Below are 287,211 nucleotides of genomic sequence, written 5' to 3'. Positions count from 1 at the left end.
GCCCTCCTTGCTGGCCACGAATGCTGCTTGGCCTTACCTATATTCTACCACTGCCAAAGAAGGAAGTCTGTTTTTTTTCCCTCTTGGCAACCCTTTTGGAGGTACACTATTGTGTTCTCGGAGTACTCATTCTCAAAGGCTATTGTGAAAACTGTAGTAAACAGAACGCTCAGCATCAGGATACAAGAAACAGGATCCAAGGCTGAAACTATTTGCCAAGAGTGGATGTGACCGCTGCCCCATTCAATCCTGGATGGTACAACAGTTCATCTCAGCTGCTAGATATAGCACATTCTGTAATGAGGAGGACAAAGGTGGCAATTACTGAGAAACCATGTTGCTGGAGAAAACAGCGCCAGGATGTACAAAAAATTTCCTTTCCATCAGGCAACTAAAGAACGGATCTCAATCCCAGATTGCAGGCTATAGCCCCCATTTGTGTCAGCATATTTCCACGTACTGTTGTGGAGCTCCATGATTACGACAACGGAGCTGATGACAACCGAGAATTTGGCCCACAGCTTGAAATTGAAATACTCAGAGTATTTCAATTAGCTTCTCTGTTGTTTGGCAGAAAATGTGATGTCAGACATGCCAAATGGTTCACATCTATATAAAACTAGAGAAGAACCAGAAAGTGGTAAATCTAAACATTTAGGAAGCTAAGATTAAACATAGAATTTCACAGAATTAAACTATAAAGCAGAAGTAGTATTGCACAGGGAACAAAACACTGTGAACAGCTATGGAGGTATTTATGTTCTTTCATTTCGATTACGGAAGGAGTGAAGAAAATGTACACGCAAAACCAAAACAAAAAACCCAACAGATGCTAAGAGAATGATTACATGGATTTTACTATTCATTAAATTACTTACCATAGTGGAAAGAATGTATGAAAGCAACTCCAGAGGAAGGAAGAGAATTGCTTGATACTACCAGTCTTCAATGTTAAAGACAGAAAATATTATTATCTGATTTGATCTCCTGCATAACACAAAGAAATGGCTCTAGCAAGCCTTTAACTAATTCCTGATAGTCAACTGGGTCTTCTAGAGACATATTAAAACTCGGTTTGTAGGCTCTGGGCAGTAATACATCACTTTCTAGATGACTTGTTTCAATTGCATTCTTAATCCGAATCCGTGTAGTTGAAATCACAAGTATTATATTGTTTACATCTTTCTCCAGTTTCCACTGCTAGAAGAACCCTCCCCGCAGAGATGGTTAATGAATCGATTGACCTTTGCCTTCTATAGGTTGGTCCAAGTTCCTGATGTCTACAAGCCATGAGAATATGCTGTATGGTGTAGGGCAGCGCTCCTTCTGTTAGTACAGCTTCCCACACACTATGACACTTCACTTGTATCAATAGTCCTCCAACAGTCTTTGCTTCTACAGTCTGTTTGAATTGTTAAGTAATTCAGAAAACATTACCTATTTTTACTAATATTCCGTCGCTTCTTACCTCATTGGTAAATGGATTCTTTGCTGTTGTTGAATCAAATATAAAGGTGCTCCTTGCCATGTCTGTAAATCCATTCTGGCACATCCAGCCAAAACAGAATCCTACATCAACCAAAAACCTCCTGATAATGTGCAGAAAGATGTCAGGACCTTTTCTCAGTCTTAACACTTTATTATGAGCCACCAACAACGAAGCCAGGTGGAAAATACCCTGCACACAGCTATCCAAGGAGAAAAGAGAGAAACGCACCTCGGTGTTCACAGGAAAGGAGAAGATTCAGGGAAAAGTTGTCCACAAGGAGCACAGGCTGAGGGCCATTTTCTGCACAAATTAACACTTGAGCAAAGCAAGCGTGTATAGAACGCTTTTTAGAGCTTAATATCTTTCTAGAAGCCACTTTTCTCTCCTCATGAGCTTGCCACTTCCCAGCATCTTCCTCTCCTTCACAGTTAGAGAGTACGTGCTTAGAAGGCCAAGCAAAAGCTGTCACTCACTGTTTCCACTCCTGAAGGTGTTTTTGTTTCTGTTTTCAGCAGGAATGGATATTTCTCTCTGCTTAGTAGCTTTCATCCATGCAGCTGTAGTTGTGGAGGAGTCTGAAACAGCTTTTCAGAACTGGGGAAAAAAAGTTGCAGATAAATGCCTGTTTTCCATAAAGCACCACTGAGTAAAAGAGCTGGGGCAAAGCGCCCCCGGAGACTACCCAGAGTTCTGAGGAAAGCAGCAGGAGATGGCATTCTGCTCATCTTAGACATAAATGGAAGTCTTGACTCCTGCAGTCATTGACAGACACATAGAAATTGGTACATTAATGTAAGTTCTTCCACGGTAGTGACAGTAGAGATGTGTAAACGTGTGCGACTGGGGCCTCAGCGCTGGTACTACAAGGCTACTTGGAAAATTTACAGAAAATACACAAAACTTCCTCAACTTTTGTATCATTCAAAATACAACTCTTTCCTTTAAGGAATCCATAAACAGGTCAAATCACCTCACTGGCTTAAGCCACTAAAATAGCATTAAAAAGTCATAATTTATGGAAATATTTTTATTCATTTATGTTCCAGGAATAACTAAGGCCACTTTGTAAAAGGAGTTGCCCAAATTCTACTTTGAGCAGAGAACGTTCTGGAAACCATCACTATGGCAATGCTTTAAAAATTACTCACAGCCTAATTAACATCTGCTTTAAGAGTTAAAGTTATTACAGGGTCATTTATCTACTCGAAGAATCTTGTACACAATTGAGCAGATTTTTAATGTTTAACGTTTCTGCCCATAAACTACCAGTGAAAGATATTCACTTAAGGGCACACGATAGGCGATGCAGGTCTATGCTTCTCTTCAACATGTCTCACTCATGCCAGCTTCTCTAACCACACATGAATGAAATGCAGTCCTGCTTAGAAAGCTCAAAGCAGACTTAAACACTTTAGCAACAAAAAAGAAAACAAACAATAGAAACAACAAAATTACAAACAACAAAAACTTTAAAAAACAAACACACACACACAAAAAAAGCCAAAACAAACAAAAAAACACAAACCAAAAATGAACTGGAGATCCTATAGCTGGAAAACCTGTTCTCCAAACAGTCTGATGTGAATGGTCTTAGACACATTTTGTTAGGAAATAGACCCTGAGACACAGCTGTCTTTGCAAGGTCCTCTCTAAAACCCCGTTTTGCCCACCTGCAGTCTGTCTCTTCTGAAACATCGCTGACCAGAAGGTGATTATCCCAACTGCACCTGTTCTTCCACCAACTGCTGTCCTAAATTTTTAGGGCCTCTGAAGTCCACTTCCTACTGTTAGACTGACCAGTTTCTTAGCAGGACAAATGGGATGTTGGGAACATACGTCACAGGATCCACCATTCAGGCAGGGAGGAAAGTTCCAGGACTCAAGAAAAGATTCATTTCCCTCGGCTCAGGCAAAACCAGATAGACAGGTGTCTGTCTGTTGAGTTCTAGAGAGGACTCAGAAAGCTTTTCTACCAGCCCATTTGAAACTTCAGAGATCTGTGTTTAAATACAAGTAGCACACAGACCTAGGAAGCCAACCCTTCTTTAATTTTGGCTTTGCGTAATGTTTTTTATGATGTGAATTAATCTAAAGACTCTGGAAAGTCATGTTAATCATGATTCTTACAGTTATTTTACTTTTGGTTTGGTGTTTAGGATTGTTGTTGTTGTTATTGTTGTGCCCTACATAAATTTCTAGATTAGGAAAGTATTTCTTTCAACTAGTTTGTGTTAGTCTGTAGTCCCTTTTAGTGGCACTTGGCAATGGTTGAAAACAGAAAAGGTGTCAAACTTGACACAACAGAGAAAATCAGCCGGGAAAGAGACAACTGGTTCTGTTAATGCCCTTTTTTTCCACAAGATGTGTTTTGAAGCACACACCTGGATACATTGCTGCAAAGAACCCAGAGAGACCAAAAAGCCCTCCTAGTTCCTCACCTCCCCAAGCACCAAGAGCACACCAAGGCAGGTTCAGTTCATGTAGTGATGAGGTCAGAAAATCTGCTCCTTGTTACAAGCAACCTCAGAATGCCTTCTTCTCCTTTTGCCTGTGAGCCCACCCCTACCCAACACACAATTTATCAGCGACATTAGAGATTCTAACTCCTTTCCCAGCAGGAAGCCATGAGGTACCCGGCTATGCCCCGGCACATCACCACGCACTCATTCTGCTTTTGGAGATGGGCTGAAGTTCTTTGGTACCACCCAGCACAAGAGGATGTGAACTCAGGCAGAGCCTGCGCTGGACCGAGCTCTGATCTCAGACACCCCCCAGTTCCTGCTGTGACACACGGGTGTGCACCTTTCTGCCAGCAGGATGTGCCCACTTGTGCTCTGCCTTAACGTGGTGGTGCGGCTGCCTTTGGAACAGAAACAAGAGTGGAAAGAAAGGATTTGTAAAAGCTTGTGGGCGGAGGCAGACTGATTTATCTCCAGCTGAAACCCAACAGGTAAGCAAACTAAAGATGCCCAAACAATTCTAGTCCTTTCTCACTAAAAAGGGATTTTTAAAAGACTGCCTTGTGTCCAGGCAACTCTCTGGTTTCAATATGAGTTGAGGGACATATTTCAATTTGAAATTACTTATGGGGAAGATTTCTAAGTTATTTAAACAGCCATAGGGAAGAGCTTCAGCACCAGCTCAACTGTTATTATTTAAGCTGAAGGATAATAGATAACTGGCATATGGAAAAGCAGTACTGTGTAAATTAAAAGTGTAGATGGAAGTCAATCAAAATGTTGAAAAGAAATATCTATAAAATTGGTTTTAGTAATGTGAAGGAATACACCAATATGGTCTCATAAACAAGTTTACCAGATCTAGAAACATAAAATATTTAGATAACTTCTTAAAAATGGAAAGTTAATATAATCAGAAAGAGGTGAATTCAACATTTGGCTTTGCTGTCACACCTTCAGATCTCATAGCAGCTTGGCTTATTTTCTTTTCCACGCTCCTAGTTCCACCTGGCTACTAGAAATCATTATTTTCACAATTTAAGTGGTTTCAGAGTGTTAGAGAAGCAAATTAACTGGGAAACAAGATATATACCTGCCTGTTTCAAAAAAATACTGCTAGTAATAGAAATGCAGGTATTTTTACAAGGACTGTTTCTCAAAAATATAAACATGAATTTAAATAAAGCTTTGAGAGCACCTGAAAACCTGAGCTGGTAAACGGGTCAGACCATAAGAAATCACATCATACAGTCTAAACAATGGGAACATTCTATAACAAAAAAGCTGAGGTAAAAACCTGTACAAATGGAGCTGAGGTTTCCAAACAACCAACAAAATCAAATAAATGCAAAAGGTACACTCATGAATAAAGAACTGCAGACAAAAAGGGACTGGAGCTGCGTGATGAGTAAACAGGAAGCTGGAAGCAGAAAGGATGGAATGGAAGGAGTTTGCTGCCATATGTGAGAGCAGTTACCCTAAATCACTTCTTTGTTCTGAGCTAACGTTAGCACTTTTAATAACTTAATTCTAAGGAATAGGTTAAACTCGTAACACTTTTTACCATTCTTAGTAATCTTCTGGACTTATATCTAATGACAGAAGTTATTCTGCTTTTTTTACCCCCAATAATCACAATGAAAGTTGAAATCTTAAGACACTCTTCCTGTCCATCTAACATTACAATGTGGAATATTGAATTGGAAATTTCCCTTTTCACGTCCTGGGCATTGGTTGTTATGCTTTCACTCCATTAATTACTACTATAATTTAGAGGAGAAGTTGTTCCATCCTGCCTGCAAAAAAGTCCTTGCAGAACAAAGCTGTCCAAGCCACAGTCTATAACAAGCCATTTATTCCCAAAAAGCCTAGAATAGAATAGAATAGAATGCCTATGTAGCAAAGGGTCTAATTCCACACAACACAAATTACTCTTTACACATGGATACTTTGTAACTAGGCATATTTGAGCTGGAATAAATTAAATACAAAATAATTTCAATTATCATTTCCCAATTTAATCAGATTTTCTGTCCTACCCTTATTTTAAACATTGGTAACCTAGTATTACTTCAGGTTCGACTGCTGGACCAAAGCTCTGTATGCAATACAATGCAAGGGCCTCAGAGACAAATAAAGACATCGAAGGGGGAGCCAGCCCGAGTGTCAGAAATTTGCAAATGAAAGTAGGAGAGTTCAGATTAAATTTACTTCAGTTCATTGAAACAACAGTGGCTTGCCAGGTTCTGGCCCTCCGAACACTAAACTGCTACACTTCTCTATTTATTAGTTACATGTAAGATTCAAATACCAGAAATCAACACGATGTCCTCTATATGTTCTCAAGATTGCATTTTTTTGCTAACACAATATGTAGGGTAAGAAAATACTAATAATTAAGTTCACAGAGTAAAATCTTATGTAGAAAAATGAGTTTGATGGCATCTGCCGCGTCACATTGAAAAGATGCTTCTATATTAACTTATTCTGATGCAAATACAAGTAAGCACGCCAGAGTATGCAAATGTGCTATTAATAAAGTATTGCTGTATGTTACACACGGATGAGAGACTCTTTGGCCAGCATGCTCTGCACACAGTTCTGCTCTGCTAATACTGAGGACCCAAAGCCATAAATAGGAATCACAAGTTCTGTTACACTACAAATAATAAAGATTTAATTCTGAGAGACAATTCACGTAAAATGCCAGTGGCATATCAGCTAGTTACAATCTGAGTGAATAAACAGTCTAAGCGCTGTGGAAATATTTCCCATTAGTATTGAAGCATATTAAAGCCATCAAGCACCAACACCTCCTAAAACTGCGGTTTTTAAATCCATTACGTTTTCGTAACAAAGAATTTTTTAGCAGTGAGTATTAACATCCTAAATTAGAAAGACAAGGTTTCTGGCTGCTTTGTGTTTTGTTCCCGACCCAATGTTTTTTTTCCTCCATTTCTGATCCAACCAGCTATTTAAATTCACCAGGATGTTTGCACATTTCCTAATTCACTTTATATGTTAACTTTAATTTTCAGCATTCAAGTGTTCATATTAAAAAGCAAATTCTATACTGTAAAGGTGGAGTCACCAGTACCCAGTACTGGTTGCCATTCTATAGAACGGCAAAGAATCTTCACGGAAGAAATCACGTCCTGCCATGACGGGCTACAATATGACAAAAATGAGAGCTTCTGTATTGATAACGAAAGGTTTCAAGCACACAGTGGGCAGAAGTCCTAACATACTTGAAAAATATTTAACTGAACAATAATGGAGCAATGCCAAATGCTAAAAGTTACCAAAGATAATTTTAATTGTTGTAGATATAATAGTGTTCAATGACAGCTGTTTTGGAACAAAAAGGTTATTTCCTGCAAATTATTGTAATATTTTCCTCCCAAAATAGACCCTGCTTCACTGCTAAAGTTACCTGGCATCCTCTAATGGTTAGCACAGACTAAAATCCAGTTATTAACTTTATTTTTTAAGAGTCTTAAGATCTTAAATTAAAATAATGATTTATTTAAAGGCCTAACAAGAGTCCGTTCAGAAGAGCAGCTGATAAACCAGTGGAACTATCTGCATGAACGAAACATGATGACCTTAATATAATAGCTATTTCAAGCTGTATTGCCTCACCATATTTTATTTTCTTGTGCTTCTGCAAAACAAAATTCAACAATCAGTAAGGATTAAAGTTTGCCCAGCAAAATTCCATGCATGTTGGCAGCACATTTTTATGATGCAGATTTAATCACAGAGTAAGCAGATTCTGTTTGCGCAGTAGAAACTGTCATCTGAGGCCTCTGAGTTTAGCATCTGTGTACATTTACACAAAACAACATTTGACAAATATTATGCCCTAATACCCCAAATATTTATGTCCTTTTTCACTACGCTGCTGTCAGGAGTCTCACACCACTGCCTGTGAATCCATGTCTACAAGCCAGAAGTTCGTGTGCATGTTTTGGAGTGTAACTTGCTGGGCACAGCTTCCGTGGAAAAAGAAGCCTCTGCAATACAATTTGTGAGAGAGAAGGAAAGGACACTTCTATTTTATTGCTATGCGACTCCTGGTGATTCTTTCAGAAACAACACTACTAAAATGACATGTTTAACATTATTATCTATATTTGTTACAAAGAGAAACAAGAAACTGCTCTATTTAGTCTCTGGTCTTCCTGTTGAAAGGCATGGAACCCATTTGCTGTATAGACTAATTAAGGCATCGCAGTTAACATAATTAAATCTATAGGATAATCTGAATGCCACCTAATTTTCTTTTAGTCTTTACTATCTATATGTCTTTACTATCTGTTCTGAAGAATTATAAAATATTTAAAACATTTGTAAGTATCTAAACAGAATTTAGCAGACATTTGAAAGATACAGCAATCTCCTTGAGCTAAAACCCCTCCAAGTTTCCCTCTGCAATAGAAATAAATTCGTGGTAATATGAACATGAGATCCGTGCCCCTGCGACCAAAATGCTGAGAAACAAATCCCTAAGGCTGGGCAGTGCGCAGGAGATGCTCTTGATTCCATGACTTTTGCCGGGATTTAGTAGCTGCAATGTATACTGTTTTTCTACAGAGTCATCATTCGGTTGACCGACAGTATTTCCTCCATCTATCTGGAGCACCCTGGAGATTAGGGTAAAATATGTAAAAAGCAGGGATTTTAAAAATAGTATTTCAAATTAATTCCATCACAACAATGTATAAAAACTATAAAACGGGACAAAGGTTATAGGAAATGGAAGTACCAAGAGATCTTCACACAATCCTCCAAAAGAAACAATGGGACCGAGGCAATTAATTATTTTTTAACAATTATGAGGGAGTAAATACCACAAAACTACCTTTCTCACACTCTTACAAAGAAAACTCAATTTTCTTCATAAGCAGATGTTTAATTGGAACCTGGAAGCAAAGTTCTCCAGATGCTTTAATTTAAATTTGGCACTCCTGAGTTTTCGGTTTTCTTTATCAGAATCGATGAGTTGCTGTGTGAGAAAGACAGAGCAAATTACACAAAAGGAATTACATTAGGAATATAGGTTTTGACCTGCTGATACAGTTACACACAAAGTCCTTTTATGAGCATAAAACAATTGCATAAATGCTAATGACTTAAGCCCCACAGTGCATCAGCACTGCAAGTATTATTTCAATTTTGTATGAGTGAAATGAGGCACAGCTGAGTGACTGGGAGAGTGACCCACAGGAAGTTGGTGACACCACCAGGAATAGAACGGCGACCTCTCAGCAGCCAGTCCCATGCTCTGACCACGAGACGAGCCACCGCCTTCCCATCTTACATTAGCACAACTCCAAGTCTTGGTTGCATCAGCTACTATTTTAAGATGTCTAAGCATGTACAAATGTAGAAATCTGAATTTCTAAAGCTGAATAAGAGACATTCATAAATCTGTCCTAACTTAATCACCCAATAAATCAGGATAAACTGTTTTTAAATGAGACTCAAAATGAGCATAAACTTTCACTTGCTTTAAAAGGAATAAATTTCTGATAGCTATTCTTCTGCCTGCTATCTGTGTGCACTATGCAATTTGGACCCGTTTGATCAGAATGGGACTAGAACGGAAGATAACATCTAATTACAGAAGAACAAGACAATTCTAGAGAGAAAGTTATTCTCTTCAAGAGAGGATGAAATCAGAGAAGTCAAGAGTTGGGGAGAGACCAAAGACCATGAAAAAAGCCTTATAATTAAGAGGTAGGCAGCCTGGTGTGATCTTGGCTTCACTGAATTTAAAGCAGGTATGATTTGGATTTTGTTCGCTTTTTATCTAAGCCTCAAAGTTCAGGGAAGGAGGATCATTTTTAGTTGAAAGGGTTCTTGTTTTGACCCGCTCTACAGTTATCTGTGAGAAATCTGCATTATGCCTAGTCCTATCGCTCCTGCTGGATGCGAGGCACAGCATGCACAATGCGGTACAACAATACTGGAGTGCGATCTCAAAGAGTCTGGCACCACACCAAGGGATAGTCCTTTACCATCACTTAAAGAAATGTGGTTTATACTATAGGCTTTGCCATATATCTGTATAAAATGCCACCAACAGTCACTGAAACTTCTGATTTGCTTCAGGTGTGTATACACAAAATGTGAAAATTGAAGATGAGTGTGGCGGAATATTATGAAATACTTCTACAAACATATCTTCCCAGCCCAAAAACTGCCAATAAAGACAGAATAAGATAGGCTAAGACAAAGTTATTGTTAGAATAAAAGAACCCAGATACATCAGTATAAAAAAATCACATAATCCGAGAGAAAGTACACAAGGTAACTTTAAAAAAGGCAGCAATAGATAGTTTTTAGCTTATTTAAACTGCATTACTTTAAACCAATACAATTTCCATAATCAGATCTTGTTCTGACTGCTAGATTTATAGTCGCACTGCTAGGGTATGAGATTGCCCTCTAGATATTAAAAGTTTGGTTAGATCATTTTCCATTCTGTCCAGAATACTGAGATGAGACACGCTGTGTGATTTGGGATTTTAAACTTTTGTAATGCACCTGGAGACTTAAAGCACAGACACAATGGAAACGTTAAAATCATTAAGTAAAAGTTGGAACTAGTGTCTTTGCAGAGTCTTTAATACATACATTGTTCTAACCTTGGATCAAACTGTAAAACCCTACCTGGCATACCTTAGAACCTGTTGCACAAAAATCCATTCATGAAGATGGAAAATAGAAATAAAAATGTTTAAGGGAGGCTACTTGGTCCACACTAATTCCTTTACCCATCTTGAGAGTCCACAAAGTACTCTCTCATTTCAGTGGGACTATTTTTGTCATATGGTTCCATTTAATCTGCTTGAAATTTTCTTAATAGTTAAAACGAATAACATACACAGAAGCAGGATTTTTTCTTTCAGATGCATCAAACTCTTTAAAAAGACTTAGCATGAAAAACTGAATGATTGGAACTAATATAAAATGCAATGCTTTTACATGGAAAGAACTAACATTTTTATATCCAATAAGAAAAACAAAGTATAATTGCTCTTCTGCGAAGACAAATTATCATGCAATTTTAAAACTAGAAGTGATGCTGAGAGGCCCTTTTCTGCTTCTCTTGGAGCTTAGGGAAGAATTGCCCAGGATCCAGGAAGGCCTGAGCCCGACATTTCAGTTTTATTTCATAACACTTAAAGGTCCCAGCCAAACTTAGGAATTCTCTCAGATAAGCAGGGGAGAAAGTCCACATAATCAAAAACTGTGCAGTCAAATAATGCAAACAAAAGGTGTATGAGAAATTGATAATTTCTTTATTATGACCATTTCATTACTGTATAATGAAACACTAGAGATCATATATTTGTAGCCTATTTTATTTCTTTACCAATATGAAAATAATTGGCTTTCTGTGTTCCATGTATGAAAAAAACACAACACTTTGTTGATAAGGAAAACAGATTAATTCAAATTATAAATAAGGCATATTTTTAGCTACCAAAAATATTTATGGGTTCTTCATCTCTTGATTCTTCAAATTAAGATTAGCTGTCTTTTTAAAAGAAGCATTGAATGAGGTACCAAATACTAACTAAAAATCTATGTCAAGCAGGAAATCAGGCTGAGCAATTTTTCCTTTCCTGTCTCAATCTGTTAAAATGCATATTTACAAAACCTGAGTAATTTGTACATGTCAAGATTACGGTTTCTGCTTTATATTTTATGAGTTCTGTTCAAAGGATGAACTTGCTAAAAGAATATAATGCTTATAGCAGAAATAAAATGATACAGTATTTGTAACACTTCTTTGAAAGCTCCGTTTGGCTGATTTCTCTGGACTGAGTTACATATACCTACTTCATCCATGCAATTTAATTAAAATCTAAACCATGCTTTGGATTTCTGCTTATGAACTTATTGAAAGTCTAGGCTCAAACTGTGAGTGTATAGTCACAATCAGATGTTCGTTAATCCTGCCTCTTTTTGGAACACTCCCAGTTTCATGGAGTTTTAAAAAATTTGCATGTTAAACCTTCAGTTTTTGGGAGGGCCCCTCTATTACTCAGACACTTAAATTAAATGGGTATATTCTCCAGCAGTTTGCACAGAGAACAGCATTGTTTCTGTTCTCAGCAGGGCTAAATCTGAACTCTGTGGAGTTGCCCAGCTAAGATCCTTTTTTTAACCTTCTATTGAAAATGTACCGCAGATATTGCTGTACAATGGTTAGAAATATTAATAATTTAGGTATTTCAGCCTCTGTTATTATTAGATTATTTTACCCACATTTGCTTGTTCATTCATTCATGACATCTTGAGCTAATTCTGAGGTTTTGTTTTACTTGTACCTGACTCCTAATTCTGAGTCAGGGTATTACTGAATACATATTACTACAGCAGGTTAAAATAAAATCCAGAAGAAAATAAAAAACCCTTACAAACAAGAGATTTCCATATTTCTAGAGCTTAAAAAAATCAGACAGAGGGAAAAGCATGAATTGAAAAAAATTCACCGCTATGTCAAAGCAGAAGTAACACTTCAAGCCTATACAAATAGGCAGATCATTCTCATAAAAATTAACACAGGCTTCAAGCTTCTACAGACAGAAAGATTGCTCTCATGAACAAAAAGCTGCAGGCGCTGTCAGTATCTATATATAAGTAGACCAGGTATTTTGACGTACTCTATAAATTGCCTTCAGTATACAAATAATGAAGCAAATGTAGGTTCTCCTTCAAAATCCTTGATGACTAAGAACCATAATGAGGCAAATTTAGGATCCTCTGAATCTTCTAATGATGTCCAAGAGATTCAGGAGTTTTTAAAGATAAACTCTTGTATCCTGGGGCATCTTGACTTCTAAGATGACTCCCTAAACCCTGGTGATCTTATGACTTCTTTTTTCCACATCTTTCTGAAGGAATCAGAGGGTGAAGCAGGAGGTGACATGCTTGTTTGAACTTGCTCTCTCCTGAGACTCACCGCACACCGCCTGTGCCATTTCCCCCTGCATTCCTGGCAGCGGGGAGGGGGAAAGGGGAGAGATAATCTGTAGCTAGAAAACGTGGGGGGAAAAAAAGAATTCCATTTACCTCTGTCACTGCTAAGAATCTTTTCAGAAAAGCCTTTGCTGCTGTCACAGCAGGACACAAACTGACGTGAGGTGGCCAGACCAGCGACAGGAGCGCAGAGAGGAGTCAGCTGGCGAACGGGAATGCAAAAGAGAAAGCAGTCAGGAGTCGGAAATACTGACTTTTCAGTCAAGAGATTACAGAGAGCAGAGATCAAACTCCAGATCCACCTCAGGGCCCGCGGTCTTGCCCTCAGGTACGCGCTTGTGCGTTCGCGCCCCGGCACGGACCCGGAGGGAACCGGCTGGGGTGAAAGGCCGGGGTCTGAGGGGAAAGGCGGGAGAAGTGGCGCCTCCTCCTCGCTGACCCGTTCGCAGCTCCTCACGCGTCCCTCTCGCCGCGCTACCCCGCGGCCGCAGCCACCTCAGCGCCGGTGCCTCAGCCCGCCCGCAGCGCCCCGACCCCCGCTGCCGCCCGCGGGTCCCCCTGAGCGCCGGGCGCGTGGGCGGGGCGGGAGGCGGCGCCCGGCCCGGGGGAGGCGGCGCCCGGTCGGTAGGACGGGCCGAGCCGGGGAGTTTATCCCACTAGAAGGGAACAGTTTCTCCCGCTGAGACTTGACAGCGCCAGGTCAGTGCGGGCTACGGGGTGACCGTTCCCCGAGGTGAGAGGGCTGGCGGGGGCGTGAGGAGAGCGCCGGGCTGAGGGGGACATAGCGCGGGGGCTGGCGAGGGGCGCCGCGGTGTGAAGAGGGGCCAGGAGGGGCTGCTGGCGGGGAGGGGAAGCGTGCGCGGCCGGGAGCTGCGCCTCGGCATGGGGAGCGGGCTGAGTCCCGGGCCGGGGAAGGAGGCTGTGGTGCCGGGGATGCTCGGGGCGGCGGGGAAGGACGGTGGCTCCGCTGGGGGGCGGGGTTAGAGGGCTTTTCCCGGAGCGGAGGGGAGCAGCGGAGCGCTGAGGGAGTGCGAGGCACGGCCCTGCGGGAGCGGGTCTGCCAGGGCCGCTGCTGCTGCCCGCGGGGCTGCGTGGGCGGGCAGAGGCGCTGGGGCTGCTCCGCGGCGGGAGGCGGCGGGCGGGACCCCGCGCCGGGCGCTCCAGGTGCGCCGGGCGCCCTGCGGCGCTGCCGGTCCGGGAGGGAGCGGGACCCGGGCGCTGTGTCCATGGTGCTGCACCCGGGCACGGGAACCGCAGCCCGGCCGGGAGGAGGATGCTGAGGAGAGCGGGAGGCGCGGACAGGGCCGAGCTCCTCCCGCCCGGAGCCGGAGGGGATGGGGTGGATGTGTTCGCAAGGGGCAGACCCCGGGGTGCCCGTTCGTGCTGCGTGAGGAGCGCGCAGGGAAGCGCTGCTGCTCTCCTGCCTCGTTCGCTTAATGAATGAACAGACTTTTTTTTTTTTTTTTTAAATTAAATTTCTCAACCGTAGAAAGTCGGGGAGCCTTTCTGAGCCTGCAACAACCGAGATGCTGTGTTGAAATAAGTTATGTCTTGATGGCATGTCTCAGGTTCGCAGGAGCGTTTTGTAATCTTCCTGGTGTCATTTCTCTCCAGGGTATTCTACAGCTGGAGAGTGCAAGTTCCTGTGGTGGTGTAACTCGGTGGCACTGTGTGCACACGGCAATACAATCCTCACTTAACAGTGATGTATTTATTAGTAGCAGTGACGTAAGACTGGTATTTATTCTGTGAAAAGCTCAGGGCATTATCAACTGCTCCTTTAAATCAGAAGGATCAGTCATAGTTATCCCTGAAATAACTGGGGTTCAGGGCTAGCCTCGTGTTTGTGACTTACTGCCCCACCTCTGAACAAGGCTTTGCTGGGAAACATCGCTGTAATGTTCCATTTAAAATGAGTATTCAAAAAAAAACAATTGTACCAATTCGTCCATAATTTAATCAGTAATTTACCTTTTAAAATGTTACTGTGATTTGTTACTAGTTAACTAAAAATTCCCAGTGTATACCAAGTGACTGTGACATATGGTACTCAGGATGCTCCTTTGAAAAAAGTTTCATGCGACTCACTCTCATTAATATCAGAATTTGTTGCATGAAGTTGCGTGTTTGACATCATTATTCTCTTTGGCTGTCACAAAAAAAAAAAACTGCAAGAATTGCTTAGAGATTTAATTATGAGATTGTAAGAAAGCACTCTTAGCAGTATCTTAAAGCACGTGGTGCAATATAAGCATGGACTTGTCAAGGGGAGAGAGGGTTGAAAAAATAGTTGGCATGGACTTTAAATTGTTTGTCTGATTGGTGATCATTCAAAGATATTTTCACACCGGTAGATTTTGAATGTAAATGTTCTTAGGCATCAGTTTTGTAAAATATCTTATTATAACTCTTAGTTACGGAGACTATGTATCTGTAAACAGCCTTAAGATAGGATGTATTTCTTAGAAATGTCTTCCTGGATAATACAATTCATTAAACATCAGCATTCAATGAAAATTCCATTACAATATAGAATATGCAAATTTTTCTCCTGATAGAAATTTCTATTTCATATAACAAATTATCACAAAAAATGAAAGTGGGAAAATATTAGAACATAAGTGAAGAATATTTAAGCTGTGCCTTTTAACCTTCCTTATGATACTGATAAAAACAACCACTACCAATACTGCTTCTAAATCTGACTCTTTTGTGGATGTTTTAAAATAACCATAAGCCCATTTCTAAGTCAATAAAAGAAATTTAGTCCCAGCTTCAATTGCTGTCAGTATGATTTTCTACCTAGAGCAGTGGCTAATAAAATGAATTTGCAAAAAGTCGAATTGTAAAAACAAGGAAAACTTTTAAAGAACAAAAACTGCGTCTTGTACAAAGCTGGACTAAATAATGAAAAGTATACTTAGAGATTTTTTTCACATGTTTCTGAGGCTCTCTTTTGGTTTTTGGTTGGTGGTTTTTTTTTTTTTTTTTACATATAATCTATCCAGCATGGTGTTGAATATCTTTACTACTCATTTTTTTTGTAGCCTTTTTGTGAATTGCTAGTTGTGCATATTTGCTATTCGGAGTTTGCATTTCTTTTACTAGCTTTTGTTACAGGCATTATTCCTGTATTCTCCATTGGCACACGGTAAAACGGTTACCAGTGCAGTTACTCAAGAGAAATTGAAATAGAAGTTTCAACTCTCCATGCTAGTTTCTTCTGAAGTCCTGGATACAATACTCTCCATTAGTTATTGCTACTTGTTTCATTTTTTAATCACTGATAGGCTTATTGACTTTAGCATGGTATTAGATGATGAGTGCTTTATTCCATGCTGTATTTCTGTGATATCTATTTTTTTAACAGCAGGGATCTATTTTTCAGGTACTTCGTACCAAATGTTCTTTGTGTGTCAGTTAACTTGTTGTGAATTAAGGAAAGAAAAAGTTAGAAATAATGCGAAGCAAGAGAACGTTGTTATACTCAGGTCCTACATACCCGTGCCACAAGCAGGAGGTGGGAGTTCCTCACATTAACTGGTCTGTTCTTAAGGATTTCATTTAACTGTTACAGGGTACATGGAAAAAATCTTCCCCTACCCCCTTTTTTTGCCTCTTTCCAAGGCAGAGTGAAAAACAAAAGGGCTATAATATTTGTGATAAGAGAGTCTTAGATTCCCAGGAATATGAAATGTAAATTGATTCCTATGTTAAATGATAAGCATCTTACATTTCTTTTGTCTGTTACCCTGTCCTCCATCCCCCCCCGCTTTTTTATGTGAAGGATAGTCCATCTTTTTTTCAGTTGTGCTTTCTTTCAGGTTCCAGGGACAAAGTATGTAGAAAATGCAGGCGCTAAGCAAACTGTCACCCTAGTGCTAGCACCTGTGGTGAGAGGGACTTAGGATACTTCCAGATTTTGCAGGTGTAAGCAGATATGAAGGAGAAAATCCATGTGGGAACCACAGGAAAGACTAAGTTTCTACCTCAGCATCAGGTCTTCTGCTGAAACATGGGCTTCTCCTTAGCCTGTTGCTACAAAGATATCAGCTCTTCTCGCACCACAGCAAAAACATACAGCTCAATCTTTTGCAGGCTTTTATTCCTTTGATTCGGGGCGGGGCTGGGGAAAGCAAGACCTAGTCTGCAATCTTCATATCTGAAAACTATTTGCAGGACTTAAGTCAATTTGATCGGGTTCCTATTTTTCTCCCACTCCACTCACACCTTCCATTATATTATTTGGCCTGTTTGTCCCCTCCTAAACTACTCCATAGAATTGAACTAACCAGTTACATCATTCTCCAATTAAAATTCATTATATATGAACTATATAGATATTCTTAATTACCTGTGTTGCAGTAGTACCTGGCAGACTAGTCAAGATTTGGGCCATCTTGTAACTCACTCAGATGAAAAGATTGTTTTGATCCTTAATGCTATATGCATTGGAATGCAAACAGTTATAAATTTACAACAGAGGCACAACATAGAAATGAGATTGCTGCAAAAATTGTCAGTGTTTTGATTTATCCTTACAACATTAATAGAGTATTGCAATGGTAATAGATTCTAATCTGTATCATGATGAATTCAGAAAAGTTGGGTATATGTGTGATAACTAATTCCCAGATTCATAGCAAAAAAACCCTGAACTTCTAAGCAGCACTCTATTCTCTGAATAGAGCTGGTTTTACTTGCAGTTTCCCTAGATTTCACTGCAAATATGAAAAATATCCTACTTAGAAGGGGAAAGATGAGTAAGTACCTCAAAAGGCAGGTTGTGGATTTCTGGAGTCACTCAGCAGATGGTGCTTTGTGGACTTGCATAAGCCACCCCCTTCCGTCATGACTAAGCAGATCACCTCCACCCCATGCAGGCTGCACATTCCGGACAAAGTCTATGAATTCAAGTCTATGAATCCCAAAGTCTACTCTGCTGGTTGATAATTAGCAATTTAAAAACCACAAGGCTGACGTAGCTCTGTATATGTATGCCCTGGCACAAGTGTGTTTGGTGACTGCTGAGGTGAACACGTATGTATGGTTATGTGCACACCTGTAGGGGATCTGTGTGTGTGGGTAATGTATTAACCCTATGTTATAGAATGGCTTCCTACTTATCTCAGTAATGTTGAAAGGCTATATGTAACATCTGATAACACAGTATAATAAATATTGGATAATATCCCAACAGAGAAGTACCCAGAACGTTCCGCGGTATCAAAAAAAGATGATGTTGGTTTATTGGAAGATGCATAGGGTCTAGGAAAAAAGCTCAGCTTCATTTGGGTCAGTGGCGGTTCTGCTGTTTCAGTAGGGTCTGGTTTGCAGCCTGTGTGCGGTGTTCGAAATGTTGTCCTGTGTACGGTTTACTTCATGCCGTGACTGTTGTTGTCAGTCTGTGGGTCTAGTACACTGAAAATATAGTCTCTGACTCTAAATGAATTGTTGTTTGCTCAGTGAGACAAAGTGCCTGAAATTAAATAACCGTGAATATATATTATAGCAAAAGTCCTATATAATTTTCTTTAAATTATTAAGAAATAGCAGTATAACAGGAGCAATATATTTATCTGTCTTTTGTTCTGGAATTTGTGTGATCAATTTCTTAACATATCTTAACTTTAAACGCTAGTATTTTGATACAGACGCAGTTGATGTTAGTCTATACTAGATCCTCAAGTTAGACATGAGTTCCAGTTTTTGTCTTGAAACAGCTATTATGGGAGGAAAATATACTCCCTACTGTTTTACGGATTATTGGAATTTCATTAACTCCATGGGGTCTCACGTCTTTCCCCTTTAGTGCGGGTCTGATTGTGACATATTTTACATTCCCTTTCGCCAGAATCCTGTAATTTTTTATAGGAGACCTTCAGCTACCATTCCTCTAACTTCCCTGTATGTATGTATAAAATTGGAAATATGTTCTTTTCATGCGGACACTTTAAGCTGTCATGGAATAGGCGTATAGAATAAGTGATAGTGATGGAAGTTTTCTTATTGCGCCTTGTGTTTTTCCACTGAGTTGAAGCACATTGCTTCTCGGAGAATTTCATATTTGCACAAAGTAGCCCTGCCCAGAATTATGATCTTGTCTTAAACTTTTTACACAATCTGTGATTACACTGCATTGCATAAAATAGGATTTTATGTTATAATATTGCATTATAAGTCCATAGTACTTGTGTATGCATTTAGATTTATTGAACGGGGATGTTGTGTAACTGCTGTAACTATTCATGGCTGTGTAGCAGCAATTCTGAAGTCTGAGAGGCTTTGAACTTAGGTTGCTATCTGTATACAAATAGAATTATGTATGTTTTCAATAGTTATGCTAGGGCAATATTTTGATGTTGCTGTGAAGTAAGTCTTCAGCCGTGGTGGCTTGAAACATATGTCAGGCTACCAAAAGAGTCACTCTGTTACACCAAAAAAAGGAACTATGGAAAGAAAAATGTTAATTACAGGCTTTAACACTCACACCAAGATCTTCTAGTAGGGGTGGTCAGAAAAACAGGTTTTACTACCTAGACCTGGTGCTTTGTGGTGCTATCTAATATGGGGTCTTGTGGAAAAATGCAGCCACTTCTGTTTACTGCCTTTCATAATGTACATATTTCCTCATGATAGGCTTAGGTACTGACTTCTTATGTCTACAGTAAATAAAACTGGAGGGTTTATCCTTTCATCTTGAATACGTTTTACTTGGAGTTACTGTTCGCTGTTCCCTACAGTGGTATTTCAGCTACACAATTTTATGCCAAATCTCACTTTTTAAGCTTAATAGAAGCATGTTATTGTGTGGTATATTGCTAAATTGATTCTTAATCCTATGTAAGAATGTAGAAAAAATAGACAAGAAAGCCAAATTTTCTTTTCAGTTACACTCAGAGAAATCTCTGGATAAGCAAGTACAGAAGTACGTGAGGGCAAAAGTTTGCTTTATTTACACAGAATTTTACCTGTACTATCTAACGTTATTCAAGACCATATTTAATGGAATCATGAGAGATTTTGAAGAGGCTGAGGTCCTCATTCCCTCCAGCGTGAGGAAATATTTTATCTATTTGCTTTCTAGCTTGCAGGAGGTCTGAAACAAACTTCTGGCGCTGCCCTGGTGGTGTAGCTATTCCTCCGATTCTGCTGAAGTTAACCACTGATAGTGGATGTTTTTACTTCGTTGAGTCACTAAACGCCTGTGAGGATTTCACTGTATTTCTTCTCTAGCATCACATTTACATTTAAACTGCATTTCTGAGATGCCTTATTTGTACGTCAAGTCATGTTAGTGTATTTGATCTTTTTAATTATTAGGAATATTGAGAAAGGCTGGTTAGTGCTTTATTTATTTTAAATCTTCTATAGTAATTGTCAACATAAAAAGAGTTTGCCAAAGGAATGCATATTGCAAGACGCTCATATAAAGGTTTAGATGATTTGAGTTCTACACAGAAAAGAGTGTGGAAACACAAGTTCTGCAAATATGCTTTCACTTTCAGAATTTCAGCTGTTGCTGAAGATGGTTTGAGATGATAAACAAGAGGAAACTTTAAGCTTTATTTAGAACAAAAGCATTTCACATTAAATCAATTCTCTGAATGAAATAAGCACCATTTAAAAGATTTCTTTTCCTGGATTTTATTTTTTTCCCATACATTTACACTAGAGATATGGCCAGAATTGCTCAATTGGCCTGGAGTAACTTATTTAGTAAAGATCTCGGCTAAGTATGAGTTGTTACAATTAACTACAGAATAAGTTTCAAAATTAATATTACAAAAGTTTATTATGACAGGTCCTGATTTTCAAATAGGAAATAAGCAACCATTGAAGAATTAGTTGGAAAGGTTCAGGCTTTTAACAATGGGTTTAAAGTTTTTTTTATTATCAAGACAATGCAAAATAATTTCCAAAAATCCTGTGGAAGCTTAATTAGTAGTTCCTAGCTTGCTTTTTTTTTTTTTAAATTATTTGGATCTTCACGCTTAGGAAATGCTATTCCGAGCAAACTCCACGCTTGCTTTCCATGATTAGCTTGTCAATTGAATTTGGTTCTGTTTTGCAAACTCCTTGGAGTATTGGTGATGGTGCGAGCTTGCCAGTTCTCCTGAACTGGTTAATTGTTTTTGTGATGCAGAGAAGAACATAATGGCACGATGAATAAGAGACCCAAGAGGGTTCCTTGCACAGTTTCCTTTGGGCACTGCCCAAAGACTTGTTCTTTGGGTCTGCCTCATGTGACTGGCCTGGCCAACTTCACCCACTTCAGTTGGGTGTGGCGGATATTTATTATGTTCACAATATCTTGTTTAGCTGAGGTATTTTGAGGTGATCCAATACCTTGTATAAAATATACACTTGAAATCATGGTACTTGGTTTAGGTTTTACTCAGGCTACATAGGATAAAACCTCAGATTATGCAAGTTACTTTCTGTCATAGGTAATGACATTTGAAGCATTATTTTCTTAGACCAGGATTGCTAATTTATTAAGAAACAGTAATTACAGCACAGTTGGTGTTGGCAGGAATTTTCAACAGTGTTTGCAGACAATACTGGAAAACCCTTCAGTATCAAGAAGCCAACAAAGATATTTTCTTGCAGACACGTCTTCTTGAAAATTTTTGGCAATTAAAATCTTAATTTAAAAAAAATAGAATTTTAAAAATGTATTTTTCCTACAAACATACCTTCACGTTTTAATTTATATTAAAAAAGCCAAAACACTTTGCATGCTAATGCCAGCGCTCACAGTAACTGATCCCATTATGAAACAAGCCTGTGTCTAACAGTCTATCACCATTTTCCTTGTTCTATGCATTGGATTGTGGTATCGGTCAGATTTTTAATGAGTCACAGTTTTGTTAAGAAAGGCTTTTTTTATGCAAGAAAAGGGTTCCATACAGCACAGCAGCCCTCTGTACAGAATATGCTGTTTCATCCTTTGTGATGCAATTCTGAGGATGGGGAAGTCATGTGCATTTCTTTCCATTCTTTTTTGGGTCACCCGGGTGCCAGTTTTGAGTAGATGAGAGACCAACTGAAAATCCAAGAGAACGACCTTCTGTACGTCTTATCAATTCTGCTTTCAAAAGATAAAAATCTTATTAACAGTGTTCTCATTCTTTGCAAATGAAAATATCCATGAAACAAAATTTGTGCAGAATAGGTAGAGTAATGTGCAATGTTAAAATAGGCTCTGGCTTTAAAATATTGTGCAAAAGCTAGAATACCTTTAATCTGTCTGTCTGTCTAGAGGCTACTGGTGTTGGGTATGATTAGATCAATTGTCGTGGCGGATCAAGACAGGGATGTGAGGCTAATGTGGGACCTTGGAGGCCCAGCAGAGAACAGGGGTGGAAAAGAGTGAAAAAAACCTGTCCATTATGAATATCAGGAAAGGAAATGAAAGAATTAATTAATTGAAGGCAATTTCGAAGGAAGGCAGTGGGAAGATTGACCGAGACTGTTGTTTTTCTTTATTTATTTAGCTCTTTTTATGTTTGCCAAATAAGGTATTAAAAACCAGGGGGATTCTATGAAAATACAGATGTTTGAATTTCTTTCTCAAAGTGTAAAGTTTGTTCTTGGAACCTTCATGAGTTTGAATTCTTCTCTCTGGTCTCTTATGAGATTTCCAGCTTTTCTTGGTTTAAGATATGCTGACAATGCCATAATGTGGTCTTTCACTGTATTTTGGCATTCCTGCTCATTGTTCTTTTTCTGCCCAAGTTTGTTCTGTTTTTTAAATCTAGCTTTATTTATGACTCCTCCGAGAACAGGGACTGTCTGATATGCTAACAACAAGTGACAGCTTTCCTGTCGCTGAGGACAGGCAGTGAATCTTGCTGGAGTCGGAGGTAAGTTCAGAATCACAGTAGCGTGTCCATACCCTGTGTGTGAGTGACATCCTGCAGCGTGACCACGTTCTCTGACGCAGGGTGTGCAACGGATTCCTGTCTCCTCCCCCGTCCTCCAACAGGAAGGCACAGCACAGCGTCATACAGCGTGTGGCAATTCTACATTTCTGCTGAAGCTTGGCCCCTAGGCAGGTGTGCAGCTCTCTTGTTGTCACTGATCGAACAACTGGACTATGAATCTCCTTATAATGCCAGAACAAATGGATTTAAATTAAAACAAACCCAACCGGAACAATAACAAATCGGTAGACATTAAAACACTGAGAGACAGCAGGGCCATCTCTCCCTTTCTTCCCCAAATCTGCATTTTGAAGGGAAAAATAAAGAGAGGAGGTTTGAGGTGAAAAAGGTGAGAGACCCAGGGTAAGGGGGAGAGATGAAGCAGAAACTCCAATTGTCCTGGAAGGAAAGCAGAAAAAAAGCAAGGAGGAAGAAGAAATTGATGCAGGTATGGTTGCCGCTTTCCTGACAATTACTCCAGGAAGGGCTGATGAATGTAGTAATTATATCTGGCAGTTACTCTGTGGGAGAAAGGCATTCTTTGGAGTTCAAACACTAGGAGTGATGGAGTGCTCATTTAGCTATGAATATGGAAATTAAATAAAGACAATGTAGGCTAAATACTAAATAGCACCGTTTTCTGATTCCAGGATGTCATATAAACTGTTGCATAGCTCCTCAAAGAAAGCATCTTCTGAATAAGAATTGCTGAAATTAAATTGCAGGGAAAAAAATCAGAAAATATCCTGCAGAGATGCGTGTTACATTGGGAAGAGGTACTGAGAAACCCTACAGGATTTTCCGCCCTTCATTTTCTGTGAGCCATTATTCATAACAGGTTCCCTTGTGCCCTTTGATGCCATACAGGCCATCTGAAGAGTATTCGGTTTTCTTCTACAACCATAGGGCATGTGGATTATTTCAGCTCCTAACAGCCAGGGGTGATTTTGAGACACTTACTGTATCCAGTGTGTTGTTACCTGTTCTCAGAGAATAAGATGAGAAAAATACTAAGCAGTTTCCAGTTTGCTATGGCGCTGCCATTTTTATATTGTGGACCTTCAAAGCAGCAAAAGACTTCTTCTGTTTTCATTTGGCACAAACCAGACAGGTAAATGCCTCTCTTAGATGTCAGCTACAGGAATCTGATAATTTTACTTGCTTTGTCTGTGTATCAAGAATGTAACTTGTATCTTAGTTTTCCATCTTCTGCAATTTCTTTTTGCACAGATATAATATTTCACCAAAATGAAGTGCGAGTTGGGGAAAAATAGGTCAGTACATTTTACGTTAGTGCTCAATAAATGGTGTACAAAGGAAATGCATGTTTGGTGGGGTGTAGGAGAGTTCTGGAGTCTTCCCCAGGTTCACACTGATGCTGTGCGTCTTCCCCTTCCTGCAAGCTGGGAGTAGCTCCTCCATGGATTGCCAGCTGAGGGCAGAAGGTGGGACCACATTTAGGAAAATAAGCTGATCCAAAATTGAATAACTCAATGAATTTGAGGGAGAATAAAACCAAACCCCAAAGCAATTATATTCCCTAGTCTTGGAGAAGTCTAATTGAACTCAAAGGCTAGATCCATACTAGTAAATTTAAAAGCGCTGTAACTTGGGCACCAACTCGGGAACTGGATTGTTAAATGGTTAAATTCTTAGAATTGTCCCTGGTCCAGTTTTGGCTCAGCCAACAAACAGCCATTCGAACACTTTCCAGAAATAGTTCAGGAGTTAGCATGGGCCATGGACCATTTGCAACAAGCCATTTGGGTGTTGCCACCCAGTTCTGGTGACTGAGATAGCTTGATAACGTGGGTGGAAGAAATATGGCCAGAGTGAGAGTCCTGGTGCTCTTTAGTTTACTGGTATAGCTGAAACTGAATTAGTTTAAATGCCTCTCAGATTTGTCATAATTTTCTTTTAAGTTTCTTCCTGCCTGCAGATCAAGATGAGCTGTGCTTAATGTTCCATTCATAGATTTTTACCACTAAAAAAATTCAACTTACAAAGATCTCAAATTTAAAAATTATTGAAATCGTGTGGCACGTAAGAAAGAAATGGAAGGTGTATGGTTGACATCTTATGAAAAGAAAAAAATCTATGTAAGTCATTTTAGTCAAGGCTGTCTGTCCGTTTCACTGTCATATCAATAAATAAAAAGACATATAAAATAAAGGCCAAAATCTTGGAAAATAATCCTAAATTTTTTTTCTAACCTTTGGTGAAGGATTGAGTTGTTATCAGAGCTTCTTCTGCATGATGGCAAAACTCTTTATTTGTACATCTGTCCTGAGCAGATGTCAGGAAAATACTTGGATATGACATAGTCATTTATCTGAAAAATATGAACAGTATTTTGACATTTTTGCTGTCCTACTGTCTGTTCCAAGAACTATAGATAACTAACATTGTCACTCACCTTTAAAGAATACATTACAACTTATTTGATCTGAAAATTCCTTTTGGCCCAAGTGAAAGTCCACAGTGCAAACAGAGTTATGAAGTGTGTACACAAGGTGTGAGAGGAGATGGTTATACCTGTGTATAACTTTATGGTTCTGATCTTTCAGGGTAGTCAGAGCAATCTGACCCCTACGCTCACCATCTCCTTGATGTGAACAGGATTAAAATGAATATTAGGGCCAAATCAGACTGATTTTCCCCAACTAGCATCAACAAATAAGTCATGGGGTTTTTATTTTTTTTTTTTTAAATCAAATAGAAAGCACAGAATTGTAAAATCTAAATAGATGAACGTGTATTATAAGACTCGAAGATCTGAGAGCTGAAATATTTGACAATGTGGCCGCTATTTTAAACACTCCATTTCTCTTGTAAAAAATTGCTAAATATTTTGACTGTTAAAATCCTTTCAGTTGTGTCACTATTGATTCAATTAAAAGGAGCAGAAAATACCGTGTTTTGTTAAGACTTAACAAACAGAAGGCAAGAATAGGTAATTAAACACATGAAGCATTCAAGGGTAAACGTAGAGTAAGTTACAACATTTTTCAAGATGATGAGGCACTAACTAATACAATAGGACAAATCAGAGACACGAAACACAACATACGATGAAAATTTGAATATTTTAACTTCAAATAGCTGTCAATCTCAGAAACAGCATGTAGAGAAGGAAGTTCTGTCCATTTACCTCTGCAAGAAAGATATTGTCTTGAGCACAAGAAACTAAAGATGGGGCAAAGCACTGCAGGAAAATTATTTCTACAGGAAAAATACCCCAGGGCTCCTCAGTCCTTTGTATTATTCTTAATTAAGAGTTATTTTTTAATGTAACTTTTTGTAAACAAACCAGCGTCATTTTTAACCTCCCCCAAAGCGGAGCCAGTCAGCAGCTTGTTCTGTGTGCTGTACGCAGCAGCGCGACCACAGCCCAGCCCAGCCGGCTCAGGAGCAGCGATCCAGAAATGCAGAGTTCCATACACTCGTTTCCTGTTTTCTGAATCTTGAAGGCATATTTTTCAAATTGCTCCACCTTGGAAAATCTTCACTAGAACAGGGATTAAACCATAATGAATTGATATCTGCTATGTTTTGTCAAATCAGATTTTTCAAACTTAAATGGTTTGTAATGAGAGTAAGAGCAGCACGGAAGGACGAGTAAAGGAAATAGTGTGTGTGTTACTCTGGCTGTTTCGAAGTATTATTCTGTCCTTATACAAATTACTCTTCAAACACTAGAACCAATTAAGTTTCCCATAGAACTTTTTCATTTGGATTTTCTGATATTATTACAGGGTGAGCTCCAACTGTTTCTCTTTCCATGGTGACACTGACAACACTTTAGATGTTTGTATTAAAACTGCTTTCCATTGTAGTCAGTCCAGGCTGGAACAAGCCAGTCGTTTCCCAAGCTGTTGGAGGTGAAGAGACCAACACAGACACACAAGAGCAAACAGTGAATATTATAAGCCTTTATCAAATGAAAAATTAGTCCTTTAATGGTCATTACTTGAATCAATCTGCTAAACAAATGTTGACGTTTCTATAATATGGCTCAAATTGCATGTGAGTCTAAATTTTCAAGTCTTCTGCATACCTGTGGGACGTGCTGGCCATCCTCAGGAGCCACGGAAATATGGGACTTTTTAGAAAGACCTTTCCGAATGAGGCTGTCTCGTAGTTAATGTTCCTACAGGGAACCAGAAGCACCAGAAATCCCACAACTCAATATGTTCCCTTTTGGTAAATAAATCGTGGCTTCCAGAGCAGAAAGCGCAGAAAAGCATCTAAATGTTTCCGGTTTATTCTTAATTACGTTGTCAGTCATCTGGAATTCCCTTTCCTTTCTGTATTTGAACTACCAGCTGTTATTCAAAATGGTTCTAAATCATAAATTCATGTAGCTTGAAACTTTTTCAAGAGAATAAAAAAACAGTTTGTGGCCTCTGGGAGAGTAAATTCCGAGGTTAATTTATAACTAAAGCAAATGTATCTATAAAAAGAAGAAAAGCTCCATATGAAATATGTTAACAAATGACAAGAAAAAAGAGGCTTGATAAAAGATATCAGAACTTGTTTAGCACCAGTGATTTTATGACTGAGGAATTCATTTGTAGGTGTGTTGGGAGTACCAAATCACAATTCTTTAAATTACTAATGGGAGACAAAGCTCTTTATCTGGTCTGAATGTGTTCACATGAAATGTTCAGTCCTGCCCTCTGTAAATAAACTTCTAGTGCTTACACTATGCATCTGCATGGAGAGTCTGTGTCAGCAGGGTAGGAAAAGATCCACAGTTGGTGTTGAATCACTTCTCAGACCCGCTGCTGATACGCTCTGCTCTTAGAAGTGATGGGAGCCAGCAGATTGTGTCCTCCAAGTTTGTACAACTCAGCTTGTAATTTTTTCCTTCTATATTATTAGAGTTTCCCTAGAATCTGGGTAGCTTTGCTTGCAGCAAAGTTAACTCTGTATCACCAGTGCACTCTGCGGTGATATGCACTAAATTGTTTCACTTGGGATTTGTTTGCTCCTTTGTCAGATACGGAAGTTTCACAGACGTCTTTAACAGGTGATGTAGTTAATGTCTTTGTACTTACCCCAAAGAGACAGATTAGCCTTGGATCAGTTGCAAATTAACTCCTACAGTCTGCCTATAATAAAAATTGATTTAAGGCTGCCTGCTACTTCCATGTCAGAGTAGTGAACGTGCATCTCTTGGCAGTCACTTAAAGAGGAAGGGCTGTTTGTGGAAATGCACATTTAGCACGTGGGGACATACCCCTGTGAACAGCGTTGGAGGAGAATTTCAAGGGCTACATTTCATCTGCACAGCTGAATTACAGCAGAAATATGCATCACTGCGATGGGAAGAACTGCAGACCACTGGGACTCCAAAGCTGGCTGAGGTTACTTTAGGAATCATTTGAATCTTGGTGTTGTTTTCTTGAATGTGTCACGACTAGGACTTTCACATATGATCATGATATATTTATGTTATGCTGCTTTACTTTATATTATAATGTGGTATCATGACAAGAACACTATACACAAAATGCCCACCCAAAGTACCGAGTCAGCAGACTGCGTATATGAAAAGCCATAAAAAGTCATTTATTTTATTTCAACATGTTAATATTTTCCTTTGGTATCTCTAATTGACATAAAATGTTGTTTGCATTGCAAAGGCTTAATGCCTAAAACTTTTACCCTGAGTATCCAAAAAGCAAAATATTTAATTCTCTTTAGTGATCTCTTTATTGACACACCGATTTGACTTTCAGTGAGAAAATTATTCTCTTGAATAAGAACTTATTTAAAATGGTTAGGTTAGCATCATTCAGCTTCCTATTATTTAACTAATTATCTCTGCAGGCTTCAGCAGCATAGAGAGATAAGGGCTGAGAAGTGTTGAATATACCTTTCTAAAACTATTGAAAAATGTTTACTATTTGTAAGTATTTAAACACTGTTATTGGTCATTGGTAATCAGCACGTACCACAGAGAGATCTCTCCTCTACAGAACAGAGAGCAAGAGACTATTTTCACTGTTCTGGATCAGAATCACAGAATCCCAGAATGTCAGTGGTTGGAAGGGACCTGTAAAGCTCATCCAGTGCAATCCCCCCATGGAGCAGGAACACCCAGCTGAGGTTCCACAGGAAGGGGTCCAGGCGGGTTTGAATGTCTGCACAGAAGGAGACTCCACAACCTCCGTGGGCAGCCTGGGCCAGGCTCTGACACCCTCACCAGGAACAAGTTGCTTCTCCTCTTTCAGTGGAACCTCCTGTGTTCCAGTTTGCACCCATTGCCCCTTGTCCTGTCACTGGTTGTCTCTGAGAAGAGCCTGGCTCCATCCTCCTGACACTGCCCCTTTCCATATTGATCCCCAGGAATGAGTCCCCCCTCAGTCTCCTCTTCTCCAGCTCCAGAGCCCCAGCTCCCTCAGCCTTTCCTCACCCGGGAGATGCTCCACTCCCTTCAGCATCTTGGTGGCTGCGCTGGACTCTCTCCAGCAGTTCCCTGTCCTTCTGGAACTGAGGGGCCACAACTGGACACAATATTCCAGGTGTGGTCTCCCCAGGGCAGAGCAGAGGGGCAGGAGAACCTCTCTGACCTACTGACCACCCCCTTCTAACCCACCCCAGGTACCATTGGCCTTCCTGGCCACAAGGGCCCAGTGCTGGCTCATGCTCACCCTGCTGTCCCCAGGACCTCCAGCTCCCTTTCCCCTACACTGCTCCCTAATAGGTCATTCCCCAACTTACACTGGAACCTGGGGTTGTTCCTACCCAGATGAAATCCCAGGAAAAAAGATGCTAATACAATAAGCATGGAAATGCTGAAGTGTGTGGATTTGTGAGACAAGACCTGTATTGTGTATTAAAGAAACAGTGCTGTAGGGGTGGTAGTTGTGTTCACCCAAAGGAACATGACTGTTCCAGAAACAAACTGTTAGCTCACAGCCAGTGCTATCCTGGTCCTCTGAACGCAAGGAGTCCATAGGCCTTAAAATTCCTCAAAGCTTAATCTCAAGTGACATTGGGGAAAAAAAATGGGTGAAAGATTCAGGGAAATACCTTTGTTATGTTCCTGCCTTTTAGTTGTTGTTAACGTACCGCCTGACTTTCCTCTCAACCTCTAGGAATGCCTTGGATGTCTTTCAAGATCACAAAGTTGTTCGTATCGTAGAAATGTATGAAAGTTGTCTCTATACGGAGTTGCCGTTGCTCTTTTCCTTATCTGTGAAGGAAGCACAGCAACTCCCACTGGGGAAATTTCATGTTAACTTGATCTTAAAATAAAAAATCAAGGGAAAGGTCACATCCTAATAAGCTGTGCACATCTAAATTCCCAGGGAGCTTCAAAATGACATTGTATGACTAGGGTACTAACAATTTTCCAACAATGTAATTTTGAACTGCTTCCAACAGTGTTTCTAACATCCGAGAACAAATAGTAAAATAAAGATACAACTGGCAAGATACAAGATCCAGTTGAGCTCTGTGATTTGCAGTACATTGCCCATTGATAATATAGGGGCTTTGTATCTGACAAATAGAATGGAATCGGCAACTTTTTCTGCTTTGACTGGAGTGTAAATCTTGTGAGGAAGCTGTTTATTGATCAGTTCGTGTATTACTGTGATCTCAGTATCCATAGTTTCTACTTTTTTCCCTAACCTAGGATTACAGACCCACGATTTCCTCAGCATGTCTGGGGGGGGTGCTCAGTTTGAGAGCCTGCTCAGTATGGTGCCTGTGGTTGTGTCAGCAGAGATTTTGAATACGTTGTGTTCAGATATTGACCAAGAGCTGCAGAATTCTGTTCAAAAACACGTGCCTTCCTCATTGTCCCACTAAAGGTAAATGAAGTAAACTGCTAGAAATCTGACAGTGAGTTTTAAAGGAGCTGGTATTTAAGTGTTCTTGTCTGACTCAGTGAACCTGTTATGTACATTTGTGCAAAATATTCCCTAGTTCCAAACAATGAACTGAGTCTGGTACCAGTTTATACCTCAAACAGTTCAGGAATTTTCAAAATACAGGGGAGACCATTGTGTGATTGTATTGGTTCTACCCAGTATGCCACACACATGTTATAAACCCGATCTTTGCATTGGAAGGGGGTGCCTGTATCAAGCCATGAGGTGAAAACTGTCTTCTTGTAACCCAATGAAAACCAGTTTCTGCTTTGCAAATAGTTTGGTGTTAAACCTATTTTGTGATGATATATTGACAGCACAAAGTGGAGGTGAGAGATGAAAACCAGGTTATAAATGCCCCAAATTTCCCAGGTCATCGTTGTCCTCATTTTCATCCTTGTATCCCTCTGAATCAGTCTGTCACTGTCGGTGAAGGGTCGTCTGGGCTGCTGCCAAGTAACCTCCCATTTTGGACAGAGTACAGCAATAAGGCTGAAAGCAGATGTTCACACCTTGTTACACAAAGGACGGGAAGTACAGGGTGTGGGAAGCACTTTGCCATTGAAGATCCCATCTGATCCTCTGGATTAGAGATGGTTCCAAAAGTTTCAGTGGGGCTTTGCGTGCACCGTGAACAGAAGCAGGGCCTGATCCTGCCAGCCAGCTCTACATTACACCACATGGCGCTGGATCTAATCTGCATGGCCATGCAGGATTATTTTTGGTGATAATCCCAACAGTATTTTAATATGATTCCTTTTAAATACAACTGAATCTTTGAAGAGATTGACCATCCGTCTTCTGATCATGCTTCGAGTTTAGCATATAGAAATTTGCAAACTACCAATTTTTGTTTAGCAATTAAAAAAGTAATGAGGACAGTAAGAAGTGTCAGTAACTTATCCTCGGTATATAGCAGAGGCACATGAGATTTGGTTGTTCACAAACCCACTTGAGGGGTTACACAAAGTCACAGTGATAACTCCTAGTTCTTCACACTAAACTTGCTGCTAAGAAATGAATCTCTTCTAAAGAATAATGGAGTATGACAATATAATAATTGATTGCAAAGTTAACTATTGGTATTCTGTCCAAATTAAAGATGAATAACTGATTTAAAAATAAAACTACCAAGTTACCAAGTACCCCAGAGTATATGGACAAAATTCCAGTGGATGATTTGTGGTTTGTATGTGAAAATGACGTGCATATTTAGATTAAAGAAATCGAGTTGAATGTAATTATTCAAAATAGCACTTTCTAGAAAGTTAATTAATGTGATTTTTTCAATATGCTAACTTAATAAATATTCTAGAAAAACAAGAAGTTAGCTATAAATCTAAGTATTTAAATATACGCTTTTGTCTTGAATTGTGATCTATGCATCTATGCATCTATGAAACGGAAAGATTTGCTGTTATCTGTCCTCTTAGATCATTTACGGAAGAAACTCTTAAAGTATTTTAAATACAGAAAAAAGTGATGACAAGAACACATGACAGAGAAAGGAACTGAAATTTTCTCAATCTCTTCCCCTCTCTTTAATGCTGTTAAAATTTAACATAGCTGCTTTGCTTTTACCACTATTGTTCGTGTTGCACAACCCTATAATTATTAATCTTACTGACACAGAGTTAGAACTTGATTTATACGCTTTTCTCTTCACTTGAAGCTAGCAAATGCTGTCAAATATAGAAACAGAATGACAGTTCATGTTTTTGAAGCAAACAGGCAGGTTTACATGAGCTGGGATGTCTCTGGGGAGTTGTCAGTGTCATGTACAAAGCTTCCTACAGTCTGAAATCCATGCGAACACAGGGGCACAGAGATGTTCTGGCTTTGAGCTAAGAGACACTTCATGCTCTCCATGATGTTTATGTGCAAAATACAAAGTGCAGTCAGAGTCTTTACTGATTTAGTCAAGCATCGGTAGATTCTTTACAGCTGAAAACGAGGACAATTACAAAAATCACTCTTTAGCATTAGTTCTTAAAGCATTTGTTTAACCTCAGTTGGTAAAAGTAACAAAATTCTGAAATTATGCATTACTTTTTCCGAACAGTGAATTGTTCTTAGCTGTGGCTACTCAACTTTCTCTTTCGTGTCCTAAAGTGATGTCATTTTAACTCTTGAAAATTTCTTGCCAAAAATAGCAACACCACTTTCCCTCTTCCTTGACTAGAGTCATTTGTACAGTTACACGGTCCCCGTGCAGATCCAAACCCAGCGCCTGTGTCCGGTGTGACAGGAGACGTGCTGTGCATGGCCACTGCGGGCTGAAGATCAATATCTATAGCTGAAAAATAACATCAAGCACCATTTCTGGAAGGTTAGTTTATTGTAGAAGCAAAGAACAGTAGCACAAGCCATGGAACTGCTAAGTGGGTGCTGTTTATTGCCATGTTTACTTAAACATTAACGTTACTGTACCCTGCTTTCTCGGTGAATGACACAGGAAAAGTAGGAGGGACATACAGTCCACATAAAGGAAAAACTGAGTTTTGTGAAATAATTTTCCGTACCTTGGCAGGTAAAAATGTTTCTTTCTTCATGGGAAAAGCAAGGCGATTCCAATGGCCACGCTGGAAAAGCTTCTACTTCAAAACAAAGGTTGACAAAAGTAGGGCCAAGTCAGAGCAGACGTATTCTTAGGATATGAATAACGTAGAGGAAGAATAACCCAACAACAACAACAACAAAGAAATTCTTTCCTTTTAGCTTTCATGCACATTGTAAAATTCCAGCCTTGCCAGATCTCTTAGTAGGAAATACAATAAGTTTATGCATTAATAACAAAGTCAGAACTTTGTAGAATTTTGCAGTAGTAACACACCATTATCTGGGTGCATTTGTCAACTTCTTCTTATCAAAGGGCTGCAGAGAGAGTATTCATTTTTTCGTTAAGATTCAAATAGCACCCACTGTGTTTTTATTAAGCTACTTCTATATCCTTAAGAGAGAGGTATCTTGGCTTTTTTACACTTGAAAAGTACATTTGGAAAAGACTTAAACACCTCCATAAATTTCTGTGCCACTACCAAATACTCATGTCAGGAAACTACAGAGAGGTGTGTGACAGAAGGCCTAAGTAACCTTGTAGAACTGTTTAGCATGTACCCATTTTCGAATTATTACATGATGTTGCCATGATCATCCATTATCTGAATGTATGTCTTACGGTATGTTCTTCAGCGGTAAAGGGAGTTTTGTTTATTAGAGTGAGATGGTAGGAACGGAAATGACGTAATTAAAAATAGTTCGATTTGCCCCATGTATACACTGACATCCCGGACTACTTGGAGTTTGCTGGGGAAATTGTTCACCCATAAACTTCTATTTTTAACCCATTTTATTGACTTTAGGACTCAATATAGTGCAGGTCTGTTCTAGGGCTTCTTGGTATCATCTGTTTCACAACAACTCTGATCCTGGGCTCTGGTTTTTGGGGTTCCAGTATGCAAGAAGTCTTTCTGAAGTATATCAAATAGAAAATTCATAACGAAATTACTATGATTTTTGTTGAAAGTAAGAAATATGATAACATGAAAGATGGTAAGTTGGAGCTTAGTGAATTCTGAATTGTCATAGTTGATAAGTATTCTTTTTCTCATATTGCCATTATTTAGTCATAGGCAGGCTTTCAAATGGATATTTTCTATCTGGCTCTTATGATAACCAGTTTTAAGTGCTAAATTTCCTTCAAAACGTTGTGGGTTGTTTTGTATTCTTTTTTTCTGGAACAAAATAGAGTACAACATTATGTTATGTTGTATTTTCTACCAACCCCCAAAAACCAAGAATGGGGAAGATTCTCTTGATGCTCTTGTCCTGTAGTCCAATAGAAGACTCAGAAGTAGAACTGTTCAAGGTAACTTAAATTTAGAGCCTAATTAATGTACTGGTGTTCATTAAATACTTCTCAGAGCATTGCACAACGTTGGAATTTCGGTTACAAAAGCAAAGTTACCCCACTTGTGACCTGGTTCTCCACTCCTTGTGTAGACAGCCTCAAGTCACCTGGATGGGGTAGTTTTAAAGCTGTCTGGAAAAATTAATATTTAGAAAGATGGAGCACATGAGATGCAAAGAACATTGATCTAAATATGTGATAAGTATCCTACACTATTGAGAACAATAATTATCGAATCACATGTAAAAACACGTCAACATATTTTAGTTGGGAATATTTTGGAGGGTCAAAAGTACAGTAGTCAGATGACAAGAGATTGCTGCTGAAAAGTGGCTGAGCAGGTTAGATGCTTCTGGGTTCATACAGTTGAGAAGGTTAATTTTTCTTTTGCTAATTTAACAGATGAAAGAGACACATTTGTGCAACAGATGATAGGTGGACAAAAGTTCATGTGTCTGTATTATTATAATTTTAGTTGAGTAATGTTACTATAGGCTGGCGCGAGGCCTGCCGGTCTGTATCGTCAGAGCGGGGTGCTCGTTGGAGTTGTGCGTGGTGTTTGTCTTGTTGAGTAACGGCAGCACTGACGCTGGAGTGGAAAGCGGGGTCCTGCAGCCCCACGCTGCGCCCAACACAGCGTGGAAATGACTGCGTTCCACACACAACCTGAACTTGTTTGGTGCCAGATTGATTTAGGGGGCTCCTGGGAGCGGAGAATGCTAAATGTTGAGCCCTCTTTAGTACCATTTATCTACTTTCTCAAGCTTTGATGTGCTTGAACTAGCTTGACATCGCAGAGTTTAGTGGCTATGTGCACACATATACAGCGAGTGTTATCTTGGCATATATCAGGAATTATATGCAATTATATATTAAAAAATTAAATCTAGGAAAGCGTGTTCCCCCTCATGCTGAGATATTTCCTGTGTTTGGTACACAAATAGCACTAATAATGTTTGCACTAATGAATCAGTTTTGCGACATGGTGCTTTTTATCTTTTAGGACTTAGTGATTGTCCAACAGTTAAACTATTGGAAGTGATACTAAATAAAAAAGCATTCAATCAAATTATATGGGCGCTACGTATAGTCTTGCCATGTTCAAATACATTGTGCAGTTTTAGTATTTTAGAAGATGACAGCTTTGTGATGAAAACGGCCCGTCCTGATAGGAGAGAAGCATTTTTATGGATAATTTGCAATGTGTCTGACTGCCAGGAAAAACTTTAAAAGTGGGATTTAATTCAAGGAATGAGTTTAAACTCATGTTGCTTTTCTTCCTCCTCCTCCTCTTCCTGTGGGAGTATTGAGTATTCTGCCATGGCAGGGAACTGCATTTGGGATATTAATGAGTGTATTTTGTCCTATTACGGTTGTGTGCCTTATTAGCTCATCTCTTGGAAACAATGCTGAAGTTGCCTGTCCTGTGAACGCTGAACAGCATTGACGTGACAGGGGCTGAGGAAAGAGAAATCTCCCAGGCTTCCTACCACCAGTGTTATCCGTCCGCAAACAGACCTTGGGAAAGTCTCTGCTACTGAAAGCATTGAGAACACCTTATGTGGTTAGTTAAGTATTGATATTATAAAGATTCTTCAGGCTCAGTATAAAATTTATTGCACCTAAGATGTCTTAGAAGACAAAAATTAACTGGATATTGTGCACATAATATACAACATTTACTATTAAATTTATTAATACTTCCAAAAGAAACACAAACTTCGTGTGCAGATTTCAGTCCTGTAAGGAAATACATCTGTTTTTAAATATATTGATAAATTGGTACCTTAGTTGGTAATTATTGACTAAGCACCATTTTTAAGACTCCATGATTAGCATATTAAAATAGATTAAAAGGTGCAGTGATAATGACCTAATGAAACTAAATAAACAATGGAGCCTTATTGTCCTGTAAATAGCTGCAGTGCCTACACATCTCATCTATTTTGCCATACTATATGCTTAAATCTTTGATAATCTTGCACAGGCTTAAGAAGCCACAGAGGAATTTGCTAATTTTCATATAATGCATCATGTGAGCACAATATAAATTTACTAGATAGCATTTCTATTACAGTTGAATATTTTGGGACAGTGTTTAAATGTACAGTAAGTATCTGGCTGAACATTGAATCTAGGCTTTCATGGCAGTTTATTTTATGAACTCTGGGCACGGTGTTGTGACTGTGGTTAGTGAGGAATAGGAATTCTGTATAGAAAGCACGGCATTTTATGAGAAGCTAATTTCTTATGGATCTGTATTACAACATACACTGATTTATTTGTGTGCATGCGTATGTATGATACGTAATTTAATAATATACCCTACCTAAAGAAGTCCTCCCTTAGCCGGGAAATGAGTTTTTAAAGTGCTTGCCATACAAATGAGCATTTTGCTTAACTGGGGCTTAAACACTGAATTTCTATTGAAGCGATAAACTTTCTATTGACTTCAGAACAAGTTTGATAGCATCGGAAAGCAGTCACAGGTTAGGCGTGAGTCTGCTTATGAAACTTCTGCATGTGGCATTTGCTTTTAAAATACTTTTAATGGCATCTACCAGGCTGCTCCTGGGCTGTCACGTGCAGCGGGTGAAGCTTTGCTCTCTACAGCCCGGTTCTGCACATGTTAAAATCCAGTTGTGTTGCCCCGAGGCCGCTGCCGTGCCGGGAGAGCCCGGCAGTGGGCACATCTCACCGCGCTCTGCCAACGGGGGCAAAGGGCTCCCGTAAGGCGCCGGCTTCTTCCGATTGCAAAACCGAAGGTGATTCATTGCCTATCTATCAGGATCCTTTTTTAAATCACAGTGATTCATGGACAGCAACGCCTACATTTTATGTCATGAGATAGTTTTACAATATTGCCGGTGCAAGTTAGGGACATGTTGTTTGTTTCTGGTTTCCTCAAATCCCTCAAAACCAAAATGATCCAGAATTGAGCTCCACTAATGCACGTGGGCATATTGTAAATACCGATGTATTATCTTCACCCATTAGAATTCTGTAGACATTTATTTTGATTTTTATATTAGCAATCCAATGATATCTTGTTTTTCAGATTTTTATGCTTCTGCAGTAGTTTCTGTTCACTGGAACGAAATAACAATAATTTCCATTTTGAAGACTGGGAGGTATTTTAAGATATTTTTGAACAAAAAGCATTGGAAGAGAAGTCTATCATCAGGATTAATTTTAGTTTCAATACAAGGCGCCTCACAAAGCATGGATTGCAGCTGTATGGAACTAAATAGCTGCTCCGTTTTCCTGCTCGAGTGCTTCTAAGAACCATTCGAGAGTCCTTTCCCATAAACGCTGTGAGTTACCAGAGCAGAAATGATCCTGCAGCTCGGCGTTCGGTCGGGGACAGCAGGACATTTTCATTCCTGTTGTGAGTCTTTCAACACCCAACACCGTGTCACCTCCAGACGTTTGTAGCTGTGTTCTCTATGATCTTGAAGTGCCGTTCCTCTGAAATCTGAGCTGTCTACTACGTTTTCCAAATATATAAATCGCTATTTCTTACACAGCTGTCTCCTGTTGTCCGATATTCCCATTTTCTATTTAGTCTGTTATTTGAGCACAGCCTTGCAATAGATTTCTTTCATAAGCTGAAATAACTTGAAGTTTCATTGATATCTATCCAGTATGAGAATGCAACAACCCCTACCTTAAATAATTAAAATGCGATTGTAGAATTTGTAGCATTTCTGAGTAGCCCGTGGTGGTTGTGGAGCTTGTTTCTCATTTGCACTTCTATTTTTTGTATATTTATATTTAAAATGGTTCATGTTGCTGCAAGGGTATAAAAAGCTGCTGTTTCAAATAAGAACCCAGACCATTTACAATTTTGTGTGAATTCCATAGGCACAGACTAGAAAATATATCTTAAATTAAACAGCTCTGTTGTTCCCTGAATGGCCTTTTTTCTGGTGTGTTTCTATTAGCAGCCACCACCTGAACATTGTAGTAAATTTTATGGACTGTGATTTTAGTGATCACGGCTTGTAGTTATAATTCAGTTATAGGAATAAAATACATTTCATACTGATATATGTGTTCTCCATTTTTGGCCTTTTCAAGTGTTTGGACTTTGACCATTCCTCAGATTTCTTCTGCTGCTTTCCCGTGCAGCCTTGCTGGGAGGATGACGGGGTTGACTCCCCCCTTACTTTTTATTTGGCTTTTTGAAGGACCTTGGTGTCACGGTTCTCTGCAGAGCACAGGGCACCGCTTGGATTTCTCAGCCTGGTTCTCAACTCTTGAACCGTTTGCATTTTGAGGCCGTGACACAAACTTGCATCAGGTGGCAGCGTTTTGGGATGTTCCGGGAGTACCTGGTTTGTCGTCACACCTTTCGCATTCCACTCAGCCCCAGCTTAGCACGTTTTGCGATCAGAATTTGGGTCCGTGCTGGTTCTGCAGGTTGGTACAGCGGACTGCAAAGAGAGACTTTCATAAGCTGATACCCCTCCCACTCGGTGATTAACCCTTCGGGTGTGCTTGGCGGCTGCACCCTCCACAGCGCTCACACACCGACCCTCCACCTCTGCCCAAACCTGCAACAAAACCCTTTTGTCTAGAACCAGTAGCATTATTTTCATACAGAAAGTTTATTCCCAGTCTTTCAAAAGTCAATCGTATGTTGGGTATCGTATGTTGGGTATCATATGTTGGGTATTGTGTATTGGGTATTGTATATTGGGTATTGTCAGGTGTCTTTCCTAATGGACATGGTCAGTCTGGGGCCATGTTTAGATGGCTCGAGGGTTGGATCTGAGGAACAGAGAAGAAAATGTCATCTGTTGTCCTGATCTTGTGCTTGGCATCAGGGCTGGCAGTAAAAGCAGCGCGCCAAGAGCTGACTTCTTCACTAAGTCACTCCTTACCATGGAGCTGATTTTGACACTCAAGATTTGCTGGAGGACACTAGGTACTTTCTTTGTTTTTACAGGTAAATTAAGGGGACTGAGGAGCTGTAGTTTAGAGTTGCCTAACTGAAAGAAATCCATAATATTTTTGATAAATTCCTGCTTGAAAAGATGAAAAGCAGGTGTACAGAGGCAGAGGGACAAGCAGGAGTGTGCTGGAGTCCGGGGCGCACACGGAAGCACTGGTATTGCTGCTACAATGCGCAGATCTAGGGCAGGAATGCTGAAAGGTAATACTGAGTTTTCGAAGATTGTCTGAATTTAAAATGCAAAGATTTGTCACTACTTATTCTATCAGTTGCCTAACTAAGCCTGGGTCCTTTCCCCACAGTCATAGTGGTTTCTAGTGTGTAATCTGCTTGGAAGAAGGCTGCTTTGGATAATTGTTCTAAGTCCTAGCAATATACACGTGTCATCACATAAATGAAACATGAATTATACCTATGTTTTCTATATGTACGTAGATTTTAAAAAATCCTTTTTATCTCTGCTTTTTAGTAAAGCAAACATAGCAATACAAACTTCTGTAATGGGATTTTAAAGCAAGTCTTTATAGCTTTTTGCTGTTACTTACCCAAACACTGAATTGCGAGTATCAGCCAGCAGGGCTCTTTGAATGTACCTGTTTGTTTGTTTGTTTGTCTGTTGAGAGCATCGCTGGCTGTGTCAGCAGAGTCCTAGAAAAGAGCGGTTTTAGTTAAGTTGTGCTCCCCCTGCTGACCCCGCAGCAGCAGAACACGGAGCAGCGCGGGTCCGTGCGTGGAACTGTCACATTTAGGAACCTGCAGAGCGCACAGTGCTTGTTTTAACGTATTAAATGGAATATGCCCAAGAGCTTTGAGTCATTGTTTGCAATATAGAAAAAATGCACATACTTTGGTTCGACCAAAAGCAAATTACCTTTATTTTATGCAAACGCTGTCTATTAGATAAAGTCTGTTGTAACGGCAGATACCAGAAATGAAAAATGTATCATCTTCATGATTGAAGAAGGTATCTCCTCATGGCTTAAACTAAGATTAAGGCCTCGCTGTACTCAGGCACAATCAGGAATATTAACAATTTGTAGAAGACAGCTGTTTGAATGTAATGCGGAGAACAGGCCGGAGGGAAAGACAATGTTCTTCTGCTTGACGACTGGAGAACTGAGACAAAAGTTTCCTCCAGGGAAAAGTAAATGCAGTAAGATGATACAATTTTGTCTAAATAACCAGAAGAACAATTTATAGGACAAAGTGATACTGCTGTTCCAAGTCGTGCTGGAACTGCTGACCCATCTGCACCTCCCAGAGCCCGCCCTTAACCGCCCGTGGAGCACACGGTGTCACCAGCCCCTCTGCCTCACAGCGCGGCCTGGAAACAGTGCTGAGGAAAGTGAGATGTTGGCTGGAACCACTTGCCCATTGCCACACAGAATCTCTGTGTCAGAGGCAAGAACTGAGCTATTAAGAGGGGGATGCGGTTGTTCTGTCACAAGACAGAGTCCTTTTGCAACATTCTCTTCTAAAAGATCAATGAAGGTCTTTAATTCAGAGGACGTGGGGCCATTAGTTAGGGTAGTTTGTATTTTTGCAAGGCACACATAGAACATTTTATTGTTTGTCTTAAGTAGATAAATAAAATGCCCTTTCCCATCTCTATTTTGTTCTTGAAAGCTTGGAATGGTTGTGTGATCTTAACTGACTTGTGTATACAGCATATCAGAGATGGCCTCAATCTGCTGTAATTAAATTAATTGGAAAAAGTCCCATTAAGTTCTGCAGCACTTGCATTAAGTTTACTTGACAAACTCTGATATATTTTTACACGAGATGAATGAAATACGTTTTAATGTAATAAATAAATATTCACAGTATTTATATATTTATTCATATCTGTAAGTGTCCCTGTAGTATAATCATACCATTGCCTTGTTTTTACTAATGTTTCAGAGCTGAGGGGCTTTAACTAATTGTTTTTCTGATTTTCTGTAACTCCTATGAGGTTGGACGTTCTGGTTGCTTCACTAAATACCTCTAGGCTCATATTTTGGTAGTTTTGTCTGGAAAGAGCGAGTGCAGAATGTCGTGCAACAGGCCTTTCCGGCTACCTGAGCACAGGTAGTGTTTATGGGAGAGAGGAGCTTGCGATCCAGGATGCTTTTCATACCATGGTAATCTGGTATATTTTATGTCCTCCTAACATAAAAGATGTGCTGAATAACGTTCTTGGGAATTTACAATTGCTACTGAATGCAGTCACTTAATGATAAGATAGTTCTCTCAATCACCAGCAGCTGAACCGAGCGTAGGTTGTCCCTGCGGCTGGCAGGGCACACACACGTGTTGAGTGAGTTCGCGGCCCTTCTTGTGCTGCCCTGCACGGAATGGTCACCAGGGTGACATTAAATGCAGGGAAAGAGACTCAAAACAACTAGTCCCACATCTCAGTGTCTAATGGTGTCTCCTTCACTTCTGCCTTTTTAATAATTAGATGTGAAAGCGTGTTCATCTGACTGCATGTGAACGACCTCTCTGCTACTGTCCTGCTTAGATTTCGCTGGCCGAGAAAGATTTTTGCACATGAAAAACTTTTTATCCAGTGTTACATTTTTGTTACCTGGACCTCATCTGAGCTTGTGTAAGTTTTATGAGAGAAACCTGGACTAGTCTGTTGATTGGACTTACGCTTTGGATATCTTGGTGTCTTGCCATTCATCTTTTATGGGGTGGAAAACAGGCAAAATACACATCAGGAATCAAGTAAAGTTACACGCAAAATAGAAATATTTGTAAACTAACTATTAAACATAGGAATGATTTTCATGTTTTAGTCTTCAATAATGCAAGAATAAAACCAGACCGTAAAAGGTTTTCTCCATTCTAGTACATATAGAATAAAATAAAGCCAAACAGTAACATTCATTTTGTTTCCAGTGTAATAACAAATTTGATTAAATCGAACAGGATATCCATAATTTGACTAAGACTTAGCAGTCATGTGTGAAGGTTCAAACTTTCAAACTGTAATGAGATGCTGCGATTTTTATATCCAAAATCTGAGCAAACCTGAAAATTCTCATAGTTCAGCAATGTTTAGGAGTAATATTAATGTGGAATCATTGATGCATAAAGAAATGCTGTAATCTGCATCTTGTTAACCAGAAATAGAGAAACGAGGAAAGCGAAGGTGAGGTGGGAGCCCCACGTTCTCCAGGAGCCCTTCTGGGGTCGTGGAAATTAAAATCCATGTTAATTGTACAGAGCTAAGGCCTTGTCAATTCACATTTACAACATAGCCCAAGATAACTGTTTCCAATGGAAGGAAAACAGTTAAAAATGCACCTGAAAACCTTTTTCTGTGTTCAGTAAAACCTATCCACTTGTGGCATTTTACTTCTATTTGAACAGAAGACTTCAGATCACGCACGTATGTGTATGTGTAGATGTATAGCATCCTTGCTGGGTACCTTTGCGGACATCTTAGATGAAATTATAACATAGACAACGTAAAAATAAACATTTCTTGTAGTGGAATGATTTAGCAAAGCCTTTTTAGCTGCCTTAAGATGAGAAGAACAGATATTGCTGGTCGTGGCGTGTCGCCCCCTGGAAGGGGTCGAGTTTATAGGTTCTACTCAAAGAATTGTAAGTGGCTGCTGATTCCTGACTTTATTACCTTAGAGCAGAAATATGAGCAGCATGAAATGGAATTACTTTGTGACTCATAGTAGCTGATAGGTGCACCCACAATGCCCTGGTTATTTTCTTCAGTGTAATCTTGACAGTTTTATGTTCTCCATTCCCAGCATAGAGAATGTGTGTGTGATGTGAACAGATGCATAGGAAGAAAACAGTAACAGCTTACTTTTATTAATTTATTTTAATTTTGCTTCTTCTAAGAGTACTAAAATCTAGACGTCGTCATTGTGGTCTAGAAACATTTCTACAATGAAAGTGCTGCAGCATTATCAGGAGACTTTGCCAAAACCAGAAAATTGCTGCTAAGGAATTACTCTCACCTCTTAGCTCTGGGAGTTTGTGCCCAGCCAGCAGACCTCTGGGTCTTTCTGAGTGAATTTCATGGACGTGCTGCGTTGTAACGATTCAGGAGTTTCAAAGAGTTCATCGCATTGCACATAATGCAGTTCTCCAAAGCACGACGGTCATTCACCGTCATGCACTGAAACACAGGCTGGCCTTAACGTGTTGTTCAGCTCACGGTGCTTTGCAAACTGTAGCCTTTTAAACTGAAAATGCAGAGTGATAATGCCTCAAGATTGTGAGAACATTGTTATAGTTTTATGCATGATGTAGGAAAAATGTTGGATTTTAACATCTTTTCTGTGTATAATACAGAATTTGAGCCCAGTGATTCAGTATCTCTGTTCAGTGAGTGACTTAAGCCTGTGCTTAAGCACCTGTGTGTGCAGCATGGGACCCAGCAGCGGTGCTTCTGTTCCACCGGAGTGGGAATTTCTGATCTGACATTTAAGAATAAGTAAGATATCTTACAACATTTGTTGTCAATATGTTCAGAGTAGAAGAACTAAAGGGTTGTGCTGCGAGTCCTACAAGGTGGGAGAAGAATGACGGTGACTTGCCTGGAGAAAGATCAAGAGAACTGTGACCATTTCCAGCATGAGGGCCTTAGCGCCTCAGCACAGCTCGGGGGAACGGTCAAATCAAGGGATGAGCACAAAATTATAGAGCAGCTCTGGTCCACGATATTCATTTTGCAGCGGGACATGGTAGTTTTGATTCGAAGCAGATCAAATCAAAGTCCCTGTTATCTAGAGGTTAAAGGCCACCCACTCGATTGGGTCTAAAGTCCAAATTAAACAGCCAAAGTGACCAAGTTATTTTAGTTCTGTAACATCAGTTCTATTTTTAGATTAGAATGTTCTGTTTAAAAATCATGGAAAATGAGAGACAGACCCTGGTTATAAACCAGTGAGTGTTCTACACTTGCTGTTAATTACAGACCTTTTAATAGTTGAAAAACATCTAAACATCTAAGCCAACTATCAGAAGAGGACTCAGAAAAATGTTTTATATCTTGATCTGAATTCACTGGATTTGCTGAAGATTTTTGCAGATTGACGCTTTTTATTTGTTTACTACTTCCAAGAGCTGCATAAATACATATGGAATTTGGAAAGTCATAAATTACATTTCCTTGTGCCTTGGGTTTAAGACTCTGGGATCATTGGTCTGTTTTAATGACTTGCATGCTTACTAAAGTACAGAAATGTTTCATAAATATACTATTAAAATGCAGGTGTGTTTCGTTTGACCATTCAGAATTATTTAGGTGGTCATTTTTCCCATATCTGGTACTGAACCCGGCTATCGGAGCCTTCCCAAGAGGAGCCTCAGGGCTGGGTTAAGTGCCCGGTGTTATCCAGGCAATGTCACTCCACAGCCTTATCCATTATATGGTGACAAACTCAAGCCAAATGATAGATGGGTTCCCCAGACCTGCACCTGATTGTGAGTTTGTGTCTCCACCCATTGGACTCAGGGCAACGGGACCTCAGCTTAGGCCCCAACTCATTACAGAGGTCACAAGCTGCTTCTAAAATGTCTGTTTCTTTTTTTATTATTATTTCTTTCAGAGATTACAATGGTGGACACAGAAATGCCGTTTTGGCCCATTAATTTCGGAATTAGCCCGGTGGATCTTTCTGCGATGGATGATCATACACATTCCTTTGACATCAAGCCATTTACCACTGTTGATTTTTCAAGCATTTCTTCGCCGCACTATGAAGATATTCCTCTCGCCAGGACTGACCAGACAAGCTTTGACTATAAATATGATATCAAGCTCCAGGATTGCCAAAGTATGCTTTCATTTAAAATATTTCCTTCATGTTCCCCTTGCTCCATTCTCTGCAAAGTGTACCATCAGCACCAGGAGTTAGAATATTCAGATGCCTAACTGCTGTGCCACCAGAGGTGTCCATAGGATATCCTTGCAGGACAGACAGAATACATATAGCAGACCTTCACCCTCCCAGAGCAGCAGTTGGAGATCAGGCAAGATAATAGAAAGTATCTAAAATGACATGAAATACTTTGTGAACCCCAACCATTTGTTTCTGAAACCTCCAGTCTCCTACTCGTGTATCCAGTGTGTGAATTGTCCTTTGAAGCTCTGTGCACACGGTGCAGAATAAATAGCCTGGGTGTTAAAAAATGCCCCAGCATTCACAGCATATTCATTATTAATTTGCGTAGCTTTTAAATTCCAACCAGCCTAAGAAAATGATGGAGTAGAAGTAGTGGCTACATCTGAGTCACGACACTGATATAAGTTTTATTAGTGTTCCAAGTGCAGGCATAACCGTGGATTATTTACACACTGTGCAAAATGCTCCTCTTGCCAGGCGCAGTAAAAACTTACCCGGAACTCTGCTCTTGAGACAGGAAGTGACCTGTTCCTAAATGAGTTGTTCCTGCGTTCCTGCTCCAGGTAGGAGTGTGAGGAACTCTGAGAGATGCACTTGGCCTGCTTCAATCTGACATCACTCTTGTCGGTAGCAATCTGGACAGGAATTCCTTCAGGGAGTTCTCGTGTTTAATTTTGGTTGCACAGCAAAGCAAGCGCTGCGTGCCTCTGCGTTACTTAGGAAATGAATTCAAATACAGTTTTCCAGCTAGTAATTTATTTGTCTTTTGTTTAATTAGAAATGTCCATAACAATTTAATAGCAACCTAGAGAGTGCAGTAGAGTCTCTTTATCTCTACTTAGATGAATTTCCACTTTTCCTGCTTCTTCCTAGTTTATATAGGAAAGAAAACTTTCTAGTTTGTATAGTGTAGCCAGTCTGGAAGAGAAAAATGTTCACCTTATTGTAACACGACATCTGTTATGTTGTTCCCAGATGTGATATGATGCAATGTTATAGTGTCCAGTGTCACGGCTTGATTTAAAGAGATCATATTTGGTTGGTTGAGCTTGTTCAATATTGCAAATTGCTCTTTTAATTAGAAACTTTCAGAAGAGAAATGAAACTCTGAACTGCATCCAAAGCTGAACAGTGTTGGCCAAAAAAGAGAGAAATTTATTTAAATAACGAATATTATATTATCTAGTATATATGTGTATATATATATAACCAAACAATATATTATTCAATGTATATGTCTATTCAATACTTAAATATCTTCTAGGCTCGATTAGAAACTCCAGTCAATCTCCCTGCAGTAGTTCTGAATACCTTAACGTAACCCAGCCAGATTAGATACTGAGAAAAGCAAGGCCTTTCAAGCGTGAGGTCACCGTATAGAAATGTTCAATATCAGAATCTGCCTCTTGAAGGTTTTTCAGCCTATATCCTGCCGGTGAAATAGCTGCTGCCAGCTGACATCCCTTTACGTCCTTTCTTTACTACTCAGTTTGTATTTTAAAGCAGCCCTATGAATCTTTGTTAACTGTAATTGCTTGTGATTATTCTTTGCTGCTTCTTCTACATGTTGACTTATACTTAGAGCCTCTCGTTCAAATCTTCTCTATCCACAGGTGCCATCAAAATGGAGCCTCCTTCCCCACCCTATTTTGCAGAAAAGGTTCAGTTGTACAACAAAGCTCACGAGGACTCTTCCAACTCGCTGATGGCCATCGAGTGCCGCGTGTGCGGGGACAAGGCGTCAGGGTTCCACTACGGCGTGCACGCCTGCGAGGGCTGCAAGGTGCCTTTTTGGTGCTTTTCTTCTACTTTTGTCAATTAGGCAATTGTATTTCATTCCTGCTGTGTTGGAAGTCCCTTGTAGAATCTGAATTCATACAACGCAGCAAAAGGAGGTGAACGCCCAACTCCAAAGCTTGATGCTCCGAGCAATTTAAAATTCAGGCTTTGTGAATCTGGTCGATTAGAGTTTCTTTGCCCAGTTGACACATTTCTCGGTGACTACTGAAGAGTCTGGTGGTATTAAAGACTGTGGGTTTCTGCTGTGAAACTCCACAGGATATTAATGTTCAATGATATTTAGTGTTTATAACACATAGAGGACAAACGAATGGTAGAAAAATTGACCATCCTCAAGAATTAGAAAAGAAATGCCAGGGAAATAAATTAATAACAATTCATTGAGTTCAAAGAAAAACATTGCAGAGTTTGATGTGAAATTCTCACCTTCTCTATTCTCAATATCTTGAGAATAACTAATAGTAAAGACCCAATGCAGAGCTTGAATAAAACTGGAGCACTGAATTAGGAACACAAATAAAGCAATAAGTATTCTGTTGATTACTTAAATTACGAAGAATGATATAAGTAAAAGTTGGCATTATGCTTTTATTGTTGTTATTATTCGCTGTGAGAAAAAATCAATTGTTAGAAGGAATTATGATAAATTTGGATAAAGAACGTAAATCCTCTTTAAGTACTCAGACTCAAAAATCAATCTTTGAAATAGAATAAAAAAATCATTAGTTGGGAAAGAAAACTTAAACAGATACCACATACCTCTTTGTATTTCCTTGTGATCAAACTGCTGATGGCAGAATTTTTGGATTGTTGTGATTTATAAAACATTTTCTACATTGGTAGTGAACTTTGAATTTTGAAAATGCCATGTTCACTTAATAGCGTAATGTCTCGAAGCAGCGGAACAATCGGAGCTTTGCTTCCATGTTTTTATGTTTATTTCAGGGCTTTTTTCGACGAACAATCAGACTAAAGCTAATTTATGACAGGTGTGATCTTAATTGCCGCATCCATAAGAAAAGCAGGAACAAATGTCAATACTGCAGGTTTCAGAAGTGCCTCGCTGTTGGGATGTCGCATAACGGTGAGTGCACACAGCATGTTTTCAAACCAGCGCGTCTCGTCTGGAAATAACATGAAACATTGATGTGGTTACTGAATGTGCTGCTTTAACATCTCCACTCTTCTGTTTCCGTACACTAGGCAGTTCAGAAATACCTATCAGAGAGATTGCTTCTGAGCTTGTGAGATTATGTATATGATTGCAGATTACTTTCAATAGAAAAATCAGATAGGCAGAGATGTGCACTTATTGATATAATACATAATATACGAGTTGGTTTTACTCTCCATCATTCTTGCTCATTACACTGTTGGTTGTTCTTCCTGAACACATTCCTAGTGTAATTGTTAGTTTTCAGTTCCGTCTTACTTTCTGCAAACTGTAGCTCAATACCCCTTTCCTCTAAGTGGAAAATTTAATTACAAAAAACGGACTTGAGAATTTACCAAAAGGTTGTGAATAATAACAACTCGCATAGGACACTTACTGAGGACAGTCAGCATCACTAAGTTAACAATTCCTCATCCTAGAACACAACGTACTTTAAATGAATGGGCCAGACCCTGTACTGTTTTAAACCCCCCTGTCCTCCTCCTTCCTAGGACCCCCACATCTGGGCATAGATTGCGATGTGTGGTAAGTAGGAGCGTGGCGCTCCTCAGCATGCTGGTCCAGCTCCATCACCCGTGTGTGTAACCGTGATTCCCTGTGACGTGCACGGGCCGAGAGCCCAACACCCCGTCCCATCCCCTCCCCGCAAACTGCGCTTCCATTCCCACCGTGTCCTGGTCCTGGTCCTGGTCGCAAAGGTGCTTGCAGTCGTGTGTCTGCAGCCGTGGCCGGCTCTGGGGCTGCGTCCGCCACGCTAGGGCAGCGGATCGCATTGAGCGCATCACGATACCGCTCGCTTGCGTAGAATTCAGGACAAAGTCCCTCCGAACTTTACAATTAACATAGCAATTCATGTGGAAATACTTACTTATGAATGTTTGGACAGAAAGACATAATGAAGATTCTTTGCTGCCTCGCTTTGGCAAAGTTGACCGAAAACAGGAATTAAATGTCATAACATAGAGACTTATGTAATTCTAAGGGTAAAGAATTGCAAACATGACTGGGAAAATAATTTCTCTGTGGTTTTTTTAGAACTTTCATTATTTTCAATCTAAAAAAAATGAGTGTAGTGTCCCCAGGAGGAAAGCTTAACTGTGGTTTGCAAAGTTAATACATGCAGTGAATGTAAATTGCTATGGGAAATGTTTTGCTAATAGAAAATATGGTTCTCAGGTTCCTGGGATGCAACAGTAACACTTAAAAATAAATCTAATTTTGAAATGCTACTGTGGGTATTTTTATAGGTTTTATTATTATTGTTTTCAAGGTGCATGCCAAATTCTCTCATACCCCAGCAACACAGCTTCCCATCATGTCAGTGGGAACCATGTGCGTTTCTATCAGGAAGGGGAAGGCCAAGGCTGTTCTCTTTGGCTTAGTAACGTAAAGGGCCCAAGAAATATTTTTAAAATTAACATTTCACCTGCCATATTTCCCGGTCCAGCCCCTGTCTGGGTTATGGGAGCCAGGGAGGCACAGAGAGGAGGGGAAAGGGCCAAGTCCCGGGGCTCAAAGGGACGCTGCCGCTTGCTGTCACTGTGAGCTCACCCAGCAGGGAGGTTGTTGTGTTATAGTCAAGTGTCGACTTCTACATTGGCCTTTTTTGCTCACCCTGGTTACATTACACGGCATGAAACAGCACCCTCATCCCTCAATCATTTATAAATAAAAGAATTGATTAAAAAGAACCAAATTTCACCTTTGAAGACGCAGGCCCACGAAATGCAACACTGGATGTTGTCAATGGCAGAGAGACGTTTTTATGTTACAGGTTAAAGTTCATCCATTTGGGTAGTGAAGTTATCTGAATTTTAAGTGCTTGGCATCAGAACGTGGATTATTTGTTCCACTCCAGGACTGTCTGTGCATAGATACGTTACTGCAAAACGAATAGGGCCTTACAACAACGGGGAACGCAAGGAGCCACTCGCAGCTACAGCCACATTTTTTCACATATAAACGCGACATAACCACTTGGCTGAAGGTTAAAAAGCGCACTAGTGTTCTCATGCCTGGAATATTGTTTTCCTGTCCTCCTCCAGCCACAATGCTGCTCTGTGTTTAACCCCTCATTGCTCAGATTGCGTTCCGAAGTACCACTCAACAGAAGCTTGGTTCTTTGATTTTAGAAATTCCACTATTTTTTTCTCTCTTCTTCTAAAACTGCTATTTAGATAAAACCAGCTCCAAAATGGGCAACAGAGCACACATGGCAATGGTCTTTGTTATCAGCTCCATCTGGGCACGTGCTGCCAGCAAACTCAGGTGTCTGCCCTGGCTCTCTCGTGTGTTTCCTAGAGTAACAAACTGTCTTTATAATCTATTTAGGGACTCATTTATGCTCAGAAAAAAATTTCCATAATCTAGTTTAGGAAACTTTATTCTCACAATTCGTGAATTATGTCAGAAACCTTCCGAGACGCGTGTTTTCATGAGAGACAGTGTTTAAAAGAGGATCATGAAAGACCCACCTCTGTTAATCCGTCCTAAAGCACACTTTTACCCAGAAACACACGTGGAAATGATAGATAGCTAATAAACATACAATCCACACATAACATAGCACAGGTGCTCGTTTTCTTTCAGAGTAATCTTGGCATTTGCACAGACTTGCTATATAATTCAGTGTTACCTTTGGCAGTAGCACTTAGTTCTTTTGTTGTTTATAGGGGCTTTTCCTTTTTCGTTTACACAGAAGGAATTTAAAACAATCTTTGTTTTAAAAGAAACTACAACTCTGATCTTTGTAGAAAAATCAGCATCACAAGATAGCAAATTTCTGTGCAGCTTTACACACACACAGAATCCCAGAATGTCAGGGGTTGAAGGGCCCTGTAAAGCTCATCCAGTGCAATCCCCCCATGGAGCAGGAACACCCAGCTGAGGTTCCACAGGAAGGTGTCCAGGCGGGTTTGAATGTCTGCAGAGAAGGAGACTCCACAACCTCCCTGGGCAGCCTGGGCCAGGCTCTGCCACCCTCACCAGGAACAAGTTTCTTCTCATCTTTCAGTGGAACCTCTTGTGTTCCAGTTTGCACCCATTGCCCCTTGTCCTGTCACTGGTTGTCACCCAGAAGAGCCTGGCTCCATCCTGCTGACACTGCCCCTTTCCATATTGATCCCCAGGAATGAGTCCCCCCTCAGTCTCCTCTTCTCCAGCTCCAGAGCCCCAGCTCCCTCAGCCTTTCCTCACACGGGAGATGCTCCACTCCCTTCAGCATCTTGGTGGCTGCGCTGGACTCTCTCCAGCAGTTCCCTGTCCTTGTGGAACTGAGGGGCCACAACTGGACACAATATTCCAGGTGTGGCCTCCCCAGGGCAGAGCAGAGGGGCAGGAGAACCTCTCTGACCTACTGACCACCCCCTTCTAACCCACCCCAGGTGCCATTGGCCTTCCTGGCCACAAGGGCCCAGTGCTGGCTCATGGTCACCCTGCTGGCCCCAGGACCCCCAGGTCCCTTTTCCCTACACTGCTCCCTAATAGGTCATTCCCCAACTTATACTTTAATCACGTGTCATTTGATATAGTCTTCCTCCCTGGTTTTGGGCTTTATCTTCAAACCAGATAATATACATAATGGTGCTTGTCTTCATAAAATTTAGCACAGTGAACTCAATGTTCTGATTTAACATTCATGTTCACAGGGGGGTTTGTTTGTATATATAAAAGTTACACAAATTCTCAAACACACAGAAACAAAAAAATAGGTATTATTCCAACAAGAAAAATACTGAAACATGTAGTGAAGTAAGAACTAATATTTGGGGTTTATAGCACTTTTCATGAGGAGATCTCAGAGCACTTTTCAGGAAAATAAGTGTCACCATCACAAGCAAAATAAAAATAAATGATAGGTTGAAGAAGGTATCTATTCCAGAATTGTCAAGAGTAAAGGAAATATCAAGAGCATGATGAACTCCAATGCAAAATCTAAATTAATGGAAACACCAGAGCTTATCACACGTGCCTGCTTTGCAAAGGTAATTTGGTATCCTTTCTTGAGGATAACCAAACACACCAGAGCTGTGATGCTGGACCACGCTTAGTCCATTCCATTAAAGAAATAAACACAGTGTAAATTGCCATTTATTATAAATTCTACACCAGTGCTATTGGAAACTTTTAATAGAGAACTATCAACAATATGTTGTTTAGCAATGTCAAATCGCCAGCGTGGATACTGTAATTTACTTGCCAAGAGACTCTTGGCCAGGAGACGAGGCAGCGCACATGAACTAGGGCATAGGATAAGGGGCACATTTAGAAAATGCAGTATACGTACTACGCTGTCATACTGAAAACCAAAAGTAAGCCTGTTTTAGAGTGGCAGTGGCACTGAAAACTGCCACGAGTTTTACAACAGAAACTCTCCGGGTTAATTCTGGTAAACGTACTTGAAAACGCGGGCACTGGTCTGGTGCCCCTGTGTGAATCCCTAGAAGGTCTTTGTTACCTCCTTTCTGTCCTTTGACAAAGCGGTAAAACGATCTTCTTTAGTTATTCTCTAATGACAAAACTCCCTCTGTTGTGAAAATTCCTGGTCTTTTCAATATAATCTCTACATTAACCAGTTCTGTTTCAGTAGCCAGTGTCACAGCTGGTATATACACTGTGGTATATCCTTAAGAATGTTCCAGTAGATACTTGATTAAAAGAGGAGCATAAGAAAAGAAGAAGAAAAAAAATAGAAAAAATATGTAGCTGAATTAATTCCTTTGTAGCTATGCTGAATTTTTAAATCTTTGTATGTAGGTTATATGAAGTACCAACACGAACTCTCCTTGTGTTTGATATCAGGGTTTTGTACATCACTAACATTACCGTATGTCTATCCATGCACATTGCCTCTGTACAGCACGGGGTTGGTCTCTCTGAGCCGTTAGAGGATGCCATAGCAACTAATCTCAAGTTAATAATTTTTCTGTCAGTGTTTTGCTCTCGGAAGAAAGTAAGGCAGTTATGTCTCCCTCAAAACTCATGTTAGTAGCTGATTAGGAACACTTAGTGTTAAATACCTATGCCATGGTATATATGATCCAAACCAAAAATCAGTTGGCAATTATTCGAAATTTCCCATATGAAAAAATTACAAGCAACAGATATTTTCATGGGGAAAATAAAATAGAATGTGCTAATTTGTATGTATTGAACTAGGTTTCCTTTCCTGCTGATTTTTGTTCTGACATGTTAACTCCACCAATATCCAAGCGAACAGGATATACACAGCATGTGAATGCGGAGCCTCGGTGTGCTGAAACAGAAATGCGGTCCACTTGTAAAAGTAAATGACCAGGAAACAAGAGAACTGTTCGACAAATATTATATATGACAAATGGGTTTTATATGTTTTTTGACACAATTATTTACTCTTGTAAAACAGTGGCATTTTTGTCCATCAGCACACTGCAAGTATCTTCATAGAAGGAAAGTCATTTCCAAATTAAACCTCCCTAGTATAACCATTCATATGTATGATCTTAACAGCACTTTTACTTGATCCAGGGAAGACACTAACCGCTGAAAAAATATTTATAATACTACTATTTCTTCCTAAGGCCAAAATGAAAACCTTTCTTTCTTCCTTCTGTCTTGTGTTTTGATGCTCTTTTGTTCTGCTTTAGTTTTGTAAAATAAGTTAAATTCTGTTAAACCAGTCGTGATCTTGATGGCTCCATGTGAACGGACATCGCTGTGGGCAGTGAGCACAGGGGTGCTGGAGCGGGAGGTTTCCAGCCGCTTCACCTCGGTGTTGAGCAAGTGTTTCAAGTCTGCAGGCACACAGAGTTACCACGAAGAACTCAACCTTTTCTGGCTTATTTTTATTCCCTCCACAACCTTCTTTCTCATTCCTTAATTCTTTGGTAACACTTTATAGCACTTCCTACAGTAAGTTCTGTTGAACCATTGAGGAATTTTTTCCTGCAAGGCATGTGAGTGTTTTGTTTCTAAACAAATGAAGAATCCGAGATCCATATGGTGATTTGCCCAAAACAATACAAAGCTGAATGTGGTTCCTACCCTAAGCCAGCAGAATTTTAATACCCTAAAGATCCTTTACACTTCGGTTAGATGGGGAGCAGAATCAGTGGTTTTCACAGCTGTGTCAGGTGAGCTGGCAGCAGGTTTGCTCTTCCAAGCGAGATATTGTAATCTTACTGTTTGGGCACAGGGATTATCTTCTCTTCGGGATTTGTTTGTGTGCATTTCTTTAAAGCACCTGGGCTGCTTTGCCTGTGTTACTGGAGAAAGTTGTCTTTCTCTTCCTTGCCCAAGGACTGTTTTGTAACATTTCAAGAGCTCCTAACAACAGGTAACATAAAAATGTATTCAAATACGGTTTTTTAGGTGCAACTATAGCCATAGTAATCGCTTGTCATCTTCTTCAGCCATCAGGTTTGGGCGGATGCCACAAGCGGAGAAGGAGAAGCTCTTGGCAGAGATTTCCAGCGACATCGACCAGTTAAACCCTGAATCTGCTGATCTCCGAGCACTTGCCAAGCATTTGTATGACTCATACATAAAGTCCTTCCCTCTGACCAAAGCCAAGGCGAGGGCGATCTTGACAGGAAAGACGACAGACAAATCAGTTAGTTCCTTTTTCTTTTTCTTTCTTTTGAGTAGATGATTTACCACATTGACAACACATCTTTAAAAACAAAACAAAACAACAAAAAACCAAAACCCACCACCAGTTTGCTGTTGGCAGTGATATATTTCAAGCTGTGCCTGAAACACAGGAAATGTTTTTAGATAGGATAAGTAAACATTATTTGAAAAAACTCCAAGTTCACCTAATAAAATACTTGAAACCAGGACAAGAATGTGAAGGTCATCTTAACCTTTTTGTATTCTCTGATCCACTCTTCCCGTTTTCCTTCTCCTTTCCCAAAGGTTATCTTCCACGCTATCTGTTCGAGGTGCCTAGCTAGCTGTCGGGAATTAAAGCATCCGTATCACGGCACGTTATCATAGCGTGTCATCAGTATTAGCGGTACCCAAAGGAATCATCTTCTCGTAACTGTCCGATGGTCCCAGCACCGGCAGCATCGCTCGCCCTGGCTGTGATGCTCGTTCTTGCGAAGCTCTGATGGTTTCCTGCAGCTCTCTGGGTTCTCTTGGGTCAGGTCCAAGCCTGCGTCAGTGTGATTTGAATTTTAGGAGAACGTACAAGAAAATATTTGAAAATTAAGACTATGTGTATTTGTGGGTTTCTTTGGAAACTTCACTGGCAACACGCAACAATCTTCTGTATCAGGGAGAAAGAGGATAGATAAGATCTGGTAATTATGATCGATTTTAAATTCTGTCACTATTTTAATACCTAAAGAGCAAAACAGTTTTCCAAGACTTATAACTCTTAATTTTATATATTTTTGAGAATGACTGGCAGAAATCTTATTGTCAGGATTACAACAGAGACCGTATTTTATTTTCTTTAATGATTTCAAAACCAGGAAAGAATTTGGAGGCTTTTTAGGCTTTTTTTTTTTTAAGCCAATTAAAATCATAATTGAAATATTGTCCCAAATTTAGTTGTAACCCTCACATAAAAACTTCAGATACGGTGGACACTTACAATTTGAGTAACTTTTCCTCACGGAGCACATGAAGTTAGAACTAGCGCTGTTTATTTCCTCAGCAGGAAGCTGATGCGCTGAGTCCACTCGAGGGTCTTTGCCTTTTCCAAGTCTTCCTGCGGTCCTCTCTCTCTATCAGAAACATAAGCTACTGGGAAAGAATCAATACAGCAATTAAGGTTTTTGGAAGTGTGTTCCTCAGAACTATGTACCTGCATTGGGAAACAGCAGCGGGGTGTGTAATTATATGTCTTGTTTCTTCCTCTCCATCCTGGAAGCATCACCAGGCAGCCAGGTCCTCTTTCCTGCAGCTGCCCCGCGCTCTGGGACACGACAGGAGTCTGGGCAGCGTTACCTGCGGTGCTCCCAGCTGCCGTTCGTCCAGACGTGCGGTTAGAAATGTGCAAAGTTTGTTTGGGAGCCCCCACAAAGAGTCTCCACAAGTGCCGCTTCTGCTGTGTGAGGTTCTGCGAAGCTGCCGCAGAAATGGATTGGCGCGATTGCTGCTCCGCCGCGCCGGGCTCTTCACAGCCGCGGCTTGGTCCTGTCCGCAAGCGGCACTAACGCAGTGCTCAGAGAGTAAATGTGTGGTGTGCCATCTGCTCTTCTGGGGGAAGCTTGAAAACTGCGCCAGCTTATAATACACTAATTAAAAAAATAGAATTCAGCTTTTAATTGCTGCAAATTTTCAAGTCTTTTAAAAAAATGACACTGAAAGACTGACAGTATTTAATGGTTACACCTTTTATGTTATTTGAACTGTTAACTCTGGGCAGAGTTTAAATTTATGTTATTTTTTAATTGCTCTGTCATCTGCATGAACTGAAAATGATTGGATATGCTGAGTACGTCAAAAATAAAATCCTCTTCTGGGATATAGAGTGCTCATACTCTCTAGTCCAGTTCTCGGTGTATAATTCTCTGTATTTTAATTAATTATTCAAGCGTGTCAACAGACATATTAATATCAGTAGATATTTGTTCAGTGCAGCAATGGACTGTTCAGTCATTTGCCCTCTAAGGAAGAGATTCTTCAGATATATTCAAGAAATCCTCACTTAACCAGGAGCTTTTCCTGCATGTTCTGGATCCCAATGGAATTTTTCCTGGCACTACATTTTCTAACCTGCTTTCAAAATTGATTTACTCCAGTTGAGTTTATTTCACAGGCGGACTCACTCTTGTGTTCTGAATCGTGCTGCTGTAGTTTGTACCATATCAGTTGTTTTCTTTCTGTTGACAAGCTGTTTGAGTTTAAATATACCCTAACTTCATTATTTTAAAAGGAAGTAACAGCAAAAGGTTAAGTTTCTAACATAATCAAAACCATAAAGTCGATATTACTCGCAGTACTTTCTAGAAGGGTAGAACTTGAAAAGAACATGGCAGTACATGAAGGAATTTGATGTGAATATCCTCATCTTTCTACAACAAAGACGTTATATCACCAGAAGTGATGATTTACCACAGACGTGTCACTGCACACCTACTAGATTCAGTTTTATAGAAGCCATTAAAGTTCAGGTAAAAGGAGCAACAGTTTAATCTTAGTAAGCACTCAAAACTTGGAGTTCTGGTATTACAGAACTTTTGTAAAGTAAAACAAAACAAAAAGGCAAAAAATCATGGATATTTCAAAATAGTGTTCTAACCCTCCACCCACCAATTATCCAAACAGTATCAGCCAAAGCCCTGTTTTTAGCAGACAGATTCACAGAACATGTGAGAAGTCCTTAGGAATGACTTGTCCCTTCTGTGAATCATTTTAACTTTGTGAGGATATTTGCTTTAATGGGTTTATGAAGATTTAACCCTCTGAGGTCAACCAGCCTCAATACGTTCCTCACAGATTCCCGGGTGTTTTCCGACGAGTTGTACTTCTGCTTCAGTTTTCAGGAGTCCGATGTTCATAGAAAAGATGCTTGAAAGTAAACCGTCTTTTCCTTTCCCTTGTAGCCGTTCGTTATTTACGACATGAACTCTTTAATGATGGGGGAAGATCAGATCAAGTGCAAGCACGTGTCCCCGCTGCAGGAGGAGAACAAAGAGGTAGCAATTCGCATTTTCCAGCGGTGCCAGTTCCGCTCCGTGGAGGCCGTGCAAGAGATTACGGAGTTTGCCAAGAACATTCCAGGTTTTGTGAGTCTTGACCTGAACGATCAAGTAACTCTCCTGAAATACGGGGTCCACGAGATCATATACACGCTCCTGGCTTCTCTGATGAATAAAGATGGAGTTCTTATATCTGATGGACAAGGATTCATGACACGGGAGTTCCTGAAGAGCCTGAGGAAACCTTTTTGTGACTATATGGAGCCCAAGTTCGAGTTTGCTGTGAAGTTCAATGCACTGGAATTAGATGACAGTGACCTGGCAATATTTATAGCTGTCATTATACTGAGTGGAGGTAAGTGCTGTCTTATTTCAGACGATATTTTGTGTAATACAATCGGCACTTTTAATTCCTGTCCAAACAGGAAACTGCTCAGCACTGCAGGATGGGAGTGAGTTTATTTACACATATTTTTATTAGTTTTCAGCTTTCTTGGTGTTTTTTTGCCTTTTTTTTCAGTTTCAGGCAGAAACTGAAATTGTAAATGACCCAAAATTAGTGACGGAGCTGGAAATGCCGGCTGAGTCAGCAGTTTGTTCGGTTAGAAAACAAAATCAGGACTTTCTTTCTGAAAACAGGAAGGGTGGAATTTCACTGGCAAAAGCTTCGAAGCGGTAAAATTCTGCACGAGGATTTTGTAAACCTGCACTGAGATCGTGCAGCTGCTAATTGTACACAAACAGAATCACACGGAATCACAGAATGTTAGGGCTTGGAAGGGACCTCGAAAGATCATCTACAGCTTTGACTCCATGACAGTTTCAAAATACATGTGGCATTTGGCTTACAGGATTTATGGGGGAGGTGGTTTTATTATTGTTGGTTTGTCACTTGTGCAAGGTTTTATTTGCCTTTAAAAGTGGAGGGTGGGGGGAAAGAATGCATTTCTCAGGGAAACGATGTCTCCTTATGCCTGAGACAAACAGGCATCGTGTGTGTGCTCTGGTCAGGTTTCCTGAGCTGCTCGGTTTGTATTTGTGTTTATGGACCGTGCTTTGTGCAAAGCATGGAACGGAAAGCCCAGGTTCAAGCGTTCTAACACTGCCTGAAAAAGACACTGAATTTTCAGCTTTTTTTTTAAGACAGTCAGTACATCCTATAGGATTCTGAGGTGACGTAGCTATTATATTTTGTGAATTAGTGACTGCGACCCAGATTCATTTCGCTTAGAAACCTTCCGCTGAGAATCCAAAATATCAGATAGGCATTTCAGGTCAGATTGAAGGTCTTTTACTGTGGCCAATATATCAAGATAGTGATGTTGCACAAGAATCCAAAATATCACAGAATCACAGAATGCCAGGAGTTGGAAGGGCCCTGTAAAGCTCATCCAGTGCAATCCCCCCATGGAGCAGGAACACCCAGCTGAGGTTCCACAGGAAGGTGTCCAGGCGGGTTTGAATGTCTGCAGAGAAGGAGACTCCACAACCTCCCTGGGCAGCCTGGGCCAGGCTCTGCCACCCTCACCAGGAACAAGTTTCTTCTCAAATTTCAGTGGAACCTCCTGAGTCCCAGTTTGCACCCATTGCCCCTTGTCCTGTCACTGGTTGTCACCCAGAAGAGCCTGGCTCCATCCTCCTGACACTGCCCCTTTCCATATTGATCCCCAGGAATGAGTCCCCCCTCAGTCTCCTCTTCTCCAGCTCCAGAGCCCCAGCTCCCTCAGCCTTTCCTCACACGGGAGATGCTCCACTCCCTTCAGCATCTTGGTGGCTGCGCTGGGCTCTCTCCAGCAGTTCCCTGTCCTTCTGGAGCTGAGGGGCCACAACTGGACACAATATTCCAGGTGTGGTCTCCCCAGGGCAGAGCAGAGGGGCAGGAGAACCTCTCTGACCTACTGACCACCCCCTTCTAACCCACCCCAGGTACCATTGGCCTTCCTGGCCATATCAGGTATACATTTCAGATCAGATTGAAGGTCTTTTACTTTGGCCAATATATCAAGTTAGTGATGTTGCACAAAGAAAATTTTACCCAACTGATTTGTGTGTATTTTGGCTTCAAACAGTACTACAGATATCAATGGGAGGAATGTGCTGAATGTTCTGAATGTGGCTCCTCCACAGAGCAATGCAGAGGATTTTGTTATTAAATTATGTCGAAGCATTCAAAGACAGCAACCACATGCTATTGTTCTAAAAACAAACATTGTGTTGAGAGCGCGCTGTTACGTACAGCTTCATTTAAACTCACGTACCATTACTTCTAGCACTGTGTCTCATTCAGCAAAAATGTGGTATCACAATATGGTTTATTAGAAGAACTAAATCCACTTCAAACAAGTGCAGTTCCCAGAAGACGTTGTCCTGTGCAAACCTTTGAACACAACGATCCCTGCGGACTCTGCATTAATTCAGGAAGGAAAAATGTGTTAGTGGTATATTTTCGGTTGGCTTTGATGGGGGTGGAGAAATTCTACAAGCCTATTAGGGCACTGCACAGAACAGGCCAATATTTTGTGTTTTCTAATAGAATGAAGTTTGACAGATGAGAACCAGGCCTCTCAAAATCCACCCCTAATTGCAGAAAGGGAACTCGCGATCTGCCAAGCCAGGTCTGCTGGGCTTCAGGGCTCTTCGCTTTACATTAGAGGAAATGGGAATGATGTGAGTAATCTTACCGCTGGGATCTCAGGAGGATTATGATCCACAGAAAAAAAGATTGACTGCGCTGAACCAGTTTTATCAACAAGCCTTTCTTTTAAAAATGATTTGTAAACAGAGATCCATCAAGAACTACCTGAATTTTTAGTTAGTTCTTAAATAACTCTGAAGCAAATCCATTTAAATATAGAAATCCATGTAAATAGAAATCAGTTCTTTCTAGAAAAATCCTTTAATTTCTTGATAACAGAAATCTCTCACTATCTTTACTCATAATTTCTTTTTTTTCCTCAAAGAAGCATGACAGCTGTTTATAAAAACTGTCTATATTTTTCTTTACAAATAGGCTTTGATGCCGATTAAAGAGTGGCTTTTATCATGGAACGTACAGTCAGCTATGATATGTATTCAACTGTATGAATTCTGTGGGACTATAACATGTGGTATGGAACTGAAATCCTATTTCTCAGATATCTCAGGTGCTCTTGTTTCCGTAAGAACTGTGTTCTTACAGCACTTAATTTCTGTAAGAACTACATGCATGTCGAACCAGGATGACTTCACTGAAAACAGGGTTTCAAACCCAGCTCGTACCACCTGCAGGACTTTAGTGGCTGCAGGAACACTGTGATCTTTAAATCACTCGGAGAAGTCCTGTGTGCAGTTATCTTACAAGAAAAGCAGTTTGTGAGACACAAACGATCGGGCCGAACGCTGGGATTCGAAGTGAATCTGCTGTTGCTCAGCGCAGTGAGGTTCGTCCCGCTGGCTCCACGGGGCCATCGCAGCTCTGAACCGAGAGAGGAGGGACAGAGCAAGAGGGTTCCAGCTGGAACATGCCGTGTAGAAAGCTTTTCATTGTGAACTAAGGGTTTGGAATCCTGTGAAACGGCCCAGCCTTTTGATATCGAAACAGTCGGGTTTGCGTTATGTATAAGCGCCTGACAAATTAACTGTAATAGCAACAGAATGGAAGTACTCCCACTTCCCCACAGCCTTGTTCTGTCTCAGTGATTCCAAATGTCACCCTGAACTCATCATTGCAAAGCTGACAAGTTGTTCTTCATGTCAGTGTATCGCACTTCAAAATAATGCTGTAAATGGCCAACGAATCCTAGCATTCTGAGTTTACTGCTGATGAGACAGAGAGCAGAAGGATATGACCTTATTTTTACAAAAGAATCGCTTTATGGCATTAACTGCAACGCCAAACTCTCGTTACAACATTGTTTGGCTTCTGGTAACTTTGAAAAACATGCTTTGGTAAAATGAGATTTGGAAAGCTTTTTTCAGGGAGATGATCTTCCTCCCTGTTGTGCTCCGTTGTGTTCCTCTGTGCCCCTGAGGCCAGGAGTGAGTGCCATGGTACACACGTTAAAGAACTTGAAAGATATTTAAATATATTATATATACCTGAGCTGAAAATGAAGTCTGTCATAAGAAGGGTTAAGGAGAACGAGTTGGATGTCTGCGTTTGGGCAGGAGAGATAATAGTCCCAGCCTTTTTGGGATAATCCACATTCGGAAACAGAGCAAAGTCAAGCGGGTTGTTGTCATATAAAGAAAAAGCTCAAAAGGTAATTTTGTAGCATTCTGAACATATCATGGGTAGACTTGAACTTTTGTGTATTCCCCTCTGCAGCGCTCCGGGTGCAGCGCTGGCTGGGATCGCAGTGGGGGTACCCGGCCGGACCCCCCTGGCAGTCAACACGCAGCCAATTCCATACTTGAACTCAGAAATGTTGCTACATACACTTTCTCGAAGTGTGCTCCTTACAGTCAGTTTGAAGCCCTGAACCACTGCTGCTTGTTTAAACACTCTATCCAGTCATCTCGCTGCGCTCTGAGATCAGTGAAATTGGAAGTGTTATCAGTGAATAGTACCAATAAATAGTTCAGATTGGACTGCTATACAGCAATCCTGCTCTGGCAAACCTGATAGAACAAAAACCACTTCCTAATCAGCCCAAGAACTGCAGATAAACACCGTGGGCTGTGACCCAAACTCCTGGGGAGTGCAATACTTGTGACGGTGTCGGAAGCAACACCTCCAGCTGCTGAGTCACAGCTGCCTCAGCAAAAGCAGCGTTGTTCAGTCGGCCACCGCTTCGTTTAGAATGTGCATTTAAATGCAAACCACACTTAATCAAGGATATTAAATCGTAAAGGCATGCAGAGGCCAAGTTCGTATGTGAGGGGAAAAAAAAATAAGTAATTATTGTTAGGAATGTGAAAGAAGCATCCAAATCTGTAAGTAAATAAAGAAACCAAATCTTTTTCCCTGAGGTAGTATAGAACATCAGTTTCCACCAAGTCATGCTGTTGGCACTCGAAACTAAGGGACTATTGGCCTTTCCCAGTCACTGCGAACATTTTCTTACTTGCAACAGCTCCCTGCAGAATGTTCAAACCAAATGCTGTATGACAACAAATGAAAACCTAAACGAAACCTGGATAAAGAAAAGGAATAATGGGAAGCGGTACTGCCTTGTTATCATCTGGGTGGATAAAAGGCAGGTTGCAAATAGCATGTAACAAAATCTCAACTTCAAGAAACCCTCTTTGGTAGCAGAGAGGTTTAAAAGTCGTGTCCAGTTCACATTTAGTGCTCTCTCACCTTAATCATTTCAACTCTCCTTCCTTTGGCCTCTGTGACCTGATTTCCTGGTATCGTAAGAACGTCCTGCTAAAGCCATTGTTTGTGTCTCTGTCTTTCCCTTCCCTCCTCGGCTCCTTTGCCGTGTTCTCGCTGAGCTCTCCAGCGGCGTTCTGGCTGCCTCGGCCTCTCCACAGGCCACGGGATCACATCGACTTTACCACCATTGCTGTTTCTTCCTATTCTCAGCCCAGTTTTCCTCAAGGATTACTCTTCATCACTTCCTTGGTATTTTTTTCCTACAAGCCACATCTACCTGGAGCGCCTTACTACACAGCACAGACCTTCTGCTGTAATAACCTGGTGGCTCTGGAGCATATATAAGAGCATCTGAACAACTTGAAATATACTATAATACCTGTATGTTAAAGCTTTTGCAGCCTATTTTTTTTTTCTGATTTAGATATGTTTCTTGGAACAGAAACAGCATTTTCCTCTGTAAGAAATTTTTACTGAGAAAGTATAGCAAACTGTCAACACCCAAAAAATATTGTCCGTATCCTCAAGTTCTCATTCATGAAAAATCTCTCTTGCCTTCAATGGGAATTTTCCTTCCTCTGGAATTGCCGCGTTTAAAAATAACATCTGATGATCTCCTAGGCTTGTGTCGTAGTCATCTCTTCTGACTCCTGTTCCACTGGGTTATTATAAAATCATCAGGCTGGGTTTTTCAAAGAAACTTTAGGATTTTATGCTCTTAAATCACGCTCAACTTCCACTGGCCCCGGGCACCCGAATGAGGACTCCTGGGGACGTTCCAGTCCCAGCGCTGATCTCCCGGGTTTGTCCCCTGTCCCCTGGTCGCGCTGGGGAGCACAACGTTTGGACTGGGTTTCACTTCTGAAAAGCTCACCCCCCAGAAATTCCCACCATCAAAGAAGCAGGGGGCAAAGGGAGATTAATCTCCGAGGAAATCAAGGCCACGGGCTTTGTGCTTTCTGACTTTTTTCTGTCGCTGCGCACTGAGTCATACCCAGCTAGTTCAGAGTTCATCTGCGACACAGAAGTACAATTTAAAGCTATCGCAACCCAAAGCCAAAACTATTAACAGCTCTGAAGTGCTGGATGTTGGAAAGCTTCTGAAAGATATAAAGAAGGCAACTAGGTTTTGCCGCACATTTAGGTAATCTAAAAAATACATCTACAATTTATCCAAAATTATCTAAGTATCTTTCAAGAATGACTAGATAATATTGCCAAAGAAAATTAATGAAGAGGATCACAGGTAATAACAGCCTATCTTTTAAATTGTTAATACAGATCAACCCCCTGTCCTTTCTGAAGTGGAAATATTTCCCCCGGGCAGTGATGTGAGGCTGGCTATAGGCACTGCTTGTCATTGATCAGCCTGGAAACTCATTGCATAGCTACCCAGCAAATGTTTTCTCTTGGAGTGTGTTGATAACCAGGATGCATTACCCTGTATTAAGTAGTTCAGCAGTAACAAATCACTGATGGTCGTTGTCGTAGGTGAGGAGTTCATATCTAAGCTGTAGAATCAAATAATCTATTATGTCGAGTTGATAACAAATGTTACGGATTATGTTAAATAATAATTGCAAACACTTAGGAGAAGGCATTCGGGAACAGACACGAATAACAGAACAGCTATTATTATGAGAGATAATAATGGTTAAAAAGAGAAGATTTTGCTTCTTGCCGAAGAATAAGATACGGCAGGAAGCATTTTTAACAGCAGCAACCACCTGCACATCTGTCTATGTTGATTTTCCAAAAGTGAATTACCTGGCACAGACTATATTTGCCAACTAGATCTTGCTCTTCCTGTCCATGGACGCTCCCGGCTTGCTGTGGAAAACGCACTGGAGTGTTGTGTAAACCTGTCTGCGCCACACAAACGCTTCAACGGTTCTCAAACTAGTTCTGAAACTCCTTCAAGCAAATTCTAGTAAAATCTTACAAATAAATACATTAAGAAATTGTCAAAGAGTTCTCAGGAAGTGCCACATGTAAATGCTTAATATACTAAGAAATCTTTAAGAACTTAAGACACGAGCTCGATGTTTCCGTACTCTTGCTAAACTCATGACTCCCGCTGTTTTTCCTAGATCGCCCCGGGTTGTTAAATGTGAAGCCCATTGAGGACATACAAGACAATCTGCTGCAAGCTTTGGAGCTCCAGCTAAAGCTCAATCACCCCGAATCGTCACAGCTCTTTGCAAAGCTGCTGCAGAAAATGACGGACCTCAGACAGATTGTAACGGAACACGTGCAGCTCTTGCAAATAATGAAGAAAACGGAGACAGACATGAGTCTTCATCCACTCCTTCAAGAAATCTATAAAGACTTATATTAATGACCATAGTAGTTCTGATCGCTGACATAACGTATGTTCTTCAGATTGCACTATTTCTTTGAGGGAAAACTTTGCATACCTAAGAAATTACTGTGAAACAGCATTTTAAAAGAGAGAGCTTAGTATAGTAGATCTATTTTATGCATATTGTTTATAAAGACACATTTACAATTTACTTTTAATATTAAAAATATCTATATCATGAAATTGTTGGCAGTATTTTCAGAATTAATTTTTTAAACTATCTTCTTAAAATTGCTTGTCCAGTATGATTGATGCTTCACTGAAGTTGGTTAAGCATGCAGTTAAGTTTTCAACTGAAAAATAAAAACCTTTCTCCTTAAACATTTCTAGGGAAACGTTTTAAGCATCATGTTTGATTTTGTGCTCCCAAGGCAGCAGCAGAACAATAAAACTGAATCACAGATCGGTGTAGCTTCCTAGGAGAGTTTAAAAGGCAAATGTTACAAATTTCAGGTCCGACAATATTTGTGCCTGTTGTAAGATAAATTGACACTGCAAAACCTTTCCTTACACTGTCCTCCTCCTCAGTACTGATGTGCGTTTCCCTTCGATTCACATTAAGGGCACATTTACTGGTTGTGAGTGTGACCCAGGGCAAAGTCAGGCAGGTGTGGCCCACACTGGGGGAGCAGAAGAGGGAATGTAGGGGAAAAAAGCCACTGACATAACGTATTATTGAAGTTGAATAGTTTCCTCACCATGCCCACATTTTATTTATATAGCAAAACCTGTGCCTTAAACTTAGTGAGAAAAGCCCAGTGGTGATACAGAAGTGGACCAAGAGGTAACCAAGTGTAGATGTGAGCAGACTGGATTTTCAGGGAGTACAAATTGGCCTTAGTCCCAACCTAAGCCAGTGCAAATTGTGCAATCAAGGGGCTGACAGGGGCAAATATTACAATAAATCCTTGAGCTCATCCCTTCCACACCTGACAAGCTACTGTATTCAGGCAACATCTGGGCCTGCGGTCAGCAGCAAGCGCTCTGCCCACCAGGAACTTCGGAGAATCGCATCATTCCGCCTCAAGGTTTAAAGCGCAGGGGTGAAATTGCAGGGCAATGAAGTCAGCGTGAGCTTTGATCTTTGCTAGGTTGGCAATGAGATCATTTCGGGTAGCTCAGGAACGATTGCCCTGAAGGAATGCTGCGCGTTAAGGCTGCAGATGGGAGGTTTCCTGCGCGGTTTGAGTCGCCAGCCCAGCGTCACGTTGTGAAAGGAGTTACATGCACACATCGTTCGTGGGGTGTTACAATTAGAAAGAAAATCTTCTCTCTTTTTGTGTTTTAAGTTGTTTTCCACTGGACACTGGCCATTTGAAATGTTACCACCTCTCAGTGGGAGAAGCTCTATTTAATTGTGGAGTTCATCCCCTCCTGGAGGAGGAGAGACCAAAGATTAACTGGCACTGAGAGGGACCACAGCTCCAGCGCTGAACTCCTATAACAGTCACACAGAGCAAAAACTATTCATCTGCACCTGCATTTCGCATCCAATCCCACGTTAAATTGGCTTCATTAGAAATGCGAGTTCAGAGCTGGGTTTAAATAAAGAAGAACTCTAGGGCACGTTCTCGTGTAAGCAATATTCAAACTGGTCTGAGCAGGACAGCGGAAGAGACGCAACCGGCACTGGAACCAAGTTCATGACTTCGTTACAGGGAAAACTTCTGTGTAACCAGGAGGCACATTAACTCAAAGAGCCTAATTCTACTTCATTGGAAGTGGTGGTAGGTTTGGAAGTAGCAGTTTAGCAGTGACAGTGTTTAAGCCATTCAGTCCAGTATGGATGTATACAATCCATACATTTTGAGAGTGGTAGCGTAATCATAGTCGTAATGGTCTAAGGATTAAAGAGAAGACAGTTTTGCAGGAACAGGTGTTATCCTTTATTAGGATAAAGGGACTGAATGCCCCAAATCCTACACAACTGTATAAGCTGCTCTGATAAAATATATTGTTCTCCCTACATCCTGTCTTCTCTTACATACTGATAGTTAATCATCATGTTTTCCTCGAGCCATTGAAAATGTTAATTTCTATGTGAATTACTAATCACAGAAATGTTCCGATTCTAAACAGTTACATCATGGTTAGGAAGTTTTGCCTAAAATACTTTTCTACAAGAATGGGTCTTCAGGGAAAAATGTTCATTTAATGGACAATTGCTCTGTACTAATTTTGAACAAATGACTGTTGTGAGGATATGAAAACATTTTCTCAAAAAATAGCATTTTCTCTTGTGAATTATATTCAGAATTTTTATCTAATTGTAAATATGTTCTGTTTCTATGGGACTTTATTTATTAAAAACAAAAACCTTGCTAATGGGAGTTTATAAGTAGGTTGCGATATTTTCGGACTCTCCCGAGTTTTGGTTAGAGAGGGCCATGCCATAAATTAACAGTTTGGTTTTTGATCTCCAGTGCTACTAAAAACATCTAAGAACTCAAAACCAGAAGCAGTCAGCTGGTATGTGCTTTCCTTTGAAGAACGGGGGTTTGCTTGTGTTTTCCTGTCCCCTCTTAGTGGTCTCTTCACAACACCGAAACACATTGAGGGTGATGTGCAGAGTGGCTCACCAGCGCATTCCCACAGGGCTTCACACTTCCCAGCTGTTATTTTGTCTTATATTTGACACTGGTCTGCTTCTTTGGCAGATAAAGGTGGAGGTAAATCATGTCCAGATAAAGCCAGCTGGTGTACCTGCGCAAACCAAGCATCAACTGGTCATCCAAACATTTCTTGTGGAAGCTCAAAGGGCTCTATTTTACAAGAAAAAAAAAATCACTTTCTTTAGACAAAGTTCATTGGTGACCATCTCTATAGTAAATATTGATCCCAGTGTCCTAAAATGAAAATTTAGATGAGAGAAAAGCATTTCCAGCATCACCGTTATTATAGCAAAGGCAGCTGAGACCACTTTAATCCCTGTTTCCGTAACGGCGATGAAAACCTATTTCTCCTGGTAACGCAGGTAACCCCAGCGCTGCAGGAGAGGAGCAGCTGAGCGCGGTGTTCCCAGCATCATCTGCTCCCAACAGGAGCCCGTCCGATGCCGAGCCTGGCGGGAGCGCTTCCTGACACCGCTGTCACCGCTGGTGTTCCAGAGCTTTACGAGTCCCCGGGCCTGCCGGGCCCTGTTTCCACACACACGCTCCGGGTGTCAGCTCACCCTGGTACAGTTAAGCCCTGGGGGATCAGGATTTAATACTTGATTTGCAATTGTAAACTCTGTCTTGAAGTTGAGTGCGTTTTCATGGGACTTTTTCCTCTTAAATAAGAGGTGATATCTCTCCCTTAAACAGAGATAACGTCAGCTTTGTAAACAGAAGCAATACAAAGCTGCAGCTAGAGCTTTATAGAAGGAGGAAAAAAAAGTGTGGGGGGAAATCACCAACACACCAGCCTCTTGGATCAGCAGCTCCATTGTACACCCATTGACTGCTCCAGGTTTTCATCCAAGCATTGAAAAAAAGATGTGCTTCACCTTGAGTCCCATTGCAACTGCCTTGCCTGGAGGGGTTAAAAATCAGCTGCATAGGTGCGGCTCCAGCTACATGAATGCAGCGATATACCTTCACCCTTACCAGCACTAAGTAGCCCTGAAAACGTTGATAATTGTAGGAAAAAGAGTCTCTGATTCTTCATTTTGATATAGATGTGAAATTGGAGTGGTGAAGGAGCAGGCCTTAAACTTTGCTCACTGGCTTTCAGAAAGCAAGCAGCAGCCCATGACTGCCCCAACAGCTAAAGGGGGGAAAAGACTGCAAGACTTCAGACGCAATATTGTACTATTATGTATGTGTTTGTGCACATAAGCAAGGACACACGTAGCATTCATTCACAGTATAGCTCCTAACCAGAAACCATTCCTAGTCATCTGTGGGTGGAAGAGCTCCAGACACTAAAGAATAACTGCTGCTTGTTACCTTTCTGCTCATACATTGTGAGAGGTGCCTCAAAATACATACCACTCCTTTTCCAGTATAAAAAGAATGAGTATTTTTTCTTCTCATCGACCTGCATTGCCATCTGTTTGCCCAGTCCTGTCCTGCCATGCCCCTGCTTTTACACCGTACAGATTCAGCTGCCTTTCTCCTCACCCTGGGAGCTGTTGTTTCATGTGTATAATACACCCTCAAGTTTTAGTGCTGAGTTGGAGATGGGTACAAGCAACTGTATTTTTACATTTCTACTTTGCAGCAGCCAATTGTCTTGTGAGTCTTTATGTTTGTAGCAGTCTCGGTGTAACAAAGCCAGAAAGCAGCGTCTATACATGAACAGGCCCCCCAAATAGTTCAATGCACAGTGTTTATTGTTTGATGTATCAAACCCATGCTAAATTATTGCAGGAACACAGTCTCACAGTGCAGCTCATTTAGATCATAGAGCTGGAGTTCTCTGGCCAAGGCTTTTTCTGGGCAAGCCATACTCAAGGTCTTTTAGATCTTCAGGGTTAAATTCTTCAGGACTTCTTTTAAATGTGAAATTGATTTACTCCAATTGATTTTTGCAAATTGCTAAAATCACTTCTCACCTCTCAAACGGGAGAAGTTTCTAATTATGATTTTGCTAACTGAATATAACTTCCAGCGCCGCTTTCGAAAAGTGCCTGCATGGTGAAGCAGAAAAAGAGCTTCTTAGCTGCAAATGAAAATAGCCCGTCTATTGAGCCACATGTTGGTTAAGGACCTTCTTTTTAATTATTAAGCTTCCTTATTGTGCTGGAAACGGGCAACATTTTCACCAGAGCGTTGGCCAAGAGGAATATCCATCGCTCATTATATTCGATGCTGTTACCCAACAAGGTTTTTTTAGTTCAGTGGAAGCAGCAAGGGAAAACGTGCTCTCCGGGGGCAGGGAGGGAAGCAGAACTGCGCAGCACCATTGGTTCGCACCCGGGGAAGAGCTGGCAGGGCAGCAGGAGATCTCGTCCCGCTTGCTGCAACGCTGATTAAAGCATTCTGTGGTGTCAGCAGATCCTCGGTTTGTTAGTGCGAACTCTCAGCTGGCCATATCCTGCCAGATTTGCAAGCAGAGCCTGCCAAGCCATCTCAACAAAAATGTAGCTTTAAATATTATAAATGATGCTGCATTTTGCTGTGGAAATGTTTCCTGAAAAGGCCGTTCCAAAACATCCTTTATTGTTGGGGGAGGGGAGCAGAAGGGGCCTGGGAGAGGGAGGAAAAAGAGCTACTTTTAATAGACTTTTTTTTTGTTTTGAGGCCAGAGATTAATTTCACATCATTCTGCAAGACCAAATGGATTTTTTTTTCCCAGTGACTATAAAACATTGCAGTAACAATTTTGTATGTAAGTTTTGGCAACTGAGCTTGGGGTGGGAGGAAGGACAGAGGGCATCTTGTTTTATAAAGGATTGCAGTGAGGGATTTTGCAATTGATCAGTTAGTAAAATCTTTTTTGGTGGACATTTGCTTGCTGGCAAAGGAGAGCTCTCTTCTTCCCCTTATATTAAATAAAAAATCACAGCAGAGTGAAGGAGGCGGCTCTCATAGCAAGGCCAAAGTGTGGGGTTTGGGCCTCAAAAAAAGGCTTTGGGTGTCTACTTGATACCAGGATGGTATCACAAAGCGTTCAATGAAATCTCTCCAAATCAGGTGTTCTTGTGAAACTTTGTTTGCTAAAGTTCCTTCTTTTTGTGTGTATGACCCAGAACCCAAACCTACTCTACATGAAGAGTTCCAAACATTTGTGCAGATACACACAGAAATTAAAAGCTCTTCAAATTCAAAATCCCAATTCTGTCCCATTTGTGTATGGAGGTCCTTTTAAAAAGAACATTGCCTCAAGAAATTCCCTTACGGTTCAGCCTGATAACAGAATAAATCAAAAGGAAAGGAATGATCAGATTCATGAAATCAGCAGCAGATTCTGAGTCCACCCTAAGAAACAAAGAACAGTTTCGTTGCCGTGTGTCCAAATCCAGGTTACACTTGCTGTCTCTTAGCTGAACTTTAATCAAAAGATCTAGCAGCTATGTAGCCGACCATTTCTACACATCTTTAATACTTCCTTTTTTCTTCAATTTTCACATTCAACAAGAGTGGGTTTTGCCAGATTACTCCAGACTGCTGGGCAATCAGCAGAGGGGAGCTGGTGCTCTTACAGGCAAGACAAGTGCCATGCGGGCTCTGCCGCATCCACACTCTGCACATACAAATATTAGGTATTCGGAGTCTATGTATTTTAACAATAAAATGTAAACAAGGGTAATAAAAGCCAGCTTCTAGGAAAACCAGCCTTCCAAGGCACTTTGCCTTTGCAAGGTGAATTTGTGGAATAAGATTCCCTGAGTCTTATTATTAAGCTTGTACTTGCAATCCAATGGAAATAGATACTGCAAATTACTATCAATTTTTTTAACTATTAAAAATACAATATAATAAATGCTTAGTAAATTAATATATTTTTATTTTCAGCTGTTATTGAGAAAAAAAAATGTACAAAGATAACTGAAAGTTAAGTCACAGGCAGTTCTTTCCTTTCCTTTCCTTTCTGGGTGAACTCTACAAGAAGTGATCTTTGCATTTACCACTGTGATGCAAAGGTCCAGAGTCTGTTGGCAAGTGTAATTCAAATCTGGTATAATGTTGTTAAAGGCAATAGCATTATACCAAAATGAAATTAGAGTGGATGAAATCACAGTAAAAAATAGATTTTGAACACATGACAGAGTTGCGAAGGTGGTATGTAGGAGTTATTTGGATAGGCTAAGTTCTGAAGAGGGGACTTTCGGCATGCAGCAATGAAAATCTTGTGTTCATAAAGTGGGTATTTTCTGACCCCCATAAGCATAACCTTTAATTTGCTCATTGTAGAAGATTGCGAGGTGCTTACCTGCCAGGTGCAATGTAAGAGCAATGTATTTCTACCTTGTGCTACCACAGTAAATGGTCATTACCGGAGATTATATAACTTAATCCATATGTTATGAGGGAGGGAACGATGGGCCGTAAAGCACCCACTTGTGATGTTTATAGGTGTCCACTCCTCACTGCACTTCGTTTGTACATAGTAAAGCTGTATATGTGAACTGATACCAAGCTTGGAATGTAATTGACCAAGTTATATAGAGTTTGGCTGCAAACCTTCTGAATCCAAGGCAAATTCTCCAAAACTGGGAGTAAATCTAGAGTGTAGCAGCTGTTTGTGTTTAGAGAAAAATCACATTTGCATTATGCATGACATGACCCTGGTGCTGATGGTTTGGGTTCTGGCAGCTCTCGATCGGACAAGATTCTGAGTTCGGTGGAACGGGTACAGGCTGCTCTGTGCCTGTCGGCTTCAGCGCTGGCGAGCTCTGCACATTCACTGCCATAATCACATCTTCAGTCTCACTGGGATGGCTCCTTATCTCACATCCCATTTTGCATTTCCATCCAGATCAGTCAGTATCAGGAGGGGTCTGCTAGCAAAGGAAAAGAGGCAGTACAAAAGCACTCCAGGTCTAACACTTTTTAAAATACTCCTGTCTCAGTTCTACTATTTCTGTTCATAAAAGTGCTTCTGCCAGTGCAGAATCCCAATGAAACCAGGACTATTTGTAGAATTGGCCTCCAGAGAATGAAAAGTACTAATGAGTTTCAGGCCCTTGACCATTACCACTCACTTTTCAGCCATGTACAAAGTAGTATTACTGTGCAAGCAGGACAGAAGAGGTTTGGAGAGCAAATCTCAACACAAGTTATGTCAGAAGCGTTCTTTAAAATCCATGTTACTTTTTGGTATAGTGAGCAATGCCTCGCAAACCGCACCACAGCCCACTGCTGACAGTCAGACTGCTCACACCTGGTACTGAAAGTGAGCAGGATTCCATCCTAAATGGAAAACTGGGGATACCCATCCCAAATATTCAGAAAATATGTTTGCAAAGAGCAGTAAAGTATTTTTAAAAATAAATTAGACATAAAAAATTGTGGAAATGAATTGTCAGTACCATTATTGCTCACTTAGAAGCAATAGGTCCATGCTCAATAATAAGTGCAATGTGAATATCTTGCCAGCCCTCTGCCATCTCAGGGCTGAAGCCCGACTGATTTTCAGTGCCTGAGAAATGTCATTCTGTACCAACAAGAATCCTCTAACTTCCACTTGCAGGAACGTTAATATTCAGTTGTGGGCACAATTCACAGCAGAGGGAGAGAGGAGCCCCTTTGGCACAAAGGAGTGTGTCCGACTGGTTTTCCTGCTTCATGTCTTCCCATAAGAAGCGGCTGCACGAGGAGCTGGCTCAGTGCAAACCAGGGGGCGGCTCGTGGCGGCTGCTGCGCCCCAGATTCTTCCCATTGTCCCCAGTTCCTGTTCCCTGCATCCGGCCTGTGCCCTTGCTGGGTGTGAGTGTCTGTCCTGCTCAGAGTTATGATCGTTTGGTTCACGGCCAAGGGGCTGAGGATACAAATTATAATAGCATTTCCTTCCCCAGAACCCATTGTGCCAGGGGATGGGAGCTGTGCAGCCCCAGCTGTTCCTGCCTTCTGCAGCCATCCTGAGGTCAACAGCAGCCTCCAGGCATCCCGGGAAGGAGCATCTTGCCAATTCCACAGGGCAGCAAACCTTCTCCCCAACAGCTCAGACTGCGAGAGAGCTCCATGAGAACTTACCGGCAGCTTTCCTGCTGACCACGAACGCGTGATCAAGACTTCTCAAAATGATTGCACTGGGGCTGAAAACAAGAGTGCACTTCTATGAGAGCAAATATAAGTATGATCCACAAAATGAGCTTCTAGTCTGCACTAGAGACAGGTCAAAACTTCCACAACTGTATCGAGAAAAGCCCTTGTGAAAACTCAGGTACAGACTCTTATTCTTCTTGGGGCACAGTACTGGCATCTAGTTTTCCTCAGCCTGGCAGGTACCTGGGCCATTGCGGGCGGTTTCTCTTCCAGTGTTTGCTGCTGGACCTCATCTATTTTGCATAGGTAAATAGGCACAAAAAATCACAGTACTTGTCTGGAGGGCAGGGACTTGAACCCCTTGTCCCTCTCATCGCAGGCGAGGGCTTTACCTCACCAGCCTTTCCTTGGCCCATGTTTGATCTTTCTCTGATCTGCATGTAGTCAAATGAATACAAGGTCTGGGATTCACAAGTGCTGAGCAACAAGCAACCGGACTCTGAATACGTCAATATAGATTGAAGAGCCTAACTTTAGGCACTGGTTTTGAAATTCTTGTGCAATTCACATTGTGAGATAGTGTAGGGACAGTAGTGTGTCTAGGAGACACAACAAACATTCTCCTTTACATTATAAACAAGCCTTAAATGATAGTAGTGGAGCTGTTACCCAATCTGTTGTGGTGTTTGTTTTGTTTTGTTTTGTTTTAAAAAAAGACATTCCAAAGTACCCTACAGATTTTTGGAAAACCATCTTGTGCACATTTTTTTTCTCTTTTCAGTAAAATGACAACAACAACAAAATGAATGAGTCCCATGTTACAGATCAGACCATGTTTCTTCACAGGGTTTTCAAGCTCGTTGTTACACAAATACAATTCCCTCTGCCAAGAGTAAGCTAATATATTCTTGGCATGCCTGGTAAGTCTTAAATCACAGACAGTGGGTACATTCAGCTTGACGTCCAGAGGAACGAAATTCTCTCTGATAACTGCCTGGTGATGAACTCCTGACTCAAAATGAAGCCTATTCCGCCATGCTTAGACACACGAGGCCTCCACAAGCTCAGCGGGCGTGTTGCATATGTTGGCACTGCAGGGCACAAGAACACTGTCATACAGTTCTACCTTCTGATTTTCTTAGAAATTACCCAGCTGCATTTTAATGCTACTGCTCTAATTTGAAATGAGTAATTGCACAATGGATTAAGAATCCAACACGTTTTATTGGGCGTTTTACTATGTCTTTCAGATGTGGTTTCCAAGATAAAATCTCAGCCTCTGAATTGCACATTTGCTGAAGAAAAGCTGTTGCTCTCCTCAGACGGTTCTCAGCTGGCTGGTTTTGCAGCCCTGTGCAGAGGGTCAGTGCAGGAGCGGCCTTGCAGCAAACAGCTCTCAGTGCTCTAGAGCCAGCACACCAGCCAGGCTCCGTTTGCTGATGGGGAAGCTGCTGCGCTGGGGTTGCAGGTGAGTGATTAGCCTGAGATCATCCAGAAAGCCAGCTGCATATCCAGCCTCATTCTTAATCCCCTTCTTATAGTATCTTCTGCTGTATTCCTAAAAATGTCTATTTTTTTCCAAGGAAAAATCCATTTGCCATCCCATAAAACACTGCAAGAAATATTTTAATTTATGAACAAGAAAGGCTAGATAGGACTGTTCCTTTAAAATGTGTTTTCTGTAACTGTGTGATTGTTTGCAAGTGAGCAACTCTTTTTTTTTCTTCCTTTTCCTTTTTTCCCCCTCCTCGTGGTGTTGTCTCCTGTCTCCCAGAAGGGCCGGGGTGCCTGGATAACATGTGAAGCGGCACTACTTGAGATCACCTCAGGTCAGTGGAGCCGCTTAATAACCAGTAAACCAAACTGAAACTATCTAATGATATGTTCTCTGACCAGAGTAATGCACCCAGTTGCTGGGCTGGACCATGTCGTAGAGCTGACCTGGGCAGGGCCACTTTTTCCCTACTGGCTCTAAAATCAAGTGTTCCTTTTCTGTTGGTGCAGACTTGTTAAAACTCCCTGTGATGGGAAACATCTATTGGTGCTATGATATTAAAGTAGAAAAGTACAGTTTGCAAGAGGCATTAAAGGAGATGAACAAAGATTCTGTATATTAAAATGAAGATAACAGAAAGATAGAAATTGCATTACTACCAAGGGAAGATGAGGAAGTAACAGGATTACTGTTCAATGTCTTCTTTGCATAGGTCTTCACAGTAAAAGGTTAATTCCTAACAGATGCTTAGAATAATTAAGATTAGCAACAAACTGGAATATAGAGAGTAGTAAAAGAATAGGTTAAATATGTTCAGCTGGGTTAGATATATTCAAATTACCAAGCTGTAAGGAAATTTACCCTGGAGTATTTAAGGAAATAGCTGAAGCAGTCTGAACCATTAAATGGTTATCTTTAAGAACTCATGGATCACAGAAAAGTGAGGTCTCAAAGGACTCCAGAAGGTCAAATTTCTTTTTTGTTTTCCTCTTTTTTTTTTTTTTTTTAATTCTTAAAGGCAAAAGAAAGGACCAGGAGAATTACAGAACTACAGGTTAGTCTACCTTCAAATACCCAGTTGGTTACTGGTTTGTTCAAGTAACTATCTTAGAATTTCTAGCCAATAGTAAGATAATAAGCAGTCCACATATTTTTGTTGAGTAAAATCACACCATGTTCATTTAGTTTCCTTTTTTTGACAAAATAATTGGCCTTGTGAATAAGGGGGGAGCAGTAGATGTGCTACGACATGACTTAGCAGAATTGAATGTAACACTCGTGTAAACAAGCTAGTGAAACATTGAAAGGTGAAGCTATTATGGGTGCAAAAAATGGATTAAAAAGTATTTCTCAATAGTTTGCTGTCAAAACAAGAAACCAGACCAGCTGCACAAGAATTTTTCTGGGTACTATCTGCTTTGAAGTTTTGCATAATGACTAGGGTAAGAAATACACAGCGCACTTAGAACATTTCTGAATTGCCTCAGAGACTTAAGCATCCTGGAGCAAAAGATTTCAATTCAACCTGATCTTGAGATATTGGAACAAGTATCTGGAATCAGCACAGTAAGATTCAGCAAACATAAATCTGAAGCTTTACCCGTACAAAAAGAAACTCTAATGTGCCATTACAAGCTGTGGAATAATTGGCAATGTGACATCGCTGCATGACATGAGTGTGCGGATAGAGCAGATGACAATCCCAGTGCACAGCGGTATCGTGTTGCTGTTGCTAACGAAGGCAAGCGCTGCTTGGTCGCCAGAACATCTGTTTGGCTGACAGCTGACTCTACCACCGCTGGCCAGGATTGTGCTGTCCCTGCCGTGCGTTTGATGGCACAGTCCTGAAATGTCTGAGAAGGAGACAAGAAAGGAGAACTGGCAAATGCAAAAAAAACCCCACACCTTATTTCAGTTCTCATGTAGGATGTGATTTTTTTTCTTCTAGAAGAGTCTGTTCCTTGGTGAGGAGAGCCATCCTCCCAAGGCAGCACCAAAGCAGCCCTTAACATATCCACTAGTCTTTTCTTGGTGGCATTTCAGATATATCTATGTCACCGCTGGCTGACAATGCACGCTTCAAATCCAGGCTGTGCTTTAGAGACAGCAGCGCTCTTTCGAAAGACATTTTGAAACCAGACAATTGTATTAATGTGTCTCTCCCTCTCTAATAGCCCCACACTAACCAGTCTCTCGTGCATAGTCCACTGTTCCCACGAATTGCTGGAGAGTGAGGACTTGATGTTCCCCAGTTCAAGAAAAAGCCTCAGGAAATTGCAAAAAGTCCTAAAAAGCCGCAGTTTGTTTTCATAACATTCTTTTCCTTTTAGAGAAGTAATAGATTTTTTAAAAACATTCTCTCTGATATTTCAGGAGTTAATGGACAGTAAAATGATCTAAAAACTGCAGCAAAAACTATGGCACAAGACACTGGAAAGGCAGCTTGGCTAATTATCAGGGTTTGGTTTGTGGAGGAAAAGAGGAGGTGTAAGTTACACCAGAGAGTCTCAGTATTTTATTTTTTCGGTCAGGTTCTAAGTAGATTTCTAGGTCATCTCTAGCTATTTTACTATTTACAAGGCAAAAATGTGTATGTACGTTAGGTCTAAAAGCCAAGCATTTGAGTAGTCTCATTCTGTAAAGGGGGGAGTTCAGCATGGCATTCAGCTCCTGCAGAAACCGAGGTTTCGGGCTGGGATGTGGCTTGTGCTCTGGAGATGCTGCTCCTTCTACAGGCTGTGGATGTGAATTTTAGATGACTAAATAAAAACGAGACAAATCATAACCTATAATGTGCTCCACAGTAATGTGACACCCTGTATCTTCTTTCCAGTCATATACAGAAGGCTTCTTTCCCTCTCATGGTGTATGAAATTTAAAAGAGTCTGCTAACTATAACTAAATGATATCATGTATCCATTAACCTAGCAAAGCTGATGTCATTAATTCACTCTTTCTTCCCTCTTCTTCCTCTAGTCTCCTCTTTTCCTTCTCACCTTCACATTCATGAGACTTGTAAAATAACCAGGAGGCAATTATTTTGTGTCAAGAAAAGGAGATCTGAGGCACAAGGAATTTTGGATGTATCTGAAAAAAAATATGAAATGTTACCTATTGTACAGCACCTCCACTTGGTGTGGTTGAATATCCTTCTCCGCACACTGAGATGTGGTTGCCAAGATCATTTCCAAGACTTCAGGATGCCCAGGTGTGGCAATGATGCCACTTCACTGGGGACAGTTGTCACTCCTTTTCCAAGGGACCTTGACACAGCCTTGCGGAAAGACTTAAGAGATTTGCTTTACAGAACACGTGCTCAGTCTTGCACAGTGCTGAGCTTCTTTGGGGGGATCTATGTCTATGCACTATATGCACAAGGAGATATTAAAAGGCATTCAGCATTTTCAGGGAAAAAAAAATAATTGTAGTTTTCAACCTAAGCTTGAATTTAGAGCTCTCAGTATGAATTCAGCCATCTGGAAATCATTATAAGAGGATCAGACTGAGTTTGGAACACAGGTGTGATCTGATGGTAATATTGCTCTTAATAGTCAAGAAAGAAGGTTCAAATTTGCCTTTCCAGAACACGATCCAGTCTTGCCTGAGAGCCCATTTCAGAAAGCACCATGCATGTTACTGGAGCCCCTCCCAAAATGTTGAGTGCTTAGAACTGGCTGTTCTGGGTAACAGTTCTCTTCATTTTCAGCTGTTGCATTTATTATTAGAGGACAAGCAACAATACATTAAATGCTTTCTTAATGTCTGCTTCTATTAGGCAATTTCATTTGCCATGGGGATAACACGCAATCGGGGCTGGAAGAAGCAGCAATGTTTGCGAACTGTGGGTGGGAGAGGTGAAAATTTTTGGTGGGTGCATCCAAGAACAGAAGAAGGGTCTACAAGGCAAACTTTTCAGTGTGGTCCAAGTATCCAAGTGTGGGGAACTGCTCCTTTAGCAGAAAATACAATATGCCTTAAACAGGTTGAATTGAGCAAGAAATATCACATCCTCAGCTGCTGCTGCCAATGTAACTAGTGCTACTATGCTTATGGCTCTAACTGAGCTTGTTACTCACTACTTTCAAACACAGAAATGCTTATTCTATGCATATGTCCATACAGTTCTCATTAGCAAGGGTTTATCCACTGAAAGAAACTGCTTTACTTGGTAAATGTCCTCACCAATGTCCTGGGATAACAGGACCTGCAAGTTAATTGTTTCATCAAAGTGTTTCCTTTACTGAGTTTAAATGTGTTGGGTTTTTTCCATTTCACCAGTAACAGCGTTTTCAGATCTGGAGCTGCCAACAAAGTCTGCAAAACCCCACCTTTGAGACAACAAATAGACTAACTGTATGTTTAATTACCTGCGTGAACGTGCAATTCTCAAATTTGCTCATAAAAAGCAAGAGCTGTTGCAGGAGCACAGGCTACACCTGCTACTCAGCAACTGCACCTTGTTACCCGAAGTTTTGTACGTTTGACTTTGAATAAACCTAATTCAGAGAAAGGAAAACCAAACGCCAGTGCTCCTCGGCAGCAGTTGCTCCTGCAGACTTCTGCCAACAACCTCTATTTTTTCCCTTCGTTCAGGACTCTCAGCTCCTGCCTTGAAACAGAAGGATGAGTTAGAAGATCTCTTGGCCCCTTCCAGCACTATTCTTCTGTTTCTGTGTTCCAAACTGTGGTATTCAGGTCCTTCTCCAACCCTTTCATCTTGCTTCTTCAGAGAAGAAAGAAAATTTGACTATAAGAAATAATTCTTCCAACTAGCTCAGGGAAATCTGTCCCTGAAGCAAATCAAAGAAATCAGTGTTTATCTGTTTTTCAGCATAGCTATTTTCCCTGTTATCAGCTGGCTGAAAGCTGTGTGCAGTAGCCTATAGCTGAAGTGAGCCTCCAATCTTTCCATCAGCTTTTGCAGTTGCTCCCAGAAAATATAATGATGTTTCATTATTGCTCCCACATTGCCCTGAGGTTGGTTACGGAATGTACTAAGGCTACACACCGTTGGCCAAGGTCTAATAGAAAGAAGCAGGTAGAAAAATAAAACACTATTTTAATTTCCTGCCATATACTAACCTTTTACTACACCCAAAGCAAAGAAGGATTATAAATAAGATCTTACTTTTTGTTTGTCACTTGATTGATGACCTGTTTAAGTAATTCTCACTAAATGTATTTAAAACATATTTTTCCCTGCCACAACGTGCTCTTGGATTTCTTCTCTGGGAACTTGTGTTTACAGAGCTTTGTAAAGCGTAAGTGCTGCAGCTGAGTTAGCAAAATTCCTTGGCTTGCTTTGTAGGATTGGGCATATAGACAAAATACTGGAGTGACAATCTGTAAGCAGAATACCGCTGCTTCCATTTCTGCCAAACTGATAGCAGTGCTTCACTGCCGGATGATAAAGAAATGACGAAATTATCAGCAAGAGAACTTTGTGACTTACAGACTGTACCAATGTCTGATTATAACTCCAGTTGGGGAATACAGAACTGGGTAAATGTGTAACCAGAGCAGTATCAAACCAAGCCACTCGGCGCTGGCCTGGCAACGCTGGCCACCGACAGGGAGCCGGTGACTGATTAACTGCGCAGCAATCACCGTGCTGAGGCAGATAGCACGGGCCTCTGCCTGTGGGTTGGACTGCACTGGATTTACTAAGGTCAGTCATGGTCCCCTGCCTGTTCTGAAATAAACAACGCAGAAATGGGCATTATTAAAAACCAAAAACCCCCCACCTGTCACCTACATGGCCACAGACATTCCTTCATCAGTAATTCTATAGAAATTCTATGGAAAACAATGAGCACTCAGAGCAAAATGCTGCCTGGATCTTGTATCCACACGCGAGCGTTTCATCTCTGGTTAACTGGCTGACAATTAACTCAAAGTAGATAATACCTTTATAAAATCTGGTTTGGACACTCCCCAAATATTTGTTGCAGATGACAACTGTAAACTTTTCTCCTTGTTCTGACCCTGTTTGGCAGTAGGATATCAACCCCATGCATATCTACTGTAAAGAATCTCAGTCCAACTGCTTTTTTTTACTTTGTTCAGAAGTGCAAGGTGCAGGCAGCTTTTCACAGGCACAACGTTTTCTCTTCCAGTTTGAGAAAGAGCGTGTATTGTATTGTTTCACAAATTGCTTCCCTAAGCCAAACTCGTGAGGGAGAATTGCTCTCCATCAAAATGCGGGTGTTTCTAGGGCCAGAAAAAATGGTGAAACAGAAGCGCTTTTAATAAAAATAAACGCTACTTTTATTCCCTGTTAGAAACTGTGGAGTATTTTGTGACAAATGTTCTCATTCCTCTTTTATTTTTAATCCAAATTCCCAGCTGTCATTGGCCTCAGGTCACATGCTATTTGTTCTGCCTGAACATCCTCAGATGATAACAGAAGTCATTGTGAGTCATTTTCTGAGAAAGAGAGGCTGCATTGCATATTCTGTCCAGTCAGAGTCGAAAAAACACTCTCAAACACAGCAAAACAAGAGAATTCCCGTGATGCTTTCTGTGTGCAGAGAGGTAAATTGCGCACCTCCTTTCCCCACACATCAGTCAGCAAGGATTGACGGGGCAATGGCTGCTCACAATGAGCAAAAAGGCTGTTCTGGCACCAGAGGAAGGGCCAGCAGATCCTGAGCTCACAGACAGGAGGGGCAACATGCCAGATATCAGGGAGAAAGAGCTGGAAATCCCTTGTGCCAAAGTGGGTTAAGGTATCTGTGAGCAGAATCACAGTGTGAAGAATTATTGGCACCCTTCTGAAATCCAAGTAGTAGTCAGATAATCTGGCTCTAAAAATACTGATTGAATAAGTGACTCATGTTTCTGACCACCTCTCTTCAGCTACCTGTCTTCTGAGTGTTCATTTTCACTCTCTGTTGCTTCAACAAGCAGCTAGATGACATCTAAACATGTTACGTGGGCTAAGCTGCTCTGTTCCCTGGACTTGCCTTCCTGCCTCCTTGTCTTGGTGGCCTGGGAATTTTTGGTGGCTGATCATTAAGTCTCACTTTGCTTTATGGCTGCCTCTAAACAGGAAAACCCTCTCCTGACATTGAGAAGTGAGTACGACTGAATTTATGGCTATACATCACTGTTCTGTTCATGGAGAAGAGAACAGCATCAGAACTATTTGCAGTTTCTCAACAAAATCATGACTTGTTTTAAACTTCTTGAGTTGTCCATGCTGCCTCTGAGCCAGCACCCTTTCCCGCAATCAGTGCTCCAAGGTGCAGGGTCCATCATGTTGAAGAATTGGTGATTTGGCCCCCATTCTGAGCCAGAATTGACAAGCAAACTTTCTGAAATGACGGGTGGGATTTTCAGCCCAGTCCTGGGAGCAGCTGTGCATGTACCACCACAGCACACATGGGGAGGTCTCTGGTTTGCCACTTGTGATTGTCTTTGACAGAGAGACTCCAGACAGCTAATATACCACATTTAATACCCTGACTCTACCTCACAATCACCCAGTAGCTTGGGATATTAAATAAAAAGAATTTTTCTTTTATTTTCACAACTAGTAACTCCATGAAATGTAATGGGCAGGATCAACAGCCTGTATCATCTGCTTCTTCTGCCTGGATTTGTGAACTCCTATTAGGGTTTTGTTTTACCCATTTATTCCCTCCTCTGTTTGTACATATAGGTCAAATGTTAGGAGAATTAAGTCTGTTTACCTAACAGAATGGTACAATTCTGGTAGCAAGATTGTAAGTACCTGTGAAGTCACTCATGGCTACAGATCCCAGCCTGGAAAGCCACGTCTAGGAGCGCATGTTAATTTAGCATTTGTAACCTTTCCTTCCCTGTTTTTGCTGAGATGATTGACAACAGGGCTTAATGACTGACTGGGTCCTTTTCCATTTGAACAGGACTAAAACCAATTTATCTTCTGTAAAGTGCTATGTAATACATATAGCTTCTGTCTATATTTCATTACCTTTGCACTAATCGCTAGTTTTGCCGATGTATACAGAAGTTCAAAAGAACTTTATGTTCAATATAAAATATTTTTCAAGGAATATAACATTTCTTTAAAGCAAAAATAATGCCTGCTTCATGATGCAAGGTCCAGCGTTGCTAGCATTAGCATATTTTCTAACATTCTGGAGTTATTGTAACTGAACACAGTACTATTTCTGAAATCTTTTTGTAAATGAAGACAGCCAGTATTGCATTCTCCAGCTTACCAGACCCTCATGGGAACCACAGACATTTGCAGTAGCACTGAATTTGTACCCTGAAATTTTGGATACTAAGAGCTGCAGATAATACCATAGCTGACTTGCTGCTGACTACAGGTAGTGATTTTTAAGCTTTCACAGAAGAAGAAAATCAATAATTTATTGTCTGAGCAAATGATACCTTTTTTGTGGAACTGTGTTAATGGAAGCTTTGCATCCAGACTAGTAACTTGAATACAGCCTGAACTATGAGGCAACGTGCGGAGATGGCAGGATGTTGAGGGAACAAAATGACATTTCTTTGCGTTTCACCCAGTAATTTCAATAAAGAGAATGCAAGTTATCGTATTCTGCTAAACAATACAGGCAAACAAATTTCTGTATTCTGACTAGGCAGAGGAGGAGATTATCTTTTGCAACTGGTCCGTGTCAAGTAGTGTATATAGAAATTAAAGTGAGTCTTTTACAAGTACTGATGTAAATCAAACCTATTTACTAACAATACGCTGTGTCATGTCACCACATGGGTGATTCAGCATGGCGTCACCTCATGGCAGCAGTATGGAAAAAGAGGAAGCAATGGCAAAAGTATACCCATGTCAGATGACATACTGCTTTCTGTCACACAAAATGTGTGGGTCAGCATGTGCATAAACATTTATGAACACAGCATGCTTCTGGTATGCTGATTTTTTTTCTGTGCTATAACTTATTCTGAAATATGACACAGAGTCTGTATTAATACAGAATCATCCTGGATGAAGCTGAAGTGTTCACACAGGAAAATTTCAAAATACCTAATACTATTTTAAAAAATGACTAAGTTTCAGAAGATATTGTGCATTAAATAATACCCAGAATATATCGTATCAGCCTGTGCCAAAGTGGAAAAAGAGCTGTGGCAGAATAGTTCATTCCTTTCTGTGCTCCTCTGGGGCCAGCACTGAGAGCAGGGAGTTCTGGGCAGGAGCTGAGGTGAGCAGGGGATCGGGTGCTTCTGCCACATCCAGTGTCAGAAGACCTGGAAGCCCCAGTTTCTGTCATTTAGCAAACTCTGACTTTTGCTACAGCCTTTAATTCAATCCTGAATCCTCATCTCAGTAGCCAAAAAACTCTAGGGACAGTCTTGGAATAATCCTTGGGCTGTAAAAAACTGAAGGATAATTCTTGGCAGCGTGCTACTGCGTTTTAAGAGAACCTTTCCAATATGCATTGTTTATTTAAGACAGTGAAATTACTATATATTCCTCCTCCTTCAAATAATACACATCTCTTTATAACAGCTCCTTTATTCCCACAATGATGAGGCTGTCACATAAATCACATGCGGACAACAAGCAGGATTAATCATAGCTCCAGAAATATGCTTGCCCACATTCCCACCCCTCCACAGCCCACAAACCCCTGTGGCCATTAAAATATGCGGATTATGGGTTGCTTCCCTGGGGTCACTGGAAAGCTAAGGACAGATGCTTGTAACCCTCTTGCTGTCAGTAATGCTGCTGCTCTTAGAACATGGGTACCAAATGAATAAATAAATAAATATTCTGGGGCCAAGTTTGGTTTACTATATTTTGAAACCTTCTGTTGATGCAACAGGACCTTGCAGTGCTGCAATAGGTCTGTGTTTGAAAAAGGCAACAAAAGTTTCACCTCGTCGCAGTACCAGACAAAGCCACATTGAGTTCATGAATAGCAGATGTGTGGTGCAACTGCAAAACTGGAATTGTATTAATATATTTGCCCTGGGTACCCTTCACGTGCCTGCAAAGCGGTGGGGATGAAGTACGATGACCAGGTGCTCTACATTAAAATGTTAGTTCCTGATAATCCATTTAAATGGAAGAGAGCATTCATATTGGGAGGGATTCAAGGTAGTATATTTGCGAATGCAACTGAAAATAATGGAACACAATTAAGCACTTTGGTTAAACAAATTCTAAAAACCTCGAGAAACACTGAATTGCTGATTGTCTCTTTATGACAATGAGCTCTTCTAGGATTTATTTTGCAGGTTATTGTTCTTGCTTTATGGAAAGTTCAGCAATATGGATCAAAGAAATACGCAGTTGCTGCTGGGGCCCTCCTTGCTTTAAAAGTTTAAAAACATTGCACAAAGGCAGGCTGGGATTTGACTGGGATGGTGTTTGCTTTCAGACCCAGTGTTTTGTCAGTTTTAATAGACATCAGAAACGGAATGGAGGAATTTACTTTAGGATCATCAGAAAGACTAGGTTGAGGACATACTTAATATGAATGATCAGCACAGACCTATTGATAGATTAAATAACATGCTTGCAATTTTACTGTAGAAAACAATTCTGTGTGGGACAAACGTCCATTTTACCCCTTTTCCTTCTTTTTATGGTTAGGAACATTGTAGTACTGGTTTCATAAAACGAGGATTCTGGCTACTCGTGTAGAAAACAAGAACCAAAACCAAACCAAACCAACAAACACAAAACCCTCATAGAATTAATAATATTAACATTGTTTTTAGCCACTTTTAAAATATTCATTCTACTGTGCCTGCTTTTACTTTCCATTGCCATTGAAGTGATGCTTCCCTTCTTCCTAGAAGACTTGCTTTGCTTTATTGCCTGCTAACTGAAAATTCTTCTCCAAAAAGTGGCCGCAAACAGATAGTAAATTATGAACCCCCTTGGCTTCCATAGAGTTACATGTCCTGATAATGTCACCAAAATATTGTATAGCAGTCAGACCCCAGTGGCATTGGATCCTTTTGTTCAATGGCACCAGACAGATAGCAGTGGGGTATCTCTGAGGAAAGTTAGTACTTGGGCACCTCCTTTTTGTTTTGGCTGTACAATGATAAGATACAACAGACTCCTGTTTTTCTTATGAAATGAGTCGATCTCCACTACCTCCTTTCTTCATGGATAGTGAGAATCTGCTAGTTCTGAATACACACTGCGTCACAGAAATGCAATATAGATCGCACCTCTTAACTGTTCTTTTCAAATAGCAGTTTGCAGCCTGAATTTAGGTATCCTGTGGTGCAAATAAAAGTTATTATATCATAGGTAGTAACGTGCATTTAGTTATTTATGTACGTTGACGTTATTTATCTTAGCAGCAATGTGACAGAGACTAAACAGTTGAGTTTGCCTTGAAATTCTGATATGTAGAAGAAACACCGGTGAGATTATCTACATGGATATTCTATGTAGAAGTCTAAATTACAATGATGAGCTCCAGATCCTTCCTAATCCTAGACCTCTTTTTTAAAAAAATGAGAGGTAGTAACAACTCAAATAAGATTTAGCCTTTCAGCATTTGCTGTGTGTGTGGTTATGTTGCACATTTTGGAAAAGGTTGCACGTGTGTGCGTAGCAGAGAAGCAGGGCTGGTGCTGGGGGGCTCGGACCACAGATCCAAACTCCAGCTCACTTTGTGTGCCCCAGGCTGAATGGAGCCCTCGTAAAGCTGCATCCGCGGCTTCAGAGCTGGTGCCAAGAGGAGGATTTCTTTCCTCTGGAACCTGATGTAACCTGGCTACTCTGCTTGCGTGCTGAGAAGGGGATTACTTCTTGAGAATGAGCTCAAACCCGTGAAGCTTAGGTCTTTACTCAGCATGCCATGTGTATTTTCTCCACAACCGTGGTTATCATTCCAGCAAGGACAGCAGCTTGTGCAGAAACACATGTTAAATTCTTTTTTCACACCTTCCTTTGAAGCAGGAGGAAAGGTCACACTGTGCTACCAGATCAGAAAGACCTGGAGCCTGATACAGTTTAGCAATTCCTAACTGTTTTTCTGGCACATTAGGGGATACTTATATTTGCCATCCATAAAAATGTGTGGACTCACACAGGAAGATTTTAATTAACAGAGCACGGGTTTATTTCATCCTTCTATTCTGACTCAATGTCACTTGACTACGTAAAATCAGAAACAATAGAAGGCAGAGGCAAAGAATTAATTATGTGTGAATACCTGTTGTATTTTAATTGATATAATAATTCCTTAGGGATGTAATCAAGTGATGCTCCTCACACCCTCTAGAACTGATGTTACATGAACAAATACCAGACTCCCGTTTTATCAGATGTCATGGAGTGAGATTTTCTATGGTTCTGCCATTACTGGGAGTGGCAGAGGTGAATGAACAGTTAAATTCTGTCCTTAAGAGCAGTTTTACTTTAATCCACATTTTCCATGTCTTTCCAATTTGCTGTGAGCTGCATACAGACCATGAGCGTGAGTTAGAAAGCCTTTTCAAATTCCTGCTGCTTACCTATGAGACCAGAATATTCCTTACGGAGTAAGGAGGTTTATGGAGATTTTAAATATGCATTATAGCTATTTAATAGGATGAAGGAGTAAATTTGCATTTAGATAGATGGTACTATTTCTATGAATACATAATCATTTCTAAATGAATTTTTGTAAAATAATTACTTTTAAAGGCTTTTTAAAAGGAATTACAAGAAATAATAAGTCTTAAATAACAGTACCATTCTCTATTAATGTCAAAGTAAGTGGTAGGTAAGTGGCTTCATTCTGTTTTGCAAAGGGACACTGAGTAACCGAGGTGTTATTTGCCAAGTGTGTGTCAGAATGGGGAAAAGCACCCAGTATTCACAGTTGTAGTCGAGCATCCTGTCTGCCTAGACCACGGTGCCTCTAAATAGCCCGCTGGGAAGGTGTCAGAAATGTGGCATTTTTGTGAAAGTCTATGGGGAAAGTATATAGACCTTGCATAATAGTCAGTTGCTGTTTTATTTATTCCAAGTATTCCAATCCAGCCACGAGTCATTTTCTAATCAGACAGTGTTGACTCAAGGGATTCATACACCCATTGCAAGAATTGATGCAATCGTGCTACAGTCTTGCAATGAGTGGTGTTAATAGTTTGTGGTCCCAAGACATTCCATTAATCTACGTTACTGACATCAGGCTGTCTTTGGATAACCACGCAGTTAATAGATTACAGTATCCAGCACTCTCAAATCCTAAGATTTTTACAAGAACCCATGCATATTTCCTTTGTGCAATTTGTGTAGCAAGTAATGAGGGCTGATGCATGCATACGACCTTATCGTGTCTTTGAGGACAACAGGCGTGGAGAGTTATGTGCATATGAAGTCACACCAACTACAGTTGCTAGGATCAGCAAATGATGCCCCCAGTGACTCACCTGTCACTTACAATGATGTTGTATAGGTGTAATTCATTGGAATTCAGTAAATAATTCTGTTTGAAGGTTCAGAAGATGAACTGTAATCAGCAGTGTTCTCACTTGGAGTTGTGTTAACTCTGCAGGATGAGGAGGAGTGAAAAAACCAATTTTTTAACTGGTCAGCTGACACAAAGAAAGTACAACTCTAGGGAATAAGCAACACTGTGTGCAGTCTAATTTTCAGAATAGAGTTGCACTTAATTTAAACCAAACAGCCTGTTTACCAGAGATCATGTATGGATCTCAAGGAGCTTCTCAAGCATTAACCAATTCAGCCTTTCAACACTTCTGAAAGCTAGATGACATGCTAGACAATGTTCCGTCCTTTAACAAGGCAAAGAACATTTTATCCTGACTATAAAAGAATTACTTTCTCTATTAAGGTGTTGATTCAACAAGATGGGAACAAGAGGGAGAAGTAGTAGCTCAGCATAAACCGTAGTTTGGTAAACAGCATTGGTGGACACAAATACCTTCAAGAGCAAAGGAAAATCATTCATTAAAAGCTGGATCTCTTGGATCTCTTGATTTAGAATAAGCTGACAACCTGCTCAGAAAAACTGCACAGCAGACACCTAAAAAATCTAATTCTGTCTTCAGCCAGCTGGTTACCAGGTTGTCATTTGCTGATGTTAAACATTTTGGTGAGAGACTTGTTTTGAACTATTTTATCTATCACTCACTGAGCCTGCTGGTTTTGTTTTAACAGGGCAGTGCCCACCACTCACCAGACCTCCAAAGGGAACAGTACTAGTTGCCAAGCTGTTCTACCGCTAGATTAACAGGCAAGTTCATAGACAAGAAGATGAAATTCCAGCTGTGCTCTGGGTCTCCAAGTACTGCAAAATTCAACCTCAGTAAAATCAAAGGTATGAAGCTTAAAAACTGGAAGATGCTTTCAGAAAGGTAAGAAAAGAGACTCAGACCTAAGGCATCTTCAGAACCTTGGCAAATGGCTGCTGAAAGTTGTTTCGAACAGAAAGTTAAGCTGAGCCACAGTGAGATGAATGAGTCGGCACCGAGAGTTCAAGTGTGGCAGTTAGTTCAGCATGTAGATGCCTTGATTTTCAGCCTGCTGTCCTAATCTATACCGTTCTTGTGACTAAAAATAAACCTCCACCCACAGTAAAGAAAGTCATTTACTGGCAGTTGTGCCTGATTTAAGAATTAAAAAAGAAGGAAACATCAGTTGCATTTCTGTTGAAAGCACTTAATCAGCAAACCAGAGTTCCTTTAAAACCTCAGTATGTTTAATTCTCCTTCCTTTTACTAAGCAGTCTTCCCCTTCAAGCCTCAATAATTTGTTTCCCAACAGAAGACAGAAATAGTTTTCGCACAGCTTTTACTAATGTTTACTGTGGCATATGCTTATAAAATCTTTTTAATATGTAACCATTTAACTTCTCTTGGCAAGATAAATCCACAGTGATACAGATATTTTGTAAATACCATATTAACTTAGCATCTGAGTCAGAGCAGATTATAAAAGAAAATGGCATTTGAAGTAGACTTTGGTTTTGCAGTGCAATAAGGTATATTGATCCAAAATTTTAAGGTGAACTAGAGTTGAGAGTTCATTATGTTCTTTATGGTACAGATGGCAACTGTGTGCCCTGAACTTGTGTGAGGGTATTGCTGAGGTCATCAGCCATCCCGCGGGGGAAGCGAGTCAGCAAAAGCGGACGCGATTTCAACACCTTTGTTATAAATTCCATAGATTAGTAATTTGAACTTTATAAAACTCTTGCTAATTTGGGGCCTGTGAGACTTTCCACTGAATAATTTTAGCTTAGAAAAAATTATAGGCACTGTCACAATGTTTGCATTCAAGCAATGGTAAGGATTCAAGCAGGAACAAGATTTTACTTTGCTGCCCTATGGCTGCATTTGAAAACAGGCAATGCCCTAGAAAAGGTTCAGACAAGAGACAAGTAGCTGTTATAAACTAAGTGAAGAATAATAATAATAAACTAAGCGAAGAGCATCAAGAATAAGAACCCTTACATTATTGAGACAGAAATATATGGCTATTTATACCACAACTCAAAAGTTATAGAAAAACCTTTTTTACAAAGGTAGAAATATCTACAGTGCTTGTATCAGTAAGCAATACCACTTGGAAACCTTACACCTCAGGGTGAAAAGAAAGCTAAAGGAGCAGCTCTCAGGAAAAAGCTACCACAGACCTCTAGGATCTGGTATAAGAGTAAGGAAAGCACGCACGGTTTAAGCTGTAACATTCTTTAGAAGTAAGCATAGAAATCTGTATCTGAAGGCTAAACAGAATTATGTTTTCAGCCATCAGTAATATAGGTGGTGAAGTTCAGATGTCGTTACATGACTGTGGGCTGTTAAATGTAATTAATGTCTCCTTATATGGCTGCAAAATTGTAGCTACCTCCTGACAACAACTTGCATGTAATACGAACATATGCAAAATGCAAATATGAAATACATGTGTCTTAGAGATTGTCCATTCACAATTTTATTCTATTATCATTCTCCAAATGATTAAGTTCTATGTATCAGCACACAATGATTCTCTGTTCACCCCGGGTGGGCAATGATGTGACAAACCAGGAAGTTTCATCCCATTGTTCTACGCAGCCTATATGTTAAACCCATACAATTAAATCTAGAACAAATTCAGTATGTGTAAGTTGTGCCAGACCTTAAACACTTGTCAAAGCCTACATGTGAGCCTTCTCAGAGGTGTATTCATCACAGTGCTCTCTGCTTACAAGTGATTTTTCCTAGTCTAAGATCCAAATACATAATCCAGTGCCCTAAAGGCATTTAGTAGAACTGTGATTCTCCCATGGGACTTTGTGGGTATGAATGGAACATATTCATCCATAGATGGAGTTTCCCATCTGTCACAGGTCGAAGGTGTTAAAGAATATCCCTCATTTTTCTGTAATGTTTCAGGACATAACAGAATGGAAATCACTTATGTTAAATACAACACATTTTGAAAGCCAGTATATTTTAGATCAATAAATTATGTGTGTAAATTTTATCTGCTGTTGTCAGGGAAAGGATATGAGAAATGGGGTGTTTATGTATAATTTTGCTGGGACATTCAAGTAGATGTCTATGATTCGTGTGTTTCTATCCATTGTTTTACAAATCTGAATACCAGTATCTAGTAGTCATGTGACTGTTAATCAGCTTCTTCCCTTGTGATATGAAATCCAATCATGTCATAAATTGCACAGTAGGTTTCATAATATGCTGCAATGCGATGACAAGATTGTTCATATTCAAATACAGCCACCCATATTGCTTGGCCACGTGCCTCTGTTCTGGATTTATAGAAGGAGCAAAAGAATTCTAGCTTGTTGTAAATTTTATCATGTGTGAAAATAACCTTGCAGAAACATACAGTAAGGGCTCGACTTGGCTGCTGAAGAAGCTGTGCCTTTCCTGGGTGGCAGCTAATGTGCAGAAGCAATCCTGAGGTAACAGTACAGTGAGAGCCAAGCACTTCAGTTTAGCCTTGAGATGAACACACCAAGGTGAGCTCCGAGTGTGGACTGGGATAATAGCACAGTTACATCATGGTAAGAGAAAATAATGCTTAGTCTTCTCTTTTTACTTCAGAGTAGTTCCAAGAGTTCTTTATTCTGAGGTGTAAAAGCCTGCACTTTGAGCAACGAAGACAAAGCCTTCTGTAATATGGTGGCTTCTGTATTAGTTCTTCCATTTCCAAGCCAAATGCCGCATAAAACACCACTCCTTCAGCAGGTTAGCAGAGGTAATTTTCAACCTACAATGCATCCTCTGAGGTTTAAAGCACTCTTGACTGGTTGTACAGCTCAGAAAAGTCCTGGCCAACCATTTCTGTCCTTTGCCAATCTCTTTAGTTTGCTCCTGTTGCTAATATCTTATTAATATGTCCATACCTACATAGTCACTTCTTTCAGAGACCATGCTCATGATCGGGGTTAACATGCTTGTGGTTTTCAACGCTTAGCATAATGTAGAAAGTCTTTCTGGGCCATCTCCTTTTTCACGCCCAGATTTCTGAACAATTTTTGCTTGCAGAGCCCTCATTACTAAATAATGTTTAAATTCCATCTGAGAGGCTTAGTATCTTCCTACAAAGACTGCTTTAGCTGCAGTAGCATGCCCATATTAGCATGCAGTTTTCAAAGGCTGTGCGTGACCTACTCATCCTGGCGATAACTGGTCACAGTTGTCTGAGTTACGAAGGGTGTTTTCTAGATTAACTGACTATTGGTAAACAGTAGCATTGTTTTTTTTGTTCAGTGAATGTGAGACCAGCCATTTTAAAAGGAGTGGTAAAGATCAGTTTTCTACCAAATCTCGTTTTCATGACAATAACCAGGAGATAGATAAGATCAACAAAGCCTGGGTCTCTGAGCCTGATGTTCACCTCTGGAACATTGGTGTCTGTGTCAGGGATCTCTTGTGTACCTAAGTTAGCGAAGATGCAGAACAACTGAGTGAAGATCACACATCCTTGCCCAACTACAAGTACACAAGATGTCCTCAAAGCCCAAGCCCTGGGAGCCTCCCTAAAGCTCACCATTCTTTCCAGTATGACAGTGCTTTACACAGCTTGACAGATGGAAACATGATTTTCCTAGTGTTTGCACTTCCTTTTATGAGTTATTTACTTTTTTTTAATCTGAAGCCTGGATTTCAAACACTACTGTGCCCACAGCTATAATCCTAGGGAATCCAGTCGCTAGCTGTTTGTACCTTACTCATTGTTTAAACAAGCCCACATCATGTTATAACTATGTAAAGGGAACTGGCCTGTTTGATTTAGTTTGGTCTATCCTACAATGGCAGAACTACTCTACTTTTTTAACATGATTAGGTCAAAATTTGCTGTAGTTACTGCAGCTGCCACCATAGAACAGGCAAGGCCAAAACAGGTTAAAGTATTTCTGTAAGAAGTCTAAGGATCTTTGAGAGCTATTTGCTGTACTTTCTTTCTGAGTCTAGTCTAAGGGCTATGTACTTAAAAAGCAGCTTTTCAGTTTTAGGATTCACTTCATGCCAGTGCCAATCCTTGTCCCATGGATCCAGTAACAGATGTGTAACAAACCTTTAGCCCAACATTCATCGCAGCTGAGACGCCAAAAGCAGCAGAGCCCAGCAGGTAATGGGGAAATGAAAAGGAAGGATTTAATCTACCCTTGGGTTCAAAAGGAACAGAGAGGGGCAAGAACAGAACACAGGAAGGTCAGGGACAAATGAGCCGAGGAACTATATAAAGAAGTACAAATGAGACACCAAGCCATGATCTGTTGCTCCCTTGGTTTATGGTAGGTAATTGTTTGCCTTTGTGTGCTCATAAATGCATTTAAAATAAACAGAACATTTCCTAGTATAGGCCATGGCACTGTTTTTTTCCTGGTAAAAGTTTGAAGAATACCATAGGAATATTAAGATGTTGACACGTAAAACTCAACAAAAGAGCTACAAACCTTTTCCTGTTATTAAACAAACGGAAAGTAAATATTCAAGATCGGGATATATTCCATAAGAGGATGTTCTGGTTTGGTTTTTTTTTTTTTTTTTTTGTATTTGAAAACATATATACTTTTGGCAACAAACTGATTTATTTGGTTTATTTCAGTTCTTAGAATGTGATGATTTAGGGATCTTGATTTGCTTGTTATTTTGTCCTTTCATCAGTTATGACATATGAACCTAGAGAGCATTCAGGATGAGCTTTGAGATAACTTCAGATAATATGTGAATCCAGTAGGATTGCTTATGTGCTTAAAGGCAGAGAGCCATGTTAAAGCACATTCCTGGATCAGGCAGGGTCTAGATTAAATGGAGTGACACCAAATTTCCATTTTGCTATATAATAAAAAAACCCTTTCTTTAATATTGTAAGCGAGGTAAAAGTGTTGGACACATATTCAGTTTTAGATGCTACACTCACATCCATGGGAATGATAAATCACTGGTGCCTAGTTTGCATCTGGTCCTGGAAGCTGCCTTAAAATGATCTGGAACATAGCTTTCCCTAAAACCTTCCTCATGTTTAGCAAAACTGAAAATGCCTGGGAAACCAGAAGAAAAACAGTGAACAAAGTCTCTCTTCTGGGTTATTCGTAGAACAGAATTCAGTGATCTGAAATAAGGCCTTCATTTCAGCTCTCTGGAATTCCCTAGTGTTTGAACTGCATGGCTGGTCTCTGACCTGCTATTAACAAATAGGAATGCAAATCACCAGAACAGCAGAGGACATAAACCGGTATCTCTGTTTGCAGCATTACAGGTAATTAAGGAAGTGAGTAAGAATGTCACTCACTCAGCCAGATAAAGATGACTCAAAGACTTGCTGAGGCAAACGAGCAGAGTGATGGCAGAGATGCTCTTCTGCCAGCACAGACAAAGTGATGGCTGGAGCTGGAATTTCCCAACACTCACCTCCGGCAGTAGATGCCACTTAAAACGAAGGGCAAACCTTGCTCTTCCCAGCCACCAAAAGGTCCCCTCGTCCAGCCAAAGCAAGGAAAAGCATCTTCAGCAAGTGAATACCAAGGCCAAAAGGCCACAGTTTGTTGAAAATTGTGAGGGTAAAAAAGAGCGTGTGCTCAGTTATCGAACTTAAGTGCACTCAAGCGTAACTGTGCTTTCCAACACCCATGAGATAACCAGAAAAAGTAGGTAGATATTAGTCATCAAGATTTGAAGAGAAATATAATTAACAAAGCAATTTTTTAACAATTATGCAGGTGTAACTAAAAATTTGAGCCACTGGTTTAGGGTTCTGCACACATCTGAATGCAAAAAAAGAACTCTGCATAGAAAAACTAGAAGCCAAACTGAAAACAAAACACAACAGCAGCACAACACTAAAAATCTTGAAAGCTTTTTCCAACTGATTATTCCTACAAGTTAATTCAAAGCACGTATACTTCGAAAAAGAATAAGAAAAACAAGGTTGTAAACAACCAGAGAGGCAATATTCAATATCTGAAAAGCCTGCCAGCCTTGAAGGGCCTTTTTCTGAGAGTGCAGGATGTACAAAGTAAAAGGTGGTTTTTGGGTGTTCTGCACCAGACTCAGTGCCTTTGAGACAAAGCACCAGGTGCACAACTTCACTAATGTGAAAATCTATCTTGTATTTACATCTTTCAGTGGAGCATAGCAATTTTTATGCATTTTGCACAGGGCTGCTTTGTTCATTGAAGTTATAATTGAAAATTGCTGAAATATAGACATCTAGTGGAGGCAACTAATTATTACAGTTTCCTTTCCACTTGAAATTAAAAAAAAGTGAAATGGATTTTACTGATTCTCTTGCTGGAGCCTGGAGTTTTGTCCTTGCTTTTCACTGCCCGGCCCGTTGCTTAGTTGCATGAGGTGAAGGTGACAGAGTCAGAATTTGGCAAAACAGAAGCTGTGCGTCATTTAACAACTTGCCTAGGTGACTGATGAAGCAGAAAAACTAACGATCCATGAAGGAACAAATGTTTCTTCAACAAAAGGTAAATAAACCTGATACGGGATCTCAAGGGATGGGCAGAAATCAGAGGTTCTAAGTGCCCTTAATTTCCCTGAAACTGCAAGCTCAGACTTTTTGCATTAGTTTCCATGGGGAGAAGGAAAGTGATAATTTCAGAGGTGTTGAAAGCCTTGATGCAGCAAAAATGAAGGTTTAGATTTGCAAGTGCATATAGGTTGTAACAGAAATTGGGAGCTAACTATGAGGACAAAGAAGTGACACTGTGCAGTGTGTGTCTGCAGAGAACCCGCACATCACGGGTTGATGTGATGGGATGTCAGCTGGATCAGACGGTTCTGTAGGAATTCCTTGTCAAAATGTGTTTAATCCACAAGAACACAAATCATTTTCCATGTAGGAAGTAAGCATGCTAACTGCATACTCATTTTTGATGTTCTCTTTTCTCATGCTATTCACTTTATTGCCGTCCACCTCGGGATTTCTGCTATTATGGGATTTCTTACTGAGTTGATGCTTGGCCAATATTTATCTGACTTCGCTTTTTTTGTCTCCTGTGAAAAGCATCTGAAACTAAGCAGAAACTAACCTTGATTTATTTCTTTAATAAACAAAATGAAGATACTGCATATTAATAAAAATGAAAACTATTCCCTAGTTGTTTTATTAAAAAAGTTTCCAAAAACAGTCCCGTATCTCTGTCAAAGTTAATGTAACCAGAATTTCCACGGGAATTTCTGTCAGTCTGGGGAAACTGGAACTGGCTAATGTAAGTAACAACAGCACATCCTCCCACTGCTGTTCAGATCACCTTGTGAGAAAGGAATGAGCTTTATTGAAAAGAAAGTGTCATAATGTTTCTTTTGCAGACTACAACTAGTATGGGATGAGAAAACTTTACAGGAACATTCTGTGGAAACCAGAGACAGAAATGAACCTAATGATGAATCATGACTTGAATTTAATGGGATTCTATGCAAAATGTTGTGGCTTTTTTTTGTTTAGTTGGGGTTTTTTTTTGTATGTAATTCAAAATTACCTAAAGACACTACAAGAATAGGTCATTCTTCTATGATTTTATGACTAACTTCCTTGAGAGTGCTACATGGGCAAAGAGTTTTACAAGCTAACATTTCTGTTTCTTTTAATACACCTAAGAATGTAAAATATGCATTTAAAGAGTACCTGGTCTGTATGTTTTGGCTGAGATAGGACGGGGAATTAACTTCCCAACTCCCTATAAAAGTGCCCAAACATCCAGAAAACAACTGCCTTGGATAACAAAACTCTCTAGCACTTTCCTGCATATGGCAACTTAATTTTACTGGCAGTAGAATCTTCATAGCATGAAAATTAGTTAATATTAGCTGTTAAATATTCTTTAATGTTATATTAAATGTATTCTATAAACAGAATGTTTTGTCGAAATGGTTCCAGATGAACTTTGTAATATGACTTATTGTGGAAGGACACAATAAACCAGAGAAGGGCTGAGAGTACATGATTGCAAAAGCTTATGAAGATTTTAAAGAATATTTCTGCATATATGGTCACAGAAAGAGTTTAATAGGCTTGATGGTGAGAGCGTCTCTTACCATTGTAACTGACTCCTCTACCACTGACTGAGAAACCCTGTCACGATGAGCAGAAGCTAGCAACTTCCCCCTGAAAGACGCTCATTCTGAGGGACTAGTCTTGTGCACTGGTGTCCCCAAACATGACAATGCTGTAGGAAATTCTGGGCATGACAATGCAAACATTAGGCAACGGCCAACGGGGAATTATGCAGCAAAGGCAACTGTGTCGAAGTGTAAGGCGATGCATTTCTAGAACTGAAGGGATACAACCAGATTGTTCTCATCATGATTTGGAAAAGAAGGTCATATTAAGTCTTTTCAGAAAGTGGACACTGGTTTGGACCTTAATGTAATAGAGAGCAACAGAATAATTGTTCTGAGTATCAAGAAATAGTCAGCAATTGAGTATTCTGCATTAGAAGCAATGAATCAGCCAGAGACAACTTGAAATAGTCTGTTCTGATAATGACACCCCTGAACTGAAAGCGTGTACAACAGAAACGGAAATCTCGAAGTTGATTTCACAGAAGCAGCAGGCGTTCAGCCTCTGTAGGGCAGCATCGAGATTGCATTTTCTGCCGCACTGCAGACATCAGAAAAGCTCCTGGAAGGACAAATCCTGAAAGCTCCCCTGAAAGGGATTTTTGATGCTTGTAGTGCAGTCTGTTGTCTCAAGGCAGGATTAATTTGAACCGTTCATGAAAGACGTTCTTCTAATCTGCGCTTAAAATTCCCAGTGATGGACATAATACACTCCTCACAGGTAATAAGTGTTGTCCTCACCTCACACGTACAAAATTCATTTGCAACATAATCTCCTTGCTCCTTCTGTTATTTTCTGGTGGTCATGTACAACTATGTACTCTTTGCAATGGTCTCTTTTGCCCATTTTGCCTTTCTAGACTGAGTCATTCCAGTCTTTCCTCATAGGTCACTCTTGTCACTCTCTTCTTGACTCTTGACAGCAGTATGACATTTCTGACTCACTCCCAGTTCGTGAGTCACTATCATCTTGAGGGTTTGCTTTTGAGAGCTACAGCCTAGTCATTTAGCTGTCACCTTGTCATTTGCTGTCTCATCATAAAAAGGGAGATCCAGATATTTGTGAAAGTGTCTGTACAATTATTGATATTCTAAAAAAAAAATGGCCTGACTCATCTTACAGACAGCTTGTCCTTCAGATAGCAAAGTGTCTGGCTGAAGCACAATCTGGGCTTATAATCAGAAACGGGAGCAGATATTTGGTTGAAGAAACATGAGTGTGATTTGGTTCATTGACGGAGTGCCATACGCTGCGGTTTCCCTCTCAAGGCTCTAAGAAGATAAGGAAATGTGAAGGAAAGGAGCTGACCCATCGCTTTTTTATGTTTTGTCTGCTGCTCACTGTAATCTACGTCTCACAGCAATGTGAGACACAGCACAATGACAAAATATAGATGTATCTAGCACAGATAAATTCCATTTTCATTTAGATGAGATTTGACAAATTTAGAAGGAATTTTGAGACCGAGTGACACCTCTGATATTGGCTTACTTCCATGTTTTTCACTAGAATACTTTAACTCAAGGGTTTTTTAACAGCAGAGCTCTAAGAATGAACCTGAATTGATCAGAGCATTGCTGTGTGCTTTGATGACAGGAATACAACAGCATCCTTTGTGGTTTAACTTCAACACTTTGTATGTGAATCAACCAATATTCAAAATAAATTAACAGTCATTATATGGTATATAAAGCGACCTCTGTGGGAAACAACTGTAAGAACACTAGCTTAGTGTTCTTATGTTTTGTGTTACATTTCTTCTGTAGCCTTATAACCATTACTGCCCTCCCTGTGCCTCACTGGTCTGTAAGGAAAATGGGAATAAGAGATAGAATACCTCGTAAGAATGATGTTTTTTCACAACTTTCCACTGGTGACTTCACCGATCTCACTGTTGAAAATCAGACAGATTTTTCTACTGTCTGCATCCCTGGAGCCAAAATGTCTTCATCCTCTTTCTTTGGTAGTGGTACTTCACAAAATAACCTGAAAATAAGAAAAACTATTGCATTGTAGTTGCCTGTGTGACTGTGAAGTCACTGAGTAACAAACTGGTAACAAGTTCACTGTGTATGAAAACAGAAAAAGGGATGCTTGCTCCTCACTAGCTACTGAAAATGCCTCACATTTTATTCAGATACTTTTTAAAAAAAATTGCACCACCACGTCGTCCTGAATCCAGCTCTGGCAATAAGCTGCACCATCACAATTACCTCTGTTAACAAGTTGTGTCAGTCCCACTGCATTATCCCAGGCAGTTACATGAGTCAGGGCCATGTCAAGGGTTTGTTACAGAGCCAAAAACAATTGCTCCAAGCTGAAAATTATATCCCCGCCTCACCTCCCACGGCTATAAAATTCCATCCACCCATATATCTCAAATGCCCCTCATTAAGAAGCTCATAACTCATTTGAAGGTGGGTGTTCCGCACAAAATGTCATTTTTCGCTCACTTTATTAAATGGCCAGCACGGGTGGGTTTGCAGTCAGGGGACGCCGCTGCAGTCGGCGGTTGGCACGGACACGAGCGCAGCGCCGCGGAGGCCCCGGGCAGCGCGGCCTCGAGTCCCCGCCCGGCAGCCGCGTCCGCACGGCCTCGCCGGCTCCGCGCACAGCGGGGAGGCGGTCACACCCGCGGTGACCTGCGGCAGGACCGGCCCCTCACAGCGCTGGGGACGATCCGATCCCATCAGATCGACGGAGACACTCCCCTCACAGCAATGGGAACGATCCCCTCACAGCACTGAGAGCGATCCCCAGATCGATGGGGGCACTCTCCTCACAGCGATGGGGACACTCCGCTCACAACCACGGGGACACTTCCCTCAGAACGATGGGGACACTCCCCTCACAGCAATGGGGACAATTCCCTCACATCGATGAGGACACTCCCCTCACAGCGATGGGGACACTCCCCTCATATCCATGGGAACACTCTCCTCAGACTGATGGGGACACTCCCCTCAGATCCATGGGAACACTCTCCTCAGACTGATGGGGACACTCCCCTCAGATCCATGGGGACACTCCCCTCACAGCGCTGGGGACGTTTCTCTCAGATCGATGCGGACACTCCCCTCAGATCGATGGGGACACACCCCTCACATCCAAGGGGGCGATCCCCTCATATCCATGGGGACACTGGGGTCACTCCCCTCACAGCGCGCAGACCGATCCCCTCACAGCGCCCATTTCGCCCCGCCCCCGCCAGCCCCGCGCGCCTCCACAACCGGCTCCCGCCGCGCGCCGCCCTCCCGCCAACGGGAGGGGGGGAGGGCGGGGCCACCCGCGAGGCGCCCCCGCACCCCGGCTCCCCGCGCACGCGCGGCGTCCTCGTGCGGCGCTGCCAGTGAGGCGCGCGCGGCCTCCTCGTGCGGCGGTGACGGGTGCGTGGGGCGCGCGGTCGCCATGGCGACGGGCGAGCGGCGGCGCCGGGCCTGTGGCCGCCGGCTCCCAGCACCTCGCCCCGGGCGGGGCTGCCGGCGGCGGGCCGGGCCGGGCTGGGCGCTGCGTGGGTGGCCGACCGGGCGGGAGGCGCCGCGCTGCCGGCCCTGGGCCCCGCGGCGGGGCTCCTGCCGCGGCCGCAGCGCCGCGGTCCGGGCGGGCGGCGATGGGCCCGGCGGGGACGGGCACGGCCGTGAGGCCTCTCCCAGGCCCGGGCAGCAGCGGGGGCACGGGGAGCGCACGGTGGCTCTGTCAGGTGGGGAACCGGGGCCCGCATTCCCAGGGAGCCTTGGGCTCTTGTCCCGCTCCCTCTTAAATCTGCCAAGCTGCTGCTGCTGCTTCTTCATTATTCCCATAATTATTCAAAACAGTTTATTTTTAGGCGCTTTTGTGCTGTGGTTTCTGCTATTCTACTCATTCGTCTTGCTTTATTCTTGAAACGTTTTCAGCAGTTTATGTGCTCGCCTTTCATCTTAAGTTCACTTTATAAACTCTTGGCTGAGAACAATCCCTGCCTGGTGTTCAGGGCAGACTGCGGTGCCCGGGAGAGAATGTGAGCAGAAAACCCTGGCAGATCGCTGCTTGTGTTTGTCTGCATAATGGTTATAGAATTAAACTTGGGTTATTCTGTAGGATTTATTGCTGATTTGCTGCTGGGAAGGGAAGATTACTGAAACATGGAAGAATAGGTGAACTGTGACTCCTGAGCTTTAACCCTTTTGTTTCTGCTTTTTAGGAAAAAAACGTTAATTTTAGGAAATGGCAGAAGCAGTTTTTCATCCCCCAAGAAGGAAAAGAAGAGTTTTTGAGACATACGATTCTCCTTTTCCTGTGGATGTAGGTGGGAAGGATTTCAGAATGTGCCGGGCTGAAATCATTAACAACAATGTTATTGTGAGGAACCCTGAAGATATTGAGCAGCTTTATAACAAGGTGCTGTACCCTGTTTGCACACTATTTTTAGTGTTTTAAATGTCGGTGAAGCATAATACTTGTTAAAATCTGCCTACCTTTATGGTTTCCTTCCTCTTTAGCCACCAATAATTTTCCATTTCTCCCTCCTCTCCTGAAATCAGTACAAAACGTATATTCTGTAGCAAACATAGAAAGTATTTCATTCTTATCCCAGCAAATACATTTTGTAATGAAATGATGTTGTGAGCTAAAAAAAACAGCTGCAAAGACTTCGTGTTTGTTATGCTTATTTCTTCTTTCAACATTTTATGCAACCTTGCAAAAGCATTTTATATTTTTAAAGGTCAGGAGATTGGAATATTAATGTTTTATAAATGCTTGTGCAATTCTTTTAGTATCAGAGGGATTTCTTTATGAGTAAAATAAGCTACATTAAGCTTCTTATGTCCAAGTACTATTTCACCACCATTCTTGCCCAGTAGTTTTATCCATCTTTTTGTTTTCTGTTATGCATTGTCACAGCATTGATACACAGGTGGTTTCTTCTGCCTCTGCTTTCAAAAGTCTACTTGGAGACGTCGACTGACAAATACTTAGAACTAAGGAAAAAGACCCAGCACCCTCCACTGGCTAAATCTTCGAGTGCACGTGTTTGGTATTGAACTAGTTATAAGAAGCTAAGCACCAAGCTTCAGGCAAAGCTTAAATGCTGCAGAATTTCAGTTATTTTTTTCAGCTGATCTTCACAGTAAACATTTTCTATTTGGAAAGAAGTTCACTTTTGTGTGGCGATATAATAAGGCTTTTTCCTTTTCCCTGAAGGGCTATTTTGGAAAAGGTATCCTTTCAAGAAGTCGCCCGGTGCACAGCATTTCAGAACCTTCGCTGGTTACTAAGTGGCAAGGTAAATTGTGCCCATTTGTACTTCCATCGCTATTCCCAGAATCCCAGAATGTCAGGGACTGGAAGGGACCTGGAAAGCTCATCCAGTGCAATCCCCACATGGAGCAGGAACACCCAGCTGAGGTTCCACAGGAAGGTGTCCAGGCGGGTTTGAATGTCTGCAGAGAAGGAGACTCCACAACCTCCCTGGGCAGCCTGGGCCAGGCTCTGCCACCCTCACCAGGAACAAGTTTCTTCTCAAATTTAAGTGGAATCTTTTGTGTTCCAGGTTGAACCCATTATCCCTTGTCTTACCATTTGTTGTCACCGAGCAGAGCCTGGCTCCATCCTCCTGACACTCCCCCTTTCCATATTGATCCCCAGGAATGAGTCCCCCCTCAGTCTCCTCTTCTCCAGCTCCAGAGCCCCAGCTCCCTCAGCCTTTCCTCACCCGGGAGATGCTCCACTCCCTTCACCATCTTGGTGGCTGCGCTGGACTCTCTCCAGCAGTTTCCTGTCCTTCTGGCACTGAGGGACCACAACTGGACACAATATTCCAGGTGTGGTCTCCCCAGGGCAGAGCAGAGGGGCAGGAGAACCTCTCTGACCTACTGACCACCCCCTTCTAATCCACCCCAGGTACCATTGGCCTTCCTGGCCACAAGGGCCCAGTGCTGGCTCATGGTCACCCTGCTGTCCCCAGGACCCCCAGGTCCCTTTTCCCTACGCTGCTCTCTAATAGGTCATTCCCCAACTTACACTGTAACCTGGGGTTGTTCCTGCCCACACTCAAGACTCTACACTTGCCCTTGTTCTATTTCATTACATTTCTCCCCACCCAGCTCTCCAGCCTGTCCAGGTCTCTGATGGCAGCACAGCTTCCAGTGTCAGCCACTCCTCCCAGCTTGGTGTCACCAGCAAACTTGCTGACAGTCACTCTGTTCCCTCATCCAAATCATTGATGAATATATTGAACAATACCGGCCCCAGTACTGACCCCTGAGGCACTGCACTGGATCCAGGCCTCAGCTGGACTCTGCCCCATTGACCACGACTCTCTGGCTTCTTCCCTTCAGCCAGCTCACAGTCCATCTCACTACCTGCTCATCCAGACCGCACTCCCTCAGTTTAGCTATTCTGATAGTACTTTTCACTCTTTCACTCATTGAAGATATGTATTTAGAAATTACACACAGAAAATCATCTCTGTACTGGGTCAGATCAAGGATCTGTCTCTGCTGATGGTCAGTACCAGATTCCCAGGAAAATACAGGGCCAGTGAATGTGTCGATAGCTCCTCAGTGCGTTCTCCAGCCTTCACTGGGCTGTTGTGTAGCAAGTCTGTAATTAAAGGTATCATCCCTGGACTTTTCTTCCTATAGCTGTCCAGTTTTTATTCTTTTTAATGTGCTTATAGCTATATACATCTGGTCTGCTCTTAGTTGTTTATTGAAAGACTGTCTTTTTACAGGCTGGAGAAAAATAGTATATTTAGTTGTTCTGCTTGTGCAGGCTGTTCAGTCTTTATCTCTCTACCTTTTCTAGTTTTGTTATGTCCTCCTTTAATACAAGTCGGGCCAAAATGGCACAGAGGATTGAAAATGTGCTTAAATATTAGACTGCAGATTGCCTCAACGCTCAAAATAACATTTTTATATTGGTGAAATAATGCATGATTTTTCTTTTTACAGGTGCTAACATAAACATGCCTATAATTACATCAAAAAAGTAAGTTAATTTACTTTATTTTTTTTTACCCAGATGATTCTGTTTTATGTTTTATCTTGCTGGTTTTTGGATAGTTGATTGTGTACACGCTGGTGACTTGCTTTTATTTCCATTCTTTGTATTTCATTTATAAATCACATTAGAAAAAGCAGAAATAGAGTAGATGATATTCAGCATTGTTTTTCATGTAAGCTTGCAGTATTATTTGCTGACTAGAAGCCAGGATTGAGGGAATGCATAGTATAATAGTATGGATAACTCATTCATAAAAACATCAACCATAATAAACTTGTTCTTTAGCTGAGGAGGAGAAATAGATGTTTCTGAGGCAGGCAACCTTAAATAGCTTTCCCAGTTCCTTATTGAATTAATACAGCGTGGGCTGAAGCAGCTCTTGATCTTTTATAAAACATAAATGTTTTACCTTTCTTTTCTAAGTTTCTATTAACATTGCTAGTTTGTACATTTAAGAGAACAGAATGTTGAACCACATATTTATTTTGCTCTGCTTAAATGGTATATGTACTAACTGCAAGAGTGTGCGAGTTAGTTACTCTGTTTGCTTTAATCCCGCAATAACTTAAAAAAAAAAAAAAGTTTAACAATTAAGCTCCTTCAGTCCTCAACTTTAGGTAAGGCAAACAGCAGCAATGTTACTGCTGCTACAGTTATTACTGTGTGCAGATGTGCTTTGTGACTGCTTTGTGTGTCAGCAAATACAGCTGAGCATCAAAGTGTCATTGCATTGGTGCAGAAGCTGCGTCATGATCTGTCTGAGGAGAGATCTGTAAGTGCAAACTACATGGTAATTAAATCACAGGACAAAGAGGAGTCTATTTTTTATAACAAGAAGTACAGCACTGAATCATATGGCTTTATTATGAGACTTCAGAGGGACTTAGATTTTGTGTTGACATATGAAATTTGCATTTAATTATCTTTGCAGGTCCTCATTACCTGGTCTGTATTTGCTGTGTTAGGATTTTATCTGGGGAAATAAAGAATATTGGAGTGGAGTTGTCCAGGTTTGAATAACGACAGCTGCACTCAGCTACCTGTAACTCTCACAAAATGAAGATTAATGTCTTTAACTGGATATTACTGTTATCCTCCAAGGAGAAATAATTGAAGGGGCGCTAAAAACTGACAACTGGGATTTATTATAATTGAAAAATATTAGGAATATTTACAACTTCCAGCTCCTATCTCACTGATGGGATTATTGTTATTTCTCAGGGATGTGAAAATGAAGGTAGTTTCTGCTTAAGTTTTTTATGCTGATGCTTTTGGCTACACCATTGCTACTTCAAAGATACTTACAACAGAGTTTTAAGACACTGTTCTCAGTAGTTAGTTGCATAATAGATGAAGTGTGTGAGAGATATGTATGCCAAGTCTTGTTGTGTGTTTTAATCATGCAAGCTCCGATACCAAGATGTTTTTGAAAGAAATTCAGGCTTAAGGCTTCTGTGGGAGGAAGGAGTTTTTCTTGGTGAAGTTTTTCGTGCAGCTCTGTAGCAGTAGTCATTGTACAACATTCGGCAGCCGTGAAATGTAAAATGCAAACCAAAGCCAAAGAGGGGAGCAGAATCTTGGTGATCATTAACGGCATCTGCAACTTCTCGAAGACCAGAGTCCCGTTCCATTGTGTGCGCTGTATTTTGCATAGCGGTTATTGGGTGGCATGTTGAGATTTGCTTTGTGAACTGTGTTGAGTCATCTTTTTTTAAGGTACTAAATAAAAGATGTAACACCCTAGAACTTCTCATTTATTTTACTAGGTACCAGCGGCGCGTTCAGTGGGCTAAAAGTATTTTGCAAGAGCAAGGATTTGATGACGCCTCAGTTACCAGAATTCTTGAAAATTACACGAAGCCTCTTGAGCTGCCATTGTTGAAAGAGGATGGAACCGAGCCAACCGGAAATAGTTGCAACAGAATGGGCCCAAATACAGAACTTTCCAGACAGTCTTCTACAGATACTGGAAATGGAGGAGCCCTGAGTGCTGAGAACCAGAACGCCGACTGCAAGCAAGCCCGTTTGGAAGGGGACCCAGCGTGTGGTCCTGTGGCCGTATGTGGCTCTAAAGAACAGCAGCAAGGGGACTCAAAAGAGAGAGCTGCAGTGTCCTGCCAGGAGCACGGTTTTCTCGTGTGTTGTGGCGGTGAGGCGAAGGAGAGCGCAGAGCAACGATCCTGTGAGATGATTGAGTCAAAAGAATGCGCTCCAGAATACGTCTTGGTGGAAGAGGAAGATGAAGGCAGTTTACATCCAGAAGGTGACTCTGCTCACGCGCAAGAAAATGTAAGGATGAGGAGCATCCTAATCTTTTAGTAGAGTTATATAATCAGTACTATTTTCAGAATTCAGTATTTTATCTAGGTTTAGTAATATATTAACTTTTTCTCATAGCTTGTCAAGAAGGAAAAACTAGTATGCAGAAGAAATCCATTTAGCATTTCTGAATATTTACAACTCAGCTTGGAAGAGGTATGTTTCAAGTACAGTACAAGTTGTTTTAACCTGAAAAGTAAACATTAATCTGTGTTACAATGTAATTTAATACCCGTTTCTAAAGTACAGGGTTCTCCTGTGTCTCTGAAGTATTTGGACTGTCTTAGTCATTAAACGTATTTTTAATAACCTGAGACAGTTACGTGATATGGTTAAAAGAAAATGAGTAGTCCAATCCCATTCGATTTATATGAATAATCTCACTGACAAGGACAGCACTGATAGGACTTAAGTATAGAAGTACCAGGAATATAACATTTGTATAAGACCTGCTTTGATTGTGCTGCTTCTGAATATATTCATGTGTGTTAGTTTTAACACAGCGCCTTCAGGAGTCGGCAGCAAGTGCACAGACTTCTTGTAGTGCTTTGTCTGTTGAAATGTGAAGGCCATGAAGACAAATCTCTAAGGAAACTTTCAGGCAACTTGTTGCTCTTGGTGACATTAGGATTCTTGTATAAAATGAATCTAAGCCTTCGTTCTTGAATGGAATGTAAACTACAGGTAGAGTCTAGCTATCAGTTAAACTCGTTATTTTTATTTTTCAGGCTTTTTTCTTGGTGTATGCTCTGGGATGTTTGAGTATTTATTATGGTGAGGTAAGAGATGGGATTAATTTTGGATTTCTGGGGATATCATTAGTTTGGATATGTTTTGGTCTGAAATGTTTACCAACTATGGCAGGATTTTATTCTGTTAATTCTGAAGGAGGAAATACCAAACAGACTAATTAGGAAGTTTTTGTAATAAGGAAGGATATTTCTGTTTATTAAATACTGGTCTGAAAGTGTTACGTTTACTAAGGCAAATATAGCTAAGCACAGTCCTTCTGCAGAGAAAGGTTTTATTTTAATTTAGGCAGGAAATATGGGGAAAGCAAGTATGGAAGAAATAATGTGGTGAATACTCTCTCTTTCCTGAAACAGGAGAATTCTTTGGAGTAAGCATTGATCTATATCAAGCTACTGTTAATGTAATGACAAAATAATTGAAACCTATGTGTCTAGTTCAAAATTTAACATATTTGCCTTAAAACAAGAGCATTATGGGACTGATTGTGAAATGCTAAAAAAACCCACTCCATGGAGTAACAGGTTTCTGTCTAAGGATTGCGTCTTTATTGCCCAAACTTCATGCTCTTAGCGGTGGACTGTGATTTCTGATATTTGGCTGTTATGCTCTAATATACACACTATGTATACTGTATTATATACACAGTATTTATATTGTATTATATAATTATATTAGTGCCTTTGATTGTGATTTTTAGGAGCCCCTAACTATTTTGAAGCTATGGGAAGTTTTCAGCGAAGTCAAGCCCAACTTTAAAACGACGTACATGGCGTATCACTACTTTCGCAGTAAGGGCTGGGTCCCCAAAGTGGGACTCAAGTATGGAACAGATCTCTGTGAGTAGCTTCCCTACAAAAATGGGATCATTTGCAGCCGACTTTTCTTCAGGCAATGCCAGACTCCAGTGCCAAAGCTGAGCAAAGTCCAGGCATGTCATGATTCATTTAATGGAAGCTGGGCTTCTGCTCAGCTTACTGCTAAGTCTGTTTGTATGTTGTTTTTTCTCTTAGGTCAGAGGAGGGGGAAGGGACTTGCTTATTTGCTAATGGTGGGGTTTTTAATCTTACAGAAATAATCAGTAGCATCCATAATCCCTTGCTTAGTAATTCAAGAAGTACATTCAGCTCATGTCAACATAAACAGTACAGTAATGCCTGTTGTTACAGGGAAAATGTGCATAAAGGGAGATGTTTTTTTAATGTATGCACACAAACCAGCAGATGTTTTAATACTGCTGAAGCAGTTTTATAATTTAGGGGTTCGTGTATTTGAGTGTGTCGAGGTTGTGCTGAGCTGGTCCTTTAGATCAGTGTGTAGGTTGGGCTGAATTCACCATCTCTGTTCTTATTACCCTGGGCTGCAGATGGGGTTTTGCTATTGAGCACCTGGTGTATACGTGAAATTGTTCACCGTTCATTTGTGTTCTGGCCTTTGTTGTTTAGTGTATCACTGCCTTTGGATTTGTGCCAGACAAGGGAAGTGGATTAGTTTAGGCTAGTGGGGGATTAGTTTAGGCCAGCGGGAGCTCTTACCCCTGAGCTCCGCAGGCTTCTTGTTCTTTGGCAGTACTTTCGTAGGATTGGTATTAATTGCAATTGCATCATTTGCAAATCATGGTTGTTGCTGGAATTAAATGCTGATCGTCCTTTTCCTGACAGGGTCTGTCTGGCCAGCTGTATAGGACAAGCTGCACTAGTTAAAGTCCCGTCTTACAAGCTCGTGACCAAGGGAAGAGAGGACACGTAACTGTTTAGCTCTGTTACAGCAGAGCAGCTGCCATGAGTCTTGTGTTATCTTGGCTAGAGAAGGAACTTCTAGGGGGTCTGGTGGGCAGCATTTAAGAACTTGTGCCCTTTGCCTCTCTTAAAACTTATGGAAAATGCTTGTTTGGAGCAGAATCTCGGTGGCTTATTGGGATCTTTCACGTGTACTCCAGTGGCTCAACTTCGATTGTGAATACAGCGTTAAAAGCACGAGGCTGTTGCAGAAAAATTCCATCCTAAACTTTTTGCCATGGCAATTGCAATCTGTCCTTTGACTTTGGCTTCTACCCACCACTGCCCTGAGTCACCCTGCTGCTCCCGTGGCGGGGTTTGTCTCTTCCCTCTCTCTCCACTTGCTGGGACAACTTAATTCTGAGCAGAATTCAGAGGTGTTGACGTTTTGCTGTGTTTCATTAAAACTTAGAGAACATTTGAAAATATTTGTGGACCCAGGTATTAAACTCGGATGGAAACTCTGAGATTATCTAACTAAGGTGCTTCTCTTTCATTTCAGTGCTCTATCGAAAAGGCCCCCCCTTCTATCATGCAAGGTTTGAAGCTCATGTTTCTGTCTCATTTCTTAGTTTCAAATTAGTGTATTTCTGTCACTGGTTAAGCACCTGTTCTTCACTAAAAACCCTTTGCCAAATGCATTCATACTGGCTATTCAAAAGTCCTTTTAGCAGTGGTATTAAATAAAACAATTTCATTGAATTCATATAACAGTAATAAAACATCACAGATTAAAAGTTGGAATGAGCATTTTTAGCACTCACACGATGAATACACTCAGGAAAGTAATTTGATTTAGTAATATTGATTTTTAAAAAGAAACTGTATGTGTAGTTTATGTAATTTAGGAGAAAAAGGCTGTTAGGGGATGATAATTGTCTTTATTTGCTAGCAAGTCAGGTTGAACTCCTAGATAATAAATTGATTGTGAATGTCAGATTGGCACTCCTAAGAGAATGCTACAAACATCAGTAGAAGGGTGGGGAGGGAAAGTGCCTGTATATTCACGGCTTCATCTTTTCTCCTCTTTGCTCAGGAGAAAGAGACTCAAGTTTCAAAATTTGCTCACTGCCCACTGACATATTCACACAAATTTTAGGTTCTAATTCTTAAGTTTCATGATATTCCTAAAATGGTAGTTTTCTCTCTGTGAATTGTCGCATCTGCTTTGTTTTCCAGTTACTCTGTCCTTGCTGAATTAGTTGATGATAGTTTTGAAGGTTCTCTTCGCAGACCACTCAGCTGGAAGTCCTTGTCTGGCTTGAACAGAACCACTGCTAATGCTTCTAAGGTAAGGTAAGATGGTTGGTTTAAAATGGCTCTAAAATGTACAGTTTAGTTCCAAAGAACAGGGAGTTGGAGTGAGGCTGGAAAGAGAATCCTTCTCTTTCTAATCTGCTGAAGAACACATTGAGTTGCCAGTAGGCAAACAGGGGGTTCCTTTGTCAATATCCAGATGAATTCTGGAAGAAGCTTAATAAAATTCTGTCACCATTAAGCAGAAGGAAGACCGGAGGGACACGTCTTTCCTGCTTGCCACTTCTGTTTTAAAGCCCTTTCCATCCACCAGGATTTTCCTTTGAACAGTGAAACTGAAAGCTTCTAAAATGTTTTCTCTGTGATAGAACCTCAGACCTCGTCCTTCCATACTCATAGCTGTGTTGCTCAGACCTCGTCCTTCCATACTCATAGCTGTGTTGCTCAGACCTCGTCCTTCCGTACTCATTTCTGTGTTGCTCAGACCTCGTCCTTCCATACTCATAGCTGTGTTGCTCAGGTGTTGTGTTACAATTCTACTTTATCTGATAGCAGTATTATGCTTTGATAAGAAAAATGGGATATGCATTTTATACAGCTCTCCCCTAACTTGGTTTGCAGAAGGCATCTTCTAGGAAACTTGATATCTGCATTTCTAATTAATCTAAAACTCGTATAGAAAGGAATTGGTTGGAATTAATCTATCCATGTTTTGCATTTGCCAACAGGAACTGATGTTATGCTATTTGATTAGACCATCTGACATGACTGAAGAAGAGATGTCGACACCAGAATGTATGAAAAGAATTAAGGTTCAGGTGAGTAAGCAGCTGGACCGCTCACTGTAAGAGCTCCCTGAAGTGTCATTTGCTCTTTAGCACACTTTGGTTTTTGCAGGCGTAGCTGCAGTAAAACAAACAAGATTCCTTTGTGCCCCAATGCATGAGAAGTGCATTACAGGCTCTTTAAATACTTCAGATCTTCTAAATTTTGATGTTGCTACTACAGTGAATATAAGTATTTGCATGGGGACACAGGGATACCTATGGAGACTGTCAGGTTCATGTATATTAAAAAATGGAGAAAAATGTGGTGGTGTTTTTTAACTTCCCACTTCCACAACAGTTGCTTTTTATATTTCAGGAACTGATTGTAAGTCGTTGGGTTTCTTCCCGTGAGCGCAGCGAGCAAGACGAATTTTAACTGACTGCAGAGGAAAAGCTTTTTATTTTGAAACCACATCTTATTGTTTTTTACCTGATCTTCTCATGATGAACCATTACCTCAAAACAGTTTCTATCAACATACTGAGTTGGTATGTATAAATGCTATTTAAAATGAGGTATATCCTGTTTATTGTCGTGAATGTTGTATTGAAAAACATAACTGAACTGCATAGGAAGGGAAAAAAATTAAAGCTGTATCCCAACTCAAAATACTTGTTTCCTTCAAGCTGACAAATACCTATGTTTGATATACATTGATGGCTAGACTGTGGTGATTACAGATCCAGGCATTAGTGCTGAGTAAGCACTACAGCCTGCAGAGCCACGCACGTCCCAGCCCTCAGTGTCTGCCTGAAAGCTGAAGCAATGAGGGATCAAACAGTTTTCCACGAATTCCTCACAGATTCCTGAGTCAAATTTGGGAATTGTAAGGCTAACTTCCCTTTGCAACTCAGCACAGGGCCCTACAGTTCTTCAGAAATGAGGACTTAACCTTGATAGTCCTCAAGTTTGCTGCTGTTTTTTAACTTGTTAATTATAGTGAGTCAAAGAACCTTTTGGGGTACCACTGGTACCATTCTAATTCAGCCAAAACCTGACTTTGTGACCTTGATGAAGGTGCACAAACTGCAGTATGGGAAAAGATTTTGTTGTTGCAATTTTGAGCATTGTAACACGTTGCTGTTAGTGGTCCCAACTAAAAGTGCTTATTTTCACAAGCACTGCTCAGAACTGAGGAACTTTGCCCAGATGGTGCAAGGATTTAGATGAATTCTGGGGTGTGGGCAGCTAACAGCAAAGGCGTTAGGCAGCAGGGAGTGCCGGGGCAGCTTTCCCCATTGCGGTGAGATGTCTTCCTTCCCTTGGGATTTGCAGCATAAGATTCCCCCTCGAAAGCAAGGGTCTAACTGTGCCCCCAGGATGCCCTGACCGCACGTTGATGCCCTTTACTTCTGTTGAACATGAGTTACAGCATAGAAATTTGCTGAGGTAGTGAGAGGAAATCAGTCTCTCTAGTTTGGCAACTAGAAGTTGCACTTCCATTCCTTGCTTTTTTCTCTTTTATCCAGCAGCTACAACAGTCTGCATTTTTTTCCATAGCACACTCGTAGTTCTTTGCCCTGGCATATGTTAAGAAGACTGGGAGACACCACTGCGTTTGTGTGTAGTGAGGTTCTGCCCGTGCTGCGCAGCTCTGCCGTGCCACACTAGGTGCCTGCTGCTGCTTTTTTCTAAGACTTAATCATCTAGATTGCAGGTTCCCAAATGCCATGTTTGCTACTGCTAAGCCGCGTTTGGAAAACAAGCAAACCACCCCAGCAGGTATCCAGCTGTCTTTCAAGTCAAGCCAGGAGGTTTCATTATCAACTACGCTGCATTTTAAGTACTGCTGCTTTAGGTTCAGGCATTTGCTTTCCATCGTAGTCTTTGATCAAGAGGCTTCCTTGCTTCATTGCGCTGTTATTTTTATCTCCCTGTGTCATGAGAACACATTTGCTGCAACCGTAATGATGCATTACAGCTGGTGCCAGTTACACTGTTCTGGTTCTCCTTTGTGCTGTTTCCACTCACTGTAAAAGGAGTTTTGCCTTCTGGCTGCAGGAAATTTTCCAGGGCTGGTCAAACTTCTGTCAACTTGGGCCCACCAAACACAAAACCGCAGTCTTGTTTACTTAAGCAGTTTAGCTTGTAAAACCGTGTCGTGAATGCAGTAGACTACATACAATTCCAAGTGGAAGATCTGCTCGTCTTTGCTTTCATGTAGTATGTCCCTACCGGAAAGAAGTAAACTGAAAATGTTGATTGCATAATAGCTTTTCCAAGCGGAACAGGTACGTATGCATTGACTGTACGTGGCAAGGTGTTTTATTTCTAGCTGCAGATGACTGTATTTCACGTTTCAGTACTGTTGGATCAAATAACTTACACTAGACAGTTGTACAACACCACTGACACTTGGCATTATATTTATATTTTACCAATTGAAATACAGTATTTAAATGAAGAATGGATTCACTCCAAAGTAGCATACCATGATTTATTTTTGTAAGCTAAAGAATTCCGCACTAGGATCGAGTGGACGGGTCTGTAACAGCAGCCAAATTGCGCGATTCAAGCTGGTTGTCTCTGTTGTGTTGTGCTTTTTTTAATATGCTTTTAATGGAGCTATAATTCAGAATTTAGCAGGAAGTGGAAGAACATGGGGGGGGGGGGGAAGTTTGTAAAGTGTGGTGTCTGCAGTTGGAGAGCGTTGTGGGGCAAGGCTAATGCAGTTTGTGTATAAAAATGTATAAACTAGATGTGAGCAAAACCCCAATTGCTTGAGATTACTTCTCCATCTTTGATAAAATAGGACTTACACCTTCACTGAAACCAGAAATTAGTAGAAGGGAAAAAAAGCTGGTATTATTTTCTTAAATTAAAATGTAAATCAATAAAGTGAAATTGCACAAAATTACAGACTCCAGAATTTTGACCTCAGCATACATGTCTGGTAATGCACAGTAGATAAAAGTGCTGTTGGAAGATCTTTTTAACTTAGATTTCTTTTTGTTGAGTTCTAAAGTTTTAACTCCAATGTAAATCCTGAGGAGTCTGTGGCTTATTACAGATACTAACAGATACAGACACTAAATTATTACCCTTTAATACTAAGCATCTGTCTTGCGTTGAGGAATAAATGTACAAAATGTAAGGAAGAATTGGAAAATAAATATATCTGGCAAAGAGGCAGGATTTACTTGTTATATTTATTAGTAATTAAAAGAAAGGAAAATAACTTTGCATGTCGTGAATCTGCATTAAGTCGTGGACTTTGGATTTCAGTAGCACACAAACACAAATTCCCTTTTTTTCCACTCACCAGTAAACAAATGTGACAGGAAAAAAAGCAACCACCGTTTTCGTTTGCTACATCTTTAGTTACCACAGTTCACTTGTTAAACCCTTAATGACACAGCAGTTACGATTTGTGGTATTGAGTGTCCTGGCAGAACAGACCCTATAGTGATTGTAAATGGAACTTTTTTCCATATGAATAGTTCCCAAGGAAATTTTCTGTAGTGTGTACATTGTATTTATGTTATTCATTCATGTGCACAAGTTCAGGTTCCTGATCCTTCCACGATGTGCAGGTTAATGTGTAAAGTTAATTGTGCGATTAAATACGTTAGTAGATCATGCATCTTAATCCCTGAGATTTGGAGCCTGAAGACTTTTCCTGTTGCAGGTTGTAGATGTTTTAATATAGCAACTTGTCACGTTCAGCCCTGTTCTTCCTGCTGGGGAAGGGGAACAATGTAGAACTCATTAGCTGTTAGCTCCTGGTGCAGAGTGATGTATCGGGCAGCTCTCTTTGTCTGTGGGATCACAAACTTCTCTGTAAATTCACTTTTACTCATTTCCCGTTTTCCCTGTGCGGCCAGGATGCTGTTAACGAATGCCAGCGCGTATGTGTAGCAGTTGTGCTCGTGTTCATCGTACCTAGGAAAAACGTCTTGTTAGTAAGAGTTAGCCCTAATCCCTTAATTACTGTGCATGGAGGAGTATTTTACGGAGTGAAAGAAGGAAGCGCATGCTCTCCAGGAACTATTGCCACTTTCATGCTGATGCTTAAAAATATATTCTGTTAATCTTGAGTTGTACTTTCCATGCAGCTGTGACCATCAGAAAAAACAAATGGCTGCAGACTTTCCAATAATTTATTTTTTTATACTTATTTGGCTTTCACCTTGCTAACCTTTGCTCTTCCATGTATTGTTACTCTATCTTGAACACTTCTTCCTGCAGCAGTGATGTTAATTGTGTGCCACCATGTGCACTTCCTTCAGCGTGGCATTAACTTGGACGCTTAGTTAAAATCAAATCAATTCCATCACTAATATGTTGATACAGTCGCTGTATGGTGAGCCAGTCAACTCCCGCTGGCAATAATTTCTGCCCATTGTGCAAGGACAGAAACACTAACTGAACAGGAGAAGCAGCCATTTAAAAGGTTCTTGCCTTTCTCGCCCACTAGCCTAACCTAGGAGCGTGTGGCACTTCACTGTTCTTCCCACGGTCAGAGTTTCTCGGGTTCTGCCCAATGTTTCACATTGGCCACTACCAATTTCAGTGATTTATCCACTCGCTCCCCACAGTGCTGCTTTGTCCTCTGGCCCAGTACAGCTGCACTGGACACAGACCTGCCTCTGCCTAATCCTCAAGCTTCCTCCCTAACTGCCTCATCATCCGTCATTCTCCCTGATTCTTCCTGGCCCTGTGACTCATTCCTTGCCTTGTACTCCTGGGACAATTTTCATTTTTGTTTGCAGACCAGCTCTGCATTTATAATGCAAAAGACTCTGTAATATACTTCTCACTACCATCTGTGTCTTCCCGTTAGCATCCCAATTTTGGGAAGCATGTCTTTATATCCTGACAAGCAAACCTGGTATCTTTTAGTAATTTCAGATATTGTTGGCTGTGGCTGCTGTTCTTTGCTGCTATTATAGACTATCCTTCCAGTAAATGAAAAGCAATCAAGAAAATTAGAATCAAGCTTGGCCTGAACCCAAAGGAGTTACAGGATTAATTTAGCGCAGTTCCTGTGCACTGAAAAAATAGAAGAGTTTATTTAACATCTCAAAAATTCTATTGTAGGTCAAATTCTTTCATCTTCTGGTATTAGGGAGATAATACGTTATCTCTGAAATTGTATAGTCCTGTGCATAACGCATTACTAGAACCTGCTTTTGATTTGTTGTGGGTTTTATTTTTCTTTTGTGCAAGATGATGCCTATGTTCACTCACTTAACCACAGAGCGATGCTCAGGCTGTTTGTCACACGTGTGGTCACCGAGCAGCAGTTCCAGGACGGGTGTTTCCCTGGAGAGCAGCTCAGTGATGTGGCAGCGCGTGTTTTAGCTGGGCTGTGTAACTTGTAACGCTCTCATTGGGCACTGACTTCAAGGAAGGCTACAAAGAACTGAACGTTCTCGGTGGAACACACCAGTTTAATTCAAAATATGTGGAAGTCTTTCTGTATTTAACTATCCAAAGCAATGTTATGAGCCAGCTGGAAATGAGCCTGTTTCCCATTTCTGGTCATTGACAACAACGAAGTCATCTGGATGTGAGATTCGGGCAAGAATCCCATCAGTGTGCTCAGCCTGTGCAAGCAAATACACCTAAAACTGTTGAAACTTAGAAGCAATAATTACAGAATTGCACCTGGACTTTCTTTCTCAGCACTATCCTCTTAAAGGTAACGCTTCATTGAACTGTGACACAGAAAGTTATTTTGTTGCTGGAGAAAACTTGCCTAAAATAATTTTAGAGCTTTTACATTCCAGCAGATGAGTTTGTTACTTAGAAATCTAAAATATTCTCTCTCTGCTCAGCATGGCCTGTACGTTTCAAGACAGCCTGACAGGGTTGTTCAGACTGGTTTGTTAGAAATGTGTGTTTGAAAGGTGCGAGGCTCTGAATGAACAACGGAATAGCCCCATTTCTCATCCCAGACTGAAAACTCCTCTTGCGTCCAGCTTTTAAACTCCGTACCTGTGAGGAAGCCAGGCCTGTCCTGCGGAAAACTCCTCCAGGAGCTGATCCCACTGCTGCAGCAGCCCAAACATGTGTGGCTGTACCAGCGGGACGCTGATGCACTGCTCCCAGCCCGTTCCAGCTCTCTGAACTCCCTCTGCATCGTAATTATACACCACGCCTGCAAATAAAGAGCAGCAGATTGTCAAGTGGCACTGGAAGGTCTGATCCATTGCCTTTGGTGTTGGTTTTATTCTGTTTTTGGTGATGAAAGCTACTACTGTTTTTCCATGCTGACGTTCTTTCTTGTGTTGGCTGTACCATGGGCTTCCCATCGGTGGCCTCTGTGGCTACAGAGTAGAAAATGCAGCACTTGCTTTTATCACAAACCTGTTCTTATTTTTACAGTGCAACTTCAGCTGCCTTCTGATGATGCAAGCAACTTGAGCACAACCAGGCTTCTTTTTTAAACCCACACGAGACAGCTTTTATATTAAATAAAGAGAGGTCCTTGGCTTTGATTTGGAGCTCTGTATGTGCTCACTGCTGCAAGGTGAAAGAAATTCTTTGGAGTCACCATTTTATTTTGATCTTTACGTGATATTCTTCTGTAGGGAATAGCTGAGCGCCCAGTTCTGACACCTGCAGCGTGCTGAGGAAGCGACAGCAGAGCACCAGCTCTTGGGATGCTGCAGCTGGCATCTGCAACAGGTACCAGGGGTGGCTCTGAAATACCTGTCGTGCAATTTGGATTGTCACAGGTGGTGGGGACAGACCTGAGGGGTGACTTCATTAATGGTGATCAATATGGAAAGGGGGAGTGTCAGGAGGATGGAGCCAGGCTCTTCTCGGTGACAACCAGTGACAGGACAAGGGGCAATGGGTGCAAACTGGAACACAGGAGGTTCCACTGAAATTTGAGAAGAAACTTCTTCCTGGTGAGGGTGGCAGAGCCTGGCCCAGGCTGCCCAGGGAGGTTGTGGAGTCTCCTTCTCTGCAGACATTCAAACCTGCCTGGACACCTTCCTGTGGAACCTCAGCTGGGTGTTCCTGCTCCATGGGGGATTGCACTGGATGAGCTTTCCAGGTCCCTTCCCATCCCTGACATTCTGGGATTCTGTAAACAGGGCCTACAGTCTGAATACAAGATACAGGAGATGGGCTCTAAGGAAATATGAAACATTTTTTACCGTTACTGTTGGTTATTCCAACATGAAGATCAGATTTCCCGTCGTATCCTCTGAAACAGAAAGAGGGGTGTTGGTGGTGGTGCAAGTGCTGACAGAGCCGTCCCAACGCCGGCTGTGTTGGAGCAAATGGCGCAGGACGGAGGCACCGAGCTGGTGTCTGTGCCTGTGATGGGATGAGGAGGCAAACCTACACCAAAAACACCAAAAAGGCGTTTCCCTTCCCAGAAAAGGTTCAGTCAGGACTGTCACAAGGGTCAGGCGCAGGCCCTTGGGTACCAGCCCAGCAATGGCAAAACCGGTGAGAACGTGGCACAAGTGTGATGGGAGCGGCTGAGGGACCTGGGGCTTCAGCTGGAGAACAGGAGCTGAGGGGAGACCTTCTGATCTCTGAACTGCCTGAAAGGAGCTTGGAGCCAGGGGGGTCGGGCTCTGCTCCCCAGGAACAAGCGCCAGGAGCAGAGGAAACGGCCTCAAGTTGCCCAGGGGAGGTTGAGGTTGGATTTAGGATCAGTTTCTTCCCCAAAGGGCAGTGGGGCATTGGAACAGGCTGCCCAGGGCAGTGCTGGAGTCACCATCCCTGGGGGGCTGGACAGACGGACATGAGGTTCTCAGGACATGGGGCAGTGCCAGGGGTGGGTTAACGACTGGACTCGATTTTGAGGAGCTTTTCCACCCAAAATGACTGTGCTGAAGCGGGCGCCGCTGCCCGCGCTCCCCCCGCAGCCCCTACCCGAGGAAGGTTCCGGCCGTGGGCCGCAGGAGGAAGGCGCGGGGCTGGCGGTGTCCGTGTCGGAAGGGGCTGGGCAGGCGCAGCGGGGCGTCGGGCAGGTCGGAGCCGCGCAGGGGGCGTCCGCAGCTGGGACAGCGCTCCGGGACCCGCCGGCTGAAGATGGCGGCGCCGCAGTGCCGGACACGCACGATGGCGGTCTCCGCCATGGCGGCGCTCCGCCCCGCCGCCCCGCTCTCTATGGTCGCACAAGCGGCGCTCTAGCCCGGCCCCCCGCGGCTCCGTGAACGGCGTTACTGCGGGGGCGGCGCTGGGCCCGGCGCTGGGCGGCAGGATGAGCACCCGGCAGGTCACCTGCAGGTGGGTCCCCGGGGTGTCCCTACACGGCCCCGGAGCCGCCCGGGGCCCTCTCGGGACATGGTCGCGTCGCGGAGGCCTCCCCGGGCCGGGCCTTGTGCGGCGGTGCCGGGCCGGGCCTGTGGGGCCTAGTGGGGCCTGGGCCGCGGGACCGCGCTCTCGTCAGAGCCCCGGGCCGGGGGCAGTGATCGGCGGCCGGGCTGTGGGGGCCGAGCGCGGTGCCACCTCCGCTCCCCGTGCCCAGGGCCGGGCGGGAAACGCCGCCGAGGTTCCCCCGGTCCCCAGAGGCCTCTGAGCAGCGCCGCTCTCCGCAGGTACTACATGCAAGGAGTGTGTCGGGAGGGAAACAAGTGTCTGTTCTCGCATGATTTGGCTACAAGCAAATCCTCCACCATCTGCAAATATTACCAGAAGGGACAGTGCGCCTACGGAACGCGCTGCAGGTAAAGAGCCGGCTCGCCTTGGGACGGGGTTCTAAAGAACTGGGCATAATAATCGTGTGCGGTCAGCTTTAAACCCCGGGGAGTCAAAGATCAAGATGACAAAGGGAATGAAATAATATATTAAATATGAGCTTTTTCTCCCAGTACCAAAACCAGCTTATGGATCCGGTATTATAGTTTTACTCTGTCTTGGCTTCTGCAGTTATTTCAGTCTGTAGAAATTAAACTTCACTTATGTTTTTTATCTGGTTCTTACTTTAGTAAAGCCAATTAAATGCAAAAAACCCCTTTCAGTCCCACATGAAATAGCACTTGGCTACACATTTCCTTCCAGACGTGAAGCGGCTGGAGACAGGAGTGTCCCGGTGCAGCTCACAGCCTCCTTTGTGCAGAACCTAAGGCACAATTTTGAGGATTTTCAGTTCTGTGTTAAAGTGTTTTTCTTGCACTCCCCTGGGCTTGCAGGGAAAGCTGAACAGTCCCACACCTTTTCGTGGAGTCTTCTGGTTACAACTCCTTGAGAAATGCTCTAGTAAATACTGTGCGTTACTTAATGGCATTACATTCCATCAGGGACGTGTCACGGGGCAGCCCGGGGCTCCTTGGTGGAAAAATGCAGGTCATGGATGAGAAGCTGGTGTTTGTGCCTTCGCCTGACGAGCATGGGATCTCGCAGCATTGCTGGGATTGCAGCAGCTTCGTTGTGTTTCCTTTGCCTCGTTCATGGTACCAAACTGGGATGAGGAGATGGAACATTAGTGATTTCTGCAGCTTCCGTTAGCTGCTCACATTAATTAGCGACGTGTGACGCTGCTGACGGCCGTGTTGCTCGGGGCACCATGTCACATGCAGACTGGGCTGTAGCGATGGCTGCAAAGTGTGTTGCTGTTTTGCTCCAGCTGTGTTGCAGGAGTTTGGGGCACTCTGCACAGGAGCAATTCGTGCTACAGCACATCTGTGAGCGTGTATGGGCCCTGAGCATGGGATCAGAAACAGATGTGGACAACGTTTTTGTTCCCATCACAAATATTCTACAGCGTACAGGTACATCCAGGGCTTTACTGGACCAGTCTGTTTACTGCACCGCTTGCTCCGCTGCTGGAGCGTATTTCTGTGCTTCACTGGATGTTTCGGGTCCTTTTCTATCCCGTATGCAGACCCCACATCTTGTCCTGTGGTGTGGGAGCGGAAAGTTTGAGTGTCGCTGCTTGCAGGGGGAAACCGAGGTCACAGAAATGCCATTACGTCCTGTGCAGCGTTTGGATGTTGCTTCTCTGAGAAATGCCAGCAAAACTGCTTGTGTGAGGGGATGACAAAGGTCTAATTTAATACGCACATGAATAATGCTCTTTCAGCTATGCTCGGTGTCTGTGGAGAAGAAAATAGAGATGTGCTTTCAGAGGCATCTGCTTTTTGAGACTGAGAAACCTTTTAGTCTGGCTTTGGAAGAGAATAAGCACTTCAGTCAACTTGTCAGAACAATCCTTTTAAAGAAAAAAGGAGCTAATCAGTTTTATTTTGTTCGAATATACATCAGGGCAGTGTCCTGCCACTGTGCCGAGTTTAGCCTTTGAGTTTTGCCTTTTTCCTGTGGCAGGTACGATCACATCAGGCACCCTCCGTCAGGGGGAGCGGCCCCCGCGCCACCTCCTCTGTCCTCGGCCCCGCCGCACAGCCCACGGCCCCCTCCCGAGCATGGCGCCCCCATCACCCGCAGCAAACTGCACGAGACCGGCAAGCGGGAGAAGAAAACGCTGGTGCTGAGGGACAGAAGTGAGTGGGATGGTGCCACCTGCGTCCTCCTCAGTGCTTTGTAGGAGTCGGGTGGTTTTTCTCCTTTTAATACTCGAGTTCTGTGGATGGCTGGTGAGGTGCAGTCACACTGCCCACCCCCTGGGGCCTCATTCCTGGAAGCACTCGTGCCTGTCGGTGCTTTTTCCTGCCAGTGTCCAGCCAACTGGTTTTAGGCGTTCCCTGAAGGATGGGGTTTGTTTTGGGCGATTTTTAGGGGTGTTATTTTGTTTTGATTTTTTTGGTTAAAATATCTCTGCCCCTCAGATCACAGAATCCCAGAATGTGAGGGGTTGGAAGGGACCTGGAAAGCTCATCCAGTGCAATCCCCCCATGGAGCAGGAACACCCAGCTGAGGTTCCACAGGAAGGTGTCCAGGCGGGTTTGAATGTCTGCAGAGAAGGAGACTCCACAGCCTCCCTGGGCAGCCTGGGCCAGGCTCTGACACCCTCACCAGGAACAAGTTTCTTCTCATCTTTAAGTGGAACCTCTTGTGTTCCAGTTTGTGCCCATTGCCCCTTGTCCTATCACTGGTTGTCACCGAGAAGAGCCTGGCTCCATCCTCATGACACTGCCCCTTTCCATATTGATCCCCAGGAATGAGTCCCCCCTCAGTCTCCTCTTCTCCAGCTCCAGAGCCCCAGCTCCCTCAGCCTTTCCTCACACGGGAGATGCTCCACTCCCTTCAGCATCTTGGTGGCTGCGCTGGACTCTCTCAAGATTTCTTTGTGCTTTCTGTTCTCAACGTGAGGGTGTCTGAAATGCAAAAACCTGGTGGCTTTGTGCCAGGGTGCCAGGCACATGCCAGTGGAGGTTGTGCCAGCCCTAAGGGACAGCAGGACAGAGATGTCCTCTCACGCTTGGCAGAGCAGGGGGCTCGTGCACCAAGTGGGCCAGTTGCCCTTGTGTGAAATGAGGGGACTTTTTAATCCTACTTGTAAACAGCAAACAGCTGAAGAGACCTTGAAATGGACTTTTCCGTAGGTAATTTGTAAAAATCCTTGTGATTTGTGAGCAAAAGGGGCTTAGAGATGAGATTTCATTAAGAAGAACACTTAAAAAAAATAAAACAAACCAAAACCAACCTGGTAATTATTGGAACAAAATAATAGGGAGCTTCTTGTGCAGGGTTTTGTGCAGCTTCTTGTGTGGTTCATATTATGTTTCTGTTTCCCAAGACCTGTGCGGCTCGAACGAAGAAAAGCAGAAGCCCATTGCCACGGGCGATGTGGTCTATTGCAGCGACCAAAACGAGAATCTGGAAATGAAGCCCCACTCGTATTTGGAAGCAATTTGCAGCGGGCTGGAAGAGCCGGTTGCTGGCGGCTCCGGAGCTGAGGGAGAGCAGCTGTGTCCTTACGCTGCGGCGGGTGCCTGCCACTTCGGGGATCGCTGCCTCTACCTGCATGGCGACGTCTGCGAGATCTGCGGCTTGCAAGTCCTTCACCCTTTCGACCAAGAACAGAGGAAGGCTCACGAGATGGTAATATTGACGTGAGATTGGTGGGAGGTTTGCTTTGCTTAGGGCAAGGTTTAGTTTGTTTGCCCTAAAATCCAAAGATGTGCTTTGTAGAAGAGTCTGTTGTTCAAAAGAGCTTTTGTTTAATTGTTATCTAGCTATAAAATGATTCTCAGAGTGGTCTGTCCAGACATCTGGGGCTAAATTGGTACTGATGATGCACACGGCCTTTTATAGCAACTTCTTTTTTTCCCATTTCGTCCTGATGGGAACCTTGCCTGCAGCCTTCTCCGGGAACACACTAAAGCCCTGCCAGGAGAATGTAGTTTGTAGCTTACGTGAGGTCGCAGTGGTACGTTGTGTACAGTGTGGGAGAGGAATCGTGATCTGCCGGGGCGCTCTCAGAGGTCGCCCGGCCCCTCTGCTGCCTCACTGCTTCATGTGTCTCCTTTGGTAGGGCTGATTTCAGGGTGTACGAAGATTTTGGAGCTAAACTTGCAGTAGAACAGCTGGAGGGACTGGATGGGGAATTGGCTGTGCAAAGCTGGGCTGAAGGGGCTGCTCTTCTCTCTGCCTAGCTACCAGATTTAGGTCAGGGCTGGTCAAGCGCACAAGTTCTCAAGGTTGAGGAGGAGACAGACCAGCAGTGTCAGTGGTTACTGACTCATAAGTCTCTCTAGAGTCCGAAGTAGAATCCAAGGGGTTAAAAATGAGTTGTGTGTGGTCAGCAGGTCCCTGCAGATCGCATGGCTGCTGGTGGGACCTGGTTGCCATCTGGCACCGTGTCCCGGCACCGCCGCTCTCAGGCGCTTGGCTCCGGAGGTGTGCGCTGGGACTCAAAATGCTGCCGCTAATGTGGAATTGGTTTGTGTCTGATGTTTTATTATTGTAATTCAAAGTCTTCATTTTGCTTGTCAAGTCCTGAGAACTTTGAAAAGCAAGAGGTAAAACCATGCAGGTGTAAGCACTGGCTCACCTTGTAGTGCTGTGAAATGTAAATTGGTTCTGGGTTGTCATTTCTGGGATGCTGTGATGAGAAATGCTGTAGGAAAGCCGGTAACAGGAGACTAAATCCTTAACTGGGTACAGCTTAGTGTCTGGCGAACGAGCGTGGCCTTAATGCTGAGCAGAGTAACATCTGGAGTGTGGCCCCTGAATCACCTGGTTTTTGGGGTATTTGAAACATCTCCTTCCATGACAGAGACACAGAAAGGGGTGAATGCCAAGCACTGGGGCAGCCTTGCCTCTGATTCTCCTGAAGCTGCAGAGAACACTGAAGGGTTGAAATATGTGATTGAATTTAATGTTCTTAAATGATGACAATGAAGGGTAGGAACGATGCTTCTAAGGAGTGACCCTTGCTTTTCCTGCAGTAGATCCTTTTCACAGACACTCATGTTTGACAAGGGACAGCCCGGTACGCGGACTGCGGTTACCAGCGATGTCTCTCCCCCGACAGATGTGCATGGCGACGTTTGAGCACGACATGGAGAAGGCCTTTGCCTTTCAGGCCAGTCAGGACAAGGTGTGCAGCATCTGCATGGAAGTGGTGTACGAGAAACCGTCGGCCTCCGAGAGGAGGTTTGGGATCCTTTCCAACTGCAACCACACGTACTGCCTGTCCTGCATCCGGCAGTGGAGATGCGCCAAGCAGTTCGAGAATCCCATCATCAAGTAAGTCGGTGTTATCAGAGATCTCTGTGCTCTGTCGGTGCGATGGGCTCCCCGCTGCACTTTGACTTGATATGGAAATAAAACTGCCGGTAGCTGTAAATGTTACTGTAGCCATTTGTAAGTCTGAGCTCAGAAAATCCCAGTCCAAGTGCTGGCAAATTGCAGGACGTTGGAGCGTGGCTGTGACAACGACTGTCAGGAGCAGTAGGATCCATCAGGTCCTTCAGTTCCCTGATGTGGGGAGAGCTTGGCCCCGTGTCACTTTGCCCTCTGGTTACGCTGACAATGGGACAAAGTGCACGTCGGGCTCTGGAGCAGCTGGGACTCTCCCAGTGACCTCTGTGTGACAACAGCGGCTCCTTCGTCCCTGTGTGTGTGCTTCATTACGGGATTTTTCTCTAAGTGATGGCTGACTCATGCTAAATGTCCCACTAATCACACATTTACCTGTATCTGAGTAAATGCCTTTGTCTTCTAGCTGTATAAAAAATGTATTCCAAACGTGCCCCTTCCTCAGATGAGAGAATTTAAAACATCCTATTAAGGCAATTTCCTTTTTTGAGCATCTTTCTGAAAACTCAAGTTACAAGCATGCTGAGGGAAAGGTGGGAAATATTTTGTCTTCTGCCAAAGGAGACTGTTCTGCACAACTTTCATTATAAATTTAATGGAACTGTAGCTCATTAGGATGTGACGTATATTGGACATGAGCTCCTGTTGGGCAGGTACTGAGATATTCTGCCTCCAGCAGGGACTGTGAGGGGATTAAATACTAATACAAATTCTTCAAACAGGATTTTTACGTTTTTCCATAATGATGAACATAGTGGTTGCTGCAGAGTTAATCTAAAGGAGGGACTTGGGTCAGTTCTGTCGCCTGCTGGGGGACAAGGTGTTTGAGGGGGCGTACGGGGAGGGGGTAATAAAGCCCTCCCTAGGCTTGTCGAGGGACCCGAGGTGGCACATTTGATTCTTGATCTTAGTTCCTCAGGTTCCTTAGTTCCTCGTGTAGAAATCTGTCTCGTAAACGCACTAAGTGAACAACCCATGGCTGCTGGTGGAGGTCGGATCCCGTTCCAAAAGGCTTTGAGACCTTCTGTGTCTTTCTTCAGCTGCTTTGTCTTTCTGCTGCAGCAGTCGAGTAACAGGTTTATTTCCGGGATTAGCAGGGACAGTTTGCTTCTGCGTATTGAGGAAATACCTGTTATTTTCTTCAAGTCTAGAAACAAACAAGGCAGCGCAAGGCCTGGCTGCCTTGAGTTGGGTTATTTGGTAACATCTGCATGTGTCTGACACGTCGCGGTGACAAACATCTCCTGCTCCCCCAGGAGGCGGCTGTTTCTGGTAAGTGTATGGAGGAATATCGCTCTCGGGAGGTAACAGAGCGTTGCTGTTTTGTCTCCATCCGTTCAGGTCTTGCCCGGAGTGCCGTGTGATATCCGAGTTCGTCATTCCCAGCGCGTATTGGGTGGAAGACCAGGAGAAGAAAAACGAGCTGATCGAAGCGTTTAAGCAGGGAGTTGGGTAAGTTCAGTGACCACAAACACTATTTACATCATCCTTAAGACAAACACACCAAGACTTAATCACAGTGCTTGTTAAACTTTATATAATTACAGAGCTTTCTACACAGAACCCTCAATCTCTGTCAACACTGTGATTTAGCGTTGATACTGCCACAAAAGGGTCTGTCGCATAATTACAGATCAGGAATTATTCAAACTCCCTGTGCTCTGAAGCGTTGGAGCTGTTTCAGTTCACTTGCCAAAACTGGCTTTGTGGGTTTTCTGTTGATCCCTTGGACATAACCACCTGGAAGGTCATCAGTTATGGAGAACAGCTAGGGAAGGAAAATGTAATAGTCCTTTGAAAGATAGGATAAAAATTCATGGGGCTTTTGTAATGTCTGCTGGAAATACGTGCACCAGCCTTCAAACGGGCCTTTGGAGAACAAAAGAAACCCCGGGCCTTACCTAGATCTGTGCAGAGCTGTTGCTATGAGCTTTCCAGCTGCTTCAGAAGCTGTTGGGCTCTCAGGTCTTGTTACACCATGGCAGAATTGCTGCGAGCAGCACTGTGGTGTTAGATGTTTAATCCAGCATCTCGTCTTACCTTACAGTCAGGGAAAATATTTGAATAAAATGAGGTTCTTTGGATATGGTTTGTTTTTAATGCCCTATTGCTGTCGTTGTTTTTCAGTTTAATTCCTAAGGGCTCTGAACTGGGGGGAGTAAGTTGTGCAGTTTTTAAATGGCCGCGTTCTGGGCGAGATCAGCTTGGGTGTTACAAACAGGTGTCAGCGCAAGGAGCTGTTGCGTACAGGAGAATACGAAACGGGCTTTGCTTCAGTGCTCAGCTAACAGCAGCACATTGTGTTGGAGACAGAGTTTCTGTGCCGCGGAGGTTTTTGTGAGTAGATCTCTTGGCAGTCAGGTTAACTTGAGGATTTAGCATTGCATGGAATGACAACAAGCTCATAAAGGGGAGGCTGAATTAAGAGCAGGGGGTCATGCCAGCACAAATCCATTCTGATTTATATGCCAGCGCAGGATGAAATAAGTCAGACCCAGAAATGTGGAATTTGTGTTCCCAACCAAGACAAATTCATTCTGCTTTTAGTGCGCTGCCTGGCTGGGGGTTTTGTTATTAATTTTTGAACTTTCTTCTCCATGTAGTTGCTATTTGCCAGAATGGAGATCTGGTAGATGTCTTAGAAATCAGTGCATATAAAGTTCCCAAGTTCAGCTGCGTTTTCTCTGCAGTTTCCTCTGCAGATGTTTTTCATTGTAGAACAATCCATTGACCCCTGGGTACTGGGGGTACCAGTACCCCCCCTGGGTACTGCTGCACAACCTTTGTGAGGAACATGGTTATAGAAACTTGCTGCACAGCTACAGCAGCTTGGTTCAACACCAAAGCTGATGGGAACTTAAATTAAGAAATGATTGTCATAGATCTTCCAAAAGAGACGATGAGAAGAACTGGTTTGTAATAGTGAAGTGGTAGAAAATAGAGGGGAGGAATGCCAGAAGAATAGCAAGAGATTTGGCCACTTGATGAAGATGCACATTCTTTGAACATCCTTTGCTTTTCAAGTCTTAGGATGTTTTCAAGGTTTTTTGTTACGATGCTGGATTTTTTATATCTTTGTTCATTTTTAATAATCTTTCCCATCTATTTTGATTGCTGTCGGGTGGGGAACAGCCCAAACCTCTGGGTGTGTTTGTTACCAGGAGCAAGTACTTGGCATCGCTGAGGCCGAGATGATGAGCTGACGTGTGTGTGCTGCCCGCTCGCTGCCGCAATAACGCTCTCTCCTCTCGTTACCCCAGGAAGAAACCCTGCAAGTACTTTGAGCAAGGGAAAGGAACTTGCCCGTTTGGCGGAAAGTGTCTTTACCTTCATGCGTATCCAGATGGGACGCGAGCTGAACCCGAAAAACCACGCAAACAGCTCAGCTCTGAGGGGACCGTGCGGGTAAGGGGCTGCTCCAGCCAAGCATCATTGAAACGTTTTAAATTGAAAGGTGTTTTGCACCCTGCGTGGCCTTAGAGAAGCAAATACAGCGTCCCTCAGCTTGCCTTGAGGCCAAGGTTTATTATCGGGAAGGAGAAGGCACCTTTCATTTAATTGTAAACATTTATTACCGTTTATTTTTTCAACCAATCCTTCTCGTGGCAAATCTTCAGAGGGATTTTGCCGATCAAGCTGTCACCGATGGTGTTGAAAACTGCTCTGGGCTGCTCACACACAGCTGGCAATGAGAGCGCCTAACAAAGTCAGAACCTCCCCAAAAGCTCGCAGGGCCAGGGCAGCTCCTGGACACCAATCATCATGGGAAAGAGGGGCTGTCACCGAATTTAACACCAAACGGTGCCGAGTGTTAGTAAATCCCAGCACAGACCCAGATTTTGAGTCTCAGCTTCTGACTTGATTTTTTTTGCATCAAGAAATGAGGCTGGTAAGGGACAATACTTGGATGGAACGGGGACAAGTGCTGGTTCAAGCTCAGTCAGATGTTCTTCTATTGCAGTTCTTCAATTCGGTTCGCCTGTGGGACTTCATTGAAGACAGAGAAAGCAGGACTGTGGCCAGCACAGACGATGACGTTACGGAACTTGGAGAACTGTTCATGCACCTTTCCGGGCCCGACGAGGATTCTGCCACCTCGCAATAAAGCAAACGCAAGGTGCTGCTATTTGTTTAGCGCTGCTTCTCCTTTCTGCAGCACCCTGGAATGAGCGTGCCCTGTGGTTTACTTGTGCAGTCCTGCTAAAGTTTTCGGATGGTTTTTTTGTATGGCAACAAAAATACTAAAATATATTTAAAAAGTGAAATTGATTGCATGGAAAAAAATCCCTTAATCCCAAGGGGCTTTTCTCCCTCTTGGACATAACAGCTTCTGTCTTGTGAGTTGAGTGGTGGTTTAAATACAGCTCCTCTCTTACCATTTAAAGCTTAAGCTGTTAAAAACTGTCGCTAAAAATCTATTTTGGGTGCTTTTTTCACTAAATGTGTATCTACAAAACCCACTGGAAATGATGGTCAGTGTAGCTTTTTCTTCTTTAAAAAGGAGCTTTAAGAACTAATACGTTTATACCTCAACCAAAGTAGTACCTGGAGGTCACAATCACGTTTGGGGAGCGGGTTCCTGTCCTTGCGTTAAAAATAATCTTGATTTAAAATAATTATAGTGCAGGAGGAGTCTCAGAGCACCTCCTGGAAAGCAAACACCACTACACTGATTAATAGATTCAGGCAGAGCAGCCACAGCATCCACCCAAATTAAACCCACAGTGCCAACTGGAACCTGGAAACTGTAAGAGAGTCGTTACTGTCAGCGTTCATTGCAACAGTAATAGTGAAATTTTTGTTCAATTTAATTAGTGCAAATATATTTGACTGGAAGGGAAACTTTGATTCAGTTAACTCAATGAACTAAATCATTTTCTGATCTTATGTCAGTGATCTTACAGTTCGCACACCAGCACTGGTGACACTGCCCGCGGTGTCCTGGGAAGGACAACGGCACAGGCCCAATTGCTATGAACGCAATTAATGCACATCTCTGCTGAGGTAACGGAATTACAATTAAACAACGTCAGTTGGAGAACACCCTTAAATCATTGATCCAACCATAAAATCATTACTGAATTGTACTTTTGTCAAAAATTTAGTTTGCGTTTGTTTTGCAAAAGCAATTTGTGGAAGTTGAGCCAAGAAGTTAATTCTGCTAAGTCATTTGTAGTAACTTCGCGGTTCAGTTCAGTCTGGCCACAACTGAAATGGTGACTGTGTGATACAGCATTAAAACACTTAAATACAAGTTTTCTCAAGCACATTCATGCCATTTTAAAATAAGTAGCCGGGCAATTTATCCCATGGCTGGAGGAGATGACCGTGTACCCCTGAGAGGCTGCTCAAGCACTCCAGAAAGATTCAGTGGTGAGACTGCGGGAATTATTTGTATTGTGAAGTATATTTAGAGACACTTGTGCAAAAGTCCTTCAGGCAGCACACCAGGGCGCTGCTCCGCTGGGGAAAACAGCATCTGCGTCACCGTCATAACACAAACTGCGGGAACCTTCACCTCAAACAACCTGAAACAGCACCAAGTTAGTGACATGAGGATTATCCGCTCAGGTTGGCATTTCTGGGTCAAACCTGGAGCTGAGCAATGTCCTGGATGGAAATCCTGCATGTCTGTAAGGGTGAGGGCTCCCCTCTGCTGCCCACCGGCTCCTCCAGCCCAACGTGCCCATTTTGCTCTGTTCTCACCTCGAAAATGGAACTTTTCCTCAATTATCTCCCCCCTCAAGTTAATTTTCATCAGTGCTCCTGTTAAGTCAGCTCGGCACAGCTGCTTTTTAAAACTGCCATGTGACAGCACCAGGAAAGTCTTAACCCAGTAAGTCATTAGTGTAATTCTTCAGCGCTAATTACAAAGGTGAAGGAAAATACCATAGTGCAAGGAGAGATGGAGAACTTGCTGTAAGGTGAAGGTTCACCAGCTCTTGGTATCCCCAAGCCCCTGGACAGCCCTTTGCCTCCCGCTGAAGCTTGTTTCTAGCTGCTCTTGCACTTTTTTCCCAGAGAGAAATATTTTTAGTAATAAAATATACCAAAAAAAGTCAATGGAGAGGATGGATGTTCTTCACCTTAAACAAGACATTCCTGATTTACTTTGCCCCAAGAAGTTATAAACCAGGCAACAATAGCCTGAAATAAAAAAACCCTTGTTTTTCAAAGCTGTCCAGGGACAACATAAAGAGTTTTAATTTAAGGGCAGTAAGACTTAGAAGCTTTCATCTACTTTGACATCAAATGCTGGTCAAAATAAGCCTATTTATCAACAATATTTTAATTTTTTCAAGTGACACATGGTCAGTTTTAAAAAATGAGGCACTAAGAGTTTCTTTTAGGAAATCAGAGCTAAAGCAGTTGACCATTTCTCTTTTGTTCTTCCTTTCTTCAACTGTTTCTTATTGAAATGAAGGTAAAATGAGAGATAAATGACGTACCCTGACATGTAACAACAGAATCCCAGGCTCCCGCTCCAGGAATGGAACTTTGGCTTCCATCCTTGCCCTAAGGACCATATTTAAACATTGGAGAAACTGATTCTGCGGTTAAATCTATTGATCAGTCACCTGTGTTTGTCATCCGTGGAGTTCAGCCAAGACAAAACACTCACTTCTACCTAAGGAGACAGGTTCACAGAAGATAAAACGCCGAGATGGTTCAGTTAAATACCTTGATAGTCCATCAGTAGATGCTGCTGAACAATCACTACTGTAAAATAAAAAACATACTGTAAAGAATGTGATGGGAAACCTCTGGGTTATCATATCAAGTGTGTTTTTACTTGAGCTGCTATTATCTATCCCAGTGATGTTTTAAAATCTATTCAGAATGTCATTTTCTGAGTTTTTCAAATCCAGATGTACATGTTAGAAAAATGGATGACTGCATTAAATGATGACATTGAATCTTAAACCTAAAATTTAATTTATTTTATTAAAATAAGATAATCAGAGGAACCTTGGCTTACAATAAATGCATTTTCTCAGGAGCAATAAAAACAAAATTAAAACCCAAATCAGCAAGAAAAACTGTATACACTCAGTTTCCTCTGGCTAGTGCATCTCTCGGACGACAGCTTCCGATGGGACGAAGACTCCGCTCGGTTTTCCACAAGTATCCGGATCACGTTCACTCGCCTCGGCCCCAGGAGCCCGTGGTTCCACACCTCCCGCCGCTCTGGGCCGCAAGGAACAAGTCACTAGTACCAAAATAAGCTGCTGAAGTTACTGCGGGTGCCCATAGCGAGCCTGGCGTAGCTTCCTTCTCCGAGCAGTACAGCTCCAAACAGATTCCTTTCTTTTGCAAGAGTTTTTCTTCTATGTGCAAAACTATTGCAAAACTATTTTGTGTTGAATTAGCATTTTAACTTATTTCATTGGCTTGATGAAAGCTCTTAGGCAGGAGCTGATTTCCAGAAAGTTGGTTTTTGTTTGTTTTATTCCTCTTTGCTCAGTCTTGTTTGCAGTTCCCCAACAACCATCATCTTGCCTCGATCACCGAGGCAAGTATCAAACACCAATTCATCGCCAGATTCCAATCCAGAAATGCTGCTGAAGAACCATCCATTGCTTCTGTGTATGGGGAAAAATAAGGCTCAAGTGCATCTATTAAAAAAATAGTAATAGATCTCTTGATTTACAGTCTGTTAACTACCCCAGTAAAAGAGACGGTAGAAAAAGGCAAGGTGGAGCTGTGGCCCTGCAGGAGGAGATCTGCAGGAATCCTTAGCAGCTTGTTGTTCAGCCTGGGCCGCAGCTGATCCTGTGGGCACTGATCCTGGACACGGAGGCATCACACGCACAACTTCTGTCCTGCTGCTCCTTCCCCGTCACTGGCGAGAACAAGGGAAGGGAGCGCCAGCCTAAAACACGGGCAGTCTCGTGGATGTTAACGTGCAGGAGTTGATGTCCTCTGTGTGGGCGGCGCGGTGCAGGGAGGGCTCCGAAGCACTCCGGTTGATTTTGGGTAAAGAGTGTTGCAACAGTTCGATGGATGACAGTATCTGAGGGAAATGCACAAAGGGAAAAGGTGGCTCATTAGAGCTGCTTGTCTTTTTCAGTCTTAAACCTTCATTTATTCTGACATAGGATCCCAGAATGTCAGGGGTTGAAGGGCCCTGTAAAGCTCATCCAGTGCAATCCCCCATGGAGCAGGAACACCCAGCTGAGGTTCCACAGGAAGGTGTCCAGGTGGGTTTGAATGGCTGCAGAGAAGGAGACTCCACAACCTCCCTGGGCAGCCTGGGCCAGGCTCTGACACCCTCACCAGGAACAAGTTTCTTCTCATCTTTCAGTGGAACCTCCTGTGTTCCAGTTTGCACCCATTGCCCCTTGTCCTGTCACTGGTTGTCACCCAGAAGAGCCTGGCTCCATCCTCCTGACACTGCCCCTTTCCATATTGATCCCCAGGAATGAGTCCCCCCTCAGTCTCCTCTTCTCCAGAGCCCCAGCTCCCTCAGCCTTTCCTCACACGGGAGATGCTCCACTCCCTTCAGCATCTTGGTGGCTGCACTGGGCTCTCTGCAGCAGTTCCCTGTCCTTCTGGAACTGAGGGGCCACAACTGGACACAATATTCCAGGTGTGGTCTCCCCAGGGCAGAGCAGAGGGGCAGGAGAACCTCTCTGACCTACTGACCACCCCCTTCTAACCCACCCCAGGTACCATTGGCCTTCCTGGCCACAAGGGCCCAGTGCTGGCTCATGGTCACCCTGCTGGCCCCAGGACCCCCAGGTCCCTTTCCCCTACACTGCTCTCCAACAGCTCATTCCCCAAGTTATACTGGAACCTGGGGTTGTTCCTGCCCACATTCAAGACTCTACACTTGTCCTTAAAAGCACCGAAGTACCGTTTGGAGGCTCTGAGAACAGCACTCCAGAATATGTCAGGCAGTGCCTCTCCTACAGGAGTCCGAGTTCCAGGGGATGGGGAGATACTTGTCATTAGCTCACAATTAATTAACAAACATCTACACAATTCTCCAACAGAGTAACCGGGCAAGAATTGCATCTTCTAACAGTTCATTTAGAAACCATTTTGAAAACTTTCTTAACAACAGAAGTTGTACTTGATTCTAACTGCAAGAAGTTATTTCTCTGAAAGCTGCTGATATTTAAGTCCAGCTATTTATTGAGTCCAAAAAAGCACCTTCACCATCCTCAAAGTGACAGGAAAAGGTAAAACATCCTTTGTAAAAACACCAAAAACTGCTACATTAATTTAAATCCTCCAGTGGTTTTGTTTGCTTGTTTGTAGTTGTGGGGAAGGAAAGGAGGAACAGCCTCTCACTTCCCCCAAACCTACACTCACATAAAATATCAATACAAAGATTTTATTGTGTTGGGGCTTTTTTTGCTTATCTCTAAAAACTGGTCAGCTGTTGAAAGCAAATTGCTCTAGTGTTAGTCTAGAAGTGCTTCAATCTGCGTGCATATATTTTTTCATGACCTTCACAGAACTCCGTACAGTCAGAACTGCAGAAGATGCACATGTGAATAAAGACAAGAATAGGAAGGCTCCACTTTATATAAACCAACACTTGTACCTGTGTGGAATGCTTGTGTGCTAATGGCTACTTATGAAATACTCTGAAACTTGTGTGCATAGAACACCACTTACTTGTGGAAACAGAGGTCGTTCTTCCCTGACTTTCTTCAAACAATCTGCTACGAGCCGCTTCATGGCCTTGGGACAGTTCTTGTAGAGTTTGCTGAGGTCTGGAGACGCATACCCTCGGCCCACCATGAAAATGATCTGCAAAAAACCCAAGTTGGAAAAGGTGTTTCACCAGCTGATGGCTTCAGTAGCATTAAGGCGAGCACCAAAGGCGCGGGCACCAGTATGGCCCTGGAGATTTGTCCAAATGAGTTCACGGAAACAACGGTGCTGCTTTTGGATTAAATCAGTGACGCTGGCCTGCATGGCTGAGCCCCTTCCTTCAATTGAAGGCTACAGCGACTAACAAGCCACAACTCGGGCCGTTAGAGCAGCGGCCAATTTGGCACCACAGCTCCGTCCGTCAGTAGCAATGATTTTGTGGAGGTGAGGAGAGGTTAGTTGGTGTTCTTTTGTTATTTTGTTTTCTTTAGGCCAAAGAAAACAGGACCATAATTACACACTTGAAATCAGACTGCATGCAACTGAACGCACTTTTTCACTCTGTCATGCGTTTGTGTTTCACTTGCAATGTATACTGGGTTTCAAAGGACAGACAAGGATGATTTTTATGTGTAGTTGTCATTTTGAGAACGTATTTTCTAGATGTTTGAGCTCAGATTTTGCATGTATTTAAGCATAAGCTTAATTTATGCACGAGTAGTCCCACTGAAATTAATACTGCGGAAAACTGAGCATATGGGTAAGACAGGGTGGGATTTTTAAGCTAATTAGCTGCGGCTGTACTCCCAAAAAGTAACTATGAAATGGCACACTGAGATCCCACAGTTTAAAAGCCCTTAAAGGTTAAGATAAATGAATCCATTTTGGAAGCTCATAACAGGACCTGAAAAGTCAGCTTAGGTTCTGTAACCAAGATTTTTGTCATAAAACCTAAACTAAGGAGAAATTTCTTTCCTTTGAGAAGAAACTTCTTTACTGTGAGGGTGACAGTGCTGGAGCAGGCTGCCCACATTGGCAGAACCAGTCACAGCTAATGCAGCAAAAAAGGACATGGGGTTGGTTTTGTTTCCAAACAAACAACATATTATTAGTGTCAGTAAATACATTTTCTGGTTCAGTCCAAGTCATCATTTTGGATTTTCATCAGACTTCAGTAACCTTAACAGCTGACTCTATCATGTTGGTAGGACTGTTCCCTGGGCAAATGGTGGTTGGCTTGGTTGGGTGACGGGAGTTCGGTTGTTTGAGGGTTTTACTGGGGGCAGGAGGGGCAAACAGAACTAATGGTGCTACTGGTTCAACTCGTGTTGTCTCAGAAAAAAGAACAGCTCAATATAATGTTGCTAAAATAAGGTCCTGGTGTTGTTCTCCAGGAAATATTCCATCCCTTCCTGGAAAACTTAGTTGAGAGGCAAGTGTCACGTGTCAAGTGCAACAGTGATGATTATTAAAGCTTGCATATAATTTCAATGTTCTGAACTAAACCACAGGCCAACATCCCAGTTTGTAAAGAACCTTATAAATAAGAAAAATCTGCCTTAACAGAGCTGGCCTGTCCTATTTGCAATACAGATTATATAACATAATGGATGCTAAAATCTCGTAGTTTGTCCCCATGCACTCACACTTCTCATTATAAGATCTTAATTAAAAACAATAACGAAGCCAAAAAACCCACCAAAGCACAACTAAGGATCAGCAAAACAGAGATGAAAAAGATGCAAGAGTCTGAAGTTCGTGCAAATACATAAGCCACGACTTTCATGATGTAGCTCTAACGGGGCACTTCAAATGTTTATACAAGAGATTTTTGTCTTTCCTTTTGACTGTCGCTATTTATTTAAGTAAACATACAATTCCACAGACTTACCGCTGAAACAAATCGTGTTGTAAACAACATTTCAACTCTTGTTTTGCAAATGTTTTACATTTCTGGAGGACAACTCAATGCACTATGCCCAGAAACCAAACGCAGTGTTCAAAGAATCTCTCTTACCTGATCTCGGTTGTTAATGTGGGAGTACGGCAGCTCGCCCGTCATAAGTTCATATAATACTATTCCATAGGAGTAGACATCTGACTGGAAACTAAACGGGTTACTGTCCTGCATCCGAATCACTTCTGGTGCCTGGAAGAGGAAAAAAAGAAACAAATTATAAGCAATATTAATAGAATTTAAAGACAGAAAGGACAAGAGAAGGGGAAAATATTTGGGAAGCAGAGAGAGTGAGCACAACCAAAAATGAGTGCACAAAGGACAACTCAAACCTTCCATGAGCTGTACCTGAGGCTCTGGAAAAGTTCAGGCAGTGCTACTGTACATTTCATTAAAAAAAATAAATACAATTATAAGTTAACAAAAAAGCAACATTTTAATTCAACAAACATCTTACCATTAGCAAAATAATTACTCTGATTCACGGTATTTATTGGCTTCTGTTGCATCTCACGTACAGCTCAGTCTGAGCCTCTCCCCATCGGTTCGTAAACAAGTATTGATATTAAAGGGGAAAAATACAAAATTCTAATACAGGCTTAATCTCTTGTAAAGCTGATACCAAAACACTTACATGAAATGTGGAAGCCAAATACAAACCAGCATATATTGAAGATGGGGGAAGAAATGCAAGAACATCCTTGCATCTTTGCAAAGCAAAGCAAAATTATGAAGCTGAAGAATTCCAAAGAAGCAACATTGAATGAACTAATAAAATATAAACCATCAAAATATCTTTCCTGTTGACCGAAATATTTTTTCCCTCTCAGAATTAAGGAGCAAAGTACTAGTTAGAGTACAACAACAAAAACTCAGAGAGGATATCAACCTCCACGGAAACAGAATGAACCTCCGCTTCTCCGTAATGACAACTCAGCAAAGATGGCCTAGAAACGATTACAGTGAGAAAAACTGCAAAGAGCAAAAATGCCGGGGTTTTTCTAAGGTGTGTTTCATGTTTCCACACACACCGTTAGGTAAGGTGGGTTTAAACCCGTTAGGGGAAGCTGTAAAAAGCCTTGGCTTGTAGTTTCTGGTTTGTAACTTTGTTTCAGGTGACTTGTGTATTTTATAGGTCACAAACAAACCTTGGCAAAGCATCCCGATGTTCCTAACCAACACCTTCTGGCTTTTCTCAAAATACAAATACCTCCAGTGAAGGCTGCAAGACTAGTAATAATGAATGATTTCTGACAAGGAAAACCTGTTTCCAGTAACACTTGGAGGTCATTCAGTGATATTTATCAGAAGATTCAAAATGTACTAATACATTCAGCACATCATTTTCATCTGGTTCCGCTCCCCTGAAGTACACACATCAAATGTTGTGTGTGCTGCCCCGGGAGCTGGAAAATATTGGTGCTCAGTGCCCGTGCTGAATGTAAATCAACTGCACAGCACGAGCAAAAATGGGTCGAGTGAAACTTCAACAAAGTATTTCCTTTGAGCGCCAAATAAGACATTCTTGCATCACTTTAATGATGTGGTAACAGGCACTGCTCCACTTTTTCCATTTACTTTATTGAAGCCCCACACTGCAAAGTTCCTAACTAGATTTTCTTCAGGTGATTTTTTCATGGGAATATTGTGGAGCTGCCTTGCAAGTTCTGGCAGAAGTGAACCCTCAAGCAACTGCTGGGAATGTCCTCCGGGACAAGGAGGTGGCAGGAAGAGAACGCGGGGCGGCGGTCTGAGGGCAGTGCTGTTCGCTCACCATCCATAGGATCGAGCCGGTCGGCTGCTCCACCTGCTGAGATCCGCTCCACCTCGACTTCACTGTCGCCAGCCCAAAGTCTCCTATTTTCACTGTGAGGCCTTCATGAAGAAATATATCTAAATGTTCGTTAAGGAAATTCTGTAGAAAGCTTGAGTAAACAACTCGGAAATATCTGACACAATCACAAGAGAGGTTAGGTTATCACAAATCCAAGCCAGCTATCCAAGAATAATGCTGATTTGTTTTTTTAAACCAGCTATGAGATGTGTGTTGAACAGAAGAAAAGTAATTTTATGGCATCCATATTTACAGAGTTAACATTTAAGACTAAACAGGATGTGCCCCCATCCAGAGACCTGGACAGGCTGGAGAGCTGGGCAGGGGAAAAATGTAATGAAATAGAACAAGGGCAAGTGTAGAGTCTGGAATGTGGGCAGGAACAACCCCAGGTTCCAGTATAAGTTGGGGAATGAGCTGTTGGAGAGCAGCGTAGGGGAAAGGGAGCTGGGGGTCCTGGGGACAGCAGGGTGACCATGAGCCAGCACTGGGCCCTTGTGGCCAGGAAGCCAATGGTACCTGGGGTGGGTTAGAAGGGGGTGGTCAGTAGGTCAGAGAGGTTCTCCTGCCCCTCTGCTCTGCCCTGGGGAGACCACACCTGGAATATTGTGCCCAGTTGTGGCCCCTCAGCTCCAGAAGGACAGGGAACTGCTGGAGAGAGTCCAGCGCAGCCACCAAGATGCTGAAGGGAGTGGAGCATCTCCCGTGTGAGGAAAGGCTGAGGGAGCTGGGGCTCTGGAGCTGGAGAAGAGGAGACTGAGGGGGGACTCATTCCTGGGGATCAATATGGAAAGGGGCAGTGTCAGGAGGATGGAGCCAGGCTCTTCTCAGAGACAACCAGTGACAGGACAAGGGGCAATGGGTGCAAACTGGAACACAGGAGGTTCCACTGAAATTTGAGAAGAAACTTGTTCCTGGTGAGGGTGGCAGAGCCTGGCCCAGGCTGCCCAGGGAGGTTGTGGAGTCTCCTTCTCTGCAGACATTCAAACCCGCCTGGACACCTTCCTGTGGAACCTCAGCTGGGTGTTCCTGCTCCATGGGGGGATTGCACTGGATGAGCTTTACAGGTCCCTTCCAGTCCCTGACATTCTGGGATTCTGTGATTCTGTGAAGAACAGATGTTTTATTATTATTGATGCATTTATCTTCATGGTGAGTTAGGACAGAAATCAACCATGTTAATTAACATCCATGACTGCAGGTACGTAAATAACTGGTGTCAAGAGACACGTGGGGAAACAGCGTAGAATTCCTCACAACTCAAAAAGAAAGAAAACTAAGTCAAAACAATTACAAACAGAAACAAATATCACAATAAAATCTGTTTCCATTAAGTTCTCTGGCAGATCTCCTGAGATTTAGCTAGGATTTAATTATTTCAACTGGAAACACAAACGTCTGTGCTAATTCTAATCTATCTACTTAAGTGATTCGTGTGTTCAGATTGATAGGTAACACTTTCTTTGTTGGGCATATTGTAAGATATTTTACAATTTCATTTAAGAATGTTTGAAGTTGAAAAAGATGATTCAGAAATATAAACATGACAGACTCCCTTCTCGTTTCTGTGTCAGGTGAAGAGTTCATTTATTCACAAAAGCGGTTGTAATTACGAGGAACCACAAACTCCTGACATCCTATACACTAAAACTCTTCCTTTTCTAGCTTAACTGAAAAAGGGAATCCCCTTACATTATGAACTACTGGGTTTGGTGTGGATTTTATGATGACATTTGCAAAACACTCCGTGCACATTTTATGGAAGAAGTTACAATTCACGCTTGTAGCTCTATGGATGCTCTGGGCAATTTCAAAAACAGGCATTTGCAAAGGCCAAAGACAGCAGTTCGCAACATTTTAACTCCATATGCATTAATAAATCTCTGTTTTTCCTAGAAATATAGTGGTAAAAGGTTGTCTTTTCTTGAGTTGAAAGTAAGATTTTTGGCTTCATTTCTGCCAGTCATGTGAAGGTGTTTGACATTTATTAAAAATATATAAGAAACAGTAACATAGAGCCCGTGTGTGCTCACACATCACTCAGCACGCGCACGCATGCATCTTCTGTCAAGTAAAGAGTGCGGCTTCTCACCAGGATAACAGAGAATGACAGAAGCACATTTTCAGTAAACAAAGACACTCTTGGAGCACAACTGTTGCACATCCTTTTTCATCTTTATCACAATGCACATATGTTCTCTGAAAGTCTTTGCTAAAAACTAACTTCTTACTCATAGGAACGACTCATATACACTTGAAACGGCTACTTCAACTACACAAAAACCTCCATATTAACAAATGGGTCTCACACGTAACGAAGTATGCTGAAGTTAGGAAAGGATACTATTGGATTTCATGTCTCTGTGGATGATGTTCTTTGCATGTAAATAGCTGTGAAAGTAAAAGAAGATCACTGTTATGAAGGGTGTTCATAGAAACAGAGCCTTGCAATTTACTGATAGCAGTGCAAAAAATACACCTCAAAAAGAGAAAGAGCAGCATCAGAGCTGGGGAACTGCATCATGCTCTAAAAAACTGGTGCTGTACTCATATACCTGAAGTTCATATGCTATGCTAAGGTTTACATTTTACGAACTGCTTTATTTTGCAGTCACAATGTATATTCCTTGTTTTCTGGGCGGATGACTGGAAACCTGGGTCCTGATCTACAAAGTGGGTGAGCACTGAGAGCACCAGCATCTTCTGTGCTGTCAACATTGTAACATGTTCTGAAAAGCAGTGAGGTGGTTCCTGGATCAAGTGGGACACCTGGAGAAAGGTTCCAAAGCACAACAGTTGTAGGAGAGGAATAACCATCCTCCCATTTCCCCAGAGCACCGTGAGTATGAATGAGTGTTTGCCAAACACTACAGTGTTAGGAGGAAAAAAAGTCAGAAGTTAATTCTGTGTTTAGAAGAGGATCTCACCTAGAGCATTACAGTAAGACCTCCAGCTACAAAAGAGCAGAAAATGTCCAGTGACTATTAGTTTAACATGAACTAAAGCAAGAATCCATGGAAAAAGAAACACCAAATGAAAGTAAGAATGTATACAACAGCGCTGAATTAAGGCTGCACCAACACACTTGGTGTATTTTTGACCCGTTTTTCACCCAGTAACTCCACATGAGTTTGGGGAGGAGAAGGGAAACACCTTCCCAAGAAGGAAAGCATCCACAATCGCGTCTCCTACTCACTCCATGCCCTGTGCCGTCTGCCGAGCGATGTCGATGAGCTGGAACATCTGGAACTTGGTCTCCTGCACGTGCAGGTGTTTATACAAACTGCTTCCTTCGCACCACTGCGTGACGATGGCCAGGTTGTCTTTAGTCATGTAGCCCATGAAGAGCAAAATATTAACATGCCGAGTCTTCCTAATAGAAAGCAGAAGAGAGAGAAATTAGTATCTTAACAAAAAAAAGTGTTCAAGTTCTTTTAGTCAAGGTTCAAGGAACATATTTCAACTTCTGAGTCCAAAAACACGTTTACTGCAAAATTTTTGCTAAGTGGGTGTGATTGTAAAGTTTGCCTTTAAAAATAATAATCATATGCCACAGTTGCCGATTTATTATTTGTAAATAAAATCAGCCAATTTTCTGCTTTTTAGTTACAATAGTCCCTTTTAGTTCCAAAGAAGTTTTTTAAAATCGACCCTCAAGAAAAAGGTGTCATGAAAATTCAAGTGTTTTGAAATTAGTGGCCAACACTTGCACTTGCAAGTGGTATTAGATAAAGTTATTGAATAACAGAAATTGCCCTGGAAGCTGTGAAAGAGTGACAGCTTTAGATAGAAGCCTGAATCCCAACAGGGAAATAAAGGGTCGTCATGAATTGTGAGGAATTAACAGCTGGGAGGATAGTTGTGATGTACTCAAACCACTTCCGTTACAGGATTAATATTACAGATAGTTAATTGGACGCTACAGAAGCAGTATTTGAAAGTAAAAAATATATGTAGATCAGAGCACACATTTAAAAAAACAAAGAAAAAAGGAATTATGCTGCAATTCTAAAAAGTACAGTTCAAGTGTTCTGTCCAGTGGTGAAAATTACGGCAGAATTGGTTAATCCTCACCTTTCATTGTATGTCAAACAGGACCTGAACAATTACGGTTGTTAGCAGTATTTATCTGAAGAGGTGACTTTCAGAAAGAGTGAAGAAGCACAGGGACCTATGTCTGTACGTGCTCTTCCTCTTCCATACAGAAGCACTTCCTTCCATCACTTTGCCTGCCTGTGTGTCCAGGGAGTTTGATGGACTTTGTAGTGGAGCTGTTCTGGAGGAGCTAAAACAGGCACCAATGTCCCTGGACTCTTACAGGTTGGGGTAAAACGTAAGACTTTGTAAACCAAATTGGACCTTAATGGAGATTCAGAATTTGCATACTTTTCAGTAGGTTTCTTCCATGGAAGAAATATACTTTGACTGCTGTCATCAGCAGGTATGTGGTTTCTCAGCTCCTTTACCTTTATTGGGGACTCTTCACAAAGGGAGGTGGCTCTTTCAAATCAGAGAGAGAACTTCCCTGGCAGCCAGGATGGAGGCCAGTAAGGACTAAGCACCACCGCAAGACTTTCCACAGAGAGTACAGCTTGCATCTTTACCCTGACACAAAGAGCATCATGTACAGGAAGAAAACAAAAACACCTCTTCCCTTCTAAAAAATGTGACGGAATCCCTTACAACAGATGTGAATGGACCCGCATGATAGAAGACACTCTACTGCACATACTTCTTAAAAAAAAGGTGAGGGAATGCCCTGAAGTACAACAATATTTACAAGTATCACTATATGCACTGGTTTTACTCTTTTTCTCCAGAGAGCTGCTTTTTCTGTCTATCAAACATGGGATACTGAGCAAGATGGCTTAAAGGAGGGGGAGCAGCGGTGCCCTGGAATAACAGAACTTAGCGACAAAACTCCCAACTCACCTTAATACAGCCACTTCATTTCTGAAAGCCTGGAACTGTTCCGGGGTTGGATCGACAACCTTTAGTATCTTCACTGCTACATCCCCTGAAAATACATTTACCGTAAAAGTTACTAAAAACGCAGGTTTTTTTTTTTTTTTCAAAATAGCATTAATATACAGTATACTTGGAATTCCTACTTTGTGCACAGTTTGCCTCTACTAATTCATACATGGGTCAAGATTTTTCTGCAGATGTATAACTTTTCATACCATCAAGCAATTAATTTATCTGAACTTCACTCTAACGAACCTTCTATTTTTTTAACAGATATGGCTGGCTAGAATTCCATGTACGTTTTTTCCAGGATATGAATGACTAAAATCTCCACTAGTTATTGAAAATGGAGGCATTCTAGTGCAGCTGCATTCTCAGCACGTTATTTCAAGCGCACTCACATCAAAGTCTCTCCAAACAGTATCCAATTTCATCATTTCCCTTCTTCTATCCAGCTTCAGCACGCATATTAAATACACCTTTGTATTTTTATATAATTAAGTTTATATACTAAAGTTTACACATATATGTATGCACACACAGCCTTTTTAATATAAAGCTTATTAAAAAATAAACCTTTCTAGATTTAAATACTACTTTTTCAGGAACGGGAGAGATAAATCTGTCCAGGAATAGGAGAAAAACCATTAATGATACAACTGAGTTTAATATTTCAATAACAAATTCGGGGACTATAGAAAGCAGAAGATCTTATTGCTCTTTCAGCTGACACGTTATCAAATTTGACTTAAAAGCTTCATTTGAGTTGTTTTTAGTGTCAGCACTTGCTTTAAATTTCAGTATCTGTTGAAGGGCAATACAGAGAGGAATAAATGATGATCCTGTGCTATCTGTTTAGAGACTGTTTCCAGAGAATAAAGTTGTAAAAACCTTTACAGTGTACGTCTAGAAAACAGTAGAATAGATCTGATTCTAAAAAGGTACAATAGTGGAACCGTTCTAACAAAAGGAAAAGCACCAACAGCAAGACCCACTGACTTCTCCACGAATGAAGTAAACACCATGTTCATTTGAACTAACCGATGGACAGCACTTTAGAATTCAAGAGGGGGATCAATTTGCTCTGAGACTGTCACAGGAAGGAAAAAACAGCTCACGAAAACTGAAACTTCCACCTCAGTCCACATGCAGTAAAGAGATTTGAGTGATACTATACTCAAACTTATCCCAAGGTTTAAAGGGCTGCCGCCACTTCACATCACTTAAAAAATATCCCTAGAGTGAAAGATGGCTCTGCTACCACAATCACTAATTATTTTCTTCTTAATACGGTCTCTTTTTCAAGGTATATTTGAAAAATACGTTAGCATGTCTCCAGACATGCCAACAAAGTAGGAGAAGGATTTGGATTTGCAAACTGGTACTTGAAAGCTTCAGAACACCCTGAATGAACTCCAGGATCTCCCGCTGCAGTTACCAGGTGCTTAGTTTGCCACGTGATTTGAAGTCACAAAGACACACAAATATTGAACATATTATTATATGCGTGTATATTCTTCGTTTAACTTCAGTAAACGCAACATGCTTCCTATTTCATCCTCTAGCATCTTCATAAAGAGAACCATCTCGATTTGTAGCGTGCCTGGTGTTCTAGAACTTAGAGATCTCTTTGCTTGCAGAGCAGAACAGAGGATAATTGGTAGAAAAAGGGCATTTTCACCAGACCACCAAAACCACAGGCTTTGAAGCAGCCAGTTCCCACTGCAAATCCTGCTGATGTACAACGCCAGACCAACACCTGACGTGTATCGCTATGAGCTACACCAAGACAAGGCGAGGATGCGGCAGGTCAAACGATTTCAGATCGTTTTTCAATTATGATCCTTGCTCCACGGATGAAAAGATGTTTTTAACCTTACGCTGTTCTTACTGGATCAGGTGCCATACTTTTTTTAGGCTCGATGGCATTTCCTGAGCAGTTTTCTCTACAGAAACAAATACACAACAACACTTGGGTTTTTTCAGCAGCAACCTGAAGACAAATTGGCTTCCGCCACCCCCACCCCCAACCCCCTAGAACTGATTACCAGGGTCAAAAGGAAATGTGTTTATGACAGGTAGTCTTCCAACCCATTTAAACTGCCTTGCTTCTCTTTCCGCCTTTTAAATTTAGAAGCATGCTACAGGACACTACGGATCCACATGGGGTCTGTAACAGAAGTGGTGCAAAGGCGAAAATTAGTACTTAACCATCAGAGCAAGCTGGAAAAATATGGAAGTGCTGTTCAACGAGACACACACTCCTCAGAGCAAGACTTCTTTGTTTTAACTTTGGAAGACTAATCAGGGGAGCTTGTTGGGAGCCTACTATGGTGCAGAGTCTTCCACAGGTTAGCCCCAAAGGTTCATTGCAAGCAGCTCTTCGTAGCTGAGCATGGCAGGGAACCCTCTAACCTAACCTGGGATTTCTACATAAGCTTGCAGCAACCTGCCCACTTCAATTCATTTCCTTCAGCTTCACCAAGACGTTTTTATTGCTGCATTTGCGCTATTAGAATAGGTTACTACAAAAAAAAGTCTGCAGCTTCACTCATTTGTGCATTGTGAGCTCCCAGTTCCTTAAATTCCAAAAAGAAAGGACTTGCAAGAAATAGAAATCCTTTAAAACCACACCGCGAATGATGGTGTAATTTAACTTTGAATTTCCTGAAAATCAGGACAACTATAAACAGTTATCACAAGTAAGAGATTGAATCTTATCAATATCAAGTTGGGTGACAGCCACACAGCTGAAGGTTCTTCCTAAATATGTAGCTCAATGTATTTCCTGTTTAGCGCAGGAAGAACCAAAGTTCCTGATACACAAAGAATATTTATTAACATAAAATTCAAGTATATCGACAAGGAATTCACCTTTATTACCCTTAGGGAAATCTTATTTTTTCTTTTTCCTTAGAAAAACACAACTGTAAAAATAATGTATGCGTTTTCCCTTCCCTGCCATCCTGGGTATAAGTGTGCTAATTAAACCACAGAGGTATTTAAAAAGAAAGATAAATGTAATTTAACATCAGGCTGTGAAATTTCCCAGCTGATTCTGCTAATTGCATCCTGCTAATAGAAAGTAAAACCTTTTCAGAAAACAAGCTGCTGTAGAACACGGTAACAAAGAAAACAACATTTGCTCCAATATAACAAACACGTAAGATGGGAGATTGGGATTTTGACACCTCTTCTTTGCCTTAATTCCCCCACTGCTAATATCAGGAAATTAGTATTTCTCACCTAGTGCCTTTGGTGGTAGATAAGGACACGGCACCATTACAAGGATTTTACCTTTTCCTGGCTTGCCGTCCTACAGCATCAACATTTTGAGAAGACACTAACAATGGGCAAGACCTTACCATGCCATTTGCCTTTGTAAACCGTTCCGAAGGAACCCGACCCTATTCTGGTGGAGAGCATGACTTCGCTTGCTTCGATTTCCCAGTAATAACTGGAATCTCTCTGTCCACGAGGCCTCTGGAACAAAAATGGATATGGTTTTACCCCAATTTAATCACATATATTATATATATACAAGAATGAAAGAGCTTCCTTCGTACAAATTCAGGGTGCACCGAAACCTTGAGGGTTTTGTCCTGCATTATGGACTTCTGTTTTTCTCCTCAATTTGTCAGAGGTGGTGGGTTTTGTTACCCCCCCCCCCCAAAAAAAAAAGAGTACATTAGATCTTAAGAGGAACAAATATTTTATCATCAACTGTTTAAAGACTTACTGACTTTTACAAAATTACAATACTAAAATTCAGGAATTCATTTGCATACTTAGAAGGAATAAACCAAAAAGGTGAGAGCAGAATTCTCATATGTTTAAGTGGTTAACAACCGTGACGCACGGCAATAGTGCTACCTTTCCCAAATTAGTCAGAATTATATCGTTACTACATGCACACAGTGCAGGGAAATCCAAGATTACCATCATCTTGTACTGGGTTTTGTGTATAGAAATTTATCCCAATACACCACTATCCCAGCCTAGTTTAATATATACATAAAAATACATTAAAAAAATATGACCATACTTACAATTTTGTTTTTTTCTTGTGTATTGGATCCAGGGGCTCTCTCTCTTTGGGCTGGGACCGGGGTTTTGGGCTGAGACCAGCCAGTGGGGCTCATATTGTTAGGACTTCCAGACAGAGCAGAGGGTGAAGCTTAAATATCAAAAGAAATAATAATTTAAAAAAAATTAACAACTAGAAAATAAACACAAAATAATATTATATATTATTTCATTTTTGAAAACCATACCTGATTCACTATGGCTTCGAATTGCATCCTAAAACAGAGGAGACAGATAAAGTTAATAAATATATGAAAGCGTATAAAGGAACAAGCAGGAATAGCATTGAAATAGTTCCTGACAGTTTTGGTCAAGTGTGCTACAGTATTGACCAACCCCCTCCAAAAGATGACAGCTTGGTTATTTTCTAGTTACGAGAATCCTATATGCTAAAAACCATGCAATTTGTGAATACTTACAAAACATTACAAATATTCACAGCATATTAAATGGTATTACTACCAAAAAAAAAAAAAAGATAATAAAAAGAAAAGACATGGAACAAGATGAAACACTAGAAATAGTGTCTGCATTCCCACCGCTGGAGTTTTGTACATGCCTGTGTATCAGATGTGAACACAGCTCCTGTATCTCTAGAGTACACGTTCTCAAAAAGGTTTTGGCTTACAAGCAGGAAACTTTTTAAAGCCCCTAAAATACCCCAAGTCAAAGTACATTTTTTGAAATATCTCTACTGTACTATTTCAACCCCCCAAAACAGGCTACAACTAGTGGCCTAATGCAAACACGGCTAATTTCCCCAGCATTTTTCCATGGATTAAAGTGTGATGTTCGTACACGGTTCACTAGTTGGCACAGTGCGACAACTCTCACCTCATGCCACAGGCACGTTACGACACAATTCTACAGCCATGCACAAGATCAACTAAGCTCTGACAAACAGGACTCCACGGCTTTTCTCACCTGCTACGTATTATCCCAAAGTACATACAGGAAAGGTAAAATATCCAGGTACTGTGTAAGTACAAAGCAAGAACATGCACTACAGAAATGTTAAACACTGTCAAAGTTAATAGAAGGCAATTCAAACTTTTGAACTAGTTAGTAGCATCATAAATGTAAGATTTCATAGGAGGACAGAACAGGCCTACATTCCACCAGTTTTCAAATTAACTCAGATTATCCTTAGTAGAGAGTCATTTATAAAATACACGGTTTTAGCTAGCTAGTTGTATTCTCCCAGGTTTGACTCTATACCCCGTGTTCTTGCAGAGAAACTCTACGGCTGAGTGGATTAAAATGTGCATTCACTGCCCATGAAGAACTCTTGCAAGTTACTACTTTTGTCCGTTTGGAGGACAATACAAATCTCTAAGAACCTGAATTAATAATGAGTGATGTGTTTGTACATCAGTCTGAGAATGTAACTGCTTTCAAGTAAGCTGGCAAAGGATGATTAAATCATTTAAAATTTTTCTCATACTTACGTATATATAATTCTTACTTAAGAAAAAAGTATTTTTGAACTTCAGTCCTGATGTATTTTCTTTTTTGCTTACAAATCCTCCAGCAAATGAACCAAAACTGGTGTTCTTTGGAGTTGTTCTTACAACATAAATAATACCATACACAGTGCTGTCACCTTTACTTCAATGTGAAATAAAAGCAGCACATCATGTTCTTAATCTAAGGGGTTTGTAGAGCTCTATTCCACAAAATAGTTCCAGAGCCAAAACAGCCACACAATAGGTGTGTATGAGAGGGTTTTACTTTAAAAACTGTGTGATCAAATGCATCTCTAATCCAAGACTATAGAAATTCATGCCAAATTTAACAGCAGTGTGGATTCACCCAGCTAAACTAAAAATGAAGCTCTTCTATCAATTTGCTTCTTCCAATTAGCGTCCTCAATATTTAAGTATAAACATGCTATGAAGGTTTTCATCAAATCAGCTCCAGATTAAACATTTCATGTGAATGCTGCCATGGCTTGCAAGTTACAGCAATCCTGTTAATCACAAGAAAACAAAAGGCACCAAGAAAATACCTACTCTTCCCCTCAAACAAAATCGTCTGCACCAGGAACTGGGAGAAGCATTCAGGCTGTTATTCTAGGCCAACACGGTAAGAGATAAAAGAACAGAGGAAGTATAAAAAAAATAGATATTAAATGTTAGGATAAATGAAAGAAAAAGTAACCTAATTTGTTTGCTATATGATAATTAAGTGCAGTAAAACTTTGAAGGAAGTATTGCTGTTGAAATGCAAAAGTCAGTAGCACCCATCCTTTGCTAAACACTTTATAAAGGTGATCTGCCTCACGTCATATTGGAAGGTCTCTACTACCAGATTTTGTGGTGTGAGATTTTTTTTGAACATTTTTTAAAGCTATTGCCTGTAAGATATGACAGCTCTTTTTCTTCAGTCCCCATGATATTATGAAGAGCCAGAATAGAAAGCATTTCTGTCTTTACTGCTGTGCATGAAGGATCAAGCAAGCAACGTCAATGAAAAGGCTCGTCATGCTACAAAGTTCAATAATTCATCCTCTCTTTCTTGAGCGCTTCATTATTTTTCATGCCATAAAAGAAGGTCAGACAGGCTTCTGACGCAGTAAAAAAGGCTGTAAGCCTAAGAAACTCAAAGAGAAAGGTGACGTATGTTTCCCCATAAAACCCAGCTGACACAAAGCTTCAAACCATAAAAGCTTCATGGGGCTGCTGGGCACTTCTCTTCAGTTCCACCAAAGGCCCAGAGAACTTCTCGGGCATTTTCAGAGGCTTCACGTTTCATGTAAGCTTATAAACTACCAGCTGAAGATGGAAGTAAACTCGATAGTCAAAGGGTTCTGCTTAGCCCAAAGAGTTTTTAAACCATTACAGAGAAAACAAACAAACAAAATTAAAATAAACCAAAAAAAGAAGAAAAAACCCAAACCCACCACACCATAGTGCTCTCTCTAAAGCCCGGCAGTTCTTTCTGCAAGCCTTTCCTTCACACCACTCCCTTATTTTGCTAAGGTTATCAGAAAACAAACAAAAACCCCCACTTTAGGCCTGAGTTCAAAGAGTTGTCTCTCACTACTGCCAGTCTAAGGTAGGGAAAAAAAATAAGAAGGTGCTTGAAAGGAAGTAACAGCAGAAATATTCTCGGATACAGATGGTTTTAGCTCACAAGCTCAGAATTGCTGTTCATTCTGTACAGGGGTAACACAAAACCTATTGCCAGTAAGCTTTGAGTAATCCAAAAACTACCTCCAGATTAGCAGTACCCGAAGTCTGACTTAAATAAACACCAGCCCCTCCAACAAATGTGGATTTGTAAGTTTAAAAGAACATTTTTAGACATGCCTAGTAAGTCTTTCTTCAGCAAAAATGAGCTTATATTCTTTTCAGATCTGCAAAACTTGATAGTTAAGCTCCCCCACATGTTTACAGACACCAAGAACCTATCTAGAGCTTCAGCAAAGTCGACAGGTTGCAAGAATGAGTTATAACTTTCTATGCAAATCTGTCCCCTATATTCTTCATCATTCAGCCAGCTGAGGCAAACAGCAAGTAAATGACAGAAAGCAAAGAAGAAAAACCAACCAATGACTATTAAGTAGCCAGTCCCACTTTTAATTTAACTTTACGCTATTCCCTCCCTCCCCACATTACCTCGATTATCCGGTTGTCTACAGGCATCGTAGTGCTGACCATGTGGACATTTGGTGTGGACGTAGATCGCTGTCTTTGGGAAAGGGAGCCCTCGGAGGAAGGGTTTGATGTGTTGAATGTGAAGGCATGAGGTGTGGAATACCTGTGCTGGGAACTGAGAAGGAAAGAGAGAGAAAGGGAAAGTTAGGGATTTTTTTTCCTCCTCTGGCAGTTGAAAAATATTCTGCAATGTAACTTGTTCAAAAGCAATTCAGACGTAACTCCAAAGAGAAAAAGTCGGGACTTACATGCTAACTAGACTGTTGAGTCAGCTGAATCATTACCAGTTTAACTTGGGAAATAAATTTCAAAACTTCAAGTATGATCTTACCAGTTCACACACTCATTGAGTGTGTTTAATGCAAGTCTGTTTCTGCCATTACAAAATTCACCTCAATTCTCATCAAACCACATTTAATATACCGATAAAATCCTGGCTCTGCTGGATCAATTTAGGTCTGTGAAATGTAAACAAACCGACCATTTCAAGCCTGTGATGCAGAGCTTAAAAGCTGCTTTCACTGCTAAGCCCTGAATTTGTAAAGGTTTGCAAGACTGTTCAATGGGTGGCACAGAACAGCCAGCAAGGAAGTCATGAAACCCAATACCAGTTAAAAGGAGGCCAACCCTAAAATCCAATTCAACAAGGACTTATAAATCACAGCCAAGGCCACTCAAACCCTATTTATCCCAAATCACACAAGCATCTTAACTGCAATCAGCCCACCTTAACAAAAAACTTGGAAAAACCTGTCAAGTTAATGCGTCATTGTTCAACCATACTGGAAATAAGAGGGCAAAGAGAACATAAGGTCAATTCCTGACGCAGTTCCCACTAAAATCAATCAATCAATAGATACATAGAACCATTTGCAAGTCAGCTACATGCTCTGTGCCTCACTCCTCAATAGGCCAAGATTTTTCACAGGGATGCAGAAAAACCAAAAGATGGCCTGCCCTCCTCAACCTCTTGAGTTTCAAGGAAGAGAATATAGGCATGAATGCGGCTCAGAAAACAGGCCCCTTTGAAAGTAAAGCCATTTTTATTCCAGCATTTAAAACTACAGGAGTGTTCTCTTTAGGTCACAGAATTTTCTTTAAGAAGAACATGTTTTCAGTTTCCACTGTTCTCTCTTTAAACTCTTACCTGTCATCATAACATTAGAACATTACTTTAGTTTCTGTATGCAAGTCATGCAAAACAAGTTATGAACCCTTACAAGTACACTACCTGATCAGACAAAATTCACAAAAATACCAAAGGGAGCCTTGAATTTTCTTAAGCAGGTAAATAAAGGTCTCCAGAAAACCTTTAATACCCTCCCTTCAAATCTTAAGACTAAGAATAAAAAATATAAAATCCCAAATAAAACTTTTGCTTGAATCTGAGAACAAGAAAGGACACTACATATTATAGGTGATGAGGTGGTGTTGCCTTCTTGCACATTTATCCCAACCTTTGATATGATTGTTTTATTTCTGACAAGTTGGGGTAGTTTTGTTTTTGTTTGTTGATTTTTTTTCTTTTGACTTGTTTTTTCTTTGTTTAAACAACTGTATTTCCCAAAGTAGAAATGACAGGAAATACCAGCTTACCTAACAGGTATCCGGGAGACAGACTCCCGCATCCGTCTCATTGTCAAGGGAGGTAGTGCAGGGACACCACTGTCACTGATATTTGAATTTGGGAACAATCTGAAATATCAACAAAAACAATTACAAATTCAACTGCTACACTACCTCCTGTACAATGCTCTTGAAAGCTGAAAATTGAAAGGGCTGTTTCTTTTCAGCATAATTACCTTCATGAATGCATTCCTATCTTTACATAATCATTTTCCTCTGTGTATGATACAACTAAAAACTTCAGACTCCCAAAGAAAATTCCCACGAGTTCTCTCTAAACTTAAGATACAAATCTTTTTACATCAGACTTCAGATTTTCCTCAGAGTATTTGAGACCAGATTTTTAAAGCTCTATTAAAGCCAGGTAAGCACCAAGTGGCACTAGACACCCTACACTCTAATGACTCATCGGTATAAGAAAATGTGTAACTGTACAACCCAGTTTAGTTATAAAAACATACAATCACTACATAAGACACGTAAGATCAATTATAGGTTTTAACACTTCTACATAAAAGGACTACTCCTAACATAATGATTTTCAACTTTTTCTAATCAATATTAGAAAAGCCTTAGCCTTTATCAGTATTCTCACCCTTCCATGCATTGCCAACACGGCGACGAATTTGTGGTAGTTCTAAACACTCACACATCCAACAGCTAAAACACAACTAAATCGTGACCTGTCTTCCTTCTAACAAAAGTGTTATACGAGAAGAATTACTGTGCCTTCCCACATTGAAGCAGAGGGCATTATAGCACCTGCCTGCTCATTCACGATCTCTGTTTGCTTGTCCCAGAATACTAAAATGTTCAGCAAGAACAAAATGCATTTAATGGAAGTGGCCTTCACCTGGGAACAGACAATCTTTGCTGGCTGTTTTATGAAATCAACACACACATTCCGTATATTGATGAGAGTGACAACACTTCCCAACAATACACATTTAGCTCTAATCACAAGAGATTAAAAAAAGATGTTCGTCTGTCACAAAGAATCACTGCTGCTATTGAAAAGGAACAGTCCTTACAAGAGTTGCCTGATATTGCTCCAGTCGACACACATGGTTGGAACTTTGGTGCTGCAGTGTTCGTGGAATTTATAACCGCATGTCTGACACCGAAACCCATTTAGCAGGAACTTCTGACAGATGTCACAGAAAGCAAGCTTTAGAAACGTCTTCCGAGCCTAGAAAACACATGACATTATTAATCCAAGCAACTAGCTTCTCTTTACTAGCTCAAGTGAACATCTCCAGAGCCTGACATAAAGAAATACCAGGTTAAAATTGTATCAGTGCCCCCGAAGTGCTGCTGAACTTAAAACTACACTTCGCTATTCCTGCATATATTTCCAGTCTGGCTGGAAACCTGGAAAGCCGACAAACATTTAGGACTTTGTGCACCTGATTATTAGAAAGAAAGAAAAGGAAAAATGTTTTGTCAAATTCAAAAGCACTGTTTTCTGTTCAGTAAGGTGACAACAGTTGGGTGAGCCAAGAATTGGGGTTTTTGTTTGATTTTAGTATCATCAAAACTCAAGAAGGATCAGATTGTAAGAACTACCTCATTATTTTTATTAGCAAAAATGTTTGTTGTGTGTTTGAGTAACCAACACCCCTTACGCATGAAATAAATTCCTTAGTAAACGAAATAGTTCAAGGAATTTCCACTTCATTTAAATGGTATCTAACATTTTTTTACAGCTTCTCAAATACCGAAGAAAAGATTAAAATGAACCAAAGGGTTCACTCCTCCAGAACACATTGTGGAGGAACCTCAAAGTCTGAGCTTCTTCCAGATCTGGAGAAAAACACTTGTTTTCTGCTGACCGAATGCAGATAATTTTATTTCTGTTTTTCTAAAAATGTAAAGTAGAAGCAAAGCTATCGTCATGGTTTTTTTTTATATTAATCCTAACCCTTCTGATGGATATAAATGATAATCCCTTGCTTTTGTCACTTGGTACAATATATTTCTAGGACAAAATAGAGTGAGCAGGGGTGAAGGAATCAAATTATCACTTCTAAAATCCACCTGCTCTGTTTAGCAAGCCAAAAGGTAATTAATGCCTAAATCATTTTTTGACTGAATGTGTCAAAATCCAGCTGAGGAAAAGCTTACAAAATTGTGTGTGGTGAGCGGAACGTGATCAAGAAAGTCCACTTGCAGTTCCTCTCCAATCAAGGAGGCAGCATCTGTATTCCAATCCAAACGCACTTTTTTTCTGAAAAAGAGAGAAAATGGGAACAGCAACATTACTTAGGAGGTAAGAAGTCTGGTCCAATCAATGATCTATGTTTTGTGCGTTTTCTTGAGTAAACTGAAAACATACAAGAAAGTGTGGCTAACCTCCTCATAGTGAGCTACATTTCAGTGCCTTTCACTTACGTAATTACAAGCAACTTTGAAACCACAGCGATTCACCTCTTTTTCTGTTTATTTTTTAACATGTAAGTCATTTAGATACATAGATTATTTGAAGTAAGACACCTAGAAGCTGTAATGGAGTCACAGAAACACCCTGATAAACAAACCAGGAGAAATTATGAATGGCAGACTTAGTGACATGAAAGCCGTATTACGTGCTTCAACACTAAAGTTACTGGTGACCCCAGAATGGACTCAGTTACACGGACATGTAAACCCACAAATGGCTGCCTCATGACTGAAGCTTAAAAGAGCATTAAGCCCAAGCCTTACGAGGTGTGGAGTTAAATGTATTAACTCCATGAGATACCTTCACTCCCTCAGCTTGTAAAAGAATCATTTGGTATTTAATAGTAGCATCCCCGGTCCTACAAAAAATAAGGAAAATCTGAAGTGAGATTTCAATCCAAACATTGAAAAGTTGTAGAAGAATGTAGAGCCTTAAATCTAAGTGCACAGAGGAGATGTTCGTTTAAGCTGGCTAAGAATCACTAGCGCTGAAGTTTACCAACTACAAATTGTGAAGAGAAATGCACCTCAAATATGGAGGCGTATCACATCATTTCATCTTGAGTATGACAAAAACCTCTGTAAGGTCTACACGTGCTCGATTGTACTACTTAATTTTGAGCATTTTTAATACTTAGCTTTAAAACAATAAAATTTTTAATATTCAGGAAGCAACAAGACTGGGGAAGGGACTTGAACACAAGCCCTATGGGGAGAGGCTGAGGGAGCTGGGCTTTAGTCTGGAGAAGAGGAGGCTTAGAGGTGAGCTCAGCACTCTCTGTAACTACCTGAAGGGCAGTTCTAGCCAGGTGGGGATTGGGCTCTTCTCCCAGGCAGTCAGCAATAGGACAAGGGGGCATGGGCTTCAACTCTGCCAGGGGAAATTGAGGCTGGAGATTAGAAAGAAATCCTTTGCAGAGAGAGTGGTCAGCATTGGAATGGCTGCCCAGGGAGGTGCTGGACTCACCAGCCCTGGAGGTTTTTAAACTGAGAATGGACATGGCACTTAGTGCCACGATCTGGTCAATGGACTGGAGTTGGACCAAGGGTTGGACTGGATGATCTTTGAGGTCTTTTCCAATCCAGTCGATTCTGTGATTCTGTGAAGGAGTTAACCTAGAGGAGAGTAAAGAAGGCAACGCGGAAGCCTTTGCAACCAAACTGTCCTTTTAAAAGAAACTAGGCAGAGAGAGGAAGAAAGTATTATTGCCGTTAATCTAAACCCAAGATGTTTACATTCTCTAGTTGAAAGTTTCACATAAAACATCACAGGCTCTTACCCTTTTGGTTCTGTAAGAAGTCGAAAAACCGCACAGCATTCTGGCTGCAGACCTCTTACTTTAAGTGCCTTCATAAGACAGTCATGTAAGGTCATCCCATTCCGCACATTCACCTGTGGCCAAAGGAAAAAAATTAGTCAGTAATTGCAATTTTTTCTCTCTTTTTCTTTAGAAGTTCCAGTAAAAGTAAACAGCTGTTCCCTTTTGAAGTTAATAAGTAGGTAAATAAAAATTACTTGTGTGAAGTAACAACAGGCTGCTGTGTCTTCCGATTTAACCCACTGCCCAACCAATCAGGTAGGCGTGTTTTCTGCCATATACATTAACTATTTTGTACTTATGCAAAGGAAGCTTTGAAGTCGTTTTATAACTTTTTAATTTCTTCCAATTACTAAGTTTCTGTGAAACAGGATTTCATACAGCACTCACACAAGTAGGTAACTTGTAAAATAACAGAAACGGAGACAAATGAAGTTTACTTAGGTACAGAAAAAGGCTTAATTTAGGTTTCAGGGAACTTTGCTTGAGACTATTGTTAGTAAGCTCAGCTCCAAGACATCTAATAAAAGTGATCCCTCAAGTTTCACTTCAGCTTTAACCACCATGCTTCACTGTGCATGTCCAAGTGAAGAAAATGGTGACAGAAATGACTACATGTTTTATTTCATGCAGGCATCATTGCTTAGGTGAGCCAACTAGAGTCTTTTAATGTTAAATTTGTAAGAAAAGTATCTTGCTCATGTGTATTGGAAAAATACAGCACTGAGGTAAATATGGGTTCTCAAAATACAGATGTGTTGTTTTCAAAATATGTCCTCTAGAATTACCAAACTGATGACAACACACTTAACCACAATCAGACCTTTTGTGAAGCCTGGCATTTCTCTTGGCAGATCCACGTCCCAGTGTTAGCACTGGGAACAGCGTGACATTTCTTACAGAAGCTGATCTAGACTTACCACCGTGCGCTGCTTGTTGGGCAAGAAAACACGAATAGTGTTACTAGTTTTGGAAGTATCTGATATTTTGCCGTCATCAGATGCTCGGCGTTGATAACCAAACTGCTGGACGATAGTAGGTGAGATACAGTTTGGGCCATCAAAGACAGAATCCTTGAGTCCAAAACCATTACTGATAGTCTTCCAAGCTCCCTGAATGTGCTCCATTGACACGGTCTACGAAACAAAAATTGAGAGAGTCAGGGAAAATTACAATATCTTTCCTTACAAAGCGGTATTCTCTGTTCCTGACACAACAGACCTCACAGCCTCTTTTGAGAGCCTTTGAGAACTGCCGCCTCCTCCTTTTGACGTGATCAACCTACACGAACGTAGCAGTCAATCCACCTCTGCAAAACCAGCCTGAGTCCTGAAAGCATTTGACTTTCGACACGCACAGATCATGGTTGATATATGTGTAACCCCTCTCACTGCATCTCTGGTGTCACAGAAGCGTCACCATCATGTAAATAATAGTGCCCGAGGGGCCTCCAGAGAGGTGGCGAGATGCTGGCTGCCGGCCAGAGGAACAGCCCTGCAAGCATCAGAACAGCCTGTGCTGTTGAGAAAAAGCAGCACAACAGGAATTATAATAAAAGACACTAACTGAAGAAATTCTACTTTTTACCAGTGATTTTGGGGAAGGGTTTTTTTTCTGTTGGTTGCTTTTTTTAACGAGTAACAAGTTTAGTACTGTTAGTATCCAAATAACCACATAGCATTTAATAGTATCACAATTTACGTAGTATGAAACAGAAAAAACAAACCAACCAAAAACACCCAACAACACAAACCAACCACACTATGCTGTTCCATTTCAACATAAAGCTCTCGCAGTGCAGGGACATGAACAACCCCCTGCATACTTCCAAATCAGCACACAATATTATATATATATATATATATAAAATCAAAAAGGAACAGTGAAAATAAGCACAGTAGTTTATTTCCCCCATAAAACAACATCTGTCTTTAAACATCTGAGAAACTGATGTTCAATAGTACAGGGTACGAGTGCAATTCTTTGGTCACCAGTCTGCAGTGGCTGTGCACACCACCGAGACTCCCGATCACCTCTACAAAAGGGAAAGAAAATCATCTTGAAGCTGCAACATCAAAAAGCAGCCAGGAAATGTGAAAACAAAGGGCTTCCAAGCAACTCTAATTTGGTCCCTTTACGGTACAGGAAAGACTTACATTGAAAGACCTTCATTGTTGCCCTGAAACCACTAACAACTTAATTCAGTATATAATACCAAACACTCCTTTACTGAACATCTATGAGCATCTATTAAAGTCTTATTCCATGCATGGTTCCATGCCTTCTTTGTTGCAAATATTCGAGCCCTCCGATTCATTTCTTCCTGCTCTTCTGTGCAGCACCCAGAGAGAGCGTGAGCGCTTCCCTTATCCCAAACACGCTTCTGTCAGAGAAAAGACAACGCTGTTCGCTACGGTTAAACAGCTAAACTAATAGAATTAACGAAAAAAACATCTCCACTACTGTGAAGTGTCCATTTGGGGACACCCAGAAGGATAAACTTTGAATTGCAGAGCACAACAGCAAAAAGCCTCAGCTAGATCGCTCAGTACTCACCACGGCTACAGACCCCAACCCAGATCTGGCTGCTATAGTATCTAGAAAGGAAACATGTAACAACGAACTCAAGGAAAAGGTTTGGTTTATATGAAGGACCTACTTTCACACCCAAACTCTACAAATAAAGAGCTCCAGGCCTCTTACACTCTCTGCCACAAAGGGATCTTCTCAGTCAGTTCACAGCCATTTCTTTCACTGACACCATACACAATGACAACATACACATCCTCTCCTTTCCTCATCATTCCTGCATCCAGTTGTTCAAGGGTTCAAAATATTTAAATGTCATTAAGATTTCAAACTCAACACCCAACTGAAATCTAGTAAGGTTGAGATACTTCGTATTATTTTCTTTTTTAAATCTATAGCACATAAATGACAACAGTCGTACGCTTGATGTAAAAAGGGAACAAGGAAGACACAAAGACATTCTGAAAGGAAGGAGCAGGAGCAAAGATAAAACTGAGGAACAGAATCGAGTTCAGCACGCACAAGCATCTACAAGCATGACAATCTCACAATTCATATGCACTGCCCTACTGTCAACAACCAGAAACGTGGGAAAAAAAAGTTATGTACAGATGCAACAACCTTATTATGCACATGGACAGCTAAAAGATTAACTAGCTAGATGGTAACAATCAAAACAGAGTGGAGATAAACTGTTAGATAAGAGAAATAAGATGAAACGCAGCCAGCTAGTACATTTTCCTCCTGACCCACTGCGGAGAACACTCCTTTACTTCACCTCTCTAGGTAACACACGAGATAACACAAGAGGCTCAACTGGGTTTCTCTACTGAGCAAGCTGAGATAAGGAATAGCAGGGCAATCATCAAAACCTCTTTGTTGTCACTGCTCACGTAACTGAACAACACCCTAATGTTATAGTCTTTGTATTTATTATTTTGACAGGCTGATATTTCCTGAAAAAAAAATCAAACTTGCCAAAAGCTAAGTTTCATACCAAAAAAAAGGTACTTCTCTGCTCTAGTGGTGCGCTTTTCTTCAAATCTGAAAGGCCAGCTGCATACTGCAGAAAAGCTGTCTGGAGGTGGTGGTACGCACAGCCAGAAGAACGCAAAGACAGCAACTGCTATCAGGCTTCTGTACCGTACGGATGTCAGCTGTGTCTTTGATGATGCATTTGGAACCTTCTCTTTCCCAGGATCTTCACCTCAAGTCAGTGCTGGATATTCTCAGGACCGCTTCACCAGTGCTTTTTTTATCCATCTTTATGGCTGCAGCGGATGACTGCGTGCATCCCTGGAAGCTCGGGTTCACCCACAGAGGTAAGTTGTTCTTTTTCTAGAAAATTAAAGTACTTGCTTCCTCACCTCAGCAGGCAAATTTAAATCATGCCATCTTTGGCTCTCCTTCCTGCCTAAACTGAAGGCTACGGGTCCTACTCACACACCTCAAGAAGCCACCACGGAAGGGAGATGAGAACCTGGCTCAGATCTGGCCTGGAGTGGACAAAAACCTGCGAGTGGCCCAGGGTGGAGGAGCAGGGGAGAAGAAAGAGAGGTTTAAAAGATATTTGCAGTCTCCCAGGGAGAGACAGGGAATCGATCATGAGAAGTTGCTAAACCTGCTCTTGGCTCCCGTGACACAAGGACATGCAGTTGGGAAGGTGGAGCTTGCTGAAGGAACAGCAGTAACCCATTGTTCTGCTGCTGACCTCTCCAACTCCTGAGGTGACTCTCCTGTGGGATGACAGGAGGTTTCAGGTCCTCAGAAATAGTTCCCAGCTCAGGCCAAGAACAGCCTAATCAAGAGCACTTTGATTGTGATTCCGTGTGAGCAGCTGCTGGACACATTCACTTCTCAAACCCAGTCACTACTCTCACTCCAAATTATTACCATGGAAGAATGGAGACAGTCATCAAAGCTGCTTCTTAAGAAGTCATTTTACAGATGAATTACACTTCTCTGCCCTCTAGTGTAAGGAAAGCTAGCTTAAAAAAAATGATATGAATATATACAAACACATCCAAACACCTCACTGTATTCATAGATATGAGGCAAGAGAATTAGCACAGCAACTATTTGACCAGCTTTGAACTGACAAAGAAAAAAAATATATAAACAACACACCATAATATTGCGCATACACACATGATTTCTAGCCAGTACACTGAACCCAGGACCGAGCACGGCAGCAGAAGCCGACAGACGTGCTGGTTCCCAGGACAGCGTGTCCCCCTTCTGGCCACCTTACCAGATACGACACGTGCACGGCACCGTTGACCTTCCTATTCATTTGGGGTCTTTTGCTCCAACCAGTAACTGATGGAAGCCCTTTTTACTGAAATTCATTTTCTTCAGCTCTCCCAAGATCCACATCAATCCATTCCAGTGAAAACATGTCCAATATGTTTGAAAGAGAAACTTAAAGTAAAAAATGAAAGATTTTACAATAACACCTTCATAAATATATAATTCTTAGTTTGCCTATTCCAGAAAAAATAGCTTTTCTCCTTTAAATAAGTTATGTTTCTGAAACATAACCACTACCAGATACTAGATTTATATTTATGCCATGCTCAAATAATCCATTGCCAGCTGAATGCTTTCACACATCTAAAATTCTTCTTTCTGCAAATCTTCACTTTCATGAAAATGACTTCAAACAGCCTGTCTACAACTTATAAACTGCAACAGCAGCAAGGAATATTTTAAGCTATTAAAGTGTATCAGTCCCCTTGTGGATTCAGTACTGCCAGGAAACTGATACTGATTCATTTCATACTAACCATCCAATCTGAACAGAAAAAAAACCTCACACTATTCCTCCACCTGCCACAGGTTAACTGTACACTGGGACCAAGATGGCACTTTTTCATTAGTCCTTTTTGCATAATTACAGATTTTGATAGTCATTTGGAACACGCATTCAAACCAGATGCACACAATGTCTATGCAATGTGCACATCTAATAACGAATTTCTGGAGATCACTCACTCACATTGGCTCAGATGGTACACTTGTATCACTGATTCCTATCCAAAAGACACTTTGTTGCTTTAACTTTTTCTATGACTAGCAAAAAGTGTTTAGTCTGAACTGCTAAGAATTTCAGTCTGTCTCCCTCCAGAATGCTGGAAGTGGTGATGAAGCAGCCTCGGAGTTCACAGGATACAAAGCTGAACTCCTCTTGGCATCAAGTTCAGGTGCCTTGCCTTCTTTATTTCTGAAACAGTATCGAGTTTAGGTGCCTTGCCTTCTTTATTCCTGAAACAAACACCAAAAACTTTCAAAGTAAATGTAAATACAGTTCCCCCTCCCAACATATGCATGCTGCCGTTTCTAACCACAGAAACCATCAGAAGTCACACTCACGTTTAATGAAATACATATACAAAAGCGAAACGCCACAGAACAAAACCCAGAATCCCTTTCAAAACAAACACTTGTTAGAAAATACAAGCTTTAAAAGTTGCTTATAAGAAAAGTTTTCCTTTCTGACACAAAAAAAAAGATCAAGAATACATTTAACTGCAGTTTTTTCTCAGTTCCCCTCCCATGCAATAATTCTCAATTGATTGATATTGCATGAGTGACCGTCTGTCGGGTGAAAAAAAGAAACCCACACTAAACAATATCTATTGTGATATACAGCGATGTTTTTTAAAAGCAGATTTTCATAGCAGTAGAAGATAAATATGGATGCACTCTCACATTAACAAATGAAGCTGTGATCCATGTAAGCATAAATGCAGGGCAAGAGTTAGGATCAGTCTAACAACCCGAGCAGATCTCTTACACGTCTACAGGGCCGGCATTTTTCCTTCAAATGTCCTCCATTTCAAGAGATTGACATCAAAAAGCAAGCGCCCCTCTAATAGAAGGGACCAAAAAAATATTAAAAATTAACAGGAGGAAGTATTATTATTCAGGAGAAAAACAAACAAACCCCAACCAATACTGAAAAATTACACGTCATTTCTGCCTCAGTTGTTGTGATCTTGTAAGTACCTTGTCTCATCTTTTTCTCCATTTCTCTGAAGACTGCATTTCTTAGTCACTACTTCAGCCATTGTGCTGCTAATGTAACTTTGAAATATTCAAGAAAAAAATAACATCGGTTTCCAACAACTGGTGTCTACAATAAGGTGGGCACAAGCAATGCAGCTCTCAGGTTGATGTGCTTCCAGATCCATTAATCTTTTGCAAGACTAACACCTTTCTGTATTTAAGAGTAACTTTCAGAGTAAAACTTTGGTTAGTAAACATCAACCGAGTCATACAATAATAGCTGGCTGTAGCAGCTGTACTTTGGGCTCTGGTTAGTAGGGATTTGTCACCCATACCATCTGCACCTTTGGCCGCTTTGTTGACTGCGATGGCTCCAAAACAATTTTTATGAAGGCCTGTTTGGTGTGTCCTTTCCACACAGATCATCCCCATGTCAGTCACCCATTTCTTTCCAGGTTCAATTTGTATTAAGTTCAAATGCGGGGCTCTGTTAAGTTGCCCTACAAAACCTGACTTCCTTCATTAGAGAAACAGGAGCACTGAACACACTGCTTGTATCTAAAAGAGCACCAAGGGCTATCAAATCCAAATCCTTCCCTTTTCCAAAGGAAAAAAGCCATCCCAGGTAAAAAGAAAAACGCAGCATTTGTTTCCAAGCACTCAACCAGAACTTTTTAAAAGTTTTAGTTAAGTACTGCTGCTGAGTCTATACAGATTGACAAAAAAGCTCATAAAATCGCTATTAAAACAGCTACAAAAGGAAGGCAAGTGAAGTACACAAATTTTGCATATACATTTTGTACAAGTTTTGCTAAAAAAAAGCACCAGAACTCTATGTCATGGAGTAAAACCTCCACTTTTTTTAGTATGATAATTTATCATTTTTATCTTATAATAAAAATTGCTAATTATTGAGAGGTGGTCACTCCATGTTTGAACTGTGTTAACATTATAAAGACTATGAAAGCTGAAGGGATGTTTCAGACATTCTCCTTTTTTAATTTGGTAAATTTGAATGCATTACTAGAAATCAAAGCATACAGAACACTGCTTTCTTATATCTGATTGTAGCACCATCACATTGTATTACATTCCTCTCACGCCTAGACTTCTTGTTTCTTCACCATAATGTTAAATTCTTCACAGCAGAATCCTCCAAAGAAAGATTTTGAAAGACAGAACTTTAAAGCAGACCTTGAATTGCAAGACTATGAGTTTACATGTGTGTTGGCATTACACAGACAAGTAATTTTTTCCCCCAAGTCCTTCAATCAACTGTTCATACACTCTCAGACACGTGCCTATTTGCATTCTGAACTTGCTCACACTTGAATTGTTTCAAGTAGGGATGAAAGCCCCAAACTGTGTTTACAGTTGCCTGGAACTCATCCACTTTACAGCAAGGATGAAAAAGTTACTCACATGTCAGCAATCCACCAAATGCCCTTCCCACACAAGTTCTCAAGGATTAAACAAAAGCGACTGAGAATCTCAGCACAAAGAATTCCTGGCTCGGTCCTCCCTCGGTTGCACGTAACGCTGAGGACAGACCAGTCTTCAAACCCACCTCAGTTTTGCTGAAAAGGAGCACAGCCTGACATGAGGTCATTCAAGGAGCTGCTAGTGATGCAGGTGAACTGTACAGCACAGACATACCCCAGGTACTGTTCAAATACTGCTGCAAAATACCAGACACGCGTGATTATCTGTACTAGGATGCAGTGATCCAGCTAATTCAAGAGTGAGCTGACCTCTGTATTCACTCAGGGCAGCTTTAAAGTAATAAACTGAGTTTATGAAACGCCATCTTTGTGCCAGCAGCTGTGCCACCAGGTCACTGCTGCAGCCCTAAGAGCTAGGGCGGGGGGAGTGTGTGCAGGGAACAGGGACAACAGCACCAAGGTCTGCAATGGGCTTTGAGCTATTTTTCTGTGAGAAGACAGGGCAAATATTTCTCCCTTAGATTTTATAATTAAGTGTTCCTAGGAATAGCTGAATACACCTTTCTGCAATATGAACTACATCTAACATGATACTACTTGAGTATTTCAGTTACAAACTGCCTGGAGTGCTCTCCTAACTTTATTTTATGGTCTCCTACACGCCACTATTTGCACAGAAGCCTGCATGAAATGGCAAATAAAGACTGAACGTAATTAGAAATTACAGATTGTATACAATCAAAATTACTTAGACTATGTCAGACATTTACTGGTCTGAGTGTCTCCAGAAAGAAATTATGCTCCATTTTAACTCTATCTTATGTTATTTTACTAAATATATTCATTAAATTACAGTTCTGGTTTGGGTGGGCTTTTATTTATTTAACAAAGTGCCATAACAGACTTTTTATTTCAGAGGTACAATCTCAGAAAAAAAAAATATATATAAGAGCACCAGTTGTAAGATAACTTCACAGACATGATTTACATTATGTCTGGATTATTCACTAGAGATCTGCTGTAGCTGTGTGGAAAGTCAAATGCTACCTGGAAAAGACAGGCAAATATCATGATATAAGGTTCTAAACTGAGGAAGGGCTTTCCCCCTGCAAAGTAAATATCCATGGAGACTTACTAAAGTAAGAGTTTCAGCTAAACATACAGGATAAAGCAAACACTGTATCACACTGAAAATAAAGCCCAACTCTAGCAGCAGTGAAGAAATACAAGCACAGAGCTTGGTTGTGGTAGGGTCCCCTTCCCCCAGGAAAGACCCAGGGACCTCAGAAGAACGAATGGGGCAGAGTAAAGAGAAGAGGAAAGATAACCAGAGAAAGTCATTTATACCTTTAGTTTTCCTTTAAGCAGATGAAGTCCTATGACAAAAGGATGAAGTACATCATCTGTGGAAGGTAACACAAAACCAGAAGATATTTACTATTTTAATAGACAAACTTATACATAAGCACAACATACCAAATTAATAACAAAATAATATTCTGTGAATTACATTGACAGTAGAGTTAACTTACCACCCTTTGACTGTTAAGAGTTTTTGAGCCTTCTAGCTTTTCCTTATTTTAGGCAACATTTCGGTATAATAAGACGCACTGTGTAAGGCCAGACTGCACGACGCTACCCCAGCTCAATATTATGTCATTCTAAAGTAAAAGCTAAGCAGAAGTTGGATACTTTCTTCTCAAGACATCAGTTCTTCAGTCATACACAGAAACATCTTGCTGACTCACAAATGTTATGACAAATCCTGGATCCAAAACAAACCAAAAAGTAATAAGCTAAGTCTCTGAAAGCTACCTTATCTTGCCTATAAACATCAGCTGCAAGAGGAAGAATTTCTATGGAAGCTGAAGAAGTCTTGATTAAAAGACTGGAAGCTCAGATCAGTTAAAGAAAGAAGCATAAATCAAATATACAAAAATATTCACTGGACAGTAAAGGGTAAAATGCTTTCTTAGCCAAAGTCCCCATTTTAATTAGCAATTCCTAAAACAACGCTATGCAGAGATGATTAGAGAGGACAAGAATGCAACCCAGTCATGGAGCCATTGAGGCTGGAAGGGACCTCTTGAGGTCATTTAGCTCCCACAGGGCCAGGCCCCTGGGCTTTGAGCAGTTCCACAAACACACGCTCCACAGCATGATTTGTTGCAGTGTCTGACCACCCTCAAAGTAAAAGAAGTGTTTTCTCATGTTCAGATGGAGATTCATGTGTCTTAATTTGTGCTCATTGCACCTTGGGCTGTCACTGGGCACCCGTGAGAAGAGCCTGGTGTCCTCCTCGTTCCCTCCCAGCAGTGTATTGATACACATTGATATCACTCTCCACAAAGCTTTCTCTTCTCCAGGTTGAACAGCCCTGTCCTCCTTTAGATGAAATACAAGAAAATACACATTAAAAAATCTAGAAGAGGTCTTATACTGCAAGCTCACATTTGGTTAGAAGTATCATCTCTCCTGGGCAGAGCACATACAGGGAAAAAACAACAGCTGCAATCATTGTACCCAAGACAGCAAACTTGTAAAGACTACACCAAGAAACCAGAAGAATGCTCCGTGATCTCCAGCTAACGATTGTAGATTAAAACCTATTTACAGTCTGAACTGTACATTTACCCAGCTTACTAACTTGCATGCCTCTCTACAGCAAATGTTTAGGAATGTGACGTACAGAATATTGTGAATACGGCTTCTGTCGTGGAAAAAGATAAGCAGGCGGACTGGGGAGAAGGAAGGAAGGAATTCTGTCTTTCACACACCAGAGGAAAAGGTGAGATCTTCAGTTTTACCAGAAGACAACCAGTCAGCAATATGACATATTTAGGAAATAACCCACAGTGAATCGAGGGGGAGGAGGTGTGTGTTTGTTTATTTTTAACAGATTACTGAGGAATAAGGTGTGGGAAGTGATGGAACCAGAAAGTACGTGGGGCCCAGGAGCAGAGAGAAACAGCAAAGATCAAAAACACCTTAAGAACCATAAGAATAAGCAGAGGACCAGAAAAAGACACAGGCATAGGGGGGCGAGGGGGAAGCGTTGGCTTTTTGTTTTTTAAAAATAGCTTGGTTGACAACTAGCAAACTGATCAAAACAAGGATACAGTTGTGATCCTCACATTCAGCTCAGAGGTCAAGAGATTTGCAACGACTGGTTCCTCAGGAAAACAAGAGCTAAAAACTGAGCTGAAAACAGTCCGGGACAAACTTTGAATATCACGGATAACGTTAGATGAAAAACAGAAGAGAAAACTGATAGGGAGTGGTAGAGTTTTACAGATTGAAAACCCAAAGCATTTTTATCAAAGAAAAAGGAATCTCATATACCAATCAAGAAGGGAAGGCATAAATTAAGTGTGATGGGTTAAAGAAGGAGCAGGTGCAATATTTCTACCTGCAACCAAAGTAACAGCTGTAAGGGAGTAAAGATCACATCTTCTCCTTGACAGATAGGAGGTACATGAAAAACAAAAATCAGCAAGAACGTTTGCTAACAGAACTGGCAACAAGGAGGATTTACAAAGCAAAAGAGTTGACAAAATACCAGCTGTTATTGCAGATGTGAGACTCAATTAAATCTGAGAAGTAGAATTGTTCGCCTAAGACAATGGCAAAGCCAAGGGAGAAGAAAATGACTCTGTACTGGAGGAAGTTTGCCAGTTTGCAGGATTTCCACCCGGGATACCCCACAGCGCAAGAGGAGGAGCAGGGGAAGCAGGTGTTCTGCAAGGGGAATGCTCAACTTGCACGAGTTGATTGCTGATCATACGTAACTGTCAAACCACTGCTTCTGAAAAATTCTAAATTCTGCTGCAAATATACACCTAATTGCACAAACAGCCGGAGCAAGAGTTTGAAACGAACAGTTTTAAAATCACAGGTTTGTGTTTCGGTCTTGTCAAGATGCTGATAGTTTTAGAAAATTACCTGATCTTAAACACAATATTGTCCAGGTATATCACAAACATTAGCCACTTCAGCGCTGTGATTCAGATGTCATACACCTGCACGTGCGACATCCTATACATGCTATTTCTCCAACCGCACCCCAGCGTTACCCTGTTACGGCGTTCTTGCAGTTTCCTCCACTTTTCACTACAACCAGTTTAGTAGATACAGCGCTTGGTCACTGGCAGCACTGAAAATCTATTTCCAGAAAAACATATCAATTTCATTTTCTAGTGTGTGAGAGAACCATCAACTTAAAATTTAAGTAAAATCAGACAGGCTTTTAGGAGTAATGACAAAACCTCCTACTACACTTATTCCTGGGCTACACTGTTAAATCCCTGTCTCTAAAATTCATATTGCCTATTTAAAGTCTCCACACAAGAACCTGAGAAAGACAAAACGCTCAACATACAAAGGAAATCAAAATTTTAAAAAAAGCCCTTTGCCAGACATAAAATATGCAAGCAAAAGGGAAAGAATCTCTTATAGTTACAGCAGCAGTATTATCTGTGGTGACAGAAGAAAAACTATTTTCCAGTGTAAGACAATTTTAGTCTCAATCTGCCTGACAACTTTATTATCTCTTTCTTCAGAGCATACAGCACTTCTGTAAAACAAAATAATTCCAGGTACTGTCCTGTAATTTAACATTACACGGGCAGATCTTACTGGAATAGGTAAAAATAGCACTAGTGAACATGCCAAAGGAGAGTCTTTCCACTATATGGCCAGTGCTTAGATTGCAACATCAGCTGGCTCTCTTTTTATAACCTCTTGATTGCCAGCGAACAAGTTACACAGTCAAAAGCTTTGAGAAATCCAAGAGTAAGCTCTGGAACTCACTTTCAGCTGAAATCAATCTACTATATCACTCTGACATGACCACTTTGTTTCAGTTGCCATTATTGCCTGCGTAAGCTTTATCCTTGCTTCTAAAGCATTTAACACAGATGAATGACGTAATTCAGAACACGGTTTATTTTTTTGTTAAATGTCAGCATAAAATTAGAGGCTTGCACACTTTGTTGTTTCTTTTGGCTGTAGCAGACTCTGGAAGCTGCTTCACTCACCAGGCGCTCCTGCAGCCGCGCGTGCCATCCTGCAATGAACCCGTTTGGGCTCGGTTCTGCAAAGGCAGCCCCTCAACCCCAACCACCCCTTGCACCTCAACTCCATATGGGTTTTCTGTTGTGTTTTCTCAGAATAATAACAACTGTCACCATAGGAATGTTTAAAACTGTTAGACTGGTGATCAGATGGAGACAGAAATGTTGCTCTGCTGGAAGAAATTCATGTTTCTCAGCCAGCAGCTTGGCTTAGAGATGACTGAGATTGCTCCGCTTTCTAATGAGGTACAAGGGAAACCAGGATCCTCCCACCTCCAACACCACGCAGTTTCTGCCCACTCGTGACTATGGATTGGTATTGATCGCACACAGCTTTCAGAAGCTGTCAGAGAGGGACACAGGGAGGGAAAAAGCAGACAGAAAAAAGCGGGATGCCACCTAGCTTGCACAGTTACTACTATAATTTTTTCCCTTGTTCTAGGAAACACTAAGTGATCATAAACATCTGTAAATCTCCTTAAGTTTGAAAGTGCTGCCATGATCAAAAATGTTTCATATTTGCACACAATGGCACCAGTAATATCATGGGTATATATGAAGAAATATACATGCGTTTCATGCAAATTCAAAAGCAGAGAGAGCTTAGACACATTTGCCATACTCAATGTGTGGAGTTTACAATGCAGGTTTTAAAAAAATCCCCATAAAATTGCAACAAGAGGGGCACAAAGAAAGAACTGATTCAACTAATTATTTCAGTGGGCTCATGAAACAGATTAGACCTGAAGGAATTCAAATTCTATCCCAAATTATCAAAATAAGGAAAACATTTACCTGAGAGTAATCTTGGAATCAACGATTGCTAGATAAATTCTGAAGTTCTGGAATTCTAAGAAAATGGGTATATAGAATCTGAAGCTGAAGTCACATCTTCTGTCATAAATACGATCACCTTTCAGTGAAACTTAGAACACACTTTCTAAAACAAAGTTAAAAAAAACTAAGTGTCATATATCAAAATGCACCTTTTCAACTGGAAGCTAGAGAAGTAATTATAGGATCTTTCATCTCCATATTAAGTGGAATTAAAATCCATCTCACTTTTTCTTTTACAATAAACTTATAAAAATATTCTACTATGATAATCCCTTGGGGATAACATAACTAGCATTTTTTGGGTAGCAATAAATTAGGAAGTAAAAAGAAAAGTTAAAATATTATTAACTAGTATTTCTTCTTCCCAGCAGCATTGCCACCACTGAAGCTCCAGTCTAATGGCCCTCCCTCCATTTTTATTACTTTGCAGGACTATTCCTCTATGTTCCTACATTTCTGTAACAATTCCATGCGAAGACACGGGAGTACAAGTTTCTCCACCTGTTTCACTATGCCTCCTCCAATTGCACCAAGAAACTCTGATGTAAAATATCATAGTTTCTTCTACACTGGAAAAAAAAATAGAAGCAAGCAAAAAAGATGATAATTTACTTGTTCGTCCAACAGGAGTCACAGTGGGGGAGCAGTGCCTTTTGTGGTACACCAACAGATTTAAAGACCATGCTAGGAAACACTGAAAGTATGATGAGACTTTGAGCAAACGCTGTTAAATGCTTGAGAATGGAATGAGAAAGTGGAATATGCAAAAATTAGCACAAATTACTGATAGATTTGGCAAGGATATGTACTGGAAGCAAATGACTAGCAAAATAAAAGACATTATAGAAAAATAAAAAGGAAGATTAGTTGCATATTATGGTTTCTCAATATATACCTAAATGTTAGCCCTGCAGAGGTACAAAGGCATTAAAGACACCTTTTTTTTTCTAGCCGTGCACCACCTTGCATCCTCTCTTCTCCAGCTTGGGGCTCCTCAAACTCTCATTTTCAAATCTCTAGCTTGCTCTACAGTGAAAAAAAATATCTAACAGCAGACTATAATGGGGGCTCTGAGCCATTTTTTAAAAAACCTCTGAGCCAGGTTTAATTAATATGGTTAACCCCACGACACACCCAGCTGCGAGTTAGTGAAGCAACCTCCCTCTAGCTTGTGAACTAAAAATATACACGGTGTCTCAACTGCTCTTAACCGATACTACGTATTTCAATTGGAATGCAATATTAATTAACAGCCTTTTGTCAGCTGTTTGTCAGAAATGAAATATTTTAGGGTCAAACCAATAGCAAGCATGCGACGTAAGCTGAAACCTGAAATGAAGCCATGTAATGCAGCAGTAAGAGAAAACTGGCATCGCCATCGCAATCAACATCTGCAGGGAGCCACAACACAGCAAGTGAAACGATTCCACGGAGCAACGAAACTGAGAACAACAACAACATAAAAAGGGGCTCATATCAGAAGAGCTGGAGATACAGGTCCCGTGTGCAGATCTTCAGATGAGTGCAAAGAAAACAAGGCAGAGTCGCTTACATATTCACCACGGGCAAAGATGATTTGCAAGGCAATGCGAAAAACTCTTTTGCCTGAAGTTAAAACCAATCGGCTTTGATGTAACTGTGCTCCTGCTCCGCTCCGTTTCTGCAAGCGTGCAGGATCCGTTTGGAACATGCAGGAGAAACAGCAGAACAGACACACCTGCAACTGCAAACCAATGCAGCAACCTGCAACTGCCACCCTGGCGTCCTACACAAATCCAGTTTTTCTGCACTGAAACCTTAGCTCTAAAAAGCCTGTCGTTCCCCATAAGTGAGCAAAAACCTCTGCAAAATATATAATTCAACCATACTGACTCTGTCACTAAAAACCCTGAAAAAAGGATACTCACTTATGTAAACATTCTGTTCCTTAGTGATCAGTTATAATTCTTAGTTCTGAAGTCTACCAAGAAAATGCTTTACTCGTTTACAAATGACTCAAGAATAGCACTTTGTTTATCCTCATCTACTGCATGCACTGCAGAATTTCAGTACACAAGATGACCATATTCTATCAAACTGTAAAAGGTCAGTACACACTGCTGCAATAAAATCAACTCCGTGTGAAACAGATGACATTTATTGTACAAACACAATATTCAAGTCACTAAAGGAATAAACGTGCACCAGCTGCTTTCCAAAGCAAATTTGTTTTTTTACAAAAAATAGTGTACACAATGAGAGGCAACAGAGCACCGAGAATTATTCACAGAACTTTGTCTAAAACAGACTTTCTTTTTTCTGAAAAACAAGGAACATCACTAAATATATATTTGGATTACACACACAGAATACCATACAGGGTAAGTCGTACCTGCTGGATGCTGTCTCAAAACCCATGCACTAATGCATCTGCATTGCTAAAATACCTTGTTCATTTGTCAGAAAGTATTTTTACCTGATTTTGTAGTGCTGTATCAACTCATCTTTCCATTAATTTCTAGAGCTGACAAAATGTTTCCACTTTATTCAATACATAGTGGATCTATTTCATACTAGAAAATACTGAAGGCTTTTGCATAAGCAATTATGCAAAAATCAATCAAAATCAGTACAATGCAGATGTAAACATGTCAGCTCACTTACAAATTAAACCTATGCAAAACTTACTGAAATTGTGTTTCTACTATCGTGCTTGAAACTATAGATAAATCACAAGTTTTAATCTTGCTTTGACTATTTTTGCCACTTCCTCAAATAAAGAGAATTTTGACTTATGCAATTTGATGTTTTTATGAGAAACAGAACATTCACTCCTATTTCTCTTCACAGCTACACAGGCTATCATTACTGCATCTTTAAGTTAAAAGATGGTCCAGGAACTTCTTTCTTAGAATACAATCATCCTTATCAATTATTCATCTGTTTCAATATGAATTAGCATTTTGGAAATTCAACTGCACAAATAAATAAAAGAGGTTACCCTTGTTTCTTAGGCAACTGCTCCTATGTGATCCTGCCACCCAGCTGTCCTGCTGCTGCTCCTCCAGCAACTCTCATTTCAACTAAACAGTTCAGGAGGGGCATCGAGGATACAAATTTCCCACAAGCTATAGCAATATGCAAATAGGGAGGCAGAGTAAGGAAGAATCCTTCGCTCTGCTCATCCTCCTCATTGGAACCACAGCAGAAACCTCTGGTGTGAGGCTAAAGCCCCTGTTGCCTGGCTGAGAGGCCAAGAGGTAGACAATCAACACACAAATGGAGGGAGAGGAGAAAAAGAAAACAATTGGAAGGTGTTTAAGAATGACAACATCAAAATGGGGAAGCAGGAGGTGCTAGAGGTATCGCAAAAGGGTGGCAAAGGGAATGGCTCAAGGTGAGAATGACAGTGTGTTTGCAGCAGAGATGATCGGAGATCAACACAAATCCATGTTGAACTAGACTTGGTTAGTTCATTTGCTCTTATAACTTTATTTAGAATAATTTAAACCTTCTGCATCCATAACACAAAAGTGAATTTGTCAGCACCACTCCAGCACTTCAAACTAACTGATTTTTAGACTTAGTCATACATAGCTATTTGAACTGACAGCTTTTCGTTCCCATCTCCTAAAAAAGTTTTAGAACCAACTGCTCTCAGCATCTCCATTTAATTTGCTTTCAGGGGCAAACAAAATCTGTTTTTTCCTCAACTCCTGGTTTCCCAGCAGTGAAGGAGCCAAATAAAGTGGGGGGAGGAGGGGATTACACGTCCCAGAAGAAACTAGTGCTGATTTAGCATACTAAGAAGTGCTGACCAATGATTTTTGTGGGTCATGTTTGTGGTTTATAAAATATGCGTTATTTTAATAAGCTCCAGTAACTTTAACCCCTGATACAGCAGTAACTTCATATGTAATTTGAATAGACTTTGTTGTTGTTAAAGAAAAAAAAAAGGAAAATGTTATGTACACACCAAAGGCATTCAACTGAAAAAATAAGGTTTATATCTTCTTTGGAAAAAATATCCAGATTTTCATTCAAAGCAGGTTAGTCAGCAGTGTTGCACAATAAGTTGTCCAGTCCTGAAGATATTAAGTATGGCAACAAACCATATGAAAAACACATTCCAGATTTCTGAAAGCACCACTGCTCCAACCCAAATAAGCTAGTTCACATCTGATTTAATAATCTGAGATTAAATTGCTTACCATATTAATCAGTCATCCATTGCATGAATATACATACAGCTCCATACCATTTTTATGATTAATTGTAGCCTTAGGGTTTAGCTACAGAAAATATTCATGAAGACAAACTAAATTAAAGCCACTTCCATACTGAATAAGTGTCCACAGAACAGATTTAACTGAACTGTCTGAAACTGACTCTCACATTCACCAATTCAGTCTTTTCTTCTGCACCAACATTGTAGACATGTCCTAAAGGATAAGCACATGTGTTCAAATTATATCCTAGTTTTACCTAATGCAGTGATCCTTTAGGCAATATTCGGAGCTAAGTTTTTCAGAAGCATTAAAATAAAAGACATTTTAAAAGTCTTTCGTACAAAACTATTTTCAGATACGTTAAGCTGGCTTCAGTGTTTGAAGAATATTAGTTTTACTCCATTACAGACCCTTCTCATCTTGCATACCTATGACAACCTGCAATTGCATCTGGAATGCACACTGTGCTGCAGCAATTCCACTACAACTGGTTTTGAGGCCTCATTGTCCCAGGTAAGGTCCCTGTATTTATGGATGTCACTTAAAGGCTAAGAAGGAAAAAAAATTCTATACCGATAATTTAGCCAGACGCAGGCCAGATGAACAATGGGCAAGAGCCGTGCTGCTGTAAGCATGGGCAGGTTATTTGTGTGTACATTTAGAATGTACGTAAAAAGAGCCCAGAAACAGCAATCTTCAAGCCCTGGCTCTGGAGTAACACCATTCATACATGTAAAAGCTGAAACAAGTTAGAACAACTTGGGAAATGAAACCATCTTATTCCAGTTTTCAAATGTCTTTTTTTTCAAATTGAATCTAAGCCAAAAAAAAAAAAAGTCAGCAGCTCAAACTGAGGAATGCCCAAGCAGAGCGCATTCAGTTATGCTAATACAACTTAAACGCGTTTTCCGTTCTGGGTTCGGCCAGCAAGGCTTTCAGAAAGGTGCGGGAGTCCCCACTGGAAGTGCTGGAAGGAGACACGGAGCCGCCAGCCCCGAGTAGGCCGGGCCAGCGGAGCCACGGCCGGGCACCCCCCTCCCGGCCGGGGCCCCGCGCCAGGGGCTGCTCCGGGGCGGCCGCGGCCCCGGGGGTGCGGAGCCCCAGCCCGGACACCCCCGCATCCCCGGGCTCCGCGCTGGCACTGACAGGCGGCCACACACACCTGCCCTCGCCTCCCCTGAGTCGCCGCGGCCGCCACGGGCCCCAGCCCCCCTCACAACCCCCGCGCCGGGGCTCCGGCACCTTCCCCGGGCCCGGCGCACAGGGCGGCCCCGCGGCTGGGACGCCGGCCCAGCGCTACACACCATCCGACCGCAAAGGGCTCGGCGAGAAGCCGCGACCCGCAGGGACGGAGGCGACCGATTTCACCTCCCGCCTGCCCCGGGTCTGCCAGGGGCGAGCGGCCGCCCCCCCGCGCTGCCTCCCCTCAGGGCCGAGGCGGCGGCCGGTCAGCGCGCCCGGGGCTGAGCCCCGCGGGGAGCAGCCGGCACCGCTCCAGGCGCCAGCAACGAGGAAGGGAGCGCCGAGCGGGAGCCCTTGTCTCCCCCGTTCCCTGCCTTGTCCTCTGCCGCTCCTCAGCCCACCACCGCTCCTACCGATGTCACTCCCTCCCGGCGGCTCCCCCCAGGCTCTTGTGCCACTCGGCGCCGTTCCTTTCGTTCCTCATCTAAAATGGCGGCCTCACACTCAGCGAGACATTTATCCTCCGCCCATCGACCTGTCGGCACTCGGCTCCTTCTCTTTTCGCCTGCCTCGCCTTCTCTTCCCGTCCCGCTCCGCCCCGCCTCTCGGCCTGAGCGTGGAGCGCCGAGCTGCCGATGGACCCCGCTCCTCCCCGCCATTTGGGAGCGGCGGCAGCGGCTGAGGTGCTGCGGGGGGGCCGGAGCCTCTCTCCTCTCCCAGCCCCCGGGAACCGAGCTGGGTGTGGGGGATGAGCTCTGCCGCTGCGCCGGGGCAGCTGGAGCGGGCCCTGACGGGGCGATCCCCCCGCCACCCCTCCTCCCCTCAGAGGCGCCCTCAGCCCGGCGGTCCCGCCGCCCCCGTTCAGCCCGGCCTGGGCTGAACCTCCCGGTTGTTGGGCAGTTAAGCTGTGTAACTGTGCATATAGAATATTCAGCTGCTGTCAAGTACCTTGTTATTTTCTGGGGCTTGAACTATCTGGCCTGTTTGACTCTGTGGAATCTGAGTCAGGAGCAGTCTCTTGAGCCCTCAAACATTTAGAACATCTAGTCAGGTAAGAAAGGATCACTGCTGAGGTCTGTCTGCAGCATACTACTACAGCATGCTACCAGCATTCTTCTGTAGAGGATTAACATTTTGAAATTAATTAAATCTCTTACTTCTTGGAAAAAAAAAAACACATATGCTTTAAATCGTATAATATCTGTGATACACAGAGCAGAGAATGTGCTGAAGCACATGATGCTGAGAAACTTGAAACAACTTTCAGCATCTGCTAAATAATTCAAGTTACTTGGATTAATACATTTTTGGTTTTGAAACTGATCATCTTATTAATTCTACCTCACCTACTGTCTTTAAACATGAATTAAATTTTAAAATTTAGGCTCATCGGCTCCAGGCATGTTGAATTTGGAGGGTCTGTTTCGCACTGCATGCTCAACTTTAGCATTATTCTGCCTGCTAGCAATTGCTTCAGATCAACATAAACTGGTTTTCTACATCTGAAGTAATTTTTGAAACAGTTTTTGAAGCGGAACGCACCAGTGGGTGGTTCCTGGTACTTCCGTGGCAGAATAGAATAGGTGATGGGCTGTTGTGTATAGAGAACTAGGGAAGAGTAGAGGGATATTCTGAGATCGTTCAAATTACATGATGATATCTGTTCCAAAGGGTCTTTTAAAAGAAAAGCTTTTATAACTACACTCAGTTACACAGACAGAGGGTCTATGAGAAGGTGAAAAAAAAGTCCTTTAAAGTGCTTTCACTTGCTTCATCGTAACATTAACTATTTTGACTTTGTTATTGAATGAACCCAAGGTTTTTTTTCTATAATGCCTTTTGTTACCACTTTGTTATTGAATACTTCTGCATATGAAATCGATGTTATGCAAGACACTTCAGCAGAATGGGTATTTTAGGCTGGGATTTAACTTTTAGGAAATGGTGATATCTATGATTAAAAAACTTATGTCTGCGAGTCTGTCCCCCCCTGGCCCCACTGCAGGACTGGCCATGAGTCCCACCTGCTCCACAGCAACCCCGGGCTGGGCATCGGGCAGGAATCCCTACGGGACGGTACATGCTGAGGGGGGTGGGGTATGAACTGAGAGGTATTTGGGGAGAAAGTATTCAAAAAGAAAAATTTTATATATATATATATATAGCGTGTAACCTCTTTTGCTGGAGAAGAAAGAGAGCAGCTGTTGGCCAGCAGCCCTTGTGTGAACTCAGCCTCCCACAGACACTGAGGGACTCAAAGCACCGCAAACTAGCTGGGTTTAGGTCAGGCTTCAAAAACGTGCAGCACTGTGCATTCGATGGTAAACTATTCGTTGATCACCCCAAACCAAAACTTCTGAGGATAGCTGTTGCAAAGTAGAACGCTTCTCCTGGCTTAAAGAGCATACACGTTTACATTTGCAGTCATGTTACATTAATTGTTAATTAAAGAAGCACTCCTCTAAAAAGAGCCTCCAGCAAAATTATCTCAGCCTTATGTGGGATTTCTCTACAGAAGGTTTATTCTGATATAAACCAAGGCTTGAGTTCAGCTGAAGTCGCATTAACCTCAGAGCAAGGGCAAGAAAGAGCAGCACTGTTGGGGTTGGCCCTCCTAAGGCCCACATAAGGCAAAGTAAAAAGGACCAAAAAGCCACCGTACAAAGTCTTTAGCTGCTGGTGCCTCTAGGAAGAAGTGTGGTTGCCAAGTAATGGGAGATTGAAATGGGGATGGCAACCAGAGCTCTAGAAGGCTGCAGTAGAAATGTCCATGCCTAGAACACTGTGATTCAGTACTTTATTGCCATGTTTCTAGAAGTTACCTGCATGCCAGTGTAGTAATGCCTTCAATTTAGAGGACATTGCTAAAACAAAGATTTAACTAAACTTTTGCAGCAGCAGACAAACCACATGGATATGTCAGCCTTCTGTTAGGAAAAGTGCTTATTCTCTTCCCCATTACCATTGGCTCAGACATACCCAAAAAACCTAGAAAAACAAATCCAGACCAACAAGGTATCTGCTAAAGACAAAATTTATGAATCTGAATTGTTCTTTTCAAATTCTTATACAGGAACTTTTCTCTTAAGTGTCACATTTAAACTGCAGGAGTCCTCTGGTGCACATACGCAGTGTGCCTGACTTTAACAAGAGTCATATCCATGTATCTGACTGCAGGAGTTGGCCCAGAAGAAACAAATAAACTCAAAGCAGTGCGTAAAATAAATATTCACGTGGCTTATGACTAAGCATATCCATGTAAATGGTAGACAGTAGTACAGATTTTGGCAAAACATGCAAAAGGAGCTTGAAATATTGTAATACAAAATATTATTAAGAATATGCCGTGAGAAGCTTAAAAAAAAAAAAGGAAAGAAAAGAGGGGTAACCACAAGAACTGGTGGTTTTTAGAGAAGACCATTCATAAAGTCTCAAACTTCTTTTAAAAGAGTAGGAGGATCAAGGATTGCAGTCATGGAACAAATGAACACAGATATGGAGGAAGCCAAGCCAGATTTCAGATAGTTAAACAATGTAGCACATGCAAAGAAATGCAATAATTACAAGAAAGAACAACAAAAGCAAACAAGGAAACCCAGCAAAGAAACTCAAACATTACAGCATTAAAGTAGAAGGGAAACAAAAATTGAACGAACTTTCCAAAATAAACTGAAAGTTATTAGCATTCTTACTGAGGCTGATCTGGTTTGTGTTTGTGTTTAGTGGTTGGGTTTGCAATATGTTTAACATGTGAGTGTCCAGGGATTAAACTTTTCGTTTGTCCAGGCATAGAATCAGATCTTACGTTGTCACCATCTGAAGTACTTTCTACCTCGCTAGAAAGCAGCCTGAGAAGTGATGAGGAAGGGGATGAGAACCAGTGCTGCTGGGTTGGGAGCGAGCTGGTGCCCGTAACTTGACTCCGATTACCTGTGGAGTCCCAAAAAGTATTCAATGTTTTAAGTGGCATTTTATAACTTTAATTGTATCTTTAGTACATAAAACAGAGGCTTGGAAGAATGAGTAGCAATAATTAAGAGTGTAATGCTGGCCAGGAAAAAGAAGAAATGTATATATAAAACTTTATTACGGAATTTTGGGTCTCAAACTTTACCCCCTTACTCCTCAAGCCAAGGATTGCTATAGACAGACTGCCATTTTATCCAGGGTTATTCAGCCTGAGCCACACTCAAAGCATCATGCTTCTGCATGTTCTTTTGATATATGCTATAAATAATCCTCTTATTTCCCCATAAGGTTTTTTCTGAGTTAGAGAAAAGTTCGAGTCAAGTTAGATACAAAAGAAGTCCAACATACAGAGGGCATGAAAGTGGCCTTGAACAAATGAAGCAATAGCATCCCAAAGGAGTGGTACTCCAAATAAGGAATATATTATTTGTATGATGGTGCATAAACCATTTGTATTTTATAGTTTAGCTGAAAGACTTTATTTCCCCATGTTACTGAACTGATCAAAGGAGAGGGGTGGGAACATAATTCATAGTTTGTTTGGGTTTTTTCATGCCTTGTAGAATTTAAATTGCAGACATTACAACAATAGGACATCTTATACATGAAGCTGTTAACTAGACAGTAAACTTGTTTTGCTGGAATGGAAACTGTAGTACAGTCTGTTCACATTATTTGTGTTGTTTTATCCTGAACAAACTCTCCTTATTTTATCCATGTCCAGCTAACTGTGGTTGGTATTGGGCTGGCTACCGTGTGTACCTTTCTCCACTCTGCTCAGCATCTCTTCAGCCAAATAGTGAGGCTGAATCACAGGAGTTTTTCTTTTCCTTCTGAAAAGTAACACCTGATTTTCCATGGGCGCAGCGCAAAAAGACATCTTCTGAAAGCTTCAGTCTTTAGCATCATAGATAAAGTAGGGACTTCACTGCTTCCCTGGAAAGGCTGGATTGTGGGAGCAGATCCATTTGCCTGTGCTCGGAGAACTCGGGGGAGTCACTTGAGCTATGGAATGGACTCACGGAGGCTTGTGGCTCTGCAGGGTTTAACCCCCGAGGATTTCCTGCAGTAAATCTTCATCTCACTGCCAAGTCATGTACCTTAGGATACAGAATGGACTGTCTGATACAAGCCTCCTCTACACTTCGCGCTTCAGTAGCTTATTTTTAACTTCGCTTTGGTTTATTCGCTTGCAGGGTCAATTTAAGTGCTTAGGACAGTTACAAAGAGCTGTCATGCAAAGTTTCTTTTGTTGTGTGACACACACGGGGACACACACGTGCACACCCCGTGAGACACTGCCTGGGGGAAATACATTGTGCCATAGTTGCCTCTGCAGTACTGCAAACAAATTTTGCCTTATCTGTTGACCACATAGTTCTGTATATAAATTTAAGTTATTCTTTATTTTTTCCTTCCTTTTTGTTTTTTTACTGCTTTAACACTTCCATTTAAGAAACATGTTTATCTAAAAAACATGCTATTGCTTGTAATGTCAATGACTGTGATCCTCTACAGATTTGTATATTCTTCCAGAATCCATCCTGTCTCAAACACTAGAATTCACCTATTAGGTAGTCATCTTTATATGGTTCTTGGGTTGCCCTTATATAAATTTAACAATAAAAATATTTGATGAAAATGTCAGTTGCAATAGCTTTTCAGTACAAGTTTGTGTGGGAATGCTTCAGAGTAAAATTGAAACAGATTTGCATTAAGCCTTACAGTAATAAATAAGTTATTCTGAGAGCAGCTCTATAAACAGCAAGCTGTATTCTCTTACTGAAGAAAAAAGTTATATTACCCTTTCTTCACTGATACTCTTACATGAAGCATTCTTAAAATTTTCAGCAAACTCTCTACCAGCTTTCAGTCCTCCATATGCTCCTACTGTAATTTATGGTATTATAGATATCCAGTGTCTCTGGGCTTGTTCTCTGCAGTGCAGCGGGGAATTTCTGCTTCTCCAATTTCAGTGCAATGCTATTTGCTTCTAGGAAAAATCAAAGGCGCTGCACCACCCCAGCCAGTTCCCTCACACCTTCTCCACACAGGAGCAGCTCAGTTGCTCTCCTGAATTTCAGATACTCTTTTGCAGTACTTACTATAAAGATTTCATTTTCTTCTAGCATGAACAGAAGTTGTGACACAAAAGAACGCTGGTCACAGCTTTGAAACCTGAGCTGTGCATCGTGAGCCCTGCTTACAGACAATTGTCCCCACTGCACAGTGTTGACTGATTTGCTGTTGTGGACCTTGGCTGCCCATTTGTTTGCAAATGCAGTACAATCTGGCTGGGAAAAAAAAAAAAAAAAAAACAACCTAAAGCTACATTGCTTCAAAATGAACTCTTAAACTGTGTCTGCTGGGTATATCTATTTTATCAGGGGTGGTTTTGCCCCCCGTCGCTGGGCGTGCGGTGCAGGGACAGCAGTCAGGCTCCCAGCAGCAGGATGGACAATCTGGGTAATGTGCCTTTTGTCACAGACAGAGCCTAGGAAGCTCCAAAGAGGAGCGTAAGACGAACATGGCAAGTGGATTGGTATATCACCTCTACTATCAAAGCGTGAAAATAATGTCATAAAATATTATTCTAAAATTAATGTGCTGAACTGATGGGTGACACCTGCACAGTGAATAAATACTCAGTCTGAATAAACATTATTGGATCTCTAAGAGCGGAAAAAATAATCTAGGCTTTAATTTGTTGCTATTTGGACAGTCATTCCTACTTCAGAGACAATAAATAGAGCACTTTGATTTATACATGCGTTCTATTTTTGAAACCTTACCAGACTGGTTTATTTGGTTTATTTTGAATTTCTGAAGAAGTCTAACCACAATAAAATCTATTCAGAGCTAGGTACTGCATTAAAAAAACCCAAAGCATAAATAGCTCTTTCCTGACAACCATCCTTAAAACCTAGCCGGAATATATAATTGCTCAGCTGCAGAGTATTTTGTATTATACCTGATACAGAGCTACATAAAGAGACTGATCATCTGGTTTGGCATGACCTCAAGCTATGCATTATTTTTTCTGTGCATGGACAATTTCTAGCGTGTGGTCATTGAACTATATTCAATACTTAGTTTCTCTAGAAGTTAGTCATTGTAATATTGTACATTAGGATGACAGGAACATTTCAGGGGTTGATGAAGAATGACAAGTATTGAATCAGAAGTGATATGGTAAAATAGGAGGATATGTATACATGCATATATGTTTAACTATATCTGTATGTTTACATATGTTCAAAACGTGGAGAAATGCTAGGCAACAAAAAGAAAAACATTAAACTTCCCTTTATCTTTTAATAAATCCTAATTATTGTGATTCTTCATTTTAAAAAGGCAAACTTTTTTCTTAATAGTTTTGACGAGGAACCTCTTCTTGGTGTGGTGTTTGTGTTGTGCACAGAAACACTCACTTCTGTTCTTTTTGATGTCACACGCTGCTTTTATCAAAGGGAGATTCTAAGAGACAAGGAACTCCGAAGCAGCCGAGCCAGCGCTTCTATCCAAGCTGCTCTCCTGCTGCTATTCCAGAGAAAGCCAGACTCATTAGAATATAGCTACACAGTTATAAATGCTGAAGTTTGATATATGTAGCAAGAACACACATTAAAAGTCCATTTTAGCCATGTGCATACGTTCATATACTAGAAGAAACTGAACTCTCATTTACGAGATTCTGTTGTAAAGAGCCATGAAAAGTAATGAAAAATAAAGTATTTGGCTTTCAGTACAAGCCTATTTATCCGTTGTCTTTCAAGTTCATCTCCAAGATTCAGATAACCAAAGATAGCTGATCAAAGGCATACATTCCCTCCGGCAGCCGTACCCATGCTTTAGCTGGCCTTTGATAATTTGTGCCTCAATGTTGTGTACAGCAAATTGTGCTTAGAAGGGTATGACAATTAAAAATTACATTGTAAGCACATAACTTGAGAAGCAGTATACTAGTGAAAATATGACAGTGGTGAAAGATCTTTATGATGAAGCTGTTTAAGCTTGGTAGCTGTGCAAGACTAAGTTCGTAAGGGATCTGTGTGAAGCGTGTTGGTGTGTGGCATTGCACACTAAGGTGTGTTGGTGAAAATGTTGCTGTATGCTCACGGCCCATGTCTCTGTTACAGGTGCCACCGTTGTCCTTGTCAGCAGCAGAACATGGCACTTTTCCCCACGTGAAGCTCCAGAAGGATGATACACTAGTGTGGGTATGCTATTTTCTTTAAAAAAATTGCATATGTATATGGCTAATTTAGTCTCTGATTATAAAGATGGGGGATGTTTTTGTCAGATAGTTCATGTCATTTGTTAAGGCTTTTTTTTGTTGTTAAAAATTCATGTATCTTAGCTTGGAGGAGACTGAGGGGTGACCTCATTAATGTTTACAGATATAGAAAGGGGGAGTGTCAGGAGGATGGAGCCAGGCTCTTCTCGGTGACAACCAGTGACAGGACAAGGGGTAATGGGTGCAAACTGGAACACAGGAGGTTCCACTTCAATATGAGAAGAAACTTGTTCCTGGTGAGGGTGGCAGAGCCTGGCCCAGGCTGCCCAGGGAGGTTGTGGAGTCTCCTTCTCTGCAGACATTCAAACCCGCCTGGACACCTTCCTGTGGAACCTCAGCTGGGTGTTCCTGCTCCATGGGGGGATTGCACTGGATGAGCTTTACAGGTCCCTTCCAGTCCCTAACGTTCTGTGATTCTAATACAAGATAATGTTCATTTTGGGCTTATTTTTGTAAGAGCTTTTTTTCTTTTTGCAAGATTAAAAAAAAACCAAAACAACCCAAAACAATGCTGTGAGCAAAACAACTAAATTACCCAAATGCTAATTAGCAAAGACATCAGGTCAAAGGAATGCAAACATACAAGTCTATTGCTATGCCACACTGCACAGCTCTGGTGTGCTGCGTTAGTAGATTTGTTAAATCTTTCAGCAACTGCAGAGAAATGAGTATCGACATGTCTGGTTTTACCTGAGTATTTTTAATACTTTTGAGATGTATATCTAATACTCAAATGTATTCAGATTAATTGATTCAGACATTCCTTAACCTCAAACTTATTTCTGGTGGAGACAGAAGCTTTGCATTAGCAACAAATTATGTAAGCCTCTCTTCTGCATTGCACCTGAGCAGAGCAGTGACATAAGAACTTAAGTAACTACTAAAACATTCTTGCTGAGACATCAGTTTATTTGATACTAAAGCCAAATGATAAAAGGCAAAATCTTTTCTGGAGACTGAAGACCTATTTTCCATAAAGTAAGTGTTGCTGACATCCTTGTGAGTTGGAGTAACCTGTTTCTATATTCACATGCTATCTTTCAGATATGAAATGAAAAAAAGTATTGTTTTTTTCCTCTAGTATATGTAAAGTTGACAGAGAGAAAGGAACAGCACATTCTTGTTGCTAGTATATAATGTATATTTTCTTATAATTCCAGCTTGGGGTTTGATTTCAACACACCACTGTTTTAATTCTTCTGTATATGCCATGCTATTATCTTCATCCTAAGCAGAGGATTACTTGCAGTATTATAGGGTCAGTGGTGCTTTATGATGGTTCTGTAATTGAAGCGAAGTGAAATCTTTCCTGAGGCAACAGGACGAAACTCAAAAGCATTATTTCTATCTGAGGAGAATTGATTGCTGAGACATCTCCCCAGGACATATTTGACAGACACACTTCTCTTACGACTGTCTTTGGAAAATAAACTCAGGTGAATTTTTTCCTCCTCTTGGGAAGGCCATGCAGTGAATAAGAAAGAGCATGACCTAAGATACCTTCTGTTGGTGCATTCAGTCTTCAGATACTTTCACCCAGCATTCTGGGTAAATTATCTGACTTTTTGTAGCTTTCAGAATCACAGGCTTCAAAATCAGCAGTTCTAACTAAAGATTTGGGGAAAACATTCAGTACAAAGCAACTAAGTTATTTCCCCAAGTAATGGATTTTGATTTATCAAGTTTTCAAGCTGGGTCATGCTCTTAGCTGACAAGAATGCAAGCAAGATTATTTGCCTTGCCTCCCGGCCCCGGCTTTGTTTAGCAGTTGGTAACACACAGTCAACTACACTTATTCTTAAATATGTATGGGTTTGGTTTTTTGTTCAAAATAAATATTGCATATTTTTATAAGCACGTTCCCAGAATATTTGAAATACAGGATACCTTATATATATACTACTATAAATTAAATATATTCTAAATTAATATTTCACACCTCCTTTGTTTATATCTAGGATAGTTCAGGATATTTCCATTGGAACCAATGTTCTAACCTCAGATTTTCAGTGCTATCAGAGTAGAGCTTATTACAGAGATTGTTTGCTTTTGTAACCTTGTGTATAATCACTGTACTTCACTCTCTAACTTCTACTGTAGTGCTTCCCTACCCATCTTCACATAGTTCAGCGAGATATAGGAAGGCGAGATTTAACACAGAATTTTGAGATGGAGGATAAAAAAATAAATAACCAAACCACACAACAAAACACCAAATGCAAACCAAACACAACCTTAAAAGACATAAGGATTAAAAAAAGAAAAAGTCATTACTTGTCGGTATCAGAGGACAGGATTTACTAAATTTAGTAAATTCACTTTTAGTGTTAAATATAGAGTATAATAAAGAAAAATCTCTTCCAGATGTACCTGGCATTCCGCTTTGCTTCCAGATTCTCTCCAAGGTGGGCCATTACTTTTAAACGCACAAACACGTAACAGTGTGTGACAAGCGTTAGTGCATTACATGTTCATTTGAACACACCTTGGAGCAGTTCAGAGTATTTAAACATCACCAAGGCGAAGCTTCAGCATCACGCGCTACTCTAAATGTAACAGTTTGTCCTCCCAGTATTCAAAGCGGTGAAATCTGGTATTACAATAGATCCCAATTCTTCTGGAGTCTGGAGGAGAGTGGTGAGCGTTACCACAGCAAACTAAGTTAAAGACATCGCACACATGTGTTACCCAGTGTTTTATATTTAAAACACTGGGTTTAAGAAGCTTCCATTTATCAAAAGGAGTGAGAGATGGCAGCTAGTTCAGAGTTTGAAAAACACAATGAAATCTCACGTCTAAGTGGTGAAAAGATCAAATGGGTCTATTCAAGAAGAATTTCTGTTTCTGTAGCAGTCCTAGGACATCTTTGGGTATGGGCAAGAAATAGCATCTGTTCTCATATTTAACACAATATAGTTCATAAAAAATAATAGATTATAGATTTATCTCATTTACTACAGGCCATGTAATTCACTTGAGTATTTAACTTAACCATGTGGAAAATCCTAGTTTCTCTTAGAGATAGGAAAGAGACTCAAGTGATTAAAAATCTCCTGGTTACTTTTCCTGGTAGCTTTTTGTCACTTGTTTTTGTAGGAAGTTAAGAATTCTCCGAGGAAAGCTCCAAGAGCTTTGTGTGGCTTTGTGGGTAATGGAAAGAATTTACAACAAAATATGCTACTGCTGCATGGTGATATGGAACAATAAATAATAAAATAGACGCAAAGTAAGGATCACTAAGACTCCCTTTCTATAAAATAGCTTTTCCTAGAGGAAAGTGAAACTGCTGTAGAAAAACTTATGTGAAACATTGGAGCTGATGCTTGCCAAGAAAGCCTATTGTGGAATGTGGCAAAAAGCCAATATGTTCTAATTACCTTTACTTTGCAGTTGAAGTTCTTGGTAAGAAAGCACTACTTGGATGTAGCTAGTACTGTAGATTTTTATAATCCTGAGTCAGTTAAATTGTTCTGCTCGGCCAGAAACCTAAGCGGTCTTTCAAAACAACCAAGAATGTACTGAAAATAATGTTTTATAAAAGATGACAGGGATTTGCAATGCTAGGTAACCAGAGCTGAGCAGTATTATTTTTAATAACCTACATAGATGATTATTTATAACAGTCATTTTCTTATGAAAATAGATAGTTTTCACCTTGAATACTGCATTCCTCATAAAGAAAAAGAAAGAAGTTTCAGGATAACTTATTACAGAAGGAGAGAATATAGAATTATCCTTTCATGATGACTTAATACAGTAGAAAACTTTCAAAGCAATAAGCCATATAAATACTGTTCTTACCTCAGCTATTTACTACACGGCATAACACCCTTGGTTGTCATTAGCATGTCAGAATAAATGAATGTCATTATGTCATCCTGAGGCAGCTGTTGATTCGCTATACAGTTGCTTTCAGTTAATTAGCATCTGTCTTCAAGCTATCTAAACTGTTTTATTTTTAAGCTTAGCCTGAACTTATTATTCTGATTTCCCGGTGATATTACAAGAGCCTTTATCACTCTGCCTTCACGGGTTTCTCTCTCCCCCGCTGTGCCATTGCCCTCGGTTCCAAAGCTTCTGCACCGCCTGCGCTGCGTTAGATGTGTGCCACCCAGCGTGCTTTCCCACCTGGATGCCAACTGCATAGATCTATTTATACTTAAAGAGATTGCTTTTTGATTCACAGAAGTTAGGCTACAAAAGTTTTGCAAGTTACTCTTACTAGAATTAGATTCTGTCAGATTTAACTAAGTCAGGCTTTCTGTTTCATTAGAGAACTTTTTTGGCTTAATTTCCTGACACCAGCTTTCACATGCAGCATAACCAGTATGAGTGGTAACCTGAGGAACAATCACAGATGGACTCAAAGCAAGTGACGGGTCTGATCGTGTGGACAGCAGTTCCATGGGTTCTGTCTAGGGTTAACGCATTATACCGCGTCAGAGCGTTTGGGCTACGTTCCTGCTGCCGCATGGAGCGAAACCGTGGGTTTGGTTCAGTTCTCTGTACCTCAGGTTTCTCCTCTAAAGCAAAAGTGGGAACACTGCTGTGCTTTAAGGCTTGGGTGCGATGTCCCAATCCATGTCCTGACTACGCACTGCTGCCCAAGGAACGGTCCTTTTTCCCCTCTCGGCCCCAGCCGAACACTTATGCCCCTTCTCTCACCTTACACCTAGCAGTCATGACACTGCCTAGCGAGTCAGATTTTGTATGTTTTCATGACTAATCTCACAATCCCAGCACTTCCTGATCAAAGCACGGGAAGGAATGAAGGCCCAGCTGGTGGGTGAGGGGTGCAGAGACTGGAGTTGCCCCATTTGGCAACAGCCCACGGATCCAATTATTTGGTTTGTGAAACCGCAGCCTAAGTAGTCAGAAACTCTGTGATCCCAGAAAAAGTAGCTTTGTGCATATGCAAAGTGTATCTCAAAGGCCCTACCTTCTTACTCATCTGTTTATCACACTGACATAAGCAGCGATATTATTATATACACTCAGAGCTGAAGTTGCTAAGATAGTCTATTGTTCAGAAGATCCACATGTTATTATTAATTTACTTCTTACGCTATAGGTATTGTCTGGTTTGAAAAAAGCCCATATGACTTCTTCAAAAGGTTATTTAGAAAAAAAAAAAAGAACAATAGGAATAACTAGAAAGGCAAGAAAGTTTGCTGATAAAGATATTTTTTCAATGTAGTTGAGACTAAAACACATACATTGAAAGAGCACAGTATTAGATTATGAAATAGTAGATTAAATCTTATGCAAGTAAATGCAAAGCAACAGTCTAGGAAAAGGCAGCCTGCATTGTATGTGAACCACGAGGGGTTCTGGTTTAGCTCTTGTCAACCAGATAAAGAGATGTGGGATTTACTGTGAATAGCTCCCTAAAAACACCAGCTCCGCACTCAGCAATGGTCAAAATGAGAAACAATGCGAGGAATCTGGGATGAGAAGAGAAGATTCATCGCACTGTATAACTCAAAGATGTACCCACATGTTGAATACAGCATGCAGATGTGTTCCTGTGCCACAATAGATGTTTAACTAAATTAAATGAAGAGCAAAAAAAGGCAGCAGCAATTTTTAGAAATGCAAATCAGCTTCTATGTGATAAGCAACTAACTAGATTAGGACTCTTCAGCTGGGAAAATAGAAGGATGACAGAGAAAAAGTAAAGTTATTTTTATAAGACAAGTACCTCTCACATGCCTATGTAGTCATCTCATAGGGTCTAAAGAGATTCGAATCAGACTTAGGCTAACTCAGAAAGCAGGTACCCCGGTGTGTGTTTGTAGACATTTCCTACCCAGGTTTTCACAGCACTTCACAAACCACAGTGAATCCAGTGACAGATGATTGGGAACAGTGCTGGAAACAAACTGAAAGATTTTCCTCTACTGTGTCCTCCCGTGTTCTAGCAATCCATATCAGAAAATCCGCCTCTAATTCAGGAAAGTCTTTGATAGTTCTATACTTCCTGCAAGTTGCCTTTTGGGTTTTGTGTTCACCTTACTATGATTTTATATTTAAGTTACCAGAGCCAAGGGCTTTTAAATTCTCATTTAGAAACAACTTATGCTTTTGGACGAATGACTTCTTGGAGCTCATAGTGCTCTCTTGTTGTGCGATTTAGCCTTCTCGGGTTAGGAGGGAAAGATCCTTTCAATCCTTTCAGCCTTTTTTTTTGGTAAATAATTAAAGTCAGTAGATTATGTTGAGTCTCTAAAGTAGCATCTTTAAACTCTGAACCACCTGCAGGTGTTTTATTCTTTTAGCTGTTGCTTCAAAATGAAAACAAGGATTGATTTGCCTAAGGGCACGTGGTAATGAAGGAGATGGGGAACAAAACTGAGGAGCAAAGACTGGCAATCTGTTGTTTGAATATCCAACCATACAACTTTCCCCCCAAATTCTTATTGTATAACAAAAATGTTCACTCCTTAGCAACAGTTATCCTGCTGTTTCACTAACCTGCCAAACACAGCTACACGAGATACATGAGACTGCTAGAGCTGAATGATATTGAAATATTCTTACACACTGAGATTTTGGGGTTGTTTTCTCTCAGGACAGACCACAATTACAGCAGAACATGTATTGACATGGTACAATTGGGCAGTTCTAAAACCAGTTCTGCATTTCCAGATTTCTCCTTACATGTATCTCTGAAATCACGATACACAGATCTTCACGTTTGCCTACATGTAGCAAGTGCATGAAGTGTGATAGAATTGCGCAATTTCCCAACGAAAGGTGTGCATACAGTTGTTTTGAAATTAATTTCTACTCTTGCAAAATGCAGCCAATATTACAAAATTATCACAGCTTGTCACCTTTAAGTGACAGCACCTCAGTTAAGTAATTGGCAGACATTTCCATCCCTTTCCTATTTGTGACCTGTGCTGATGTGATTTTGCTGGATTTCCATCCTGAATGGCTAGTCGATTACTTTTGTCATAGTCCAGTTGCTGAAATACCAAATAGGCAGATTTTCCTTGTCTCCAAAATGTGCCTAACGCACGGGGCTCTGCTTAATCCCAGTTTGACCCACGGGAATAAGCGATCTATCAATATTTACTATAGTTTAGATCATGAATATATCCTAATTCAAAAAGACTTTAGGCCATGAGATTTAGATCTAGATCTATTCACCAAGCACTCTGTAGTTGTCAAAATCTGGATCTACTCATCCAGGACTGCTTAAGCTTTTTAGAAAAACTACGGCTCAGACTTATTGATGCTTTTGTTCCTCCACAAGACCCTCACAAAATTCTAGAGAGTTCATGTTTTGCCTCGCTTGACCTTTGTTCAATTAAATAGAATAAACACACTGTTGTTTCCCCAACACCCAGAAGCTGCAAAAAGAATAGCAACATGACAAAAATACTTAGAAAAGTTTTTACAGTTAAGCAGAAATATAATCTAGTTTAATTTTAAGGGTTAAAAAACCATTTGCTGTTCACAAAAATTTTGCCAATAACCTGAAAATCCTTGACAGGTGTATCCTAAGGAAACATATGGGGTGTTTTAGCCTCTGGAATAAAGACACACAGAGCATATGAAAAGATGGTGCGCTCAGAACTTTTGTTTGTACGTAGCGCTTTTCATGGCAACACAAAGCAGTATTAAAGCGTGCAGCGTGGTTTTGACAAGTAAGTAAGAAGCACACAGGATTGTCATCCCAGCCGGCTCGCAAAAAGAGACAAAAAAGACAAAAAGGGGTGGGAAGAAGAAAGAAAACATGCAGGTATTCTGGAAAATATAGCAGACTCCACCCAACATAGTAAACGGACACTTTACAGAAAAGCCGGGCTAAAAGGAGAAGTAAAATGAGGAACCCTGCAGTCAGAAAATGCAGAAGTTCGCTAACTAAATAGACGTTCGGTGTTAAAATTTATCATCCAGATTCTAGGAACTAAGTGATATGAACACAGGCTACAAAAATAGCCACAGGAGGAGTCACATGGAGTGATGTAATGTGAACATGGAACAAATCCCTGCTTTTTTTAAACTGAAAGATTTAGATTCAGCGAAACTCTAGGAAAAACACAAACCAACAGAAAGGTTATTCCTAGTGCACTGAATCAGGTCAAGGGCAGCATGCATCTGTACGCATTTGATGCTTACATCAGTGTCCCATGGCAGAAAAACCTTCTAGTAAAATTGGTGTAACAGTGCCGAGCACTGCACAGAAGTAATGGATGAGACCTTCATTTCTGGAAGAGTTGCTCTGCATTTAAATGCAATATCATATAGCACTTCACTTCTGCTGTCCAAGGACAGAAATAGATACGGGAGTGTTGAGGAGCCCCATTGTGAGGATCTGTCCTCATGAAGGAGGGTCATGAATTGTCAAACATGAAGGATTTTTGGTGTGTTGCTTTTCTCACATGTTCTTTTATATAAAGGTACCCAGGAAATCTGAGACGTAGCAGAAATTGCATTTCAGTTTTACCAGCCTGCACTCCTACTCCTGTAGGAATATGCTCCAGGATAAGAATTTCCAGAGTCTGAAGTATTTTGAAGAGACCTTCTTAAAAATGTAATCCTAAAACATTTCTAAGGAAGCCAGAAAAAGAAAATAAAACAGCTTCCAAGATTTCCATGAGAGTATATTGGAAAACACACACCACAGTGCTGAGCTGTGAACGGTTAAAGACGCAGCGTGCTAATACAGTAATGCAAGCAAAGAGCATCATTCTGTATGCCCTGGTGCATGAGATCATTGGCCAAGTGGCTGGGTATTTCAAACCACATGAGAGGAGCAATGCTTCTTCCAGCATGGAATATGGCCAGGAATGAAAAGCTTTAGAATCTCCTTTAAGAAAAAAAACAAACCAAAACCATGGTCCTGTTATGGAGCTGCACATGACTTGCAAGGTCTGTCTTTTAGAACTGCTCCTGAACTCAGTTTAGCTCATAAATACACTCTGTGTTATCTTCTCTTTCTACCACATTGTGACACCATTGAGGAGTTTCACAACATGCTCCTTTGGCTTTGGAGCCCGTCACAGCTCCTGGTTATTGAAGTTACTCTTATTATCCAGCTCCATTAATTCCAGTTTTCTTCTAGAGTACTTGAATATTCAAGAATGATGCTTTATGCCATTTAATTCTCTTCATAGAAGTAGGTGTTAATGAGGAAATAATGCGGGTTTAAGATAAAATACACGATGAAAATGTATAAAACAATATTACAGCAAATTTTGGATTATAATGAGCAACAACTACAAAGGCATTGGATTTCAAGCAGTGAAACGCTCAAATTATGGCTTTCTGAGAAACTACTTAGCCAAGTCACTTAGGTGAGTAATTGAAATGCGCTTAAGCAGATGTTAAATGCTTTACTGGCTCCGAGACCAAGTTAAATGCAAGAGAGAGATTTTCAAGAATGCCTAAATTACTTTCTTCGTGCAAGTGCATCAGTTGGGAAAATTTGTACAGTAGCAAGGCAGTAACAGGGAATATCCATCAATAGCCACACCTGTAGCTTCAAAGTAATTGAATCAAAACTGAGATTACACACACACACACATCCCGTTTAAGGATTGGATCTGACCCTTGGGGAGGGTGGTTTGTTTCTATTCCCTCAGCTGTCCCCATAAGATAAGGGAATAGCACATGTGATATTATTGCCATCATTCTCAGATTTACTTGACCTCGAATTGAAAAGCTCTTTCACACCCCCACAAGTGGGTTAGTTCTGCTTCCTCTCCCAGCCTGACTGTTGCCGCTGCTTCTAGCAGTACTGAAAGAAGGAAAGCAGCTTTTCAGAAGATCTGTGTCTTGTGGGGCACTGAAATCCACAGTGGGGCTGGAACGTCTCACATCCTCACAAGACTGACACCAGTCCTCCCCAGAGTCGCATGATTCAAGGGAGTCACAGGACTTGACAACACTCCAGTAGAAAGGCTGAGGTGAAACATCAGCCCTGCTGCGAGTTTTGCACATGTCCGTGTACTTGGGCTTTGTCTAAAGGGCTCTAAAAGAGGCATCTCCAGAGCAGCTCTAAGCACAACACACCTGAGCACCTGTACCTACTGCACGTTGACCAGAATCTGCTCCAGCTATGCCCAAAGCTGTTCCACAAGGTTTGGATGGGTCGCACTGCAAAGTCAAGCTCAGAGCTTGGCTCTGGGAGTCATTAGAGACAGTTTTAGTCTCCAATTTTCAGTCTTGCTCTTTGTTCATACTTTACATGTCCATACCAGAGCAAGGAAGGATGAAGCAAAGGGAAGCTAAACATCACAAGACTCCTGGGTTTTGCCGTAGCAAGGACTCGGTTCTAATGTTACAGAATGTATTTGGAAAATGTTTTGTAAGTAAGGGTCCATTGCCTCCTGATGCCTCAATTTTTTAATCCTTGAAATGGAAACAGGAATACTTCCCTTGTTCTTTCAACTGTTTCTGAGACATCAACATAGGTTATATGAGGGGCACACTCGTTCTTAAGCCAGAATTCCTGCTAGCGTTAGACATAATTGGAATATCAACAAGAAAAATATCTCCAGTGCCTGCTAACACTGGAAAGGCACAAAAACCAAACCAAAGCAAACTGTATTAATGAAGAGTGAGGCACGGGGAAACAACAACAAAACCTTTAACACTTTGAAGAGGAAAGATTAAAGAGCATACTAGACTAGAAACCAGAACTGTTTACTACATAAAGCTCCCACTTCAGCCATGAATCAGCTATCTAAGTGTTATTTCATTTCGTACCATGGAAGTCAGGCAGGAGTAAACCTCACCGACCTTCCTGGGCCAAGCACATGTAGGTGTCCATGCCTGGTAAACTTCACACCTCTGAGAGAAAGTCCCACCTGCAAATACCATCCTCATCTTCCTTCATGAGGCATCTGCCTCCCTTCTTCGCCATGGGGAACACAGAGAGAAAAGGGCTCTCAGTAACCAGCAGAAAAGCTCATAGAAGTGCATGCTCTCCAAAAGCAGATCCTTTCCCACTTGGAAAAACTGGTTCTGATTTAATTTTTGTTTCATTCTCACCACTTACAGCATTTGTATATTTGTTCTAGACATCTGCAAAGTCTCATATGTCTACCTAGGAAAAGTTCTGCCAGCATCCTTGCAGCAAAACCAGTCTGCTTTTGCTGTCCAAAACATAAACAGAATCAAAAGTAAGAGTTACTCACTTCTCAGCATACTGGGATTACATTATAATATTATAAACATTGCACTTTTCTGGCTAGCAACCCTGTTTGCCCTACCTCCTGTGAAAGAAGGAAGAAAATTAACACTCAGCTCGTGTTGTGGTAGTTGCAGAGATCCTCAGTTGCTCCTCTGATGTTATTTTATAGATGGTATTGTGTCCAAAATTGTGTCTGAGAAGTATCAAATGCAAACGCTGTCATAAATCAGCAAGTTTCTTAAAGAATAAAGCTGATTACCACTTTGTTTCCAAGCCGGTTTGTGAGATGCGGTTCTCTTACTTTGACTCATCTTTAATGGGGAGGACAATTAAACACTCTTGAGATACGAGATCCCAGGAGTTCTGGGGAATAGCAAGTAGTGTTGCTTACAAACCTCTTTTGAAATGTATGCAGACTCCCAGTGCGAAGTTTAAAATAAAAAGTTACGTGGCAACAACTTATCTGGAATTCTCTGGCCACATACAAGTTTTTGTTTGCATTAAGCTCTAATCTGCTGAAGCCGGTCGTGTAACAACAACTCAGTGTTTAATCCTGCAAAGGGAAATTCTTCCACGTATCATTAGTAGTATGGCTCATCTGTGATATAATCATAGGAACAGACCAGAGTCCCTGACCAGTTCCTTTGAACTTGGACAGTACAGCGTTATTAATTCTCATGTTTCTTCCAAGAGCAGAAAGATTCTGTCCTGTGAGGCAGCCAGGCTGCTGGAAACCCAGCAGCTCCAGCGCCCACCGCATTTCCAGCCCTGTCCGTGGAAATCTCCTTTGCCTGTCTGCTACTCCCACCTCCTGGGGTCCAGCATCCAGGTCATTCTCTCACAGGACAGCCGGACCTTTCTTTTTCTCCTTCAGTACCCAATGTGACTTTTGCAGCTGAGGTTAAATGAGAAGCAGAATCATTAATGCAGCCCTCATAGGAAGAAGCAGAAAGTGTCCAGAGGTCCAAGCCAGCCCTCATTCCTTCTCCTGCCATTCCTGCAAGCAAAGCTGGGCTTTTCTGTCCCTCTCATTGTGGAGGTGGCCTGAACAACACCAGCCTTTCCTCGGTTTGACTCGAACACCCCAGTCTAGAAGCTGTCTCAAGCCTGTGGTCAAAGCAAGAGCACACCGCAAGCCACAAGGAACAGAAATGTCATTAAGGGCATCATCTAAGCAAGGGCAACAAAACTGATTAAATACGAGCTGGCTGCCATAAGTATTGATGAGGGATGTTGTTGTCAGGGAGATCACCAACTGATGTCAGCAGAGAGGATGGTGGAACAGAACGTGGGGCATTACTGGCAGCCTTTATCAGGCAGTTTAAAACATTCCTGGATCCTAAAGGCAAATCGCATTCTATATATTTAGGAGAATTGGCAACATTACAGACTCAAGTTCAGAGTGCTTGGGATAATCAGATAAATAACTATACACACACTCTCTCTATATGCTTTTCTTGGTCTATATGCTTTTTTCTTGTTGCTGTTGCAGGAGTTTTCTTCCTTGGGATACTTCGGCATCCAGCCTGTGCTTTTTGAGGTTAATTCTGCAATACCAGCACTAAATGTATAGCTGAAGATATATATTCTCCAACCATTCGACACCAAGAGCCTCTGCACAGCTAGAGTGCTAGCTGAAGGTTACATAATTGAAATACAGAAAGTGGCATGAAGTCATAGACATAGAACTTGGTCATTAAGATATAACAAAAGAATTCAGGAAACTATATACATGTTTGGTTTGGTTTTTCTTCTTTCCCTGCGTCCCCAAAAAAGAAAGGTTCAATCTCTCCTTTATAGTGATGTTTCCAAGACTAGACCATGAGAGGAAAAGAGAAAATTAGTTACGATCCATTTGTTTTCCCATCACAAAGCATAGCAGAGAGGGGGGAATCTGGTCTTTTAGATTCTACTCGGTGTGAATGGGGATGGTGCTGGGAACAAAGAGTTAATTAGAAACCCTTGAAAAATGAGAATTGCTGTGATACTCTGTACAAAAGGCACAACTAGGATGCGTCTGCTTTAAAGAAAGTTCTCGTCTACTTACTGAATAAATCAACTACATAAACCTATTTAAATAGTGAGCTGCAAGTTCCACAGATATGTATATTAACTTTCTTCAGATTTCACTTCTTAAAATACTTCTATCTGAAGGGAGGAATCCAGGTGTATTTAAGCTGTAATGATTGCAGATCTATTTTCTAGCTTGTGTCCCATAACAACTGTATTTGGAACTGCAGAACAATTCTCCCTGGATTAGGAGTTACTTAACCACGGGGTGGAAGTGTTCCGGGAAGAGCCCCCTAAGAAGTTTTAGGGGCTAAAGCCAAGACTATTTTTGAAGCTTGTCAATAGAACAAACCAAACATTAAGGGGGAAGTCTCTTGTCTACACGCCGGGTCATCAGATTCTGCCATAACCAAGTCGGATACCCAAACTCAGCACTGGCGGCCGGTTTTGAGTAAGTCTTCCAGTCCCTCCTGATGGAACTGGTTTATTTTGTATAGGTACACATGAAGAGGAGCAAAATCCTGGAATTACTTTGTCCCAAGCAATTGGCCTACATGATTTGATAATTTGGAATGATGTCTCTCATCTAAACCAGAAACTTTGTCTTGGAACAGCAAAACCTCTCCTAACAAAAGCTTCACCGAAATAAATACATTTCCATGCAAAGCTTTTGGGTTTTGAATCTCATTTTTCAGTGAAAAAGCATTTTGTTGAAAGACTCTTGATGACTGAACAGAAGTGTTTTGAGTAATCAGTGTGTAAGACAAGGAAATGTTTGAAAATCATGAGCTTCATCAGTGTCATCCAACAGATGGATTTTTGCATAAGTAATTAACTTGAAAGATACGTACATAAGCATTCTGTACCGGTTTGCAGTTATTTTCAGGGTATAGCGAGTAAGCTAACACTGCATCTGACAGCAGCTGCAATTTATAGATGAGTAATCTTTGCATATGCATAGATTTTGATCTGTGTATGACTAATTTCTGCTGCTTCTGAAACAGATTAAACATGAACATGTTTTGCTTCCTGCTAGAAAGAAATTACAATTCATGTGGACAATTGCCCTTTTTTTTTTTCTTTAAAGAAATATTGCTTTTGTCAGTATTGAGCACTACAGTTAAGATTGGAAGCTGTATTTCATTCTTAACTTGTTCAGATGCTTTTGATATCACCCAGCAAATTCCACTGGAGCAGAATCTGAAGGCCCATCAAGTGATAATTTATGGGACTCTAAGCAGTTACATTATATGAATGCAAGAGAATCTGAATGTTTTAAATTATCTTTGTACTTCAAACCAGATACATAATAAGTCTTTTTTTCAGTCAAGTACTTACAATACATGCTACATTGCAAGAGCAGCTCACAATGTATCCATGCCCATTTTAGTATATGTAGAACAAGCGAAAATAACAGTGAAGATAAGTTATTATGGATGTCAACCTAGAAAGCAACTTTAATATATACATATTCCCTGGGGGCTACTGTGAGTATTTATGCTTAAGATGACTCCAGTCAGTTTTATTGACCTTTAGACATGTAACAATCTGAAAGAAAGAAATGCCTACAAGTGTGGATACACCCTTTGTAGGGAACTCAAGTGCAACATCTGTAGAGCTTTGATGATAAAGAAACTGTTCAAGAAGTTACTGCTAAGAGCATTTATTGGATATTTCAATAACTGAGCACAGCTACTGGCACTAAATTTTCTGAAATATGTTTTTCCTGGATACAAAAGTTCCTGTAAACAAGACAAGCATCACTAAATACCCAGTTTCTCAATACATTTTCCCTCTCCTAGTGGAAGACTGACTTGAATATTTTACGTCTGATTACTACAGCATAGAAGAGGAACCTCCAGAGCTCTGCTAACGTGGCCAGTATGTTTTTGTTTCCTGTCTGGCCTTTTTTAAAAACAGCACAACATCACTATAAAAGCTACCGATATTGTATGAAGATTTCTGCAGCTGTGTTGAAAAGAGCTGTGAAATCCTGCATTTTGCTTGTTGAGCAAGAAGAAGAATTTTGATCTGCTCGTAGTTGGAGACACAAGCAATGAGATCATGTCTTTTTAGAATCTGAGGATTTAGTGTGTAATTGAAACCAGGAGAATAAAAACCTGTCTTTTGAAGGCAAAATGTTTCTATTGAGTATACAGCAACTCACATTTGGAGGTACAGGATATAGAAAGGTGGGACTTGGTGCAGTTTGTCACTATAAAAGGGGCACAGTGCAATATCATGCGACATTTTCCGTATAAATCGATAGTTAATAATATAAAGGTGTGGCGGGTGTGGAAAATAGGAAGAGAGACAAGCACTGAATAAGTAGTATTAGCGTGAAGGCTACACGGGTGGCACAAAGCGTTCCCCAAACTCTGTATCAAAGAATGACGGTCCTCCCGACTCCATGGTTCATCTCTAGTATCTTTGTCCATAAGCAGACAAATCCCTTTCATTTACAATGATCCTGATCAGAATATGCATGCTTATGATGTCTCATGACATCTATTTAGACTTCAAAGTGGTATAACAACCAAATTTGAATCTGGACAGTTACATCAACAAATTGCACAAGTTTCTGGGTAAGACCTAAATGTGTGAAACTTGACTCTGGTTTTTGTAACAGTTCTTCCTCATTGACCCTCACTCAACAGTTTGAGTAATTCTTTCATGAAGTAATAAATTTCCCACAAGCCCTGGTTAGCAAATGAACTTTGACTACAAGTAGCATATGCTCATGTAAGTTAGAAATCCACAGATTCATCAGCTCTTTAAGCAATATTAATTGCTTGCATGCTGCTGAAGGAAATGAGGTTGTCACAGCATTCTTTTAGCTTTGTGTCTGTAGGGAGAATTGCATCCAAGAAAGAATCAGAAAAAGGTAAGCAAAGCATTTCCCTTGGGATTTGAGACTTTGAGGAAAGCACTGCTAGCTTTTGGAAAAATCTGAAGGAATCCGAATGCAATGCCTGGGAGAGAAACCAGATTCAGAAAGGTGCTGGAGAACTCTTTGTGGGAGGCACTCGCTCGCGGGATCCAGACAGCAATGAAATCCAGGACCTGGCAGGGAGGAATTGAATCAGCTTTGGGTTGTTTTTCACAGCACCACACTGAGCTCATTCTGGCCAGCAGATATGTCATTAATCAGCAAGACAGGGTGCTATAAACTTGATTTTGAAACAAAGGGCTGCCTATCTGCGAAGAGGTGGCGACTATCATCCCTCACTGCTGCAGCCGGAGGGAACGGCTCCTTCGTGTTGCAGCCACGTTCTACAACAGGTGCTCAAGTCACATCTCAGTTGCGCTTGTACACCCCTTGGCTACTCTTCTGTAACAGGGAAAGTAGCAGCAGTGTGGAAAACAGCATAGGGGCAGGATACTTTTAATGAACCTAATGCGATCTCAGGGGTTTGCGGATTAGAACATGCTCAGAGAAAGATTTATATTGATAGAATAGAGAAGCGATAGGGAAGTGATTTGCCTTGTATTCACTCACATACACAAAGCAACACTAATCTGGGTTCTAGACAGATTTGAACTCCTCTTAAATAATCTAATCTCATGTAAATCTAAAAATAATAATAATAAAGTAGCATATAATTAATCTGAGCGTTCTTACTAGTTTTTCAGATACAGGTTCCTTCAATTACATCAGGAGAAAGGCATGGTTATCAAATCTCTATTCTTTTTCATCTCAGTCCATAGCATCATTTAGTTCTGTATGAAAATCTAGTAGTTTTTTCTCAGGAATACAATTCCTACAAGAATCCCCTCCTCTACACGCCCACACACCCCGAAGCATCACCTCCCATTCACAGCACAGGGCTGGAAACTTCCACAGGAGCAGAGGAAGATAAAATACCCAGTTAGGCTGCACATCCACTATTTTGTAAAGTAACTGCAGGGATTGTGTAAATTCCTGAGTTCTGGTTGCCACATAGGCTTCAAGATCTTCATAACCGTAAAGTATTTCTAAATGGTATTTATTTGATGTATAAGCTGAATATATTCAAATGGGACACAAAGCTGTCACAAGGGACCTTCTGGAAACAAAGAATTAAAGCTGTCTCCAGTCCACGTATAAAATTAGTTACACTATTTAAATGCTTTTCACAACTAACATAGTACCAATTTTTCACACATTAAATGCATAGCTTTCTCAGGATAGTAAACATGTATTTTTGTACTTCGTGAGCAATATATGATATACTTTTCAAAGTAAAACAGTATCCACAATTTGAAACCCTTGCTCATAACAACACAAGATTTAGATACGTATAGCCAACTTTAATATACAATTTGAAGACCAGAGCTGCCTCTGCACCTTCGAAACATTATCTTTGATTAAATAGTGATTGCAATCTTCCCTCAGATGAAAAAAATAATATATATGTGTATATATATTTATGTATATAATTTCAAAATCAAAGCCTTGTACTTACTGCATCTTCTTCTGCATGTCATCTGATGGCACTGGGAACAGATCCCAGCATCCCAGAATGCAGCTTGGCAGGTATTTAGTCTCCTGCTTATAATTGGCTCTCTAATTGCAATGCATTTTTTTCCCTTTTGAACTAGCTAACTAACCTGTAATTTTTCTTGGTATCTGCCCAAAGGTAAATGAAGTATCTGATACACCCAAGGAATTCCTCATCTGCTACAGGTGACTTCAGATGGGGAGCTGCCATCACCAAATAAGAATGAATCTACATGTAACCAGGTTTCAGTAATATCCCCAGGCAAGACAGATCGCTCATGCTTCCATTTTTATACTGTTTATTAGTTCTTATAAGAAGAAGCCCACATGCAAGTCTCCTCCCCTGAGCTCCTGCACAAGATTGGAGCTGAGAGAGATTCTGATCATTGAGCAAGTATTGACTTGATTTAATAAGGCAAGAAGAACCTCAACGAGCAATTACAATTGCTGCTGCTACCCAGTAGCTTCAGGTGCTTAGCAATTCAGCAGATCAGCAATGAGTATGCTTAAGTTTGACCCACTTTTTCTTCTTCATTTTGCAAAATCAGGGTTATTCTTGTTATTTTGTCTGTGGCACTTTGCACTTAGGCAAAAGCGTCACAGTAAAGTACCTTGCACTGTCACAATTTGAAAAGATTCTGCTGTTAATATGTCGAGCTGTCTAAAGTCGATGCATATGTAAAAGTGGGGAGGAGGCTGCAGAATTAAATGCAAATTAGCATGCAATGATAATGGGCCTGCAGCAAGAAAAAACATAAAGGAGCAGGTGCTTTAACTAAAATACTAAGTCTTCCCTTTTCTTCATTTTGAGAAACACTGAATTTGTCCTGCTTTCTGTTCCTTCACTCTGCCTGTAGCCTCTTCTTCCTGCTGGTGTCCCGAGCAGCAGCCAAGGGACATTCTGTCCTTAGCAGTCGTCTCTGTTCTCCAGGTGAAGCTGGTGGGTGCTGGTGCCCTGCTTGTCTGTCAGGGGCCAAAGTCTGTCCTCTCCCTCAGAGCGCAGACAAGGAGTGCAGCTGCTCTCAGCAGGAGCGTGCTTGTTCTCCGGCTCTTTCATCTCTTGCAGATCTGTGTTCTGCAGTGCAGCAACTTGCTGGACTTCTCCTTTCTGCAAGAATATATTATTCTCATGCCCATTCTTTCCTTGTGGCCTCTGCCTCGTTGCATGTGAAGGAAAGTAGATGAGAATCCAGAAAATAGTATAGGACAAAGACTACTAGGCCTTTCACTCAACATACATGAGCTTTGGGTAAAAAGAAAGTCAATTCTCTTTTGGGAAGATGAAATGTTTTCCTAAAATATTGCCTTTCTGGTCTACTGGACAAGAGACAACTGCACTAGAAATACACAGCCTTCCCCAGTAAAGCGTTTCCTTCTGTTTGTAGTCAGTCACTGCCAGAATAGCCATGGACAATCCTTTTGTTGTGCTCCTAGCCAGTCTCCGTTTCCCACTGCAGGTGTATATCCATGCACATTCAAATTACAAATAACACATTGCACGGCAACCAGATGCAAAACCCCATAGTGAAGAAAGTAGACTCAGGAATCAGGCACACAGTCTATATGATGCAGAAGGAATGTTGTAAATCATGCGAAGACAACCGCTGCAAATAACACTCACTGCCTTTCTCCAACGCACAAAGCAATTTCAGTGCACAGGGAAACGTAATAGTTCTGGCCAGGTGGGGATTGGGCTCTTCTCCCAGGCACTCAGCAATAGGACAAGGGGGCATGGGCTTCAACTCTGCCAGGGGAAATTGAGGTTGGAGATTAGAAAGCAATTCTGTGCAGAGAGAGTGGTCAGCATTGGAATGGCTGCCCAGGGAGGTGCTGGACTCACCGGCCCTGGAGGTTTGTAAACTGAGATTGGCCATGGCACTTAGTGCCATGATCTGGTCAATGGACTGGAGTTGGACCAAGGGTTGGACTGGATGATCTCTGAGGTCTTTTCCAACCCAGTCCATTCTGTGATTCTGTAATGAAATTTTTATTTTATATTTCTAGTAAAACATTCACCTTCCTAACTACAATTCTCATCGAGAAATCAACTACTTTTACTGATATCTTTAAGTATAGTAAAAAAAATAGAATTCTGAGATAGAGACCAGCAAAATAATCAATCCCAAGTACTTGAAGTTTGGCTTTTGAAGGCACAGAGAGTACAGGATTTAGAACAGAAAGCCTGGGATAGCGTTTACTCCAGGTAGCAGCGCTGCTTTTTCCACCTGGAAGTTCAAGCTTCTGTGTCCAAAACTGTCATTTAGTTTTCATGACTACAAGGTTTGTTTCAAATCCACCACAGATTTCCTAACAAAAAAAGGTTGGATAATTTTGTGTATGAAAGTTAGAGAAAGATACTCAGCTTTAGGCAGCTTTTTTAAGTGGCACTGAATTGGTAGACAAACAGATTAAATTCTGGTGTCCTAGGAAAAACAGTTAAATTTTTCCCATGTATGTGATGATGAGAAGTGAAGTAACCCAAGTAAAAGTAAGAAAAAATAAGCTACTGGTTGGAAGACTTAATTTTGAAATAAAATATTGTCCTGGTATCCATAAATTCATGCTTTTAGTTCAAGCAATTTTTCTCCATTTCCGTTCCCACTGATTATAAATGATAAACCACGCGCGAGCGGCGGGAAGCAGATGTGCTCAGTGAGTCTCTGAATAACAGCCTGGGCTCAGAAGAGCTTCCAGCGCTCATTGACACGTTTGGGACTCTGCTTAGGAACAGCTTAAGTCCAGCATTGTCCACTTGCAGGTTCCCTGTTTTTCAAAAGAGGAAGGTACGTTGGAAATCTTGTGGATGTTGTGAAGCAGAATCTCGTGTTGCAGCTAGCTGGTTGGCAAGGATCTCTGTGAGATGACTCTTTATGTGTCTGCCGCTGCTCTGATCGGTGTGTAGACGCAGTGGGCAAGTTTAAAAGGTTGGTAGGTATGTGTGTAGATATTTTACAAAAGCAAAACCTGTCTACAGGTGTAGCTGAAAACACCTCTGTATAAAATTCAGCCAGCTAGTTCAAAATGCTGGTAAAATCCCAGTGTCAGAGGGTGTGAATGTCATCATTTAGCAAAATGATTTGTCCTATTTTTTCCTTGAATGCAATTACTTTAAACTGATCGCTATTTCAGTAATGTCATACTGTACAAGATGGAGATTTGGGGCTCAGCTTCTATAGTGTGGTTCAACTTTTAGATTCTTTTTCTCCAGACTTCTGTGTACACAATTTTATTTGTATCCAAACAATATTTGTGCAGGTGTCTACCTGGTGTTTGGGGCATGCAAAAGCAGGGCTTGCCAAAACAATTACCCAAAACAATTACCCAAACAATAATCACATACCAGAGTGTCTGGGCACCAGAGAGATGTGTTCTTCCATTTCAATGAAAGTCCACATTCGTTATGGAATTACTTATGCTTTCTTCTTGTACAATGCAAATGAATAAGGGTACAAGACAGAGTAGAATAAAACCTTGTGACAGAATTCTGGAGTCTTTCTCTGCTGCTTCCAAAGGAAGAAGGTTTCTGATTTAACCCACCGACACTGCTACCTGACACATTCCAAGGTGATAAAAGCTGATTCTCACCAAATTTGAGGCAGCAGAAGAGTGATCCCTGGTTGGAAATATTCTAAGGAGGGAACAAGCTAAAGATGCTCAGATGTGAGGTTCTTCAAGCACTTCTGCACACCTTGTGGAGTCAGAATGAGCAAGTATTAAATTTGAGCATCAAAGTGAATCTTCTTGTATTCGATTGATTGCAAAAGTTAATGTAATTCTGAGTATCAAAATGAGCAGATATTCAATTAAAGTTGTAGTGTGGTATGATTAAAAATGAAATAAAGCCGAACGCATCTTTTGTGGGAGAACTGCATAAATATAATAGGGTTTTGTGCAAGGATCAGTAGAGTGGCGAGGGGAACACAGTTCATTTTCTTGTACATGCTGGTCCATCCTCTGGCTTTGCATGCGGCCGCTGCTCCTGTTCATAGGTACGGCACCACTACCTGCGTTTGGCTTTCCCAGTAGAAGTGATATGGTATCTTTGCGCTTAGGAGGGAAAATACGGTCAATATTCTCATGTTCCCCCACCTAGACAGAGGTACTGGAAGGAGCACAGGGCACGCCGGCAAATGGCTCCATCCATACTATAGGAATATGCAAAAAAACAGAAAAAAAGATAGCACTTGGGCTAACCACATCAACTGTGACAGCAGAATCCAGACTCGCTGCTGATGAGGGAGGGCTGATGCAGAGTAGGAAGCCAACTATTTGTCTAACATACTATGAATGCCCAGAATACTCATCCCAATCTTTTTGCTTCAGATTTTGAAGAAGTATGGCATATCTGCCAATGAAAAGACGTACAGTATAGCTTTGGAGCTTAGAGGTTAAAAGTCCGGTGACCTAACACTCTGGAAAAAAATCTGACTACATTTCCGTTTTGTTATTCTCCTCTAGCCTGATTAATGGTAATTATCAACTATTTGGATTCAACTGAATTGAAGCTGGGAGTATAACTAGACATCACTATTAACTTGTAAACTCCTTCTTCAAAGCAGCTGACAAACAATCTGTATTTCATTGTCAAACCCAAGCATGCGTCACTGCCAAGAGCAAGGAGGCTGCGCACAGGGCTTTGAATGGCTCACCATCTGACCGGCCACCCTTTACCTACAGCTGAATGAGCCACACTATGGTGTAACACTGAAATGAGAAACACGGTTACGACATCCTTTTTATTATAGTGGGGAGCAAAGGTGATTGAGGGATGAGACCTTATAAACCTGTAGTGAAACTGGTTTAGTTTTGCTGCTCGTAGAGCAATGTTGTTGCTTTTTATTCTTGAAATGCACTCAAACATTCAAAACCCAATAAGCGTGGTCTTCTCGTTCCGAGAGCTGCATGGTCTCATACTCAGCAAACTGTGCCCTAGCTGAGGCACCAAATCGTTAAAATACTGAGTGGAAGTATACGCAGCATTTTTGTCCTTGGCTAGACGGCCATGGGTTATTTCACCCATGAATGGGAAAGGGTAGGTAATAACTGCTGATCTGTCCCTCTAAGATCATTTGGATTTACCCAGCTTGCCAGAGAATGAGAATCTGAATGGTGGCAGCATGTTGACTCAGATTTTTCAAAGGAATAAAAGCAATGCGATCATATAGCTGTGCAGGAAACTTTGCCCAAAATCATAAAATGCTTAGCTCTTTTTCCTTATAGCACAGCCCTATCTGTGTCATTCCTTTTTCATTTGTTGTTCTCAGCCTGAATTCCTTAGATAATAGAGCCTTGACTTTTATTGTAGATATGGAAAACGGCCCAGACGTTTTGCTCCTTGGTTGTTCTGGCTGCTTTCCTGCCTCAGTAATACCCACAGCACATTCAACTTGCTCCTGCAATCGTTCTTCAAAATAAGGCAAAATGTAAAGGACACCATTAAAAATTAACTCACTGCTACCTTAGTTAATGACTTCAGAAACCAGCAAAAGTGAGTTGTAAGCTGGATTTTTGGAGAGCTAGTCCTGACTCTGCTACACTGGTTACGTGCGCCTAAAATATAGCAAGAGGTAGAGGTGGCAGGGTTAGTGTAGAGGTCAATAAACACTATTCAGCGCTGCAGGTCTTGAATTACTAATGTTTCTATGACCGCACACCAACCAAGGAATTTTGGGAGCACATTGCAGCCTGCGCACACGTTTCAATTGTTCTCAGTGCCAGTCCAGCTTGCACCTGCCGCTGACAATAGGGAACATGCACGCGGAGACACCTGCCTTGTATTACAAACCCTGTCAACACAAACTTCGCTGACTTCTGCGAAACTTTTCTGGCTACGGACAACCAGAAGGAAAAGTATGGAATAACAGATGGAGTTACATGAAGCATATAAAGACAGTAAACTAGATTTTAAAGCTGAGAACATGACACATAATATACACCATACATCCAAGTGGTATAGATAACCATGCCCACTTGACATTTCCAAACATAAAATCCTGGTTTCTGTTGCTTAGTAGATTGCCAGCATACTATTTGGACTGTAAATTTTCATGCTGGGTCTCTGCCCAAAGGTCATATTTTGTGTGTGTCCGTATGGATAAAATAGCAACAATCAATTCCTCAAGAAGAAAAAATAGTAAGCTTTGTTCTGTTAAGCATTTTGCAACTATTTCTTCGAATCTGTAGTGTGCTCAGGCTTTGGCGAGTGAATTGCTTTGGTTAAGGATGTGTCTGTTGGCATCCTGTAGACTGAAAGAGTTTGTATTTCCCCCCAGCGAGCCCCGTGATCCCTCTCTGTGCTTTCAGAGATGTGCAATAAAGGCAGAACATGACACACAGACTTTGCGTGAGACTTCTAACACATTTACCCTTCACTTGGAAGGTACTTCATGTGTTTGATGTCCCCTACCTTTTGTGTTGCCCCCTGTTTCAGTTATAAGACAAGGCAGGGTCTCATACAACACACATAATAACTTATTTGCATTGAGTGGCGAGAGAAGGGATTTCACAAGAATGTGGACACACAGAGGAGAGAATCGGAGAACCTGGATATCCACAAGACTGAGGGAATTAAGACAAGTTACGTTTCTGAGGCAGCTGAAGAATTTAAGAGTCGGGCAGAAACTCCAGAGCTTCCTGTGTGCTGGACGGCCTGGCTGACACAGGCTTTGATAAAGGAGGATATTATTGCTTTTCTTGCAACTGCTGACCTGCTGCCAGATATTGTTCAGCTGAGGACAGCCATCAAAAAGCTTGTGATTTTTTTTCCTACCAGAGGATATGAATGACTGCTATTTCCTTCAAATGAATTCCAAATAAATAGCTGAAATGTATTAAACCTCAGACCATCTAGGAAAAAATTTAAAACTTGAATCTTAAGGGGTGAGATCGACAGTTCTAATGAGGAATTCAGCCTGTTCACTCATCTTTATTAAATCAAGGCTTCAAAGGCTGTGTTCTCTGGGTGAAGCTACAATCAGACGAGGTGTCAGGAGAGAAGACAAGATCCCAGAATCCCAGAATCCCAGAATGTCAGGGGTTGGAATGGACCTGGGAAGCTCATCCAGTGCAATCCCCCTGCTGGAGCAGGAACACCCAGATGAGGTTACAAAGATGAACCTCTGCTGTACGGGTGTCCTGGCACAGCGGGACCAGGTCCTGCAGGGCTGGGAGTCCCCATGCCAACTCTGCCTGGAGCTGCGCTAAATCCGATCCAGCGACCTGGTGAGTTGTGTAGGACAACAGAGCAACGTGTTCAGTTCCTTCGTACTCCTAGAACCTCTCCCTGTGACCTGCACTTAATCAGCTGTGAAGTTGCACACCTGATGTGCTGCAAAACTATAAAGGCATCTGCCACATTAATATACATAAGTAATGGACATTTTGCATATATATTTTTAGGTGGTTTTTTGTTTGGAACACACACACACCTGAGACATGGTGAAACAGCTTCGAATGCTTGCCTGATGGTTCCATTAGCTTCTTCCCTGCTGTAAATTAAAATACACGGGTCCAAATTTATTCTACAGAGTTAATGAGGGAAATGAATAGATGTAAATTAGCAGTATAGTTTTTAAAATATTTAGATTATGTCTCTTAAATTGTTATATCTTATTGTAACATTTCGTTTTACCTGTACTATGAAAAAACAATTAGCTTGCATAAAATGCTGCACGTGAAGTACTTTCAAGGTCACACCGTTGGGACAACAGAGGTTTGGTCTTAGAGTATTAGAAGGAACCCCAACAGCAATACCCACGCAGTTTTAAACACCCACGGAATGCTGGCGGGAGCTCCATTCTAGGTTTCTTTGGAAAGCACCGTGCAAACCACTGTACTGAAGATCAAGAACCAAAGCAAATCTCAGAATTGCATAACACAGACGGCCCGGGAGGTATCGAGCCCTATTGCCTCATCCGCTGCAACAGACCCCGTTGCGGCAACGCATTAAGAAACTGAAGTCAGGGGTAAGATGAGACGTCGCAATATCTCAGCACCGTGACACAGGGCTGGGACAGGTCCACGGACCCGGACTGGCCGTGGAGAGAGGAGCAGAACTTCACAGCTCTCACGAATGCTCACGAGTCCCGTGCCTAACCTATAGCGCACTTGGAAAATGCAATCCAGAATACACATCATCGCAATCATCGTTTGGAAACTTCCAACCTACATGCAGACCTGCAAGGAGCTACCCCTGCAGATACACTATCGCTGCAATTATAGGTAGCCATGGAGCTCCGGGATGGTGTGTATATAATACATTGTTATGCAAACACACGTCGACTTTTAACCTCAGTTTCACAGTCATCGTGGTTTTCATTTCAAAGGAGGAAAAAGGAGGCAGAAATGAAGTCTCCTGCAAATAGGCCTCGATTAAATCTGGAAAGAATTCTTGCAAACAACTCAAACGCAGGCAGGCTGAAACCCTAAAATGGCACCGTGCTGGCCAGAAAAGGACAGTTACAACAAACATTGCACTTGAAAATTCAACTTTGTACTTGGTAAAATTTCGTTCTTGTCCTGGTTTAATATTTAAATAGGGAAAGACACTTTCAAAGATTATTAGAGTTTCCCTCAGAAAATGAGGACATTCCCACCAAATTCTTTATATGAGATCCATAAAATGCCCCTTAGAAATAGCACTGGGGCTTTTCTGTCTGATCTCAGACTAATAAATTTAACCTTGAGAAGCAGTCCCAAGGAAGTACTTAATCCTGACCGTTTAGCCTGGATTCCCAGATTCACTGACCATTAAAAGTGCCGCAAAAGCTGTGAAAATCATATTCCCCCCCACTTGCCCCCCCAAGACTCACCAGAGCCCGGGGGTGCTCCCTGCGCCCGGCCAGCCCGCGGGCACCATGGGGAGCGCGCTGGATCCGAAGGAGAAATCCAAATGCTGATCCAGAGGAGAAATCCAGCGGCTGGGATGGGGTCTGGCTGGGAAGATGCAGCAGATATCCCGGGGTTAACGGCTCTCAGGGAGAGCAAAGGCAAGAAGCTGAGCCAGTCCGGATGATTCGCCTTTCCACGGGGCTCTGGGGTGCCTTTGCGTTTGCAGAAATACCTGGACCACAGGCTGAGCTCTGCAGCGTCACATGGGTGACAGAGCTAAAAAAGGTGAACCCACAGGCTTGATTTAAACCCACCCAATAAATTAGTGTTTTCCCCCGAGACTGCTTATGTGCCCCTTCCAAACTTCTCTCCAGTTCTCCTGGAATTTTAATATCCTGCTCTCTTTGGTTTCGTACTTTTTTGCTCTTTTATTTTTAGATTCAGTATCTCACAGTGGTCTGCAGAGTCTGCTTGACGCCAGCAAATGTAACTGGATCCCGGGTCCCCACGAGCCAGGAATTGCAGCCATGATCAGCATGCTGCCGAGAGCGCAGACCTTGGCACTGCTCAAAACCAAAGAGTCTGAATCCTCTATTTATCTTATGGCAGGGCTTGGGAAAGGAGGCTCAAAGAGTTCATCAGAATGTAAAGGATAGCTGGGAAAGGTTAGGGGTAAGTAAACAGGAATCAAAGATGCAAATAGGTCTGTTCTACAACAGATCTCTGCGACCAGATTTCCAAAAGCAAGAGCAGGGATTTGCTAAAAACCAGCGATATTTCATTCTCTAGTAACCAAGTAACGCAACAGGCATGCACAGAGCAGATTGCCTTTTAAAAAGGCTTGTGTCAGCAAGGTTGACTTCAGTGGAATAAATAAGAATAGGCTGCTTGGCAGCAGGTCAGTGCTGACAATAATCTCACAGGTCAGATTTTCCGAGTTACGATGGCTCGTTTAGCACACACATAACTGCAACTACCAGTTCTGTTTAGGATTAATTGGGCTGCCATCTTCCACCCATTCTTTGGTGCGCAGGTCTCAGGTTTTCACCTGGTCTCTGATACTAAGGAGCTGAATCACCTCGCTTGAACTTACTTTTCAGCTTTCTATCACTTCTGGCCTTTTCTTCTTGTAGCAGAGAACAAAATGATGGATTGCCAGTTTGTCTGATTGAGAAATTGTTCATCCTAACTGTTCTAGGATCTGTAACTATGGTAACTAGTGTCTACAACGGAGTGTGGCCACTTCACGGAAGGAAAACCAAGTGTATCGCAGCAGTTATTTCCCAAAGGTGACGTGGTGAGTCAGCAGAGCACGGATTAGAATTCGGCGTTCAGCCTGCCCGTCCCAACCTCCGCTCCTCCTCCAGCCTCCAGGGAACAAAGTTCATTTAGGTGGTAAATGCTCAACTCCTGCCCTCACACTTCACCTTGTTATTTATCGAAGTTTTGGCAGCCTGGATTGTTTGTTGCCAAGAAGGAGGACAAATCAAGAAAAACAGAGAAAGCTTTGGTCTTACCATGGGGCAAAGGGCACCGTGACAGCAGAACTGCACTTGGAGGGAACAGGAGCACTCGTCTGCCAATACACTGAACATATAGATTGTGCGTAACACTGAAATTGCTTGAAAAGGAATGTTTCGCAAGGCAGCTTCTCTGTCTCTTCGTAAGTAACAAACGCAGAGTAAAAGAACTGTAGAGCAGAGATCTTGAGCAGAGCAGCTAATGTTATCGGTCAGTTTTCTATGTGTTTTTAAATTTATTTTTATTCCTGGCATATTTAAAACTGGTTTAGGCAAATTCTGTAACATGAGCATGTTTCCTTGGCATAGATGGTATTTGGTATTCGTATTTGCTCAACCATATTTGCTGGTGCTATTTACCCATGACACTGAATGTCACAGTTTAGGAACTGCCATTGCCACTGTGATGCTTCAGTGTATGCTCATGTCAAGCACAGCTGAAGTGGAAAACCTTCTAGTCCCATATTGATGCAACTTTTCTGTAGAGTTGTTCTTCTCATGGAGATTTTTCCTTAAATGACCCAAAGCCTCAGCTTTCTCGTCCTGGTGCTGGCAGCCTGAGACACTGACGTGAAAGTGCTTCAGATCATGGATTCGTGAGGTGTCAAAGATTGAGATGAGTCAAAGACTCATCTGTTGCAATTTGCCCACTGGCAATTTGCCTGTTGACTTTTTTTTTCTCTTATATTGGTAAAACAGTGATGTTGATTTGTTAAGGGAGTTCCTGATCTGCTATTTATTTTTGTTCTGTTTTCTAACATTCAGGATGTAGACAGCTGATGTCAGACAGTGTGAGGTGACACAACAGTTGTCAGGAGCTCAGAATTCAGACTGTATCTCTCTGCTTGGTCTGCAGGGCTTGGAGAAGGTGCCTGAAGCAGAAATCACGGAATCCCAGAATCCCGGAATGTCGGGGATCAGAGGGGACCTGTAAAGCTCATCCAGTGCAATCCCCCCATGGAGCAGGAACACCCAGCTGAGGTTCCACAGGAAGGTGTCCAGGCGGGTTTGAATGTCTGCAGAGAAGGAGACTCCACAACCTCCCTGGGCAGCCTGGGCCAGGCTCTGCCACCCTCACCAGGAACAAGTTTCTTCTCATATTTAAGTGGAACCTCTTGTGTTCCAGTTTGAACCCATTACCTCTTGTCCTATCACTGGTTGTCACCGAGAAGAGCCTGGCTCCATCCTCCTGACACTGCCCCTTTCCATATTGATCCCCAGGAATGAGTCCCCCCTCAGTCTCCTCTTCTCCAGCTCCAGAGCCCCAGCTCCCTCAGCCTTTCCTCACACGGGAGATGCTCCACTCCCTTCAGCATCTTGGTGGCTGCGCTGGACTCTCTCCAGCAGTTCCCTGTCCTTCTGGAACTGAGGGGCCACAACTGGACACAATATTCCAGGTGTGGTCTCCCCAGGGCAGAGCAGAGGGGCAGGAGAACCTCTCTGACCTACTGACCACCCCCTTCTAACCCACCCCAGGTACCATTGGCCTTCCTGGCCACAAGGGCCCAGTGCTGGCTCATGGTCACCCTGCTGTCCTCAGGACCCCCAGGTCCCTTTCCCCTACACTGCTCTCCAACAGCTTGTTCTCCAACAGCTTGTTCCCCAATTTATACTGGAACCTGGGGTTGTTCCTACCCAGATTCCAGACTCTACATTTGCCCTTGTTCTATTTCATTACATTTTTCCCCACCCAGCTCTCCAGCCTGTCCAGGTCTCTGATGGCAGCACAGCTTCCAGTGTCAGCCACTCCTCCCAGCTTGGTGTCATCAGCAAACCTGCTGACAGTCACTCTGTTCCCGAGCTGGTCTCTGGGGAACTGGAAGCAGACATGGACTGTCTGCCACCGAGGAGCCACAACCCACGAGGTAATTAGCGTTAAAAAGCAGGTGTGGCCACCAGGATAGAAAATGTGACACCACACTGGGCTCTGCCCTACTGGGGAAGCATCCTCCATGAGAAAGCATGGATGGCCACAGTACAAGCCCTTACAATGTTGAGACCCAAAGCATAATTTCGGAGCGTATATTACATCCTATTTAATAAGTTACCTCAGTAAAAGTGATTTTAAGTGTGGTATGTGTTTGTATACAGCTTTGAATTTACGTGGCAGTGCTTTTCCTATGATGGGTGGTGCAGAAATGTTTGTGCTGGGCAGAAAATGCAGCCAGATATCCTAGGGAGCCCACAGGGCAGCCTAAGGCTATAGAAAGTTATAAAAAGAAAATGGGGTACTGCTTGGATGAGTTAAACAGCAGGGACTGAGTTACCACTGCGGGTCATGATTCATCGACTTTTTGCATTTCTGTCACCAAGAAATATAGAGGAGCGAGTTCATGAGAGCAGGACACACAAGAAGCCCTAAGCTCTTAGCGTGTAAATATTTGTAAAGCAGAGTGAGTCCTGTCCGTGAGAGTAAACATCAATTCTTCTGTTTTATTCTCAAACGCAAGTGTATTTTATTCAAACCTTAATCTGTGTGCAGTGTAGCTGCCACTAATAAACAGTTTCTCCAAATAATCTCTAGAGAAAGATGGTGTTCAACCTACCCTGATGTGTTTCTTGCAGGTGTGTTGCTCTTTCCTTCATTGACTTATTCTTTCTTTTTTTTGGACATGGTAAAATGTTAGTCTAGGCATCTGTATTGTGGAGAAGACAGATTTTAAAACCAATTATATGAAGGTAACTGTGGAAGGCATGGAAAATTTGACATCAAATCCCAAGGCTTTTCTTCAGTCCTGGAACTTTAAGGAGAGCAACCTGAATTTTGTTTTTGAGAAGGGATGGGAGCATCCACACGGTCTAACACACAGTGTCGAACTTCGGGGTCTCTGAGGAGAGAAACGGCCTCTCATTTTCATTTGAGTTACTTTCTGGAAGATCCTGCCTCTCTTTTTTGAGTACGGAGTGTGCCAGGATGAGCAGAGCCAAACCATTTTACATTAATTCCTTCAATGTGAGGCTTTGGCTTTAGTTTGAGAACGATGTGATTTTCTCTCTCTCTTGTTTCACTTGGAATTAAATATTACGCATATGTCAAATGTTAAACAGATTCAGATCCTTGAGCTAGACTCATATTTTGCTCAATATATGGTTCTCATTGACACATTTTTTAAATGCAGTTCCAAAACGTAGCTGACAATGTGCCTGGCGTTTGTGCCATCAGCCAAAAAGCTTAAATATCTACTTTCGTAAGTACTTCCCTCATATAGGGAAAAAAGTATATTCCTTGTAAGTATATACCTCATTTCTTCTGTATCATGATCTGAACATATCAATAGACTGCACATTCACTTATACTTTGTACTTCCTTTGAACTAATCGTTCACGTGCAGGGAAATTATCTGAATTAGCTCTAGCAGGTTTGGTGATAAAAACCATCATTGATGCAAAGAATATTTTCAAGGAGCTCAGTTTCCTAGCAATACCATTCTGTTATTGGCTTGGACTTGCTTCTTGAGTCTTGTTACAGTATTTTTGCTTGGTTTCTTTCTCATTATTTTTGGGTATGATTTACGGTTGCTTATCCAGGTTAGAAACCCAAGCCTGCTTTCAAAACCAGGGCTAAACAGACTTGGGCAAAGCGGGCGGGCAGATGCCTGGATTTCTGTAGCAAATAAGAATCCTGGTTACAATTAGACATGTCACTACTAAAAGGAGCAAATATGCTATTCCAAACAAAATCATTTTTTAGACGATACAATTTATTACAGCGCTTAAAGAATTCCCCCTATCGACCAAAATATGCCTTATGCCCTCACTCTTGTGGGTTAATCCTCAAATTAAAACCAAAATAACATTAACAAAATCCTGGGTTTCTTAGAGAAATTTCTCTACCTGTCCACTTCGATATTCACAGGTCATGTTAACAATAGTTAACATTTTGTTTGCCCCTCTTATACAGGCTCTCAACACCCTTGAAATGTCCATATAATATATACTGCTTTATAGACGGAGACACTGAAAACCGGGATTCAAATCTGAGCAGTGGAGTGAATTCCCATATGACTGTTACACCATTTAGAAGTATCACCAGCCTCTCTCTTTCTTAGAACAGTCACACCTTGTTACTAAATAGCAAACTAGATTTTTTGGTATGTCTGGGACAAGGCTGAGTCTAACAATGCTAGCCCTAAACAATGCAGAAGCAATATCATTTGGAGAGAAAGAACTCTTTTTACCTCGTAAAGCTGATGACCAGAATAATTCTGATGATTCTGATAATTCTGAGTGAGCTGGGGTGTCCTGGGTTCACTTGTGAGGGCAGCAAGAAGCGATAAATTGTTGGGCCACATAAACTGCCCTAATAGCACATCAGCATCTCCACAGAGGCAAAACTGGGCAGAGAATGCCCGAGTCATCAGTTCCAATGCAGTTGTTATAAAGACTTGGGGGACAGAATTCTGGGTTTCAGTGTCAGACCTGCCACCATCATGTAACCGTGGACAGATTTAGCGTGTTGCCATTAATAACATAACCAAATAATATAGTATTGGAAGTTGTACGATCAACATGGTCATCGTACCATCCAAACTGCTCAAAAAAGCAGTAAAGATACATAATTAGGATTTTTAAAAATGTGTACTTGCTGTGTATGTATGGTAGGTATAAAATATTACCATTATAGGTGCTTTTAAATAAGTAGAAGCTCCAGTAAACACAATGTTGCATGGAGAGTGGTATACATTCTTAGATCTTAGATCTCATTCATTGACCTCATTGATGTTTACAGATATATAAAGGGTGAGCGTCAGGAGGATGGAGCCAGGCTCTTCTGGGTGACAACCAGTGACAGGACAAGGGGCAATGGGTGCAAACTGGAACACAGAAGGTTCCACTTAAATCTGAGAAGAAACTTGTTCCTGGTGAGGGTGTCAGAGCCTGGCCCAGGCTGCCCAGGGAGGTTGTGGAGTCTCCTTCTCTGCAGACATTCAAACCCGCCTGGACACCTTCCTGTGGAACCTCAGCTGGGTGTTCCTGCTCCATGGGGGGATTGCACTGGATGAGCTTTCCAGGTCCCTTCCGACCCCTGACATTCTGGGATTCTGGGATTCTGTGATCAGGCCAGGATTTCAACAGCGATTTTTGGAACAAGGTCTTTACACTTTCTCAGCTGTTTGTTCTTGCTTATCCCATGCAATAAGACATACACTGGAAAAGCAAGTGTAAAGCATGTTTATTCATGATACAGGTCAAGAGCGGGGATAAGAACAAAGACACTCCTTGGTCCTGATAGCGACGGCTTTGTGGTTGAAACCGGATCCTTGATGTTCAGAGCCGCGTTTCATGTGGTGGGGCGGGAGAAGCCCCTGCACTCCTGTTCTCCTGTTATCAGCTGGGAGCCGGCGCGGGAGTTTCTCTCCAAGTGCAGCCTGGCTCTAATTTGTACAGGGGGCTAAAAAAGCTTCTGGAGCAAGTTTGCTTTGTGAAGGAGTTTGGATTCAGTGTCCTAATTTTAAGAAGAAGGAGAAAGAACTACAAAAATCAAGCCAATGAAAACAGCTTTTTGTTATATACATACATACGTGTCCTATATTATTTGCAAAACAAACAGAACTGTGCAAAGTTATTAGTGAGTGAAACTCAGTAGACCCAAGTTCTGTTAATCGATCTAGAAAGTGAGATTACAGAAATTCTAGTCCAAAGGAAAATAGCAGTTAAATTTCAGATCTAATCATTCAACTACTCAGTAACAATAAGAACTTTATTTTTTGGAATCCTATATTTAACTACACAACCACAAACAGACTTTCATTTGCATAGGGAGACAATCAGGGCCACACCAGCACTGCAGCACGGTGCTTCTTGCACAGATTCACAGCCAGAGAATTTGACACAAAGCCATAGAGCCTTCATTTTTTCAGTATGACTTTAACAAAGGTCTGTGTCTTGCCCAGTACTTTCCTTAAAGACACCCGAAGGTGGGAAGTAAAGCCTTTCAAGGATGAAAAATTGTGGGATGGGTGGGTTTTGCAGCCACTGCCAGAGCAGTATACAGATGAGAAAATGAATATTTTGCAGCTTTCGAGTTCAGATGAGCATCAGCCTGAAATTTTTTTGGTCATTCCTTGTGATTTACCATACAAAAAATAGAAGATCCTGGAAAATAATAGAAGAAATACTAATCAGAGTGAGTTTTCTCTAAGCTCAAAGAAGAACAGAGCAGAAAAACAATTTGTGATAGAAAAGCCTCTGATCATTTTTAATGTTTAGGTTATGTCATGCGTGGTATTTCTAACGTTGACTGTAACTGTTAAACGTGGCTTCTGCTCTAATTGTGACACTTGGAATCTCGCTTGGTTTCACTTAAGTCACCTCAAACCGTTCCTAAGTTCTCCAGACAGACGGTGGGTACGTGGGAAACAGCTGCCTGTGTGTTCAGCCATGCCGGGGGCTTTCTAGTAAGAAAAGCACCGCTGAGCAAATAGTTTCCATCGCGGGGAGGGTTAAATGAGTTTCACTTGCACATCCTCAGTTGCTGTCTATGAAACATGAGTCAGGAAAACCCTGCTTGACTTCAGCATCTCGGGGGAACAGGCAGACTTGGCAGTTCAAGGAAAAACTTGTTTATAAAACGAACAAACGGCCGACTGATTGAAGGAGTCCTCCACAATGTCACTGTTGGAGTCACTTTGAAGATCAGAAACGCGTGTAGGCTGAGCCTGTCACCTGCTCTTGCGCCTGTTGACTGTACACATCCCCAAGTGCTGTCACTCCTGCTTGCTCTTTTTCTCGGATCTGCGTGTACCTTTTCAAAAGACCTTACGGCAAATGCCTATTGTAAACCTAGCTCGCTCCTTGGACAGTCCGTCAGCTTTCCGCGCATTGTTCCGCAGAGCAGGGGTTATCTGACACTGCGTGCCGGGGAGGTTAAGCGAATGTCAGCGCCTTGAGAGGCGCCCGTACCTGGAGCAGCGAGGACCGAGCCTGCCCTTCGCCTGTGGTTACACGAGGGCTTTTCAAAGTGACTCATTATATTGCCTAAACAGTTGGGGCTATTTCAGACTGGGTCTAGATTCCAAATGACACCAGCCCCTAAGGCTTTTTATATAAGGGTAGCTGGGCTCTTGCATATATGGTAAAACATGCTGATCTGCTTTGCATATTTTTCTGCTCCGCAGCCAGTCTGTCTCCCAAGGCAAAAGGCACGCTGCTGACTCAGGCCCAGCGCCGCGGACACTTTGGAGGAGTTCTGTGTCTTCAGCCAAGTATCCAGAGGAGACACAGAGTAATCCATTGGGGAAAGAGGCACTGTGAAGCGCTGAGCGCAACTGCTAAGCCAGAAGTGAAATTTTAGCTCTAGTTCAGGATTAAATCAGAAAAGTCTTTAACTTAGAGGTTGTTCCTGCAGCTCTGAATCTTCCACATTGCGTGTCCTGGATACTTTATGGTATATGCAAAGAGTAAAGAACAGTAGTAGTTGAGGTTTACCTGGCAAAGGGAAATCCATAGACAGAGCCAAGTTAGCATGAGAGCAACATGACCTTTAAAATTCACCAATTTTTGCATGCTCGGTCTGTTTGGTTTAGGGGGCATTCATATTTCTCCCATATCTTCTTCACACAACTATGGAGATGCTCAGATGGGAGAGCTTTTGCACCATCTTGAGGAAGGAGCTATTTGGTTTCTATCCCCAGATTCTCTTTTGTGCAGATAAGCTCACTGCAGGAGTGCTGACTGTGCAAAACCTGATCCCTGGCTCCGCGTGGCACATCGCGCAGACCCCGGTGACGCTGGGAGAACCTCCGAGGAGAACGGCTCCCAGAGCAACCTTACCCAGTCACGGCGAACCGAGAGTCACTGCAGTTCTCCTCAGCCCAGACAGACGTTGGAAAAGATGCCTTAAGTTGATTAGAAGTTTTCAGTAACCAGAGGGCAATATTTTTTATCACAACATTAAAGTCTCTTTCCTTTCTGCTCCCACTTATTGAATAATTCGCAGCTGAAAACCCATTTCATTTGGTCTTTCACACATGAAAGTTGGCCTTTGATCTAGAACGGAGCATGGGGAGCTTTGACCCAAAAGGAATGTATTTATTAAAGCCAGAAACAATAGAAGCAAGGGTGTTAAACTGACTACCAACACTGCGCTTTTAAAGGCTGCTGCCTGAGTTTGCTAAGGTTGTCTCTAAAGCTTCAACTTATGGATAAAGTATAAAATATTGTATTGATCGGAGCTGTCTCTTCTGCAGAGTTCTTCCCAAAATAGAGTTAGGCATTCTAATAGTTTAAATTTATTGACAGTTTTTGAGCTCCTTTGCTCCCCTTGCCCATGGGAGATCTGTGGCTGGCTAAGAAGTGTCCCAGGACATGGGCAGCCAAGGGCTGACACTGCGGGAGCTTCCAGCCCTGCATTGTGTTAGTTGCCTTTGAACTCCTTCCCAGAACACAGGGGATCCTGTACAGAGGGAGATGCTGAAAAGCTTCAAGAGAACAGTTTGAGATACAAATACGCAGATCATCCTTCCTACATCATTAAACTCCACTGAAGATTCAGTGGTTTGAATGTACAGGCTCAATGTGGCTTAACTGCTGTTTCATCCTAGGGCCTCAGTCAGGTTAGTTCACTTCTGGCTTTCCTTATAGAATGGAAAGGAAACCAGGGGACATTTTCAGCCTTGAGAGGTGGATGTGAACTGTACCGCATTTGTTCTGATTCTGCTCTAGTAATTCTTACACCTTCAAATGCCTAAAGGCAGGAGATCCATACCTCGCAGCCGTGGTAGGCTGCAACAGGCACTATGATTTCTTGCATTTCCAGCTGAGGGAAAAAAGAAACAACAATCACAATAATCTCAGGACAACCACACAGGGCCCAGGGCTATGCAATGCAGACTCGAGCCAGTCTGGACCATCTGGTCAGGGAACCTGGGTTATTTTCCAGGTATGGTACAAAAGGCAGCATCTCTACCCGCTGGGAGCAGCCTGGCACGATGAGCCCAATTTTCTGTGTGACCATCACAGCCGTTCCCATCTTCCTGCCGAGAATGCGGAGCAGCACAGCACACACACAGAACCCTGGATTTGGGACAACAGTTCTGTACTCAGCAGGAACTTGCTTTAGAGAGTTGCTCAGTTTTACAGTCCCATGTGAAACTGATGCCTTGGTATTAGTCCTTTTTTATCAATTGGCTGCTCTTAATGGGATTTGTGTCCATCACTGATGCTGTCTGGACACACATGGAGTCAGAAACTCAGTAGCAGTCCCCCTGAAGCTGTAGCCTCCATTCTGCAGAGTCTGCTGTCCCGCGATTCCTAATGTTACGTGGAATATCATAAACAGTCACCAAGTGTAGGACAGTGCTGCACAGAATGAGATAAAATTAAACTGTCTGACTTGTAAAGCTGTACTAGTTTAGCCTTAGAGTTTCAGTGGAAGTATTTTCTGGCTAAGGAGTTAATATCTGGTCTTGAAAGAGCTTCCAGTTCCCTGACTGTGAAGCCTGACCTGTGGCCAAACTCAGAGCCTCAGATATCCAGCTTCTTGAGATTTAAGTCAAAAAATCCTGTAGGACTCTGATGAAGCACTGGAAATGCTGTTTTTCTGAAGTGTTGCAAGGAAGATTACAAAGGAGACGGCCTGTGGCAAGGCCAGAACGCTCAGGAGCCAAGGCTGCTGAGCCAGTGGGGCGTACCTGCATCTCCCCACCACCGCCAAGCGCCCCCAGCATGCGATGGCAGCTCTGCTGAACGCTTTCCCCAATGAAACAGGATGAGTGACATACAAATACGGCGTGTGGGGCGTGGGAATCCTGCCCAGCCACAGGTGGCTCATGGGGTGTCCCCAGGAAACAGAGGAGCCGCTCTGAGATCGGCTGGCGGCCGAGACTCAGCGACAATAATACGGGAATTCACTTTCAGCTTCCTTCTTACTTTGCCCATTGGGTGTAACAAAACAATCAAATATCTCTAGCAGATAAATTATGCATTGGGGGACATGGGCCTACTTGCATTTACATAGGGGGGTGACAGCTTTTTATTATTCTTTGTTGTTTCATAAAGGTTTGAAGCCTGTGTATGGTCAAGTGCTTAGCAGTGAATGGGTACTTTTAATACTCAGAATGAAAATTAGAAATCAGAAATGGTAACTGAAAAAGACCTTCTAATGACAAGGTTCCAATATGGATAAACTTGAGATTTTTTTAGAGATAGAGAAACACACATCTGTGTAAGCACAGATGACTTTAATGAGGCTGCACAGCTAATAATAGATTGCCTTCTACTAATTGCAAAGCTATAATAAAGCTAAAATACAAATGTTCCTATTTTCTTGTCCAACAAAAGATACAAGATGCTGTACTGATATGTCAGTACCACCCAGTACACTCAGATTTCTTCCAAGATTATTTTTATAGATGTTTCTCTGACTCCCTGGTGAACAGACCCTGAAAGTTTTTCTCCCTTGGGAAATCCGAACAAGGCTTTAATTTCTGCTGAAGACAGAACAAGTCTGGCTGGAATCTTGCATCATATTCTCATTGTTGCCGTATTTCCTTTCTTATTCACATCAGCAACAATCTGAAAACATTAGTTAAAGTGTCCAGAGCTTGAACAGGGAAAGCTGCGTTGCACGTACAGCCTCACGGGACAGGACGTGGATCCCTTGAGACTCTGGTAGCTGCGATCTGATGGACCTGGTCCCAGCACAGCGGATCTGGGAGGCAGCAGAGGCCAGTGACCACATGGATGGGGACAATGCACTCTCCTGAGCATATGCTGCATCATTTGGGGGAATTGTATTTATTGCTCGATTTAAAACACTCTGCATGGACTTACCTTTTTTCCAGCGGCATAGTTTCAGGCTTGATCTCAACAAGAGGACCAGCGAAGGTAAATCCTGCCCTCTCTCTTCATGACTCAAAGCAAGTGACAATGTCCCATGGAACGTTCTGAATGCCAAGAGCCTTGACTGATGCTCTAGGCCAACAATGGGATTTGGATTGTCTGGAGCTCCTAAACAAAACAATGACTTTCTTTTTTCTGGCTGTTTTTAGATTACAGGCTGCCCTGGAGAGAGTTAACAATAATTTTCCTGTAGCAAGGCTGTTCTCCTGCAAAATACTTGCAGGCGGGTAGAAACGAATACCTACCTGGATACAGGAGCATGAGGGCTTCCAAAAACCTCTCCTGCCGCTGGCGGGCAAGCAGCAACAGAGGTCTCTTCTGATGGCAAATGTCAAGTTAATAATGGTTGTGGTGGTGTTGGGTGGACTAAAAGGGTTAAGGGGTTGAAAACCTGAAGCCCCTGTTTCACAGGATTTCACAGGCTGGTTGGGTTTTGGGACCTCTGTAGATCCCCCAGTGCAACCCCTGCTCACGCAGGGTCACAGAGCAGATCACACAGGTGGGTCCAGGGGGTTTGAATGTCTCAGAGAAGGAGACTCCACACCCGCTCTGGGCAGCCTGGGCCAGGCTCTGGCACCTCCCAGCAAACAAGTTTCTCCTCATGTTCAGATGGAGCCTCCTGTGTTTCAGTCTGTGCCCATTGCCCCTCACCCTGGCGTTGGGCACCACTGAACAGAGTCTGCTCCATCCTCTGACACCCACCCTGAGATACTGATCCATTGATCAGATCCCTCTCAGCTTCTCTTCTCCAGCTCAACAGCCCCAGCTCTCTCAGTCTCTCCTCATCACAAAGATGCTCCAGACCCCTCAGCATCTTTGGAGACTCTCTAGTAATTCCTTGTCCTTCTTTAACTGTGGAGCCCAGATCACTTTATTCTAATCCCATGTCACAAAGATTCATTAACGCTTAAGTCATTCTCAGATCATTTTAAAAAGAAGTGAACTAATACTAGAGTTTGGGTGCTGTGCTCACTGGTGGGACGGGAGCGCTGGAGCTGGCATGTCATGGCTCTGGACTGAAAAATTCCAGCAACAGGGATATGAAGAACATGTGGAAGCCTCTGCAGCCAAGTGCTTGCAAGCCATAAACCATGGGCTGTATCTGGGCTTGTGCAGATGCGGAGCACTGCGATTCATTAGCGAGCACAGCCGCACACGTAGACAACAGGACTCTCAATGTGAAGATGGTTTTGGAGCCTGTGTCACTGTATCATGGGACTTTGCTGTGGTACAACTGGCTGAGCTGTTCCGAGGGACATCGATGCTGTTCAGCATTGTCATAGTTGTGGTTATTGAGCACAAAGTCTGTGTATTTGTAACGAACAGCGAGACGAGGTCTGAGAAACAAGCACAAAGATTTACGCCTTATACCTATTCCTCAGCCAGCATAAAGAAGTAGAAAAATAAGTCCCTATGAAAAATCAAGCTGCATTTCATATTTTGCTTCTCAGCTGTAGGGAGTCAAGCCTGACAGAGCAGCCAGACAGGTGGACAAAATAAATACCCAGTCAAAACAAAAGTACTACCAGTAAGTGGTTAACGTCCAACTCTAAATTAGAGCTTCAGTTCTTGGAAGTCATGTGTGAAGTGTCCCCTGGGCAGAAGGTTAGGGTGTGCCTGCCCGTGGGGTCGTTGTGCTGGCACCAACAACTCCGCTCGGATTATTCCATTCACAATAACCGAGTTACTGAGTTAATCTATACTGGTGTCCAAATTAGAGCATAGAATTAGTAAGCAATTCCTTGAACCTCAGGTCCAGTCCTCCTCTATCCATTGGGTGATGACCTGCCATCTCGAGATTCATTCTTTTCCAAATCCTGCCTGACTTGGTGGGGAAGCCTGAAGGATAACCTAGGACTAGTTGTATGAACAGAACTATCATGGTTTTCCTTGTGTCAGCTGATAAAAGATTTGTTTGTTCATGAATATCACCCAGTTGAAAACATAAAATTTGACTCTTTTTTTTTTTTTTTTTGCTTTTTAGGGTCTCCAATATTCAGATGGAAATGTGTTCATTCAGCTGGCGATGTGTAAAACAGAAGATAGTGAATCTGCAGAGAACAACCAACTTGTAGTGAATTGCACAAGTAGTGGTAAGTATTTCAAACCAAAATGTTAATGTATTTTTGTAATGGGAGCTACCATGAAGTATATGCTGAATGAAATAATTCTAGTACCTAAATCTCTAAGTTCTGGCCATTTACATTTTCTGTCATTCGGTCTGTTCCAGTGAGACACACAGTATAATCATAATATCAAACGCAGAAAGCCGGCAATCATGAGAACTTGGTATTTATAGAATGGAGAAGTGATAACTAGTACTTCCAATGTAACGATTTAAGCTTGCTGAAACTTTTCCCACCAGGACAGTTTTCCATCAGAAAATGTTGATTCAGTGGAAACTTATGGGGCTGTTTCTGGTCAATTCTTAATCTTAGCATCTCTCATTATACTGATGTTGAAATGTATCCTGCTTAATTGATGTGAATGACTCCTTCTTGCTCATTTTCTCCTTCAACTCAGACTCATAAAACTGTAGCTTCATCTCTGGCACTCCAGTGCTATGCTGCTAAACATGTAGGTACCACTGTTTTTCATTTAACTGTAGTTTTAAGTATTGAAGTTCTTTTTTTCACTCAAAAGAAACTTACAGATACGAACATGTGGTTGTCACTGCCACATCCCTTCTCCTTCTGGGTTATTTTCCTCCATTTGCTGTCAGCTGACATGACCCATGGTGTAGAAATTTGATTATTGCCACTTATATCACTGGAGCCTCCCACTGTCAAGTGACCCCTGTGCATCTGAGGAATATCATTATCCATCCTACTGCTGCCAGGGCAACCGCTCTCCGGATTTCGTGTATTTAAGGGGAACTCCTCACCACGTGGAATGCTGCTGCCTGGCTTCTTCTGAATCTGAGCAAGGTCGTGTCACCCTTGTCTTCAGACTTTGCCAGCTTCTCTGTCTGTGTAATGTTGTAGTCGAAACTTCCCTTCTTGCTTTTAAAATTATCCAATTTCTTCAGATTGTCTCAGACTTTGCCCTCGTACTTCTGCAGCGCTAGTTGCTTTTGTCTCTCTCTATATATATATATGTATATATATATATAAAATACATAGCTACATATAATTCTATATCTATCCAATAACGTGTTGGATGCAATTGCTGCCTCCTGTGCAGCTTCCCTGGGCCTCATTAACTCATGCTGAAGTTTCATATTTCAGATGCCAGTTTAAGGCTTTGGTCATAATCTTCAAAGTAGTTAATAGATCAAGCCTCAGCTACATTAAAGGCTGAATTTTGATCTGTGAACCATCATGACAGCTGCGTTTCCTTGGGGCAATGTAGATTAGGAAGCCCAGAGGAAGTGTATGAAAGGGAGGAACAAGGCAATCTTAACTGAGAGATGCAAGTGATGGAAAAATATCCAGAAGATATTCTGTGGATTCAGACCTTTCAAAATTGAATCACTCCAAATATTGATTTCCCCCTCTGTCCTAACAAACAAGAAACGAAACCAAACCAACCAAACAAAACCCCAAACAGCAACAGCTCAGCACCATCATTAATACAAATTCTGAGTATTTTTTTCTAGAGAGCTACCAGAAAGTCAGCTACAAATTGTGATTTAAATGCAAAGTTCTCAAATACCCAAGCGCTGGAACATCTTTTCTCCCTCATCGTCAGTTGTGTCGCTGCATTCACAGAATGTCCCAGTGCTGAGATTGTGCATATGAAGAACAATCATCAACAAAAACTAATGCAACATATTAAAATAAAAACAATCAAATACAGATGAGTAGCCTCTTCTTCAGGAGGGACTTTTTGGGAAGCTGGTGATGAATATAGTGCACAGTTTACTTCTGAAGTTAAACCAGACTTTTTCACTCCTATTCTAAGCTAAGGCAATGTATTTCAGGCTTAGGGCTTATCCAAACACAAAAGTCCTGCTGGTTAATCTTCCATGGAGGTTTCAACCAATTCAGTTACACTGGTATAAACAGCTCCGTAAAGACTCTTAGCTTAGTTTATGTCAATTTGGAATCTGTTTATGGCAACCCAAAACAAGCTATTCTTGTGCTTGACTACAAATGTCAGCCAGCTTCTTGCACCGAATTTGACTGAACTGATTTAAAATAGAATCCTAACGTAAACTAGCGTGACTTTGCTGTAAACTGGAAACTTCTCGGGTAAGCGGGGATCTTCAGTACCGCATGTCATGTCCTCCCTCTGGTGGCTGAAGATCCGCAGTGTTGGGGAATGCGCATCGAAGCCCTAAAATGGGTTAGGCTGTCCTTAGCCATGGCCTGGGGACAGGGACAGCAAACCGGCAGTTGTTTTGGTATGCAAGGAGACATAAACGCAGCTTTATAAAAGGAGAATAACAAAATACTTGAAGTTGTTAATCTGAAAAACAGAATTTGTCGTTATTTTGGAGCAAACTCCTAAATTATCAGTAAGCATTTCTGTTAAAATGACTATATGAGTAGTGATGTCCTACACTATCGGTGTAGTTTACCAATATATTATATTATTGTTAGTAACCTACCAATGCTCGTATAGCTTGTGCTCTGAGAGGGCACTAGAAAAGGAAAGTTGTGCAGGATGGATAACCAGGAACCGGGGGGGCTTGTTTGAGGTTGGGACAAAGGGAGATGCTCCAGAGGAAAAGTTTTGCAAATTCAAGAGGTGGACTGGAAACTGCATTTCTGAGCTGAGGTCCCTTGGGCTCCTCTGGTGACAGACAGGTGGGTGACAAGCGGGATGACAGGAGACATGAGCACCGTGGGGCTGCGGGTCCGCCGTAGGGCCTCCCGACCAGCTCTGCCCCCCCGGGGCCTGGAGCTGGGGACACAAACCAGTGTGACCGGTGGGTGCGATGAGCTCTGCTGCTCACAAATCAGTAACAGCTGCCTCAGGCTTCAGTACAAGAAATGCTAAATTATATAAAATAGATTCCTGCATTCATTTAGTCCTTGCCTGATTGATTGCCTGACAGAGCTGAGCAACCATTAGGTGATTTTCAACATGCTTAAGGGAGACTCGAAGTTGCCCTAAGGATCTCAGTCCTACATTCCCAGATTAATGTAATGGTTGTGATTACTTTACTGACACTATTACGAGGTTTTCTCATGTGAAATTTTGCCTGAAAAGGCTTGGTGCCAGACGAGTCCTCTGTTTTCTTGCTCCACCCTGCCAGGGTAAAGCTGATCTTCCAGCAGCTGACAGAATTCGCTGCACCGGGCAAGCTGGGCATTGCGTAGGTTAATGCAAAATAATCAGCACCAGATAAATTGTTTCTGGTTTGCAGCAGGATTGTTGGGATAAGCAGAGTTCTGCAATCATTATTACTCGAGATTTTTTTTCCAAGTCTATCTTCAGTTACGTTGTCACCAAATTTTGTGTTTTCTGAACTGTGGGGGATCCATAAACAACTTAAGCCTGACAAGACTGTGCCCATTGCCAGCGCCAGCTACTCCCCAAGGGACGGGGGGCCAGAAGACAGTGACACAGCCAAGGACCAGCCCTGTGGTCACCAGCCCCATGGTCACCAGCCCTGGCGAGCAGGCCAGACCCACAGGTAGCAGTGAGGTTCAGCCACGAGCCCAGATTATTCCACAAATTCACCAACAATTCAGGACCGGGATCAGGTCCAGTGATTGCTGGGCAGGTCCACAGCTGAGACAGGTCCAAGGTCAAGCTGGGAGCTTAGTCCAGCGGTTGGGATCAGTAGAGAAGAATAAAGAATCCAGGTGGGGAAGATAACTGGGTGGGATCCCAAGGAGTCTGGAAAGATAAAGTGTGTATTGGCAAAACTTTTTGTGGCCCATTTTGAACAGGCACGGTCAGGACAGAAAGAGATTCTGCTTGTTAAATACGTAAGGAGCCAGTCTGGCTGCAATCAGCTCAGGTTTATGAAAACATTGGGCTTCTATTCCCCAGAACCAGTATAAGCCTGGTCACCCGGTGTGACTCATTGTAGGACTCAGCCCTGAGAAGAGTAGAGAGGGACACTGAATTCAAAGCGATCCTGAGTTCCCTTTGTCACAGTTACTCCCATTGCTTATGAAATTGAAATGTAGGGTGGGAAAGGACTTCAAGAGAACAGCCAAGCAAAGGATGAAGCATCTCTTCCAGACTGAAGGCCAAATAGGTCTTTGATGACCCATAGTAACCAATTCTTACTGTCATGGAGTAACAAGATGGGAAAAAAAAAATAATAATATGGCTATTTAGCTTTATACTGGAGTTTGTATGTCTGGCTTCATAGTTTGGGCTCCTGCTCTCTGATCTTGGTTATTCCTCTGTGTTCAGGAGCAGTAAAGTGACAAGTGCCAGGCCAGGGAAGGTAACAGTGCAGAAGTTATCCATGCTGAACAGCAAGGGCATAGGGTATTAATTGACTGGACATAATGAAAACTGGACAAAACTGTTGCAAAGTTCATCTTTTTTACGTGTATTAATGCAACCCACTGACACAGACATTTTTAACATCCTGCTCACATGGTTTGCATTAAAGCATTATGAAATCCCAAATTCTGGTGCCAGATGGTTTTGGATTACTTTGCTTGTATAAAGGGTTTAATTTGGGCGCATGGAAAAAGTAAACTATTCTGGTAATAGCTTTAGCAGGACTACATAGTCTGCGTTTGCTTTATTCGTCAGCTGTGCTATCTGCCTTCTGCACATCAGATTCCGAGTCACAATAAAACTTCAAAACATGAATTCAAATTTACTGCCTTCCCAGAACAGACTATGCTCTGTAAAACACTTCAAGGCTTTGACGTGAAAGGAAATATTCCTAAAGACCTGCTATGCTGAGAAACCACACAGTGAATAAAAATAGCCCTCTTTTTCCAAATACATGGCTCCGAAGAACGCACTGAGCCTGGCCTGAATGTGAAGCGAGAAAAGCGAGAATGGGTAAAGGTCAAGCACACAGCTGTTGTTCCTGCCAGTGAGCATTTTCCGTGCTTTACTTGGTGAGCCGAATGAGCTTTTTAGCTACTGTTAACAGGGATCACATTTTTCAGATGATCTTTTCTTGGTGCAACAGATGAGCACCAGGAGTATAAATATGGAGTTAACTTGAAAGGGGATCTGTTGGAATTCACCCATCCTGTTCTATGTGGCATGAAACGGCCCCCGAGCTCTCTGGGTTTCGTCCTGCACGGACCAACATCACGTCACGTACTGTGTGGCTTCTGCCTTGTCATTATTCAAATATAGAATCACTTCCCTGAGCCAGTCACACTCCCAAGTGCAAGTGGACGTGGTGACCTAGTTAAACCAGTAGCTTTCTAGGATATAGTAATAAAAAGAAGCTGGGTTGCATTTTAGGAGAACACTTTAAAGTTACTTCTTTAACTGGATGTCATTTTAGTATGTTAGTTTAAACTCTAGATGGGGAAGCCATTGACTAGTTAGCGACAGTCTCTCTCTGAATCCTCTTTTCTAGTTTTCAGAAATAAATCCCTTATTTTCAGGGGCAGCACAAAAGTAAGGGATGACATACGAACAGTGATGGTGTTCTCACAGACACAAAGGGAATTAGGCTGGTTGTACAGAGGGATTCCCCTGGCTCTGCTCAACCACTTCTAGCAGTTTGCACTCCCTCATTTTCCATAGGTGTTGTTTTCCCAAGTTTCAGTGTAAAGCCGGGAACGAGAGGTGTCATATAGAAAAACAAACCAGGAGTTTCAGATTTGATTTTGACTGGTTTAGTTTTGCCAGAGTCTGTGTTTGCCAAAAAACGGACAGAAAATCATTGACTTGCATTACATTTGATCAGTCTCCAAGTATTCTATCATAATTACTTGGGACTATTTTTTCTGTCAGGTTATTCTCTTAAAAGAAAGTGAAACAAAGCAAAACTTAGGAGTCTTGTGAGATGCACCCCAAACCTGTGAGCCCCACATGAGATCTACATGGAGCAGTGGACAATTACAGGCTTATCGAGGAATCGTGACTCTGTGAACACTCAGCGCTATCACATATTCTCAGCTGAGTTTCCTCAGCCGATGCAACTGAAAGGACCTGCTGATGTCAGCTAAGACTCTGCTCAGACCTAGAATTGGTGCTAGAGGTGGAGGTGGGGAGGAGCAGGAATAACATCAGCAGGGACCTCAGGTGGTGATGAGGTGCGGGATGTCACAGCCCAGGTCACACTGGCTGCGGGGAATTCGCTCAGAACCCGGATGTGCCGCCAGGTTTGCACAGCTCCTCTCTGGGCTGTGGGTTGGGGACATTTCATAGAATCCCAGAATCCCAGAGTGTCAGGGGTTGAAGGGACCTGGAAAGCTCATCCAGTGCAATCCCCCCATGGAGCAGGAACACCCAGCTGAGGTTCCACAGGAAGGTGTCCAGACGGGTTTGAATGTCTGCAGAGAAGGAGACTCCACAGCCTCCCTGGGCAGCCTGGGCCAGGCTCTGCCACCCTCAACAGGAACAAGTTTCTTCTCAGATTTCAGTGGAACCTCCTGTGTTCCAGTTTGCAACCATTGCCCCTTGTCCTGTCACTGGTTGTCACTGAGAGGAGCCTGGCTTCATCCTCCTTACACTCCCCCTTTATATATCTGTAAACATGAATGAGTCCCCCCTCAGTCTCCTCTTCTCCAGCCCCAGCTCCCTCAGCCTTTCCTCACACGGGAGATGCTCCACTCCCTTCAGCATCTTGGTGGCTGCGCTGGACTCTCTCCAGCAGTTCCCTGTCCTTCTGGAACTGAACATTTCAGAAAGGGCTTTTCAGAATTAAAGAGGCAATAGACTTGGATATAACGGGAGGAAGCAGATACAAAGCTTAACGTTGCCTTTAGCTGCAGGCAGTGCCTCTACACATTTATTAGGATCTGCGTTAGAAAGCGTGCGTGAGCAACTTCTGTTTCAAATGAATGACTAGCGCGGAGACACTTGTGTGAGTGGTTTTGTACGCTCTTTAAAACCTTGTTGTTTAGCCTGTGTTGTATCAACGATACACTTTTTATAACTGGAAAGACAGAAATTCCCCTGTCTTCCTCACTTTGTCACCTCTCCCACTGGCTCCCCTGTCTATCTAGAGATAGTCTGAAGAGGGATAGAGTACCATGGATTATTTACCATTGTTTTCCTCTGAAAGACTCTGTGGTGGGTTCCTTGTGACTCTACCAAATCTTGATCATTTTCATACAATTTTCGGCATGGATGTCTTCCCTCACCTGGTCAGACACACACTTCAGTTTAACTCACAGCAGCTTAATAAAACTAATTCAACAATTTCCAGGGATGACCCTTGGCTTAGAAGAAGTTCCTGTGACCTACTTTCTGGTAACTCCAGTGCTCCCATCCTTCGGCGTTAGGACCTGCCTACAGCAGTGGTCATTCCTGACTTCTGAGTGCCGCAAATACACAGCCTTTGAAAATTATACATACACATTTAGCCACCACCTCTGACAAGTTCAGTTTGTGTGACCTGTCTGGTATCACACAGGTGACCTGTGACACAAACATGGACAGAACTCGGTTACCCAGGACAAGTGCTCGGAGCCGTGAAATTGTCCTTTCTCTTTCCTGTGGTCTCCTGTCTCGTCGTGCGTCATTCCATCAGCGTGCAACCCAAATTGCTCAAGGAGGCTGGGAAAAAATAGCATGAATTATTTCACTGAAAGCTATTGGAATTCTGTCCACAAGATTCCTAAATTAAGGTTGTATAAGCAAACTTATAATAACTCTAGCATGTCTCCATCTTGGAGTGCCTGGTCTACAACCATTTGCATGTATTTTAATAACTGGGTTTCTTTTCTGGAGGAGTTTTGTCTAGAAATTCACATGCGTCATCAACACAGTTACTGTTTCTAGCGGCCTCAGTGCTCAGGTATGTGGGCCTGAAGATTTAACAATTATATTCACCAGTACTAATGCCCTGGCCAAAAGGCGCTTTCCTGTCTCAGTAGATGGAGGTTTTATTTCACTGAATGAAATTGTAATGGAAGAGCGCAGCCAGACCTTCCCTTTATATGTGTACAAGGGGAAGAGATTTCTGTGTCCACCAGACGAGGAACGAGGAGCTGTTTGATTCACTCGCCTCTCTGTTCTCCCTTCAAATGGAAAGCCTGTCCAGACCTGCAGGAATCACCCGTTGCCTTGGGGCAGCACAGACTCCCAGCTCCACGCAGAAACAGTCGGGCTGTGAGTCGTGGTGTCGCAAAGAGATTTCAGCCATCAGGACCGTCCACAACACGACTTGCAGATCTACACGGAGTCAGTTACGGTCGGCAATAGTCAGTCCAGTCAGAGGTCCTGCATTTCGGTCTCTGCTGCAAACCAAATGCACGGAGCTGTTAATTCCTCACAGAGGCTGGCAGGAGTTTCACGGCCACAAACCTGTTCATCAGGTTGCCTAATTAACGTATTTGTTTCTGAATGTTCTGGTGTCACTGTTAGTCACTGTATGAACGTTCATAACAACAGAAGGATCAGGCAACACCCAAGGTCATTCCCAACTCAAAATATGAAAGAACATTCTTGATGTACTTTGCTTTTGCTATCATTTTTGCCACTTTTCCCACTTTGGAGCTGACTCAGAGCTGCTCCAGGGAAAATGACCGTGACCCTGGCAGATAACGCGTTCCATCCTGGTACACACAAGTGACAAAAACATGTAATGATTTTTGAAAAAGAATGTCTTCTTTTTTCAAAGGCGGAATTCTATTTATTCTTCAGTTTTCAGGGGTATCTGATTTTTCTCTTAATTTCACATACATCCTTTTCCTATCTTTCGCTAAATGTTGTATTGTGCCATTTTCAGGCCCACATGGGTAAAACTTCCTTTGAGATGACTCATTTTATTAGTATGACCAGCCTTGGAGATGGATGTTTATGATATAATCACACGTAGACTTTCAGTTGCCTGGATCTTAAAAGAAGATTTTTTTTAAAGATGACTTATAGAATAATGAATGCTGTAAACAAATACAATTTCTGCATCATTTTCTTCAGTGACTGTATTTTTATAGGGTTTCTATAAATTATGAATCATTCATCATATATAGTATATGTTGTATCATAAACTTGAAATTAGAGAGGACTTGGAAACCAAGCGCCTGCAGCTCTGAAGTCCATGTGCACAATTTGATGTAATCTGCCAAACAGGCACCTGATGCTTAAATCACTCAGGTAGTTGATTGGGAACCCCCTTTTGGAATAGAAATAAACACTTTATCCCACCCACCTGTGTCTGACACTGAAAAAGAAACTGGAGCCAGGAAGAAAATGATGTTCTAGGTGATGTACTCCCGCATGTTACTGTTCTTGTAAACTCTTTCTAAAAGAACTAGAATGAAAATACTCCCCAAATTGAATGAAGAGAGTTTTAAAGCAGATCCTGTTTAACTTCAGCAGGGATCCAGTTTATCTTCTTCCATTCCCAAGACGCTCTGAAGTTGGGCTGATGGTTGTGAACCACTGGGGAAAAAAAGCCTTGAAAGTGTGAAGTCTCATTGCTCACGCACTGGGGTAAGAAACTGAAGCAACATTTCCACATGTTCTGTAAGACTGGGATTTATTCTGACTCCTCCATCAAAATAAGATCTTAAAAAAATCACTTATTATTTTGCATTAAAATGCCATCTAGTATTTAAGCCATACTTCAGGCGGACTTGTTCCAGCTCTCTTCCAAACAGGTATCCCTTTTTAATTGTTTGTTTTGGAAATAACAGTATTTTTCTATTATGAGCCATGTAAGACACTTTTCTGAAGGAAAAGACTAGGGATACATTGTCCTGTTATGGCATTTGACAACACAAGACAGGAGTGTAGTTACAGTTCACAGCCCACGTGCAATACTTGGGGCAAGAATCTTCTGCACTTTCCAGCCACTCCAGAGAGACCACAGGAGAAGAGAAAACATCAGGGAACACCAAATGTCACTGCATACAACATTACAAAATAGAAATAACCAGCTTCTCCATAGGCCTGATGCGTGGAAACCTTCCTCGGTTCCCACGGATACAGGTTTAAGGAATTCCAGTGTTAGCTGGGCATATAATGGAGGCTGTTGAGCTAAACCTGTGAAAATCCAGGACCGTCCTTCTCCATGTGCTGTGTTGGCACAGCCCCTGGTGTAGAAAACACCCTGTGGGCTGCACTATGAGGCTCTTAGTGCCACACGTGTGGAAACCCAGTTCAGAGATGTCCCAACACCCAAAGTGACGGCAGTGTGTGTATCACAAGAACAGAGGTTCTGAACCTTCTCACCAAGTTTCATTTCACCCCACAGACCTGGACAGGCTGGAGAGTTGGGTGGGGAAAAATTTAATGAAATATAACAAGGGAAAGTGTAGAGTCTTGAATGTGGACAGGAAAGGGACCTGGGGGTCCTGGGGACAGCAGGGTGACCATGAGCCAGCACTGGGCCCTTGTGGCCAGGAATGCCAATGGTACCTGGGGTGGGTTAGAAGGGGGTGGTCAGTAGGTCAGAGAGGTTCTCCTACCCCTCTACTCTGCCCTGGGGAGACCACACCTGGAATATTGTGTCCAGTTGTGGCCCCTCAGTGCCAGAAGGACAGGGAACTGCTGGAGAGAGTCCAGCGCAGCCACCAAGATGCTGAAGGGAGTGGAGCATCTCCCGTGTGAGGAAAGGCTGAGGGAGCTGGGGCTCTGGAGCTGGAGAAGAGGAGACTGAGGGGGGACTCATTCCTGGGGATCAATATGGAAAGGGGCAGTGTCAGGAGGATGGAGCCAGGCTCTTCTGGGTGACAACCAGTGACAGGACAAGGGGCAATGGGTGCAAACTGGGACTCAGGAGGTTCCACTGAAATTTGAGAAGCAGCTTCTTCCTGGTGAGGGTGGCAGAGCCTGGCCCAGGCTGCCCAGGGAGGCTGTGGAGTCTCCTTCTCTGCAGACATTCAAACCCGCCTGGACACCTTCCTGTGGAACCTCAGCTGGGTGTTCCTGCTCCATGGGGGATTGCACTGGATGAGCTTTCCAGGGCCCTTCCCATCCCTGACATTCTGGGATTCTGTGAACTCCACACAACATAAGGTCAATGTGTGTTGTGCAACTTATGGCTCTGTCAGGACTGTGTGTGCTGTACGTGAGTACACCTGCAGCAGCCCTTCCGCACCATGTCCCCACACACACACAGTGCCCGGCTGGCACTCCAAGCAATTTTCACATTGAGTAGCAGAGCTGAATCTATTCAGTGTGAGAAGGAAGATCTTGTAAGAAGAAAGTGCACTGGCAAACATATTTTGAAAGGTCAAATGTTAAATGGAAGCCCTTTCTGAGTTCATTACCAGGGATGAGTTTATGTAAAAGTATTGAGGTAAACTGTGTGTTCCAGAGAGAGCCATTCTTAGACTCCATAAGACTAATTCACCACAAGGTTTTATGGATAATCAATTCAAAAAGGTGGAAAATAGAAGAAAGTTATTTATTTATACAGAGCAGATCACACCTATTGTGAATTATGGACTACAAGTTTATATAGCAGAACATATGTGCCTAAGTCCTTTTCTGAAACTCAAGACCTGGGTAGCTGTCCACCGAGTTAAATTTTACACGTTAATGAGGAGAAGCCTAAGAAATGAAGGTAGTTCCTTGCTAAGTAGAACTCTTGCTTAATTTTTTCCCATAAATCCTCACCTTTCCAATTCCAAACACCAACTGTTTGCACTGCTGGTGAAGCCCACAGTATCTGGGCTTCCACTGACCTTTAACATCACCTCACCTGTGCTACTGCTCTAACTTGTAGCCTATGATGTAATTAAAGCAACTCTATTAACTCAGCCCTGCAGAATATCTAACATCCACATCTTTAGCATAACTTTTAATTCTGATATGTCTGCTCTGATGCTTTTTTTTCTACCTTCAAGCCAAGCACCTTTTGATGACCTTTTACTCATCCTCAGCTTGCAGTTTCTCATGCAATTCAAGTGAGACATGCCTATTTTTAGCACGTGAAAACATTCTAGGCACTACAGAACTGTTTGTCATCTCTGCTGGTAGAGCCTGATGGTTTTCATTTGTTAGGTGGTTGAAATTACCGTGGAATTCAGCTATCTTCTTGTTGTTGATAATGTTTACATGTTCTAGATAATTTCTGCCTAGTAATTCCTGCTGCTCCTTCCAGCCAGCCATGCCCATTAGCCTGGCTCCGCACAGCGCTAACTGAACATCTTTTAACCATCTTTTGGTTAGCAAGTGTATTTGTGATAATTATGTTTGTACTTCTGTAGCTGAAATTGTGCTGTCATTTTTTTATTCGCATTTCAATGAGAGGTGGGATTACTTCACTTAGCTCGCTCTTATATATGCTGTCCGCTATTTCAGGTAAAACACCACACTGGAAAATAACAGACAATCTAGCAGACAAATCTCTGTAATATGCACACAAACTTTTTCCCATTAGATGTCTATCTTTCTACATAGAATTTATGTGTGAAAGGAATGTGGCTATAATATTTTCCATGAAATTATCATGCTGCTAAATCTTCCTTGGCAAAGCCTGTGATAAGGTGGAACAACTCAATTGCTTGACAGATTATTCCAGTAATAATATAGCGGCGAAAAAAAAGTTCCACTCATTATTTCAGTAATGAGATGGTGTGTGGAGGGGGACGTTTTAATCCCTTTTGCCTTGGCAGGCTGCAAACAGGACACCAAATGGAATATATTTAACAAATAAACACTGCAAGGGCTCTGATCCACCTGTGGCCAAGTCCTTACTCAGCCTGCTCTTACTGAAATGGTTTGGAGTCCAGTCAAGTGCAGATCAAGAGCTCATTTCGGTTTTGGATCCAAGCTGAGCGTTGCTGCATGCAGACGAGCTTGGGAACCCGATCCTGGGGAGCGCTGGAGTGCAGGAGGACAAAGGAGCTTTGCTTTTGTATTCCTGTGCTGGGCTGTCCTGTGGTCCGGCCCACTTGGAACAGTCTATTTTCTCTCCTTATGTTGCCTTTTGAAAACTTAAAGATGCTGTTCTAGCATCCGACTATCTCTGGGCTGCTGCCGCGCTCTGCCATATTGTTTGTTTCCTGAGAATCTCTTTCTTCCCCACAGTTCACTGAAACAGCCATGTGGGGATGCCCTCCAAGCAAGGTACCGTCTCTGGTGCCCGGTTACGGCTGCTTGACAGCAAACATGTGCTGGTACAAGATGGGCTGGTTACGAATCTGAAATGTAGACCTCGTAATCTATTCTACACAATTCAGTGCAGTTGCCCAGAAAAGAGAAGTTTAAGCTCTTGGATCTGATCCTGCTCTGGAGTCCTGGCTGGGGAGGCCCCTGGTGAAGTGAACAGAATTGCACCAGCAGTCAACCGACACGTACATCATGGAAGGCTCGGGCCCAATCCTCTTAAATTCATAATTAATCTTTTTAGTTGTATCTGGAATAAAACGCTACATAGAGATCTTCCCTCACTGGTTCCTAGTCAGCAATGCTTAAATTTTGGAATCACTTGTGTAAATCACAGGGAGAAGTGAGAAAAGCATTTGCAAGCCAGCAAGTAGACACCCGGGGCTGCAGATTGATGGCAGCAGATGCTGGGGGACAGGACAGCTGATAACACACGGTCCTGCGCTTCCCCGCGTCCCCTCTGCCACCACCGGCACCTCCCGACCTCGGCTTTACGCTGGCATGTTTGAACCTTGGGGCGCTGCGCAAAAATAGAAGTGGCAGCACCACAAAAGCTGAGCCTCCGGTCGAATATCCCATTGTAGAGGGAGAGCAGAGCTCCATCCAGACTGTGTCCACATAAACACCCACTATTATTGTCATGGTATAGCATCTAAGCTGGTTTAACTTCAGGTTATACAGGTTATTCTTCGGTATTCTTTATGTGTGTGGATGGCTCCATCCTGTGCTGTACAGTTCTTTGAAGCGTCATACAGACCATAAAATATTTGTGTAATTTTTAACGCTCTAGTCAGCTCAACAGACATCAGAATTGTCTCAATGGTAGGATTGCCAGTGTGATAAAAGGAAGTGATAGCTTGAAGATGGACATAGTGCAAAATATTAATGTATACTGAGCAGCTGGGACACAACGAGTTCTTCCATAGCTTCTTTTAAAAATAAGAGGAGAACAGCAAAAAGAGGGTTGGGTGTTTTTTTCACGTCTAAGAACATGCTTTAAAGAATCCTTTATTAAAATAGATATTTCTCACTGTATCTCAGTCTGGTACACTTTGGTCATGTTGAGTGTGAGCTCATGGTGCCTTCACATGCAGGTTGTGTCTTCCCATCCTCATGTGACACCCGTCTGCTGCTTCAGGCATTTGCTGTACCTGGGTCCTGAAGACTTCTGCTCTCCTTCGTAGCACGCAGGCTCTAGCTTTTTATTCCACAGGACATTCTGAATAACCGATTTCAGGTAATTTATAAACTGCATTGCACACCTAGAAACCCTGTCTGGCTAATGAAGTAATCTGTATCATCAGCAAAAAATCAATGTAGTAGGTTACTTAAAATATATTAAATCTTAAAGACACAGCAGAGTCGCTAAGCACATTTAATAATGTCAGGGCCATGAGTGTACTAATAGACTTTAATTGCTTTGACCAGCTTTTCCTGGTGCTTCCACCCACCCAGCCCAGACCTGGGCCCAGGCCTAAGCCACGCTGTGGGTGTGGGTCTGAGCCCCATATCCAGCTGTGGCACAGCTGGGTCTGTGCCTGGCCATGGGCCTCCCTGAGCTGAACCTGGCCTTGAGCTAAGCCCAGCCTTCCAGCCTTGAGCTGAGCCCGGTCTTCCTGGCTTAACCTGAGCCAGGTCTTCCAGCCTCAATCTGAGCCCAACCTTCCTGGCTTGATCTGAACCTCATCTTCCTGGCTTGATCTGAACCCAGCCTTCCTGGGTTGATCTGAGCCCAACCTTCCTGGCTTGATCTGAGCCCAACCTTCCTGGCTTGATCTGAGCCCAGCCTTCCTGGCTTGATCTGAGCCTCGTCTTCCTGGCTTGATCTGAGCTCGGCCTTCCTGGCTTGATCTGAGCCCGGCCTTCCTGGCTTGATCTGAGCTCAGTCTTGCAGGCTTGATCTGAGCCCGGCCTTCCTGGCTTGATCTGAGCCTCGTCTTCCTGGCTTGATCTGAGCTCAGTCTTCCTGGCTTGATCTGAGCCCGGCCTTCCTGGCTTGATCTGAACCTCATCTTCCTGGCTTGATCTGAGCTCAGTCTTGCAGGCTTGATCTGAGCCCAGCCTTCCTGGCTTGATCTGAACCTCATCTTCCTGGCTTGATTTGAGCCCAGCCTTCCTGACTTGATCTGAACCTCATCTTCTTGGCTTGATCTGAGCTCAGTCTTGCAGGCTTGATCTGAGCCCAGCCTTCCTGCCTTGATCTGAGCTCAGGCTTGCAGGCTTGATCTGAGCCCAGCATTACTGCCTTGATCGGAGCCTGGCCTTCTTGCAGGCTTGATCTGAGCCCAGCCTTCCTGCCTTGATCTCAACCTTGTCTTCCTGGCTTGATTGATCTGAGACTGGCCTTCCAAGCTTAATCTGAGCCCAGCCTTCCCGGCTGGATCTCAGCCCTGCCTTGGCACTAGGGGCTTCCATGGCATCACCAGCTGCATCTCACTCTGTTTGCTGCCGCTGGACATGACCCTGAGCTGCAGGCTGGTTTCCTGCGTCACCCAGACCCGCCTCCTCGTTAGGAGCTCATCTGATGATGCAGGCTATATGTAGCTGGACGACTTCGTTAGCAAAGGAAGTTCTTTTTGCCTGACTCTGAGTGTGGATATCTGTGTAACAGTCATGAGTAACTGATCATTATTGTAGTATTATATACATTAAGCAAGTGATTATTTGAAATCTCATTATCTAATTATAATGAATCAAAATGAACTAAGCATCTGGAATCAGTCGGTATGATCGCTTATCTTCAACTAGAATAATTTTATCCTAGAAGACGAATTTAGCACATACTCTCAAAAAAATGAATATTTACGCCTATGAAATAATTCAACCATGACGCTTGAATATAAATATGAATAATTTATTAAAAAGGCAGGCCGATCTTTCCTGTTATCTGTTGCATCTTCCAGGGATTATGCCTTCTATATTTCCAAAGTCTCTGAAGCTCCTCACTGAGGCTTCCTGCTCTGTCCTTTCTACAGACGGGCACGAACCAGCCGCGGTCTCTCAATACACCCGCTGACTTCACCGCCTGTTTTATCCGGCTTCTTTTCAACAGCCACTTGGCTGTGACTTCCTTAAAGAAATAAATGTACAGAGCTGACTAAAGACTCGCTCCATTTCTCTCAGCAACGGATGATTCCCTGTTTTGCAGAAGGTGGCTGTTGCTGACCCACTGGGCTTAAAACAGGTAAAATATGATTCTCTTCTATAACACGGAATGTCACGAGCAATCTATTGATGCTAGAGAGATAACATCACTTGGCAATCTTTAAAAACAGCTGGTGACCAGAGAGGGAATGGGCCACAGGTACCACTTGTTCCGAAACCGCTGCTGACAAGTTGTTTTCAACTAAACCATACTCCAAAAGCGGCTTCTCTTTTGAATACTTATCATCCGTAGCAATTACTTTAGGTCTCCTTAGTTTTGAAAAATCCCATATACAAGATTGAGTAAGATCTACTTGAACAATAAAACGATGTGGCTGAGAAGCGCTGACAATTGCCCAGCAACTGAAACAGTTTTCTGCCCACACGTCCAACTACTCAGAGGAAAACAATGCAGGAACATTGGCTGCAAAGTGCGATTGGGTGCTTTATTGGGTCTTAAAGTGATTTGGCTCCTCATCGCTTCTAAGAACCGTGCACGAGGGAAGATGCATTGCTGAAACTATAGATCACCTTCAGCTGTCACGGTACTCGAGCTCCTTTGAGCAGTTATTCATGAAGTGTTCTGAGGCTTGGAGTTTTTGGGGCAGAGCTAAGACAATGGAGAAGTCTGGAACTAACATTAAATTGTTCGTTCCTTGTCCATAAGCAATTTAAAGACTTTTTGCTTCTACCTTGTTTTCTGTCTACTTTGTTTTCTGTAGGAAGTACTAACTGAGCCACGAGCAGATGTCGTGCCTCTCACTTTTGTTCTTTAACTCCAAGGCTGTCCTTTGCCTAAATATCCAAGAGGAACCTGCCGAACCAGAATTGCAAGCTTTGCTATGATACAGCAAGCCAAATTAATTCTTGAGGTAAGGACACAAACCAAATGCTGTTAGGAGACTCTCATTATGTGCTGGGGAAAAATGTCATCCCTTATAATGAAACATATATCCTGTATTATAGGAACACTGAACTGTATTTGAGGCAGTACGCTTAGAGAGGATGATTAATTGGTTTGTTGTTAGCAGTAACACTTCTTGAGTAATGCATGTTCGCTCACAGTTGCACCCTATTTCCATTTCAGAGAAGGGAGAGTCCAGGATACGATCCGAAGTTCCTTAAATGAACAGTTTTGATTTGTCCAGGGTCATTCACTGGCTGCACCAGTCACAAAAGCTTCTGATGACAATTAGCTCTACAGATTGCCACCAAGATGAAGCTTGGCGTTCCCGGCCGCAGCCAGAACTACAACCAGCAAAACACACCAAAAAGTCCTTTAAAAACAGTAAGGATGTGATGAAAAAATGGAGGATTTATGATTTTCTCCCTGCATTCTTTCTCAGTGATACGGATCTGTCATTTAGTTGTATTTGTAGACACACTCATGATTTAGAAGCTCTGAGCAGTTTCTTAGCTACACACATTATTTTTCTTCCCTTTATCACCTGAAAAGAGTAGCAATTAAAACTAAAAGTACAACTACTTATGAACAGGATTGTAATGTATCCAAGGCAACCAAAGGCCATGAAAACTATGCTGAGCTATAACAGTAGAGATGAAAAATGTAATTAATGGGGAAAATGTCGTTACAAGTTCAAAGCTTGTTGGCAATGTCAGTGTTTTTACATCGCTTAAAAAAAAAAAGAAAAAAAACACAACAAACCAACAGAATAAGAGTTGGCAAAAGTTTTATTACGACATGACAGCGTAACATGCAGAGTTGGGCCTGAAAGGCTCATCCCGCTATCAAGCCTGGATGCTGATGCCTGGTTTAGGTCTGTATAATGCATATGATAAAACACACGACACAGACATGCAAACACAGCACACAAAATACAAATAAGACCAAGTAAAGTCCATCTGGAGTGAACTGCACTTAACACGGACTAGAATACACGTTGTTACTCATACTCTAATAAACTGAACTACAGTGCTGTATCATTAGATTTACAGCTTGAGGAAAGGTCAGTCCCCAGTGTCTCCACCGCCGGCCTTGCACTGACCCTGAGTCCCAGGGCCCGGCAGGGATTCATTGCTCTTGGCACCATTCTAAACAAAACGGTAACACGGGAAGGACGGGAGCCATGGCGGGTGTTGGTACGCGCAGGACACGGACACGCAAGTGCGTTTGGTGCAATACTTAGTTGCTAGCTCATTTACAGAGTTCCTAGGCGAAAGGGAGGGAGGTTTATGTAAAACGCCTCATAGCTGAGGACTAAACTACACAGTAATATTATGAGATTTGTGTAAGATGCAGATCTTGTTCACTAATTCAACTCTAAATAAAACATTTTCCCTCTCGTCTTTTGGCTGGTATGTGTGACAACATGCGAAGCCGCGTTCCCCGGTGTCCCCGTCGGCACTGCCGCAGTGACGGGCTCTGCCCACAGCCGCCGGTGACCGGGCGGCGACAGCGCTGCCGGGCCCGTGTCCACCATTTCCTGCCGCTCCCGCCGGGCGCTCCCGCCAAGATGGCGGCGGCACCGCCGCGGGCCCTGGCCGGTCCGGGCCCCTGCCCTCCGCCGGGCTGTGCCGAGTGCCGTAGCGCGGCCCCGCTGCCTCACACGGCGCCCGCGGGCAGCGGGAAGGCGGCCGGGGCAGCCCCGCGGGTGCAGGCTGCTCGGGGCGGTGCCCCTGTCACTGACAGGCGGGCAAACCGACGGCTCCGGCCCGGCGTGGGGAGCCGCGGTGGGACGGAGCAGGAGGGTGCGGGACGAGCTCGCCGCCCCGGAATGACGTGAGGCTGCGCGGCAGCAGCGCACGGCAGGGGGGCAGGCGGGCTCGCAGCTCCCGCCGATCCGCTCCGTCCCGTCCCGTTCGCTGCTGCGTGCGGCCGAGCGGCTGCTCCCAAGGCGGCGAACGCGCACACAGCCCGGTCTGCGCCTCCCATCCGCCGCGGGAGCCAACCCGCGCTGCGGAGCGCGGGGAGGGGGCGGAGGGCGGCTCTGCCGCGTTGTGCTGCATCACCGGGCAGCCGGGCGGCCCCTGGCGTGAGGTGTCCGGCGGGCGGTGGAGCTCGCTGCGCCTTCCACGGGAGCGCGGGCACGGGGGAGGGGAGGGAGCCGGAGCTGCCTGGGCGGTGAGTCAGGGTGCGAAGGGCGGGGAGCTGCGGCAGCGCCTGACAGGGGCCGCTCTGCCCTGCAGGGCCCCGCGAACAGCCGGGCCAGGCCCCGCCTCGCCGGAGCAAGCGCATCCCTGTGCGGCCGCCCCCGGCCCGCCCGCCCCGCCGCACGCAGCCCGGCCAGCGGACAGGCCCGGCGGGCGGGCCCCGCCCACCTTTCCACTGCGATGGTTGGGTGTCTCCATCTGCAACTCCGATTGGCCCCCCGGAAAAGAGGTTTGCTCCCATTGGCTGAGGGGTGGACTCAAGTGAGCCGTGCGCAGAGTAGTAGGGAGGGGCGAGGTGGTTCGGGGGAGAGCGCGCGGGGCCGTGTGCAAACCGCGTGTGGCGCAGCCAGAAGGGACGCGGGAGCAGCGGCGGGGCCGGAGCAGCGGGGCCTTCTGTCGTCCGGCCGAGCGCCCAGCGGGTCGGGGGTCCGCAGGTACCTGCCGGGCCGGCCCCGGCGGCGGGAGGAGCTGCTGGGGCTGAGGGTGGGCAGCGAAGGCAGAGCGCGGGGGGATGATGGCGCTGGCGCACTCCGGCCTAGTGCGCGGGAAAGTGGCGCCGAGCGGCCCGCCCGGCCTGGGGCGCGATCCCCCGGCGCGGGGGTCGGGGGGGGCCCGAGGGTCGGTGGATGGGGGTGCTGGGGGGGTGGGGCCCGCAGGCCCGGCGAGGGCGGGCGGTGGCGGCGGGTGAGTCAGGCTCTGGCGGGTTCCGGGAGGCGCCGAGGGAGCCTGCGCTGCGCTGGGGGAAGGGAGGCCGGGGAGGGGGGGATCCCTTATCCCGCTCGCTCGGGCCGGGTGCTCCCGGGAGCGGTCTCTGCCGGGCCTGTGGCGGCGCTCGGCCTGTTGCCCGGGGTCCGGCGGCGGCTCGGACGCCGTGTCCCGCCGGGCAGGCCTGCAGTGCGGGGGCGGGGGCTGAGGCTTCACCCGACCGGCCCGGAGAGGGGAACCGCCCGGCCCGGCCTCCCCGCGCGGGCTGGGCCGGGTGGGTGACTGGGGAACTTCCCTGTGGGCGAGCGGCTGCAGCGAGTTCGGTGAGGAGAAGAACTTGTGAGAGCGGGGGCTGGGTGGAAGATGGCTGAAATAAAATTGTGTTCCTTCCCCCCCCCCCCCCCCATTTTATTTTTCTGAATCTCCGCCGGCCTCGCCGTGGGCCCGGCCGGGGCACCACGTGGCCGCCCACGTGTGAGGCCGGGCCGGGCCGGGCGCGGGGGGTCGGGCTGTTCCTCTCCGACCACAGGCGTGGATGGCGGCCCGCTCCACATCCAAGTGTGACCTATAAATGGATAGGAAAAATAGCCCGTGCCATCTGCATCAGACTCGTGGAGCAGCCTTTTATTGAAGTTACTGTCAGACATAGTTCTCAAGTAACCAGTGTTACTCACTTAGTATCCAGAATTGTCATAAAGGAATTATTTAACTTAATAGTGGGTTTAATTTTCGTTTCAGCACTTGGGAAGATCCCATTGCTGCACAGTGGTAGGGTTGCCTAGTCTGTTTTCTTCATCAGTGCAAACTTGCTTAGAGAAGGAATCCTGCATCTGTCTTCAAAGTGAAGAGGTTAAACGAGTTTGCTAGGGCAGTGCAAAAGCCTCGTGAGTTACAGGCTTAACCTCCCATTCTTTTTAAACTGACTTAGTTAATGTCTAGACTGAGCTCTGTGTTTAAAAACTCCACATTGTTGATGTTTACTTCTCTTAACATTTAAAACTTTCTACAGATAAAAGTCAAAAATAGAAGGGGAACATGGTAGAAGAATGTACATGTTTGTTAGATAATCTGTAGTTTCTATATTAACTAGGATGGATAGGCAAAGTGCAAGAGTTACACTTCTATGAACTCTTGCTCTCCTTCTGGTTTGTGTCAACAAAGCTATCGCAGAATTACTGGTCTAACTGAAGTCATGATGTCTTTAGACCTGGCTTCTGGCTGCTCTTTGGGGATCCAAGTTCTTGAGTTGTAGTTCAGCACCCGTGGATCAGTTTGGCTGTGGAATGTATTGGGGGGGGCAGGTAGAGCATAGGGCTTAGCTTGCCCCTTCTGCAGGTTTTCTTGAAGTTTCAAACTACTTTTTTTCAGAATTGGGATGTTGTTACCTGGTGATCAGAAAACTTAATTTTATTTCTTTCCTAGTGAGGCCAAATGCTGGAGGTGGGAGTATCACTAACCTTTGTAGCATGTTTTCAGGTTACAGGTGTAGAAATCTGGCCAGCTGAATACTGAATGGCTTTGGTGACAGTCACGTCTCCAGTGTTCACGAATTCTCAAACACACTTATTAGGAAATAAAAACCCTTCATGGGTAGCATTTATCTAAAGAGATTGAGTAATACTTATTTTTAAATGAAATGCTGGTGCTTCTCTTAGCACTTCTTTCTGCCTTTCAATTTTTTTATCTTATAGGAAGGCAAAGGTGTGCTTCCTACTACACAGCTGTTTAGCCCTGTTTGGGCTGGCTTGTCAAGTCCAGGTGTGGTGGTGTGGGTTGGTCACCTACAGCCTGGGAAGAAACTGCTGATTTCTCAACGTTTGCCTCTTTGATATGGCTGACTTGCCAAAGAGCTCTTAAGTAAACCAGCTTTAGCAGTGGGTTTTATCCAGTCTGTGCTTTCATTGAAGGGGTGAAATCCTGTTAATATCAAATGGCAGTGATACTTGTAGATCACAAGAAGCGCCTGATAAGTATGAAGATAACTGCCCTGTTGTATTGGACTTGTGTTGTTGAGTTCTAAGGAACTGCTATTGTGATTAATCTTAGAGGTGAAGTTCAGCTTTCTTTCTGTTCTTGGGAACCCAAGTTAGTTTTGCCTTTGTTAAAGCAAACTTCTTCAGGGAACATTGAGACTAAAAGTCATAAAAAGAGCATTGCAGTGCAGCTTAGTAGTAGTTCTTTCCATCATTGGGTCTAGATGGGCTACTAAGCCAGACTTGGATATTGCTGAACCTTGCATGAAGTTTAAAAATACTGGAGTTGAATAGCACCTCTCCTGTTTTAAAAGTTTTGAATGTGTATTAACCATAAAGCCACACAAAGACATGATTGTCCACTTTAAAGTTGATACTAGGAAGTATCTAGTTGCTAGTATCACTGGAAGAATCATAAACTTTGTCACTTTGCTAAAGTTGTGCTCAAAAGCTTCAAATCTGACCTAGGAAATGACTAAGGTGGCACCTCTCCCTTGGATCTTTGAGCTGCTCTTGACCCGTGATCAGTAGGGGAGTCACACAGAACAAAGGCTGAAACTCCTGCTCAGAATGTTTTGCCGAGTAGCTGCAAGGTGATTTATTTCTGCTTCAAGCTATGGTTACAGAGCTCTGTAAGAGTTCAGGTAAACGGCTGCCTTCTCTTTCGTAGAACAGTAAGGATTGGCGCAACTAGACTTGAAGTTCTTGATGAGTTCTGGAATCTGGTCTGAGGCAGTGGCTTAGTGTATCTTGTGGAATTTCACCTGGCTCAAAAAATGTGAATGAGGCCATAGTTCTAATTTGTTTTCTATTATTACTTATTTCTTGTCCTGGTGAGGTGAAATCTAGTTCTGGGGAAGGGGCACCCTGCGTTGTCTAACACACTTGAGCTACAGAAAACACTGATAGATGTAACCAAGTGAAAACTTTCCAAGAAGGCTTAAACAAGTAGCCTTGTTGCAGAAGACTTACTTAAGGTGGACTTGGTAGGCAAAAGGAACTGCTGGAAACTTGCTTGATGACAAAATGGAGGAGTATTGACTAATAGAGGAGAGCTTGAACTTGGGTGTGTTTTTACTGTACTCTTTTTCTCTTGGAAGTAGCTGAAAAATGTCACGGTGTCCAAAGTGCTTGGAAGCTGTCCATGTAAGGACTGGTCTTCTGAACTAGCCTTTTCTGGATGTTGTTCCTTAAAGGTGGCTGTTGGCTTTATCTGAAAACTAAATCCTTATATTGTTTTTTAAATGGTTTACACTGGGACAAGAAAAAAGTCTGTGTAAGGCTGCTTAGAATGTGGGGCAAGTAAAAGTAGTGGCAGCTGCATCTGCTTCGAACTGGTGGACTTGTATTTGGTTTCAGATCCTTTACAGGAAGAATGCAGAAGTTAAACATTAAAATACTGCTGAAGAGAAATTCCAGGCAGACTGTTTAGTACTTTTCATGTACTTAATATATCTGAAGATGGAGCAGCGTGCTTTGTTATCATACTTCTGCAGCAGCTGTAACCTTCAAATACCTCTGAGTTCAGGGGAGAAGGGGCCACTGAAAATAAAGGTTTTTAAATGAATGTCTCCAATAGTGCAGACAATGTTTAGATTTCTTACTCATTTTCCTTAATCTTACTTTGCCAATTTGCTGTATACCAGGGGAAAAAAATACAGGTTTTCCTGTTGAAGGAGTTGAATGAAGCAACTTTAAATCAGATGTAAAACTTTTCAGATTCCTTTGGGGCAATGAGTAGTGAGCTTTTGTCCATCGTGCGGATCCTGACCCCGACTGGCACAATGACAGCCTAGATAATAATCTTAGATACACAGTGAAAAAGTTTCTGTACTGAAGTATGTCTAGCTTACCTATTAAACATTTGTGTTTTGCCATATGCTAATGTAGCTGTTTACATTCGGTTCTTGGTATGGATAACTACTGGCAATGTTCAATCCTGTCACTTTCTGCTGTATTGAGTTCATGGTTTGAATGAGGGTCTGGTGGCTGTTAACATCTGTGAAGATGTTTCTAAGAGTTGCAAGTTAAGAATGTGTCAGGGTATCTAATACAGAGACCCCATCTTGTCCTTCTTGAAATTAAAAGTGGCATCAACTGTTGTGCCTGAGCCCAGCTCAGTGAGCTTTGTGGTGTTCTGGTTCTGCAGTGTCACATGGTTGCTATGGAAACGGGCATAAACAACAGCGCAGCAAGTGCCACCAGCACAGACAGCTCCTCACCCTTGGGTGTCCTGATAAGATAGTTTGAAACCTTCAGCACTGGGATGAAGCGGAGAAGACTGGCTTGTGTGTAAAATCCAAGTGATCTCTGAAATGCTCAGCTAACCAGTTGTTTTGTTTGTGTTAATGTCTGTTTAAGATCTTGCATCCTTGCATTACAGGCTTCATTTTAAGAGCAAATACCATCATCTGGTCCAGCTGGAAGATGGATATGGGGTTACAGCAGTAGCATACTGGAGTTTGTCTTGTGTACTTTGAATTCTCAGGCTTCTACTGTGGCTGGAAGGATGGATGCTTGCTTCTGTGCTGAAGATGATTGGAGAGAGGGGAACTTTTTTGAGGGAGGAGTGGCTAAAATGCCACATTAAATTTCTGCAGTGTTGGAGTACTTTAAAAATAACTCTAAATAAAAATTCGTGTTTAGATACACACTCTCCGTTTAAGCTCTAAATGTCAGGATGCTAATTCTGGTTCCCTCTTGAGGTCATGTGTTGTTATTACTGCTTCTGTAGTGGCTTTTTTCAAGGCACAACTCAGGAAGGCTCCTGGTAATCTGGGATGCTTGGAGGTTTGAGGGGGAGAGGAGCGTCCTGTAACAAGTAGTAAGGGTTACAGGAGGATTATCTTCATGGGGGATCAGGTGAACTGACCAAACCAACCAGATAATGGTTGTTTCTGTTGGGTTAAGAATAATTAATTGGGAGAAAGCATGTGAAGTATTTAAACTTAAGGAGACTTCATCAAAACAAAGCTTGACAGGTATATTTTTAAACTAGTGGACTTTAAACTTGTCTTGAGCACACTTTAAAAAATATTTCAAATTTAAATGCTTAACTTCCTTGTTCCTTCTGGCTCTGAAAGTCTTGTGGAACTGTTGTACAGCTGCGGGGATTATGGTACTGGGACTGTGGTCTGTTTGACCTGCCCCGTCGTGGCTGCTGCCTCGTGGCCTGTGCCAGATGGACTCCTGCTCAGTGAAACCTCCATTCCCCAGTATGGGCAAAAGAAGCGGGTTAATCTTGTGTGGCGGGCCTGGCTGATGGCTCCCTGGCGTTCTAAGGATGTTTTCCCAATTAACCTTCTAGAGATTTGGCAAGTGTCTGGTGTCTTTTAGGGAAACCAAGTCTCTCAAACATTTTCTTTCATGTAAACCTGGGGGTGAAGTGTATGCCTCTTGAGCTGTGGGTTAATACGTTGAGGTTGTAATTCTTGTTTCTCAGTTTAACTGCTATTTAGGTCATAAAAGAAGTCTTCAAGTGTCAAGCTAATGTCTTCTTTTAGGCTTTAGGTGTAATATCACCTATTCTTACAATTAGCATCTAGAATGAAGCTTGATCGGTTAATGTATTAACTACCAGTTTAAGAGGCAGTGCTAACAACTACCAGGAAAACCTTGTAGAGATAAGTAGTTGGCTTTTGGGTTTAACTGTGGGGAACAAGTTTTTGAAGAGAAGACTGAATACAAAAATGGGAGGGCAAGTTCTGTAGTACACTGTCTCTCTGGCTCCTCACAGCTGCTTTACTCCTAGCAAAGCATAGACAAACTTCTATGCTCTACAGTGGTTTTAATAGTCAGGATCAGATATTGTACGAGGAAGTCCTGAGTTAGCCAGAAGTCCTGCTTGGTTTTCATTGCCTCCGCTGGGAGGGTGCAAAACCGCTGTCTCTTATTTAAATGCAGCCCTTGACTGGGGAAGAAGGTGTTCTGAAAATGTCTTTTTTTCCCCAGGTGATCTGCAGCCATGAGCAGCAACGAATGCTTCAAGTGTGGACGCACTGGCCACTGGGCTCGGGAGTGCCCGACTGGAATTGGCCGTGGTCGTGGGATGAGAAGCCGTGGCAGAGGTGATTGATGGCTGTGGCTCTGTTTGTTTGTACAGTAAGATCTCTAGCTGACTGCTTGAATAGTGTGTAAAACTGGCTTTGTTAGTCTGAAGTGAACAAAGTTAGGACACAAATCAGTAATTTTGCTGGTTCTTACCTTTGCGTAAGGACTTTACCAGGGGCCTCTGAGCATGAAGTTAAGTTTGCGATTCAACTAGCAGTGTCCTTGATTAATTCTTAAGAATATTCTTAACTTAATCCTTAAGCCTTTTTTTCTCCTGTTACCCATTTCAAGCAGGCTTCCAGTTCATGTCTTCATCTCTCCCGGATATCTGTTACCGCTGTGGTGAGTCTGGCCATCTTGCCAAGGACTGTGATCTTCAGGAGGATGGTAAGTATCACTAAATATTCTACCTCTTCAATCCCATGGACAGAGATCTGTGGTTGAAGAGGAGGACATAATACACTGATAAGTCACTGGAAACAAGCTGTTTATGTCCCTCATAGAAGCATGCTACATCTCCCGCTACCAAGGTTTTATAGTCTTGTTTGGTATGTTTTTCTTATTGTGGAAGCCTGCTATAACTGCGGTAGAGGTGGCCACATTGCGAAGGACTGCAAGGAGCCGAAGAGGGAGAGGGAGCAGTGCTGCTACAACTGCGGCAAACCCGGCCACCTGGCTCGGGACTGCGACCACGCAGACGAGCAGAAGTGCTATTCTTGTGGAGAGTTTGGACACATTCAAAAAGACTGCACCAAAGTGAAATGCTATAGGTAAGAACTGACAAGAGAGCTGCAAAATGTATTTCAAGTGGTAAATGTGTTCTGTATCTAATTTTGGTTAGGAAATGAAGCTTAAGGTTTGACTGGGTGGCTCGTTTCTTTAAACAGTTAGATATTCTTGTTCGAAACTAAGACTTAAACACTTGTTAGCAAAGTCAAGCAGATTCAATGGCACACCTCTAGATGGCCAGAACAGTGCAGATGTTAAATCACTTAAGCTGCATGGGAGAAAGGGCTGCATCTTTTTGCAGAAGGTAATGCAAAGTACTTGCCTGTAGCACAAGCTTTAGTTAGATACCTTGTGTCTTAAGCTGGACCTAACACATTCAAGCTGTCCAAGTTGGCTGACTGACACAGCCAGCACAGCAGGAATACACACTGGAGATGTCTTGGTTGTAGGAACTGTGCATACAGGTGGGTGTTGAATGAGTTTGAAACACCAGCTTCAAAATGCTGTCTGGTTTTTGAACGCAGGCCTGTGCTAGAAACAGTGTGTTCCTGAGTGCAGGATTCTGCAAGAGTCCCCCTGTGTGAGGAAGACGAGAGAACATTGTGCGTTTGAGTTCAAACTGATTCCTCTCAAGGTTAAACTGCAGTCAGAAATATCAGAGCAGGCAAAACCTGACACGCAGTTTTTTGTTGCTTATAAAAAACCCTTCTGTACAGTGATTTGACACAGATTGTGATTAATTAATGTGAGTGGATCAGTCGGGGAGCAGTTTTTGGCTCTGACATAAGGCAAGTTTGTCTTAAAAGAATTCTTGAACATTGCAGTAGAAGCCTTGAATACAGAACTAGTGTTGTACAAAATACAAGAAGAGAATGTAGCTGACAGAACAGGATGGCTTTTCTGTGGAACTGTTGTGGCTGGTTTTGATAAAATCCTTTGCTTTTCGCAGGTGTGGTGAAACTGGCCATGTAGCCATCAACTGCAGCAAGACCAGTGAAGTCAACTGCTATCGCTGCGGCGAGTCAGGGCACCTTGCACGGGAATGCACAATTGAAGCTACAGCCTAATTATTTTCCTTTGTCGCCCCTCCTTTTTCGATTGATGGTTGTATTATTTTTCTCTGAATCCTCTTCACTGGCCAAAGGTTGGCAGATAGAGGCTACTCCCAGGCCAGTGAGCTTTACTTGCCGTGTAAAAGGAGGAAAGGGGTGGAAAAATCAACTTTCTGCATTTAACTACAAAAAATGTTTATGTTTAGTTTGGTAGAGGTGTTATGTATAATGCTTTGTTAAAGAACCCCCTTTCCGTGCCACTGGTGAATAGGGATTGATGAGTGGGAAGAGTTGAGTCAGACCAGCAAAAACCCTCTCTGGGTTACAGGGAAGTGATCCTATGCAGGAGGAAAGAAATTCTGGAAGTGTCGAAACTTCCTCATAACTTTAATTTTATCACAATGGCCTTGGATTGTCTGACCTCAGTAGCTGTTAACACCAAGTAATATCTGTATCAGGCCCTAGCTAGAGCATATAGCTGAGTGGGAGTAAACAAACACGATGCACATGCCTGTTAATGGCCATGAGAGAGAGAGAGAGAAATCAGGAATAACCTTAAAAGTAACAGTAATTCAGTCAACGAATGTTCACGTTGGAGATACAGAACGTAATGGGAAGCTTTTGAATAAATATTTCAAAGTAAATCTGAAACCCAGACATCACTGCTCATAGCATATACAATTTGGAGCTATTCAGGAGTTGCAAATAAATGCATTTTCACAGAAATCAAGATGTTATTTTTGTATACTATATCACTTAGACAACTGAGTTTCATTTGCTTGTAATCAGTTTTTAAAGTAAGATGGTAAAAGCAATTGAAGTCCTAGAACATAGAAAATGTAATTTTAAACTATCAATAAAGCTGGAGGAGGAAGGGGAGTCTGGCTAAAGTTCCTTTTGTTTATTTTTGGTTCTCATGTACACAGTGCAAAGTAACACATTAAAAAGGGGTATGTGGAGGTGTAAAACAGTTTAGTTTGGACTTTTCTTTTGTACCGTTGTGTGTTTCCATGTGACAACATCAAAATGTGAATCACTGGAGCAGCCAGTCCTGCCCGAGTGGTGTGTCCCTGCGTGCTCAGGAGCTGCGGAAGTGTTTCGGTACAAATGGCTGAAGAAGGCACAGAAGTAGTTGAAAAATGGGCCTGTGATGCTGGTTGTGTGTGAATTCACAGAGAAAACCAGTGTGAACAGCAGCTGTGTGAGAGAAAAACTAAACTGGGGCTGTTGTCTCCTGGATCTGGGTTGCAGTTAAGCAGTTAAATTTTGAGCTGTGTTGGAAGCAAAGCTGCTAAATGAGATGTGATATCCCTCGAGGTTGTGAGCTCCCAGGAACAACACTAGGTCTGGGGCTTTCAGCAGCACAGGGGGGAGGCTTTAGGGATGGGAAGGGACCTGTAAAGCTCATCCAGTGCAATCCCCCCATGGAGCAGGAACACCCAGCTGAGGTTCCACAGGAAGGTGTCCAGGCGGGTTTGAATGTCTGCAGAGAAGGAGACTCCACAACCTCCCTGGGCAGCCTGGGCCAGGCTCTGCCACCCTCACCAGGATGAAGTTTCTTCTCCTCTTCCAGTGGAACCTCCTGTGTTCCAGTTTGCACCCATTGCCCCTTGTCCTATCACTGGTTGTCACTGAGAAGAGCCTGGCTCCATCCTCCTGACACTGCCCCTTTCCATATTGATCCCCATGAATGAGTCCCCCCTCAGTCTCCTCTTCTCCAGCTCCAGAGCCCCAGCTCCCTCAGCCTTTCCTCACACGGGAGATGCTCCACTCCCTTCAGCATCTTGGTGGCTGCGCTGGACTCTCTCCAGCAGTTCCCTGTCCTTCTGGAACTGAGGGGCCACAACTGGACACAATATTCCAGGCTTCCAGAGGAGCAGCAACCATTCCACAGTTGGGGACGGGGAGGGATTGAACTCTAAAAGCAGCTGTACGGCCTGATCATTTCTGGGTCATTTTGGGCTCCTGCAGCACGGGTTGTTACCGCGAGCCTCACACGTTCCGTTTGCCGCGTTCCCGCCGCGCAGAACAACGGGTTTTCCCGCCCGGCAGCACCGCAGCCCCTGGGGCGAGCAACACGATGAACAAACCGCGGCGGCGGCTGCACACACCGAGCGTCGGCGGGCGGCCCCGCGGCTCCCGCCCGCCGCGGGCCGTGCGCATGCGCAGTTGGGCCGGCCACCGTGCCTCCCTTTGCGCACGCGCAGCCGGGAGAGGCGGGAACCGGCCCGTGGGTGCGCGCGTGCGCAGTGCGGACCGGCGCCATTTCTGGGACGGATCTGGCGGGGCTGCGGAACGCGGTGTCGCCATGGTGAGTGTGGGGCCTTCGCCGCTCTCTGCCCCGCCATGGGCGCTGGGGCGGCGGCTGGGGCTGGGGAGGGTGAGGAACGGGCTGGTGCCGGCGGCCCGCAATGACAGCCTGTCTGTGTTCTCTTGCAGGCTCGGAACGCGGAGAAGGCCATGTGAGTGCGGCACGGGGGAGCTGCGGGCAGCCCGGGATCCTTCCCGGCACCGCCGGCTCTGGGCGGAGGGCACAGACCTGCCAGGGACCTTGTGGTGTCCATGTTGCTGCTCAGGCAGCGTGACCGAGCTCCTGTGTCTCCTGCCCTGCAGACCGGGGCTCTGGCTGTGTGTGGTGTCACCTGTGCCATGGCTCACACCCAGGGGGTCACACTTGCCCACGGGGATTCACTGTTTGGCTGTTTTTAAATCCCTGAGAGTGTGTGTTATCACAGGATCGTTAGGGTTGCAGGACTCTCTGTAGATCCCCAGTCCAACCCCTGCTCACGCAGGGTCCCAGAGCAGATCACACAGGATCCCAGGCGGGTTTGAATGTCTCAGAGAAGGAGACTCCACACCCGCTCTGAGGAGCCTGGGCCAGGCTCTGGCACCTCCCAGCAAACAAGTTTCTCCTTATGTTCAGATGGAGCCTCCTGTGTTTCAGTCTGTGCCCGTTGCCCCTCACCCTGGTGTTGGGCACCACTGAACAGAGTCTGGTCCATCCTCTGACACCCACCCTGAGCTACTGATCCATTGATCAGATCTCTCTCAGCTTCTCTTCTCCAGGTCAACAGCCTCAGCTCTCTCAGTCTCTCCTCATAAGATGCTCCAGACCCCTCAGAATTTTCACAGCCTTAAGACTGGTTATGCTGGTCTAGAGGCGATGCGAACACAGAGACAGGTGACCCCTGTAACTGGGTATTGGTGTTGTAGAGCATGCAGGTGCTGCTACAGCTGCTGCAGGGGAGAAACTGCAGCAAGAGCTGCATGAGAAACGTGGTGAAATGGGTTCTAATGGCCCGTTACGGTTTTAGGCAGTTCCTGGTTTTGAAGCAGATGCCAGGCTAGAGAGGAATCTGTCAGCATTGGTTCAAGGATAATTCTTGCTTGGGCTAAGCCAGTGTTTTTTGGCATATTTAATTTTGTATTTGCTTTCTTGAGTACTTTTCATAAAGATCTGCAGACCACGTATTGGGAACTGCTAGATTAGAGGCTCTTCAACATATTTGTCTCCTGTTTATTCTTTTCCCTAAAATATTTTGTGAGCTTGTCGCAGTGACTCAGAGCTGTGTGCTGCCTGGTGAGGTGCTCTTGGGGGGATCCCATCCAGTGCATTTGGGTGGGTTTTGTTCTGGAAATGCCTCTTCACAGCAGCTGGAGCCTGGAGAAGCGGTGTAGATGCAGGGCACAAGTGTGCTGCTGAAGGCATTAAATGTGCTCAGTAGTTTTGTGCTTTTTAATGCAACCACTAAATGTCTAGCAAATAAAAGTGTATTAAAAACTGTAGTGTGTGTAGTCTGCTCACTTGCGAGAGACTCAGAATATTTTGGTAATGTTAATAAGCTTGTTTACTAACATCTGCTTTCCTTACTGAAGCTTTTTTTTCCTCTTGAGTCTTTTGTTTGCTAAGATATGTTGACTTTATGCTTGTGCTTATAACTCGTTGATGTTGGTTTGCTGCTATTATCTAACATGCTGGCATATGCTAAACAGAAAAATGAATTAGGTGCTTACCAGGATTTGTATTTATCTCAGAAAATAACCACTAAGGTTTACTAGCCTTGAAGAAATCACTATCAGGAAGAGCCAGTCAATGAATACGTTCAAGCCTTTGTTTTCTACAGACTGTAATTAAGTCTGTAATAAACATGCAGATCAAAACCTGTACCTGCTGGAAAGCAGATTTATAAAATTCAATGTGCTTCCTTTCTTTTCTCTAGGACGGCCTTGGCAAGATTTCGGCAAGCTCAGCTCGAGGAGGGAAAAGTTAAGGTAAGATTAAAAAAACTTAGAGCTTTGTTAGGTCTGGTCAAGAGTGGAACACAAGCCCTGTGCAGCACTCAGTACGGGTCTCCTGTTGGAGCACAGCTTTAGTTGTCTGGGGCTGTATTTTACAGTGGCACAAAACAGAAATGGTAAATAGAATTTCCTTAACAACCCATTTAAAAATTTCTGTATGTTTCAGATGTGTGAAGAAAGTGAAAACTGAGCATCTCTTAATTTTTTTATGTGATGTAGGTAGAATATGTAGCAGCTTAAAAAAAACTCACCTACAGTAATGCTGTAAGTAGAGACAGCATGATGGGTAGAAAATGTAAATTGCTTTTGAGATGGAAGTTATCTCCTTCTGCAATGACTTAGGCAAATCGATGCACGTACACTTGTTTTTATTGACAGTAATCACAAGGTTGGTTTGGATTTCTTCCCAGAAGTGGCAGAGTAATCCTTCTCCTAATCTCGTTGGTTGGTGTGTTGTGACCAAGCAGTCACCACTGAGCAGCGGCCTTTGGGATTGTTGTGAGACGTACCGCTGCCTGTTAGTGACCTAACGCATCGGGGCTGTGCCGCTCTTTGGAATTGCCTTCACTGTCACGCAGATTTCTGTTCAGATTGCTGCAAGATGGACAAAAAAATGGACTAGGCAACTTCAACATTTAAAAACTCCACCACTAGAATGAAAGAAATAGCACCCCTAAGTCCCCATGAAACCTCGAGACTGATTCTCACCTTTCTGGATATTCCACTGTATTTTTCCACTGAATCATAACTCAAATTGCCAGAATATTTATGTGGGGATCAGAGTGTTCTCAATAACTTATTTTGGACAGGTTTATAATTTTTAATTTTGAGTAACTGCTGAAGGAATTCTGGAAACTGACTGAGATGTCCTGTGTTTGCACCCTGAGCAATGCTGGTTTACACTGGAGTGCGAGCAATGTGGAACATTAAAGTGGAAAATAAGTTTGGAGAAACTATAATGGAAAAAAATTCCATAAACAACAGCCAGAGAATACGATGGAATAGAGTTTCTGGTATATTATGCAAAGGAGGGCTTTTTAATATATAAAAGGCAGAGCTGTAGAAATACTGTAGAGAAAGGGACAAAAGAACTGCACAGGGAGTTTGAGAGGTAAGATGAAGTTTTAGTTTGTTGTAAGCAAGTCAGCGGTAGGTGAAGAAGGCTGGGAAAAGGTTGTTTTGGATAAACTGGAGTTGGGAGAGCACAGAACAAAATTATCTGGGGAAAACGACAGTATTTAGGTAGTAGCAATTGATAGAGAAAGGACTAAAATTAACAGCTACTTGGAAGCCAGTGGATTTGATTTGATGGCAGCATATTGAAAATGATGCTGTCTTAAAATGGAACGTTATTTGTGTTGGAGAGGATTGTGGGGTGACTAGAAAAAAAAAGTGACAGATTTTGTTTTTAATAAAGTGGATTAAATTGTTAGAGTCTTCGATAGTTTAGTTTGGCAGGGCTGTAAATCGCCATTTCCCAAGTCAGTGGGAGCGAAAGGCACTGGAGCTCGATAGCATAGTTTGGGATTAATCAAGCCATGAAGTTTGCAGGAAATGTTGTGAATATATTGATGCTGGGTTGAATTTCCCTGGTGTGTGGCTTTGTGTCAAACAGGAGCGAAGACCTTTCCTTGCCTCGGAGTGCAACGAGTTGCCTAAAGCTGAGAAATGGAGGCGGCAGGTAACGTCAAGCTAGAGATTCTTCTCATTCTACAGTAGGTAGAACTTTAGCTCTTCCCATTTAGGCAGCTGCTTACACATGGTTTTAAGACTTCTTCAGTGTGCTGACAGTTAAATCACAGAATGATTGAAATTGGAAGATGACGTAGTTCACCACGGTGTTCAAATATCGAGTTGCTGAGGGCCGTGTCCCACTGAGTTTTTATTATATTCAGGGATTTGGATTCTGCAGCCTTTTGGGGCTGCTGCTCCAGTGGTTGATTACCTCCATAATGATTTTTTTCCCCTTGAATTTAATCAGGATTTCCCCTGTTCCAACTTGTGTGTGTTGCTACTTGTCCCATTGCCATGCAGCTCTTGGGCTGGTCTGTCTTCCCTACACCCCCCAAGCTGAAGGTGACAATGGGTTATTCCCCTTTCATCTGCTCTTAAAGCGAGTCCAGCCCGGTTCTCACAGCCTCGCCCTGCACTTTGTGTGCTGCTGCCCTCATGACATGGACAGCTGTACAAATGCTTCCTTGTTTTTAAGCTGCCGAGGTACTATATTCGTGTCTGAATAAAATCTGTGTTGATATTTGGAATTTATAGCCTCAGGTCCATTTTCTAGATCAAAAAGCCAGCTTAGAGGCTGGATCTTTCTAGGGGTTTTTTTTAGACCTTTTTTTTTTTTTTTTTATTTCCTGAGAAATTCACTTCTGTGTTCTTATTTAACTAGATCATCGGGGAGATTTCCAAAAAAGTGGCACAGATTCAAAATGGTAAGAGATTTTCTAGGTGGGTTTGGTTGGTTTGTTGTTGGTTTTGGTTTTCTTTTTTTAATCTCCAGTCCTAAGCAGTTACAGTAAAAATCACATTTCCTGTGAACTATACTGTTTCCTTTGCATAAATTCTGCAATGACTCTGGTGCCTCTAGTAAGCTGCCTAGTTTATTGATTGCTTGTTTGTTTTTCCCCTCTAACAGCTGGATTGGGCGAATTCAGAATTCGGGACCTGAACGATGAAATAAACAAACTTCTGAGGGAGAAAGGACACTGGGAATTCAGAATAAAGGAGCTGGGGGGTCCGGATTATGCTGTAAGTGTGGATTATTTTGTACAACAGGGTTGCAAGTAAATTGAGTAATTAGAAAAACCTGTGCAACATTTAGTTGACCACCAGCATTTATTAGAGAGGAACTTTATTCAGCCCCTAAAAATGTTGGGTTGTGTTAGAAGAAATATTTGTTTGCATGACGACCAAATCAGTCTTTTCATTTGGAACACCAGTTCAAGGGTTTTACCTTCCTCTTAAGAGTTTGCATCAGTGAGCTGATTATTTTAAACAGTCAACTCTGTTTATTTTCCAGCGGATTGGACCAAAAATGTTAGACCATGAAGGGAAAGAAGTTCCAGGAAACAGGGGGTACAAATACTTTGGAGCTGCAAAGGATTTACCAGGAGTTAGAGAACTTTTTGAAAAGGAACGTAAGTGAATAGTGACTCTTCCCAGACATGAATCTCCACAATGGTGTATGGCGAGTAAAATGTCTGCTGTAGTACGTGGGGAATGCGAGTAACAGCGTGTCCTGGGCCGTGTCTTAGATCAGCTAAATGAAATGCTGAACACAAGTCATTAATTGAATACTGTTTCTTTGGGCAAAGAAAACCTTGGGTTATTTGCAATTAAAGTAATATAGACAAGAGTAGGCTCTGTTTTGTACTGGGAGTTCAAAATAGTGGGGTCTGGTGTTCTGTAGAAACCTTCCATCATAACAGGTTAAATTAATTGATAAGTTATAAATAGTACTCTGTGTTCAGAATTTAAACAGGAAAAAGTAGTTGGCTTGAGCATTATTTTAGAAGCAGAAATCAACTTTCATAATAGGAAAAACTAGATGTAAGTGGGTAAAACTTCATATATTGACTTGACATAGAATGGGTGGGAATTAGGTGGACCTGCAAGCGAAGCAGGCCTGCGGAATCAGCTCACTCTTATGTGCCATCTGCAGAGAAAAACTGTGGGCAGGACTACGTGACCTGAGGGAGCTTGGGACAGGTTTTTAATTCCTTTAATTTCCGATTTTGCTCAACAGTGGGACTCCGGTCCTGGAGGGACAACAGCTGCGTGTGTGGCAGAGCAGAGAATTATTTTTGGGAGGGAAGCTGCTACGGGATGCATTGGGTGATGTGTTCAAACAGTTTGTGCAGCACACAGTGGCATTCCAGTGTTGCCAGCGGCTCAGGTCGTTGGCAGTGGCAGCTGCCATGAGGCCGACGGGACCCAGGGAAGGACAAGGGAGATGGACCTGGGTGAGTGACAGTCCTGTGTTCTTCCAGCTCTCCCACCACCTCGGAAAACTCGAGCTGAGCTTATGAAAGACATCGATGCGGAATATTATGGCTACAGGGATGAAGAGGATGGGATTCTGGAGCCGCTGGAACAAGAATATGAAAAGAAACGTATGTGAGATTCAAAACATGCATAGATCTGTCCAAGAAGGGGTGATGATGGCCTCTGAAATTAAGATAGCTTCTTTTTTCCCTGTGGGTGTTGTCTTGTGCTTAGCTGTCAGATTTCACCCATCACATATGTATCCAAATCACTGTTGTGACGTGGTACAGAGCTGTAGGAGCCGCTTAGCCAAGTCATGTTGGCCCCTGTTATTTGGTTCAGAAAGTGGGTTGGGATTTATCTGTGACATTTAGAGTCTAGAACATACCCCAGTTAAGGCATTAGCAAGTACCACACTTCCACAATGCTGGTGTTGGGTGTTGCTCAGGTAATGTGGATACATTTAATACATAGTACACCAAGGTTCTACAGGAAGCCTGTATTACAGATGTAGAGGATTTAAGCAAGAGGTTTAAGTCCATTGGAGGAGCTTTGGAAGTAGGAGACAAATCAAAGCAGCTTTAGCTTCAGTTGCGGCAGAGCTGCTGTCGAGGAAACTGGGGCTACAGCTGGACCGTGCTGCTTTGACTTGCTCTTAGTTCCCCTTCCATTTTCCTTTGCTAACCAGTTCTAGCAGAAGCAGTGGAAAAATGGAAAATGGAGAGAGAAGCACGTCTTGCAAGAGGTGAGGAAGAGGAGGAGGAGGAAGTAAATATCTATGCTGTCAATGACGATGAGGTATGTGATGGCTAGTGTGATGGAACATTTCATGTGTCTTCTATGCTGTATTTTTAAAGTGGACTCATTTTGCTCAGAACCTGTCTGCTGCTGCATTCTGCCCCTCTCTCTGCCTAACTCACTATACAATTGTCCCTGTTCAGTAAAATCAGTAATAGATGAGTACACTTGGCCCAAGTTTAGAAGGTGACGAGTGCAGGCAGCTGGGGAAGGGGCTTCTCACTGGAGTGAGAAACAACTAACAGCTGAGACCTTGTTGGGATTTAACTGTCACTGCCTGGAATGCTGATATTTGTAGGGCAGTGCGTTGTTAACGGATCAGTCTTGCTCCTAAGTACAGCCTGCATCAGGAGCAGCACAAGCAGTTTTGTGTACAGTATGATTTCACCTTGTCAGTGTGTAGCAAACCTGAGGGTTGCGGTGTCCTGTTGATAGTTGAATCTTGACACAGCAGAGCTTTGCTGGTGCTGCAGTCACTGCTGTGACTTGGCTCTTACTGCTTCATTCTCCCAGCGCCAGTAAACGAAGTGAGGGATGTTGCCACCAATCCCCAAGATCTGTAGAACTCTGGAAACTTGTTCTTATTTTGCACTACCTAAGTGGGTTTATCACAAGAATAAAAAGGACATAGTCCATAAGGTAAAACTGGTTGTGCCTTTCAGTTCCCTGTTTTATTTGTGTTATCTCATGATTTGTAAGCCCAGCTCTGGGGTGTGAGAAGGAGGCCACAGAGAGCTATCCAGGGAAGCGGTACACATACTTTTAAAGTGCTTCCTTTCTTGTTGGTTAGCTGGCTCCTCTTTGGCTATAGCTTTGCTATGACAGCCAGAGAGATATGGGAGAGGAGGGAATATAGCTCTACATTCATTCCCATGCCACAGCAGAGGAAAAGCCATATGAGGAATGGAAGCAGCAATGCTGAAAATGTCAAGGAGCAGGATCTGAATGTAGTGCTTGTCATATTCCTTTGTTGTTTGGTCCTGTTCACCCACTTCTTGTGTTCGTAGTGTTGATCATTCTCGGTCTGGTTTCTTCTGGCAGAACAAAAAAAGGTGATTTCAGTGACCTCTTCAGAAAGTAAGCTTGATGTGGCTTTTTTTTTTTTTCCCCAGTCTGATGAGGAAGGTGGCAAGGAAAAAGAAGGTGAAGAAGGCCAACAGAAATTTATTGCACATGTTCCAGTGCCATCTCAACAGGAGGTAAGAAATAAGCAGACAAAATAGTTGCAGAGATGCACACTGGATTTTGGAAGGTAGAGATCTCAACTTGTGCCAGATCATCTGCAAAAATGTGCTTGACTTGTTATTTCTGTGACTTGACTCCACAGCTCTTTAATCCTCTTGCAAATGCTGTGGAACTGGCCTGAATTGTACCATTGCTATTACTCTTTTCAGCTGAGAATTTCCAAAACCTTCATAAGTACTACATAAATTGAAAAGTGTTGTGGTGTTATCATCGAGACAACCGGTTGCCTGCTGTGTATTTACTGTGCTTTTTCTTAATTCTTTTCTTAATTCAGTGGAATGATTTCTGAATTGCAGGGTTTGCTTTCAGAAATTTTCCAAAATTATTTTGCTGACCTGACCTTTGAATTGACTGTTATATTTTGAAAGTGCTCTAGGGTATGTATTACCTTAGCAGAGACAGATGGTTTGAAATGTAACTTAGGCAGGAAGGTTCTGGAGTTGGGTATCTTTTGGCAGGTATGTTTTCACGTCACACAGCATGTGGTGGTTTTTCCCCTCTGTCATCTTGTCAGATGACAATCCTGTATTCTGCTCTGAAGTCATGCACATTCAACAAAATATACATGTAATGGCTTGTCAAAACTGGAGGGGAGAAGTAACAACTAAAAACATTGCTCTCTGGCCAATGATGTTTGGCTTCTTAATATGTAACCACTGATTTACATAGGAATCTTTTCTAATTAGGCAGTAGTCACTGTAACAGTTTTTTAGTGGCAAATCACTCCATGCCTTATGCCTGTGGGATTGCACCTTCTAGATTCTAAATTATAAGAAGCTAAGGTCCAAACATTTATTTTTGAGAGATGCTGTTTGCCTGTGTGTGATTTGGAGAAATATAAAATTACTACTGAGATTAAAACAGGGCTTGCAGGTGGCCATTGGTAGATCTCTAAGGTACGTGTGTATTAAAGAATTGTGTATGGCTGGCACTTCTGGACAAAATTCAGGTATGATGTTCCTCGCCCTTGCTCATGTGAAGGGCGAACCCACTAAGCTGTTCCCCATTTGCTAAAGCTACATCTGAGACAGTTGTTTGAACCAAGATTCAGGTGGCTGTACTGAGAGTAAAACAAAATTGCAACTAATTCTGAACTAAAAAGAGCAGAGCTGTAACAGAGGCATCTATTTTACTGCTTTTGGCTTCCATGAGCTTCAGCTGAGTATTAAAAAGGGTACTCCTGACTCATCTGAATTACTTTTACACTAGTACCCACCTCTAACTTTCACAGTCTGTTTCCTGTGTATGTCTTCCTCCTGTCTCAATAGCTAGGTTTCAGCATCTCAATTCAGCTAAATGTCACCCTGTTTTTATATTTGCAGATTGAGGAAGCTCTTGTACGGAGAAAGAAGATGGAGCTTCTTCAGAAGTATGCCAGCGAAACCCTCATGGCACAGAGCGAGGAAGCAAAAACCCTTTTAGGATTGTAACATGGCACCAGTATGTCCTGGGTTTTATATGACCTGTCCTAAAGCAGCAGGCTCCTGTGTTCTGGTAGCAATCACTTTAAGCTCTGAAAGTCCTGTTGGATGTTAGGAGTAAACTGATGAAGCTGCAGTGTGTTCTGCAGAAAGAAAACCACCGTTTTGGTTTATCCACTGAAATGACTTGCGCTTTGGTGCTGAAAAAGGTCAGACCTAGATTAACGTGTCTACATCTTCAGCAGCTGGCTCTGATGCTTTCACTTTGTAAAGCAGTCTGTGCAGTGGTGCCTCTTACAGATAGAGCTGCGAACCCAGTGACGTCTTAAATCCCGAGGGGAAGCTGGCTGGTGTTCCTGCCGCTCTGTCCCGCTGTCCGTGTCCACAGCTTTCAGTGTTGATCTTTGCTGACCCGAGTCCAGAAGTGACTTGTTGCGTTACCCCTGGTGAGTTCACCAGAACAGCCTGGAACCTCTTCACAGGTACCTTGGTGGGAGATCTTAGGAGCGACTTTGAAGGTGATTCGGTTTTTTATGTAACACACCAGTGTGTCTAAAAGCCATTACGTGCTTTGTGGTTTGTAACTGTGCCTGGGTGAATTGCTTAAGTAAATGCTGGATATTTCAGCAGCTATTGTAAATAATTCCAACTTTGCAAGACAAATACTTTTTAGTAAAGTTTATTTACAACCTGATGTCTCGTTTCATTCTAGCTCAAAGGACTGTGATGTTTCCCTAATCGTAGCCAAAGAGTGGGATCCTAAACAGCCATCCGTGTAGGGGTTTGAAGCTGTGCATCCCCCGCTGCTCAGAGCTTGTGCATCCTGTGACAAGAGGCACATTACAGTGGAGCCTGGTTAGAGCCTTACAGGTGACTAACATTGTTATACAACTCTGAATTAATGACATTTTAATTTGGACATCTGCAGCTGTGGAGTAAAAGTGCTGTCTAAGGAATATAGTATTTAACAGCCAAGTAATCACGTCTGGGATTGTTCAGTTTCTAGATGCTCTTAGTATTCAGTACTATCTATTGTGAATAATCCACTCGAGAGCAACCAAAGCTCTCAGTTATAGAGGCAAGCTTCATCTTACTCGATGGAAGTGAACAAACAAACAAAACTTAAAAAGTGGAAGTCATAGCTGCCAAATTCAAATCTCGAGTATTGATAGCGAACAGACAACGACCATTACAAACACATTCCTCTCTGTTCCTGTTAGTGGTGTGACTTTCTTAGCTTTGAAACAAAGCAGCAAACGAGTATGTTTATGATTTGCGATAGCTGGTGTGCTCTGAGTTGCAAGCATCTATCCAAAGTTGGTTTTAGTATTTGCTGCTGCCCCTTGAGCGTGTTCTGTTGTGGGGTTTAGAGAAGGTGATGTGCTTTTATCCACATGCTGTTTGTGTTGCTGTGAAAGATGAGCCCGCTTCCCAGAGTTCCTTCCCTGAAACCCGTGGCTGCCAAGAATGGCAAAACAGGCGTCTTTCACGTTGGTGTGCAGCAGGTTTACAGACCAGCGGTACTGGATCAGACTGGTGTCCTTCCTCGATGGAAGAGATTAGTTTGTGAAGGGAAAGGCTTTGTTGCCTGGTAATAAGCCACTAACTGAGTTCCTGGAGCTGCATGTTTGGTCACCAAAACCATAGTATGACAAGGGTCATTGGGGACACCAACAGAAAAATGAGAGCACTCAAGTGGGCTTGCCAAACAGGTGTTCAGAGTTAAAGTGGTGAACAGCCCCTTGCCAACCACGCTTCTGCTAGACTGTGCTTTTTCATTGTTGTTCAGTACAACTGGTTTTCTTCTAGGGAACAGTCTTTGGAAGAAGAATGCCAGTCTTGCTGTAGATTTGCTAAACTATACGCTGGGGATAACCAAACTAGATTTAGGGAGGGAGGGGGGGAAACAACTGGTTTTTATGGCCTGATTAAGTCTGGGAGTTTGTTGATAGTGATGGTTGATTCCTTCTGTCAGTAAATGAATTTATAACATAGGAGACAGAAAACAGAAGGGTAAAGACCTGATCAGGGACAGAGCGAGGGAAAGAATAAGAGAAAAATCAAGACAAGATTGTAATTGCATTCAAGTTCAGAGGAGTAGTTAGCAGCCCTGAGCACAGCTTAAATAATGAGATAGATAGGAAAGTCTTTAAGGCAGTGCTGATCTCTGCTGACCACACAGGAATAGGATGAATGTACAGAAATGCAGTATGGAACTGCGCAAAGCAAACTGGCTGCTGCTGCTTGAACCCGCTCTGCTGAATGTTCACTCTGTAGCTTTGGGTGCTCAGCATTTTTAAGCTGGCTGCTCTTTTTGGCTGCATCTGAGCCAACAAATTGCAGAGTGGTTGTTTGCCAGCAGTGGTCTATCGCAGAATGCGTCTGTTCTGCTTGTGTCCAGGCTGGTGCGTTGCTGGTGGAATTAGGGCTGGGAAGCTTCTGTAGCCAAAACCAGGAAACTCATCTTGTGGATAGTCCTGGAGAATGAAACGGGGAATAGGTGCTGAGTTAACTCTTCGTTGGGGTGTGCAGCTGGACTTAGACTTCGGTGTGGTGCTGGGCTTGTAATTCTTACCATCAGCCTTAGAATCATAGAATCATATCAGTGGAAAGACACACTCAAGATAGACACATTTAAAGTGTAGTGTTAGACTTACATTATGATAAGAATTTAGGTTATAAAATAGACATTTTATACGCATTTACATGTATCTTGATCTCTTGTCCACTTCAGAGTTCTGCTCTCTGCATGATCCAGGCTGGAGCTCTGAGAGGAGAACCTCCCGAATTCTTCTAATTCTTCTGTTCTCCGCAGCAGCTGCGGCTTGTGTGTCCTAGAAATGCATTTGATTCAATTTCATTTAGTGCCAGCCACCTAAGTGGTGCGGATGGAAAGCCAGCTTCCTTCTGTGCCTGGTGACTACAGTGGCATCCCTGGAGGATAAATATCTTTGTGGAGTCTGAGAGAGGGTGGGGAGGACTGTTTGTCGTTGGTACTAGGAAATCAGTGGATTTACGTAACCTGTATTAGCAGGTGAGCAAGATAAGCAGAGATACCAGTGCCAAGTATCCATTAACTAATGATACTTTGTGCTTGTTTCCTACTTTCAAGTCCAGTCGCTGGGAAATGCCTTTGTAAAACAGATCCCACATCTAAGACACTGCAGTGTTTGTGTATATCAGTATGTTTTTCCCAAAAAGCATTGATTCCTGAAGAACCAGACAACGTGGGGTTTGTTATTAAAGACAACAATTGTTATTTCCTTGGTAGAAACATTGTGCTGCTCCCTTTTGCTTTGCTGCTGGTGGGGTACCAGGTCCTGCCGCGTCTGAGGGTTGGACAGTTGAGCTCAGGGCTTGCTGCGGGTCCTTGTCCCTCGCCCGGCCGGTCGCGGCGCGACACGGTGCCTCAAGTGGGGACGTTTGTTTCTGCCGTTAGGACCTGTGATGTGGCGTTTGATGTCACTTGATGAGGTCAGACTTGGGCTCAGCGCCGGGGGCGGGGCTTGTGCCCGGGGGCGGGGCCTCTTGGGGCGGTGCGTTAGGGGCGTGGGTGAGACCGCGGTTCCGTGCTGGGACCAAACGAAGCCCGTGCAGAGTTGCCAGGGGAAAGGACTCCCTGGAGCTGACAGCAGCTCCAGACTCAACCCCAGCCAGACGCTGCCCTGGTATTTGGCACCGGGGCTGCTCAGGCTCCGTGGGGCCAGCAAAGGCAGCTTGGCAAGGGAAAGCACCCCAGGACACATCACCTGAGCCTGACCCGTTCCCTCTTGCCTCTCCTCCCTGTCTGAGTGGGGGCCACACAAGGAGCAACTTGCATTGGTCCTGCCACTGGAAGGCAGACGGGGACGGTCTGGAGAACCACAGGATGGAGGACGCACTGTTCTCCACTCCATTGGTTTTGAATCGGGCTGGTATTGGAAGCCGTGGGGCTGGTCCCACCACTGCAGGGCACTGGGGATGGGCTGTGGGGATGCAGGGGCCAAGGGGATGGTGGAAGGACTGATCTCCACCCCACTGGCTTCCTGAGGAGACGGGGCAGGTTCTGCTGCGCCAGGATATCTGAGGACGGGCTTGGGGGCTTTGGGGCCCAGATGATTTTGGACGTGCTGGCTTGAATTCCATCTCTTGCCTGAGGCCATTGTCCTGGTCCTGCTGCTGCAGGGCAGCCAGAGATGGGCAGGGGCGATACGAGAGCTGTGGGGAGGGAGTAAACGCTCGTTTTCCAGCCTCAAACAATGGCTTCTGGCACTGGGTGCAGCTCTCAGCGGTGCTGCAGCTGCTGCTCCATCTCTCCAGGACTGAGGGGCGGCAGCCATTTTCCCGCCTGGCTCCTGCACCTGCATTGCTGCAGGAGACAGGCTGCTGCAGGGGGGCTGGGGAGGGCTGGGGGGACGTGGAGGTTGGGGCGATGGTGGGTGCGCAGGTGTTGATTGCAACGTCTGCTGGAGTTTTTGTTCCGGTCCTGCCACTGCAGGGCAGCTGGTGATGGGCTTGAGAACATGAAAGCTGTGGGGATGATGGAAGCTCTGGTTTTGATTCCAGCTGGTGTTGGAGGCCATGGGGCTGGTTCACCACTGCAGGGCTGCTGGGGACGGGCTGAGAGGCCACAGGAGCCATAGAGATGGTGGACGCACTGCTCTGTACCCCACGGGGTGCTCGAGGACTGGCCCAGGTTTCCCTCCCGGGAGAGCTCCGGCACACAGAGGAAGCCTTGCAAAGCACTGGAGGGAACAACCATCACCACACTGCCCGGGAGAAGCGTTAGAACTGGTTGACTCTCAAAACTGTTACAGGCAAAAGCGACTGCCCAAAGAGCAAACGGACCCTCGGCAGCCTGGGTTGGAACACCTGGATTCTGCCCCCAGGCCGGGCCTAGGTGAATTCCACGGTGGGTTTCCACATGAAATTCTAAGGTGGGTTTCTAAGGGTACTGAGAATTTTCATTGGGTGAGCAAGGATGGGGGAAGGAGGGTTTTAGATCCAGTCATTGACTATGGGACAGTCTCCTCGAGTGTGGCCAAGGAAAGGCAACTTCCTGTGGGTCCCCTGAGCCCATTGCTGTTCCAGCTTTCACCCCAGGGCTCTCTGGGGGGAAACAAGTACCTTCTTTTCCCCTCCTCTGGGATTTTGGGTCTCCAGACTCCAAGCATGCCTTGTGAGCCACGTCTGAAAAGCGATGCTGCACAGGTCCTGCACAGACTGGAGTCTCACGGTAGCCTGGGTCTGAGGGAGGAGGGGTAAGGGATGTAGGAATTTGAAGCCCAGAGGAGGAGGCTGAAAGAACCTGGAGAAGCTCTCCTAGCAGCAGCCTCTCCTGGCTGTGCTGTGGGTGCAAGCACACTCTGCTGTCTCCACACACCGGTGCACACAATGAAGAGGAAGGCCTTGATAACGCTGGCTTTCTAACACGCAGTGTTGGTCAGGTGTTAGTGGGAGATACACGGAAGCCAACTACAGTGCAGAGCTGCCAAGTGCAGGGACATGGGGAGAAGAAATCAAATGCAGTTTGCTTGAATTCAATTACAATTTTAAAGCACCTATTTTTAATTAGAAACAAAATAACTCCACAGAATCGGAAAGCCCACTTGCAAGACAGTAGGTTGTGACAAAACGGGTCCGTCACACTGTTTCTTATGTCCCTGAAGAAACAAGCGTCCGTGCCGGTCCCTCAGGAACGCGCACGCTTGTCAGTTTAGACTCTGGACAGACCGCTTCCCAATCTGTTTTACCTGCAAAAATGTTCATGGGTGGTAGACAAGATCACAGTCAAAACAGATTTGTTTTAAAATCGGAATAGTCCGCTTTTGCAATATATACTGTCCTCTGATAAATGCACTGAAGTAACTTATTTCCCCTTCAAGTGGTGAAGATGTATTTGAAATATACCCCTCTGAATGTCCTGCATTCATGCATGACCCGAGGCTCTGTCAATGAGGTTATCGTACAACGTACGCTCCAAGCCCTCGTTCTTTGACAATCCATACGAATCCTTGCGGCATCCTGCAGATGCTGTGAGCCTGGAGCAAACTGACTCCTCACCTTTTTTGCGTGGCGCAGAGCTCATAAAATCATTCCAAGCTGTCCCACTATTATGTCACGAAAGGCAGAATTCCAGTATATACATTTGGCTGTTATTTGCAGAACAGCTTTCTGGAACCCAGCGCAGCAGGACACAAGACAAGCTTTATGACATGATGACAGCACTGATGGCACCGAGCTGGACCGTGTCGGTTTTCACTCCTGTTCCTGCAGCGTGAACAGAGGGATGAGGACTCTGGCTAACCGCCCCTCCACAAACACCCCATTTCCTCTCCTAGGGATGGGTTTATTTAGGGACTTCGATGGGACTTAGTGGAAATCCTAGCTAAACACACCATGCAAATCACCAGGCAGCTGCAGCTGGAACGCGGCCGCTGCGCTGTTAGCGACACAGCTCTCAGCAAGATTTCCACACCACCAAGAGCTGCCCCTTCCCGCTGGACACCCAGCTGCAGGGGCACCAATACATTATCTTTGCCAAAGTCTAACTCATCCCAAGGGTTCTTTGGGTTTTGGTCAGTGACTTAATGGTCAGAAACCACAAGACTTCATTTCTGCAGCTCAGTTTTCTTGATCTGCATTTTGTGCCTTCTTCCTGCAGCAATCTGGTGGCAAGTTGGTCTGTCTGGGCAACCAAAGGTTTACACTGACCCAGTGCCCGACTCTGCTCCTTCGCCGCTCCAGATGTTTTGTTAAAAAGTAAACCATACCTCCTCATCCTTGTTCTTTCTTTCCAGATCAAAGAAAAGCCAACCAGAAACCAAAACTCAGTGCTTCAATCCCTCCTCTTCCAGCATCTCCCTCAGGGAGCAGCCACTCCATTGTGCCAGCGTCTTCTCATTTGATGGAAAGAGAACTATTATTTAGTTAATAACTGTTTCTAATCTGAGACACAGATAATACCCATTCTGGCAGCAAATTAGCCGCTGTAAAGCACGCAGTGGGCCTTAGCAGTCATTGATTTGAAGAAACTGATCAAATTTTGTACAGATATGAATCTGAATTTTCATTGAGCATCACAGGGGATCTGGCATTTATTACTTCTAGGTCTTAAAAACAAACTCAACTTAATGCAGAAGTCACCCCTTCAGTTGAAAAATTATGATGTGGCAATTAAAAAAAAAAAGCTGTAGACTGATAAGTTTTAACCATCAAAAAAATTACCGCTAAAATTATGATCAGAATTAACTGCATCTCACTTATTTCTCACTAAAGCTCAAGGCAGACTGGTAAGGGTGCGTGGTTTAAATTAGCTGCCTGCAAACTTCCAGCTGCTATATTATCCTATTAAAATTTGTTTTCCTCCTTTGTGGTTCATATTAATTCACACCTATAGAGCTGCACGTAACTTCAACCATTACAGGCTTTATAAAATGAAAAATATGTAAGCATTTGCTTTAGAAAGTAAAATTGTTACACACAGACGAATGATGAAAGCAGACTACTGAAATAAATGCAGCAGGTTAACATTTTTAACATCTTTCTGGAAGGAGCACACACACCACATGCAGAGGGAGAAGAGGGTCTCCAAGCCCCTGTATTCCCTGATCTGGGAAAGAATTCACCATAGACAAAGTTGTAGACTTTGGTTATAAAATTTCTTAATCATTATTTTGAAGTACAGCCACTCAAAAGCCAAGACACTCGGACCTTTCTCCATTGTTTTACAGGTGCTGTTGTAAAATGGGGGGTGATGATTAGCTCTCCTCTCTCTCCTTTAATGAAAACTGCTTACATATTTTTCATTGGCATTGTTTCACGGCATCTGCTGATTATCCCTCGTAGCCTTTAGTTCCCTTCCCATCACACTGGCTCGTCACAAACAAGACAGATACTGTACAACACGTGATGTGCCTGCATGAACAGTGCAAACGAGAGGCTCATAGGGAAAGCCAAAATCATCTTTGCAAAGGCTGTGTTATGCTGGAAAAGAACACTGCTAACCCCAGCAAGCAAGCAGAATGGCAGAAAAGAGGAATAAAGTGTTTAAACCCAGCGCTTGTGCAACCACAAACAATTCGGATGCAGAAATGAAGGTAACAGGTTAAAGGTAAAAGTTCCATATTCTTTACAATACCTTATTTCACAGATTAATCCCATAATGTTATTCTTCAGCTAGCTGCTAGCGTTGAATCAGAAAGCGCTCAGAACACCTTGCTGAAAAGCACGCTTTATATTGGTCTAACATCCTGGTGCAAAACACCACCACCTGAACAGGTGGGATTTCCAAACTACGCAGGAGCTGCCAAGATGAGGCACAGGAACTTTGGAGATGGAACCCGCCTTGCACCCCGAGCAATCCAAGGAACATCCAAAGAGGCCTAAACCTTAATAAAGCGTTTTACAGAGCTGGAAGAAGAAGGGATGCATCATGTGAATTTGCCACCAGGTGGCATGTGCTGATCTGAAATAAGTTCCAGTCAGGTGAGATTTGTAAGATCTACAGAGCAAAACTCAGGCCTGGGGTAGGCAGGTTGAGCTTCAGTTCTTCCATTTGCATCAGGTTTGAACTTGGCCCTATGGTATTAGCAAATCTCACTGTGTTCCTAGGATTATCATCAAACTCAAAATCAAAATCAGACTCCCAGGGGGGAAAAAAAGTTTCCTTTTCCTTCTTTCCCTCCTTATACTCTATCGAGTTGCCCTGAGCAAAAATGTTTTTCTGGTTGTATCTGGGAGCCTGTATCTCATGTTCAACCTCAGTGCGTTTTCTGCCAGTTTCGGTTCACCCTCTGAACCAAAAACCCCTTATCATAGAATTATAGAATAGCGGGTTGGAAGGGGCCACAAGGATCACCTGGTCCAAGCTTTCTCGGCAAAGTCCGGCCTAGACAAGGCCCAGCCTCCTGTCCAGCTGAATCTCAAACATGTCCAATGTTGGGAATCCACCCCTTCCCTGGGGAGATTATTGCAATGGCTGATTGTTCTCATCAGGAAAAATGTCTCTCTTGTGTCCAGTCGGAATATCCCCACGAGCCGGATCAAGGACACGGCGTGGTGAACACCTGAGCTTCTTCCTTATTTCAGACATAAAAGACCAAAGCCAGTGCTTCTTTTCAAAAAGCACGGTACACCTCTGTGGTTGTATCTTTACAACAAGACAAACCTTATGCTTTCTTCTATGAATTTTATAAATTCGTTCTGATGTATGCAGGGAGTTTGTTTATTCAGGTACTTATGTGATGATAAACACAAATTTTGGGAAAAGATATCACACGGCGTGCCCACCATTCCAGCTCTGAGCCAGCAAAACCCTAAACACACGAGAATTATAACTGATGGCAAAAGCACAATCACACGCAGTAGGATTAAGCATTCAATATGAGCCCTGCAGTTAATTTTAAAAATGAAACTTGTAAACTTTAGCAACAGTTTCTGACAGGTAGACATGGTAAGGGAAACCACATTCGAGTCTTTTAGAGGGAGACAGAGGTTAAGAGTCGCACAGAGATTTTCTTGCTTGTTTAGAAATCACAGTTACTGCAGGAAATGCAGTATGCTAATGCTGTCAAAAAACATGACGTGTTTAAGACTCTTCAGTACTAAAAGGACTGACACGTTTTAAGAAGCAAGCCCTGCATCTCCTATGCTGACAGCTCCTTCAGCTTAGGAGAAAGAAAAGGAAGAGACAGAGGGAAGAAGAGGGAAGAGAAGGCAAGGGAAGAGGAGATATCCTCAGCATTTCCACTAAGTTCCAGAATGTTTTTATCTTTAAAAAACATAAGTTAAAACCACACAATTGCTGCTATTGTTTATGTAATTTATACGATGTACTAGAGACACTAATTCGATGTTCTAACACACTAACGTGGCTAATGAGAGGGACACATTATAATGTCAAAAATCTGCAAGTGTCTTGAAAACCAGAACTTAACTTCACACGTGTTATGAGGACACTCACTCCAAAAACATCCTTCCTACCCAGCGGACAGATGTTTCAGCCAAGCACACCAATGCACCCCAAAGGTTTACAGCTCTTATTACTCCTTTAATCAGGAACTGTGTATTCAACTCTAGTATTAACATAAGCCATTACGAACCTATTCTACTCTGTGTTCAAGACTACCTTCTGTGCCTGCTAAAGGTGCTAAAAAACCCACTTTAACTAAGCCTCTCAAACCAGTGTCTGGCGTAGAATCATCACCAACGCTAAATGAGTGAGACACAACGGAACCAACAGAGCAGCTGTAGGGCATGATTTACCCAAAAGGTACCATGTTTTGAAAATTTTCAGTGACACCCCAAACTTGAACCACTAAGAAGGATTCACAATGCTGTGTCAGTGAATTTATTCACTGCTGTTCGCTGTATTTCTGAGCACACAGCAGCTCCGAGAGGCCAAAGCCCTGGCTCCTGGCCTGGGCAGAGGCAGCTGAGGGGACACCAGGCCCTCGTGCATCTCTGATTGGGAAGAAAATGAACATGGAGTCACCTTTGATTCTGTGTAGCCACGCTGCAGCACCCAGGAGGTGGCACGCTGTGGTAAGAGGGGTACCAGCTGCTCCTCAGCCATTTCTCCTAGAATCATAGAATGTCCTGAGTTGGAAGGGACCCAGTATATATAGAGAACAGTATATACAATACTCTAGGTCTGTAAACAAGAAAAACAATGTCTTTTATTTCTCAGCCCATTTAGCAGACGATTTGGCAGCAGAAAGATTTGTATTACTTAACCCTAATTGGTGAACAGCTTAACAGCAAAAGGATTAACATGAGAGTTTTGTAGCACATGTGGGGTTGTAAGCCTTATGTTATTATACTACTCACAGGAGAGACAAAAAAAATAGGGATATAAGAAGGGAATCATAGAATGACAGAATGTCCTGAGTTGGAAGGGACCCATCAGGATCATGGAGTCCAACTGCCGTCCCTGCACAGGACACCCCACAGCTCACCCCGTGTGTCTGAGGACGCTGTCCAGTCTCTTCTTGAACACTGTCAGGCTGGGCCGTGACACCTCCCTGGGAGCCTGTTCAGTGTCCAGCACCTCTGGGTGAAGAACCTTTTCCTCATGTCCCACTGACCCTCCCTGGCACATCTTCTGCCATTCCCTGGGCTCTGTCACTGTCACAGAGAAGAGCTCAGCCCTGCCCTCCTGCTGAGGAACCTGCAGCCCATGAGCTCTGCCCTCAGTCTGCTCTGCTCCAGCTGAACAAACACAGGGACTTCAGCCGCTCCTCACACGGCTTCCCCTCCCCACCAGCTGCGTAGCCTCCTCTGGACACTCTCCAGCAGCTTTATCTCCTTTTCTCCTGTGTCCCCAGCCCTGCACACAGCGAATGCCTCAGGTGAGACAGAGGGACGAGCGCTGCGGGAAGCGCAGGAGGGGCCGCTGCCCGGCCTGGCGGGAAAGCTCCGCCCGCGCCGCCCCCACCCGTCGCCCGTGCCCCGCGCAGCCGCGCATGCGCTCTCTGCCGGCCCCGCCTCTCCCCACGGCGGCGGCGGAGCAGTGGTGGCCGGACGCGGCGGGAGCCGGGTGGGTCCGGCGGCCTCCCCGCGCCCCTGCGGCCCCGCCGGCGGGGACACCGTCCCGCTCAGCCCCTTCTCTCCCGGCCCGGCGTGCTCGCCCCGCTCCCGCCGTCCCCCGGGGCCCGCCCCCGTCGCCATGGCAGCGCGGCACGCCCGGCGGCGGTGGCCGCGGCCGTTTCCTTCCGCCGGCGCCCCGAGGGCTCCTGCCCCGCTGCCCGCCCGGCGGCTCGGGCGCTGCCGCGGCCACGGGGAGCGGCCCCTGCCCCCCGGCTGAGGTGAGCGGCTGCGCTGCCCTCAGCACGGAGCAGAAAGACAAACCAGTTGCCTTTAGCCAGTGACCAAGTTCTCCCGCGGGGTCACCCCGAGCAGAGGCCCCCGTTAGGAGCCGGACAGTCAGCTGATCGGAGCCAGCGCAGCGAGAGCCAGAGCCGGAGAGGTTCAGTCGACTACGAGGTTTAGCCGAGATTAGAAAGCCCAGAGGGGAACGTACAGGGACAGCGTGACTCCCGGCGGTCCCGATCCCCCCGAAGCCCCGGTAGCCATTGCGAGAGAGCGGCTGACGTGGCGGGGGGCGTTCCCACGGTGGCGGCGACCACACCTCCTCCCCTTGCCTTGAAAAAACCTTTGGGAGGGCAGCGACTAGTCACTGACCACCAGGTGCAGAGAGGAGCAACTAGCTAGCGCAGCGGGTGTGGCAGCTGGCGCAGCGGGGTGCAGAGAGCACTTGTTTATCATTCCCACCGACTTATTGCCAGCGTCCCAGACCGCTGATGACCATGGTCGCCTCCAGAAGGAGAGCATGTCTCAAAAAGACTGTGGCAACGCAGACTGAAGTTCTGTCCCAAACGGTGGCTGTTCAGGTCTCCGGCTGCAAGGAGTGCCAGAGCCTGCTGCTGCCGGAGGAGGGAGGCCAGCACTCCACTTGTGTGAGGTGTGAGCAGGTGCAAGATCTGCTCGACATGGTTGTGAAGCTTAAGGAGGAGGTTGAGACGCTGAGGTCCATCAGGGAGTGCGAAAGGGAGATCGACTGGTGGAGTAACACCCTTACGTGCCGGTCGGAAAGGCCCCAGGGAGGTACCCCCGAAAAGGAGATGGACCTCCTGCCCTCCCGGACAGAGGCGGAGGTCCTGAGACAGCCCCACCCTTGTCGCTGTCGGGCAGAGGTAAATGACCTAAAAAAAGATGAGGGTTGGAAGCTTATTCCAGTTCGGCATCACAGGCAGCCCCCCTCCCTGCCTGCTTCGCCTCCCCAGGTGCCCCTCCGTAATAGGTTTGAGGCCCTGGATCTTGAAGAAGAGGTAGGTGAGGAGGTGGTGCCAAGCCTGCCTACAAGATCACATAGGAAGAGGCGGTTGACTACACAACTGAAGACTACCTCTGATAAGAAAGATAGAAGGGTGATTGTAATAGGAAATTCCCTTCTGAAAGGAACAGAGGGCCCAATATGCAGGGTTGACCCTCATCTTAGGGAAGTCTGTAGTCTACCTGGAGCCCGGATCAAGGATATTGCTAGAGAGCTCCCCAGACTGGTGCACCCGACAGACTACTACCCACTGCTGGTCTTCCAGACAGATGGGGAGGAAGTTGCTTCCCGTAGTCTGAGGGGAATGAAGAATGACTTCAAGGTCTTGGGAAGGATGGTGAAAGATTCAGGGGCTCAAGTGATCTTCTCTTCACTCCTTCCCTCTTCAAGTGATGATGTGGGGTGGAATGGGAAAATTCAATCTCTAAATGGTTGGCTCCAAGACTGGTGCTACAGGCAGGGCTTTGGTTTTTTTGATAATGGCTGGTTTTATAAGACTCCAGTCCGGACAGTGTTATGCAGGAAAGGCTTATCTCGCAGAGGCAAAAGGATGCTGGGGCAGGAATTAGCTGGGCTCATTTGGAGAGCTTTAAACTAGCCTCGAAGGGGGATGGGGTTGTAGTTGGGCTTGCCCCAGAGGGGCAGCATTCTAAAACAGATGAGGACCGGGTGGCCTCCTGTGCCCCTAGGGAGAAATTGGTGTGCTCTGCTCGCTCCCTGAAATGCCTGTACACCAATGCGCGCAGCATGGGGAATAAGCAGGAGGAGTTAGAATCCTATGTTCGGTTGGGAGATTATGATCTGGTGGCAATTACAGAAACGTGGTGGGACAGTTCACATGACTGGAATGTGGTCATGGATGGTTATGCCCTTTTCAGGAAAGACAGGCCAGCCAGGCGTGGTGGTGGAGTTGCTCTCTATGTGAGAGAGCAACTGCAATGTACTAAATTCTGCCCAGGAGCGGATGAGGAACGAGTTGAGAGTGTATGGGTCAGGATCAAGGGACAGGCTGGCAGGGGTGATACTGTTGTAGGTGTCTATTACAGGCCACCAGATCAGACTGAGGAAGTTGATGAGGCCTTCTATGCGCAGCTGAGAGTGGCCTCACAGTCACAGGCCCTGGTTGTTGTGGGTGATTTTAACTTCCCTGATGTTTGCTGGAAGGACCATTCAGCCAGCCAGCCACAGTCCAGGAGGTTCCTCCAGTGCATTGATGATAACTTCCTCATGCAGATGGTGGAGGAGCCGACCAGGAGAGGTGCACTGCTGGATCTCATCCTCACTAACAAAGAGGGTCTGGTTGAAGCAGTAAAGGTTGAGGGCTGCCTGGGTTGCAGTGACCACGAGATGGTGGAGTTCAGCATCTCATGTGGCAGGAACAGAATAGCAAGTAGAATTGCAACCCTGGACTTTGGCAGGGCTAATTTCGGCCTTTTCAAGCAACTGCTGAGGGAAACCCCATGGGCAAGACTGCTTGAAGGAAAAGGGGCCCAAGAGAGCTGGATTGCATTCAGAGATTGCTTCTTCCATGCTCAGGATCAGAGCATCCCCACACGTAGGAAGTCGAGGAAGGGAGCCAGGAGGCCTGCGTGGTTGAATAGGGATCTGTTGGGTATGCTCAAGCAGAAGAGGCGAGTTTACAGGTCATGGAAGCAGGGACTGGCCACTTGGGAGGAATATAAGGCTGCTGTTAGAGGATGCAGGAGGGGAGCTAGGGTAGCCAAGGCCTCCTTAGAATTACAGCTGGCGAGAGGGGTCAAGGACAGCAAGAAGAACTTTTTCAAATACATAGCAGATAAAACTAATACCAGAGGCAATGTAGGCCCACTGATGAATGAGGTGGGTGCCCTGGTGGCAGAAGACACAGAGAAGGCAGAATTGCTGAATGCCGCCTTTGTCTCTGTCTACTCCGCTGGAGGATGTCCTGGGGAACCCTGTACCCCTGAGACCCCGGATGAAGCCAGGTTAATGGAGGAGTTTGCTTTAGTCGATGAGGACTGGGTTAGGGAACAATTAAGTAGTCTGGACGTCCAAAAATCCATGGGTCCAGATGGGATGCATCCGCGGGTGCTGAGGGAACTGGCTGAAGTCATTGCTAGACCACTATCCATCATTTTTGCCAAGTCTTGGGAAACGGGAGAGGTGCCCGAGGATTGGAGGAAAGCAAATGTCACTCCAGTCTTTAAAAAGGGCAAGAAGGAGGACCCGGGTAATTATAGACCGGTCAGCCTCACCTCTGTCCCTGGGAAAGTAATGGAACAGCTTATCCTTGGTGTCATCTCAAGGCACATCAGGGATAAGAGGGTCATTAGGGGCAGTCAGCATGGCTTTACCAAGGGTAAGTCATGCTTGACCAACCTCATAGCCTTTTATGAGAATGTAACAAGGTGGATGGATGATGGCAGAGCGGTGGATGTGGTCTACCTTGACTTCAGTAAAGCCTTTGACACAGTCCCTCACAGCATCCTCACAGCTAAATTGAGGAGGTGTGGTCTCGACAATAGAGTAGTGAGGTGGGTTGCAAACTGGCTTAAAGAGAGAAGCCAGAGAGTGGTGGTCAATGGTGCGGAGTCCAGTTGGAGGCCAGTATGTAGTGGAGTGCCTCAGGGGTCAGTACTGGGGCCAATATTATTCAATATATTCATTAATGATTTAGACAAGTTTGCTGATGACACTAAGCTGGGAGGAGTGGCTGACACGCCAGAAGGCTGTGCCGCCATCCAGCGGGACCTGGACAGGCTGGAGAGTTGGGCGGGGGATAATCTGATGGAATTTAACAAGGGAAAGTGTAGAGTCCTGCATCTGGGCAGGAACAATCCCAAGTTCCAGTATAGGTTGGGGCATGACCTATTAGAGAGCAGTGTAGGGGAAAGGGACCTGGGGGTCCTGGTGGACAACAGGATGACCATGAGCCAGCACTGTGCCCTTGTGGCCAGGAAGGCTAATGGCATCCTTGGGTGTATTACAAGGGGGGTGGTCAGTAGATCGAGAGAGGTCCTCCTTCCCCTCTACTCCGCCCTGGTGAGACCCCATCTGGAATATTGTGTCCAGTTCTGGGCCCCTCAGTTCAAGAAGGACAGGGAACTGCTGGAGAGGGTCCAGCGTAGGGCAACAAAGATGATTAAGGGAGTGGAGCATCTCCCTTATGAAGAAAGGCTGAGGGAGCTGGGGCTCTTTAGTTTGGAGAAGAGGAGACTGAGGGGTGACCTTATTAATGTTTATAAATATATAAAGGGTGAGTGACATGAGGATGGAATCAGGCTCTTCTCAGTGGCAAACAATGATAGGACAAGGGGCAATGGGATCAAGCTGGAACACAAGAGGTTCCACTTAAATTTGAGAAAGAACTTCTCAGTGAGGGTAACAGAGCACTGGAACAGGCTACCCAGGGAGGTTGTGGAGTCTCCTTCCCTGGAGACATTCAAAGCCCGCCTGGACACCTTCCTGTGCGACCTCACCTAGGCGTTCCTGCTCCAGCAGGGGGATTGGACTAGATGATCTTTTGAGGTCCCTTCCAATCCCAAACATACTGTGATACTGTGATACTGTGTGACACCCACACACACCCCGCGGGGTGACCGACCGCAGCTGTGGAGTCCCGGGCAGGGGGCGGGTAATCGGGCTTTGCTCAGTAGTCCTGCGGGATTTAACCCGCAGCAAGGCCTGGGTCTGCCAGGGAGCGAGGGCATGGAGCCCGGGCTCTGTTACCCGCCATGGAAACAGGCACCCCCTTCAGCAGTGTTGTGTTCTTAGCAGTTATACCCGACCTTCATCATCGCTTCATCACCCTCAGATACTCAGGCAGCCCCCTTTGGAGTCGAAAAGACAGGTATCACAGTATCACACAGTATCACAGTATGTTTGGGATTGGAAGGGACCTCAAAAGATCATCCAGTCCAATCCCCCTGCTGGAGCAGGATCGCCTAGGAGAGGTCGCACAGGAAGGTGTCCAGGCGGGTTTGAATGTCTCCAGGGAAGGAGACTCCACAACCTCCCCAGGGCAGCCTGTTCCAGTGCTCTGTCACCCTCACTGAGAAGAAGTTCTTTCTCAAATTTAAGTGGAACCTCTTGTGTTCCAGCTTGATCCCATTACCCCTTGTTCTATCATTTTTTGCCACTGAGAAGAGCCTGGCTCCATCCTCGTGGCACTCACTCCTTATATATTTATAAACATTAATAAGGTCACCCCTCAGTCTCCTCCAAACTAAAGAGACACAGCTCCCTCAGCCTTTCTTCATAAGGGAGATGCTCCACTCCCTTAATCATCTTTGTTGCCCTACGCTGGACCCTCTCCAGCAGTTCCCTGTCCTTCTTGAACTGAGGGGCCCAGAACTGGACACAATATTCCAGATGGGGTCTCACCAGGGCGGAGTAGAGGGGAAGGAGGACCTCTCTCGATCTACTGACCACCCCCCTTGTAATACACCCGAGGATGCCATTGGCCTTCCTGGCCACAAGGGCCCAGTGCTGGCTCATGGTCATTCCGTTGTCCACCAGGACCCCCAGGTCCCTTTCCCCTACACTACTCTCTAATAGGTCATTCCCCAACCTATACTGGAACCTGGGGTTGTCCCTGCCCAGATGCAGGACTCTACACTTTCCCTTGTTAAATTTCATCAGGTTATTCCCCCACAACTCTCCAGCCTGTCCAGGTCTCTGATGGCAGCACAGCTTCCAGTGTCAGCCACTCCTCCCAGCTTAGTGTCATCAGCAAACTTGCTGATCGTACACTCAGTTCCCTCGTCCAAATCGTTAATGAATATATTGAATAATACTGGCCCCAGTACTGACCCCTGAGGCACTCCACTAGATACTGGCCTCCAACTGGACTCCGCACCATTGACCACCACTCTCTGGCTTCTCTCTTTAAGCCAGTTTGCAACCCACCTCACTACTCTATTGTCGAGACCACACCTCCTCAATTTAGCTGTGAGGATGCTGTGAGGGACTGTGTCAAAGGCTTTACTGAAGTCAAGGTAGACCACATCCACCGCTCTGCCATCATCCATCCACCTTGTTACATTCTCATAAAAGGCTATGAGGTTGGTCAAGCATGAATTTCCGTTGGTAAAGCCGTGCTGACTGCCCCTAATGACCCTCTTATCCCTGATGTGCCTTGAGATGGCACCAAGGATAAGCTGTTCCATTACTTTCCCAGGGACAGAGGTGAGGCTGACCGGTCTGTAATTACCCGTGTCCTCCTTCTTGCCCTTTTTGAAGACTGAAGTGACATTTGCTTTCCTCCAGTCCTCAGGCACCCCCGTGCGACTGCCCAGGCTGGGCTCCTGTCACCACCTCCCGCACCGTGTGTTGGTCACATTGGTGTCACCGACTGTTTCAGACCATGGCTATGGGCTCCCGCAGCCCCTGGTGGCCCCCCTGCTGGTGGGGGGAGCCCAGCGCCCGGCTCCTGCCGACCCGGAGGGGATGCGGGGTTGTGCCTGCGAGTTGATTTTGGTACAACCAAGACACATGTGCAACATAACAGTCCCCTTTATTTGGGAAACTGTGGGGATGGTGGACACACTTGTCACCAGCACTATGGGAGCTGGATGACATTGGGCTTTTTCCATGCCTTCAGTAGCTTCAGGTCAGCAAAGAATGGGCTCTGGGAACGTTGGGGTGGCGACGAGGCTGGACGTGCTTCCTTGACGCCAATCTGATGCTGCAGAGCACCATTCTGGTCCTGTCCCTGCAGAGCAGATGGTGATGGGCCAGAAGGACGCAGGGGTGGAGAGGAGTGCGGACGAGCTGACTTGAAGTCCATAAGTTTCTTGATGATGTTATTGGGCTCCCACTGCTGCTCGGCAGCCGATGATGTGCTGGGGGGAGACAGGAGCTGTAGGGATGGAGGATGTGCCAGTTTTGCAAGCAAGGACAGCAGCTGCTGGTTTTGGGTGTACCTCTCAGAAGTGCCACAGTGCCAGGTCTTCTTCTCTGGGGTGAGGGGTGGCTGCCATATTCCAGACCGCCTGGCTGCTGCCTCTGCATCACGGAGCCTGTGGAGAGAGGAGGCTGCTGAGGCCTCAGCTGCAGGCGGGACACAGGGCCTGTCCTCCGCAGCACGGCCCAGAGCTGGCAAGGCTCCCCAGCACCACGGGCCGAGCTGCTGGCCGGCCTGGGCCGAGGTGGACCCCTGCACCTCATGGCACCACCGAGCACAGGGATTCCTCTGGGCAGGTTCACTGCTCGGGAGCGGGTGACAGTGAGCATCTCGCTTTCTTGGGCAATCTCATCCCCTGCTCCTTCTCCTCCTGCCCTGGCTTTGCCTGTGCCTGCCAGTCCTGGGGCTGCTCTTGCCCAGGCAGGGTCAGTTTGAGCTAAGCCTGGCCCCAGTCAGGGCGGGCTCCTGGGAAGGTGGCCCAGGGATTAAGAGGCCAATTGAAGCATCCGACAGCAGCAGAATCCTCAGCAGAGTTCTTTGCCCAGCCAGTAACTGGCCACTCCGCAGCAGCCGGACTAGATATTCTTTGTGGTACACGCAGCCACCTAAGGAAGCCGTGGTGGGAAAAGCAATAACTCACTTTTTAGCCGTCCTCCACTGCCAGATCGCGACGCAGAAGAGCACTATTACCAGTGGTATGGAAATTATAGTTGTTACTGTGAATATGACGCAGCGCTTTCCCAAAACTTCAGGGCAGAAAACACTTGAGCTCCCCTTGGGATTGGGACCACCTGTGGTTGTGTTACCAGCCACATCTGGAGGAGAAATTCAGATGTTAGTCCATCCTGTGCACCACTGCTAAGCTTGCAGCACCTTCTATACGGCCAGCAAGTTCCTGGTTTCCCTTGGGGCTGCTGGCTGGAGGCACCATCCCACCCTCTGGGACAGGACTCCCATCCTTTGGGACAGGACTCCCACCCTTTGGGACAGGTTGTCCCACCAAACAAAACCCAGAAGGTCAGAAGGACAGCACGGGGGGAGCGCAGCTGCTTGGCCAGTCGCTCCTTTGAGGGACACGGACAAAAGCCGTCCCTGCAGCAGGCATTGCCAGCCCCAGCTCTGCCCCCCAGTCCAGCTCCCACAGGCGCAGGGGACGGAGTCCGGCCCTCTCAAGAGGGACATGAGCCTTGCTCTCCCCGTCTGCCTTTTCTCCTGCGTGGGCATCGCTTGCAGCCGCTCCCAGGTTTTGGGATGTGTCTCCTGTTCAGGGACCCCACCAAGACCGCTCAGTACCTGAGTTCGTCCTATGGAATTCATTTAGGCTGCTGGGCTGGTAACCTCCGGGCCTTGGCAGCCCTGTCAGAAAGCAGAGACGAGAGGTAAAGCCTCAGCACGGCTCAGGCACAGAGGATGCAGGGGGACGGGGAGGTTCCCTCTAAGCCCCTGCCCGATCTGGCCGTCAGGGCATCGCTCTGGACCTCAGATCCCCTTTGGGATCCCGCTCGGTGCTGCTCCTGTGCCTTGAGCCTGTGGGGACTCAGGGCAAGCTCTGGGCCGCAGCTACAGCGGGAGGTGCATTTGTGCAACAGTCACATTCCCCATCAGCTGCAGAACGTGGCCCAGACGGCACGAACCCAAAGCACTTTGTGTTTTGGCTGTGAGGTGAGGTGCAAGAGCGGGCACCGGGGAAAGAGCCTGCTGACACACACCCATCCTGATGGGTGACACTGCCTGACCATGCGACAGTGATTACCTGGCATACCAGCGGCTGGCATCGCCTCTGCTGCTTCACCAGAGCCCGGCAGGGAGCTGCGGCTTCCTTCCGGAAACACCTCCTTCTGCACAGCCTTGCGGTTTGTCTCTTGAGAAAGAAAGAGGGAGGGCTGGATCAGATGGAACCGTTCCCCATGAGGGAGATTGGTATCTTCAGGGGGCAAGACGTCTCAAAGGCACGGCTAAGGTTTAGAAACCAGGGCTGGGCTTCTGAGGCTGCGCCTGGCAGTGCTCCGAACAACAGCCACGTCTGGCCCTGCTGGGACACCAGGAAATGGCACGTGACCTTCTGGTTTGCACTGCACATTGTGGGCAAACTTTAGGGTGATGCTGAGCGCCGTCCTTCAAAGAGAACGGGAAGAAGCTGCAGCCAGGCCAGCTGGGGAAACAGCCCTTTGGAGAAGACTCCTCTGCAAGGCCCTCCTGCCCTTCCTGGAAGCACCAGCACCAGGCACGTTTGCCCCATCCCAGCAGCTGCCCCTGGCACTTGGCTTGAACCACAAGTGGCCGCACAAGCCCTGCACCATCTCTCTGGCAGCTGCAAGGCGTGACACCAGCATTGCTGCAGCGGGGCTCTGATCGACCCCTTCCTGCTGTACAGCCTGTCCAGACCGGTACCTAAACCTTTGGATGCTGAGACTCACAGCTAATTCTGAGTAAAATATACCCACTGTGTGTTCTGCGCAGTTCATCCAGCTTTTGTCTCCTGACTTCCAATGAATCTGGGGCCTTTTTTCCTCCTTCAGCTTCATACATTGGTCTTGGAAGACCTTAGAAACAAGATTTTGTTCTATGTGAGATTAATGCATCACAGAAAAACAAGGCAGAGGTTGTGAGCTCAGCACAGACAGACTGCTCACCCCTGGGACGCCAGCCGGGCCGTAGCCCAGCACGCTGCCGAGGAGCCGGAAAAGTCCATCCTTCGGGATCATCTGTCAATAAAGAGCCAGAGAAGCTTCCATCACCTGCTGTGATCTGCATGGGCAGCACTGAATGGCAGAAGCGGTGAGGGGACCGCGCAAGGAGAGGGCACGCACACGAGCAGGTCTGTCCTCACACCCGCAGACCTGCCCAACTGGCGGACCCTGGGGCTTGGGGCTGGCAGCTCCCAAAGGGAGGAAAAAGCCATGACGTACCCATGGCATGTCCTGGAGGCTCGGTCCTGGAACCCAGACGGGAACCTGGATCAGCTTTGCCCACAGGCGCGGCTGCAAAGAAACGCAGGACACAACAGCTCCCGTGACACAGTTCAAGATGCTTCTTCAGCTCGGAGTGGCCGGGAGTGGAATGCAAAGACGGGATTGCTCTGCGGCACTCAT

At 43.0% G+C, this 287,211-nt stretch overlaps 8 protein-coding genes and 2 long non-coding RNA genes across 33 annotated transcripts in view; 6 read left to right on the top strand and 4 right to left on the bottom strand.

Moving 5' to 3' along the window:
• Positions 1-14,173, bottom strand: part of LOC139828711 (uncharacterized) — a 30,207-nt gene extending 16,034 nt beyond the window's left edge. The window contains exons 1-3 of the mRNA XM_071812845.1: positions 13,727-14,173; positions 13,248-13,601; positions 13,039-13,147 (exon numbers count right to left, since the gene is read on the bottom strand). Of these exons, the coding sequence (XP_071668946.1) occupies positions 13,039-13,147; positions 13,248-13,601; positions 13,727-14,173 (910 nt within the window). The remainder of the gene's footprint in view (positions 1-13,038; positions 13,148-13,247; positions 13,602-13,726) is intronic.
• PPARG (peroxisome proliferator activated receptor gamma) lies at positions 13,533-67,985 on the top strand. 3 transcript variants are annotated; one of them, XM_071813321.1, is made up of 8 exons: positions 13,568-13,644; positions 32,943-33,089; positions 45,195-45,422; positions 47,105-47,274; positions 48,237-48,375; positions 54,855-55,054; positions 58,002-58,452; positions 65,487-67,985. In XM_071813321.1, exons 3-8 carry the CDS (start codon positions 45,203-45,205, stop codon positions 65,732-65,734), a joined length of 1,428 nt encoding a protein of 475 aa, XP_071669422.1. In that variant the 5' UTR covers positions 13,568-13,644; positions 32,943-33,089; positions 45,195-45,202; the 3' UTR covers positions 65,735-67,985. The 3 variants fall into 3 exon arrangements, with proteins under 3 accessions (XP_065701990.1, XP_071669422.1, XP_071669421.1); XM_065845918.2 differs by lacking the exon at positions 32,943-33,089 and having other exon boundaries at positions 13,533-13,644; XM_071813320.1 differs by lacking the exon at positions 32,943-33,089 and having other exon boundaries at positions 13,590-13,678.
• Positions 67,986-101,661: 33,676 nt separating this feature from the next.
• On the top strand, positions 101,662-115,138 carry TSEN2 (tRNA splicing endonuclease subunit 2). Of its 4 annotated transcripts, XR_010652020.2 has the most exons (13): positions 101,662-101,755; positions 102,550-102,746; positions 103,551-103,632; positions 105,302-105,338; positions 107,120-107,642; positions 107,751-107,828; positions 108,401-108,451; positions 109,123-109,261; positions 110,703-110,739; positions 111,380-111,491; positions 112,186-112,275; positions 112,601-112,772; positions 113,785-115,138. XR_010652020.2 is itself a non-coding variant. In XM_065845384.2 (12 exons), exons 2-12 carry the CDS (start codon positions 102,573-102,575, stop codon positions 112,658-112,660), a joined length of 1,383 nt encoding a protein of 460 aa, XP_065701456.1. In that variant the 5' UTR covers positions 101,662-101,755; positions 102,550-102,572; the 3' UTR covers positions 112,661-115,138. The 4 variants fall into 4 exon arrangements, 3 of the variants coding, with proteins under 3 accessions (XP_065701456.1, XP_071669417.1, XP_065701458.1); XM_065845384.2 differs by having other exon boundaries at positions 112,601-115,138; XM_065845386.2 differs by lacking the exon at positions 101,662-101,755 and adding an exon at positions 101,937-102,069 and having other exon boundaries at positions 112,601-115,138.
• Positions 115,139-115,414: 276 nt separating this feature from the next.
• On the bottom strand, positions 115,415-120,439 carry MKRN2OS (MKRN2 opposite strand). Of its 2 annotated transcripts, none has more exons than XM_065845388.2 (4): positions 120,127-120,425; positions 119,397-119,446; positions 118,225-118,387; positions 115,415-116,166 (listed from the first exon to the last, which is right to left on the bottom strand). In XM_065845388.2, exons 1-4 carry the CDS (start codon positions 120,330-120,332, stop codon positions 115,947-115,949), a joined length of 639 nt encoding a protein of 212 aa, XP_065701460.1. In that variant the 5' UTR covers positions 120,333-120,425; the 3' UTR covers positions 115,415-115,946. The 2 variants fall into 2 exon arrangements, with proteins under 2 accessions (XP_065701460.1, XP_065701461.1); XM_065845389.2 differs by having other exon boundaries at positions 116,036-117,833; positions 120,127-120,439.
• Positions 120,267-131,173, top strand: MKRN2 (makorin ring finger protein 2). The gene is made up of 8 exons (XM_065845387.2): positions 120,267-120,483; positions 120,795-120,923; positions 122,521-122,696; positions 123,893-124,197; positions 125,633-125,847; positions 127,261-127,371; positions 129,180-129,324; positions 129,881-131,173. The coding sequence occupies exons 1-8, from the start codon at positions 120,458-120,460 to the stop codon at positions 130,022-130,024; spliced, it is 1,251 nt and encodes a 416-aa protein (XP_065701459.1). The 5' UTR covers positions 120,267-120,457; the 3' UTR covers positions 130,025-131,173.
• Positions 131,174-133,402: 2,229 nt separating this feature from the next.
• RAF1 (Raf-1 proto-oncogene, serine/threonine kinase) lies at positions 133,403-211,781 on the bottom strand. Of its 14 annotated transcripts, none has more exons than XM_071813307.1 (21): positions 177,105-177,217; positions 166,740-166,795; positions 162,941-165,527; positions 162,194-162,363; positions 158,334-158,549; positions 157,375-157,487; positions 155,780-155,882; positions 154,687-154,844; positions 153,626-153,724; positions 151,991-152,144; positions 150,383-150,442; positions 148,559-148,586; positions 148,334-148,461; positions 147,650-147,767; positions 144,249-144,333; positions 142,513-142,689; positions 141,661-141,707; positions 139,257-139,375; positions 137,543-137,674; positions 135,547-135,681; positions 133,403-133,933 (listed from the first exon to the last, which is right to left on the bottom strand). In XM_071813307.1, the coding sequence occupies exons 4-21, from the start codon at positions 162,233-162,235 to the stop codon at positions 133,793-133,795; spliced, it is 2,055 nt and encodes a 684-aa protein (XP_071669408.1). In that variant the 5' UTR covers positions 162,236-162,363; positions 162,941-165,527; positions 166,740-166,795; positions 177,105-177,217; the 3' UTR covers positions 133,403-133,792. The 14 variants fall into 14 exon arrangements, with proteins under 14 accessions (XP_071669408.1, XP_071669409.1, XP_071669410.1 ...); XM_071813308.1 differs by having other exon boundaries at positions 162,194-163,206; positions 165,373-165,527; XM_071813309.1 differs by lacking the exon at positions 177,105-177,217 and adding an exon at positions 211,407-211,781 and having other exon boundaries at positions 162,194-165,527.
• LOC136105676 (uncharacterized) lies at positions 177,315-243,117 on the top strand. The gene is made up of 6 exons (XR_011740785.1): positions 177,315-177,742; positions 184,800-184,880; positions 225,772-225,880; positions 235,164-235,280; positions 241,880-242,088; positions 242,771-243,117. It is a non-coding gene; the product is annotated as an uncharacterized lncRNA (long non-coding RNA).
• A 2,242-nt stretch (positions 243,118-245,359) lies between these two features.
• Positions 245,360-254,636, top strand: CNBP (CCHC-type zinc finger nucleic acid binding protein). 5 transcript variants are annotated; one of them, XM_071813317.1, is made up of 5 exons: positions 245,360-245,388; positions 251,789-251,904; positions 252,179-252,274; positions 252,456-252,657; positions 253,566-254,636. In XM_071813317.1, exons 2-5 carry the CDS (start codon positions 251,802-251,804, stop codon positions 253,681-253,683), a joined length of 519 nt encoding a protein of 172 aa, XP_071669418.1. In that variant the 5' UTR covers positions 245,360-245,388; positions 251,789-251,801; the 3' UTR covers positions 253,684-254,636. The 5 variants fall into 5 exon arrangements, with proteins under 5 accessions (XP_071669418.1, XP_065701625.1, XP_065701623.1 ...); XM_065845553.2 differs by lacking the exon at positions 245,360-245,388 and adding an exon at positions 245,449-245,593 and having other exon boundaries at positions 252,182-252,274; positions 252,459-252,657; XM_065845551.2 differs by lacking the exon at positions 245,360-245,388 and adding an exon at positions 245,449-245,593 and having other exon boundaries at positions 252,182-252,274.
• Positions 254,637-255,892: 1,256 nt separating this feature from the next.
• On the top strand, positions 255,893-268,695 carry ISY1 (ISY1 splicing factor homolog). Its single transcript, XM_065845925.2, has 12 exons — positions 255,893-255,979; positions 256,108-256,130; positions 257,889-257,940; positions 259,583-259,648; positions 260,363-260,405; positions 260,609-260,721; positions 260,993-261,110; positions 261,963-262,085; positions 262,646-262,755; positions 263,868-263,954; positions 265,323-266,291; positions 268,156-268,695. The coding sequence occupies exons 1-11, from the start codon at positions 255,977-255,979 to the stop codon at positions 265,428-265,430; spliced, it is 846 nt and encodes a 281-aa protein (XP_065701997.1). The 5' UTR covers positions 255,893-255,976; the 3' UTR covers positions 265,431-266,291; positions 268,156-268,695.
• Positions 268,696-283,762: 15,067 nt separating this feature from the next.
• Positions 283,763-285,971, bottom strand: LOC139828709 (uncharacterized). Its single transcript, XR_011740625.1, has 3 exons — positions 285,873-285,971; positions 284,760-285,475; positions 283,763-284,234 (listed from the first exon to the last, which is right to left on the bottom strand). It is a non-coding gene; the product is annotated as an uncharacterized lncRNA (long non-coding RNA).
• Between the last annotated feature and the right edge of the window lie 1,240 nt (positions 285,972-287,211).

The sequence above is a fragment of the Patagioenas fasciata genome, chromosome 10, assembly GCF_037038585.1.
Source record: "Patagioenas fasciata isolate bPatFas1 chromosome 10, bPatFas1.hap1, whole genome shotgun sequence".
Taxonomy (NCBI): domain Eukaryota; kingdom Metazoa; phylum Chordata; class Aves; order Columbiformes; family Columbidae; genus Patagioenas; species Patagioenas fasciata.
This window is presented reverse-complemented; position numbering and strand designations above follow the sequence as displayed.

Excerpts from the sequence above, each read along its gene's own strand:
- PPARG (XM_065845918.2), top strand. The coding sequence starts at position 45,203 with ATGGTGGACACAGAAATGCCGTTTTGGCCCATTAATTTCGGAATTAGC. Across the intron at positions 47,275-48,236 it reads ACGCCTGCGAGGGCTGCAAG|GGCTTTTTTCGACGAACAAT; the intron begins GTGCCTTTTTGG and ends TGTTTATTTCAG. Across the intron at positions 58,453-65,486 it reads TGTCATTATACTGAGTGGAG|ATCGCCCCGGGTTGTTAAAT; the intron begins GTAAGTGCTGTC and ends TGTTTTTCCTAG.
- TSEN2 (XM_065845384.2), top strand. The coding sequence starts at position 102,573 with ATGGCAGAAGCAGTTTTTCATCCCCCAAGAAGGAAAAGAAGAGTTTTT. Across the intron at positions 102,747-103,550 it reads TTGAGCAGCTTTATAACAAG|GGCTATTTTGGAAAAGGTAT; the intron begins GTGCTGTACCCT and ends TTTTCCCTGAAG. Across the intron at positions 111,492-112,185 it reads CCACTGCTAATGCTTCTAAG|GAACTGATGTTATGCTATTT; the intron begins GTAAGGTAAGAT and ends ATTTGCCAACAG.
- MKRN2OS (XM_065845388.2), bottom strand. The coding sequence starts at position 120,332 with ATGGCGGAGACCGCCATCGTGCGTGTCCGGCACTGCGGCGCCGCCATC. Across the intron at positions 119,447-120,126 it reads ACGGCCGGAACCTTCCTCGG|AGGATACGACGGGAAATCTG; the intron begins GTAGGGGCTGCG and ends TTTCTGTTTCAG. Across the intron at positions 118,388-119,396 it reads TGGAATAACCAACAGTAACG|GCGTGGTGTATAATTACGAT; the intron begins GTAAAAAATGTT and ends CTTTATTTGCAG.
- MKRN2 (XM_065845387.2), top strand. The coding sequence starts at position 120,458 with ATGAGCACCCGGCAGGTCACCTGCAG. Across the intron at positions 120,484-120,794 it reads ACCCGGCAGGTCACCTGCAG|GTACTACATGCAAGGAGTGT; the intron begins GTGGGTCCCCGG and ends CGCTCTCCGCAG. Across the intron at positions 127,372-129,179 it reads GCGTTTAAGCAGGGAGTTGG|GAAGAAACCCTGCAAGTACT; the intron begins GTAAGTTCAGTG and ends TCGTTACCCCAG.
- RAF1 (XM_071813309.1), bottom strand. The coding sequence starts at position 162,235 with ATGAATAGGAAGGTCAACGGTGCCGTGCACGTGTCGTATCTG. Across the intron at positions 147,768-148,333 it reads CACAAGAAAAAAACAAAATT|AGGCCTCGTGGACAGAGAGA; the intron begins GTAAGTATGGTC and ends TTTTTGTTCCAG. Across the intron at positions 135,682-137,542 it reads ACATTAACAACCGAGATCAG|ATCATTTTCATGGTGGGCCG; the intron begins GTAAGAGAGATT and ends GGTTTTTTGCAG.
- CNBP (XM_071813317.1), top strand. The coding sequence starts at position 251,802 with ATGAGCAGCAACGAATGCTTCAAGTGTGGACGCACTGGCCACTGGGCT. Across the intron at positions 251,905-252,178 it reads GATGAGAAGCCGTGGCAGAG|CAGGCTTCCAGTTCATGTCT; the intron begins GTGATTGATGGC and ends ACCCATTTCAAG. Across the intron at positions 252,658-253,565 it reads ACCAAAGTGAAATGCTATAG|GTGTGGTGAAACTGGCCATG; the intron begins GTAAGAACTGAC and ends TGCTTTTCGCAG.
- ISY1 (XM_065845925.2), top strand. Across the intron at positions 257,941-259,582 it reads TCGAGGAGGGAAAAGTTAAG|GAGCGAAGACCTTTCCTTGC; the intron begins GTAAGATTAAAA and ends TGTGTCAAACAG. Across the intron at positions 261,111-261,962 it reads AGAACTTTTTGAAAAGGAAC|CTCTCCCACCACCTCGGAAA; the intron begins GTAAGTGAATAG and ends GTGTTCTTCCAG.